The sequence below is a fragment of the Bos javanicus genome, chromosome 3 (genome assembly GCF_032452875.1).
Source record: "Bos javanicus breed banteng chromosome 3, ARS-OSU_banteng_1.0, whole genome shotgun sequence".
NCBI lineage: Eukaryota > Metazoa > Chordata > Mammalia > Artiodactyla > Bovidae > Bos > Bos javanicus.
The window spans coordinates 78,070,061-78,293,667 of NC_083870.1; the positions used below are offsets into that span (position 1 = coordinate 78,070,061).

Below are 223,607 nucleotides of genomic sequence, written 5' to 3' on the forward strand. Positions count from 1 at the left end.
GTTTGCTAATTGACTATGTGTGTGTGTGCTAAGTCGCTTCAGTGTGTATGACTCTTTGTGACCCTGTGGACTGTAGCCCAACAGGCTCCTCTCTGTCCATGGGATTCTCCAGGCAAGAATTCTGGAGTGGGTTGCCATACCCTCCTCCATGGCTTCCCGACTCAGGGACTGAACCTGCGTCTCTTATGTCTCCTGCATTGGCAGGCAGGTTCTTTACCACTGGTGCCATCTGGGAAGCCCACAATTGGTTATGCCACCATACAAAATAAAAAGTTAAAAAAAAATCAACAAGAAAGCCTTCAGTCCTAGAAAGAAAAATAGAATGGATTCAGTGATTTACACTACAGGGAGCAGTGTTTTCTTCAAATCAGAACCAGCTTCATTAGCCACTGTATACAGTCCATTGAGTGATATCCAAGGTTTGAGCCAATTAAGCCACAGCTGAGATCATGGCTGGTGACAAATGATGGCAGAGACAAGGCCCCAGGGCCCCATCTCACACCCCAGCTGTAGACAATCCATAGTCTATTGACTTTGGCAAGAAAAAAATACTGAAACACTTTGGGGACAGGGGAGTAACTTTGCTGCTGAATGTGTTCTTCCCCTGCAGAGTCCTAAGAAAGTAAAAGTGATAACTCAAATCACTTCGAAGTGGCAAATGGTACAATTCAACGAGGAAACCAGGCTTGCACAATCATTAAAACAGCAGAATCTCCCAGAAGCCAATTCCTAAAAATAAAATGCCGACCACAGTACAAGTCATCAGAAAGCATTTGGAGTAGGAATTTCCAGCTTGATAGAAACCATCCACTTAGTGTTCAGAGAGAAAAGAACAGCATTAACCCAAGTCCTTATACTTGCTGTGTTACTGAGACTTGGAATTAATTATTCAACTAAAGAATTGCTCAGAAATTCATTTGACGTTTTTTAGCTCTGTGACCCTGGGCATGTTACTTGACTTCTCTGGGTCTCTATATGCTCTAAAATGGAAATAATTGTCATTCATATTTGCCTCAGGTGGTACAAACACTAAATAAATTATAATATATGTAAGTGCTTAGTACAGTGTCTGACACATAGTAAATGCTATGAAAGTGTTGAAAACCAATTATTCTTTGCAGATGTTTATATGGTTATTGCAAATATGGCTTACAATAGAGATTGCACACGTCTCCATCACGTTGAATCCTATGACCAGTTTGCTTTTCCATTTTCCTCCTAAAGCAACCTCAGGGTAGGGACTCAGTCTCTTTCTCTATGTATCCTGGTGCCAGCAATGATCTGGCAAATAATAATAAGCATTCAGTAAGTATCTGTGATGAATAAACAAAGGTATATTACTCTGAGGTTATAAATGAATAACACACAGTCCTTGCCCTTGAAGAGCTCATATCCACCAGGGGAGAAAGACACTAAACAAAACTCCATCATATTATTGATTAGAAATCTTAAAGAAATATGAAAACATGCTGTTAGAATTGGCTTAGCTTGGGGTCATGAGGGGAAAAGGTGATGTGTAAAACAGACTCAAAGGAGGAGAGGACTTTGGCCAAGTAAAGATTGCATGAAGGAGGTGTATCTCAACTGCGTTTGAAGGATGAGTAGGAGTTGGCCAGATGAAGAAGGAAAAGAGGACTCTGGACAAATGAAGCAGCATTCATGCACTCCAGACTCTTGTATGGGGCGAGCATGTGGATCTGCATAAAGGGAAGAGAGACATTTCACCATCAGCCTATAAATTCCTGTAGAACAGAGGTCAGCAAGATTTTTCCTAAAAAGGGCTAAATAGAAAATATTTTCAGCTTTGTGAACCATCTAGTCTGTCACAACTACTCAGCTCTATCACTGTAGCAAGACATCAACCATAGATAACATGTAAACAATGCCACAAGCAGGTTCGGCCCCGGGGAAGGCTGGATTTGACCCATGGGCCCTACTCTGCCAATTCCTACCACAGAACAAAGAACAAAGAAACTGCCCTCTGGCTTCCCAAGATACAGTGCATGGAGGTGCCCAACCCACAGGACTTATGCTCAGGAGTCTTCACACGATCAGACTTACTCTTTGCATGGAATTGCTGTGTTACAAATTTTGTCAAAACTTAGTGGCTAAAATCATTAATAGCTTTGATGATTTCTGTAGGTCAGGAAGAAACTTGGGCAATTTCAGTTCAGAAGCTTTTATGAAGTTGTAGTCAAGGGCTGCAGTTATCTGAGCTCTACTGGGGCTACAGAATCTACTTCCAATAAAAGTAGTTGACAAGGGGGTGCTGGCTTTGGCAGGTGGCCTCAGCTCTTCTCCATATGGCTTCTTTGAGTGTCCCCCACAACACCATGTCCAGCTTCCCCCAGAGCAAACAATCTAAGGGACCAAGGTGGAAGCTATGGCTTAGCCTAGGAACTCGCATACTGCCACTTTTTCCATGTTATTCATCCTACAGACATGGATTTAATATGGGAACAGTATCTGAATATACAAGGCCTGAACACTTGGAGCCAGGGATAACTGAAGGTTATGTTGATGCCGGCTACCACACTCTTTCTCCATAACCTACGGCAACACATGCTTCACTCTTTTCCCAATCTTCTCTCCCCTCTTTCAGCCAAATGCTACACAGAACCTTCAGAGAATTTGAACATCCCAAACCCTCACATTACCCATAAAAGACAATAAGAAGATCTCTTGGATAATATGGAAATGTTAAAAATTAAATGAGTCCTTGCTACATTTACCCGGAGCGTGAGAGAGACTAGACTACAAATACAGGAAGTTCGTCTCCGAAATTCTCCCTGAAGGAAACAGTTTAGTTGCTCCCCAACAATAAACTTTTGGGCTTCTCTGGTGGCTCAGAGGTTAAAGCGTCTGCCTCCAATGCAGGAGACCCAGGTTCGATCCCTGGGTTGGGAAGATCCCCTGGAGAAGGAAATGGTAACCCACTCCAGTATTTTTGCCTGGAGAATCCCATGGACAGAGAAGCCTGGTATGCTACAGTCCACGGGGTCGCAAAAAGTCCAACGTGACTGAGCGACTTTACTCACTCACTCAACAATAAACTTTCATCCCAGCTTCCTCACATACAGGTGAGCTGCATGAAATAGCCAGTTACTTCACTCTTCACCTTCCATAAGTGAAACATAGCTTACTGTTCTCCAAACAAACTCAGAGGGGCTATTTGAGAAAAAGGGGTGACCAATTCCATTTCTATCAAACTGTTTGCAATTTAAGGTTCTAACCCTTGAGAGCCGACAAGCCCTTACCTTTCTTTCTGGCCTCCAGCTTGGTCCAGCATCCCTTCCCCCTGCACTCCTGACCAACAACCTTCCCACTTCTGTTCACAGGTACCACCAGTCCTTCTGGCTAGGCAGGGCCTTGGGAGAAGCTAGGTGACATTTCTTGGGAGGACCTCTTCAGCTGGTGCACAGAGGCACTGTTTTGTGGCTAGGGGAAAAGAGAGTTTTGTTTCGCTTGCTCAAACGACAGCAGACAGTTGAGAGAGAAGCAAAGATGACAAGGAGGGACAGGACACTGTATGACCCAGCTCCAACGGCTGGACTTCTCTGAAATCCTATAACCAAGAAGATGAGGGCCAGTAGCTGAGAGAGACAACTTGTTGAGATATAGACGACTCTGGCCAAAACTAGTGTTTCTTGGGGACTCAGAAGACAAACTGTGGCAGAGAGGTGGGACCATTCTCTGTAACTCTCAAGACCCAGTAACACACAGGGATGCTGAGTCTTAGGAACTAGGGCATATTGTGAGGAAGCTCCCCAGCACTGACATTGGTGTTCTCACAATTAGTACAGCCGGCAGAAGCAGCAGCAAGGCTGCCTAAACAGTGTTGAGAGCTGAGGTGTCACCAAGAGGCAAACCACAGTACATGACATGTGCCTGCACCGTATACATAGGTTGTGGGCAATACTTTGGCCCCCTGATGCGAAGAGTCAACTCATAAGACCCTGATACTGTGAAAGACTGAAGGCAAAAGGAGAAGAGGGTGACAGAGGATGAGATGGTTGGATGGCATCACTGACTCAATGGACGTGATTTTGAGCAAACTTCCGGGAGATAGTGGAGGACAGAGGAACCTGGCATGCTGCAGTCCAGGGGTATCACAAAGAGGGGACACAACTTAGCAAGCAAACAATAACAAAAGCTACTCCATAGGGACACCTGGAAATGACCCAGGCACCTCTTGGTAAGGGAAACAAACTCCTATAATTCGACTGCAGTGATATTTTGGGGTATTCATATAAATGTGAAATGAAGTGAAAGTGTCAGTCTTCTCTGACTCTTTACAACCCCATGGACTGTAGCCTACCAGGCTCCTCTGTCCATAGAATTCTTCAGGCAAAATTACTGCGGTGGGTTGCCATTCCCTTCTTCAGGGGATCTTCCTGATCCAAGGATTGAACCCAGGTCTCCTGCATTGCAGGCAGATCCTTTACCATCTGAGCCACTAGGACTTCACTATAATAGTTAAGAGCATGGACTTTGGAGTCAGACTAACTGGATTTGAGTCACAGTGTGGCCCTGGGCAAATTATCAAACCTCTCTGAGCCTATTTTTCCTTATCTGTAAATTGGAGATAATAATACATTATTTCAGAGAGTTACTGTAACTATTCCAGGAATTATGAATGTAAAGTCCTTAGAACAGTGTCTAGCACATAATAACCACCACATAACAGTTGAAAAAGATGTTTCGTTCTCCAGACTTGATGATGATGATGCCTGAAACAAACTTATTACATGGGATTAATCTTGCCTCCTCTACTACAGAACCTGTTGCCTGTTTGGAAATTCTAGTTATTATAATTTCTTTCTGTTAAGGCAACTTTCCTCCTTGCAACTTCTCCACATCAGTTTCAGTTTTCTCTGAGATATTCCAAAATAAACCTTTCTCATGGTAACAGCTCATTGAGATACCCCTCAGGAGCTCCCTGAGTTTTCTCTTCTCCATGCTGAGCAGCCCTAGATCTTCCAGCCATTCCCTGGAAACCTGGCCCCCAGGTCCCTTTTCATCCCAGGTGCATGCCTCTGAATGCGCTGCAGATGCTCAGCACTGGAGAGGGACATGGACTCCAAGCAGACAGCCTGGACACTGTCTCCAGGAGACCTTCCCTCTCACATGAACGCATGCTCCTTAGAGGAAAAAGTGTCAGATGAACTCAACCGTTTCAAATTAATTTTGTTTGGGAGAGCAAAGGAAAGGGAATTTCCAAACAGGGCCAAGGTCTTTGTCAAAGCTGTTCCTCTAAGATAGAGATGGACAACTGGCTGCCTGGAGAGGGGCCAGCTGGAAAGTGTAACCCTGTCCAGGGACACGAGCCAGCGCTGGCTCCTTCTCTTGGGAGGTGAGAAGGAAAAGCTGGTTTCCTCAGTAGAGATAAGCAGAGAGTGTGTGCACCAGGAATAAATAAAACTTCTTGTACCTGGCATGGGCCGAAACTCCTGCCCTCCGCTGGGACAAATGCCTCCCTCCCTCACTTTCACTATCAGAAGCCTCGGATAGCATTTGTTGGGCCCTCACCTCCAGAACAGGAAGCTGCCAGCACATTTTTGGCTTTTACTGGCTCAGGACTTTCTAAATGGTTTTCCTTTATGGGCCTGAGAGGTAGAAGAACCGAAGGTAGGAGAGAGATGGAAAACATCATTTTGGCCGCAGACTACTTTCTGAAGAATGACAGCTGAAACTGTCTACAGTTGTTTTGTGTTTGGCAGTATTTAATAATGATTCTACCCAAGGACTGTTTTGGAAATAAGAACTCTTCTTTTTTTTTTAAGTTACCCTTATTATAAAAGTAAAACCTGCTCATCGAAAGGGATAAAAAGCTACCAACCATAGTTCAACAATCCAAAGGCAACCTTCATTAACACTTCAGTGCATCTCTTGGCAGAATGTGTCAGTTTTTTATCTCTTTTCCAAATAATTATAATCATAGTTTACAAAACACAATCTCGAATTATTCACACATTTTATGAACATTTATTCTATTAGTATACACTTTACACATATGTACTTTTTACAGTTCTATTAAGATGTAATTCACGTACCATATGAATTTAAATTTGCCCATTTAAAGTATGCAGTTTGGTGGTTTTTAGCATACACAGAATTGTGCAACTGTCACCATCATCAATTTGAGGGCCTATTATCCTAAGAAGAAGCCTTGTGCCCATTAGCACTCATTCCCCATCTCCAACCCTGCCCCAACCCCAGCCTTAGGCATCAACTCTGTCTCTATAGATTTGTCAATTATGGACATTTCATATAAATAGAATTATAAAATATACGGTCTATTGTGACTGGATTCTCTCACTTAGCATATTTTTTTAAAGTCTCATCCGTGTTATAGCAAATGTCAATAATTCATCCCTTTATATCATCAAATAGTATTCTATTATATAGATATGCTACATTTTATCAGTTTGTCATTTGGTGGACATTTGGGTTGTTCCAACTTTTTAACTATTATAAGTAATGCTGCTGTAAACATTTCTGTACAAATATGTTTTTATTTTTCTTGGATATACACCTGGGAGTGGAATGGCTGGATCATAGAGTAACTCTATGTTTAACCTTCTGTGGAACTGATGTATGGGATTCCCTGGTGGCTCAGACCGTAAAGCGTCTGCCCACAGTGTGGGAGACCCAGGTTCAATCCCTGGATCGGGAAGATCCCCTAGAGAAGTAAATGGCAACCCACTCCAGTACTCTTGCCTAGAAAATTCCACGGATGGAGGAGCCAGGTGGGTTACAGTCCACTGATGTATTGTTTTCCAAATTGTCTGCATCATTTTACATTCCACCAGCAGCGTATGAGTGTTCTAATTTCTCCACATCCTTGTCAGCACTTGATGTTATTTGTCTTAGTATAACCATCCTAGTAGGTATAAAATGTATCTCATTATGGTTTTGATTTGCATTTCCCTAATGGCTAATGATGTTACAATGCAATACTACTCAGCCATAAAAAAGAACAAAATAATGCTACTTGCAGCAACATGGATGCAACTAGAGATTATCATAATAAGTGAAGGAAGTCAGAAACAGAAAGACCAATACCATATGACATCACTTATATGTGGAATCTAATATACGGCACAGATGAGCCTGCCTACAAAACAGAAACAGACTCACAGACACAGAACAGACCTGTAGTTGCCAAGGGGGAGGGGTGGGAGAGGGAAGGACAGGGAGTTTAGGACTAGCGGATGTAAACTTTCATATATAGAATGGATAAATAATGAGGTTCTACTGTATAGCACGGGGAACTATATGCAATATCCTGTGATAAACCATAATGGGAAAGAATATTAGAAAAGAATACCTATATGTGTAAAACTTAGAGTCACTTTGCTGTATAGCAAAGACTGGTGCAACATTGCATACCAACTATACTTCAATTAAAAGAGAGAAATGCAAATCAAAGGTGCAGTGAGGTACCACCTCACACCAGTCAGAATCAGATCAGATCAGATCAGTCGCTCAGTCATGTCCGACTCTTTGCGACCCCATGAATTGCAGCACGCCAGGCCTCCCTGTCCATCACCAACTTCCGGAGTTCACCCAGACTCACGTCCATCGAGTCAGTGATGCCATCCAGCCATCTCATCCTCTGTCGTCCCCTTCTCCTCCTGCCCCCAATCCGTCCTGGCATCAGAGTCTTTTCCAATGAGTCAACTCTTCTCATGAGGTGGCCAAAGTACTGGAGTTTCAGCTTTAGCATCATTCCTTCCAAAGAAATCCCAGGGCTGATCTCCTTCAGAATGGACTGGTTGGATCTCCTTGCAGTCCAAGGGACTCTCAAGAGTCTTCTCCAGCGCCACAGTTCAAAAGCATCAATTCTTCCTCGCTCAGCCTTCTTCACAGTCCAACTCTCACATCCATACATGACCACAGGAAAAACCATAGCCTTGACTAGACGAACCTTTGTTGGCAAAGTAATGTCTCTGCTTTTGAATATGCTATCTAGGTTGGTCATGACTTTCCTTCCAAGGAGTAAGCGTCTTTTAATTTCGTGGCTGCAGTCACCATCTGTAGTGATTTTGGAGCCCAGAAAAATAAAGTCTGACACTGTTTCCACTGTTTCCCCATCTATTTCCCATGAAGTGATGGGACCAGATGCCATGATCTTCGTTTTCTGAATGTTGAGCTTTACGCCAACTTTTTCACTCTCCACTTGCACTTTCATCAAGAGGCTTTTCAGTTCCTCTTCACTTTCTGCCATAAGGGTGGTGTCATCTGCATATCTGAGGTTATTGATATTTCTCCCGGCAATCTTGATTCCAGCTTGTGCTTCTTCCAGTCCAGCGTTTCTCATGATATACTCTGCATATAAGTTAAATAAACAGGGTGACCATATACAGCCTTGACGAACTCCTTTTCCTATTTGGAACCAGTCTGTTGTTCCATGTCCAGTTCTAACTGTTGCTTCCTGACATGCATACAAATTTCTCAAGAGGCAGATCAGGTATTCTGGTATTCCCACCTCTTTCAGAATTTTCCACAGTTTATTGTGATCCACAGAGTCAAAGGCTTTGGCATAGTCAATAAAGCAGAAATAGATGTTTTTCTGGAACTCTCTTGCTTTTTCCATGATCCAGCAGATGTTGGCAATTTGATCTCTGGTTCTTCTGCCTTTTCTAAAACCAGCTGCAAAAAAGCAAAATGGCTGTCTGGGGAGGCCTAACAAATAGCTGTGAAAAGAAGAGAAGCAAAAAGCAAAGGAGAAAAGGAAAGATATAAACATCTGAATGCAGAGTTCCAAAGAATAGCAAGAAGAGATAAGAAAGCCTTCTTCAGCGATCAATGCAAAGAAATAGAGGAAAACAACAGAATGGGAAAGACTAGAGATCTCTTCAAGAAAATCAGAGATACCAAAGGAACATTTCATGCAAAGATGAGCTCGATAAAGGACAGAAATGGTATGGACCTAACAGAAGCAGAAGATATTAAGAAGAGATGGCAAGAATACACAGAAGAACTGTACAAAAAAGATCTTCACGACCCAGATAATCACGATGGTGTGATCACTGACCTAGAGCCAGACATCCTGGAATGTGAAGTCAAGTGGGCCTTAGAAAGCATCACTACGAACAAAGCTAGTGGAGGTGATGGAATTCCAGTTGAGCTATTCCAAATCCTGAAAGATGATGCTGTGAAAGTGCTGCACTCAATATGCCAGTAAATTTGGAAAACTCAGCAGTGGCCACAGGACTGGAAAAGGTCAGTTTTCATTCCAATCCCAAAGAAAGGCAATGCCAAAGAATGCTCAAACTACCGCACAATTGCATTCATCTCACATGCTAGTAAAGTAATGCTCAAAATTCTCCAAGCCAGGCTTCAGCAATATGTGAACCGTGAACTTCCTGATGTTCAAGCTGGTTTTAGAAAAGGCAGAGGAGCCAGAGATCAAATTGCCAACATCCGAATAGCCATCATTAAAAAGTCTACAGATATGAATGCTGGAGAGGGTATAAAAAAAAGGGAACCCTCCTCCACTGTTTTCATGAAGTGAAAGCTGCTCAGTCGTGTTTGACTCTTTTGCAACCCCATGGACGATACAGTCCACGGAATTCTCCAGGCCAGAATACTGGAGTGGGTAGCCTTTCCCGTCTCCAGGGGATCTTCCCAATCCAAGGATCGAACCCAGGCCTCCCACATTGCAAGTGGATTCTTTATCAGCTGAGCCACAAGGGAAGCCCAAGAATACCGGAGTGGGTAGCCTATCCCTTCTCCAGGGGATCTTCCCCACCCAGGAATCAAACCAGGATCTCCTGCATTGCAGGCAGATTCTTTACCATCTGAGCTATCAAGGAAGCCCTCCACTGTTGTTGGGAACATAAATTTGTGCAGCCACTATGGAAAACAATATGGAAATTCCTCAAAAATTAAAAATAGATTTGCCATATGATCCAGCAATCCCACTCCTGGGTGTATATCTAGACAAAAATATAATTCGAAAAGATCCATGCACCCCTCTGTTCACAGCAGCACTATTCACAGTAGCCAAAACATGGAAACAACCTAAATGTCCATCACAGACGAGTGGATAAAGAAGATGTGGTGCGTATATATACTGCAATGGAATACTACTCAGCCATGAAAAGAATGAAATAATGCCATTTGCAGCAACATGGGAAGACCTAGAGATTATCATTGGAGAAGGCGATGGCACCCCACTCCAGTACCCTTGCCTGGAAAATCCCATGGATGGAGGAGCCTGGTGGGCTGCAGTCCATGGGATTGTGAAGAGTCGGACACGACTGAGGGACTTCACTTTCACTTTTCACTTTCATGCATTGGAGAAGGAAATGGCAACCCACTCCAGTGTTCTTGCCTGGAAAATCCCAGGGACAGGGAAGCCTAGTGGGCTGCAGTCTATGGGGTCTCACAGAGTCGGACACAACTGAAACGACTTAGCAGCAGCAGCAGCAGAGATTATCATACTAAGTGAAGTAAACCAGAAAGAAAAAAAGCAGATACCATGTGATACCACTTATGTGTGGAATCTAAAATATGACACTAAAGAACTTATCTATGCAAAATAAACAGACTCAAAAACATAGAAAATACATTTGTTGCCAAGGGGGGGTGGGATGGTTTAGGAATTTGGGATTAGTAGATGCAAACGATTATATATAGAATGGAAAAACAACAAAGGAGTACTGTATAGTACAGGAAACTATATTCAATGAAAGTGAAAGTGAAGTGTTAGTCACTCAGTCATGCTCGACTCTTTGTGACCCCACGGACTGCAGCCCACCAGGCTCCTCTGTCCATGGGATTTTCCAGGCAAGGATACTGGAGTGGTTTGCCATTTCTTTCTCCAGGGGACCTTGCCAACCCAGAAATCGAACCAGGGTCTCCTGCACTATAGGCAGATCTTTACCAACTGAGCAATAAGCCATAACTGAAAGAAATTTGAAAAAGAATATATACATATGTATAACTGAATCACTTTCCTGTACAGCAGAAATTAACAAAACATTGTAAATGAACTATTCTTCAATTAAATACATTTTTAAAAATAAAACAAAATTTTGGTGTTTTTATTGATTTACATTCTTTTCAGCAGTATACTGTTGGCCCTCGGTAGCCACACATTCAACCAACCTTGGGTCAAAAATATTAAGAGAAAAAACTCGAGGAAGTTCCAAAAGGCAAAACTTGAATTGCTGCACAGTAGTTACTATTTAAGTAGTATTTACAGGCATATTTCTGAGATATTTTTGGTTTGGTTCCAGACCACTAAAATAAAGCAAATATTGCAATAAAGCAAGTCACATGAATTTTTTTGTTTCCCAGTACATAAAAAAATGATGCTTATTCTATACCATAGACTGTTATCTGTACAACAGTAGTGTGTCTAAAAAAGTACATAACTTAATTAGAAGTATTGTTTTAAAAAAATGCTAACCATCATCTGAGACTTCAGGAATTTTTGAAATTTTTGCAATAGTAACAAAGGTCACTGATCACAGATCACCTTAAGTATGATCATAATGAAAAAATGTAAAATATTGCAACAGTTATCAAAATGTGACATAGAGACAGGAAGTGAGCAGATGGTATTTGGAAAATGGCACCAATAGGTTGCTAGGTCCAGGGTTACTACAAACCTTTGATTAGTGCAGTTCAGTTCAGTTCAGTCACTCAGTTATGTCCAGAACCCATGGACTGCAGCCCATCAGGCTTCCCTGTCCATCACCAACTCCTGGAGTTTAAACTCATGTCCACTGAGTCGGTGATACCATCCAAACATCTCATCCTCTGTCGTCCCCTTCTCCTCCCACCTTCAATCTTTCCTAGCATCAGGGTCTTTTCAAAGGAGTCAGCTCTTTGCATCAGGTGGCTAAAGTATTGGAGTTTCAGCTTCAGCATCAGTCCTTCCAATGAATATTCAGAATTGATTTCCTTTAGGATGGATTGGTTGGATCTCCTTGCAGTCCAAGGGACTCTCAAGAGTCTTCTCCAACACCACAGTTCCAAAACACCAATTCTTCCGCACTCAGTTTATAGTCCAACTCTTACATCCACACATGACTATTGGAAAAACCATAGACTTGACTAGATGAACCTTTGTTGGCAAGGTAATGTCTCTGCTTTTTAATATGCTGTCTAGGTTGGTCATAACTTTTCTTCCAAGGACTAAGCGTCTTTTAATTTCATGGCTGCAGCGACAATCTGCAGTGATTTTGGAGCCCAAAAAAATAAAGTCTGTCACTGTTTCCACTGTTTCCCCATCTATTTGCCATGAAGTGATGGGACCAGATGCCACGATCTTAGTTTTCTGAATGTTTAGTTTTAAGTCAAGTTTTTCACTCTCCTCTTTCACTTTCATTGAGAGGCTCTTTAGTTGTTCTTTGCTTTCTGCCATAGGTGTGGTGTCATCTGCATATCTGAGGTTATTGATATTTCTCCCAGTAATCTTGATTCCAGCTTGTGCTTCATCCAGCTCAGCATCTTACATGATGTACTCTGCATGTAAGTTAAACAAGCAGGGTGACAATATACAGCCTTGACATACTCCTTTCCCGATTTGGAACCAGCCTGTTGTTCCATGTCCAGTTTTAACTGTTGTTTCTTGACCTGCATACAGATTTCTCAGAAGGCAGGTCAAGTGGTCTGGTATTCCCATCTCTTTAAGAATTTTCCATAGTTTGTTATGACCCTTACAGTCAAAGGCTTTAGCATAGTCAGTAAAGCAGAAGTAGATGTTTTTCTGGAACTCTCTCGCTTTTCTGATGATCCAACAGATGTTGGCAATTTGATATCTAGTTCCTCTGCCTTTTCTAAATCCAGATTGAACATTTGGAAGTTCACGGTTCATGTACTGTTGAAGCCTGGTTGGAGAATTTTGAGCATTACTTTGCTAGCGAGTGTGGTAGTTTGAGCATTCTTTGGCATTGCCTTTCTTTGGGATTTGAATACTGACCTTTTCCAGTCCTGTGGCCACTGATGAGTATTCCAAATTTGCTGGCATATTAAATGCAGCACTTTCACAGTATCATCTTTTAGGATTTGAAACAGCTCAACTGGAATTCCATCACCTCTACTAGCTTTTTCCTTAGTGATGCTTCCTGAGGCCCACTTGACTTCGCATTCCAGGATGTCTGGCTCTAGGTGAGTGATCACACCTTCATGATTATCTGGGTCATGAAGATCTTTTTTGTATAGTTCTTCTGTTTATTCTTGTCACCTCTTCTTAATATCTTCTGCATCTGTTAGGTCCATACCATTTCTGTCCTTTATTGTGCCCATCTTTGCATGAAAATTTGCCTTGGTATCTCTAATTTTCTTGAAGAGATCTCTAGTCTTTCCCATTCTATTGTTTTCCTCTATTTCTTTGCACTGATCCCTGAGGAAGGCTTTCTTATCTCTCCTTGCTATTCTTTGGAACTCTGCATTCAGTTGGGTTTATCTTTCCTTTTCTCCTTTGCCCTTAGCTTCTCTTCTTTTCTCAGCTATTTGTAAGGCCTCCTCAGACAACTGTTTTGCCTTTTTGAATTTCTTTTTCTTGGGGATGATCTTGTTCACCGTCTCCTGTACAATGTCATGAACCTCCATCCATAGTTCTTCAGGCACTCTGTCTATCAGATCTAATCCCTTGAATCTGTTTGTCATTTCCACTGTATAGCTGTAAGGGATTTGATTTAGGTCACACCTGAATGGTCTAGTGGTTTTCCCTACTTTCTTCAATTTAAGTCTGAATTTGACAATAAGGAGTTCATGATCTGAGCCACAGTCACCTCCCAGTCTTGTTTTTGCTGACTATTTGCTTCTCCATCTTTGGCTTCAAAGAATATAATCAATCTGATTTCGGTATTGACCATCTGGTGATGTCCATGTGTAGAGTCTTCTCTTGTGTTGTTGGAAGAGAGTGTTTGCTATGACCAGTGCATTCTCTTGGCAAAACTCTGTTAGCCTTTGCTCTGTTTCATTCAGTTTGTAAAGAAGCACAATATCTGTGGAACAGGATAAAATAAAACTTGGTAAAATGAGGGGTATATTTGTACACTGTATTTACAATAATTTATACAGCATTTACACTGTACTGGGTATTATAAGTAACCTAGAGATGATTTAAAGCATAGAGGAAGAGGATGTACATGGGCTATGCCATTTTATATAAGGGACTCAAGATTTTCATATCTACAGCATTCCTAGAACAAATTCCCCCACAGTAACTGAGGACGGTTTGTATAAGAAAGCCTTATTTTTTCCATAATTGTCAAGTAATTTATATTTTTTTAAATTTTTGCTAACTTGATCAGCACACATTGTTTCACTAATTTGTCTTCTAGTTGCATTTCTTACTTTGTGAATTTTCTGATCCTGTCCTTTCCCATATCTAAATGTTTTTCTTGCTGCCTTGTTTGAATTCCTTTTATGGCCCATCTAATTATTTTGGCTCCCTATCATTCAGTACCCTGCAACATACTGATCAAAAATTCTTGCTGGATCACTTGACTCTTCTGCCTCCATAGTCAGAATTGCAAAGACTTAAGTTAGTTTTGTGTTTTTTTTCTTAATGTTTTAGCATCTTTTTATCAGCCGTTTCCACTGTTGGAAGGGCTCATCCTGCTAAACTTCTTATACTTGTACCATAACATTTTTGGTTCTTTGCTTTCTCCTGAAAACTTTTACCAGTCCCGTGTTCCACCCTTCAGATTTCTTCTGGTTGGCTCATTAATTAACTGTGCAAATAATATAGTTATTCAAGATAAAGCATTTTGCATGCATCACCTCACATTGGCTCACATAACGTTAAGAGATAATTATCACTATCGTTCTTAAGACTGGAAACCTGAAGCACAGAGAGATTTCACACCTCTTTCAAAGCTGCACAGCTAGTGAGTAGTTGAACTGTATTTTGACCCCAAGCCCTCAGACTCAAGGGCCACTGGGGTGGCCAGTTATTTCATATAATCCATGAAATCAAAGTGGAAATGGATGAATAGGGCCTGGTGTTACTACCCCAGGTTAAAATGTACCTTTCAATAGTGTCCACACCCAAAGTTATGACTAGTTTGGGCACCATGAAAAGACTGGTATAGGAGGTGAGACTTCTCTGGTGGTCTAGTAGCTAAGACTCTGAGCTCCCAATGCAGAGGGCCTGGGGTTCTATCCCTGGTTAGGGAACAAGATCCCACATGCCACAACTAAAGGTCCCACATGCCACAGCTAAGACCTGGTGCAGCCAAATAAACAAATATTAAAAAAAAAAAAATGAAGAAATGTAGAGGAGCTCTTTTGTGGCCAGATGCCTTTGTTTTCCCTTCCTCAAAGCATGCCGCTTTGTTCTATATTGTATCTAAGCTAAATAAGTAAATAAATAATAAAATTAAAAAATAATAAAGAAAGCTGAGTGCGAAGAATTGATGCTTTTGAATTGTGGTGCTGGAGAAGACTCTTGAGAGTCCCTTGGACTCCAAGGAGATCCAACCAGTTCATCCTAAAGGAAATCAGTCCTGAATATTCACTGGAAGGACTGATGCTGAAGCTGAAACGCCAATACTTTGGCAACCTGATGCAAAGAACTGACTCATTGGAAAAGACCCTGATGCTGTGAGAGATTGAAGGCAGGAGGAAAAGGGTATGACAGAGGATGAGATGGTTGGATGGCATCACCGACTCAATGGAAGGGAATTTGAGTAAACTCCGGGAGTTGGCGATAGGGAGGCCTGTCATGCTGCAGTCCATGCAGTCTCAAAGAGTCAGACATGAGTGAGTGACTGAACTGAACTGAACTGAAGCTAAATAAATACAGGCCTGGCACAGAGTAAGTGCTCAAGAAAAGTTGGTTTTCTCTCCCTGTTTCCTTGGCCCCCAAAAGATGCCCTATCACCATCAGGGCAGAATCCTGGTGATGGATCATCAAGCCCACTATAATAGTAAAAGCTGCCCCCTGAGTGCAGTCTACTGGCAGGCACTGGCCTAAGCAGTTCATATACACACCACCTCATAAACTCAGGTCAGTCTCACTACATGCCGGAGAAGTCACTTTTTAAAAACATAGTCAAATGACATGTTGAAACATCTGGAAAGATGATTCTTTTCCATATATATCAGATCATGTTACTACTCATCTGCTCAAACCCCCAGTGGCCTCCCAACTCATTTGGAGTAAAAGCTAAAGGCTTTACAAGGAATAATGTTCTTTTCTTACTTTTCCTCAAACATTCATTCAAAGCATATCTTGCACCTTCTGGTCTTTGCATCTGCTGCTCCTCCCACTCTCACCTGGAATTGTCTTCTCTATACTTAGTTCATGTTTTGTCACCCTCTCAGAGAGGCCTTCTTTGACCACCCTTTCTAAACAGCTTCTCTCTTCATACCCCTCACTCTGCTTTGTTCACTGTGCTTGTCACCTGGCATCCATATTTACCTATTGTCTGTTTCACTCAACTAGATATTTAGGTACATGAGAAAAGGAATTCCATCTTTGCTCACTCTTGCACTTATTCCTAGAACCATGAGTCACAAATTGCAGGTGCTTAAAAGAAGTATTTGTGGAAGGAAGGAAAGAAAGAACTGCTAATATCCCCATTTTATAGATGAGGACTCAGAGAGGTTAAGTAGTTTGCTCAAGGTCACACAGCTAATTAAGTAGCAGGACAGAAATCTAAGACTTCAACTCTTAGCTTCTACATGGTTCTGTCACTAAGTATCACCTCACACATACACAAGTATTGGAGAGCTTATTGGCAATATTTCATTAGATTTTTTCAAAAAGAGGCCTAAGTAAATGTTATTTATAGATTACTTGCTTTTTTTTTTTTAAAGAAAAAAAGGAAAAACACAGAAAGAATAAAAAATCATCATATACATTCTGGGTGAAAACACAAAATTAGAAGGGCTTGAATATTTTAGTTGGCTTTAGTTTGGTACTTATTTTAATTCCTTCTCACAAATCCATTCAAAGGGCATGGAATAATCCTTCTGTCTGTGACATAGGGCAGTGGCTGCAAATACCTGGGCATAGGGCTTATCTAGAAGGCCACAGTCCAAGCATCTTCTCAGAATGCTGACCTATTCTATTTATTTAGCCCGAGGTAACATAATCCTTTAGACATCCAATTTGTAGGTCAGCTATAACAGGGTTGGGAAGTTGGTGGCTGGATATTATCGTCTTCACTCCTTTCAGATTTTAGTAAACAAAAAGTGAAATACTATGTCCAAAATACATAAACCAGAGCACACAAGTGCTAGAAAGCCCTTTAGGGAGCATCTGGGAGCATCTGGTCTACCCTCTTATTTTCCAGATGAGGAAAATAAATCCTTTGGAGGTGAATTTCTATATGTATTACAATTGTGCTTGACATTTGCTTTCAAATCTAGCATGGCTTTATGCCAAATGAACCCCAAAACTGAGAATATATGGCCAAAAAAGTCCACGTGTTTCCTCAGGAACTCACTGAATCATGACATCAGTTCTCTTCTCAAGTCTCAAAAATCTGAGTCTCACTAAAAATGATCTCATACCTCAACAGGGAATAAATCTGTGGAACTGTGAACCTCAAACTGGCCACATATTGGCGTTCTTTGTGTATCCTGGACCACAGCTGATTTAACCCACCAACCTGTATTGATTTTCATCTCTGTTCAAGGGTGCTGACCATGTACTACAGATATGAAGACTTGGTCTTCAGCCAGGCCAGAATTTAAGTCTAAGCATGGTCTAAGTGACTGCAGTAAGACCCTCTGCACAGGAAACTTGTTAGCTTTGATGGCTCAAGATAAGTCTGAACAGTTTCTTTTCTTTTCTTCTTTTGTTTTCCCCTATTTTCTATTGTTTTATTTTCCAGTTTCTTCCTTTCTTCCTTACTGATAACAATATAAATGCATGTTTGAAGCAAAACAAAAAAAAATCTAGAAAGAACAATTAAGTATTGACAACATTATATTTACAATTCCAGACACTGGAAATGCTTTCATGTGTAACACTTAAAAGTCCATTAATTGAGAAAACAGGCTGTTTGTGAGAAATTCAGAACCCTAGATTTTATATCATCAATCAGAACCTCCTGCAAATCTCCCCAGGGCCCATACTGAGAGAAAATCTTGGTATGGGTGGTTGAGTCATGGTGGGAAATGTTTTTTGTAATTGAGACCCTGAAAGTAAACTGCATCAGAAGTTTACCTTGAGACTGAAATGTTGGTGGAGGAGAAACAAAGGTGAACTCTTTATTCCTGTTAGAATCCCATCCCTATTACTCTAGACAGGTTACTCAATCCCTCCATGTCTCCTCTATAAAAATGGAGATGAAGATCCCATCTCTGTAGGAAAACGGTGAGGGTCTCATGAGACGGGCCTGCAGAGACCTCAGTGCAGAGTCAGGCCCGTGTGTGTCTTCACGCAGCATGAGCCACTCTTGTATGTGGCTTTCAGTGCAGTGTCATGACATCCAGAACTAAAAGAAGAGTCAGAAAAAAGTTGGCTCCATGCTCTGAATCATTCATATTTTCACAGGGGCTCTGCCAGAAACCTCATGGTAGGCGGTTTACAGAATCCCAGCTAGGACCAGGCATAGCCTGCCCATTGCTCCAGGCCAGAGGAACCAGGGCAGCAGCCACCAGGGATGCAGAGTATCTCTTTAGGTTACGAGAGTCACTCCCTTCTTTACTCCATCGTGTTGCTCAGCATGAAATCTGATGAAAATGAGGAGTCTGGCCCACCAAAGGAGCAAGAGGAATAGAGGCCCAGAGGGATGATCTAAAGCCTGAGAAGGGGGCAGTGTGGAGTCTGGAAAGTGACTCCCAGGTCCTAGTGATGCGGGCAGGAAAGCAAAATGAAGTCAGTTAGCTGGTTCCTATGACAGGAAAGAGAACTCCCCAAGCTAGACCCCTAGGGAAACCAGCTTAGAAATTAGACAGAGCTTACTTTATTAAACCATAAGAAGGATAAAGATATTGGGAAACGGGTTCCAGGTACCCAGGGAGAGGCGACGGTGGGTGGGAGAGATTCAGATAAATACATTTCTTCTGAGGTCTGTTTCTCGGTGGAAAGGAAAAATACACACACCCTCTCCTCCATAATGAGAGGTTTGGTCTGTGCCTTGCTCTGACTTCCTCACAAACAACCACAGGGAGCGGGCAGACTCCTCAGATTACTCTTGACCTTGGAAGTTGACCCTTGGAAATGCATTCTACTTCAAGATTCGAAAAAAAACCCTAACAACCTCTTGTGAAAAATGGCTTATTTCTACTGGGGCCCTGTTTCCTTCCTCTCATCCACTGCTGCTCCACAGTTAAGATCATTTTAATAAACACACACACACACACATACACACACCCCAGGCCATTCCTCTTTTAATTAAAGCCCTTCATAGCTTCCCACTATCCTTAGATTAAAATCCAAACAGCAAATTGTGGGACAGTAAGGTTTCCCCCTATCAGCCCTTGCCCGCCTCTCAGACTTCATCCACACTACTCTCTGTATGTTCATTATTTCCAGCTATGCCGGGCTTGGTCTTCTTCCAGGCTTGTTCCCAATTAGGGCCTTTGCACCAACTGGTCTCTGTATTTGAAATAGTCTTCCCCCTGATTTTGTGGCTGACTCCTCCTTGTCTTTCATGTCCCACTCACATGCCACCTTCTCAGGAAGATCTTCCTGAACCACAGACCCCAGATCTAAATCCATGTATACACTCTATCACTTGCCAGCACTTAATCACTTCCTGGCCTCTTTCTTGTACACTTGCTCCTTGATTGTTGTTGTCACTCCTACAGGGACATAAAACCCATGATCACAAGGCTTTAACTTTCCTGCTCATCACTATTCAGAGTCTAGAGGTTTTCCTGACACACAACCAAGATTAATACCTAATTATAAATGAGAAGAACGCAGCTCATTTTTCCTACACTTTCCGCATTGCCATTTTTGACAACAACGTCTGATTCCTTCTCATCTCCCACCCACATGATCCAGATACCAGAACCTTATTTTCACCTTCATCATCATACTATGGGGCTCCTGCTCAACCATCACCAAGTTGGAACTGCTCTAATCTCTTCAGAGCTTCTACATCGGGACTTCCCTGGTAGTCCAGTGGTTAAGAATCTGCTTGCCAGTGCAGGGGACACAGGTTCAATCCCTGGTCCGGGAATTAAGATCCACATGCCACAGAGCAACTAAGCCCCAGCTACTGAACCTGAGCATTCTAGAGCCCGTGTTCTGCAACAAGAGAAGCTACTGCAATGAGAAGCCTGCAAACAGCAACTAGAGAGCGGCCTCTGCTTGCTGCAACCAGAGAAAGCCCACGAGCAGCAATAAAGACCCAGAGCAGCCAAAAATATAATTATTTTTAATTAAAAGAAAAAACAAAACTTCTAAATCTTCCAAGTCTCCTTTATCCCAACTCCACTAAAGCAGGAATTCCAGCTGCTCAACCATTCCCAAATCCTTAAGTCCATTAGCTTCCTTTCATCTTGAGTCCTTGCACAGACCTTTGGCATCATGACTAAAAACACCGGGCTGTGGCCACACCAGTAACCAGGGTTTGAGGTTTGTTGTGAGGATTCAATGAGCTCAGCACAATGCCTGGCACATGCTAAGTATTCAGTCAACATTAGCTGGGTCTCATTACTATCACTACCATAATAAAAGTTTCTTCTTTGTCTCTGCTTCCTGCTCTTTCTTCTCTTACCAGCCCACTCCTATTTGGTTAGTTTTACTCTTTTTGGTTCATTTATATAGGTTGAAGTTGGGTCCTTGGCCAGGTCTTCTTGGTGGCAGCTCATAGTTCTGACTGGAGAGAACTAGCTTGGTTCAGGTTGGAGAAGAGTTAAGAGCTTTCCAGACCCTCAGGAAACTTGCACACCAGACTTTGGGCTTTAGGCTCTTACAATCTGGTGTCCATGGATGGACTTCTAAAACTGATGGAAGTGAGGGGCACTCCCTCTGAGCAGGGTATGTTGGAGTGATGTTCATCTGTGTTTTCTCTTAGGCAAGAGCCTAAGCCAGATTCTACCCTTTGGGGTTATCAACTCAGGGTTTACTACAACCCTTTCAGCTTTTCTTAGCCTTTCTTGTTCAAGATCTCAGTCATGTAGAGAGGCAGTCCTTGGTACTGAGCAAATCCTGGCCCAATTCTCTGTGTGGGGAGGGGAATTGGTGGAATTGGTGCAAACAATGGAAGTTGCCCATGTCTTCTGGGTATAGTTCTAAGACAGGTAGACTGAATTTGTGAGACCCTTTCTTTGCCTCTCCTCAGATATGCCTCAGGCCCTCACTGTGGGGAATTTTTCATTTGAAGAAACCCAACTTATTTCAGGATGGTTAAAAGTGATACCTTACCAGATTCTCAAATACTTGAGAAGAAGAATGACTGACTAAGGGAACTCAGAAACAGATATGACTAGAGACCTGCTGCTATGACGAACTGGCAAGACTGGAGTAACTAAGATGACCTTGTAAAACTAACTAAATTATTTCCACAAATGTGCTAAGCCCATTGTATGTGCCAGACACTGTGCCAAATACTGGAGATGAGGGCTAGGTAAGGCAGGCCCGGTCTATGCTCTCCTAGAGCTCAAAGTCAGAGTGTCTGTACAGGCAAGAATTACACAGTGTGACTGACGATGCTACTGCCAAAGGGAAGATACAGGGTGGTCTATCTGGAAGCACATGGGACAGAACACTTAACCCCAAATGGAAGTACTGGGCTCGGGGAGGGCTTCTTGGAGGACAACACACTGCTATAGGTGAGGCTTCAAGGATGAATGAGTCAGCCAGATGGCAGATGGTAGGGGAGGTTAAAGGGAAGTGTTTCAGGCAAAGCTGAGAGCCTGTGCAAAGGATGAAAGACAAGAGAGGGTATAGTGTGCTGCAAGGAACCCAGAAGCAGTCGAGTAGGGCTCCACTGCCAGAGGTTCTGGGTTAATTGGTCTTGGATGAAGCCCAGCCTTGGGTATTTTTAAAAGCTTCCCAGGTTACTTTCATGTGTAGCCAGAGTTGAGAACTGCTGGACCAGAACATGGGATGAAAGAGAGGGCGTGGTGAGAGGTGAGGCTGGAGATATGAGCTCAGCCAGATCACGCAGAACCTGGAAGACTGTGTCAAGGAGCTTGAGTTTTCTTCTCTGAGTGCTGGAGACTATTTAAACATTCAAGCAAGGGGACAAACAGCTTGACCAGAGTTGCAGATTTCAGAGATCCCTGTTGTGGAATTGGGATTAGAAGTGGGCAGGCATCGAAGTAAGAAAACCAATTGAGAGGCTTTTGCAATAATTGAAGCAAAAGATGATCACAACCTGAATTAGGCAAGTGACAGCAGGGGTAGATGGAGGCAGATGAATTTCAGAGATATTTGGGAAGCGGAACATCTAGGGCTTGATCAAAGATGCGCTATGGGAGGGAAAGGTCAAGGGCCAGCCCTTTGTTTCGACAGAGTATCATCGCCTGAGACAGGGCTCATCCATCGGAGGGCAAGCACCAGAAAAGGAGATGCTGGTGTGTGGGTGGGTGGGTGAGGATATCAGCCTGGGATCTGTTGAGTTTGAGGCGCCAGTGGGACATCCAAGTGAGATAAGCAGTCAGTAGATAGTAGTTTAACTCTCAAGTAAAACATCTAGGTTGAAGATAGAAATGTAGAAGTTATCAAAAAAGAAAAATGGTAGGAATGGATGAGATTGCCCAGGGGGAGGCTGAAGAGGAAAACATGTTGACAGAATCTGTCAAGTTGTTTCCCTCCTCCAGGTAGACAGCCCTGAACTCACTAAGGGTAGTTTGGTTACACAATGAAGGGACTTGTCCTAGCCAGTCCTCCTCAAGTGTGTGACCTGGCTTACCCCAGCCAACATGAACCCCTGCTGCTGGCCTATATTTGGGCCCATCACTGTTCGTGCAATTGGATCACGTTGATTGGCAGTGAGGAGCGGCTGGCAGTTGTGTCTTGCACCTATGGAGCTTAGCTGCAGGAGGCAGTTCCAAACTCCATGGCTCTGCTTAGAGGTTTCTAAATGCAGAGGTAGTTATGTGTCAGACATCTGAGGCGTTTAAAAGAAAGTAAGCCTGAATCATCTGAGAATGGGAACATTTGACACCTAAATCAGCAAGGAGGTCCTAAGAAGAATTTGCTATGAAGAACGGAAGGATGGGTGGACAACAAGCAATGCTTTTATTCTCCAATCTAAGCAATTGTGATTTTATTTTACATTTAGTCTGCCAGGATCTAAGTGCCCCCAGGTGCCCTCAGACTCCAGAGATTCCAATCTCTGTTGTATTGTAAATAATAACAACAAAGCACTCTGACTTTAAGCAGGGTTTTTTGTTTTAATTTTGTTTTACCCTTAACAAGCTTATAAAATATGGCAAGTATTAGCCTCATTTTATTTTGTTTTCATGTGGGCCATTTTTTAAAAGTCTTTATTGGATTTGTTACAATATACTAAGTTGTGTTGGATTCTTTGAGACCCCATCCACTGGAGCACATCAGGATCCTCTGTCTTCCACTATCTCCTCAAATTCATGGCCATTGAGTCAGTGATGCCAGCCAACCATCTCATCCTCTGCCACCTCCTTCTCCTTTTGCCTTAAATCTTTCCCAGCATCAGGATCTTTTCCAATGAGTCTGCTCATCACATCAGGTAGCCAAAGTACTGGAGCATTGCTTCTGTTTTGTGCCTTAGTTTTTTGGCTACGAGGCATGTGGATTTTAGCACCCAAACCAGGGGTCAATATCCATTGGATCCATCCGTTGGATCATTGAAAAAGCAAGAGAGTTCCAGAAAAATATCTACTTCTGTCTTATTGACTATGCCAAAGCCTTTGACTGTGTGGATCACAACAAACTGGAAAATTCTTGAAGAGATGGGAATACCAGGCCACCTGACCTGCCTCCTGAGAAATCTGTGTGCAGGTCAGGAAGCAACAGTTAGAACCGGACATGGGACAACAGACTGGTTCCAAATCAGGAAAGGAGTATGTCAAGGCTGTATATTGTCACCCTGCTTATTTAACTTCTATTCAGAGTACATCATGAGAAATGCTGGACTGGATGAAGCACAAGCTGGAATCAAGATTGTTGGGAGAAATATCAATAACCTCAGATATGCAGATGACACCACACTTATGGCAGAAAGTGAAGAAGAACTAAAGAGCCCCTTGATGAAAATGAAAGAGGAGAGTGAAAAAGTTGGCTTAAAACTCAACATTCAGAAAACTAAGATCATGGCATCTGGTCCCATCCCTTCATGGCAAATAGATGGGGAAACAGTGGAAACAGTGGCTGACTTTATTTTGGGGGGCTCCAAAATCACTGCAGATGGTGACTGCAGCCATGAAATTAAAAGACGCTTGCTCCTTGGAAGAAAAGTTATGATCAACCTAGACAGCGTATTAAAAAGCAGAGACATTACTTTACCAACAAAGGTCCATCTAGTCTAAGCTATGGTTTTTCCAGTAGTCATGTATGGATGTAAGTGTTGGACTATAAAGAAAGCTGAGTGCTGAAGAATTGATGCTTTTGAACTGTGGTGTTGGAGAAGACTCTTGAGAGTCCCTTGGACTGCAAGGAGATTCATCCAGTCCATCCTAAAGGAAATCAATCCTGAATATTCATTGGAAGGATTGATGCTGAAGCTGAAACTTCAATATTTTGGCCACCTGATGCAAAGAACTGACCCATCTGAAAAGACCCTGATGCTGGGAAAGCTTGAAGGTGGAAAGAGAAGGGCACAACAGAGGATGAGATGGTTGGATGGCATCACTGACTCAATGGACATGAGTTTGAGTAAGCTCCAGGAGTTCGTGATGGACAGGGAAGCCTGGTGTGCTGCAGTCCATGGGGTCATAAAGAGTCAGACACGATTGAGCAACTGAACTGAACAGAACTAAACAGGGGTCAAACCCACAAACCCCTGCACTGGAAGGTGATGTCTTAACCACTGGACTGCCAGGTAAGCCCCAGGCCCCATTTTAAAGATGAAGTAACGTATATACACTGCCCGGTAGCTCAGCAGTAAAGAATTCACTTGCCAATGCAGGAGACATGGGTTTGATTCCTGGGTTGGCAAGATCCCTTAGAGAATGAAATTGCAACTCACTCCAGTTTTCTGGCCTGGGAAATCCCATGGACAGAGGAGCCTGACTGGCTACAGTCCATGGGGTCTCAAAGAGTGGGATATGACTTAGCAACTAAACAACAACAACACATATACACTACCATGTGTAAAATAGATAGCTAGTGGGAAGCCGCTGTATAACACACCTAGAGGGGAGGGATAGGGGCAGGGTGGGAGTGAAGCTCGCGAGGGAGGGGATATATGAATACTTAGGACTGATTCACATTGTTGTATGTCAGAAACCAAAACAACATTATAAAGCAATTATCCTCCAATTAAGAATAAAAATTTTTTTTAAAAAAGAGCAGGTAACTGAGATTGAAAGGAAATGGCTACCCACTCCAGTATTCTTGCCTGGAGAATTTCATGGGCAGAGGAGCCTGGCGGGCATAGTCCATGGGGTTGCAAAGGGTTGGAACACGACTGTGAAACTAACACATACACTATAAAGCAATTACAAACATAAAACATATTAGCTTGCCCAAAGTTGCCAAAAATATAGATTGGTCTAACAGTTTCTCACTCCAAATTCATTTCAAGCTCTTAACTCTGGCTTCCACCTCTTGTAAAAGGGTCTTTTTAACCCACTCTAGAGAACAGCTACAAGAGAGAATGGGAAGAGGATTTGGGAAGAAACTTAACAGTTAACTCCTGTGATTGCCGTATTTGTGACTTTTTCCTTTGCTCTTTATCTCATCTCAGCATAAATCACACATACCTAATAGCGAAAAGCTTGAAGAAAAATGTCTGGACTGGGCAGAGGAATTGGGGATCCTGAGTCCAGATGAATTCTAGAACCCTAGGACTGGAAGGGACCAATGCGTCCTCTACTTTAACAGCTAAATTTACAGATGGAAGAAAGTGAGAGGAATGTAACTCATGCATGCTCACCTAGCCAACCGTGGCCAAAAGCAGCCCAGAACCTTAGCCTACTGATGTACACCCAAATAACAGCGTAGAAATAACCACAGACTCATGGCACCAAAACAAACACAACACCCCAAATATGTAGGGGAATCAAGTGAAGTGAAAGGTGCTCAGTTGTGTCCAACTCTTTGCGACCCAGGCCAGAATACTGGAGTGGGTAGACTTTCCCTTCTCCAGGGGATCTTCTTGACCCAGGAATTGATCCAAGGTCTTTTGCATTGCAGGCATATTGTTTACCAACTGAGCTATGAAGGAAGCTTATCAAGAGCTGACTTAAAAAAAACCAGTACACACTCTGCTACTCATTCCCCTTTTCTTTTGGATACATTTTCACTGGGCTCTGATTGAGAATGTTAATTGGGAAAATTTTACTGTGGTACTCTGTCTTGTCTTTTACTGATGTCATAGGGGGAGGTTGGTAGCAGTGCCTAGAAGGTAGAGTGGGTGGAACTGGGAAATTGCTCTGTAAGATTCAGGCTGGTGACAATGGGGTTCTTGATTCCACCAGTTTATTATTCACTAGGCACTAGAATTAAATGTAATAATAGCTTGCATTTGTATAGTATATTCTAATTTACAAAGGGCTTTTATGACATTATCTCATTTGATCCCACTGACAACCCCTTAAGGTAGACAAGACAGTTATAATTATCCCACTTTATGGATGAGAAAACTGAGACTGGAGAAACCAAACAACTTGACCACACAAACTCAGTTACTAAACTGGAGTCTGGGCTGGAAAGTGGGTGGGTGTTCTTACTTAAGAGACCTTCAACTTTGCAAAGGTCACACAGCTAAGTAGGATTTGAATCCCAGTGAGGCTGCCTCCAGAGGTTATGATTTTGACCACCATGTTCTACTAGTCATTCAACAGACGTATGTTGAGTATCTCTTTTCTTAGTTCCCTACTTACTGTCAATAGAATCTATGTACTCCTGCTAAGACCGGGACTCATTAGTGAAGGCATGCTTCGAAAAGGCTTCCAGAACCCTCTCCATACCTCAACAAATATAAGTCTGTGTCCTAATCTCGGAATCCCCATTAGCTCTAACTTCAGGGAAGATGAGTTAAGAGGAGCGATGGCCGAAGTCTCCAGGCCCTGGGCTGAGTTCAGCAGGAAGTAAGAAAGACAGATGAAGGCTCTTCTTCCTAAGAGTCTTCTGTGATGGCTTCTCCCTTGTCCTCTTAGCAGCTAGTAGCAGCTGCTGGCTAGTCTTAAAAATTGTCCAACCTGCGAAGAACGTGTCACAGAGTACACAGGGCTTCCTTGGGCCTGCACCCCTGGGACAGGCCACTCAGCCAAGCAGCTCCATAAATAGCACTGTCATATGTGAAAGGGGAAGCAGGTCAGGGAAACATGCTGGCTCTCCTCAGTGACTGTGAACCTCTGAGTCTAAGTGATGAGTCTGAGGGGAAAAGACAATTCCTACTATGTGGGTTTAACACTGAGGAGCCTCTCTGAGAACTAATTAGCATTATAAGTTGTTTACGACTTTCTCTTCCTTATTCCTTCCCTCCCTTTTCTTTGGTCAGTCCCTGACTAACATGCCTTTTCCATCTTGTCTGTCAGATGATATTGTATAAGAATCTAGACTGAGTTTTTCTATTTATAGAAGGCAGTTGTGCTGCTTTAGCACAGGAACTAAAGTTTGGTTCCGGGTTATGTTACATGTAAAAAACACAGAAATGTGTTTGTTCTCAAATGTTCTCTCCCATTCCTATTTTATCACATTAAAGAGGCCTCTTTGAGTAACATATCCCTTTCCCATGTCCTTTTGAATCACAAAAAAATTTTCTGATTGCAAAAGCAGTTCATGATAGTAATAGATTTCAAGGACTATATAAATGTACAGTTAAAAACATAAAACTGCCTTTTAGTCTCCAGTCCAGAGATAACCACTGTTAACAGATGATGCCTCTTTTAGCATGAAGACTTTCACAATGATACATGGGAAATGTCAAGAATGCTGATAGTAGGTTTTGATAGAAGGGGGGAAAAGTTGCAAAGCCAGTTTCAAAAAAGGTTCAAAAGCAAAATGAAGAGGAGGTGGAAAAAGAAAAAAAGTGAAGCAAATAAGCCCCAGTTTTTCAGCCTGGGTGACTGGGAAGAACGTGTTGCTGAGGGAAAGAACAGGAAAGGTGTTTAGTCTGTTAGGCCTGGGGGGCCATTCTGGGTAAATTATTATCATCATTCTAGAAGCCACTGTCACACATGCTTCAAAGCCTGCACTTAGCTTCCCAGATGTTTGTGTGCTGCTTGGTATTCCAAATCTAGACCACTTAAGCATCTCAATAGGACTTAAAAACTGAGAGGGAGGGAGAAAATTCAAATGTAGAAAAGACAGAGCCACCTGCTTGAGGAACTTCAAGCTTTCAATCATCACTCTAAGCAGTTGCTTGGAACATTTTAGCACTGTCATCCACAATTTCTATAAACTTACTCATAACTTTCTCAAAGTTTAAACACTCCCTAATTAATGCAAAATCATCTTCAACAAAATGTAATTTGAGCCAAACAGATATCTTAAGGCCAGGGTAAGAGGTACACTGTTCTCAATTAAAAATGTGAATTCTGCCAGCCTACTTTGGGGATACAGTTCAGTTCATTCGCTCAGTCATGTCAGACTCTGCATGGATTGCAGCACACCAGACCTCCCTGTCCAATACAAACTCCTGGAGCTTACTCAAACTCATGTCCATTGAGTTGGTGATGCCATCCAACCATCTCATCCTCTGTCATCCCCTTCTCTTCCCACCTTCAAGCTTTCCCAGCTTGAAAAGTGGGAAAAAGCTTGATCAAAGTCTTTTCAAATTGGAGTTTCAGCTTCAGCATCAGTCCTTCCAATGAATATTCAGGATTGATTTCCTTTAGGATGGACTGGTTGGATTTCCTTGCAGTCCAAGGGACTGTCAAGAGTCTTCTCCAACACCACAGTTCAAAAGCATCAATTCTTCAGCACTCAGCTTTCTTTATAGTCCAACTCTTACATCCATACACGACTACTGGAAAAACCATAGCTTTGACTAGACGGACCTTTGTTGGTAAAGTAATGTCTCTGCTTTTTAATACGCTGTCTAGGTTGATCATAACTTTTCTTCCAAGGAGCAAGCGTCTTTTAATTTCATGGCTGCAGTCACCATCTGCAGTGATTTTGGAGCCCCCCAAAATAAAGTCAGCCACTGTTTCCACTGTTTCCCCATCTATTTGCCATGAAGGGATGGGACCAGATGCCATGATCTTAGTTTTCTGAATGTTGAGTTTTAAGCCAACTTTTTCACTCTCCTCTTTCATTTTCATCAAGGGGCTCTTTAGTTCCTCTTCACTTTCTGCCATAAGTGTGGTGTCATCTGCATATCTGAGGTTATTGATATTTCTCCCAACAATCTTGATTCCAGCTTGTGCTTCATCCAGTCCAGCATTTCTCATGATGTACTCTGAATAGAAGTTAAATAAGCAGGGTGACAATATACAGCCTTGACATACTCCTTTCCCGATTTGGAACCAGTCTGTTGTTCCATGTCCGGTTCTAACTGTTGCTTCCTGACCTGCACACAGATTTCTCAGGAGGCAGGTCAGGTGGCCTGGTATTCCCATTTCTTCAAGAATTTTCGACTTTGGGGGTACATCATCTAATAATTATGGCAGAACAAGAGTCAAGCTTTTGATGCCATCACTCTTGCCACTATTAATCTTGCTGGTACTCATTGCTGTGTGTATAACTAGGCAAGTTCCCATTTTAGGATCTTGACAAACAGGTCCCACTGGTTCTTCCCTTCTTAATCCAGTATCCCCACAGGTAGTGTGTGTTATTAAGTAGGCTGTACTGATGCCAGTTCCTATGCACCTTGAATGAGGCTGGTGAGGATAAAGTCAGAGCTTGGCCCTGCTGACTGGACAGTGGGAGGGTAATTGCTGCTGACTTGCAGCAATCCTCAGAGACTCCTTGATCCTCGGAGACTTCCTACTCCCTGGATCGCTCCCCTGGTGAGGTTTTCAGTGGGGCTGATGTTTGTACTTCTCCTACCTTTTAATTATCACAAAAGAAAAATAAGAGTGCAGAGATAATATTGTTGCTGTTAGTGGTTATTTAATTTAACTTTACTTTGTTATTTTAGGTTTGTATCATTGGCTTAACTAAACCAAAGCTTAAATTTTCTCAGCATAGCCCCAAGGGATAGAACAAGGATCAAAGAGAAGAAACGGAAAAGGAGGCAAGCTTTAGCATTTCTAAAGGCACCAATCTAAGAGTGAAGAAGCAACTTCCTGAAAACAAAATTCCCTCTCTCTAATAGAAGTCAAGTACTAGCCCAAGGATCCTCTGTTAGGATTTTATCACCTGCGTGGAAAGATTTGGGGTAAAGTCAGATGTGACTTGGGCCACAGAGCTAGTTGACTAACTAGAGAGTTTACCAGAAGGTGGCATTAATTAAGTATAATCACCAGATTTCCAGGAAGGGTTATACTCTTTAAAAGCTCATAAATTGAATTATAAGAGCACCAAGATATGATTGAAAGCTGAGAGACATATATATGAAAACTAGTGTGCCATACACTCATTCCCTATGAGAAATGTAACTGCACAACATATGGATATGAAAACCAATTGACTGCATTATCAGTTGTGGGGGTAAAAACACACACATTTAGACACATCTACAGAATCCTGGAAATACACTGTCAAGACTATGTATAATTAGGGATTTTATCACACTCCTAGTTCTCTAGGAATAGAACCAGCCTCATAACATGTAAGACTATCGAGCGATTTTAGCATAGTCACCTTCTGGAACATGTTTCCAACTTTCAACTCCAGTTAACTTTCAAGAATAGGCCTGCCTTTATGTGTGTAGTAGAAACATTTGCTTTGAAAGAGGAGGGCTCACAGTCTCTCTCTTAGGTCATTTCCTCAGTTTCTGAGTTTATGCCTCACATTTTGATTCTCGCTAATGCTCTTCTCAGACAGTTCTGAGTTGAGTCAACTGTGAGAAAAACTGGCAGCTCACCCGCCTATTGACCATAGGGTGTGTGTGTGCTTGGTCACTCAGTCATGTTCAACTCTTTGTGATCCCATGGACTGTAGCCCACCAGGCTCCTCTGTCCATGGGGATTCCCCAGGCAAGAATACTGGAGTGGGTTACCATGCCCTCCTCCAGGGGACCTTCCCAACCCAGGGATAGAACCCAGGTCTCGTATCACAGTCGGATTCTTTACTGTTTGAGCCACGAGGGAAGCCCATTGACTATAGGGTAGCACTCAGTTGTTGAATGGGAACCTGTACAAATGGTCTCTATGGTCCTTCTCAACCCTGTGGTTTTACAGTTTCATGAACCTATTCATAGGGGAATGGAGGAAGGGATAGGAAAGCTTACAATTGAGGCAGGGGACTAAGGACAGGGTTGAATCTGATTTAACTAAAAAAACTGTTTTTACTGAGGGCAGAGATACGGGATTATATGTGTTGAATTTTCTCTACTTTCATTGCTCACAGGCGCTTCCATATTTGGCTAAAATCCAAGGAGAGTTTCCTATGGGACAAGGTAGGCAGCAGCTCAAGAACCGCGTCTGTGCAGCAGCCTCACTGTGTACGGGCCCACATACCTTGCACTGAATTATTGTACACTCTAATTCCATACAAAAATTGGTTTGGCCACAGTTTCACTCAGCTAAGTACCTTGCTCTATGTAGTCATTCCTTTGTTCAAACAACTTTTACTGAGCACTAAGCCAGATGCTGGCAGAGAGCAATAAGCTGGATACTGTCCGCTGCTGCTGCTAAGTCGCTTCAGTCATGTCCAACTCTGTGCGACCCCATAGACAGCAGCCCACCAGGCTCCCCCGTCCCTGGGATTGTCCAGGCAAGAACACTGGAGTGGGTTGCCATTTCCTTCTCCAATGCATGAAAGTGAAAAGTGAAAGTGAAGTTGCTCAGTTGCTCAGTCATGTCTGACTCTTCGTGACCCCATGGACTGCAGCCTACCAGGCTCCTCCGTCCATGGGATTTTCCAGGCAAGAGTACTGGAGTGGGGTGCCAGTGTCTTCTCTGAGATGCTGTCTACTCACAATCTAACGAAGAAGTAAGATATGGAAGGAATAGTTTTAAAACTAAAAAGTTTTGTGTTTTGTTAAAGGAACATGCAAAGTACTGGGGAAGAAATCCCTCCAAGAACTGCTTTAGTTACATTTCACAACAAAAAAGTTGTATTTTTATTTATTTCAGTGTACTATTTAATTCTTCTTGAGACTTCCTTTTTTAACTCAGGAATTATTTGAGTTGATTTGTTTTAAGTGCTTGGAGTTTTTTCTGTAATCTTTTGTTTATTTTGATTTCACTGTGGTTAGAGAATGGACTCTGTATGATTTCAGTTTTCTGAATTTTGTTGAGGTTTGTTTTATAGCAAACCTCATAGGTTATGTCTCTCTTGATATATAATCCATGGGAACTCAAACAGCATGTGTGTTCTATTGCTGTTAGGTAAAATACCCTATAAATGTTGATTAGATCCTGTTGGTTGATGGTGTTCCTGAGTTCTTTTATATCCTCGCTAATTGTTTGTCTAGGTGCACTATGAATTGTTGAGAGAAGTATGTTAAAGTCTCTAACTATAATTGTGAATTTGTCTATTTCTCCTTTCAGTTTTATAGGTTTTGCTTCACATATTCTGTAGCTTGTTGTTTCATGCATACATATTTAGCACTGCTGTCTTTTTAGTGCAGTGTCCCTTTTATCATTATTTATTGTCCCTCTCTGTCTTTGGTAATTTTCTTTTTACTGGAGTCTACTTTTTCTGACATTAATATGGCCAATAATGCTTTCTTTTGATTAATGTTTACATGACATATCTTTCTCTTTTTGCTTTCAACCTACTTATTTCATTATATTTGAAGTGAGTTTCTAGTAGACAACATATTTGGATCATTTTTTTTAAGTTCACTCTGCCAGTCTGTCATTTGATTGGTGTATTTAGGCTATTTACGTATAATTATTGAAATGTGAGAGCTTAAGTTTGCCATTTTATTTTTATTTTCTATTTATTGTATTCCATTTCTATTTTCTTTTTTATGTCTTTCTGAGGATTATTTGAACATTTTTGAGAATTCTATTTTAACTTATCTATAGTGCTTTGGAGTGTTTTTTGCATAGCTTTCTGGTGATTGCTTAGGTACTATACATACATAAGTTATCTACTGGGAACATCACTTTTGGAGGATAAAATGGCAACCCACTCCAGTAGTCTTGCCTGGGAAATCCTATGAACAGAGGAGCCTGGCGGACTATAGTCTATGGGGTCACAAAAGAGTCGGATACAAATTAGCGACTAAAAAACAACATCACTTTACCAGTTTGAACAATAAGAATGATTGAATTGTAAGTGAAAAATTTTCCAAAGTCTGCAGCATTTAACAACAAGATATCACCTTTAGCACCAGAGAAGGTGTTGATGTCACTGAAGTCCAGATTTCAGACCTTCCTTATGAAGCTGCCGTCTATGGCGTCGCACAGAGTCGGACATGACTGAAGTGACTTAGCAGCAGCAGCAGCATGTCTCCAGAAGTGTCTACCTACGAAATCTAGCTTCACCACAGGAGAAAAAATGGGTACACTGTCATGTGTAGGAAGCTACCAATTATCCATGTTTATGAAAAAACATGGCTCAGTGGTAAAGAATCTGCCTGCAATGAGGGAGACCTTGGTTCAGGAAAAGGAAATGGCAACCCACTCCAGTATTCTTGCCTGGAGAATTCCATGGATGGAGGAGCCTGACAGACTACAGTCCATAGGGTCACAAAGAGTAGGACATGACTGAGCGACTAACACACATGAGAAAAGGGATAGATTAGACACTTAAAATCCAGATAGAGCTTTCAAAATTCCAAATTTTATCTGCATATACCAATCTGATAAACTTTTAAGAGAAAATTTTAAAAACAACAAAATTATATTATTCAAATTTTACCTGCTGACTTTATTTTTTTGCTAGTATTTCATGTAAAGAGGAAAATAGGTCATAAATGACTCACACTGGATCATTAGACTGCAGGTACTTTGAATAAGGCAATATGAACTTTCAGTTTGGCCGTATGAAAGATGTCTAGACTTGGATGTCAAATAGATGTGGGGTTGATCCCATCTTTGTCATTTATAAACCATGTGACATAAAACAAATTACTTAACTTTTTGCATACTTAGCTTGTATTTGTAAAGTGTGGTCAATAATTTTTTCTGTAAAAGTGAGGATTGAACAACACATGACATATGCAAAAGGCTTAGCCTATAGAAGGTGATAGACAAAAATGAATGTCCTTGCTATGTTCCTGTTGACTTTCACAGACAGAAACCAAATATCTGTATTTAAAAGCATATGGATATTTCCTTTTGGCAAAACTAATACAATTATGTAAAGTTTTAAAAAAAAAAAAAGCATATGGATATTTCCAAACTAGTCCTCTCTCATCAACCAAGGCTTGTATTTATCGATACCACCTTAACATATAAGTATGAGGTAGTCATCAGAGAGAAGTGTGATAGATAGTTAATATTTTGGTAGCAAAGAAGTCCCTTCTTAAAGAGCTTTTTTTAAAATAAAAAACAAAAAACATTTACTGATTACTGACTAGGTGATGAGCATGGGGTGGCACTTTGGCCATCTGACATTACAGCTTCCTTTCATTGCACCCACCAAGGCATTTCCTGAGAGATAAAGGCAAAACAGGACCTGACCTGAAAATTAAGTCTGAGATGTAGATCAGAGCTGCCTAGGTAATTGTTTGACCTGGAAGATATTATTTAGCTTCTCTGTAACTCAGTTTCCTCATCTATTAAACAGGACTAGACCGCCTTTGGGGAAGTTTTGAGGGTAAATTAGGTCATGTCCATAAAACAGTTGAGGTCTTTGAAACAAAGGCTTTTACAAACATATAAACAGCATGATTAATGTCATCATCGCCATTATTATTGTTGATGGGGAATAGTTCAGCACACATGGAAACTGCAGAATAGGGGATATTTGTTACAGAGAATATGAATTGAAACACTCTTCTATGGAGTATATCTTACCTGATGCTCTTTTTTGCTGGCTTAAAACATCCCACTCTGACAGAAGTACTTTTGCTCTTAGAAGCGGCATTTTATTGCTAGAGTAAAATGTGTTTGTAAAAAGTTCCATCAGCCATCACCCCTATCTTTCACAATGGTTAATAGTCTCTCAAGAGTGTCTCAGGTGGAACTAGAAAACTTTTTACCTTCCCTGTAATGCAGTACCTTCTTTAATAATCTAAACAGCTAAATATTGATCTGGGCTTCTCTGGTGGCTCAGCAGTAAAGAATCTGCCTGCAGGACAGGAGACTTGAGTTCGATCCCTGGGTTGGGAAGACCCGGTGGAGGAGGGCATGGCAACCCACTCCAGTATTGCTGCTCGGAGAATCCTATGGACAGAGGAGACTGATGGGCTACAGTCCATAGGGTTGCAAAGAGTTGGACATGACTGAAGCAACTTAGCACACAATATTGATATAGCACGCAGTGTATTCCAGATACTGTGCTAAGATGTTATGAGCATTATCTCATTTAAATCTCACAACAGCCTAGAATACACTTTACTCTGACTTTCTTTAGTCTGTACTCAAATAGCACCTATTTATGGGAGATTTTCAGACCACCGAATAGAAGAGAGTAACAGCTCCCTCTCCCCAGTGCTTTTACTTGGGTTTTCCCCCATAGTTACCATCTAATATATTTAAGTTTCTTGGTATATTCTCTGTCTCCCATTAGAATGCAAGATGTATAAAGATGGGATTTTGTTTTGTTAACTATCCTCAACATCTAATATAGTCCCTGGCAGGCAGGTGCTTAAAAAATATTCATGAGCAAATTAATGACCCTACGAGTTAGGTAAGATTAAACTATTTTACTGATGATGAAATGGAGGCTTTGAGATTTACCCACAGTCACACAATAAACAGCCAAGCTGGGCCTGAAAAAAAATCTATCTGATTCTAGACTAATCACTTCCCATTGACCTGATGCTCCACTGGCTTCAGGGAAGATCACAAAGATGATACTTTATTGCTGTTTTGCTGGGGCATCAGAAGAGTCATGAAAGTAATGAAAGTGAGATAAAGGCAAAAGATGTGTCTAACGTGTCAGATGAACTGGGGAAGTTAATTAGATTGTAGTAATTGTCCTTTCCTCCCCCTTTCAACACATTTTGTATTTAAAAAAGACATATCAATCAATTTTCCCTTTGAGTCTAGCTAAAAAGACCTGTAAATGTGGGGCCCCTTATTTCTCCTTTCCCTTGTCTACCTTCCATAACTTAGTCAGCAGTATGCTGGGGCTACAAGTTTCTACAAGAAACTGAGGTAGACCCACTGGGATTTTCCTACTAGGATATCATATTGTCTCCTTGCAAACTGGTGATAAATGCCAGTTCTTTAGTATAAAGACTATCCAAAACTGCAGGCATTGCAACACCAGAGCAAAATGACACGATGACTATCTCCGTATTTGGCTAAGATGTGTCCCCTCATTGTCTCTATACTTGGTCCTCAGATGCTCTTCCAAGTGGGAAAGACCAGAATCTAGGTCTGGGCATCTCTACCCTTAAGCCTTTATTCTCTTCAGGGAGGATGCCTATGTCTAAGCAAGAAGATCCCAATTAAAGTAAGGAGTATGGTAGAGTCAGGTCGGAGAAGGAAATGGCAGCCCACTCCAGTGTTCTTGCCTGGACAATCCCAGGGACGGGGGAGCCTAGTGGGCTGTCGTCTATGGGGTCACACAGAGTTGGACACGACTGAAGCGACTTAGCAGCAGCAGCAGGGTCAGGTCAGGAGAAAATGGATCTGATTCAGTAAGACAAAAGGAAGGAGTATTGAGGAAAGGCAGCCCCAAGGAAGAAAAAGTAGGTGGACTCTTGGGATAAGACGAGACTTCAACGTGACAGTTTCTTCTCTCTCTCCTTTCTTCCCATTCCCTCTCCTAATCCCCTCCTCCCCATCCCCCAGACCACCACCTATTCATTTTCTGTAACTCCCCTCTATCCACCACTCTCCCTCCCTACTGTGCATTCTGAAAGGACTCCCTCAGACAGAAATAGGCTCTGGGGGAAGTACAAATGCCTAATAAACATTAGAAAAGCTGCTAACCTCTGAAAACCTGGGAAATTGAAATAAAACAAAGCTGACAATGCTTGGAAGTTTTTAAGCAGAGGGGTGGTATGGTCAGAATACATATATGTTTGTTTAACTTGAAATTTTAATGCAGTGTGTAATTTTTTGGATACAGCCCCCAAAGCAAATGATTCAATTTCAGGTTTTAAAAAAATATACCAACAAATATGCTGGTGTTTTTGTGTTTAAATATAGCATGGTATTCTTGTATATGGAAAACTAGTTTTGCAATTACTAACCTTTATTTTTCCATAGCTGAAGGATTTTTTTTTTACCTTGGGAACTTATAAGAGAAAAAACAAAAACACAAATGATCAGTGATGAAAAAGCAAAGGGTAGGGCATATCTAATATGCTCTATTTACAGATTGTTAAGTGTTACTGAAACAAATTTAGGTATACATAAATTCCATTTAATATGAAGACATACCTTTGGAGCAGTACTGGGATTAACTGCATAACACCAACTTGTAGAAACATTCTAAAAGCTGAAAGTTTGTGGTGTTTAGTTTGGTTTGGTTTTGTAACTCATTCCTGGCAAGACATCATCTGATCTGAATTCATTTAGTGGCAAAACCTAAACTAAGCTCATATGTTATGCAGCTATTTATAGTCTTTATTTCCCACTTAGTATGAATATTCATACATTTTTCTGCAGAAATAATATTTGATTACAATTATGGGTCGGCTGTATACCCCATTAGAGTGTTACATAATATACTTTATATGCACATATTATGGTAAGAGATCCTATAATGCAGGAGCCACAGGAGATGTGGGTTTGATCCCTGGATCAGGAAGATCCCCTGGAGGAGGACATGATAACCCACTCCAATATTCTTCCCTGGAGAATCCCATGGACTGAAAAGCCTAGAGGGCTACAGTCCATAGAGTTGCAAAGAGTTGGCCACAACTGAAGTGACTTAGCACGCATGCATGAACCTATTAAAATCTGTCTTAAATCTGAAAAATTCTGAATTTTAAAAACCTCTGGCTCCAAAGGTTTTGGATTAGGAACTGAAGACCACCTTTCTCCACCTGGATATTAATAGCTGCATAACATTTTTATGTAAGGGGTTCCATGTTGGACATAGTGATCTCTGAGACATTTTCCTTTATTAAGCACAATATTTCCCCCTTTTCAATGGGTAAAAACTAGTGTCTACAGAGGAAGAGCCTCCAAACACACAAACGGTAACTCATAAAGCTCAGGCCATCATTACCAAATCTTGTCTCTGATGGAGAAATTTGGCCAGGGAGTGGCACCTATGCTGTCCTGGCCTGGATCATTTACTTCTACTGTCGTAACTCTGAACTTGGCTTTGGTCCACTTTCTCTCAGAGACTGTGAGAAGCCCCAGCCATGTGTAGCTTTTGAGAATCTTGTTATATTTTTTGAAAAAATGCTAAAATCGAGTTACAAAAATTGTGGTCATGTTTCCATTAAGTGGTTTTTGGTAGCAATTTTGTTAACATACGATAAAAGCTATGCACAAAATAATTATAGAATTGTCTTAATAGGTTTATTAATATTAAAAATATTAATTGATAACACATTAGAGGTGGTATATCCAGTAATGAAACACAAGTTTAAAATTGCATAATGAACATGACCCAATTTTAATTCTGTAAATATACCTCCAGGACAATCAAATGTATAATCTCATTTGGAAATAACATCTAAAGTCTGCAATGAGACATCCCTGGTGGTCCAATGATTAAGACTCTGCCTGCCAATGCAGGGGAAATGGGTTTGATCCCTGATCTGGGATGATCCCTCATGCAGTGGGACAATTAAGCCTGTGTGCCACAACTACTGAGCCCGCATGCTCTAGAGCCTGTGCTCCGCAACAAGAGGAGCCCCTGCAGTGAGAAGTCTGCGCACCTCACCTAGAGAGTAGCTCCAGCTCACCACAACTAGAAAGGGGCCAGCATGCAGCAGCAAAGACCCAGCATAGCCAACAACAAATAAATAAATAAAAATTTTAAAAGTCTACACTGGAGGGCTTTGAAAGGGAAGCCCTGGTCCTGTGTTAGGCTTCCTGGACTGTCCCTGGATTGTTTGCTTTTCTATTTTAATGCTGATCTGCCAACTGCAAAGAAACCTCAGTCTCTGAAGCTGCCCAGAGTTGGGTCTTTCAAGCATGGGGTTTCCCTGAATTATGTATTTCTTTTGCTGAATCTATGTTATTCTTATGTTTTGTTCCATACGTAGTAGCAATAGAAGAGAGCCACACGTATCAGAAGCCATGACACTCCCTCCAGTCAAAAGGCTCTAGAATGTCAGGGACTTTTTTCAGACCCATGCCTAAAGTCTGTTGAAAAGAAGACTCTTCTGAGCCAAGTGCTGCCCGGAAGACTCTCCTCTTACTCAAAACCCTTTTCCTCTTGGGTTGTTTCCTGCTTCTCACTGTAATTGTCTCCCTGACAGAGGAACCACCTGCCCTGCTTCTCTGGGGGCCAACTGACCTGGGGTTTTCTGTTTAACTACTTCATGCCTGTCCCAATTAGGATATTATTCCCTTTCTGCAGGCAAGGAGACTGAAGTTAAGAGAAATTATGTGGTTTTCCCAAGTCCTAGAAATTTGCAAATGGCTAAACAATGATCTCAAAATCCATGCTATGCTAGATAGGCCAGGCAGTCTATTGCTTCTTTTACAAAGTGTTTGTAACTGATTGTTTAATCAGTTACAAAATCACCTAACTCTGCTATCCTGTGGCCCACATTTCTCTCCCTTAAAGAAATTCATGAAATACTTTGCTAAATGCCTTGAATTCCTTATGAAATATGTGGTAACTCCATTAAAAAGAAAGAAATAAAATTAGTTCGCACAGCAAGTATTTTTTGATGACCTGCTGTGTGCCAACACTCTATGTTTATCATGATTATTCCTAATGAATCAGTGTGGGATCCTAGTGATCAGTTCTTCCTCTTTTAGTAATTAAGAAACTATTCTTTGAACATGCTATTCCAGAATCTAGCACAGGATAATCACTGAAGTAACTAAGCTGTAGTTTGCTGAATTCAACTTTTTCACTTTTTTAGAAAATCATGCATGCAAACTATTCATGCATTCCTAGGAAACTTTTTCTTCTCCCTGAGTCTGATGTTGAAGCTGAAACTCCAGTACTTTGGCCACCTCATGCGAAGAGCTAACTCATTTGAAAAGATCCTGATGCTGGGAAAGATTGAGGGCAGGAGGAGAAGGGGACGACAGAGGATGAGATGGTTGGATGACATCACCAACTTGATGGACATGGGTTTGGGTGGACTCTGGGAGTTGGTGATGGACAGGGAGGCCTGGCATGCTGCAGTTCATGGGGTCGCAAAGAGTTGGACACGACTGAGCGACTGAATTGAACTGATACCTTAGAGAGATAACCAAAATGGTTTGGCTCCCAGTTTTAACTTTTTTCCATAGCTGAAATAAATGTAATTGCAGAATACAGTTTATTTATATTTTCTTTGACTTTTATTTTTAATATAATTCCATTAAATTCTTTCACCTGTTTCTGAGGCACCTATGCTGCCTGCCTTCTTCTCCCAGTCTGCCCAAAGGAGTAAAACCTCTCTGACCCTGCTGCTCCTGCTGCTGCTGCTAAGTCGCTTCAGTCGTGTCCAACTCTGTGCGACCCCATAGATGGCAGCCCACCAGGTTCTCCCATCCCTGGGATTCTCCAGGCAAGAACACTGGAGTGGGTTGCCATTTCCTTCTCCAATGCATGAAAGTGAAAAGTGAAAAGTGAAAGTGAAAAGTGAAAGTGAAGTCGCTCAGTCGTGTCTGACTCTTAGCGACCCCATGGACTGCAGCCTACCAGGCTCCTCTGTCCATGGGATTTTCCAGGCAAGAGTACTGGAGTAGGTTGCCATTGCCTTCTCTGTCTCTGATCCTAGGGAAGCCCTATTCCTAGATCTGAGATTTATGTGTTTTATTGTATAAAATCAACCTTCTGTGTATATTTGAGCAGAGGATCCTTTCACAGACTTGTTGCCTTTGGCATTTTTTGGTTATGGCTACCTGCAGTTGTTTTGTGGGAGTGTTCTCATGATTCTATTGCTGCATAACAAACCACCTCAAGACTTAGTGAATTGAAATAACAATTTATCATTATTCCATGGGTTGACTGGTCTCAGTTGGGAAGTTTTCACTTAGGATCTCTCAGCTGGTTGCCATCAGTCTTCTAGGTCCAAGGTGGGCTTCAGGGCTTATGGAGTCACACAGAGAGCCATTCTTAGAAGGGCCTTATGCTTGGTTCAGTGTCCTGCTGTTGCTATTTTGATTCTTTTAGTATTTTTTGAACAGGAAGTCCAGAATTTTCATTTTGCACAGGGCCTTACAAATTATGGAGCTGGTCCTGGCTGAGGCTGCAGTCATCTAAAGACTTGACTAGGCTGGTTGTCCAAGATGCCTCACTCACAAGGCTGCTAGCTGAGGCTGGCTGTCAACTGGGAGTTCGACTGAACCTGCCACCTGAAACACCACACATGACTTCTCTGTGTGGCCTGAATTTCTCAGAGACAGTATCTCAAGAGTGAGGGATCCAAGACATCCAAGAAGAAGCTGAAATGCTTCTTATGACTCATCCTTGGAAAAACCAGAACATCACTTGCAACATATTCGGTTGGTCAAGTAATTCATGAAGACCAGCCCAGACTCAAGGGCAACTGCAATGGACTCCACCTCTTGATGGGGAGTTGCAACATCACATTGCAGTAGAGAACATGGGATGAGACATTGTTTCATTTAGCTTTGGAAAATACACTCTGCCACAGGACTATCTGGGGCACCCCATTGCTTTGCCTTGAGTGCTCTACCTCTTTCAACCTTCTCTGAAAGCTCTGCCTTGTTGGTAGGCATTCATGATCAAGAGTGGCTAGACAGGACAGTTTCGGGGTATCAGCCTTGTTTTTTGGTGTCTAATATGATTAAAACAGGACTTGCTAAAAACCTCTTCAAACCAAGTATGTGCCTGAGGGATGAGAGGTGTGCTTAAGGGGGTTCTGATCTTGAGGTGGGGTAGAAGCTGCTAGGAGGAACTACTTTTTGAGATTCTGCCACAGTTCATGTTGAGTAAAAATACTGAGCTTTTCTAGATTACATTGCTAAATTTTGCAGGTTTCAAACCCAAGGTCTTATGGTGGAGATGAAAGAAAAGAGGTGCAGTGTTTGGTACTCCTTGGACAGATCCCAGTTTCATCACTTAGGTAGGTAGGGAAAACTGACAGCTTCAGTTTCTCTGTAAAGTAAGGCTAATGATACTCCCTTGGGCTTCGCTGGTGGCTCAGTGGTAAAGAAGCCACATGCTAACACAGGAGACATGGGTTCAATCCCTAGGTCAGGAAGATCTCCTGGAGAAGGAAATGGCACTCCAGTATTCTTGCCTGAAAAATCCCATGGACAGAGGAGCCTGGCAGGCTATAGTCCATGGGGTTGCAAAGGAGCTGGACATGACTTAGCGAATCAACACAACAATGACACTCCCTTAGGGGCTACTGTGAGGATGAAGTCGGATAATGTATTAGGTGCTCAAATAGTTACCATTATCATTAAGTGTATCATTTGTCTTTGATTTAGGTTATTACCTTTTAGGTTCCCTTTACCAAATTCATGGTTGAGTTATTAGACCTGTCTAGAATCTTTAGGGCAACTTACTGGTGTAGACATAATGTGAACACTCTAACGGTGTACAGAGTCCTGCAGCCTCTGTACTAGAAGGTGCTGGTTTCCACCTATCAATGTTGAAGGCTGACAAAACTAGTAGCAGTGGTAATTAACATTTAGTGAGCAAGGAATTTAAATGTGTTAAGGGCTTTTGATTTAATTCTCGATCAACCCTCTAACTACTGTTTTATTTCTGATATTACAGGTGAAGAAATAGGTTGGTGAGAATAAGCAACTTGTGCAAAATCATCAAGAAGGTAAATAAGAGGGCCAGGATCAAAACAGAGGTCTCTCTAGCCCCAGGGCCTGTGTTTCATCATTATGCTATATGGTCTCCCAAATGGATTAAAGTATTCACATATTTGAATCCTTTTTATGTGACCTGAGATCTCAGGCTCTTGTTTACTGAGTGATCCGGGAGCTTAGGACCCTAATATTTTACTATGAAGTCTGGTTGTAAGACCTTGTTGGAGAAGAGTCCTAAAAGCATCCAATTTTAGGCTGTTGGTATAAATTTCCCTGGAGGATTATCTTGTGGTGGGCCAACCCCTCGGTTTTGTGGCTGGGTAGATTCCAGCAAGGCCTCTCATCTGACATTTGGCATTTTTCCTGGCAGGCAGCCAAGGGGACTGAATATTTCTCTGTTTTATTTTACTTTCTTAACCATTTCCTCTCAAAATAAACAAAAAAAGAACTCATGGATTTTACTAGTGGAAATGCATCTTTAAAAAGCTGTTTGCAAGGGACATTTTATAGCTGGAGGGGAAAGGGGTAAAAGGTGATTGAGGGAAAGCAGGAAATAGAGCCCTTAAATTATTAACAGAATCCAGAATTCCCTTGAGCTAGAAATGTTCTAATTTTAAAAGCTGTTGAAATTCCTCAAAAGATATGTATTCTGGAAGTATAAATATATGGTCGGGCAACTCTTAATGAGGTATGGAGAATCCTTAAGGTTATTATTTATTGTGCTGTGTCCCTAGGGCTTTCCAGGTGGCTCAGGGTAAAGAATCAGCCTGCCAATGCAGAATGCAGGAGATGCGGTTTCGATCCCTGGGTCGGGAAGATCTCTTGGAGGAAGAAATGGCAACCCACTCCAGTATTCTTGCCTCCTCCCATGGACAGAGGAACCTAGCTGGCTACAGTCCATAGGGTCACAGAGAGTGGGACACGACTGAGTGACTGAGCATGCACTCACATTGTGTCCCCATTTCCCTTTAGCAAATGTTTACAATGCATTTTCTTTCCTAACATTTAATTTGCAAACTTGATAAAAATGAGCAGAATTAGCTTAAGTTTGAATGCTTTCTCTTCCTTCTTCCTCTCATTTAGAAAGGTGCTAGTCACTATTCACAAATCAATGAAATGATTATTTGGCTTTAGCAACCCTCCCCAAGAAAAAATGTTTTCATCTCTGTTATCCTTTCCTTTTTTTTTTAATTGGACTTAACTACATGTCTTGCTTTAAGAGTTTAACAAGTATTAGCTCATTGAATCCTCACAATCCTAAGAGATCTCTAACAATTTGTTGTTGTTGTTCAGGTGCTAAATCATGTCCAACTCTTTGCAACCCCATGAACTGCAGCACACCAGGCTTCCCTGTCCTTCACTATCTCCCAGAGTTTGCTCAAATTCATGTCCATTTAGTTGGTGATGCCATCCAACCATCTCATCCTCTGTCGCCCCTTTCTCCTCCTGCCCTCAATCTTTTCCAGCATTAGGGTCTTTTCCAATGAGTCGGCTCTTCAAATCAGGTGACCATAGTATTAGAGTTCCAGCTTCAGCATTAGTCCTTTCAATGAATATTCCTTTAGGATTTCCTTTAGGATTGACTGGTTTGATCTCCTTGTATTCCAAGGAACTCTCAAGAGTCTTCTCCAACACAATTCAAAATCAGTTCTTTGGCACACAGCCTTCTTTACGGTCCAACTCTGACATTCGTACATAACTACTGGAAAAACCATAGCTTTGACCATACAGATCTTTGTCGGCAAAGTGATGTCTCAGTTTTTTAATTGTCTAGGTTTGTCATATTTTCCTTCCAAGGAACAAGTGTTTTAATTTCATAGCTGCAGTCACTGTCTGCAGTGATTTTGGAGTCCAAGAAAATAAAATCTGCCACCGTTTCCACTTTTTCCCCATCTTTTTGCCATGAAGTGATGGGACAGGATGCCATGATCTTAGTTTTTTGAATGTTGAGTTTTAAACCAGCTTTTTCACTCTTTCTTTCACCTTAATCAAGAGGCTCTTTAGTTCCTCTTTGCTTTCTGCCATTAGTGTTATCATCTGCATATCTGAGGTTGTTGATATTTCTCCCAACAATCTTGATTCCAGCTCGGGATTCATCCAGCCTGACATTTCCCATGATGTACTCTGCATAAAGTTAAATAAGTGGGTAACAGTATACAACCCTGATATACTTCTTTCCCAATTTTGAACCATTCCATTGCTCCATGTCTTGTTCTAATTATTCTTTCTTGTCCTGCATATAGGTTTCTCAGGAGACAGGTAAGGTGGTCTGGTCTTCCTATCTCTTTAAGAATTTTCCACAGAAATCTCTAACAATTATACCCCTATTTAACAGATAAGAAACCCAAAGCTTCGAGAGGTTAAGAACGTGCCCCAGGTCCCATGGCTCCTCAGTAGGGTGATGCCTTGATGAGAGGACCTTTCTTCGCACAGTCCCAGGATTAACACCAGGTTCTGCCACCTCCCAACATGACCAGTCAATCCACATTGCTTATATTGCCTGTAATATGCCTGAAGTTCTTACAGTATTTTAACCAATCCCAATGAAATCTGACATTATTCCCACGAGAAATTAAATTCATTCCAGTTCCTAACGGACTTTCTATCTTCCTTCCCTAAATAGGTTAATGGTACCTGGACTTTTGTTCCTGTAGAGGTTGGAAATGGTTCTATTTAATCATTTCTCACTTGACAGACACTCACACATAGGCTATACAACACAGAGTAAGAGTGTGGACATTGGAGCCATTGGAGTTTTTTAAAAAAATTATTTATTATTTTTGACTGCACTGGGTCTTCATTGCTCTTGTGGATTTTTTCTGGTTGTGGTGCTCAGGCTTAATTGCTCTAGCATGTGGAATCTTCCCAGACCAGGGATTGAACCCATGTGCCCTGCACTGGCAGGCGGATTCTTAACCACTGGACCACCAGGGAAGTCCTAGAACCATTGGACTTTATTTGAATTTTGGTTTTGTCATTTACTTGCTCAAGTTCAAACAGTTTGTCATTGAATCTTTCTGTGCCTCTGGTGCCTTACATAAATTGGGTTAATGATAACACTGACCTCATAGTTATTAAGAATTTTAAATGACTTCAGTTCAGTTCAGTTCAGTCACTCAGTTGTGTTCGACTCTTTGCAATCCCATGAATCGCAGCACACCAGGCCTCCCTGTTCATCACCAACTCCCGGAGTTCACTCAGACTCACGTCCATCGAGTCAGTGATGCCATCCAGCCATCTCATCCTCTGTTGTCCCCTTCTCCTCCTGCCCCCAATCCCTCCCAGCATCACAGTCTTTTCCAGTGAGTCAACTCTTCGCATGAGGTGGCCAAAGTACTGGAGTTTCAGCTTTAGCATCATTCTCTCCAAAGAAATCCCAGGGCTGATCTCCTTCAGAATGAACTGGTTGGATCTCCTTGCAGTCCAAGGGACTCGCAAGAGTCTTCTCCAACACCACAGTTCAAAAGCATCAATTCTTCCTTGCTCAGCCTTCTTCACAGTCCAACTCTCACATCCATACATGACCACAGGAAAAACCATAGCCTTGACTAGACAGACCTTTGTTCGCAAAGTAATGTCTCTGCTTTTGAATACGCTATCTAGGTTGGTCATAACTTTCCTTCCAAGGAGTAAGCATCTCTTAATTTCATGGCTGCTGTCACCATCTGAAGTGATTTTGGAGCCCCAAAAAATAAAGTCTGACACTGTTTCCACTGTTTCCCCATCTATTTCCCATGAAGTGATGGGACCAGATGCCATGATCTTCATTTTCTGAATGTTGAGCTTTAAGCCAACTTTTTCACTCTCCACTTGCACTTTTATCAAGAGGCTTTTTAGTTCCTCTTCACTTTCTGCCATAAGAGTGGTGTCATCTGCATATCTGAGATTATTGATATTTCTCCGGGCAATCTTGATTCCAGCTTATGTTTCTTCCAGTCCAGTGTTTCTCATGATGTACTCTGCATATAAGATAAATAAACAGGGTGACAATATACAGCCTTGACGTACTCCTTTTCCTATTTGGAACCAGTCTGTTGTTCCATGTCCAGTTCTAACTGTTGCTTCCTGACCTGCATAGAGGTTTCTCAAGAGGCAGGTCAGGTAGTCTGGTATTCCCATCTCTTTCAGAATTTTCCACAGTTTATGGTGATCCACACAGTCAAAGGCTTTGGCATAGTCAATAAAGCAGAAATAGATGTTTTTCTGGAACTCTCTTGCTTTTTCCATGATCCAGCAGATGGTGGCAATTTGATTTCTGGTTCCTCTGCCTTTTCTAAAACCAGCTTGAACATCAGGAAGTTCACAGTTCACATATTGCTGAAGCCTGGCTTGGAGAATTTTGAGCATTACTTTACTAGCGTGTGAGATGAGTGCAGTTGTGCAGTAGTTTGAGCATTCTTTGGCATTGCCTTTCTTTGGGATTGGAATGAAAACTGACCTTTTCCAGTCCTGTGGCCACTGCTGAGTTTCCCAAATTTGCTGACATATTGAGTGCAGCACTTTCACAGCATCACCTTTCAGGATTTGAAAGAGCTCAACTGGAATTTCATCACCTCCACTAGCTTTGTTCATAGTGATGCTTTCTAAGGCCCACTTGACTTCACATTCCAGCATATCTGGCTCTAGATGAGTGATCACACCATCGTGATTATCTGGGTCTTGAAGATCTTTTTTGTACAGTTCTTTTGTCTATTCTTGCCATCTCTTCTTAATATCTTCTGCTTCTGTTAGGTCCATACCATTTCTGTCCTTTATCGAGCCCACCTTTGCATGAAATGTTCCCTTGGTATCTCTGATTTTCTTGAAGAGATCTCTAGTCTTTCCCATTCTGTTGTTTTCCTCTATTTCTTTGCATTGATCGCTTTCTTATCTCTTGTTGCTATTCTTTGGAACTCTGCATTCAGATGCTTATATCTTTCCTTTTCTCCTTTGCTTTTCGCTTCTTTTCTTTTCACAGCTATTTGTAAGGCCTCCCCAGACAGCCATTTTGCTTTTTTGCATTTCTTTTCCATGGGGATGGTCTTGATCCCTGTCTCCTGTACAATGTCACGAACCTCATTCCATAGTTCATGAGGCACTCTATCTCTCAGATCTAGGCCCTTAAATCTATTTCTCACTTCCACTGTATAATCATAAGGGATTTGATTTAGGTCATACTTGAATGGTCTAGTGGTTTTCCCTACTTTCTTCAATTTCAGTCTGAATTTGGCAATAAGGAGTTCATGATCTGAGCCACAGTCAGCTCCTGGTCTTGTTTTGGTTGACTGTATATAGCTTCTCCATCTTTGGCTGCAAAGAATATAATCAATCTGATTTCGGTGTTGACCATCTGGTGATGTCCATGTGTAGAGTCTCTCTTGTGTTGTTGGAAGAGGGTGTTTGCTATGACCAGTGCATTTTCTTGGCAAAACTCTGTTAGTCTTTGCCCTGCTTCATTCCGTATTCCAAGGCCAACTTTGCCTGTTACTCCAGGTGTTTCTTGACTTCCTACTTCTGCATTCCAGTCCCCTATAATGAAAAGGACATCTTTTTTGGGTGTTAGTTCTAAAAGGTCTTATAGGTCTTCAGAGAACCGTTCAACTTCAGTTTCTTCAGCATTACTGGTTGGGGCATAGACTTGGATTACTGTGATATTGAATGGTTTGCCTTGGAAATGAACAGAGATCATTCTGTTGTTTTTGAGATTGCATCCAAGTACTGCATTTTGGAATCTTTTGTTGACCATGATGGCTACTCCATTTCTTCTGAGGGATTCCTGCCTGCAGTAGTAGATATAATGGTCATCTGAGTTAAATTCACCCATTCTAGTCCATTTTAGTTCGCTGATTCCTAGAATGTCTACATTCACTCTTGCCATCTCTTCTTTGACCACTTCCAATTTGCCTTGATTCATGGACTTGACATGGCCCGTGGGGCAACCCAAGACAGTCGGGTTATGGTGGAGAGATCTGACAGAATGTGGTCCACTGGAGAAGGGAATGGCAAACCACTTCAGTATTCTTGCCTTGAGAACCCTATTAAATGACTTACTCTACATTAAATAACTAGCACTATGCTTGGTACATAGTAAATGCTCAATAAGCATGAAGTTTCACTGAACAGCTATTTAAGAAATAGAAGTATGCTAGGCACTGGAAATAAAAGGACTTGAAATCTAGTGGGAAATACTGGGCACATTCCTTCAATAGATCCATTCAAGGGCTAAGCATCAGGCATAACATCTAAACAAAACACTCTTACCACAAATATTTACAAACTATTAGAAGAGGTAAATAGACAACTAATGACAATTCAGTGTAATAAGTACTGCAAATAGAGTAGAAATGAGTTATTAGAGCACAAGAGAGGGCAAGGGGGCATGACATTTGAGCACTGCAGGAAACTTCTTACAGGAAGTAAACTCAAGGTAGGGCCTGGTGGATGAGAAGGAATTTGCCACATATTACTGGAACAAGGTGTGAATTGTAAGGAATATAAAGGGCATGGAGCATGTGCATACCATAGAATGAGTAGTCTTATGTGACTTAAGGAATACAGTGCATGTGGTGGGAGGCAGGAAGAAGGTGAGGCTGGAAAGAAGATACGTTAGGTTATTAAAGACCTTCAGTTTTGCTGAGGATTTGGGACTTTATCCTGTAAGTAATACAGAGCCATGAAAAGCTGTCGAGTCTAGGAGGAACAAGACCAGATAATCCAAACCTGATGAGATTTGAAGTCAGGGTCACAGTGATACACCTAGAGAGAAATAAAGGCCTCACTGGAGTGCTGGCCATGGGCATGGAGGAAAAGAGATACTTGAGAATTGTTAGAATGTGATGAGTGACTAGAACAGAATGGAAGGGCAGAATATCCTACAATGCCATCGAAAGAGACATATGTCTAGCTATGATGGGTACTTAGTTGGACAAGTCTGAGGAGTACAGGTGGCATAATGGAAAGAACTTAGTCTGTACCATTTGTTGGTTTCATGTTTACTGTAGATAACCTCAAAGTTTGTTATATAATAACATAAGCATGTAAAGTACCTAGTACGGTGCCTGACACATAGTAAGCATGATTGTTGTATTCTGGGATCAGAAAATAAGAAACAGTCAGAGGTTCATGCCAGACAGCAGGGGTCCTATGTCTTTTGAATGCCTTAGAAACTTTTCATTTAAAAGAAAACTTTATTGGGACTTCCCTAGTGGTCCAGTGCTTAAGAATCCACTTTCCAATGCAGGAGATGCATGTTCGATCCCTGGATGGGGAACTAAGATCCCACATGCCACATGGATCCCACATGGAGCAAATAAGTTCGAGAGTTGCACCTACTGAGCCCATGCACTCTAGCACTCGTGTGCCACAACTAGAGAGCCCCCACACCGCAGTGAAGATCTGATGTGCTAAAACTAAGACCCAATGCAGTCAAAAATAAATAAACAGATATTTTAAAAAATTGTTATTGAGATACCACCAATTCACTCATTTAAAGCTTACAATTTAGTGGGTTTTATTATACTCAGAGTTGTATAACTATCACCACAATCTTAGAACTTCTTTTTGGCCATGCCAAGTGCCTTGTGACTGTGTGGATCACAACAAACTGTGGAAAATTCATAAAGAGATGGGAATACCAGACCACCTTACATGCCTCCTGAGAAACCTGTATGCAGGTCAAGAAGCAACAGTTAAAACCAGACATGGAAAAACAGACTGATTCCAAACTGGGAAAGGAGTATGTCAAGGCTATATGCTGTCACCCTGCTTATTTAACTTCTATGTAGAGTACGTAATGCAAAATGCTGGGTTGGATGAAAGTACAAGCTGGAATCAAGATTGTTGGGAGAAATATCAATAAGCTCAGATATGGGATGACACCACCCTAATGACAGAAAAGGAAGAGGAACTAAAGAACCTGTTGATGAAGGTGAAAGAGGAAAGTGAAAAAGCTGGTTTAAAACCCAACATTCAAAAAACTAAGAACATGGCATCTGGTCCCACCACTTCATGGCAAACAAATGGGGAAACAATGGAAACAGTGAAAGACTTTTTCTTGGGCTCCAAAATCACTGCAGATGGTGACTTCCACCATGAAATTAGAAGAAGCTCCTTGGAAGAAAAGCTATGACAAACGTAGATACCGTATAAAAAGTAGAGACATCACTTTGTCAACAATGGTCTAATCTAAGCTATGATGTTTCCCAGTAGCCATGTATAGAGTTGGACCATAAAGAAGGCTGAATGCCAGAGAATTGATGCTTTTGAACTGTGATGCTGGAGAAGACTCTTGAGAGTCCCTTGGAATGCAAGGAGATCAAACCAGTCAATCCTAAAGGAAATCAACCCTGAATATTCATTGGAAGGACTGATGCTGAAGCTGAAGCTCCAATAGTTTGGTCACCTGATTTGAAGAGCTGACTCATTGGAAAAGACCCTGATGCTGGAAAAGATTGAGGGTAGAAGAGGGTGACAGAGGATGAGATGGTTGGATGGCATCACTGGCTCAACCGACAGGAGTTTGAGCAAACTCTGGGAGACAGTGAAGAAGAGAAGCCTGGTATGCTGCAGTCCATGGAGCTGCACAGTCAGACATGACTGAGTGACTGAACTAAACTGAAGTGGCTTGTGGGATCTTAGCTGCCTGAGCAGGGATTGAACCCAGGGCCATGGCAGTGAAAACACTGAATCCTAACCACTAGACCACCAGGGAACTCCCAAATTTTAGAACGTTTCAATTACCCCTAAAACAAACTCCATACCCATTAGCAGTCACTGCCCATTTGTACCGAAGCCCCTCCACAGGTGTAGGTTGCCACTAATCTACTTTCTGTTTCTGCAGATTTGCTCTTAAATTCTTCAGAAGATCTGGTAAAACCAATGTCTATTCTGGGAATAAGCAAAATTTTGGATGCAATTTCTAGAGAAGCAGAGGCCTCAGTTTAAATTTAAAAGGAATATGCTTAATAAACTCAGAACTAATCTCTACCAAGTTGGCACTAGAGGAAGAAACTCCCTGTGGTGATGGTTGATGGTAAGGTCTTGTAGCTCTCACTCCTGTGTCTCTGCCTAACCTGAGATCTCTGCACATATACAATTTGCTCCAAAAATTTTACACATAATCTCCACATGTGAATGTCAGCCATGAGGCTCCATCTCCTTCATCCTTACCATTTGTTTCTTCTGGGAGCAGCAGAAACCTAAAAGATTCCAGTCAGCAATCAAGAGTGGTGTCTCTGAAGATCCATTTAAGGTATTGTGATTGTTGTTTTCCAGTCCCTAAGTCCTCTTTGCGACCCCATGAACTGCAGCACACCAGGCTTCCCTGTCCTTCACTATCTCCCAGTTTGCTCAAACTCATGTCCATTGAGTCGGATAAAGGCTCCTATTCATTGTTTATTATATCTGAGCATTGTGCTTATAATTATGTCTTCTAATTTTTCAGTTTTATGGATACCACCTGCACATGTATTATTTGTTTTTGGTAGCTCCCGGTAAATGTATCACCATGAAGAAACCTTCTGCCAATAATCTTTGTTCAATATTGTTACCTCTGACCTACTTCACAGAAGCCAAGGAGCACCGAGGGGGAACTTTTAGTGAAAAAGATCAGTGTTTGAGCTCCTGCTGGATCAATAAGAATGGCTTTGCTCTCTCAATGCCTAAAGTATCAGGTTAAAATTTCAAGATGTTTCACATGGCTTATTTTAGAATAACAAGTAAGACTTTGATTACAATATATTTTAATTTTTAAGCTTTATTACCATGTTCAGGGAATTCTTGGCAGAGAAAACTGGAAGCACTTGAAAGCACACACAGACAAAATTACCTTTGTATTCACTGTAAGATCTGTCTTCCAATTCACCACGCCAATCTCATGCTCATTTACCACAGACACTCAGAGACTCTTTTTTAATGTATTTATTTTTAATTGAAGGATAATTGTTTTATAGTATTGAGTTGGTTTCTGCCATACATCAAAATGAATCAGCCATAGGTAAAAGAAATTGTTTTTGCTTTTGTGTTTTGTCTTGGAATCCACAAGCTCCTTCCTACTTCATATTTTCTTACTTCAGTTTCTTTGGCTTCTTCTTTAAATCTCTGTAAAGCTGGTTTATTCTCATTGTTCAGGCCTTAGCTCAGAAGGCTTTCTGACCACATATTCAAAAAAGTTGTCCCTCCCTCACATTGTGCTCTCAAAGTACATATTGCTCTCTGAAAATGATGTCAGCGATGTATCTATTTACTTGTTTATTCATTGTTTCTTTCTATCAGTGTGTAAACCATGAAGACCAAAGCCTTTACTGTTTTGTTCATCACAGAATCCTCAGGGCTCAGAACAGTGCTTGACACACAGGCAGATGTTCAATAAGTAGTTGTTGGTTTAAATGTTTATTTTCAGAATGAATAAATACTAATAAGGGGGAAATATATTTTCGGTTTCCAAAGAGGTTTACATACATGCACTTGGAACTTTACTGAATGTTTTTAAACCTAAAAACTTGCTACTTATTGTAATGTCCAAAATAAAATGTTTTTAAAAGAGTAAAATGAAAAATAACAATCTTTTTTTTCTTCTAAAGTTTTTCTTTTGGTTTGACATATTCAAAATTAATTTAAATTAAAAGGAAGGGGAATACATCAATTTTAAGTGGGTTATACTTCTAAATGTAAAATCCAATACTACTTTAAAAATCTATAAAACTTATAAAACACAGGAGTAAATCTTTGGGATTCTGAGTTAGGCAAAGGCTTCTTAGATGTGACAACAAATGCAGAAGTGACAAAAGAAAAACAGATAAACTGGACTTGATCACAAAAGACCACATTAGATTAAAAAGCTTTTATGCTACAAAGGACACCACCAAGAAAGTGGAGAGTCAGCCCACAGATTGGGACAAAATATGCAAATTACATAACTGATAAGGCCCTTCATCTAGAATATAGAATACTTACAACTCTATAATTAAAAATAAATATAACTAGCCAGAAAATCGGAGAAGGCAATGGCACCCCACTCCAGTACTCTTGCCTGGAAAATCCCATGAACGGAGGAGCCTGGTGGGCTGCAGTCCATGGGGTCCCGAAGAGTCAGGCACGACTGAGTGACTTCACTTTCACTTTTCACTTTCATGCATTGGAGAAGGAAATGGCAACCCACTCCAGTGTTCTTGCCTGGAGAATCCCAGGGACGGAGGAGTCTGGTGGGCTGCCATTTATGGGGTCACACAGAGTTGGACACGACTGAAATGACTTAGCAGCCAGAAAATAGCAAAGATCTAAATAGACATTCTCCAAAGCAGATATACAAATGGCCAAAAAAGCATGTTAAGGATGCTCAATAAGCATGTTAAGGATGCTCTCTAATAACATTAGCTATTAGAGAAATACAAATCAAAACTACAGTGAGATACCACTTCACACTCATTAAGATGGCTTAAAATCAAAAGACAAATACCAGATGTGGAGAATCTGGAACTCTCATAATTGTTACTGGGATTGTAAAATGGTGCACCCACTTTGGAAGCTCCTCAAAATGCTAAACATAGAGTTACCACATGACAGAGCAATTCCATTCCTAGATATATATCCCAGAGAAATGAAAGCATATGTCCACACAAATCTTGAAATATTCACAGAATTATTCATAAGACCTAAAAAGCAGAAATAACGCAAATGTCTATCAACTGGTTAATGTACAAATAAAATACAATGGAATATTATTCATTTATAAAAAGGAATGAAGTACTGATACATGTGACAACATGGACTTAGAAAACATTGTGCTAAGGGAAATAAGCCAATCACAAAAGATCACATGATTCCATGCATATGAAATGTCCAAAATAGGCAAATCTGCATATAGTCAAAGCTATGGTTTTTCCACCAGTCATTTATGGATGTGAGTTGGACCACAAGGGAAGCTAAGCTCCGAAGAATTGATGCTTTTGAACTGTGGTGTTGGAGAAGACTCTTGAGAGTCCCTTGGAATGCAAGGAGACTAAACCAGTCAATCCTAAAGGAAATCAGTCCTGAATATTCATTGAAAGGACTGATGCTGAAACTGCAGCTCTAATATTTGGCCACCTGATACAAAGAATTGACTCACTGGAAAAGACCCTGATGCCGGGAAAGATTGAAGGCAGGAGGAGAAGGGGACGACAGAGGATGAGATGGTTGGATGGCATCACTGACTTGATGGACCTAAGTTTGAGCAACCTCCGGGAGTTGGTGATGGACAGGGAAGCCTGGCATGCTGCAGTCCATGGGTTTGCAAAGAGCTGGACACAACTGAGTGACTGAACTGATGAGACAGAAAGTAGATTAGTGGTTGCCCAGGGCTGGGGGTAGAGAGAACAAGGAGTGACAGTTAATGAGTTTCTTAAAAACGTTCTAAAATTCAGTTCAGTTCAGTCGCTCAGTTGTGTCCGACTCTTTCTGACCCCATGAATCGCAGCACGATTGGATAACGGTAATAGCTGCACCACTCTGTGAAAATACTAAAAAGAAAACCTTCGAATAGCACTCTTTAGATAGGTGAATTATATGGTATGCGATTAATTCTCAGTAAAGGTGTGTGTTTTTTCAAGAGTACAATGTAGCGGACAAAAAGTAGGCAAGTTTAAAATCAAGGGTATCAATCTTCAAATAAAGTTTGAGGTAGCAAAATATAGAGAGTGTAATATTTCTATTTTTAGCTTTGATAGCCTAAGTTTAGCAATGGCCAAGACTTGCTATATTTATCATCCCATTCTCAGACAGAGGATTTGACATTTTCTTCATAAGAACCACCTTTACTACTTTTGTTTTAAAAATGCATTATATACTCAGTTCTGTTCAGTTCAGTCACTCAGTCATGTCCGACTCTTTGCGACCCCGTGAATCGCAGCACGCCAGGCCTCCCTGTCCATCACCAACTCCCGGAGTTCACTCAGACTCATGTCCATCGAGTCAGTGATGCCATCCAGCCATCTCATCCCATGTCATCCCCTTCTCCTCCTGCCCCCAATCCCTCCCAGCATCACAGTCTTTTCCAATGAGTCAACTCTTCTCATGAGGTGGCCAAAGTACTGGAGTTTCAGCTTCAGCATCATTCCCTCCAAAGAAATCCCAGGGCTGATCTCCTTCAGAATGGGCTGGTTGGATCTCCTTGCAGTCCAAAGAACTCTCAAGAGTCTTCTCCAACACCACAGTTCAAACACATCAATTCTTTGGCGCTCAGTTTTCTTCACAGTCCAACTCTCACATCCATACATGACCACAGGAAAAACCGTAGCCTTGACTAGACGGACCTTTGTTGGCAAAGTTAATGTCTCTGCTTTTGAATATGCTATCTAGGTTGGTCATAACTTTCCTTCCAAGGAGTAAGCATCTCTTAATTTCATGGCTGCAGTCACCATCTGCAGTGATTTTGGAGCCCAAAAAATAAAGTCTGACACTGTTTCCACTGTTTGCCCATCTATTTCCCATGAAGTGGTGGGACCGGATGCCATGATCTTCGTTTTCTGAATGTTGAGCTTTAAGCCAACTTTTTCACTCTCCTCTTTCACTTTCATCAAGAGGCTTTTGAGTTCCTCTTCACTTTCTGCCATATGGGTGGTGTCATCTGCATATCTGAGGTTATCTATATTTCTCCCGGCAATCTTGATTCCAGCTTGTGTTTCTTCCAGTCCAGCATTTCTCATGATGTACTCTGAATATAAGTTAAATAAGCAGGGTGACAATATACAGCCTTGACGTACTCCTTTTCTATTTGGAACCAGTCTGTTGTTCCATGTCCAGTTCTAACTGTTGCTTCCTGACCTGCCTATAGGTTTCTCAAGAGGCAGGTCAGGTGGTCTGGTATTCCCATCTCTTTCAGAATTTTCCACAGTTTATGGTGATCCACACAGTCAAAGGCTTTGGCATAGTCAATAAAGCAGAAATAGATGTTTTTCTGGAACTCTCTTGCTTTTTCCATGATCCAGCAGATGGTGGCAGTTTGACCTCTGGTTCCTCTGCCTTTTCTAAAACCAGCTTGAACATCAGGAAGTTCACGGTTCACATATTGCTGAAGCCTGGCTTGGAGAATTTTGAGCATTACTTTACTAGCATGTGAGATGAGTGCAATTGTGCGGTAGTTTGAGCATTCTTTGGCATTGCCTTTCTTTGGGATTGGAATGAAAACTGACCTTTTCCAGTCCTGTGGCCACTGCTGAGTTTCCCAAATTTGCTGACATATTGAGTGCAGCACTTTCACAGCATCATCTTTCAGGATTTGAGATAGTTCAACTGGAATTTCATCACCTATACTAAAAATTAGATTCTCTTAACATTTATATGATACCTGTATCCAGTGTCCCCAAAGTACTAGAATAATAATTTTCTTTTGCTATAGGTGGTAGCCATGTAAGGATGAAAGACTGATTCCTCTATCATGTTACTTACAAGTATAACAGGTCAGTGCTCAGGCTGTGAGATCAGACTGTTTGGACTCTTCTAGGCAATGTGAATTTGGGAGAGGCACTTAACCATAATTTCCTCAAGTATAAAAGGGGAGTAGTAATATTTCTCCATAGTGTTGTTCTGAGAATTTAAGGAAATGAGTCATATAAGGTATTCAGCACAGTGTAAAGTGCATAGCAAATGCTCAAACTGTAGTCCTTGTATATAGCAACAGTAACAGTGGGTTGAGATCATTTAGAAATGGGTAAAAACAAGTTGTAATGTGGTTGATAACATCCTAAAAACAAGTGAGGGCTGGAAGGAGGTATACTATTCCCTTTATCAGTGTCATTAACATTAAGCAACTATATTGTATATTCAATCAATACACTTGGCTAGTTTCCAGCATTTGTTGCTAGAGAACTCTAGAGAGCTTGCTATAGATAAGGTTTTGAAGTTGCACAAGTATTTTTCAGAGAACAATATGTGATTCAAGCATTGCTACAGAGAGCTGATATTTTAGGATACATTTCTAATCAGTGATATCTTATAACTTGACAGTTTACAACTCCCGGCTTTCATTTGAATAACAGGTCTGCCAAGAAATCTCCTTTTCCTTCTCTCTTGAGGTTTATTTGGCCAATATTTTTTCTATAAGAGTAGTAGGAACTTTTAAATATTCATAAAGAAACTAACTTCTCAGAAGGAAACATTGCAAAAATAATTACATATAAAATAAAATCAATTGTGAGACATAAAAGAATTGGAATTTTGATCTTTACTTGTATAATTTCAAAATGGGCTTAAAATTTCCCTGGAGTAACCAAAATTCCAGGAGAGACAAAAGGGAGAGAAGGAAGTTGAAAAGTGCTAAGAAAATTCATAGCCATACAATTTTGCTACATATAGCTTATTTTTAAGTATTCTTCTTATAAGAATGCTTGCTGGTCATAAAGATCTATTTGAAGGAACCAGAAACCTGTACCTAGGATAAAAATGACTAAGGACAGGCCTGCCCCACTCCCCAGACTGTGGTGGTAGTGGTGGTGGTGTTTAGTTGCTAAGTCCTGTCCTGACTCTTCTGCGAACCCATGGTAGCAAGCAAGTCTCCTCTATCCATGGGATTTCTCAGGCAAGAATACTGGAGTGGGTTGCCATTCCCTTCTCCAGGGGATCTTCCTGACCCAAGGATCGAACCTGCATCTCCTGCACTGGCAAGTGGACTCGTTACCACTGAGCCACTAGGGAAGCCCTTCTAGACTGTAGTGAGTGGGTAAGTTACTTTGTCTCTTTGTGCTTTGTTTTTCTCATCTTAAAAAAGCAATAATACCTTTCCCATAGAGTTGATGTAAGGATTAAATGAGATTACATAAAGTGCACCAAGTACATAATAAAACATCAAGTTTTAGCCCTTGATATTGCTGTGGCAGAGGCCAGAAAGTGGTAAGAGGAGGGGCTGTAGCAAATGTCTCAAAGATGCAGATATTAATAGACCCTGTGAAAGAGAAAGAGTTTGTTAAAGCATGGTGATCTTCCGAGCTATTTTCAAAGGGGCATGAAGAATATGATCAAAAACTCCTTGTGCTTTGTCTTGGTAAAAATCATAAGAGCCAGAGCTTATGGAAGGAGGCAGGGTCTGTGTGTGAGATGGGGGAGTGTGTGTGGCAGGGGCTGAGGCCACAGAGAAATACCTGATTTTGAGGAATATGGGCTGTATTTAGAAAACCACTAGGCTTGCTGCCACATGCCTGTAATATGACTTTTATTTTCCCTGTTAAGGAAGTGAAGTGAGTCTCTCAGTCGTGTCCGACTCTTTGCGACCCCTATATATAGTATAGTCCATACTATATATGGACTATATAGTAAATGGAATTCTCCAGCGAGCATACTGGAGTGGGTAGCCTATCCCTTCTCCAACAGATCTTCCTGACCCAGGAATCGAACCACGGTCTCCTGCATTGCAGGAGGCTTCTTTACCAACTGAGCTATGAGGGAAGCCCTCCCTGTTAAGGATTTGATTTCAATTATGCTCAGAAATCGATAAGGTTACATTCAGCCATGTTACATACCCTGTCTGACATACAACAATATTTCAGTTCAGTTCAGTCACTCAGTTCGACCCCATGAATCGCAGCATGCCAGGCCTCCCTGTCCATCACCAGCTCCTGGAGTTTACTCAAATTCATGTCCATTCAGTCAGTGATGCCATCCAGCCATCTCATCCTCTGTCGTCCCCTTCTCCTCCTGTCCCCAATCCCTCCCAGCATCAGCATCTTTTCCAATGAGTCAACTCTTAGCATGAGGTGGCCAAAGTACTGGAGTTTGAGCTTTAACATCATTCCTTCCAAAGAACACCCAGGGCTGATCTACTTTAGAATGGACTGGTTGGCTCTCCTTGCAGTCCAATGGACTCTCAAGAGTCTTCTCCAACACCACAGTTCAAAAGCATCAATTCTTCGGCGCTCAGACTTCTTCACAGTCCAACTCTCACATCCATACACGACCATTGGAAAAACCTTGACTAGACGGACCTTTGTTGGCAAAGTAATGTCTCTGCTTTTGAATATGCTATCTAGGTTGGTCATAACTTTCCTTTCAAGGAGTAAGCGTCTTTTTTATTTTTTTTATTTTTAAACTTTACAATATTGTATTAGTTTTGCCAAATATCGAAACGAATCCGCCACAGGTATACCTGTGTTTCCCATCCTGAACCCTCCTCCGTCCTCCCTCCCCATACCCTCCCTCTGGGTCGTCCCAGTGCACCAGCCCCAAGCATCCAGTATCGTGCATCGAACCTGGACTGGCGACTCGTTTCATACATGATATTATACATGTTTCAATGCCATTCTCCCAAATCTCCCCACCCTCTCCCTCTCCCACAGAGTCCATAAGACTGATCTATACATTAGTGTCTCTTTTGCTGTCTCAATCACCATCTGCAGTGATTTTGGAGCACAGAAAAATAAAGTCTGACACTGCTTCCACTGTTTAGCCATCTACTTCCCATGAAGTGATGGGACCAGATGCCATGATCTTAGTTTTCTGAATGTTGAGCTTTAAGCCAACTTTTTCACTCTCTGCTTTCACTTTCATCAAGGCTCTTTAGCTTTTCACTTTTTGCCATAAGAGTGGTGTCATCTGCATATCTGAGGTTATTGATATTTCTCCGGGCAATCTTGATTCCAGCTTGTGCTTCTTCCAGTCCAGTGTTTCTCATGATGTACTCTGAATATAAGTTAAATAAGCAGGGTGACAATATACAGCCTTGACGTACTCCTTTTCCTATTTGGAACCAGTCTGTTGTTCCGTGTCCAGTTCTAACTGTTGCTTCCTGACCTGCATAAAGGTTTCTCAAGAGGCAGGTCAGGTGGTCTGGTATTCCCATCTCTTTCAGAATTTTCCACAGTTTATGGTGATCCACACAGTCAAAAGCTTTGGCATAGTCAATAAAGCAGAAATAGATGTTTTTCTGGAACTCTCTTGCTTTTTCCATGATCCAGCAGATGTTGGCAGTTTGATCTCTGGTTCCTCTACCTTTTCTAAAACGAGCTTGAACATCAGGAAGTTCACGGTTCACATATTGCTAAAGCCTGGCTTGGAGAATTTTGAGAATCAGTTTACTAGCGTGTGAGATGAGTGCAATTGTGCGGTAGTTTGAGCATTCTTTGGCATTGCCTTTCTTTGAGACTGGACTGAAAACTGACCTTTTCCAGTCCTGTGGCCGCTGCTGAGTTTCCCAAATTTGCTGACATATTGAGTGCAGCACTTTCACAGCATCATCTTTCAGGATTTGAGATAGTTCAACTGGAATTTCATTACCTCCACTAGATTTGTTCATAGTGATGCTTCCTAAGGCCAACTTGACTTCACATTCCAGGATGTCTGGCTCTAGGTCAGTGATCACACCATCGTGATTATCTGGGTCATGAAGATCTTTTTTGTACAGATCTACTGTGTATTCTTGCCACCTCTTCTTAATATCTTCTGCTTTTGTTAGGTCCATACCATTTCTGTCCTTTATCAAGCCCATCTTTGCATGAAATGTTCCCTTGGTATCTAATTTTCTTGAAGAGATCTCTAGTCTTTCCCATTCTGTTGTTTTCCTCTGTTTCTTTGCATTGATCGCTGAGAAAGGCTTTCTTATCTCTCCTTGCTATTCTTTGGAACTCTGCATTCAGATGCTTATATCTTTCCTTTTCTCCTTTGCTTTTCGCTTCTTTTCTTCAACAACATTTAAGTCTTGGACGAGATGGCTGGATGACATCACTAACTCGATGGACGTGAGTCTGAGTGAACTCCAGGAGTTGGTGATGGACAGGGAGGCCTGGCATGATGCGATTTCATGGGGTCGAAAAGAGTCAGACAGGACTGAGCAACTGAACTGAGCTGAATTGAAATGTTGGAAATTAATTTATATTGATTCATTTCTATCAGAAGGCTGAGTCTGGATTAAAGAATTGATGTCAAGTGTCTCACAGTGGAATTAGAAGATTGGAGTTAACTCCTGGCACTTACACTTTTACAGATGTGAACTTGATTAAGTTATTTCAAATAGGAAATAGTTTCACCTGTGAAAAGGGAAAATTATTTACCTAACAAGTTGTTGTCCTCATTAAGGTTATTCATAGTACCTGGAACATAGAGATGCATTTTCTATAGTCCGGTTAATAGAAAAAGGTTTAAAAATTATGATAATACATTTACCCTCACCGTGTTACCAAATATGCTTGAATATGCATGACACCCTTTTAATGGACTTCTCAGCTAATCCCAATGCGAATTAAAGACAATTCTCTGACATATTTCTCTCCCCTCACTGCACCTCTTAGCACATCACACATTAAGATGCTCTTCAGATAACATTTTAATGTTATTTGTTGAGTACCCTTTACTAACACCCAATCCTTGACTTGCCGGGCACTAATGTCAGTCTAGACTCTAGAAAGTGTTTCTACAAACAATGCCTTTTGGAGGCTTTCCCAGTGTCTGGCTAGTGCTACACTGCCAGGAGTTAACAATTAAAGCACCGGTCGCAAAACGGCACTTCTCATCCAAGAAAAGCGCGCAACACTCACTCTGCTAGTTCAACCTGTCTTTTGGATCAATTCTGCTGCTAGAGTTCAAGTCCCCGCGAGAGGAAGCGTATTCCGCCTCACATTAAACAGAAACACTTCGATTCATTATTAGGGCTGCAGGAGGGCAACTCCAGCAACTAGGGATTTGGAAGAGAGCGGGTTCCGCTTTCGCGAGGCCAGTGCGGCACCTCAGCAATCTGCCAGCCCTGGAAGTTTGTGAGTCTCCACTTGTAAGACTGATAGTCACCTTGACCCTCCCGGAGAGGTGGGGAAAGTTAGTCCTGGACCGGAGGCGGGGAGTAAAACCGAAGACTGAGAACTTTCGCGAGCAAAACACGCCGTCACGTTTTCCTGTTTTCAGCGCAGCAGGAGATGCCAAGAGTTTAAGGGTGGCGATAGCAGGTGGCAGGACTCCGCCCACCACCGCACTTCTCCCTCAGCTTGCACGCCCCTCTCCCTCGGTGAGGTCCCGCCTCTGAGGCGCGCGCGAAGAGTTGTTAAGCCTTGTATTCTGGGAGTTGTAGTCCTGGTGCCGGGAGTCACCCCAGGAAAAGCAACTCTGGCCTACAGACCCCGTGGTACCGTGCGGCGCTGGCCGCTCCCGGATGTGTGCCTAGCGCCGGAAGAGAAGACAGCCCCCCTCTCTCAGCCCGGCCATCTTGTGGGAAGAGCTGAAGCAGGCGCTCTTGGCTCGGCGCGGCCCGCTGCAATCCGTGGAGGAACGCGCCGCCGAGCCACCATCATGCCTGGGCACTTACAGGAAGGCTTCGGCTGCGTGGTCACCAACCGATTCGACCAGTTATTTGACGACGAATCGGACCCCTTCGAGGTGTTGAAGGCAGCAGAGAACAAGAAAAAAGAAGCCGGCGGGGGCGGCGTTGGGGGCCCTGGGGCGAAGAGCGCAGCTCAGGCCGCAGCTCAGACCAACTCCAATGCGGCGGGCAAACAGCTGCGTAAAGAGTCCCAGAAAGACCGCAAGAATCCGCTGCCCCCCAGCGTCGGCGTGGTTGACAAGAAGGAGGAGACGCAGCCGCCTGTGGCGCTGAAGAAAGAAGGTAAAGCAGTGGTAGAAGGTGGGAGACACCCGGGATGGAGGGAAGGAGCGAGGAGACTTGGGGCTAACACTCGCTTCTGGGGCTCCGAGGGTTCGCGGGAGACTTGGCCACCGATATCCCCGCGTTTCCCTCAACGCGACAAAAGCCAGGTCCTGCGAAGGTGTTGGGAGCGTGTTAAGCCCAAGTTCAAACCACCACCTGCAAGGATACTGGAACCACCCCTTCCCGCCTCAGGTCTGAGCCGAGAAGCGTGGTCGGGATCCTGGGAGGCTGTTGCCTTCCCGCCGGATTCCTTGGCGGGCGAGCGCATGGACCGAGGCTCGGTGAAGGGAGCCACTCCTCGGAGCACTTGTAGTGAAGCGGATAGCGGGAGCTCCGCGGCTTCTTCCTGCTCAGAGCTCCCCCCTCAGTCTGCTGCTCTGAGGTGAGGTTGTCTCCTTTAGGCTCCTCTCTTGCCATCTTGTCCCAGGATGGCGCGGGGTACGCCCGAGAAAGAGAGTCGAGTTTTTTGCCTACGCACACACCTCCCCGCAGGCATGTTCGAACCGCTCGGATATTGTGGAATAAGCTGCCCTTTTAGGTGCACACGTGCTTTATTGTCCACCCCTCGCCCCCTCAACTATTACAAACTTAATAACTTGCTGGAGTGAGTCAAGCTGTTGGGAGAGGAATTTAGCCACTCGGGATTGACCAGAAACGGGAATTCTGAATGAAAACGTGTTGGCAGGAAATCCTGAAACTCGTTCTCGAGTCAAGATCTTTTTTATCTACCCCGTCGAACCCCCGCGCCCCCCCCACCCCCCCGCACACAGTGTTTCGTGCGGTGTGCCCCTGGCCTGAGCCTCGTGGCTGTCACAGCGGTAGCCACCGCAGAGTCCTTTTGAGTCTATGGCTTTTTCTCCCCATGTGCGTGAAGCATGGCCGGGATTTCATTGGCGGGTGGTAGCTGCTTCCAGGTCATTGTAAACTTCGCGGGATTGCCTTGAACTTGGTGTTTGCACTCTCCCCTCATTGCTGGTTTCTCTTTGGTGGTGGGTGAAAAAGCATAGCAGTGAGGAGTAAGGAAAAATCTTAAAAGATCCGAAGTAAGTAGGTGTAGGACCTAAGCTCTGAATCATAGAGATTACCTCTGTGTGTTGAAAGTTGAAATTTTGCCACGTGCTTCAGAAAGGAGTTCTTAGCTTTAGTTGAATTTGATAGCGTTCAACTAATTTAAAAATGAAAACAATTGTGTTAGGTTTTGGTTTAGAATTTTTAAGAAATACAGAGAGAACGTTTTGAGGCTTGGGATGAAGAACCTAGGTGGTAAATAAAACAATTGTATTAAAATTACAGGTTGGAAAGGGAAGCACACTTTGGAGTATTAGAAAGCATGCATCTTTGAGGCTACTCAGCTAGTCTTTATAGCAGGCTCTATAGGCTGTAGTACAATATAGTAAATCGTTTAATTTCTATGTTAAGAAACACTGACTTGTGTAGTCATTTAAACTGTGCTCATGTTTACCTCCTTTATCACACTAATTCAAAGGAGGTACATGCAAAAATGGAATCTGAAGTGTGTTCACTCTTTTTGCATGTTCAAAACATGAGGTGTGCTTTAAACCTCTCAGTTTGATTGTAAAGTCAGTTTATGAAATAAACTTTTACCTGGAACCTAGTATTTTAAATTATAAAGTTAGTTAGTTTGTAAATTTATGAGCAGGATTGCGTTTACCATTCAGTAGTCTTTCCTTGGGAAAATTTCCATTATTAGCTATCATCATTTTCCTTAGGTCAGCATTTCAGAGCACACTTACCCTTAAATTGCATAAAACAGGTTATAAAAATGTTGAATGAAAAAATTTCATTTTGAGAGCCTACTATGTAGCAGTCATTTCTGGTCATTGGGAAACTATAGACCTGTAAACAAAGTCCTGGACTCTTGTAGTAGGAAGGATTGTTAACCTGATCATGTATTCTGTGCCTTTGAATAGAGGTCCTGGCACAATCCTAGATATGCTTTAGGTAGGTATTTACTGTTTGTATTCTATTAATTTTGTAGTTTGTCTTTTGCCCACTTGAGGAACTTGAGAATTGACACCACTGAACATCACTAAGGTCTATTCTCATTTGTTTTTTAATGTTGAAAGCCTGGAATATAGAGAAAAATCTAGAGACACATTTTTAAATGTCAATTGCTGCATGGATTTATTTGTGTTTTAGATTCTGTAAGCCTGATAACTGAATATTGGAGTGGGGAAGTAAGCCATTGTTCATTTGGGTGTGTGAGGCTTGGATATTATAAGAACTGGTTCCGTAGCTCCACCCCATACACTACCTCTGAAGAAAATTTTTTAAATGCCTTGGTGTAAGATCTAACATTTGTGGCCTGTCCTGAGAGTTTATGTGGAACGGACCTTAAAATTTCATTTAAGAGTTTGACATTTACCATTTGACTGCAAGCAGCTGAACAGTTGGGTGCATCTTGGTGGCGGTACACTTTCTTAGAAAGAACCAGAGTGAACCAACTTAATATCTTGTTGTGAAATCAGTTCCTCAGGTGACTGTCAGAAATTGTGGTTTGGGAATTAAAGCATACCTAAAATTTTACAGTCATAAGTTTAACCATCAGTCTACTTATTATCCTTAAGGCCACCATGGGGCCTTTTGGCCTTTGACACAAACAGAAAAAAGGTAAGGGAGAGGGAAATCAGTAAATGCTTCAGCCATCATTTAGTGTCACAAGTTTCTGTTTCTTACATCTTGCTTAATTTGTGTATGTGGTTTTTAAAGATTTTTTGAAAACATAATTGTAAGGGCAAACTAAAAAAAAATTTCTCCATAATAATAACTTCTGGTTGCATAACAGTGTGTTTTAAAATTAGGTGTGGTATGTATGTATATGTTTACATATATAGAAATATATGTATAAACTGCAATAGGAAGAGGGTTAAGTAGCTATTTCCAACTATGGAGATGTAATCTTTTTAAAATTTTTTTTATTGAAGTATAGTTCATTTACAAAATGTGTTACTTTCTGCTGTACACTGAAGTGATTCAGTTATATATGTATGTGTATATAAGCTTTTTTAATATAGTCCCTTATGGTTTGTCAGAGGATATTGAATATAGTTTCCCATATTATACAGTAGGACCTTATTCATTGGATATAATCTTAAATGGCATTTGCTTTCCCTTCAGTTTTGTAATTTCATAAAATCATCAGTCTTTTTACTCTTTTTTTTTTCTCTTCAGATGATGTAAAATAAAATAATGCCTTCACTGTTGGTGTGTGTGTTTTTTTTTAAGGGTCCTTATCTGGTGATTGTGTTGGTTTGTTTGACTATTATTTGTAAATGGCTACTCTTATTAATCGTTTTTACTATATCATTTGCTTAAGATTTCTTTGAATTTAGAATTTCAAATTAAGAAGCGGGCATCTTGAAAAGTCAGAGAAATAACTAAATGACCTCCAGGTCAATTACAGAGAATGCTTTGTGGGGAAATGGTTTGGCAAACTAAATGGAATTTTGAAACAAGTTTATTTAAATAGAAATTTTTCTGAAGTACTTCGTTAAACTTCAGAGGTGCCCAGTGTTAGCCTTTTTCAACAGAAAGTGCTAGTGGTGGACTTAAAGAGTAGTATTTTTTTTTTCCTAACAGTCTAGGCCTAAATGTTTTGTGTTGCAAAAATGATTTGCTTATATGGGTTTTTTTTTTTTTTTTAATTGTTTTAGGAATAAGACGTGTTGGAAGAAGACCTGATCAACAACTTCAGGGTGAAGGGAAGATAATTGATAGGAGACCAGAAAGGCGACCACCTCGTGAAAGAAGATTCGAAAAGCCACTTGAAGAAAAGGGTGAAGGAGGAGAATTTTCCGTTGATAGGCAAGATTGTTTCTTAATCTCTTCATATATTGTCAGTTTATAGACATCCATCTTAACGCATATGAATTAAGCATAATTGCCAGGAAGCAGTGTGGCTGGTTAATTTTATCAGTTTTTTTCAGCAGACCATGTGAGTATGTGTGTTATTAGTGACATTTTGGTAACAGTTTTTGGTATTCAGACTTAGATTTCTTGTAGTGAAACACTTCAGTTATGCAGGTTAGATGTGTTTATTTTAATTTTTAAGTATATGAGTGAATAGCAGTTTTATTAGATTATAATGTGAAATGAGTAACAGTGGAAGAGTATACACATTAGTAGTAAAAGCGAATGTCAAAATAATTTTCTTTCTTTGGAGAATTCCCTAGTTCTGATTCCCTTTAACTGTTTAGAAAGAGACTATTTTGAATTTTCTAAACATATTTAACAGTTGCCATGTGAGCCAGTAAATATGTTCCTGTATTTTTGAGTCTTTGACTTTCTCTCATTCTTTTTTCCAGAAACCTTACAAGTATGTAATATTTTTCATTTGTTGTAGACCGATTATTGACCGGCCTATCCGAGGCCGTGGTGGTCTTGGAAGAGGTCGAGGAGGTCGTGGACGTGGAATGGGCCGGGGAGATGGCTTTGATTCTCGTGGCAAACGTGAATTTGATAGGCATAGTGGAAGTGATAGATCGTAAGTCTTATATTGGTTTTTATTATACTTTAATATTTGAATCTACTTCTTTAATAAAACAAAATTTGAATTTCTAGAACTAAAGAGTATTATGTTAACTCAGTTTTGTTAGTTCTTTTTCACATTACAGTGGCCTGAAGCATGAGGACAAACGTGGAGGGAGTGGATCTCACAACTGGGGAACTGTCAAAGATGAATTAACGTTGGTATTCCATTTTTTTAATAAATAATTTTAATAAAATTGTATAGTTTACTTTTGAGATTTGCCCTTAATTCTGTTAAATATTTACTTGTCCTTGGGACAAAAATGGATGCTGTCATCTCAGCTACTTCCTTACAAGATGATGGGTGATTTTTTGGATATGTTAGGGTTATAATGTGTCAAATGACCAATTTTCCTCTGTTTCAAACGTATGTGATACTTTTCATATAGGTATATCACTTTTTTTGAAATCTTATATTGAAGTTATTTGAATGTTCTGCTATTGTATGTTTCTTATTTTGTAATTCTTATTCTAGCTATTGACCTTTTAGTGATTATAAAAACTTGAAAAGCTGGTGGGGCTTTATTTCAGAACTGCTGCCTTTCTACTTTTTGAGTAGTGTGCTTGAGCTATAACTTGGATCAGTATATATTTTTAAATTATTTTCTCATGGTGTTCTACAGGGGAGTAAATTCAGTAGGAAAAAACTGGGAATGTGAGAATTTTAAAATACTTCTGTATACTCTTTTAACTACATGTAAATGGACCTAGATGCCTTTTTTTTCTTTCTTTCCTTAGAGAGTCCCCCAAATACATTCAGAAACAAATATCTTATAATTGCAGTGACTTGGAACAATCAAATGTGACTGAGGAAACACCTGAAGGTGAAGAACATCCAGTTGCGGACACTGAAAATAAGTAAGTGATTTTGTGTGTGGTGGTAATGCTTGAGCATTGCAATGTGTGGGGTTTACCCAAAAAACAATCTATAGACTTAATGTTGTTAAATATTTGCTTTTTAATAGGAAAGACTTTATTGTACTCCATTCCTTCAAATAGTAGAGTAGTACTTTACACATGTATATGTTGGGCTGTTTGAATTTACCATTGACATTTTAAAAAGATAAGGAAGATACGTATTTTAGTAAATCCTGTTAGCCCTGAGCACAAAAATTATCTGTTTTAACCTGAGAATTATTTGCAACTCATAGTTCAAAGTACTTTGGACTCTATAGCTGTACACATTTTATACTGAGACAGTTTAAAATGAGAAAATGTGACTATTAAAATTAGTTCCTCCATCTCTTTGAACGTTTTTCCTGTTGACATAGAATGTGGAATACAGCATTATTGGCTTGTTTTAAAATCTGTGAGGAGAGCAAGGCCCAGAATACGTTATCATTTAACTAGCTTTTCTTATTTTCTGAGTTTTTAGGTACAAGACAGTTTTGAAATTGTTCAAGGATTGGAGAGTTTTAAAGACTCAAGTTATGCTGGTAGAAATAGTTTTATGCCTTCCTCTGTCTTCCATCAATACAAGCAGAAGTTATATGTCAGTCAGTCATTTCAGCATGTAGTTTAAAGTCTTGCATTGCAGATTATTTAGGTCAGTAATTCTTAATAAAGGCATAATCAAGTCATTTAGGGAGGGGATACTTTTCTAAACTCTTTTTCTCCAGAATTTTTCTTAGAGTGAAGCACTATTAATGATTAGAAAGTCATATTTAGTGGATTTCCTTAAATAAGGAATAATAATTGATTTATTATTAGAGAAAATTACTATTGTTTTTAGTTATTACTAAAAATATAAATATTATTTTTAGTTACACTATTAGTTATTTTAGTTATTATTATTACTATTAAGTAAAAATACATGGTGTTGAGTGATGTGTTGAACTTTGTTTTATTTTGTATGAAACTATGAATATTTTGTGGTAAACAAAGGAATAGGTAAGTTAAATGAACCTTATACAACACATAATTACTTTACAAAGCTCAACACAAATATTGTGCCCTTAATGAAGAGCCTTCATTTATTTAAATGAATAAATATTTAATTTGTTTAAATATTTAAACATATTTAAATCACCTTAAGAGTAATCTGCCAAGATTATAACTACTGATACTTACAGTTATGTAAGAGATATATTGGTATTGATAGGGTATTGGAAGCAAATTTTAGCTCAGTTCCCAGGACTGAAATTGGGGTTCTAGGTACTGAGCCTAAAGACCATGATGATGACATTAGCTTACATATGCAAGAGTGTAAATTTAAGAAACACAGTTTTGGCTGTATTTGATTGGTTCCTTTAAGTATAGTTCTTGAGTTTCTGTTTTGTTTCATTTGATTCTTAGAACCCTTGAAGGTAGATGTCATGGTTTCATGATGTGATAAATGTATGCTGAGTTCTGTTCTTGGCTAGGTTACAGCTTATGAGTAACTGGGACCTTTTTTCTATCTTTAGTTTTCTGATGTGCAAACTGACAGGGTTGGACTTGATACTTAAAATTGCATCAATTCAGTATAAACTCGGTCTGGGGAGTTTAAGATGAGATTTGTCAAACAGTAAAGAATAGCATGTATGGAAGTTATTTGAGCTCTGAGGCTAACTGAATCACCTACTATCTTTGGAAAGAAGCGGTGCTCCCAAAATAGCAAACTTGTTTGGTGACAATTGAAAATTGAGATTAAATAGTGAATTCCTAGGTGCATGCTTTGTTTGTATAAAAAGGAAACAGGATACTATGTAATAGTTATAGTCTGGGAATTATATTAGAAATAACACAATTTGGTATTAAGTATTGAAAACCGGTATTTTATAGAAAGTTCCATTACTAATGAAACTTTAGTTTGCTATTCATGTACACACTGGTTTGACAGTTGGAGTATATATAAAGATTGGATTTGTAGAAATTAGAGATTTGCTTTAAATATTATAAAAATGGATGAGGGAACAGTTCTCTTATATTCTTATATAAAACTTGGTTGTCATGGGCAGCCTAGATGATTACCTTCATGTGTGTTATGAATTATGTATTATGGAAATTAAAAATGTGTTTTAGCAGAAGCTAAATCAGATTTCAATCACATACTGTAAGTTTTTAAAACAGTAGTGTGGTTTTAAAAAATGTGTTCTAGGTTTAATAAAGCCAGTTCAAGATTGTGTTACTGATAGATGGTCATTTAAGAGTTTATAAAGATGAATTGTATGTTCTTTCGCTATCCACATTTTCACTGATTCAACAAACAGTGAATTCCTGGTCTCTACCAAGTCACATGTTAGCCATTGGGTTACAAAGAAAACTGATTTTCCTGTCCTTGGATAATCTAGATGATTATCAACCAGCTAAGGTTGGTACTTCCTCACTTACAAGTTCTGTGATTTTATGAGCTCACTACCAGGTGTAATACTGAAACATCTTCACACAGGGAGAATGAAGTTGAAGAAGTAAAGGAAGAGGGTCCAAAAGAAATGACTTTGGATGAGTGGAAGGCTATTCAAAATAAGGACCGGGCAAAAGTAGAATTTAATATCCGAAAACCAAATGAAGGTGCTGATGGGCAGTGGAAGAAGGGATTTGTTCTTCATAAGTCAAAAAGTGAAGAGGTAAAGTGAAGTTTTGTGGTGTTTGAAAATGTTCAGATTTGTCTTGAATTACATATACAATTTTTGTTTTAAAATTTCACATGGGTAATCTGTTTATAAAGTAAAGTTTTACATGGGATTATTTGAGACATATATTGCCCCCAAAGGAAAATAAACTGCATTATGATATAGTCTTAAGAAATTATTCTTCTAAAGTTGTAATCTTTTTTAAAATCTTACTTAACTGGGAGTCATTAAGACTTGTATTAGGTTGAAAGGTTGGCATTTTTTATGTGGTATAACTTTAAACTGTCTGCCTATGCCCTGTATAAATAATATCCAGGAATCTTTCATTAATCTTTACTGAAGAGTAATAGCTTGTGAAGACCAGAGAATTTATGAGTTTCCTTTCCTTAGGAAATAAGGAAACTAATGAAAATACTTGAGAAAGACGAGTGACTTTTGATTTGGTAGCTTTTATTTAAGTCTTGGGGCACACATTCTTAGGGGACTATCCCACTGCTATATCTTTTTAGGGTTTATGTAAGTATGAGCTTTTAGTCACAGTTAAACTGAAATGTTATGAAGGCAACCTGTAATTTTAAAAAATACAGTAAAATCTTTCTACATTTTAATTTTCTAAGCAAAAAAATAATTGTGAAACAAGCTTGGAAATATTCTGCACTAAAAAGTTTAGAGTTGATTTTTTAAACATGGGCATCATGAAAGTAGTATAAATGAGACAGTCTTGTGTCATTTCCTGTTGGTAAAGAAAAAATATTTTGCTTCATTAGAGTGCTTTGGGTTTTTTTGTAGTTCTTGTTGTAAAGTTGTTTTGTGTGTCTGTAAAATTCAAAAAGAATCTTGGATTTAAAGAACCATAGAAGTTCACTTTAGGGAGATTATTCATTTGAACTAATTATTAAACTGCTTGCTGCTGCTGCTGCTAAGTCGCTTCGGTCATGTCGGACTCCGTGCGACCCCATAGACTGCAGCCCACCAGGCCCCGCCGTCCCTGGGATTCTCCAGGCAAGAACACTGGAGTGGGTTGCCATTTCCTCCTCCAATGCATGAAAGTGAAAAGTGAAAGTGAAGTCGCTGAGTCGTGTCCGACTCTTAGCGACCCCATGGACTGCAGCCTACCAGGCTCCTCCGTCCATGGGATTTTCCAGGCAAGAGTACTGGAGTGGAGTGCCATTGCCTTCTCCATTAAACTGCTTAGGATAATGTAAAAAAAAGTACTTTGGCACCTTTGAGACAATTATTCATAAGTTTTTGGGGTCCCAACAGAATTTTTCTTCAGAACAGGACACAGACATGAAATACTTTGGTATAATTTTAGATTATTTATTACCATTAATACCCTGCAACCTCTTCATGCATTTTATAGACATCTGGTTAAATATCCCAGCTTTAAGTATTTTATATTGAGCTTTTCAGAAATAATTATTACACAAGGTGATACATAGAGTTTTCTGAAAATTATAAAATGTGAAATTGGTTATGAATAACCTTGAAAATAGGATATTTTCTTTATCAACCACTTACAAATGCTTGGACCCTCATAGTTAGGCTACTTTTGTGATGTTGTACTTGGAATCTGGCCTTATTGGCATATATGGCCTTAACACTTGAATACAGATTGTCTCTGATATAGAACTTGATTTTCACTTTCAATACTACATTTTACAAATTACATGAGATATTTAACACATTATAATAAAGGCTTTGTGGATTTGTTTTAGATGATTTTGCTCTGCCGTTGGGTAATGTAGATGTCCTAAGCACATTGAAGGTAGGCTAGGCCAAGCTATGATGTGTTTGGTAGGTTAGGTATATTAAATGTATTTTGGACTTAAAGATAATCTGGGGTTTATCAGGATGCAACCTCATTGTAACTTTATAATAGGTCTTTAAGTTTGTTGTATACAGTGCTTTGAGTACTCTTTTTTTCTTTTATTGTACTTATCTTCATCTTCACAATAAAAATGAAGTAGTTAGGGAAAGGAAAGCACTTTTTTGAGAAATGGAGAACTGAATTATTGACAGCTGAGACCAAGCTCTATTTCCTTAATTATTGCACAGTGCTATAGAAAAAAAAAAACCAAACCCTGTAAATTGATCCTGGTAGTTTACTTGAAGATTGGGGATGTAACCTGAATATCCAGGCTTCCTCTTAATTACTATAGTAATACCTTCAGGATTGTTTTCAGTAATATATCACCTTAAGCTTTTTTGCTTCTTGCTCTAGAAATTTATAAATGGTTTTAACTAATAAATTGATATTGTTGTTTAAGTTAATATTTTTTAAATGTTAAAATTAATATTTTTTTAAACTTAAAAAACTGGAAAATATTTTTAAAAACCTTTCTTTTTAAAGAAAGAGACAAAAGGGATGTAATTTAGTTTGGGTATTAGATGATTAAAGGAATGCAAATCTGTTAACAAATAAAGAATTTGTACTTGAAAGGTAATTATTAACAGTTGTAATATTACAAGATATTTAGAATGAAATACCCTTCAGAAAAAAGGATTATACATGTATTTAGAAAAATTAAAACATACTTTAGTATAGGAAGTTTCCAACTAGAAGATTAAAACCCATTCTCCCAAATGTACAAAAGAAAATCAGGCATTAAGCAGTGTGAGATTGCTTGGCATTTTTGCAGAGTTTGTCATGTGGCTTGGGCATCTGAATTTCACAAACATGATGACTTCATTTTAATGCAGGTTCCTTTGGTAAATTTAAGGCATGGTTTTATTTGTGCACAGTTTTTGAAGGTTTTTTATTTAACTTGTTTCACTTGAATCTGTAGTTCTCCAATTTATATGGCAGAACATGTTTAAATATAAACAAAAGCATTTTGAGAAGTCTGTACACAGTTTCTTTCCCAAGTCATAGCTGGTATAGAGCAAAAGTTCTCTTTAAAACTTAATGAAAAGATTCAGTAATGTCTCTAACAGAAATATATACCATCTATCTAAAAGTCTTCATCAGAGGGTTCAGATTGGAATCCTAATCTGAAGGGCATATTTTAAATGTACTTGTTCATCCCTGATGGCTCAGAGGGTAAACAATCTGCCTGAAGTGCAGGAGACCAAGCTTCTATCCCTGGATCGGGAAGATCCCCTGAAGAAGGAAATGGCTACCCATTCAAGTATTTTTGCCTGGAGAATCCCATGGACGGAGGAGCTTGGTAGGCTACAGTCCATAGGGTTGCAGAGAGTCAGACACGACTGAGCAGCTAACACTATTCATACTTCACTGCTAAAGATTATAATTCAGTAGGTTTGAGGTGGGGCCCAGCCACTTGAGTAGCTGTGATAATACCTCTAATCAAGACTTGCTAGTGTCACCTATAATTAAAGTTAAGGGAATATGAAGTGGAGAAAAGTGAAAGGAATTCTTCCTGCTAGATGACTGTAAGTCATCCCAAAGCTTACTTATTACCTGTTGTTACATTTTTTCACACAAAGGACAGGTTGTAGAAAGCTCATTTAGAAATATACAACATTGCTTTCCTATTAATCAAATCACCCAGTGGCCTTCATTTGAAATTTTAGGCTCATGCTGAAGACTCAGTTATGGATCATCATTTCCGGAAGCCAGCAAATGATATAACATCTCAGCTGGAGATCAATTTTGGAGACCTTGGCCGCCCAGGACGTGGTGGCAGGGGAGGACGAGGTGGCCGTGGGCGTGGTGGACGTCCAAACCGTGGCATCAGGACTGACAAGGTAATTTTAAGACATAGTCTACCGTTGTAAGTAACTTGAGGGACCTCTTTGGATGGATGACTGACCTAACTCCTTTTGGGGACATAAGTAGAAGAAAAAGGTTGGCACGCCTTTAAGAAATTACATTTTAGGTTATATTTTTGTTTAAAGCACTTAAATGGCTGTGCTGCCAGTGGTTAAGTTTATCACCCTTTATTGAACAATTTAGTGCTTGTCATGGTACTGTGCTTTTAAAAAAAATTGCCATTTTATAGAAGATGAAATTCAGGTGCAAGGAACCAAGGTAATTTTTTGGTCTTTGTCTACCTGAAGTGCCAAATATCAATAATTGTCTTGACAAATCTTCACTGCTTTTTAGAGCCCAGCTTAATAAAACCTTTGTGTCCAGTATCTAATTGTGTTACATTGATTGGTTGTTGATTCCTATTCTTTTCAGGAGAGCTGGTCTCTTACTAGAGTTGGGTTTCATTTTTGTCGTATTTTTTGTGATTTCCATTGCCTTGCACTGTGTGTGACACAAAACAAAATTTTTCTGAAACATTTTGCTAGAAGCCCTAGTAATTGGTAGTTTTGAATTCTGATCTGCTTGATCCCAAAGTTCATGGTTTATTGATGAGATATTATTAAAGTATTAGTGATAATTTGAGTTAATTCATTGTGTCTTAGTCTATTTCAGAACCAACCATAATGTCCTGAATTCTCAGCATCTGATAAATGGCACCCCATCTGCTTGATTGAGTCTGACAATGTTTAATTACAGTAGTAACTTAATATTCTAGATTTTATGGTCACCTATAACAGTTCAGTGATATTTTGTTTGTTTTTTCCCTCTGTAACACAATGGCAACCCACTCCAGTCCTCCTGCCTGGAAAATCCCGTGGGCGGAGGAGCCTGGTAGGCTGCAGTCCGTGGGGTCGGGAAGAGTCGAACATGACTGAGCGACTTCCCTTTACCTTTTCACTTTCATGCATTGGAGAAGGCCATGGCAACCCACTCCAGTGTTCTTGCCTGGAGAATCCCAGGGACGGGGGAGCTTGGTGGGCTGCAGAGTCGGACACGACTGAAGTGACTTAGCAGCATTGTGTATATAGATCTTTTCAATACTTTTTTGTTTTATAATTTGTATTTTGACTATAAATAGCCATCGAGTTCCTTCCTATTAGCTATGAATGTGCTGCTTAAATAATTGGTTTCTTAGCCTGCTTTCATTGCCATTCTTAATAGCAAGTGGGAAAAATAAAAGAATAGTGAACAGGAGTGAATCCACATATGTACCTTGTGTGAATCTACTAGTGTGATTTGTTAGAAAAACAAATAACCCATGGTGTTACTAGGAGTTTTCTCAGATCTTGGTAGAAAATTCAGGACAGGGCTCATTGCAAATATTTGTAGTCCTTTTTTGTTTTTTTAATTTTACTGGAGTTTACGATGTTGTATTAGTTTCTGCAGAGTTGGATCAGTTATGTATACACACATATATTCACTTGTTTTTAGATTCTTTTTATATATAGGTTGTTACAATACAGTCAGTCCTTATTAGTTACCTATTTATTTAGTTACATATAGTGTGTATATGTCGATCTCAGTCTCCCAATGTATTCCCCTCAAGTCCTATTCTGATCCATAATTTTACCTTTTGAAAGTAAAAGCTTTGGCGTATTTTACTTATTGTAATAAAACTGGTGTGTGTGTGTGTGTGTTTTTTTTAAGAATCTGTCTAAATGTAGCCACTGGAAATATTATATAAGATTTGAGAATCATTAATTTTGCTTGTTTCTTTTTCAGTCAAGTGCTTCTGCTCCTGATGTGGATGACCCAGAGGCATTCCCAGCTCTGGCTTAACTGGATGCCATAAGACCGCCCTGGTTCCTTTGTGGACCCTCCTCTTTGAGGCTTGCATGCTTAAGGATCCCAAACGACTAAGAAATTTAAAAAAACAAAAAAACAAAAAAAAAGACTGTCATTCATACCATTCACACCTAAAGACTGAATTTTATCTGTTTTGAAAATGAACTACTCCTGCTACACAGAAGTAACAATATGGTAGTCAGTTTTGTATTTAGAAATGTATTGGTAGCAGGGATGTTTTCATAATTTTCAGAGATTATGCATTCTTCATGAATACTTTTGTATTGCTGCTTGCAAATATGCATTTCCAAACTTGAAATATAGGTGTGAACAGTGTGTACCAGTTTAAAGCTTTCACTTCATTTGTGTTTTTTAATTAAGGATTTAGATGTTCCCCCTATTACAAACTGGTTTTAAATATTGGACATAATATCAGTTTTAATACCTGCTTTGCATTTTCACACATGGTCAACTGGGACATGTAAACTTTGTCAAATTTTATGCTGTGTGGAATACTAACTACTTTATGTATTTTAACTTAGTTTTAATATTTTCATTTCTGGGGATAAGGTCTTTCTCACTTCTCATGATAGCTGTTATATATGCTAAATCTTTATATACAGAAATACCAGTACTTGAACAAATTCAAAGCACATTGGTTTATTAACCCTTGTTCCTGCATGGTTCATTAGGTTCAAATTATAATTGATTCAATTTCAATTATATTTACTTTTAAAATGTCACTTGGCCATTTTAAAAATCAGTCTAGACACCTTACTGGTAAAAGTTGTTTAAGCTACTTATTGTTGATAGACACATACTGTCAAGTGAAGTAGTTTTATGGGTGTTGGATTTTTCCTCCTCCAATAGGGTGGATGGAACAAGTTGATTTGGCTAATGTGTTAACATTTAAACTGCTCTGTAAAGTAAGTGGCCGCTCAGTATGATATGTATGTGTGAAAGGTCCCAAAATCAAAATTGTACATCCATAATCAACCCTTTAACTCTCCCTTGTTCTAAAGAAACCAAAGGGCACTGGTTAGTATGGTAAGGTTGGAGGTTGTTAATTTCTGGGATTTGGAAAGTGGACAGCTTTACTTTATAAGGTTGGAACAGCAGCACCATCCATGAAATGAAAACCAAAAATTTTACTGTTTGCAAATTTCCTATATTGCTATTAATTTTTGTCTTAAGTTGATAGATTCTGTAGAAGGTAACAACTATCTTTTTACCTCTTCCTCTGTTACAAAATTAGGTTAACAATGGATTCTTTAATCAAGAGCATCACCACTTACTAAAACATACATGGAGAGAATAATAAACAGCCTTTCTAGGATTTTTTTTTTAAGTCTTCTGCAACATTGATTAACAGGAAAGGGGCTTTATTTACAGATTTAAAGATCTTTTTGTCACTATTAGTAATTTTCTATGTGGTAATGTCCAATTTTAAAAATACTTTATATAAGACATTAAGTCATAAAATGTCTGTTTATCTCATTAGTTTTCCCCTGTACTTCTAAAGGAGAAACCATACAGTACAAGAGTTATGCATTGGGATTGGATTAATTGATACAGTGACCTACTAGTTTGACATTTTAGGAAGGAGGTAATTGGTTTTTTTAAATGGTGGATAAGCTTGTGCTGGTGTTTTGGATCTTATGATGCTGAGCATGTTCTGCACTGGTGCTAATGTTAAACATAATTTTATATTTACAAACATATCTGCTACCCAGAGGCAAGTATTAATTTAGTCCTTATGGACTATTGACCCCTCTTGAGATTGCAACATACACATTCCTAAACATACCCATAAGTAGTGTGTTTAAAGTATCTTAACTCATTTTTGGATACGAACATGTAATAAACCTGATTTCTAGCAACATATAGAAAACACCTATTAAAAAAATAAGTTCTACTCATTGTCAGCCATTGCTGGCATTCTGTCACTAGAGAATACACAGCAATATCTGGTATGTTGCAAGCTTTCAAGATAGCCTGGATTTTAAAAGTCGGTCCATTAGTTGTATCTGATGGATGTAAATTTGCCTCCTAGTTCACTTTGTGTCACGAGCTAAAACTGTGAACCTAACTTTCTCTTATTGGTGGGTAATAACTGAAAATAAAGATTTTATTTTCATGCTCACTTCTTAAAAGTCATAAAAGCAATCAAATAGGAGCCCATTTATCGTCACGTGTCTTCTGACCTATGTGTGTATTCCCAAAGGTAATGTTCATATTTCATTTTTTCCACAAACAGACTTGTTTATATGGAGTGTTTGTTAACCTAGTCTGTCAAATAGCAATTGGGAGAGTACCTATTTTAATTACAAAGTTTAATTCTTGCAAAATGAATTTCAAGGACCGACATGACAATTGACTTGTAGGAAAATTGACAATTTTCTTGTAGGAAACTCCATGTTTGAGTGAATGTCAGGGATTTGTCTTTTATGTTGAGGGTTTGTCTTTTCCCAAATAAGGTAATAATGGCTGATAGAATGTTCTAATGCACTTGTGTCTTGATGCTTTTAAAGCGAAATAGTGGTACAGTTTATATTTTTTATTAAGATTTTCAGTTTACATTGAGATGATGGAGATAAGGTCTCATAGTTAAATATTTTGAGGCCTTTGTGCAGTTATGAAAGATTTTTAAATGTGTCACCAGGCACATTATACATCTAAGTTACTTTACTCAGTTTCATTTAAAAAGGAGGCAGAATATATCTCGAATTGTAAATAAGTAATGTGTTTGGGGATTGTTTCTGGTGTTTTATGGAGGGAGAATATTAGGTATTCATTTTTATTGTATTATTTTTCTAATTGCTGTAGGTGGTTGGAAATAGAAAATTTTTGTTATACGCTGTTTGGGAGTTGCATAGAAAGTCTGAATATTGTATATTAGGTCTTTTAAACATATCTTTAAGAGACTAACATATGGAAAGAACCAACAAATATCAAAGGGTTAAAAAAACTCAGAAATGTGGAGCTGCTAGAACCTGAATGATTTTGACTTTAAAATCATTATCATGTATACTAGTGGACATCTAGAAGACATCTATCCTAATAGCAATTCTAGGCTCTTGGGTGCCTGCAACTCTGCTTTATAAAGAAAGCAATTAAATGCTTAGAAAATAGATTCTAACCCAGACATTGTATTTCTACTGAAATAAATAGGCAGAACACTTAAAATCTAGTAACAAAGCAGTAAAATCCCTCATCAGATTTTCAGACCTGATTAGATAAACATTGTAAAATTGTCAGATTTGATCATAAATCTGTATATTAAGTGTCAGCTTTCAGAAATTTGGGCTCCTGATTTTTTGCACAGTCTAGGTTTACCTCTGACATGTTCTTTCAACTTGAGAGTCAATCTGATGATCAAATATGGGGGTTATATGTGAAGTGATTGAAAAGGGATTGAGAGGAATTCATTAAATCAGTAATGTAAGGAAAGGTAACCTAAAAGTATAAGCTTAATTTCAGAAAGTGATTAGGATATAAATTATTAAAACCATTAAGATTTAGTCCGTACTGGGAAGTGCTAACATTGGAAGTGAGTATCATTTAAATTAGTGCTACATCTAAGCCAGACATCAACAGATTTCTGCCTGTGGTCTGTTTTTTGTACAGTTCCTGAGCTAAGAATGGCTTCTACCTTTTAAAAGTGAATGATGTATATAGTTCCCAAAGTTTAAAATACATGGTCCTTCACAGAAAATGTTTGCTGACCCCTGGTCTACACCATCACTTAGGTCAACATAAGAGTTGTTTTTTTTAAAGTTACAGGTGCAGATTAAATTGCCCTATATGGGAAGTTGTGAAATTTGAAGTATTTAAAATTTTTTACTTCTTAATCTCTAATCAGAGTAAGGGCAAGATATTCAGTAGCTTTTTAGTAAAGATTTATTATTTTTTAAGAAATTACTGAGTTTGCAACCTAAATATTCTGAAAGCTGTTATGGAAAGTATAATTTGCTAGACTAAGACACAATGGCATGGTTATAGGTTTTCACATTTAGCGGCAATTATCACTTGATATCTTTCTGTTGTGCTGACTGTGCCATAAGATAAGAAATAGAAATATTTTACATGGATAAAACAAATGTCAACTTCATAGGTTGAACTGGGGCATGAATTAATGGATTCTGAGAACTGTGTTTCTCAGCTTAATCAGGATATCCATTTAGGCAGAATCTAACTTTTGTGTCATTACTTCTGTCTTATCTGGGAGTCAGTTCACTTTGAAATGGAAAGGAAGGGTGAGAAATAGCCCATACAAGTTAGAAAATGACTTACCAAATTATGTTTTTGTTGGAGGTGTTAATTATGTGCAAGTCAAATTATGTGACTGTGGAAGTTTACATGAAATTTACGTGAAGGTGAAAGACTCAGTTGTGTCTGACTGCGACCCCATGGACTGTAGCCTGCCAGGCTCCTCTGTCCATGGAATTCTCCAGGCCAGAATACTGGAAGGGGTATCCTGTCCCTTCTCCAAGGGATCTTCCCAACCCAGGAGTTGAACCAGAGTCTCTGGCATTGCAGGTGGATTCTACCAGCTGAGTTGCCAGGGAAGCCCCTAATTACATAGGTAGTGTTAAATCAGTAACATTAGTCCCCTTTGCTGCCTGTTGGAGAGGCTGTGACCATTCCGGTGCACTTGAATGTGTATTCTAAGTCTTGTGCTTGGAAAACAAAGAATACTTGGTGATAATTATTCTGTTACCTTTGGTTCTTTGTGAATTTTTCCAAACTGCTGCTGCTGCTGCTAAGTCGCTTCAGTCGTGTCCGACTCTGTGCAAGCCCATAGACGGCAGCCCACCAGGCTCCCCCATCCCTGGGATTCTCCAGGCAAGAACGCTGGAGTGGCTTGCCATTTCCTTCTCCAATGCATAAAAGTGAAAAGTGAAAGTGAAGTCGCTCAGTCGTGTCCGACTCTTAGCGACCTCATGGACTGCAGCTAGACTACCTAAAGTGCTAAGAATTGCTCTGAACTGATCTTGGTTGTGGCTTTATTCCTTATATAGTGGCATAAATGTTACTGGCATGGAAATGTGAAAAACAAAGGGCTAGTTAATATTTAGGATTTTGTTACTTGGAGAACTGAGCTGCAAGAGTGAGCAGTAGTTCGTTTGGACAGTATTGTTTACACCATAACACTGTAATTGCAGTTGCAGCTGACTTCTCTTACAGATTTTAGGACCAAAAACGCTTCAATTTGAAGAAATGGCTTTCATTTACCTAGAATGGAGATGTATAAAATGATCCAGCTGAACTTGGTTCTTGTTATTGCCCAGAATTTTGTCAGTTTGGGACTGAAGTTTTCTTATTTAGCTGATGAATAATGTCCAAAATTTTATTATGGAAACTTTTACACATTGAATTCCTTGTTTCACACCTTGGGTGTAATAATCCACAGTCAGTTGTTGCTTTGTTTGGCAGGCACACTGACAAATAGTGACAAATGTTAGATAAGCACATGTTTAGACATTCTGTCAATGCTCAGGCTGCCAGAGGTTTGGAAATGATCTAACACATCAAAGAAAATGGCTTCCTCTCCACCCCCAATTGCATTTCATAGCTGAAAATATTTAGGCTTACGTGACTGGTGAAATGAATTAAACACAGGAACTTTTCTGTTTATAGATGAAGTTGGTTTGTCTTTTCTGGAAATTCTGAATTTCCAGTGAAGCTTCTACATTTTTTTTCCCCAACAAAAAAGGAACACATTTTCCTAAAAACTACAGAAAATTTGGTTTCAGCTTGATACTGTGTACTTGTTTATCAGGGCTTCACTTAGGTGCTACAGTTGTAGTAACGTTAAAAGGCCATGGGAAGACTGGGTTGGATAAATTACTTCTGATAAAGGTGTTCATTGGTCACTAATCATACGAAGAAAATCAACATACCCAGCCAGGTATATTGTGTGTGCTTCCCACCACTGTATTTTGTTCAGAAGAGTATCCATTGGAGATCCAGTGGCACTTTGTCACTGTATCAATACAGTGGATTGATACATTGTATTGATACACTGTATCATAGTGGATTGATACAATACATTGTATTGATACACTATCATACAGTGGATTTGATACAATACATTGTATTGATACAGTGTATCACAGTGGATTGATACAATACATTGTATCAGTACAGTGTATTATACAGTGGATTGGTACAATATAATACATTGTATTGATACAATGTATTATACAGTGTTATACAATACAGTGTATTGATACAATGCATTATATAGTGTATTGATAACAATGCATTATACAGTGTATTGATACAATGCAATACACTATCAATATATTTGAATTGGTCCACCCTCCACTCCAGCCCTGCATTTTAAGTCAAGTAGAGCTGGAAGTCAAGACTGAAATAGAGAAGTGCTTTGGATGCTGTATATTGCTCGGTGAAAATAAAAATCATCTGAGAAGTTCTCTTTAGGAGAAAACGGACAGGTTATTAACAGAAAATTGCCATTATACTATTGCTTGAAGAACTTAAATAATCGGCACCTCCTAATGACACCCAAACATGGATGTTCCTCCTTACCTTTTTTTCTTTTTTTCAGGATCATCAATTTCTTGTCACTTAAAGTTAATTAAGCTTTTATCTACAGATTTTTAGAGGAAAAATTTTGAGAAGTATCCGTAGCTGGAGAAATTATTGGCTAACTATCCTTTCTAGCTATTTTTCATCTATTGCAAACACATGAAAAGTGGGTGTTTGAACAACAACCAAAAAGTCTCTATACAGCTGTTGTGAAAGTTAACCTGCCACAGACCAGAGGCATTTAAAGGGAGTGTTTATAGGAGTGCAAAGGAATCCAGCCATCCGCAGTTGCAAGAGGGGGAGAGGAGAGGAAACAGGAAATTGTGAAAAAGAAGGCAAATGGTCTTTAATGCCCTCTGTGATGGAATAAGGTTAAGATTTCTTTTTATAAGTGAAATCTGGTGACATCCAGTTTTCACCCTGAGATTTTTGGCATGTTAATGCAGGTTACGATCTTTCTGGTGAAAATCCAGGACCTATGAAAAACAGTCTCGATGAGAATCTCGTAATAGCTTTTACAGTATTTTGTTGGGTCCAGTTACCTGTGGGTAGTATTAAAATCTGAAATTGGAAAAGGGAAGATACAGACTCCACCTGACATTCTCTTGCCTAGGCAAGGCCAGGGTTCCTTGTGGAAGAACTCTTCACAGTCGTGGAAGTTGATAAGTGGCCTGAATTAATTTAAAGGGACCTTGTGGCATCACATAATAGGTCTGTATGTTTCTTGGAGATGTGATTGAAATCTCAGCCAAATTAAGAATGGTTTTGCCACTTATAAATAAAAGAACCATCAACAAAATGTGGAACCAGTTACCATAGAATAAAGGAAAGGCATTTATGTTTCAACAATTCATACAAGCAACACAACTGAATAAAAACAGCCCTAATTCGTTTTTACTTAAGAAACAGCCATGTTTGGAAAAAACCAGGTTAAGTTGGATGGAGTTATAGATATTTTAATTAAAGAGAGAACACACTGTTCTGGTTACTTTTCTATTTGAAAGGCATAATGTTTTTATTCATAGTTTTAAAACACTTTCCAGTTTCCTTAAAATAATGGACTTTCTCAGAAGTGTTACTTCCCGTCTGTGACCTACAGTGTGCCTTGTAAGATTTAGATAGCTGAGTAGATAAGTTAGCAAACTTAGTGCCAGATTTGTCCTTGTGTCATTTAAGATTTTCCTGCTTTTTAGGTAGTTTCCTAAAGAACCAAGAATGCTCTTTAGAAGAGCTTTAGAAGGAACTTTAGAAGTATGGAAATGCCAGTTTTTGATTATCTAGTAACAATAGGTTCAAAGATTTTTATGGAATCACAGGTATTGTCAACTACAGTCAGAATCCCAATTGATAAAAAATTTGTTGTGCAGTCACTTGCATAGAGAAGAATTAGAGTAGTTGAAAGTTAGGCTCTAAAACCAGACTGTGGTATCAGGTTCTAATAGTATGACTTGGGTTTAGTTAACTTGTACCATAGTTTTCTCATCTCTGAAGTGGAGAGAACACCTACCTTAAACTAGTCATGGTGAGACCTGAGTTACACCTCTTGAAAACTGCATGGACTAAGTACTGTGTTAGAGGTTGTTGATCATTATTAACAATTTCTGTAAGAATGGGAGTAAAGGCAAAAATTGGCTTGTTATATAAACTTGTATTTCTTTCAAAGATCTATTGCTTCAGTTACTACTCTTTAACATCCATCCCCTTCTAGTCAGTGCTGTGATAAAGCTTTTATTCACTTTATGATATTTATACAGTTTTAGTCTACATTGCTAGGAAAGGAGTTCCTGACTCAAATTTTACTGAATATTGCCCAGCTGCCTGCAGAAAAGAGCCAACTAACAGTACTCTTAACCAGCTAATTTTTAATGTTTTTAATTTGGTAAGGTAAAAATGATAATTTTTATTTCTTTGATAAAACAGGTGGGGTTTTTCATGCTTATTGGGTATTTATATGAATTTTGTGAGTTGCTCACTCAGTCCATTTTTCTTTGAAGTGCTGGTTCTTTTTTCATATTGATCTGTAAGTTATCTGGCATATCTTGAAAATATTTTTATCTAACTTGGGTGTGTTTTGCAAAGTTTTTATTGGAAATTTATTCTAGTGTAGACTGATGTAAAAATATGACTTGTTTCTTTCCATCATCAATTAGCCAATTGATTAAATTCCTAATCCTTTCACCCCTCCCCCACTAGGGTGAAGAAGAGGACTTTCTGATCTCTTTATTCTAGAGTGATTAATTTGAGGGTTTACCTATTAGCCTTTCATAAGGGTGGATAATGTGAATGTCCTTGAGTCCTGCAGGCTAGAAAGAGAACAGGACTAAGAAATCTTTGGAAGGCTTGAGCAGTGATACTGGGACAGATGACAACTACATCAGGTGGAAGAAAAAGAGCCTGATGGAGAAAACCAAGAATTGAGTAAGGGGTACTGACTAGAATAGAATGTGCCTAGCTTGGCATCTCTTTCACTGGTGTCTGGGCATTGGTGAGTTGCAGCTGTAGGCTATTCGTGGAAGCTGAGAAATTGGGACAGGGTGGAGGGGAAAAGGCACTAAGGGGAAAGAACTAGATAACAACAGCTTGGCTTTCCTATTGCCTATAAGGAAGACAGAGGCCCAGGAAATGGAGTTTCTGGCTTCTGGTAAAGAGGGTCTTTTTAATGAATAATTGAAGGTAATGATCTTTACACACAAATTGGTAGAGATGCCCTTGAATTCACTGAGAATGAACTTGAACTCTATTTGTAGTATTTAGGTCCCAGAGAATTCAGGAATTTGATAGTTTCAATAGAGCAGAGATTTCTGGGTTGGCTTTTGGGATGTGTATCAGGAGTGAGGATTTAAAGTATTGCTAATTTTCCTGAGGAATGAAAGCCTGGCTATATGAATATTGGTGAGCTCTACTAGGCTTGGTAAATGAGTTAATCTGATCTAGGAATTTTACTTGTGTGTGGCCAGGAAGGAAGATTATAAAAACTATTTGGAGCAAGGGCAGAATGAGGTTACCTATCCTGTCATTTACAGAAAGAGGGCATTTATCTGCCAGAGTGAGCAGCCAAAGGCATGCTCAAATATGTTTTTGGTAGCTTAGCAGTAAACAATCCACCTGCAATGAAGGAGACTTGCAGGAGACATGAGTTCGATCCCTGGGTCGGGAAGGTGCCCTGGACGAGGAAATGCAGCCCACTTCAGTATTTCTGCCTGGGAGATTCCATGGACAGAGGAGCCTGGTGAGTAACAGTCCATGGGGTGGCAGAGAGTCAGACACAACTAAACAGCAACATGTATTGCAGTAGTGCTGTCAGTCAATGGTAGGGTAGAATTGGGGTTGAGAATGAAGAGGATTACAAGAAAATGCAATTGTCTCAATAAAGAGGAAGCAGGCATAGCTGGACTGCCTTCTAGAACAGAAGAACAAGGTGGAGGTGGTGGCAGGAGACATCTCTTACTTTATATTGATAACCTACTCTATCAATCTGATTCTCCAGCACTGTGGACCAGGCATGGTGCTGGAGAATCAGATTGCTGTGATCCCTGCCTTCAGGTTACTTACAGTCCAGTAGAGAAAAAGTGCATTGTACAAGGGGAGTGCTGAGGAGGCTTCTGCATCCTTAGAAGGAGACTTTTCTTTTAAGAAAACAATTGAGGACTGCAGTACCACCTGGGGCTTTAAGGGGAGGGAAAAGGTAGTGGTGGTGGTTTTGTTGCTAAGTCATGTCTGACTCTCTGTGACCCCATGGACTGTAGCCCGCCAGGCTCCTCTGTCCATGGGATTCTCCAGGCAAGAATACTGGAGTAAGTTGCCATTTCCTTCTCCAAGGGAAAAGGTGTGGGTGGTTAAAAAGGAGACCGGGACCTGTGTGTTGAAGCGGGAGAGGAAGAGTGGCTAAAATGGCTATTAAGTAATCAAAAGAAAGCAAATATAGGAACAGCAGGTATTGCAAGAAATAAAAGTTGGTTCTTACTCTCAAGAGGTGACAATTTGGACTGCTGCTGAGGTGGCAGCTTTGTCTGTCATGACCTATTGAAATAGTCAAACAAGGGGCTCCACAGCTTGGGTGCAGACAAGCCAGTGCTGAAGCTGCAGAGATGCAAGGAACCACGCAGTGGGGTGCTACCCAGCAGTTAAGCAGAGTAGAATAGATACATAAGGAAGAAGCTTAAGCTTTTCAAATAAAGCCTGGGAGGACTAGCTATGTTAGTCTGGAATGGCAGGAGGCATGGGTGAAAAGTTAAACATGACCTAGCAGAACATTTGTATCTCAGGCCGATGGGACATACTGATCTAGACATAGATGTGGTCTATAGTAGCAACTTTATATACAGTTGACCCTTAAACAGTGTGATGATTAGGGGCATCGACTCCCCTGTGCAGTTGAAAACCTGCATATAACTTTTAGTTGGCCGCCTGTAAACGCTAGACTGGAAGAAACACAAGCTGGAATCAAGATTGCCAGGAGAAATATCAATAACCTCAGATATGCAGATGACACCACTCTTATAGCAGAAAGTGAAGAGGAACTAAAAAGCCTCTTGATGAAAGTGAAAGTGGAGAGTGAAAAATTTGGCTTAAAGTTCAACATTCAGAAAATGAATATCATGGCATCCGGTCCCACCACTTCATGGGAAATAGATGGGGAAACAGTGGAAACAGTGTCAGACTTTATTTTTCTGGGCTCCAAAATCACTGCAGATGGTGATTGCAGCCATGAAATTAAAAGACGCTTACTCCTTGGAAGGAAAGTTATGACCAACCTAGATAGCATATTCAAAAGCAGAGACATTACTTTGCCAACAAAGGTCCGTCTAGTCAAGGCTATGGTTTTTCCTGTGGTCATGTATGGATGTGAGAGTTGGACTGTGAAGAAGGCTGAGTGCCGAAGAATTGATGCTTTTGAACTGTGGTGTTGGAGAAGACTCTTGAGAGTCCCTTGGACTGCAAGGAGATCCAACCAGTCCATTCTGAAGGAGATCAGCCCTGGGATTTCTTTGGAAGGAATGATGCTAAAGCTGAAACTCCAGTACTTTGGCCACCTCATGCGAAGATTTGACTCATTGGAAAAGACTCTGATGCTGGGAGGGATTGGGGGCAGGAGGAGAGGGGGACGGCAGAGGATGAGATGTCTGGATGGCATCACTGACTCGATGGACGTGAGTCTGAGTGAACTCCGGGAGTTGGTGATGGACAGGGAGGCCTGGCGTGCTGCAATTCATGGGGTTGCGAGGAGTTGGACAGGACTGAGCGACTGATCTGATCTGATCTGATCTGTGGCTCAGCATCCAACAATGGATCATGTAGTACTGTAGAATTTATTATTTTTAAAAATATGCATATAGGTGGACCCATACAGTTCAAACAGATATTATTCAAGGTCAACTATAAATGGTTGTTGAATGAATGGTCCTCTGCACTGTTTGCCATTGCTAGTAAGAGTTTTGGTTTCTACTCTTGCCTTTCCCCTTTCTGGACAACATAGACAAGAAAGTTGCAAGAACCCAGATTGGAATGTCTAGGTCCACACAGCAAAGGATGTAATCTTAAGGCTCTGCAGAATGCAAGATGAGGTATCTGGATTTGATTATAGCCAACTCTCAGTTCCTGAGATTCACCCTGAGCTGGCTTACCTGCCCTCTAGCTGCACCCAGATCTGACGGGAGCACCCACAGGTAATGACCACTGGAGCAGGTGGCTGGGTAGACAGGACATGCCTTGCCGGTTGGAGGTACATCAGCTTTCCAAACTTCAAGTTTTGCCACTCAGAGCATGAGGGAGCCACACCCCATCTTTAACTGGTCCAGAGTCAACTTCTCACCACAGGAGAAGGTGAGTGGGCGAAGGGAACTTGAGGGGAAAATGGAAAGAGAGATGTGTTGAGGCAGTTCTTCCAGAGGATCAGTTATGGGAGCCTCATGTGAAGGGAGATAATCCATGTTGGAGGGTAAGTAGCCATCATGGGTAGGAAGGTAGTCCACTGGGAGGATGGTCAAGGGGCTGGCTGGGTTCCCCGGCTTTGAGTCAGGGCCCTTGCTTCCTAGAACCTTGTATAGATCCACCCCTTGTCCTGTCTCTGCTGTGGGAGCCCTTGGAGGTGGTGGGCTTGAGGCACTGTACCCTGTGTCTTCCTCAGAGGTATAGTGCCCTCGGACTCCTTGTCCCTTTTCTGACCAGCTGCAGTGATGGGGAGGTCTGAAGACTGGTGTCACTCGACAAAGGACTTCGTTGATAACCAGCGGCTCAGGTTCTTCAGGAGTGGGCCAGTCTGTCAGGAGCCTATCCAAGGCCAGCTGTGTCTTTTCCTGAGAAAGGGAAAGAAGAGACTCATATGGCTATGTTGAGTAAGTAGCCTTGACAACCAACTTGTTCAGGGTTCCAAAAGGCCCCACAGCCTGCACTACCTAGTCAGCTCAAGGCAGAACACTGTGGGCCCTTAACTTTGGGAGGTAAGAGAGGCAGTTAACATTGTTGGCGAGCTGTGGACTCCTCTCAGCCCCCAGCAGTGAGTGAGTCACTATCCCACTCAGCCGTCAGCTAGGCTGTTTCTGGTGAGTCAAACTGCACCAGCTGCTTTTCCTCTAGCATAGAAGGCACAGTGGGTGCAGAGGAAAGGCTGAGCTTGCATCTGTCTGGGGAGGAGGCATGGAAGACTTTAAAAGGACGACACTAGAGCTGAATCCTGAGAGGTGTATAGTTTTTCCCAGGTAAGGAGCTGGTGGGGCAAGGAGGATTGGTCTACTCTGGAAGCTGCTAGTTCTTTCTTAGGACAGGCACACTAAGGCTTTAGAAAGAGAAGGAGGTCACATGATGAAGAGACTTTTAAGGGATACTTAAGAGTTCGGGCTTCGATACAACTGCTGAAAGGTTTTTGGCAGGGTAATATCCTTGTCAGTTCTGCTCTTAAGACTCCTCTGGAATAACTTATTTGGAAGAAGTTTTCATCCTTTCCTCACTATAGCTAATTTTGTCTGTTACTCTTCTTGCTCTTTCTCAACATCTAGTTGGTTACATCTCCTTTCCAAGCTTACTACTGATTCCTGAGTCCAAGTTTAAGCACTCTATTAACATTTCTTTTTATAGGCATTATTGGGCTCTCCCCAAACCTGAAACTTTCTTTTATGCTGCCTGCTTGATTTTTCTGAAGCAGAGCTCCAAAGCCCACTTTCAGGAAGCCCCTATGACTGTTCCCCACACTGGATTCCTACAACAGCGAAGAAGCCAGCTGTTGGGTTCTTGGCACAAGATGCTTTATACTGTTACTAAAAAAAAAAAAAAAGGCATACCCCACCCTCGCCCCCACGCCAAAACATGTCTGTCAGCTGCAAGCAGGGACCAGATCTTATAGGAGGAGGATAATAAAAAAAAGCCTTTGTCTAGGGCAAATCCTGAGGTCTAATCCCAGCTCTGAGAATCTACAGCTTGGGAAAACTCAATACACCTCTCTGGCCTTTGAATCACTTATCTGTAAGATGCCAAGCTGTGTGAGAATGGTATGATCTATACTGGTCACTGATGTCCCTTCCCTTGCCTCGAGCATGGCAAGTGTCCCCAAAGTGAGTAACAATGCTGTCTCAAGGGAGACTTCTACAACGGGCCCTGAGCAGCCATTGGGTAGGTGTGTACTTTTCTTTCCAGAGTCTGCTCTTTTCCTATCGCTAAGCAAACTAGCCCTGGCACATTGGTCTGGCTTGGAACATGGCTGGCAGCTGCCAAAACACTGTAACCACCGCTATGGAAGGATCACAGAGAGTGAGGATCACTTTGTATTCATAAGGCAAGGCTCTGCCTTTTGACAGTTCTGGCAGTACCAACAGAGGCTGTACCTCAGAACTTTTACAAAGCAGGTCCCCTGGCTGACAAGTCCTGGGGCAAGGCCTCTTGGACCAGTAATAACTCAGGTATATCATAGGAACTATTTTAAGCTTTTACAAGCTCAAAATGGATAACATCCCAGTATTCCCTTTATGCTTGGGCCTTTTCCTCTTGAGTTTTAAGACCATGTCTTTTTGACCACATTTTAAGAAATGGTAGGAGGCTTCCCTGGTGGCTCAGATGGTAAAGAATCCGCCTGCAATGCAGGAAACCTGGGTTCAATCCCTGGGTGGGGAATATCCCCTGGAGAAGGGCATGGCAATCCATTCTAGTATTCTTGCCTGGAGAACCCCATGGACAGGCTACAGTCCATGGGGTTGCAAAGGGTCAGACATGACTAAGCAACTGATACTTTCACTTTCAGGGGAATGTAAAGTCTGATAACTCAAAGCACATTTTGTTGGAGGTGAAAGACTATAGTTTCTGATGTCTGTCCCAGCCTGTCACCAGGAGAGCGGTTTGGGCCTTTAAAAATAGTCTACCCCTGCAAGGGTTTGGTGACATGGGGTTCTGAGGCTGCCACAAGCCGATGGCATGTTTTTTGTTTTTTTTTTTAATTTTCCAATTTATTGGTTTGTTTGTGTTTTTTTTTTGCAAAAGAAATATAGGGACATAGTCTTGTAAATTTTTTTTTTCTGTTCAAAGAGAATTTGTAATAAAAATTAAGTGGCCTTCATGCCTTCAACCGCCTCCCCAAAGACAACCACCACTACCAGTTTCATATTTAGGCTTCCAGAAATATCCTGTGCACATGTTGGAGAGAGTGTGTGTATGTATGTGTGTGTATAATCACCTTCCTTTTATACAAATGAGAATCCACTTTAGACAATTAATACAAACTGCTTTTTTTCACCTTTAAATATACAAGAGATTTAGATACATGGAGAAGGAAATGGCAACCCACTCCAGTGTTCTTGCCTGGAGAATCCCAGGGACAGGGGAGCCTGGTGGGCTGCCATCTCTGGGGTCGCACAGAGTCGGACGTGACTGAAGCGACTTAGCAGCAGCAGCGGCAGCAGCAGATCTCAGTTTTGTTTTTAGTAGTTTCATAACCTCTTACTGTACAGATATACCCAAATGTTTAACCTGGCCCCCTGGCGGCAGGTTACATTAGGTAATGCTTGGCTTCTATTTATAACGCTGCAATGAAAATACTCATAGTGTACAACTTCGGGCATGTGTGTGGCAATTTCTGTTATTGTTTCCCTGTGTTACTTTCTCTAACCCTTTGTTTATCTCAGCACCTCTTCTAAGCTTTTTATGGGCTCTTCAGTGGCTCTGTATGCCTCTGTGTCCCCTCACACCCAGGCAGTGGCAAATAGAGACCATGACACCAAAGCCGCCAGCGTGGGAGCCAGGTGTCCGTGACTGACCCAGAGCTGCTCCCCACTGTGCTATTTCAGGCCTTCAGGACATGGGACTATGGCATCTCAGCATTGGAAGAGAGAGACCTTAGAGCTCAGCTTATTCAACTCCTGGTACCTGAATCCCCTCTAATACTAGCAATGGCATCCTTATTGAGTACATTTCCATAGGTCATTACAATATTGCCTCCAAGTGAGGGTCCAGTGTGGGAACACCTCTTGAGTTAGTCTTTTCAGCTCAGAAGCTCTGACTGCTGGCAACACCTCCCTCACCCTGTGCTGAAGATCTTTTAGAACATTTAAAAGTATAATGGCAGACAGCACATCCTACTTATATGTGAACCCAGGATCCACCTACTAGTCGACTAACACTGGACAAGTTACTGAGTCCTCTGTGCCTCAGCTTCCTTATTTGAGAAATGGGGATGATAACATTATAACCTCATAAAGCTGTTGTACAGGTTAGATGTTAATACATGAAAATTTTTTTACTGGACAAGTTACTGAGTCCTCTGTGCCTCAGCTTCCTTATTTGAGAAATGGGGACGATAACATTATAATCTCATAAAGCTGTTGTACAGGTTAGATGTTAATACATGAAAATTTTTTTACAGTGCCTGGCATAGAGAATGTACATTATATTTTATATGTAAACATATTGTTGTGTAATATTGTTACATATCATAATATACTATATAATTATATATCATAAATACTCAAATATACATCATATACATGCATACATACATATATTGTTATTATTATACTGTTCTTGCTACTGTAACTTAACAGGGACAAAACTCCTCAACAAAGAAAGAAGGCTTCAAGAATAAATCTTCCTGGGAAGAAAATGAATGATCTTTGCCTTATATGATCCATGTGCTTTATATGGCATCTGATTTAGTCTTCACAACAATATATATGAGAGATATTGTCAACTCCTATTTTATGGAGGATGAAACTAGGGCTCATGTCATCGGACAAGCTCCTCAAGGATCACTGACATAGTACGTGGCAGAGGTGGCCTTATTTCAAAGGCATTAAACTGTGGTGACTTAAATTCCGACTGAGGCAGACATAACTGGGACCAGCTCTTTCCCTGAGGAGCAGCTGGTACCACTGTCTTTTGGTCTGAGAAAGGGTGTGGATGAGAGAATGCATGGGTGACTGAAGAGGAAGAGTCTTAGAGGAACCGGGCTCTAAGACGTGAGAGTGTGGGGCTGCTAAGGCCCCAGGTGATGGAAAGAACATACCCGCCCCCCCCCGCCACCCGTTCCCCTTTATTCCCCTTCAGTGCATATTCTGGCTCCGCATTCAGATGCCTTCAACTTCAAGGTCCTTGGCCAGAGACCTCTCACCCGCTGTGAGCTGCTTTCCCTCCTGGGACTGTGTGGCAGCAGGTCCCTGCATGTCCTCTACTCCCAGCAGTCTCCTGTGCTAGCTGAGCAACCTCTCCTGCCTTAAAACCTTTTCCTTGCACAATGGAATGACTTACTGGCTTCCTGCCAAGACCAAAATAGTCTGGGCTCTATCTGTTCTGAGCTCACAAAGGACTGGGAGCATCGCCGTAAAAGCTTCAGTGCTCTTGAATTTGGATGAGCCAACGCTCACCAAATACACTTGCTTTTTAAATCTTTTTTTGAAGTAAGCTGAGGTGAGGAAGGGAACATAATGCACAGATAGGAATGGAAAGCTTTGAGTTTTTAGTCTTGGTCATAAGCTTCAGGGGCTTTCCAGGTGGCTCAGTGATAAAAGAATCCTCCTGACAATGCAGGAGATGTGGTTCGATCCCTGGGTTGGAAAGATTCCCCGGAGTAGGAAATTTCCAACATTCCTGCCTAGAAAATCTCATGGACAGAGGAGCCTGGCAGGCTGCAGTCCATGGAGTTGCAGAAAGTTGGACACGACTGAATGAGCATGCACACATAAGCTTCAGAAAATTACTATGCGTGGGGGTGATGACTCAGCTGGTAACCTGGTATGATAAGCAGCTTATTCACAGGATCTAAGCACCTAGGTTTCCCTGTAGCTACAATGGGAGACTTAGAACCCCATCAACTGGCCACCACGGCTTTACACCTTACCTCCACAATAGGATATTTCTTGGCCCAAGTGCTGTTTGCTGGATCTGGAATTTCTTTGCTACACCACTGAGGTCTGAGGGCCAAAAGGAGAACAAATACCCTGCAGGTAAAGACAACATGGCATCTGGTTAAGTGTGCACACAGTGGCATGGGAACACAGGTTCTTAGTGAGGTGATTTCAGTGCAAGATTATGCAAATGAATAAAATGTAAATACTGCAGGAGAAAGATGTTGCCTCACCTAAGGCTGGACTAGTTTTCTATGAAGTCTGGACAGATGATAAAGCTGGTGCCACAACCACTTAGGGTTTGCTAAATAAACTATGGAACTTTCCCTCAGTATGATGTTTAGCTATCACTGAGCAGCCAAGTACTCATTCAACAGACACTGACTGAATCCCTAATGCATGACCAGCACAGTGCCACATGCTGCGTGGATAAAACAGCAAATAAGAGGACATGGTTAATACCCTTGGGGAGATTACTATTTAGTAAATTAGAATGTTTATAAAGAGCTTGTAATGGGAAATAAACTGTTTTGCTAAAAGTAAATAAAGAGTAAAACAGGATACAAGTGGCATAAACAGCTTGGACATAACCAAGCTTAAAAAAAAAAAAAAGCCAAGAAAAAAATACCATATGGAAATATCCAACAGTAGTTGTATTTGGTGATCAGAAGGTCTTTTATTTCTTTCCACATCTCTGGGTTTTTGAAGATACTTTAAGATGAGTTTATGATGTGGAAGAAAAAAAATCCAAAAAGTGTTTCTTGCATGCACATGACTTAAATATTTTGCCTTTTTTTTTTTTTAAATTCAAGAGCAATATGAAGCAGTTTTAAAGATGTGGCTTTAATAAACTTTGTTTAATAAGAAAAGTGAGCTGCTGCGATGTATTTAGCCCTTTGAAATGAGATGAGGCCATGTGAGTAGGTTTTTTTCCCCCCAAAGAAATGTGAGCAAAGGTTCCTGTGACCTAGTATAGATCATGCAGATGAGGAAAGTACCCAAAGGATTGTGGGCCAATAAAATGGAAGACAACTGGATCCCTAAGTGGCTGTGTGGAGCAGAGCTGATGACCAATCAGATGACACACCTTAGAATTATATGGGAGAAAAATAAGCTATTTTATTAAAGCCACTATATTTGGAGGTTCTTTTATTTATTTATGTTTTAACAGCAGATGCCTCCACCCTAACTGATACTATTTCCCTCAGGAGGATGCATGGGATTCTAGTTGACTCTTTGAGTTCAACTTTTTCAAAGTCTACCTAAAAAGAGCTCTGCTTTGAAATATGTATCACATATGAGAGGGCTTTAATAAATGGAAAGCCTTTCAAACAAGTTCAATGGCCAGTAGAAAATGACTTTTCTACTGTAGTTTTACTTTGACCTCTTCTCCTACTTTACACAACATCTGAAGAAAACTATTGAATAACTAATTCATTTAAAAAATTCTCCATACCAAGTGGTACATGTTTAAAGAAATTTTAGAAACTATAGTTAAACAGAACTAAGATCACCTATGATTCTATCCCCGTTATAACCACCATTAATGTTTTAGTGTATATGCTTGGGGAGGAGTATATTAACTGCCATCCAGTACACGTTTTCCCCTCTTTCTTGGAAGGGGACCCTGATTTACTGGGACAACAAGGAGCCCAGCTAAAAGGTCACAGTTTTAAGCATCTCTTGCCTCATCAACTTCTGGCCAATGAGATGTAACAAAAAGTGTCACGTGTGACTTCTTCGCATGAAGACTCCTGAAGAGGTAGGTACGGGCACGTCCTTCTCCCTGGAGCTGTAGAATGCAGGTCCGACGGCCACAGTCCCTGCAGCCACTGGGCCCTGAGGTGAACTTCATGAGGGCCTCATGAGGGCCATGAGGAGAGAAGCCAAGGTCGGGACAGTGCAGCAGAGAAAGGAGCCTAGGTCCCTGATGACCAGGGAGCTCCTACACCAGTCGTTACCTGAGTTTACTTCCTTTACCTGAGTGAGAAGCTTAGCTCATCTGTCATACTATTTTGGCTTTTTAAGTTATATACAACCAAATCTAATGCTCACTAATACATCTCACATGTCTGTGTGCATGTGTACATGCACTATTTTTTTTTAAATGAAAGTACATTTTGTTTTACAACCTGCTTTTTAAAATGCCATATAGCAAATATTCATATGATTCATACTTTTCTTCTACATCTTTAATGAATGCATAGTATGCTATACGGCATAAAATATATTGTGATTTATTTATCCAATTCCATGTTGTCAGGCATTTAGTTTGCTTCCAATTGTTCTCCTTTTATGAATAATACTTCAGTGAACCTGTTTGCCACTAAATATCTGTATATACCTATGATATACTCAGAATAAATTTCTAGTTAGAATTGTTAGGGGAAAGGTTTAATATTTTAAAAAGTTAAACATATACTGTCACTCTAAAAAGCTGAATATACTTAGTCTGCTACCAGCAATGTATGAGAAAACCATTTTTTTTTTGACCCATAGCAGCACCAGCTATTATATGAAAAAAACAAACAAACAACTTTTACCAAAGTTGGCAGGTGTAATGAACTTACTTTTGTCGGAAGCAACGCATTGAGAGAACGCCCACCATGATGACAGCCATGCAGATACTTGGTGCCACAAATGTGCTCCAATTAGCTTTGCCTGCAGCAAAAAGTGGAGAAGGCAATGGCAACCCACTCCAGTGTTCTTGCCTGGAGAGTCCCAGGGATGGGGGAGCCTGTTGGGCTGCCGTCTATGGGGTCGCACAGAGTTGGACATGACTGAAGTGACTTAGCAGCAGCAGCAAAAAGTGAGCAAACCCTGTGACTGAGTTTAGAATGAGTTTAGAAATGTCCTCAGTGAACATTTCTAAATACTGACTGTGGGATCTCCCCAGTGGTCCAGTGGCTCGGAGACTCCGTGCTTCCAATGCAGGGGGCCCAGGTTCGATCACTCTTCAGGGTACTAGATCCCACATGCTGCAACTAAGAGTTCACATGCCACAACTAAAGATCTTGCATGCTGTCATTAGGACCCAGCATAGCTAAGTAAATGAGTAAATAAATAAATACTGACAGTTGTGTGAACTCCCTGGGCTTTACAGCTCCTGCGTAGCTGGACTCAGGAACAAGGCTGACTCACTTTTGCCCATTCAGTTAGGGAGAAAGGGTACAAAGGGGCCAATTCTATGGTTCTAACAGAGGAGCTCCAATCCTACAAGGGCTCCTTCCTCTACTAGGGGCAGAGGGAAAGGGAGTGTGGTATACAAAGCTCTGGCTGTGACCTGGAAGCCCTGGAGTCTGGTCCTGGCTCTGCCACTGGCTGATGTGTGGACCTCAGATAATTGATCTATAAATGGTGAATGATAAAATCTACCTTACAGGTTGTTGTGAACATTAGAGATGATGTATTTAAAGCACAGAGCCATTTATCTGAACATAGAAGGCCTCAAGAAATGGTAGCTATTAATTTTACCAAGCCACTGAATAAGCCTTCTAACTTGGGTCTTTGAAATTGTTCTGATTCCTTCCTCTAAACAATATTTCACTATGTATTGGGATTTTCTATTAATTTATGCAACATTTATTCAGTATAAACCAAGTAACAGGACAGGTTAAATGCTGGAATACACAGATGAATAGGCCATGGGCTTTGCAAGAAGTCATGAAGATAGTCCAGATGACAGATGTATAAACATGAACAGTAAACCATGATGCCATGGGATACATGTAAAAACAGCATATATGAGGCCCTGTTGCAGAAAACAAAATGGGAAATGGTTTCATGAGCAGCTCAGGAAGGTTTCCCCAAGGGCAGGATGTCAAAAGTTTAGAGCTGGATGCCTAGAAGTCAGCTATGCGGACAAGCTAGGGAAGTGCAGACAGACTAGCAGACTAGGCATGGAAGGAGGAAGCAGAGAGTGCTTCAGCAACCACAGATAGTCTGGTTTTGCTTTCTAGTACAAATGATGAGTTTGTGGCAGAGGATGGAGCTCGACAGGTGAACGGGACCAGGTCATGCAGCGACTGGTAACAAAGCAGTTTGAATTCTAGCTTGAAAGCCCTTGGGAAACATGGATGGGTTGCCACAGGAGGTAGAATGTCAGCAACAGGGATCTTGTAGAAAGATTCTTCTTCTGAGAGAGTGAAGAACAGGTTAGGGGTGGGGAGGGTGTGCAGGGGGCACTGGCGGCCAGAGACCTGCTACTCCCGTGAGAAGTGTTGTTCCCAGGGCTGAACAGGGGAATTAATGCTGGCAGCCTTGTTACCACCCCACACAACTGGCACAGCCTGGCATTTCTTTAGCATCTGCTTTGCTTTCTGGGCAGATGGGACAAGTCTGGAGTACCAGAAGCAGAAAGATGCTGAGTCCTTAATCCAATTAACTGCTCACAAGTTGTCTTTCATGGGAGTGCTGGGAGATGAGTTGTCAGTTTTCCCAGTGGAGAAGTATCTAGCATAGGGTCCTGAATGATTAACTTGGTAGTCCTTGTCACAAACAAGAATAGCTTGTTTTATGCTTGGAGCAGATGTAAAAGGCACTGCCAGAGAGAACAGTGTAACTTAGCTGCTAGGAGAGAAACCCATGTTAGCTGGGCCACTTCGTCACATATTCAAATTTAACTTAAATCTGAGTCTGATTTGTAGTTCTGGCACTTGCCACCTCTATGACCCTGGGTCATCGCTCTGTACCTCATACCTATGAAAAGATGCCCTAGGCCCTCATTCCTGCATTCATTTCCTATGGAGTGCCTGGCAGTGTGCCTGCTATAGGCATGTGACACAGCTGCAGTCAGGATCAAATGAGTGAAAGTATGTGTCACATGGGTTGGATCGTGTCCTCCCACCCTGAAATTCATATGTGGAAGTTTTAACTTCCAATTCCTCAAAAAGTGACCTTATTTGGAAATAGGGTCATTGCAAAGGCTATTAGTTAAGATAAGGTCGGACTGGAGTAGTTTAGTTCAATTCAGTTCAGTTGCTCAGTTGTGTCCAGCTCTTTGTGACCCTGTGGACTGCAGCACGCCAGGCCTCCCTGTCCATCACCAACTCCCAGAATTTATTCAAACTCATGTCCATTGAATTGGTGATTCCATCCAACCATCTCATCCTCTGTCATCCCCTTCTCCTGCCCTCAAGCTTTCATCAAGGTCTTTTCAGATGAGTCAGTTCTTCACATCAGGTGGCCAAAGTGTTGGCGTTTCAGCTCAGCATCAGTCCTTCCAATGAATATTCAGGACTGATTTCCTTTAGGATGGGCTGATTGGATCTCCTTGCAGTCCAAGGGACTCTCAAGAGTCTTCTCCAACACCACAGTTTAAAAGAATCAATTCTTTGTCATTCAGCTTTCTTTATAGTCCAACTCTCACATCCATACATGACTATTGGAAAAACCACAGCCTTGACTAGAGAGACATTTGTTGGCAAAATAATGTCTCTGCTTTTTAATATGCTGTCTAGGTTGGTCATAACTTTTCTTCCAAGGAGTAAGTGTCTTTTAATTTAATGGCTGCAGTCACCATCTGCAGTGATTTTGGAGCCCACCAAAATAAAGTCTGTCACTGTTTCCACTGCTTCCCCATCTATTTGCCATGAAGTGATGGGACCAGATGCCATGATCTTAGTTTTCTGAATGCTGAGCTTTAAGTCAACTTTTTCACTCTCTTCTTCACTCACTCACTTCACTTCACTTTCATCAAGAGGCTCTTTAGTTCTTCTTTCCTTTCTGCCATAAGGGTGGTGTCATCTGCATATCTGAGGTTATTGATATTTCTCCTGGCAATCTTGATTCCAGCTTGTGCTTCATCCAGCCCAGCATTTCTCCTTATATACTCTGCGTTTAAGTTAAATAAACAGGGTGACAATATACGGCCTTGATGTGCTCCTTTCCCTATTTGGAACTAGACGAAAATGATCTTCACGACCCAGATAATCATGATGGTATGATCACTCACCTAGAGCCAGACATCCTATGTGAAGTCAAGTAGGAAGCATCACTACGAACAAAGCTAGTGGAGGTGATGGAATTCCAGTTAAGCTATTTCAAATCCTAAAAGATGATGCTGTGAAAGTGCTGCACCCAATATGCTGGCAAATTTGGAAAACTCAGCAGTGGCCACAGGACTGGAAAAGGATTCATTCCAATCCCAAAGAAAGGCAAAGCCAAAGAATGTGCAAACTACTGCACAGTTGCACTCATCTCATATGCTAGTAAAGTAATGCTCAAAATTCTCCAAGCCAGGCTTCAACAGTACATGAACCATAACTTCCAGATGTTCAAGCTGGTTTTAGAAAAGTCAGAGGAACCAGGAGCCAGAGATTGGCCCCAGATGTGAGATAAGAGCTGTGGGACAGATTCTCTCACAGCTCTCAAAAGAAGCCAACTCTGCTGACACCTTGTTCTCAGACTTGCAGCCTCCTGAACTGTGAGGAAATTAATCTCTGTTGTTTAAGCTACTTGGTTATTGTGCAAAGTTTCCCACACACAAAATACAGTTACAAAGTGCTTAACACAGTGCCTTGAGCATGATAACTATCTGATATGCAAAAGTTGTTAAAAAAGTAAGATCATGGCATCCAGTCCCATGACTTCATGGCAAACAGAAGGGGGAAAAGTGGAGGCAGTGACAGATTTTATTTTCTTGGGCTCCAAATCACTGTGGATGGTGACCTCACCCATGGAATTAAAAGATGCTTGCTCCTTGGAAGAAAAGCTATGACAAACCTATACAGCATATTAAAAAGCAGAGATATCACTTTGCTGACAAAGGTCCATATTGTCGAAGCTATGGTTTTTCCAGTCATGTATGGATGTGAGAGTTGTACCATAAAGATGGCTGCCAAAGAATTGATGGTTCTGAACTGTGGTGTTGGAGAAGACTCTGGAGAGTCCCTCGGACTGCAAGGAAATAAAAGCAGTCAATTCTAAAGGAAATCAACCCTGAATATTCATTGGAAGGACTGATGCTGAAGCCGAAGCTTCAACACTTTGCTGATGCAAAGAGCCTACTCATTGGAAAAGACCCCAATGCTGGGAAAGATTGAGGGCAGGAGGAGAAAAGGGCAACAGAGGATGAGATGGTTGGATAGCATCATGGATTCAATAGAAATGAGTTTGAGCAAACTCAGGGAGATAGTGAAGGACAGGGAAGCCTGGGGTGCTGCACTTCAAGGAGTTGCAAAGAGTTGGACAATAGGCAAGAGCTGTATCCTTGTTGGGATTATGCTCATCTTTCATTGAACAGATAATCAGAGGACAAGTACTATGTGCTGGGTGGTGTTCCAGACCTTGATAATAAGTGATAGACACTAGTTCCTGCCTGTTGGATTCAGAGTTTTGAATAGGGGTCAAGCGTAGCGCATTATGAAGAAAATACGGATGCGCATTTAGGAAGACTTTCTGGAGGAGGCAACATTTTTGCTAAGTTTTGAAAACTGAGTAGAGACTGTCTCCAAGCAGATAATGAAATGGTAGGGCACTCTGCTTAGAGGACATGGCAAACACAAGGGTGTAGCGGCAAGCAAATAATTAATAAACTAAAGAAAGTCTGATAATCTCCTTATCACATAATGGGGGTATACTCCTATGGAGGAATCCAGTGGACTGGCCCTCTGTAAGGGTGGTTCTTACCTTGCAGACAAAATTCTCTTTCATTTCCTTGGGGGCTTTCACCAGCAGCTGTCAGAGCTGTCATCCACAGAACATATGTCACTCTGGGCTGCAGGCTGTCTATGGGATGTGAATTTGGGGAGATCCTATAGGGAATTTCTGAAAGGAATATAAAGGAGGGAAGGCATACATTAAAGGAGATACTTGAATGTGGGCTTTTATTCGTATTTATTTGTTAGTGCTTTATTTAAATTGAAAAAGAAAAGCACATTGCTATTTTAAAATAGTCCTAATTCATTGGTACTTAAAACTTTAAAAGACCCTAGACACTATCATTTATGAAGGCCCCATGTCACAGTATATTAAAAGAATATACACAGTATATTAATTTTTTCTGTGATAAAAATATTTTCAAAGAATGTGTATTATTTTGCTTTTGAAATTATTTAGCTGTAGTAATTCCTTTTATTTCCTATAATTAAGAAGAGATGGCAAGAATACACAGAAGAACTGTACAAAAGAGAGCTTCATGACCCAGATAATCATGATGGTGTGATCACTGACCTAGAGCCAGACATCCTGGAATGTGAAGTCAAGTGGGCCTTAGAAAGCATCACTATGAACAAAGCTAGTGGAGGTGACAGAATTCCAGTTGAGCTATTCCAAATCCTGAAAGATGATGCTGTGAAAGTGCTGCACTCAATATTCCAGCAAATATGGAAAACTCAGCAGTGGCCACAGGACTGGAAAAGGTCAGTTTTCATTCCAATCCCAAAGAAAGGCAACGCCAAAGAATGCTCAAACTACTGCACAATTGCACTCATCTCACACGCTAGTAAAGTAATGCTCAAAATTCTCCAAGCCAGGCTTCAGCAATATGTGAACCGTGAACTTCCTGATGTGCAAGCTGGTTTTAGAAAAGGCAGAGGAACCAGAGATCAAACTGCCAACATCTGCTGGATCATGGAAAAAGCAAGAGAGTTCCAGAAAAACATCTATTTCTGCTTTATTGACTATGCCAAAGCCTTTGACTGTGTGGATCACAATAAACTGTGGAAAATTCTGAAAGAGATGGGAATACCAGACCACCTGATCTGCCTCTTGAGAAATTTGTATGCAGGTCAGGAAGCAACAGTTAGAACTGGACATGGAACAATAGACTGCTTCCAAATAGGAAAAGGAGTACGTCAAGGCTGTATATTGTCACCCTGTTTATTTAACTTCTATGCAGAGTACATCATGAGAAACGCTGGGCTAGAAGAAACACAAGCTGGAATCAAGATTGCCGGGAGAAATATCAATAACCTCAGATATGCAGATGACACCACCCTTATGGCAGAAAGTGAAGACAAACTCAAAAGCCTCTTGATGAAAGTGAAAGTGGAGAGTGAAAAAGTTGGCTTAAAGCTCAACATTCAGAAAACGAAGATCATGGCATCTGGTCCCATCACTTCATGGGAAATAGATGGGGAAACAGTGGAAACAGTGTCAGACTTTATTTTTCTGGGCTCCAAAATCACTGCAGATGGTGACTGCAGCCATGAAATTAAAAGATACTTACTCCTTGGAAGGAAAGTTATGACCAACCTAGATAGCATATTCAAAAGCAGAGACATTACTTTGTCAACAAAGGTTCATCTAGTCAAGGCTATGGTTTTTCCGGTGGTCATGTATGGATGTGAGAGTTGGACTGTGAAGAAGGTTGAGCGCCAAAGAATTGATGTGTTTGAACTGTGGTGTTGGAGAAGACTCTTGAGAGTCCCTTGGACTGCAAAGAGATCCAACCAGTCCCTTCTGAAGGAGATCAGCCCTGGGATTTCTTTGGAAGGAATGATGCTGAAGCTGAAACTCCAGTACTTTGGCCACCTCGTGCGAAGAGTTGACTCATTGGAAAAGACTCTGATGCTGGGAGGGATTGGGGGCAGGAGGAGAAGGGGACGACAGAGGATGAGATGTCTGGATGGCATCACCGACTCGATGGACATGAGTCTGAGTGAACTCCGGGAGTTGGTGATGGACAGGGAGGCCTGGCGTGCTGCGATTCATGGGATTGCAAAGAGTTGGACACGACTGAGCGACTGATCTGATCTGATAATGTTTCTGACATTTATCAGGTATATTTGAGAACTCCTGGGGAGGAAATTAAATGCACAAATTGTTTTCAATAGAATTTTCAAGAAATTCTATTTCCTAGAAATTTGTGCATTTATCAATTAATGAAATAGACATTTAAGTTACATTTATTAATTCTGATTTCCTTTTTTTTTTTTTTTGATAAGTTCTGGGTATTGGTCTTGGTGGATTTAATCTTTGATCTGCTTCAATTTGACATAAAATCTAAAAAATGAGAGCAATAGTACTTAGATTTATTTTGGTAGTTTAAGCCTAGATTGTCAGTTCTTTATATTTTCAACGCCCCTGCAGGTTCTTAGCAGGGAAGATTTGGTTTTTGAGCAATGTGTTGATGCTGTTTTTCTCCTCCAAGAAACATGAATGTCGGTAGCATTTAGTAAACAGGCAGTCTCCTCCTCCAGGGATCTGCCGGGTGTGAGTTTCAGAGTGAGCTCTCAAAAACTGAGGGGAACTGTAAAATTAAGGCTGGAGCTTCTACAGGTGTAGTTTACTTGCTCAGCAGACTTGTCCATGTGCTGGTGATCAAAGTGGAAACCAGAACTCAGCACTGTGTGCCTCAACATCATTTATGGGCTTACAAATCCCAGGGTGGGGCTTCCCAGGTGGTACAGTGGTAAAGAATCCACCTGCGAATGCAGGAGATGCCAGTTTGATCCCTGGGTTGGGAAGATCCCCTGGAGAAGGAAATGGCAACCCACTCCAGTATTCTTGCCTAGAAAATTCCATAGACAAAGGAGCCTGGTGGGCTACAGTCCACGTGGCCACAAAGACTGACTGACTGAGCACACACAAATCCTAGGGCAAGTTAGATTTTCCCCCTGCTTGCTGAATTTACTTCAACAGTCAGACATATTTATTATGCATACAAGACACTAAGACACAGAGTATGCCTCAACGAGTTCACCGTCTATTACTAGTAGGGATAACAGACCCCATGACACTCCCACACCCCTGCTTACTATGGGTGACCAGCAAGATGGAGCCCTGTATTATTGCGTTCACTCTGCCCAAAGGAGCTAAGGCCTCAGCAGATCATTTAACAGCTGTAACTATCAGTGCAATTCCTATATTTTCCATCCTTTTGAGAAAAAGTACCACGTGGAAAATTCCTAACCCTACTTCAACCTGATGAAATTGCTTGCACAGACTTCAGCTATATGATTAAACTAAATTGTATCTCATTCCCAAGGCAGGGGACTAAAAAAATAATTTGAGAGAGACTTTCTGCTCATCTTGCTGCAGCAAAGCATGCATGGTGAGCATCAGGGAGTCAAATGAGACATTGGAACACAAGGGAAGGTGTTTGAATAGTTTTCTGGGCCAAAAATGTTTACATACACACACACACACACACGTGCATATATTGTATATATTTGAAGAATAAAAACAGAAGTTATGGGAGGAGCAGGGAGGAGAGTGATGGTGTCAGCAATCTGGTTGGCAAATAGGTTGAGTTGAGTAATGAGAGAAAGAAGTCATGCAGGAAATACTGGTTCTGCTGCCTCATCTGGGCTGTGACCTGGCAGAGATAAAGGAGGCCATTCAGTCCTTAGGTCTGAAACTTTAGGCTGATGGTGGTTAAATGAGAAAGGCACCAGTTTAGAGGCTAATGGTTGCCAGTTATCTGAAACATGGCCAGTAAGAAGGTCAAGTGGTACCAGGCAAAACTGTTGTTGTTTAGTCACTAAGTTCTGTCTGACTCTTTTGTGACCCTGTGGAATGTAGCCCACTCGGCTCCTCTGTCCACGGGATTCTCCAGGCAAGAATACTGGAATGGGTTGCCATTTCCTTCTCCAGGGGGATCCCCAACCCAGGGATTGAACCCAAGTCTCCTGCATTGGCAGGCAGATTCTTTACCACAGAGCCACAAGGGAAGCACACCAGGCAAAACAGTTGCATGGTTACTAGAAATTAGCTTTGATCTAATCATCTGCATTGATTTAACAAAGTGCAAGGCAGTATTCACCCATTTGTTACTCAAAAAATACTGTTCTTATTAAACACCTACTGGATGCCTGGCTGTACTGCAAGTAAGGGGGAAACAATGATGAACTAATAATCATGGCTTCTGTCTTCATGTTGGCAAAAACAGCCAAGTAATAATAAGCAGAGGGTGTGTGCCTGTAGAGCAGTGCGCATGGCAGTACCCACACGCTTCCAGAGGAGTGGCAGTGTGCTGGAACTGCCTGGGGAAGCCCCGCCCCAGCGCTACGCCTCTCTCCCAACCAGTCCAGGCCGGGTGAAGTGCTCTTACTGAACCCTGCTTGTGCTGTCAGGGGCCAGGCCAGAAGACACCTACGACAACCTGGGAACTCCATGCTCCTTTTGCTGTTGTCAAGCCTTTCTGGTTTCTTTCTCTCTCCTCCCCAACCTACTGCCTCCTACCACTCTCTAGAAACTGCACCTGTGGATTCGCCAACAATTTCTGGTTGCCAAATGCAACAGGTAGTTGTCAGTCCTTGATTAAAGAATTTACATCACTTGTGTGTAGTTTTCCATCACCCTGGGTAAACTGTGAGCTCTCTGAAGATAGGGAACAGGTCTTATTCATCTGTAAGTGCTAAGAGGGAAACTATCTAAACTGGTACAAAATAGGGTTTGAATCTGCACCTTCTTCCTTTTAAACTTATTTTAAAATACCATTACACAGACTTCAGATTCATCAGATTTTTTGCAAATAAGGTAGGTAATTTCTTCAACATCTACAAGAACAGATTTTAGAACTATCTAACCATGTTGATCTGTTATAAATAGACATCTCAGTTTAAATTCTATAAAAATTAACATTTAAGAGGGAGCAAATGTCACATGAAGCATTCCAAATGGCCCAGGATTGCATCAATTGATGAAGCACCACTGGGGGCACATTTCAGAACTGACTAACCCTGACAGTGGGGAGCAGCTACGTTCAGTGATATGCTGCATTTAGAAACTGTGGATTATTAAGCAGATTGTTGTAAGGTCTCATAGTGGAACACTATAGAACTGTTAAAAAGAAGAATGAGACAAGTCCACATGGACTGATGTGGAAAGATCTCACTATGGATTGATGTTTTTTGTTGTTTAGTTGCTGCTGCTGCTAAGTCGATTCAGTCGTGTCCGACTCTGTGCGACCCCATAGACAGCAGCCCACCAGGCTCCCCATCCCTGGGATTCTCCAGGCAAGAACACTGGAGTGGGTTGCCAGTTCCTGCTCCAATGCATGAAAGTGAAGTCGCTCAGTTGTGTCCGACTCTTAGTGACCCCATGGACTGCAGCCTACCAGGCTCCTCCTTCCATGGGATTTTCCAGGCAAGAGCACTGGAGTGGGGTGCCATTGCCTTCTCCAGTTTAGTTGCTAGTGAGAGGCAAAGTAAGGTACAGATCAGAATACAGATGGTTATCCCAAATGTATGCTGGTATACGCATTGCATTTTCTTCTGGAAGAACACATGAAGAACTACTAACAGCCTAAGTATAGAGGAAAGGATAATTCCCACTTTATATCTTTCTGAACTATTTGAATGGTTTTACCATATATAAGTATTACTTATATAATAAAAAATAATTAGCTTTAAAAGTCATAACTTTTAGAAAAGCAATACTGCAGATCTAAGGTCAAGAGAGAGGACCAGTTCCTCAAGTTTGCCAGGTAAAAACCACTCTGCAGGCAGCACTCTGGCACCTATATGGCAGGTCGGCTTTGTTACATTCTTCTTGAACCCAATAATTCTTACTAAGGAATAAAATGGTTGCTTCTTTATGATACATGCTCCTGAAAGAACTCTGGCTGCCTATAAATACGAAAGGGAGGTTCAAGCCAGGAAAAATAAAACAAAACTGCATAAATCAAAGATTAAAACATTAAATCTGGCAAGTGATTTGGAGCTGCTCAGTGAATGAGTGACGAAATCACTTGAGATAATACTCTAGCCAGAATTTAATTGCTTTAGTATTATTGCATAATTATGGGTCATAAGGAGTTACTTAAATTGTATTTTATCCATTTAAGGAGAAAATAACATGCTATGATGGTATTTGCAAGTGTGGGGATTCAAAGGTTTTCCAAACGCATTCCCCACAAACCTCAAGGGTCTATATAATGATATCCAAGTGCCTTTATTGCTTTTTGAAATGCTGTTCCCATATAAGTGAGCTCCTTAAGAGCCTCATTCATTAACTTTATTTCTTCCATTGCTTGGCATGTAACACATATTCAGTAACTGTGAGTGTGTGTGTGTTTAGATGTCTTTTACTTTTCTTCATTCAATTAACTTTACACATATTTATTGAGCACCTACTAAGTCCTAGGTACAGTGCCAGCACTTGCACAGCTTGTGTTTTCCCAACACCTAAACAAGAAAGGCCCTGTTGCCTTTGTCTCTCACACATACCACAAAGCTGAGGCTGGGAGTTGGAGTCCCGTTCCTTCCAATATATCCTGTAGTGGAGGATGCAGCCCATTTGCTCCCGGGCTGGAATTTCATCCCATGAAATTAAAACGCTCCCCTTTTCCTCTGAGATGGCATTAATGTGGGGGCCACTCAGTGGTGCTGTGAAGTAGAACATAGGAGGCTTTTGTCACCCTCCAAATCCAAACCATTGAACTAGAGCACAATTGGACGAAAGAGCCCAAGACTCACCTTTGTGCTGGGAGTTACCCCGGGTGGAGTTGCACCCTCCCTGGTCCCCTGCAAGTGCATGCACTCGGATTTCATAACAGATGTAGGGTTTTATGTTTTCTGCAAGACATAAAGACAGAGGCTATTCCAGTTCAAACAAGGGTTTAAACAAAACCACACAGACAGCTTCTGAAACAAAACTCACTTTTAAGGAAAACCTTCGACTTCTACAAATAAATTATTTGCTGTTTACAGCAAAGTAAGGGTGATGTTTTGTAGGCACAGCACTTGAATGGCTCTTCTGATTCCCCAGATACTTATCATGATCTGACAGGGCAGTGTAGGTGACACATTCTGGTGTGACTAATCAGGGTGCCGCTCAGTGTAATCTACCCCTTTGCCCCGCCCTGCCAGCCCCCAGTCTCCCCGCCATGTTCCACTCAGGTCTCAGTTGCCTCACAGCTTGGAAGACTGGGAAGATACCTGGGGATGCTAATACTCCTTCCTATCTTTTAAAGTGCTACACTTTGCAGTTTTCTGTCAGCCATAAGGTTTATTGGCACTCTCCCCTGCCCAAACTCCTTATTTCCATGAATCTCAAATGTCAATTTCCTGTAAAGAAAAGGCCCCTGTCATAGATACTGCCCGTGACTTATCTTTAAACTCCCAATGAAAATTTAAAGGAAAAAGATTACTTCTGTTAGGTAACTAACTGTAGTCTCACATGGGCAGAGGAAGGACTCTTTCCCACATTGTTCAATGCCCTGCCATAGGTAGGTCGGGTCCCCTACACTGACAGTTGATTAGGGTTTTACATTTTCTTTTTGGGAAGAGGAATTTTATATCACAGAATAATTTACTACATTGTGTGTTTTCTATAAAAATCCATTATCCCTTAAATATTCCAGCAAGTAGGCAGTACATAAAGCCCAAATGTGCAACTACTACTGTCCATGAGGAGATAAAAACTCATGCCATGGGCAAGTTCCAAATTGTATTCATGAGTCAAGTGAAGTAGAACAAGGCTGCAATCAGCTTAGCCCTGTCATCTAAAGATGCTTTGTGGGTGGCATCCAGACCCAGAAATCCAAAGGGCAACATGGAATATGGAATTGCTTCATTTGGGAGGGGCTGGTGCCTGGCAGCTCTGTTGCTAGTTCTGGAAGGGACCTATCAACCACAGTGCCAGGTGGGAGTTCCAGATGAGCACATTAGGCAAATGGTTTCGTTGCATTTTGCCATGCAAGGTGTGAGTTCAGGGCAGAGGCCTTGGGAACTGCGGCATCAGAAACTTTGGGCTTCTTGTGAATAGCCTGCCCCTAGTGGAGGAGGGCAGGCTTCGCTTGTGGCTCCGATGGTAAAGAGTCTACCTGCAATGCAGGAGACTGGGGTTCAGTCCTGGGTTGGGAAGATCCCGTGGAAGTGGTCATGGCAATCCATTCCAGTATTCTTGCCTGGAGAATCCCATTGACAGAGCAGCCTAGTGGGCTATAGTCCAGGGGGTCACAAAGAGTCCGACACAACTGAGTGACTAACATGTGGAGGAGGGAAGAAAATGTGGCTCCATAACTTAGCTGACTCTTTTTTATGAAGAGTAGAGCCCGAGCAAGCTTGTTCCCCAATTCTGACCTTAAGAACTCCTCCTGTTTTCCCGGCTAATTCTTACTTGTGTGTATATGTGTGCTCAGTCAGTCATGTCTGACTCTGCAACCCCATGGACTGCAGACTGGAGGCTCCTCTGTCCATGGAATTTTCCAGTCAAGAATGTTGGAGTGGGTTGCCATTGCCTACTCCAGGGGATCTTCCCGGCTCAGGGATCAAACCTGCCTCTCTTGGGTCTCCGGCACGAACACACCCTAATCACTGTCTGCTCCCCACCTCAGAAATTCCTTAGCCTTTGCTGCTGGTGGATGAAGCCCATACTCTTAACATTTTCATTTCTTTTTAGAGTCTGGCCCTGAGTTCCAGGCTTATTTCTGAAGACTCCCATGCATGCACACACACCTGGCACTCCTAGGCAAAGGTTCTGTCTCCCTATTCATAAACTGTCTCTCAAGTGGTTTTCACAGAAAGCTAATTTCACCTGTTAAGTCTGGGAGAAGGCAAACACTAAATGATCAGCAATGAGAGGCAATCATAGAGGAAGTATGATGGGAGCATACAGAAGATGAGTCCCAATAGGTAGGCATGAGGGAAGGTTTTCTAGACACCATGATGTCTACGTTATCTGTAAAAGGAGTGGTTATATAATAAGGTCAGAACTGTTTTCACCTAGACAAGACAGGACTGACAGTCTCTAGCCTAGACCCCACCAACTTATAATCCAGGAGTTGAACTTCACTGTAGCCCATTCCAAAGCACCCAACTCTGCCCCAGCTAGATGCTGGGAAAAAACTGGTAAGGATCTTATGGCAATGAGTTATCTTACTGACTGGAGAGGGTAACTTTGAATTCATGATAAGTATGAATTAGGTAAGTTTTAAGTGTTCATTTCTAAAAGTGAAGTGAAAGTGAACCACTCAGTCGTGTTCGACTCTTAGCGACTGTTACGTCAAAACAAACTCACAGTTAATCAAGTGTTTTCAGGTAGGAGAATGACTTGAATTAATAGTTAATCTCATCCAGTATGATTGCTTTTATTCAAATGAATATGTCTGAAGTGCTTAAGAACATTTTAGTTTCTTAAGTATGGAAAAAATTCTCTCTTGTCATTTATTTTAGGCACTGTGTATAGAATTAATAGAATTTCTAAAAAGAAAGATCTGTAGGGACTGTATAGTTCAAACTATCCCAAAGGGGTAAATCCTAATATAATAAGTGTTTATAATTATATAGCAGTTTAGAGTTCAGTATCTACTGTTTCGTCTGATTTGATGGACATAACAGTCATAAAGGGCTTCCCAGTTAGCTCAGTGGTAAAGAATACGCCTGCCAGCGCAGGAGATCCAGGAGACGCAGGTTGGATCCCTGGGCCGGGAAGATCCCCTGGAGGAGGAAAGGGCAACACACTGCAGTATTCTTGCCGGGGGAATCCCGTGGACAGAGGAGCCTGGCGGGAGTCCACAGGGTCACAGAGTCAGACATGACTGAGCATGCACACACACACACACACACACACACACACACCCTTAAAGGAACACTGATTCCACCTCAGCAACTCTAGGGACAGAGAATGCACTGCCTTGAGGGGCAACAACTGTCCTATTAGAGACCATCAACTGTAAGGGAAGTACTTTCTCAAAATTGAGCTGACATCTGTCTTCTTACAATTTTTATCCAGAGGGCCTTCATTCTGCTCTCCAGACAACAAAGGACACATACCCTTTCTTACATACATATTGAAGCCAGCAAGAGTCATCAACCACCTCCCACCCCAATCTAGAACACTCTCCTACACACTAAATGCTTTCCGCATTAAAAGTTCTAGACCCTAAAGGCTTGCTCACCTTCCTCTGATGCTCACGGGGGTATCCAGGCAGCATTCTCTTTAAGTACCGTGATTAAAACTGAACACAACCCACTAGAAGTCTGAGTAGCCAGACTCTAAAAGAGGCACACAGTTAAGGACTGGGTCATGTATCATGCACCATGCTCTGTTTTTTTCATCTGTGAAAATCTTGCCTCCTTAAGCAGGATGTGTATATCCTCCTGGACAGGTATAATGGTTGTCATGGTGTAATGAAAATATTATGGGATTTAGAGCTTCAAAACCTATAAAATCTTAGCTCCATCACATATAATAATAATACTGATAGCTAGATTATTGAGCACTTAAAATGTTTTAGGTATTGTTAAAAATGTTTTCTCCTTCAATTAGTCTTCACAATAACCCAGTGAGGTAGGCAATATTACCCCCATTTTCCAGATAAGGAAACTGAGGCACAGAGAAGTTAATTTGCCCTGGATCATACACTTTGATAAGTGACAGAGCCAGGACTCAAATCCAGATAATCTGGCTGCAGAACTTTTCATCACTATGCTGAACTTATACTTTAAAAATCACACTGACATTTTTAACACATTAAATTAACACATCACTGCCATACAGAAAACACATTTATCAACATTTTAAGGGAATACTTCTCAGTGCTCTGTGGTAACCTAAATGGGAAGGAAATAAAAAAAAGAAGGGGTATATATTGGGTTGGCCAAGGAGTTCATTCAGGTTTCCTGTAATATAGAAATATATGTATAGCTGATTCACTTTGCTATTAGTAGAAACTAACACAACATTGTGAAGCAACTATATGTCAATAAAATAAATTAAAAAAATAATTTGGGGTGATCTGCTGGCCTAGATTTTCATTAATAATCTTATGATGATTTTGCTTTATTGTAGAATAACAATTAGTAGGAGAAAAATAGAAGGCGGAAAATACTGTAGCTTCAGCTTCTGAATGTGTCAGCACATGTGCGTGTGTGCACACACACACAGACACACAGACACACACAGACACACGTGCCTTGTTCGTTGAAATTCATCCTGGAAGATTTTCAAAAAAGTGACCATCTAACTAGCTTAACTCTAGAATGCAAATAATACCATTTCTCTTCGGGAAAATTAAAATAAGAAATTCCCACTAATTGGTCTTTGGTAACATTCATTGGTAAGTAAGGGAGGCCTTTGAGTATTTCAAACACAAAACAATAGTAGAAGCTGACAGTGGCTCACAGAGTAAGACTTCAGAGTTTGTAATTAAGAACTTGAAAAAAATAAAGAACTTGAGATGTTGCCCTTTAATGTTTGTTGGGCAAATATGTCAGCCACCTCCGGTGCGATTAGGACTAGATCTCTCTGACAGAAGAGGTTAAGGATTCTTTTCACTGGTTAGAAATAATAAGCCCCATTTAGGGACTGCTTCCATGACAGCAGAAGGGTAAGCATCAGACTCTGATAGGAGGAAGACACACACCACTGCAATCATTTATCAAAATGGTTAAACAAGCCTTTGGCCGCCTTGTTTTCCAATTGTCCAATGTTGCTTATAGACTCCCCGAGTGGCTCAGTGGTAAAGAATTCACCTGCCAATGCAGGAGACGTAGGTTTGATCCCTGGGTCTGGGAAGATCCTCTGGAGAAGGAAATGGCAACCCACTCCAGTATTCCTGCCTGAGAAATTCCATAGACAGAGGACCCTGGTGGGCTACAGTCCATGGGGTTGCAAAGTGTCAGACACGACTTAGTGATGAAACAACAATAACAACAATGTTGCCTATGCACAGGATTAAATGATTATTTATGAAATTTCTTTTCAGTTTAAATTCATATTGTATGATACAGAAATTTAAGATGTACTCCAAAGATAAAATGAAATAGAAAAAAAACACTGATTAACTTCTGTCCAATTGTTTGAATGCATTTTCAGATGCTTTCCATAACTTGATATATGTAACCACTGACAGATTTGCAATTTGAGGATGAGAGAAACCAACTGTCATATAGATAATTCTGGGTTTATTATCACACAAATAATAAGCAGCAGAATTGGAAATGAAAGATCTCCTGGTTTCCTCATTTGTAATAATGGGGGAAATAACTCTTGCTACATATGATTTTTCTCACAATTAAATGAACTCCCAAATGTAAGGTGTCCATCACACTGACTGGCTACTACTTAGCTCTCAGCCATGCTTGTTGGGTTCATTATTTACTCATCATATATGGCACTGTCCCAGGCACATGAGTTTTCAATAAATCCTAGAGGTTTTAGTCAATCAATGGGTCTTCTATGGCTGCAGTGGTGCACCCTGATGGGCTCTAGGTCATCACTGCCCCTCTTCTCACACAGCTGTAACTGAGAGCATGGCTTTGGGTTCCTGCCTGAAGTTTCCTTGAAAAACGTGAACTTAGTAACCCTTGAAAAGGAAGGTGAATATTAAGTACCTGAAATCAGAGCAGACAGTCTGTAGGGGGGACTCCACAACCAGCCAAGAGGGGGCTGCATACCAACCCCTGGGTGGAGCTCCCTCCACTCCACCACGTATTCCTGCACAGCAGCGGTAGCTTTCTCTGGAGGTGTCCACGTCACCATGAGCTTGTCCATGCCCTCTGACTTTGCCAAGACCTGTTGAGGAGCCAGCAACTCTTTATGGGGAAAGGTGGGGGGGAAAAAAAAACAAAATCACAGTGGAAACAGATATAAAAAACAACTACCCAACCCAGCAAAGTTGTGGCAATAACCGACGTCTTTTAAAGGACTTCAGGTTCACAGATTTTGTTCATCCAGCTTCTCAGTTCTTGGAGAACAGGCATCGGTGCCAGGACCCTGTGTAGTGTTATTTATGGAATTATTTCCCCTTCATCTTCCATTTCACTTTCCACTTCTGTGTCCCCAAAGGTACCTGCTCTAGTGATCTATAATATGCATCCTTCTAATCTACCTTCTATATGTTTATTTACATATATATGTGTCCTTGAGAATTAGTGTTGCTTTCAGTTTGTGTGTTGTATTTTCCTGAAACACATTTGGAGTAAATCTAGTGCTTTTCCTAACTTTTATTTTCCCACTCAACAATATGTTTCTATTCTGCTGCTATATGAAAATCAAGCTCATTCCTTCAGATTACTGCCTCAACATGTTCTTTGTGTAGTCTCCAAGTGACAAGCTTTCTTCCAACTCTTTGTCAGCACAAACAAGGATGCAATGAACCTTCTCTTGCATGTCCTTGTGTATGCCTATGTAAAAGTGTCTCTCTCATTCTCTTACACTGTTGGTAAGAATGTAAATTGGTATAGCCACTATGGAGAACAGTATAGAGGTTCCTTAAAAAACTAAAAATAGAGCTACCACATGACCCAGCAATCCCACTCCTGGGCAAAGATCTGGAGAAAACCAAAATTTGAAAAGATGCATATACTCTGATATTCATTGCAGTACTCTTTACAATAGCCAGGACATGGAAGCAACCTCAATGTCCACTGACAGAGGAATGGATAAAGAAGATGTGGTACAAATATACAATGGAATATTACTCAGCCATAAAAAGGAACGAAACAATGCCATTTGCAGTGACATGGATGGACCTAGAGATTGTCATACAGAATGAAGTAAGTAAAAAATAGACAAATATCATGTAATATCACTAATATGTGTAATCCAGAAAAATGGTTCACATGAACTTATTTGCAAATCAGAAACAGAGTCATAGATTAGAAAACAAATTTGTGGTCACTGAGGAGGAGGGATGGGATGAATTGGTAGATTGGGATTGACATATAAACACTACTATATATAAAATAGATGACTAAGAGAAATATCAGTAACCTCAGATATGCAGATGACACCACCCTTATGGCAGAAAGTGAAGAGGAACTCAAAAGCCTCTTGATTAAAGTGAAAGTGGAGAGTGAAAAAGTTGGCTTAAAGCTCAACATTCAGAAAACGAAGATCATGGCATCCGGTCCCATCACTTCATGGGAAATAGATGGGGAAACAGTGGAAACAGTGTCAGACTTTATTTTTCTGGGCTCCAAAATCACTGCAGATGGTGACTGCAGCCATGAAATTAAAAGATGCTTACTCCTTGGAAGGAAAGTTATGACCAACCTAGATAGCATATTCAAAAGCAGAGACATTACTTTGCCAACAAAGGTTCGTCTAGTCAAGGCTATGGTTTTTCCGGTGGTCATGTATGGATGTGAGAGTTGGACTGTGAAGAAGGCTGAGCACCAAAGAATTGATGTTTTTGAACTGTGGTGTTGGAGAAGACTCTTGAGAGTCCCTTGGACTGCAAGGAGATCCAACCAGTCCATTCTGAAGGAGATCAGCCCTGGGATTTCTTTGGAAGGAATGATGCTAAAGCTGAAACTCCAGTACTTTGGCCACTTCATGTGAAGAGTTGACTCATTGGAAAAGACTCTGATGCTGGGAGGGATTGGGGGCAGGAGGAGAAGGGGACAACAGAGGATGAGATGGCTGGATGGCATCGCTGACTCGATGGACGTTGAGTCTGAGTGAACTCCGGGAGTTGGTGATGGACAGGGAGGCCTGACGTGCTGCGATTCATGGGGTCGCAAAGAGTCAGACACGACTGAGCGACTGATCTGATCTGATCTGATCTGAATAAGAACCTATTGTATAGCACAGGGAACTATATCAATGTTCTGTGATGACCAAAATGAGAAGGAAATCTAACAGAAGAGTATTGTTCAATCGCTAAGTCGTGTCCGACTCTTTGTGACCCCACAGACTGCAGCATGCCCGGCTTCCCTGTCCTTCACTATCTCCCAGAGTTTGCTCAAACTCATGTCCATTGAGCCAGTGATGCCACACAACCATCTCATCCTCTGTTGCCCTCTTCTCCTCTTGTCCTCCATCTTTCCCAGCATCAGACTCTTGGAATCAGATGGTCAAAGAATTGGAGCTTCAGCTTCAGCATCAGTCCTTCCAATGAATATTCAGGGTTGATTTCTTTAGCACTGATTGGTTTGACCTCCTTGTTGTCCAAGGGATTCTCAAGAGTCTTCTCCAGCACAATTTAAAAGCATCAATTCTTCGGCACTCAGCCTTCTTTATGGTCCAACTCTCACATCCAATCATGACTATTAGAAAAACCGTAGCTTTGACAATTAGGACCTTCGTCGGTAAAGTGATGTTTCCACCTTTTAATATACTGTCTAGGTTTGTCATAGCTTTTCTTTCAAGGAGCAAGCGTCTTTTAATTTCATGACTGCAGCAACTGTCCACAGTGATTTTGGAGCCTGAGAAAATAAAATCTGCCACTGTTTCCACTTTTTCCCCATTTATTTGCTATGAAGTGATGGGACCAGATGCCATGATCTTAGTTTTTTGAATGTTGAATTTTAAGCAGCTTTTCCACTCTCCTCTTTCACTTTCATCAAGAGGCTCTTTAGTTCCTCTTCGGTTTCTGCCATTAGGGTAGTGTCATCTGCATATCCGAGACTGTTGGATTTTCTCCTGGCAAACTTGATTCCAACTTGTGATTCATCCAACTCAGCATTTTGCATGATGTACTCTGCTTATAAGTTAAATAAGCAGGGTGACAATATACTGTCATGACGTACTCTTCTCCCAAATGTGAACCAGTGTGGAGTGGATATATGTATATGTATTACATAACAGATTCACTTTGCTATATAGAAACTAACACAACATTGTAGAGCAACTATACTTCAGTTTTTAAAAAATAGACTCTCTCTACATATAAATGCACACAATTTTTCAATTATAAACTAAATTCACCCATTTCCCTAAATATGGTCAGACTGATCTCTAAAGCAGTAAATCAGCTGACCCTCCAACAAGAAAAGCATGAGAGTTCTCATTTCCCCACCAACATCTGGTATTTTCTTTCTCATTTTCCCAAGCTGGCACATGTAAGGAGGTATTTAATTGTGGTTTTATTTTCGTTTTCTGATTTCTTACAAGGCTGAGCTCTTCACATATTACTAGCTGTCTGACTTTCCCCTTTTCATACCTCACTCATTTTTTTTTTCTGTTGTATTTCCTGTCTTCTTCCTGATTTGCAGAAATAACTTCTATATTCTAGATATTAATCACATGTTAGTTTTCAACACTAAAAATATCTCACTCTAGTCTTTCAAGTCTCTTAATTTTATGATGTGTTTGTTGAACATAAATACTTACTTTGATGTGGATAAATTTACCACAGTATGTGTATTTTGAGTCTTGTTTATAAAATCCTTCCATTCTGGGGTCACAAAGATACTTAACTACATTTCCTCCCATTTGCTTTTGGTTTTATTTTTTAAATACCTTTCATATTTAGGTTTTTAATCCAAATCTAGCTAAAGGGTGTGTGTATGTGTGTGTGTGTGTGTGTGTGTTTAAAGGAAATAAGCTTTATTATTTTTTCCACACAACAGGTCAATTTTTCCAAATGTGGTACCACCCCTGTCACACACTAAGCTCCACATATTCATGGGTTTGTGTGTGGATCAGCTTCTTCACCAGAACACACTGGTCACATTACAACGCTCTGTGACACCTGACTATTTGGTAGTTAAAGTCCCTCCTCATTTTGCTCTTCTTTTTTTCAAAGTGATCTTGGGTATTCATGAAACTTTATTCTTCCATATAGCTTCTATAATCAGTTTATGAGAGTCCTCAAAAATTTCAGCTGGTATTTTTATTGGAATTATATTAAATTTACAGCTCAGTTCAGGGAGATATTGTTACAATGTTAGGTTGTCCCATTTATAAATATGATGTTTCTTTGAAGTTGTTTGGGTCTCTTTTTATATCTTTTAATGGAGTTCCAAAAATTCCTCCTTAAAGTTTTAATGTGCTTTTTAAGGTTAATTCCTAGACATGTTATACTATTAGTTTGCTATTAAAATGGCATCTTATTTTCTACTTCTTTTCCACTATGAATTTGTGTGTGTTATTCTTATTCTAGCCGACCTTCTAAACTCTCTAATTAGTTCTCATAATTTGTCTATGGCCCTTGTTAAATTTTCCATGTAATAATCTTATTAGTTGTACACTTAAAATCTCTTCTTCCCAATCTTTGAACAAATCTCATTTCCTTTTTTTTTAAATCTTGTTGCTAATTTTAAAAAAGAATGTTCCCACATATCTTTATTAAGATGATGCTTGCTGCATGTTTTTGGTAGAAAGTCTTTAAAAAGCTAAAAAGTTTTCCTTTTTTTTATAGCTTTCAAACAGATTTTATTTTTATAAAATACTATTTACTAAAAATTTTGTTTTACTAGATACATTTCTATATCTGTTAAGAATATATCCCCCCTTTCTCCTTCAGTATTAAAGTAATGAATTACATTGATACACTTTTCTGATATTGATCCATCTTTGTATTCTTGGGGGCAACCCTGCTTGATCATTCTGCACTCATTATCTTTTCTCCTTTCTTCTTAAAATAGACTTTATTTTTTAAAGCAGTTTTAAGTTCACAGCAAAATTGAGTGAGACGTACAGACATTTTCCACACACCCCCGACCCCAAACACGCATCACTTCCCCCATTATCAACATCCTGCACCAGAGTAGTACATTCTGTAAGATTCTTGATAAATATGTTCAAATATTTCCCCTTTCATTCACGTTTTCTCTTAATTTCTTTTAATTTAATTTAATTTCTTTCTCTTAATTTCTTTTATGCAATTATCATCACTTATTCTTTCAATGTCTTAAGTCTTCTTATTTTTCAAACTCTTTTCCCCTTTTGATGACTTTTAAGTTTCTCACCCAATCTTCCTCTCACTCATTCACTCTTCAGATAAGTCCTTTCTGCTATCCAACCCATTGGGTGAGTTCTTTATTTCAACAACTGAACTTTTCATATTGAATCTCTATTTAGGGCTATTCCACAACCACCTGTTTCTGATTCATGTTCCCAGTATCCTCTCTTATCTTTCTAAGGATACTTCTTATGCTTACTCTAAACTCTTATTTATTCAATTATTTCTGGTTGCACTGGGTCTTCATTGCAGTGAGCACGCTTTCTCTAGTAGCAGTGAGCAGGGGGCCACTCTTAGTAGCTGTGAAAGGCTTCTCTCCTGTTGCAAAGCAGGGTCTCTAGGTACATGGGCTTTAATAGTTACAGAACATGGGCTCAGTGGTTGTGGCGCATGGGCTTTAGTTGCTCCACAGCATGTGGAATCTTCCTGGACCAGGGATTGAACCCATGGCCCCTGCATTGGGAGGAGGATTCTTATCTGCTGGACCACCAGGGAAGCCCTTATTCTAAACTCTTGGTCTTTCTATTGTGCTGATTATGTGTCCTACCACCCAAGTAGTCCCACTTGGTGCCTTTCCTTCCCAGAACTGTGCCCCTCAGATTTCTCCTAATTTTCTCCTTTGGGGTCATGTTTTATTTCCTTGGATTGATCAGCAGCCTTGACCTTCATTTTTCTATGGGGGGAGTCGTGAAACCTTAGCCAGAGCTTGTGCTCCTCCAGGTAAGCTTAGGTGAGGAGAAGGAGCTTTTCAGAGTGGAGAACCAGAGAGCCTATAGTGATGCACCCTGAGCTCTGCTTGGCTCTTGGGAGGTGTACTTGGCAGCTCCGGAACCTGCCCATGCCTCTGTGGCTGACACTGCTCTTCATGGGAGAGTGGGGCTGTCATTCTCTTCTATAACTGCCAGACCATGGGGTTGGGGGGCAGGAGAATATCTCAGGCACTCTTCATTAGGTTCCAGGGCTTCCTCATAGTCATTCTGCCCTGCCCTCCAGACTTTCCTGCCCCATAGTAAAAATACCAAGTAAAATACCATAGTAAAAATACCAAGGCAACAAGGGGAAGAAAAAGGAGTGCAACAAGCCAGTGCCACCTCAGTCCTCTCCATTCCTCACTATTCCCCATTCACAGGTTCTCAGTCATCCTGTCCTGTCTCTCCTGTGGATCTTTGGGTGGGTTTGGTACCTCTGTGTTAGCTACCTTGCCAGGAACTGGAATTCCCCAGCCCTGGTTCTTTGTCTTCATTTGCCTTGGTATCTTATTTTCTGGCTATGCCACAAATTTGTTTTTGTTTTGGAGAATAAAACGTATTCATTCAGTAAATATGTATTGAGCACGTAGGGTTTGAAAGACTCTTTGCCAGGTGATGGGCTAACACAGTCAATCAACTTTTCTAACCACTGGTCTCATTGCAATTAGCTAAGTAAATCAACTTGGCATTGCCCAGTCTCTGAGTCACCACACTTGCCAGGAACCAGCCTGGATTTTCTCCCCACCGTGTTTGCCAGGGCATGCCCTCTCTTTTAGAACTTGGCTAACAACTCATTTCTGTGACATCTTTCAAAATTATTCTTCAGCCTTTATCATTCAAATTCCCTCTACATTTTCATTAAGAGCATCTGAATAGAGTTATGAAGTTCATACGGTATTTGGAAAAATTGCCCTCCTGACAGGTGGCCTGGTTTTCAATCTAGCTTTGCCACTAATTGGATGTACGATCTTGGCTAAGTTACTTCACCTCCTGGGGCCTCAGTCTCTGACATCTGTGTGGGCCTCTATGGTTGTGCTAGCTTCTGACTCTGGCCATAATTTCCAAAATTCCTGAGCACAGGGACAGGTCTGAAATATTAAATGTGTTCTATTTCTTGACCAGTCTGTTTAGCACACATTCAGTTTTCATCATAAACCAACAAAATCATTCTCATACTTCTTGATATTCAATGCTGTGGCATATGCCTTTTACAAACAAGTTGTCCCCGCTTTCTCAAAATCGATACAATTCTGCCGCTTGGGGCACTATTTTTCTTTTTGGGAAGAAAGCTATTTCTGTGAGTTGTGTGAACTACACTGAAAGAGAAGCAGCAAAAGTACATGGTACACTATTCCTACAGATCATGCAGAATTTGGGACACGAGAGCTCCCCGATGGGAGATTTGCAAATCTGTCCTCCAGGTCTCCCTAGGAGGCTTGACTACTTCTATTGGATGGCTCAGGTGTGGCCTTAAGAGAGGCAGTGGGCTCTTAAGATTTCTAGGACCAGGACCCTTTTAGCTACAGCCTAGGTCTAGAGAACTGTTTCAATGTCTTACTTTACCACCCCTCCACATTTCTCTATTTTGAACCTCATCCTTAATGACACTCCTCCATTCTGAGAGGGGGAATTGTGCCTCTTATGTCTTTTTGGCTTCTGGATCCATTATCCTTCAGCTCCTCAGGAACTTCATTCCCTTAATGATCCCCTTTCCCCTTCCTCGTCAACTCTTTCCCACCCTGGTTCTTCTTTTCAACTTCTATGCCTGCTCAGATCTTACTTTAAAACAAACCTTGCCTGCATACCTGCACTGTTTTGCCTGGCTAACACCAACTCGTCTCTCTAATCTCTGTTCACACGAAGCCTCCCCTCCATGCCCACGTTTCTACTTTTCTCTGTTCCTAGAGTGCCCTGTGCATATCTCTTGTCTCACATATATCCTGTACTGCAGTTTGCTTTTTTTATATGATTGCCCCTCCCACTGGAAAAAATGTAACTGTACTTTTTACCTATTGCTGAACTCCAGTTACCTTATATAGTAATCTCAATAAATTTTTGTTGAATCAATAATGCAGAGGCCTAATGAATGTGTCATTTTGAGAAGCTGTTTTCAAATCTAAGTAAAGAAACTAGAATGGGCCCAGAAAATTCAAGATGCTTACATCCTCAAGACCCATCTGCAGTGAGGTTTAAAGAAGTAAGGTATTTTGACATACTACTTTTTAACAAGAGCAGGATATTAAACAGTGGTAAGATCTCAATTTTCCCCTACAGGATCCCTTTAAAATTTACACATATAGTACTTACTCAATGAAGAAGCAAATTTGAGTATAAAAATCACCTGTAATACCACAATGTAGATATGACTTCTGTTGATATTTCCATGTACATTCTTCTAGACTTCTTTACTGTGCTAAAATGTCTATTTGTGTAAATTCATATTTTAAATTGCATTATACCATGTATACTTTTGAAAGGCTACTTTTTCACTCATCATGTGCATCTTTCCACACCAATAAAAACACAGCTACAATATTACTTTTATGCTGGAGTGGGATTAAGGTGGGTGAAGGTTATGATATATTTAACCAATCTACCCTCTATTATAAAATTTTAGGCTGTTTGTAGTGTTTCATTATTTCAAAACCATTTCAACAACAAAAAAAAACATTTTAAAACCATTCAACAAAAAAGCTTACATTTTTTTTTTAGCTCATGCCTTATTATTTGCTGAGGATGTATTATTAATGGCATAGTTTCCTGGTCAAAAGATATATTCATATTTGAAGTTTTTTATGTTACAAGTTGACACATTTCTCTTCAGAAAGTTGTACCAATTCATGAGCTTCCCTAGTGGCTCAACTGTAAAGAAAGTGTACCAGTTCACACAAAAGTGGCTTTTCCCCACACTTTCACCAGTATAGGTTATGCTGATGCTACTTACTCTTTTTTATTTTGATCTGATTGCTAAGGTTTTTTTTCTTTCAAAACTTGCATCTCATTGATTGCTAGTTAGGCTGAACATGTTTTTATATCTGTATTGTTCCTTTTATTTATTTGTAAGTGTTTATTTATTTATTTATTTATTTCACTGCCCAGGTCTTAGCCGCAGCATGCAGGATCTTCTAGTTGCAGGATGTGGGATCAAGTTCCCTGACTAGGGCTCAAACCCTGGCCCCTTGCATTGGAAGAGTGGAGTCTTAGCCACTGGACCATGAAGGAAGTCCCTATTCCTTTTATTTTATATTTGACTTTCCTGTTCATATCCCATTATCTCTTATTTATTTGAAAAGTTATATGTATTTGCCAAAAATCTATCATATACTTTTCCTAAATTGCTCTTTGCATTTAAAACCTTATTTACAGTGTTTTTTTAAAAATTCTTACTTTACTATGCATAAAGTTAAGCTTTTTTCCCATAGGTAATCCATCTTTTCCTTCAGGTTTCTTCTTAGATGCCTTCCCCACATGAGGCAGAGATTACCAGTTACCTACCAAATACCCTCTTCTCATCTTCTCTAGCAAGAGAACAATGTGTTTCTAAGTCTCCTTTGTAGTTGGGTGTGACCAAGTGACAAGTTAGGATCAATACTGCAAGTGTTGTTGTGTGACTTGGGGCAAAACTCCTCAAGAGTGAGAGGTGAGGCTTCTCCCTTCTTTTCTGCTGCCTAGAAGGAGACAGCTGGAGCTCCAGCAGTCATCCTGGACTATGTGGCAGAGGGTACAGAAGGAAGGAGGCTGGAGTCCTCATGAGTACAGCTGTCACACCAGCCCTGGACTGTCTACCTCCAAACTTCTCTTCTATAAGAGAATAAGTAAGTCACTATAGTCAAGCCTCTAGAAAGAGCAACTACCACTCCTAAAAGAAATTCCTAACTCATACGCTGACCCAAGGTTATATCAATATTTATTTGTATTTTTATCTACTATATTATCTCTACCTTTACAGATATATGACTGAAAAGACTTATAACCAAGATTCAATAGTATATATAAGATGAGAATTCTTGGTAGAAGCTTCTTCAAAATAATAATTGCTAGGCTTCCCTGGTGGCTCAGGTGGTAAAGAATCTGCATGCAATGCAGGAGACCTCGATTCAATTCCCAGGTCAGGAAGATTTGCTGGAGAAGGGCTAGGCGGCCCACTCTAGTATACTTGGGCTTCCCTGGTGGTTCAGCTGGTAAAGAATCTGTCTGCAATGTGAGAGACCTGGGTTTGATCCCTAGGTTGGGAAGATTCCCTCGAGAAGGGAACAGCTACCCACTCCAGTATTCTGGCCTGGAGAATTCCATGGACTGCAAAGAGTGACTTTCACTTTCAGACCCCAGTGTGGATAAACTGTTACACTGAATTTTAAGGAAGAATCTAATTATAGAGTTTTATTCTATCAGGCATTTTTTGAAAAAGTTAGGCCGACAATCTTGACTAAAATACTTTTATAATACAGGTCTTGAAAATAGTTTTAGTATCTATTTTCTTCACTAATTATCAGCTTTAATCCTGACAAGGTAGCTTTCAGAGGATGTGACTATAAAATATGTCAAGCTAGCTGGGAGGTTTTCAATGTAGATAATTGGATACATATCTAAATTTGAATAATAAAGAGCTATAGTATAGCAATATTGTACTATAGTTCCTTACAGTCAGAATTTCATTTTAATATTATTGGTTTTCAAACATGTTTTGACTATAGGTATGCTTTTTCTAGAACTTGACAACACATATTACTCTTGCTCATGGAAAAATTAGCAAGATATTAGTGTTCAATTTAATGAATATTTCCATAACTAACATTTATTGTTTATATGTGTGTGCATACTCTCAGTCATCTTCGACTCTTTGTGACCCCATGGACTCCAGTCCACCAGTCTCCTCTCTCCATGAGACTTCCCAAGCAAATGGTTTCCATTTCCTCCTCCAGGGGATCTTCCTGACCCAGGGATCGAACCTGTGCGTCTTGCATTGGCAAGGGGTTCTTTACCAGCTGAGCCACCAGGGAAACCCCAAACACCTATTATGTATTTATTAGTCTCTGTATTTAAACTCACAATGACCTGCAATTCAGGTAATGTAATCCCTAGTTTAGAGAGGGGGAAATTGAAGCTCAGAGGTGTTAATTCATTTGGATACTCACTGGCTAAAAGGAAATTTCAGACAGCCTTTGAAACCTGTTAATTTCAAAGTCTACACTCCTGTGCTACTCATACCAGGCCCTGAGCTGGGCCTGAATGAGCTAAGAGATTAGGAAGACAGTTTCCTACAAACAATATTAAAGAAAATTTGGTACTTACCTGCCCCACACAGATCCGTTATGTTAATGCGAGTGGGCAGGGAACTGCCTTTCGAGTTAGCTGCAGACACAGCCACAGCCCAGTTCCCAGTTCTGGGAATTACCCAGGTCCAGGAAGTGTGTTCTGTGATGTTCTGTAGTGTGATTTCCCCTCCTGCCACCTTCTGCAAGGTCACTTGATAGTGGAGGATTTTTCCTCTTGCTTCCGATAGACTCAGATTCTGCAACAAAACACACTTACTTACTGTGTACTCTCAGACAAGGTCACTGGATGCTCTATGCTAGGACCTCATGACTGCCTGCAGCAGGTGACTACACTAGAGTGACCTTTTTTTTTTTTTACATTTTTTCATTTCTTCCACCACACACTTATGCTCCACCAAGCTCCACCACTTATAGAAAACAATCAGTTAACATTTTTAAAAAGTTAATTCTTAAAGAATTGTTTGGGAACAATCCCAGAAAGTAAGCATAAAACTAATTCTTTGTATTGTAACCCTGTTAGACAAGGACCATGAGAAACAGAATCACTGGAAATGGAGAGTTGCCCAAGCCTGTGTTGGCAGTGCCTGTCCATGCCTAGTGTAGGGAGAGAAAGGCATTGCTCACCAGACTTAAGCATCACAGTTTTCTTGCAAGGCTCTTCCTTTCATGGGGTGTGGCATGACCTCAAGATGCTGAAAAACACACCTTAGGGTTGGCAAATGCCCCTTTTTCTGGTTTCCTGCTCCTAAGCCATCTTTTAATAATTTGGTATCCTATGTCTTTTATCTGTCAGGAGAGGCTGGGTTAATATGAATATCTGTTTCATTTAGAATTTGTATCTTCCACTTTAAGTGAAAAAACTGGCCTTCTGATTATAATTTGGCTTCTGAAATAATTAGCATGCTGCAAGAGGATACTCCTATCTGCTGACTCAGGCCTTCTGGTTGGCCCAACAGCTGCAATTCTCACTATAAATTAATGCATGAACATCCAGCTTTTTCATATTTCAGGCTCTGGGAGCTTGAATGATGCAGGTCATGTCCTAGGTGCCTTTCTGGATCCACAAGGGCCAAGACTAGATCATAAAACATGGTCAATGCAATGGGTGAATGCCATGTGGCTGGGGGCATTTTGGGGTGCACATTCAGCTTTTCCCTATAAGACATCCTGTGTCCTGGCAAGAACCACAAAGTTTTGGTGGGGCAAGTGTCCATCACAGCTGATCTTGTGTGGATTAAAACAAGTGAGTGCTTTTGACATTGTGATGTTCTGAACTGTTATTAATAAACATGCCCTTGGCCACAGAAGAAAAAAAAAAAGATAAATAAGTAAAAGCTGGGTAGGGAAGACCATTCGATCAGGTCTCTCTCACTCCATCCTTCCCTACTTGTCTCTTTGGTAGCTCCAGAGGGTAGCACCCAAATGTACTTCCCAAGAGTTGGCGCTCACAAAACTCCTCATTCTTGCCAGGGACCCAGGAGGCAAATAGGGAAACAGCCTCTATTATGGCCCCCTCATTGTCCTTCACAGACACCTTGGTAATCTCATGCAATCCAATGGTAGAATGCTAACAGAAGGGGGGAAATGTCAAGTCCTCCTGGGTCCAATGAACCTACGTAGTGACTGCTGTGGAAATCTATCTGATCCCAGTGATCTGGTGAGCAGAGGTATGGGTTGGAAAGATGAGTGAAGGAGGGCAGCGAAGGGCCTGGACCTATCTTGCATTTTCTCTTCAGATCCCATATTTTTGAGCTGCAAATATCAGTGAGAAAATGAAGATGGGGCCAACAAGTTAGACAAAGGAACATGGTATCCCTTGACTTGTGCTTGTATAAAATGTCAAACTCAAGTTTGGGGATAAAGGTTAACATCAATCAGTTAACTAATCTCCTTAACCAAACTGGAAAATGGACCTAACTTGTCTAGCAAGGTCCATAGAATAAAAGATTCAATGAGTTCAGTGAGTCAGTGGGGAAACAAGTATTTAGCCAGCAGGCAGGCGGTCTCCTGAAGCACCTGAAAACAGTGTGATTAGGTTAGTTAAAAAAATTAGGTAACATTAAGTTTGCAAACCATGTACATAATCCATCACCGGTGGATTAACCTGGCTCTAAGGGAATGGAATAACAACAGAATTAAATAATGGAATAAGTATTCCAGTTTTAATAAGAGCTAGAATAGAATACCAGAAGAGCAGAACTGGAGGGGATTCTCCAGATGAACAATTAATTCAGTGTTTCATTTTATCAACAGAGGAAACTAAGTCCCAGGGACACGAGATGGCCACACGAGTGGCCTTTGCTTAAGGCCACTCAAGAGACAGATGGAGGAGCTGAGTGGAATCAAGGGCTCCTGACCTCCAGACTCATGACCCCTCCACTCTGACTCGCTACTCCTTCTATTGGCAAGCCAGTTGGTGAGTACAGGCGCCATATTGCGTAGTTGGGTCCTCAGTCACCCTTCTGGCCCAGAGTTGCAAAGCAGCCTCTGTAATTGTGCGGCTGTGGTATGCTCTGATGTGGAACATCAATAGTGGGCATGAGGTTGGTAATTTGGGGAGGGTGGAGATCCAGAATTCTTTCTCCAGAGCCGACAGGCTCTGAGTCAGAAGGGGACAAGTTCTGAAACAAAAAGAACCTTGGCCTGATGAGCCAGCTGGGTCTTTTCAGATAAACTTATTTTTTCCTCTAGTGTTTATTTGGGTGGGTGAGAAGGGGGAATCTATCATCTATTGGGCCATACCATGAATCAGGAGCTCTACAATGAGTGTCACAATAAATGTGACACTCCCTATTCTGATGAGAGTGCTAAAGCTCAAGAGAGGTTAAGAAATAAACTTGTCCCCATAGTAATGTGAGATTTTAGTGCGCCCCCTGGTGGATGTGAGAGATGAAGGAGATACTCCTATTGAGCCAGGGATCCCTGTGAACATCACAAAGACAGGGTACTTCTTGTCCCTTCTTGGACAGTGCTAAGAGCAGATTTCAGCCAGTGATATTACTGTCGTCATCTTCTTCTACTGGTAAGAATACACTAAGAAGAAAAATGTGTCCACGGCTTCTCTCCCTTCAGTTTTCTTTCTGCTCTGTCCTGTGGAAAATGACCTAAACTTGGTGAACTTAGCCTTTCTGACTTTGGTTTGTCCAAAGAGCAAGGAGTGAGCTCCCTTATAAACCGTTATAATAATTCTGCTGCCTGAAAAGGCTTTCAGAATAAAAAATAACTTGGTGAATGCAATCCAAGAAAGCACAAAGTCTGATGCATTTCAGAATGCATTGCCCCGTTTCTGTTTTAAAGTGTATTATAGGAAAGGCGTTTCTGTGAATTGATAAAGCATTTCCTCTTAGGACTTAAAAACTACTGTACTGACAATAAAGTACTATTTTACTTCTGAATTTCTCTTCAGGCAAAAAATAACTTTTTAAAAACTGGTAGAGTTTAGCCTATATCAGAGAAGAGCGCCTGTAATCAAGACCCTTTGGAAAGCTGAGGAGTTTGAACATTTACTAATCACAGCTTTATCTGTGAGGTTTTTTTTTTTTTTTTTTCTTTTGGGTTCTGAAACACTGCTGACTTGGTTCTTGTTATTAGGACAGATCTTTGACTTTTCTGTTCCACCACTTAGCAGCTGTGTGACCTTGGGCAAGCTGTTTCAACTCTCTGAGCCTCAGTTTCCTCACATGTAAAGTGAGGATAATTCTTTGTGCAGCACAGGTATATTGGAGGATTCAGTGACCTAAGGGAAGCAGACTGTTTCAAAACAGTGTTTGGTGCATGACAGATGTGAAGACACTTGGTGGGTACTGTTTATTCACTCTAATATAAAAATCATCATGATTGGCACTTTACCCTTATGGCTCTTCTTTGAATCTTCTATTATTCTTAACCTGGCATATACCACAGCTCCCTGTGGAAGTCTCACCAATATCACACAGTTGATTACAAAGTATATATACCATTTGTGGGTTTAAGCCTGAATACTTCAACTTTTCAACTTACGACTGCCTTCAGCAACCCTAGTTCAAAGTAAGGACAGTCTTTACCTGGAAGGTTTTAAAATCACTGTACTGGAAATTTCTATCTGTGGATCTGTTTTCCCCATTAGCCTGTCAGTTTATTTTTGCATCCTCAGTGTCACACACAGTGTTTGCCTCCTAACAATGACCTTGCAAACACTTTTCACAATTCTCTCTTTAGTTTTCATAGCAATCTCATGTAGTATATGCTGTTATTATCTACACTGTGCTCATAAGGCACAGAGAGGTTGAGCACCATGCTCAAGGACACACAGCCAGCAAGTGGTAAAGCTGGAACTTGAACCCAGGTAGCACAGCTGCTCTACCTGGAGGATGAGGTCTTAAACTGCTGTCATGCTGGCACTCAGTAGACATTCCCCAGGTGTTCTGTTACTCTGAACTGATTTACCTTCTGGCAGTTACCCTGGCATAATGATTTCTATCTTGTTTTATAGCTGGAAAACAGCAAAATAATGGAAACTTTTTAAGAGCAAGCTTTAACCCCCCTTGCGTCTGTGTTTTCTATGTTCTGTTAATTCTCTGCTACTTACTCTTATCTTTGTCACTGACCACATTCTGCTATCCAATCCAAATTCCCTGCAATTGCAGCTGGTATAGCATGTGTGACCAGCAAGCAAGGGAAAGCAACCTGTTCTGTCTGAAAGCATCTGCAGCAATTCTGTGCCAGCCTGTGTTGGGACAGGGCTGGGAAAGGGAAGGAGAAAGAGTTGAATACCACAACAAAACTAATCTTCCCATCTGCTGCTTTTGTATTTAAATATTGATTCTGATGTTGTATAGCTCCTATAATTACATAAGGCTCCTGGCAGCCAATCTTCCCTGGGGATTCACAATAGACCTTTGTCCTCCATCAATATAAACCAGGTTACAAATAATACTTCCTACTTTTATTGAATCCCTTTCATATGAGGAGGCCAAAGAATTCATGGCTTCAGTGCAATGTGATACAGGCTGGAACACTCTTCATTCACCCAAGACAAAGACAGGGAGAAAGAAACCAAGTGAATGTACTAAACAAGCTGCTTCTGATCTCAACTGTCTTTCTGAAGCTGTGCTGTTAACTAGTATGGGGCTGGCTCTTTTCTCTTTCTCCTTGTCTTCTATGGTTTGAGGGTAGCTATTTATCAAAATGAATTACTTCTTTTAACAAGTGAGTCTTTTCCCTGCTCAATCTTTTCCCCACTTTTGGAAACAAGCGTTTCCCCATCTCTCCTTTCCTGCTTGTCAAGGCTTAGGAATCTTCCTCACTACAGGAGGGAGCCATGTAGCCTTTGAAATGAAGCTATCCTGACCTAGGATGGGGTGCCATCTGGAGGGTGAGCTCTTGGCCTCTGTGCCATACTGGCACTTAATAGACATGTGCATGCGTGCATGCTCAGTCGCTTCAGTTGTGTCTGACTCTGCGACCCTATGGACTGTAGCCTGCCAGGCTCCTCTGTCCCTGGGATTCTCCAGGCAAAAATACTGGAGTGAGTTGCCATGTCCTTCTCCTAGGGATCTTCCCAACCTGGGGATCAAACCCGAGTCTCCTGCATTGGCAGGTGGATTTTTTACCACTGAGCCATGAGAGAAGCCCCAAGATAGATCATTAGTAATTTTTAAATTGATTACATGTTGAAATGATAACATTCCCAATAAACCTGTGTTAAGTGATACATACTATTAAAATTAACTCCATCTGTTTTTTTTAATTTCCTAAAATGTGGCTATGAGAAAGTTTGAAATTACACATATGGCTTGCATCTGTGGCTTGCTTTATACTGGGTTGGCCAAAAAGTTTGTTCAGGTTTGTGTGCCCTCTTATGCTGAATGAACTTTTTGGCCAACCCAATATTTCTATGGGATAGCACTTCACTAATGTGATTCTGTACATGCCAAAGCCATGTCCCCCTGAGGTCTTCCCAGCAAATGTTCTCCCACCCTTGTCCTGACTAATTTGTTCTTCTGGGGAGCTCCAATATTACCTTCTCGTATTTTTTTAAGTCAGAAAACTGTAATAACACCTGGACAGAATCAATATAAACAATTTAAGGGAAAATACATGATATTTTCTAAAGCTTTTAAATATTCCAAAAGATTTTATCCTTAAAACTCAGTTTAAACAAACAAAAACTTCACCCTAATTAATCCTCAGCAACTAGACTGCTGACTCATTTTACCCACACCTCCAAATCCTTTCAACCAAATAAACTACAAGCAGATGCTCACATGGATTCTGATTGTGGGCCTATCTTTCCAGGTGTAGACCCTCCCGTCCCTTGTGTCTTCCTGACGCTCTGTCTCTTTAACTGCAGTGACTCATCGCCTGAGCTTCACTTTGGTCTATGGTTCACCACGTTAGCTGCACAGAGAATGGGAAATGCTGAAACTGCCAGTATTACCTTCTGAAAGGTCCTGACTCCTCACCCCTCCCCTCCCTGGTCATAGTCCCCTCAGCTGAACCTTGAACTCCTTCTTAACACCCGAAGACCCTCACCATGCCCTCTGCATTTCTGTCCTCCTCTGCTGGACGGTGAGCTCAAGGACATGGAGCCTGCCCCTGGCTTGTTCACGTCCATGTCCCTGCATACAACATGGGCTCTAGGCCTAAAGAGGGGCTTTAATGTACTTGTTCGCATGGATGAACAAACGAGGGAGTGAGTGAATGAAGAAGGGAATTCAGCTCCATCTGCACACAGACATTTCTCTTCCAGACCCATGGTCTAAACCTAAACTTCAGAAAGTTTATGATTAGCCATGCTTCAGACAGTGAGAGGACTCTGAAGAAACTGACAGAGGAAACTGGAAAGGGTAATGTAGCTTTAATCCACTGTCGTATCTTTTCATACGTCAGATCAGATCAGATCAGATCAGTCGCTCAGTCGTGTCTGACTCTTTGCGACCCCATGAATTGCAGCACACCAGGCCTCCCTGTCCAATACCAACTCCCAGAGTTCACTGAGACTCATGCCCATCGAGTCAGTGATGCCATCCAGCCATCTCATCCTCTGTCGTCCCCTTCTCCTCCTGCCCCCAATCCCTCCCAGCATCAGAGTCTTTTCCAATGAGTCAACTCTTCACATGAGGTGGCCAAAGTACTGGAGTTTCAGCTTCAGCATCATTCCTTCCAAAGAAATCCCAGGGCTCATCTCCTTCAGAAGGGACTGGTTGGATCTCCTTGCAGTCCAAGGGACTCTCAAGAGTCTTCTCCAACACCACAGTTCAAAAGCATCAATTCTTTGGTGCTCAGCCTTCTTCACAGTCCAACTCTCACATCCATACATGACCACAGGAAAAACCATAGCCTTGACTAGACAGACCTAATGTCTCTGCTTTTGAATATGCTATCTAGGTTGGTCATAACTTTCCTTCCAAGGAGTAAGCGTCTTTTAATTTCATGGCTGCAGTCACCATCTGTAGTGATTTTGGAGCACAGAAAAATAAAGTCTAAAACTGTTTCCACTGTTTCCCCATCTATTTCCCATGAAGTGATGGGACCGGATGCCATGATCTTCGTTTTCTGAATGTTGAGCTTTAAGCCAACTTTTTCACTCTCCTCTTTCACTTTCATCAAGAGGCTTTTTAGTTCCTCTTCACTTTCTGCCATAAGGGTGGTGTCATCTGCATATCTGAGGTTATTGATATTTCTCCCGGCAATCTTGATTCCAGCTTGTGTTTCTTCCAGTCCAGTGTTTCTCATGATGTACTCTGCATATAAGTTAAATAAACAGGGTGACAATATACAGCCTTGACGTACTCCTTTTCCTATTTGGAACCAGTCTGTTGTTCCATGTCCAGTTCTAACTGTTGCTTCCTGACCTGCATACAGGTTTCTCAAGAGGCAGGTCAGGTGGTCTGGTATTCCCATCTCTTTCAGAATGTCCCACAGTTTATTGTGATCCACACAGTCAAAGGCTTATATTCAAAGTGACTTTCTTCTTAAAGGATGGAAGCTGAATTAACTGAAGGAAAAGTGTACTGGAATCACAGATGGAAATAACTGGTCAAAGCAAAGGAAATGATGTGAAAGTCTGTGCAGAAGGGGATGTTAGAATGTGAGGGAAAGAATTGGTGACCCCTTGTGAAGGGCTCTCGTCCAACACTGGGGCTGTTGGTGACACAGCCACATTTTCTACCACCGCATTTACTGTTTTGACAATACCCAGGTGTTTTTGCTCTATTCATAGATTAGGCTCAATTTTTTGGCTTCAACATAGAAAGTACTTTTTCTCTTAAAAGCAACTATGGGGACTTCCTTAGTGGTCCAGCAGTTAGGACTCCATGCTTTTACTGCAGGTTCAATCCCTGGTCGAGGAGCTAAGATCTCAAAAGCCGTGTGGTGTGACCAAAAATTAAAAAAAAAAAAAAAAAAAAAAAGCTATGGCAAAAAACAGTACGGAATACTTTTGAGGAAATGTAGCTTTTAGGAGAAACCAAGGTGTGGGAAAATGAGGAACTACATAGGAACCAGAACAACAGCTGTCTTCTCCACCCTCAACACACTCACACTCACATTCATAAATAGACACACATGTAGATGCTCACATTCACACCCAACCCCCACACTCACAGACCCACACATACTCACCCACACTCACACCCACATACACCCCACACACCCATCTTCCACACATTCACGCCTTTACACTCACTCACTGCAATGGTGATTCACACCCTGGAATTTCACACCTAATGTGATGGTGTCAGGAGGTGGGGCCTCTGTGAGTTGATTAGGTCATAAGGGTGGAGCACCCATGGATGGGATCAGCACTCTCTAAGACCCCGGACAGCTGTCTAGCCCATTCCACCATGTCACCATGTGAGGACGCAGGAGAAGTCTGCAATCCAGAAGAGGGCCCTTACCTAACCATGCTGGCAGCCAGATCTCAGACTTCCAGCATCCAGAACTGTGAGAAATTGATCTCTGCTATTTACAAGCCCCAAAACTATGGTGTTTTATTAGATGTGACTAAAACACTTACATACATGCACAGCATACATGCCTGCACAATCACACACGTACTCATATCTGCACACCCACACAATCAGATCCCTCCCACGAATACAAAATTCACATGCATTCATACACATGTGCATTCACACACACACAACACATATGCAGACACACCACTCCAGACACTCACATCCTCACCACGGACCCGTCTCCCCTCCCTCCACCCACCCCCGCCCCCACCCTCAGCACACACCTGGGCTGTACCCATTCAGCATCAAGTTGTTCTTCTCTAGTGTAAACATACTAGAGAAATGAAAGGTCATCTCTCATTTCCCCAGCCGCAAGAGAAACGTGCTCTCTCTGTGTTCACAGGCTGACGGGGTTTTACTTGGGGCTTCCTTTGGTGCTGAAGCCCTGAATTCCCCTCTGCAGTGGCGGGGTGTCCCTTTCATTGGGTTTCCCAGTATTGATCAAAGTTAGAAAAGAAAAATCACCCACCACACGCATGTCTTCGCTTCCCTTCCCCAGTAAGGTCTGACTGGGCCCCACCACAAAGCACCTGATCTGGCTGCAGGCTGTTCTGAGGTTTTGATGAGTTCCTCTTGTCACAGCACTGCCCTGTCAGCTCCCAGTCCTGCCTGAGGGCGGCAAGAGGAATCCCCAGTCGGAGGAATGGGAGTGTTTCCAAACAGAAGGGCAGTATTCCACTCAGGAAGGGCTCCCAGCAGCAGGCACCACATTACAGAAATCCTTGTGAGAAATAGCTTCCCCTCCCCAGACTGCAGTTTCCGTGTTTGTAAAATGATTGCTGTAACTGCATGCTGCTTAAATGCCCTTTGGCTCTAGAGGTCTGGGATTCGTGGTTCTGGAGCTCAGAGCAGAACCACTCATCTCAGTAACTCTGGGCAGGATTTAATTGCCACTTCCTGTGTAGGGCCGTTGAAGAAATCCAGGATTCAACAGAAAAAGACTAAGTCCTGTGTGTGCATGTGCTAAGTCACTTCAGTTGTGTCTGATTCTGTGTGACCCTATGCGCTATAGCCTGCTAGGCTCCTCTGTCCCTGGAACTCTCCAGGCAAGAAAACTGGAATGGGTTGCCATTTCCTTCTCCAGGGGAATCTTCCCAACCCAGGGGTCAGAACCCAAATCTCTTATGTTTCCTGCATTGGCAGGAGGGTTCTTTACCACTAGCGCCACCTGGGAAGCACCAGGGACTAAGTCCTGTAACAACCCTGTAAAACAAAAGGCTGGCTCCAACTCTCCTTTTTCAGGGTGGACAATTGCCAAAGGTTTTGAAGGTGCCCTTTCATGACCACCATCTAGCATAAGGTTGTAGAAGCTTCTAGTTTTTACATTTTTGATTTCTTATTCAAATCCGTTCCGGTCCAAAAGATCCTTCTTGGGCACACAATTTTGGCTCCACAGAAGAAAACCTTTTGCTGCGATTCATGGGGTCACAAAGAGTTGGACACAACTGAGCGACTGAACTGAACTGAACTGAACTTATAGACAAGAGATGCCATCAAGGTGGGCTGTCTCCAGAGCAGTTCTTCCTGTCCCAGAAGGTCCTAGCAGAGACATCTGTCTGTCCCGGCTGGACTAGGAGCAATGTTCATGAGAGATAGGGTGGACCAGAAGAGTTTTGAAGTCCTTTTGAATTTCAAGACTTCATTTTAGAACCTAAAGCTTTGTAAGAAACAGGGACAAAATTAAGATGAGCAGCAGAGAGGAATCTGCATATGGAAGTTTGCTAAACATTACCTGTTTGCTAACAAATCGTTATTTTGACTTTGCTCCGAGGCTGGTTTCAGGGTGTCCTGCTTACGCCTGTTCTAAATGCTCTTTGTGACAGAAAGAAACACAGGTCTAGCACTGGGTATGTTGCTTACACTGTTATGAGAAAAATGTTGCAGTACCATCTAATTTACCTTGGCAGCCCCAGTGATTTTTCTGGGTTTACACCTTCTCATTTACTTGTGCCTCCACCCCCAACCTTGAATTCTGCAGGTACTTTGATCATTACCCTCATTCTACCAAGAGAAACCCCAGAGTTGAGAGGAATGAAATGGGACCAGAACAGCATATTTTCAGATAACTGTAAAGGACATTTTTGGAGGAGGGATCTTTACGGGATGAAGAATTTGCATTTTAACCAGTTGCTTACTTGTGAAAATGAAAACCAACAGCCAGGAATTGAGCTAGGTTCTTCTATACTATTTACAAATTGCGGTTGCTCTAAATGCCTTGCTTTAAGAATAATCTTGCTATTAAAAATTCATTTTTTAAGATAAATTTTAAGCTGCAGTTTTAGTTTCAAAGTGAAGAACTTGATAATGACTCACCAAGCTATTTACAGTAGTCTCCTTTTATACCAGAGATTCTATGTGTGAGAGAGAGAAAGGGAAAGAGGGAGAAAGAGCTCATTTCTTAAAATTGAAGAAGACCGTGATTATCAAAATCTATCATGCTAACCCCATCAGAGGACTTTATTACTCTGACTTCTAGTTTCATGCTTGTCAGCTGCATAATTCCAAAACTGTTTATTTACCCTTAACTGGAAGACATGTTGTAAAAAAGACATAGGTTTTGAGAAATAAAACCTCTTCTTATAAACATGCCAATCAGTAGCTCAATTCAAACAATATATATATTTTGGGGGGCAAAATGAGTCATACTATAGCAGAAAGAGCTCTGGATGGGGTTTTAGTCCCAGCCCTGCACTTAGTAGGTGGTTGACTTTGTGAAAAACCTCCTTTTTTGGGCTCTCAGTTTTTTTCATGTGTTAGTGGGGATACTAGTATGTATCTCTTAGGGTTTTTGTAAGGGTTAAGTGAAATGATAATGCCAGCTTTCAGCACTTTGTGAAACTTTTACATTCTGTCATAACATTAGGCCTCATTGTTTGCTGGAAGGTTGTTCTGTTTACCACTGTTTTACTACTATTCCTGAAGAAAGGCTGTTTTCTATTCCTATTTCTCTTATTTTCTACTATTATTAGTATTCCTGAGGTAGAGGCGCTTACTTTCCACCCACTCACTTTTCAATGACCATAGAAAACATATTCCTAAATATCTATATCCACAGCTTTACCCTCCCCTAAAATGAAAAAGTGAGGTGGTCACTGCAGGGCATATTGTATCTGTTGGGTGGGAGGAATGGCAGCGGGGAGAACAGAATCAGAAGAGAAGGTGTGGGGAATGGCGTCAGAGGATGGGCACAGTTCGGGAAGGGAAGAGACCTTGATCTGACTGGAAGTGGATGAGGGAAAGATATGATTGCGTGGAGGCAGGAAGTCAAGAGTCCTCACCCTTGTGTTGGAAAAGTAAATGACATAAAGTCAACCATCGTGAAGATCTGGCTGAGAAAATGAGTTCCAACACAGTCTCTGAAGCCTCATATCAAAGCAACTATAGAACAAGTTCTTCGGCCTTGAAACTTACCGTTCAAATATGTAATTCTCTTCATATGTCAATTATATCTCAATTAAAAAAACTAAATATATAGTTCTCCTGAATTTTAAGTGGACACTGCAAACTTACCTTCCAGAAAAGAGAAATCTGTTGTCTATTGTAGTCAATGTGCTGTCTCATGTACCAGACATTTAACATCCCAATAGGCTCTGTTTTGAAGGGGAAAAAAATCCACAGCTTCATGTATATATACATATATACAAATACACAACCTAAAAACTTTAAAAGTCAATTGGTTATTGATTAAACTATTCTAAGAGAGTAGAATTATAGGATAATTTCAATTTTCTTTGTGTCCCAGTATTTCCCTTTTCCTTTTGTTAAATAATGAACATGCTTGACCACAGAAGTCATAAAAAACAAAGTGCTGTAGTCCATGGGGTCACAAAGAGTCAAACATGACTGTGTGACTAAATAACCACCTTAAAAACAAACTTTTAAAAATGACAAGGGGACATTACATTCTTAACTTACCCTTAAACATGTATTAGTAAAATAACTCAAAGAAAGTATACATGGTTAATTCTTTTTTGTTGGAATGCATAAAAAATTCTCAACAGAAAAGCAGACATAAATCATGAGGAAAACATTTTTCAATCCTGTAAATTACAAACACAAAGGCTGAACTTTGTGTTCATCTCCATTCCTGAATTTATGTTGGAGTATAATTATTTGGTTTTATGACCATTAGACAATAATCTATTTGTAAGGAAGTCTGTCTCATTCATCTTGCTGCTGCTGCTAAGTCGCTTCAGTCGTGTCCAACTCTGTGCGACCCCATGGACTGCAACCTACCAAGCTTCTCCAGGCAAGAACACTGGAGTGGGTTGCCATTTCCTTCTCCAATGCATGAAAGTGGAAAGTGAAAGTGAAGTCACTCAGTCATGTCTGACTCTTAGCGACCCCATGGACTGCAGCCTACCAGGCTCCTCCATCCATGGGATTTTCCAGGCAACAGTACTGGAGCGGGGTGCCATTGCCTTCTCCCTCATTCATCTTAGCATTCCTCATACCCAGTGCAGTGCTTAGAATGTAACAGGCTCCCAGTTACTCTTTGTTAAATGATGAATAAGCAAATGAACAAACCAGACAATCTCATCTACTTGATGCTGAAACACAGGCTGAACTAGTAAAAGAAATAACCACCAATCCATAAAACAATGGTCAAATATGACCTGATTTAATTTGAGAAAGTCAACTGAACATATTTTTTGAAAAGAAACTGAATAATCAACTCCTATGTCTAAGTGTGTATGTGTATTATCAATGCATGAAATAGTTTTCACTGTGACTCAGATCATGAACTCCTTATTGCCAAATTCAGACTTAAATTGAAGAAAGTAGGGAAAACCACTAGACCATTCAGGTATGACCTAAATCAAATCCCTTATGATTATACAGTGGAAGTGAGAAATAGATTTAAGGGCCTAGATCTGATAGATAGAGTGCCTGATGGACTATGGACGGAGGTTCATGACATTGTACAGGAGACAGTGATCAAGGCCATCCCCATGGAAAAGAAATGCAAAAAAGCAAAATGGCTGTGTGAGGAGGCCTTACAAATAGCTGTGAAAAGAAGAGAAGCGAAAAGCAAAGGAGAAAAGGAAAGATATAAGCATCTGAATGCAGAGTTCCAAAGAATAGCAAGGAAAGATAAGAAAGCCTTCCTCAGTGATCAATGCAAAGAAATAGAGGAAAACAACAGAATGGGAAAGACCAGAGATCTCTTGAAGAAAATTAGAGATACCAAGGGAACACTTCATGCAAAGATGGGCTCAATAAAGGACAGAAATGGTATGGACCTAACAGAAGCAGAAGATATTAAGAAGAGGTGGCAAGAATACACAGAAGAACTGTACAAAAAAGATCTTCATGACCAAGATAATCACGATGGTGTGATCACTCACCTAGAGCCAGACATCCTGCAATGTGAAGTCAAGTTGGCCTTAGAAAGCATCACTATGAACAAAGCTAGTGGAGGTGATGGAATTCCAGTTGAGCTATTTCAAATCCCAAAAGATAATGCTGTGAAAGTGCTGCACTCAATATGTCAGCAAATTTGGAAAACTCAGCCGTGGCCACAGGACTGGAAAAGGTAAATTTTCATCCCAATCCCAAAGAAAGGCAATGCCAAAGAATGCTCAAACTACCGCACAATTGCACTCATCGCACACACTAGTAAAGTAATGCTCAAAATTCTCCAAGCCAGGCTTCAGCAATACGTGAACTGTGAACTTCCAGATGTTCAAGCTGGTTTTAGAAAAGGTAGAGGAACCAGAGATCAAATTGCCAACATCCGCTGGATGATCGAAAAGGGAAGAGAGTTCCAGAAGAACATCTATTTCTGCTTTATTGACTATGCCAAAGCCTTTGACTTTGTGGATCACAATAAACTGTGGGACATTCTGAAAGAGATGGGAATACCAGACCACCTGACCTGCCTCTTGAGAAACCTGTATGCAGGTCAGGAAGCAACAGTTAGAACTGGACATGGAACAACAGACTGGTTCCAAATAGGAAAGGAGTATGTCAAGGCTGTATATTGTCACCCTGTTTATTTAACTTATATGCAGAGTACATCATGAGAAATGCTGGGCTAGAAGAAGTATAAGCTGGAATCAAGATTGCCGGGAGAAATATCAATAACCTCAGATATGCAGATGACACCACCCTTATGGCAGAAAGTGAAGAGGAACTCAAAAGCCTCTTGATTAAAGTGAAGGAGGAGAGTGAAAAAGTTGGCTTAAAGCTCAACATTCAGAAAACTAGGATCAAGGCATCTGGTCCCATCACTTCATGGGAAATAGATGGGGAAACAGTGGAAACAGTGTCAGACTTTATTTTTCTGGGCTCCGAAATCACTGCAGATGGTGATTGCAGCCATGAAATTAAAAGACACTTACTCCTTGGAAGAAAAGTTATGACCAACCTAGATAGCATATTCAAAAGCAGAGACATTACTTTGCCAACAAAGGTCCGTCTAGTCAAGGCTATGGTTTTTCCAGTGGTCATGTATGGATGTGAGAGTTGGACTGTGAAGAAGGCTGAGCGCCAAAGAATTGATGCTTTTGAACTGTGGTGTTGGAGAAGACTCTTGAGAGTCCCTTGGACTGCAAGAAGATCCAACCAGTCCATTCTGAAGGAGATCAGCCCTGGGTGTTCTTTGGAAGGAATGATGCTAAAGCTGAAACTCCAGTACTTTGGCCACCTCATGAGAAGAGTTGACTCATTGGAAAAGACTCTGATTCTGGGAGGGATTGGGGGTAGGAGGAGAAGGGGACGACAGAGGATGAGATGTCTGGATGGCATCACCGACTCGATGGACATGAGTTTGAGTGAACTCCAGGAGTTGGTGATGGACAGGGAGGCCTGGAGTGCTGCAATTCATGGGGTCACAAAGAGTCAGACACGACTGATCGACTGAACTGAACTGAACTGAACTGAAATAGTTTTATTTCTCCCACTATCAGTTTTGTTTTGATTTACAGCCAGGGGTGGAATCAATGGAAGCAATCCCTGAAAACAGGCTTCAATTGTGCCAACCTAACTTGCGTAACAGTGACCCTCAGAGTATATTAGGGTGAATCTACCTTGGGGTTCCTTCTAGAGCAGCAAGTTCCATTTAACCAGCTAGAAATTCCCAGAAAGCTAAGTCCCACCTGGATGGCAGAAGACAAGCAGGCAGGAAAGGGAGAAGAGAAAGAAGGACAGAGAGGGGGCACATGTCCCAGCACATACCATGGGCAGGCCCCATGTGGGCCCATTCAATGACATCTCATGTCCTCCTCAGCTGCATGACATACTAGCTTTGGTGCAGTGGTTAAAGTGTGAGCTCCAGAGCCAGGCCCTCTATGGGCAAATCCAGGCTCTGTGATCCTGAAAAATGCTGCTGCTGCTACTGCTGCTAAGTCATTTCGGTCGTGTCCGACTCTGTGTGACCCCATAGACGTCAGCCCACCAGGCTCTCCCGCCCCTGGGATTCTCCAGGCAAGAACACTGGAGTGGGTTGCCATTTCCTTCTCCAATGCATGAAAGTGGAAAGTGAAAGTGAAGTCGCTCAGTCGTGTCTGACTCTTAGCGACCCCATGGACTGCAGCCTACCAGGCTCTTCCGTCCATGGTGTTTTCCATGCAAGAGTACTGGAGTGGGGCGCCATTGCCTTCTCTGGAACAATGCTAACTTGTCCTTAAGCCAGGTTCCTCATCTGTCAAATGAGGATCATAATTCTACACATCAGATGGGGCTATTGTGAGAATTTAAATGAACGTAAGAGTGCTTATACATGTTAAGCACTCAGTCAATTTAGCTGCTGTTGTTTTCTTCACCTGAAAACTGAAGTTCAAAGAAGTTAAGGAACTTGATCAAAGTTCCAGAACTAATTAGTGGGGAAGCCAGGCTTTGAACACAGCTCTGTTTGGTTTATGATCTTTGCTCTGCATCATGCAGTTGCCTGGCTCTGCTAAGGCTTACAACGTCTCTGTAAAACTTAGGTCTTCCATTGGGTGTGCCTCTTTCATGTTCTAGTCTTTTCCTTTGTCACTTCCTCTTCCTGCCTCTCTCACCTTCATCTCTTTGAACTTCTAAACATTCATTTCTTCCCCTTCTCTTCTGACCAGTGATAGTATTCACCCTTGCAGTGAGGACCTAACAGTAAGAAATGTGTACAGAAGACATTCTGAAAGTGCTCTCTATCCTCCAGGATTACAGGGACCCAGGAATCAAGCTCAGAACTTTTTTTTTCTGCTAGTCCATATGTAAAAAGGAAAAAAGCACAGGCAACAGAAAGGAAGGGGGCCTGGCATTTACTGACCACCTTCTGCTGCTGCTGCTGCTGCTAAGTCACTTCAGTCATGTCCAACTCTGTGTGACCCCATAGACGGCAGCCCACCAGGCTCCCCCGTCCCTGGGATTCTCCAGGCAAGAACACTGGAGTGGGTTGCCATTTCCTTCTCCAGTGCATAAAAGTGAAAAGTGAAAGTGAAGTCGCTCAGTCGTGTCCGACTACCATGTGCCAAATAATCTTTGGATACTATATATCCATGCTCTCACTTAATCCTCACACAATGCAGAGGGAGCATATGAGTAGACCTGTTTTGCAGCTGAGGACAAGGAGGCTGACAAAAGTCAAATGATTTACAAAAACTGCAGAGATGGTAATGGCAAAGCTGAGAGCTGGGCCCAAGTTTTGCTGTCTCCAAAGACCCTGCTCATCTGTTAGCATTCACCGTGTTGAGCAAAGATCTGAACACGCCACAAACTAGATGATCCAGACATTGACCACATAATCAGGATTTGGAAACTATGGTGTGCTCAGTGTCTAGGCCAGATGACACGTTCCATGGTGCTACATGTCTTCAGTTAATTACATATAGGTGAGAAATTTCAAGGGAACACTCGCCTCTCATTGCCACTCATTGCCTCTACAACCTACCAGATTATTACAGAGCTAAGAATCAAATTCAAGAGTCATAGTTTCTTCAAAAGATAAATTGCAAGTGAAGCTGAAATTTTAACAGTGCCAACCTGTAGTGTAAGCCTCTATGGGAGAGAAATCATTAGTCAAATCTGTATGGGTTTCAAAGTGTAAAACTTCATGACTAGAAATGTCAAACTACTGCTATGTAAAGCAATATAAGGGCTAACATTATAGAGAATCTTTGACATTCAACTGTCAAAATCACTTGGGAGTCCTAACCTCAGTGTTATCAAAAAGTCAGATAAAAGTATCATAGGCAGGTGAGAAAAGGAAAGACAAAGGCCATATGTCCCAAGTGACACACACAAAAAGGATGAATACAAATGATAAAAAGTATGAATATTGAGCAATGGAAGTCATTTCTCCTGAGACGAATGTACTATCCATGTGAAGGAAAAAAACTGGGTTAAAGAGGAAGGAATCACCAATATAAAAAAGGAAGATATCCTAAATTAAGCAGAAGATCAGCCTAACTGCCCTCAAAGGGTTCTTTCAACTCTGGTGGTGGCAGTTTAGTCATTAAGTCACATCTGACTCTTGTGACCGCATGGACTGTAGCCTGCCAGGCTCCTCTGTCCATGGGATTCTTCCGGCAAGAATACTGGAATGGGCTGCCATTTCCTTCTCCAGGGGATCTTTCCCACCCAGGAATCAAACCCGGGTCTCCTGCATTGCAGGCAGATTCTTTACTGACTGAGTTACAAGGGAATCCCAAGATTTGAGGATTCAATGAAACAGGACGTGTGGTAAGTAAATCAGGGCTAAGCCATGTGCTGCTTCTGAGATTAGCATTCATCTTGGAAGCCAAGGCAAGTGCAATGGTGTGGATGAGAGAAACTGAATTGCAAGTAGACAGCAATCCCTCCACCGAGGTTTTAGCACGCACCACTCCAGTACTTTTGCCTGGAAAATCCCATGGACGGAGGAGCCTAGTAGGCTGCAGTCCATGGGGTCGATAGAGTCGGACATGACTGAGCGACTTCACTTTCACTTTTCACTTTCATGCATTGGAGAAGGAAATGGCAACCCACTCCAGTGTTCTTGCCTGGAGAATCCCAGGGACGGGGGAGCCTGGTGGGCTGCCGTCTATGGGGTCGCACAGAGTTGGACACGACTGAAGCGACTTAGCAGCAACAGGGGTAGAGTAGAAAGATCTCTAAGAACAGTAAAAATAGAGAATTTAACACAAAGTGAATATGAAAAAGGAGTACCTTGAGAGATTTCAGGTAGTGGACTAAATTGAACCCATGAGAATATTTTGGTCCAAGCCATGCTCCAAGCAGGGAAAGACAGAACTAAGTAAGTCATCCACCACCTTGGTTCCTCAATGTCCACTCTTTGGACTGTGATACACTTCTCTAAAATCTAGTTTCAAATAACTCAAATAGATTCACAGATTCACAAACACCTACATGGTTAAACAAGTTTCTCAGTGGTAGACTCTTGCCTTCATACGTTACCACCTGCTATGTCTCCATGGGAAGCCCTACACACTCCCCCACCCTTCCTCCTCTTTGATGATTTCAACACTTTGTTCACTCTCTCTTTTCACTCCTTTCTGTCACTATTTTTGGTGGCTTATCATCCACAGGGGTTGCTTCTTCCCAATGGCTGATGCTGTAAGTCCCTCTACCTGCTCACTTCAAATGATCTGATTCTCTCACCTCATGTCTTTGCCTCACACTTCACTGAGCAAAAGGAAGTGATCAGACAGGGATCCCCTAATATTTCCACCATGAAAACTTTCAAACTTCCCCATCAGTTCCCTAACACATCACTTCTACTGACTTTACTGTGAATGAAGCATTCCCTACTTCCATCATAGGCCAACCCCTTGAGTTTTAGGTCCCATCCTCTTGCTTCATCAAGTATATCTCTCCCACTATTATCCTATTTCCTGTATCATTAATCTCTCTTTTTCTGCTGGGTCCTAAAATCACCTTGTAAATATACTGTATTATCTCTGATCCTAAAAAAAATTAAGGAATTTCTTAATGCTACATCCTACTCCAGCTACTGCCCAACATCTCTGCTCCCCTTCACAGAACTTCTTGAAGAGTTGTGAATCGTCACTGTCTTTATTTCCTCACCTCACATTCACTCTCATTCAATGCCCCACAACTCTACTTATGTTGTTCCTGGTCAGAAATTGATGCTGCTTTGTCAAATCTGATGATTACTTCTCTATTCTCACTTCAGTGGATTTACTGGGAACATCTGACATAGCTGAATACTCCACCATCTATTTTTTTCTTTTTAAGAAAGATAATCTTTCAACATCCAGATCACAAGTGAAGAGCCTATTTCTTAACAGAAGCAAGGATGTTTCCTCTATCCTAAAATCAATGGAGGCATCATGTTAGAGTCCTGATGGGGAAAAAAAGTGAGTTGCAAAAGATTATATACTGCATATAATTTTGATCAAGCTTAAAACAAGTGACACTAATCACTGTTTAGAAGTATATACATTTCTGAAAACTATGAGAAAAGTGTGATGATGACATAAACACACAATCCAGGGTAGTGGCTACCTGTGGGGAAGTGTGACAGGGTAAGAATACATCAGTAATTTTACAGCATTTAACTTGAATGATGAGTTTGTAAGTGTTCATTTTGTTGTTATGTTTTCTAATGAGAAAGTAGCTTAAACTAGGATAGCCAGAGTAGCAGTGGAAGCAATGAATAGATTTTGAATATGTTTAGGAGACCCAATGCTGGTATAAGGGAATGGGAGAAAAGGAGAATTTAAGGATAATTTCTCCATTTTTTGACTTGAATAACTAGGAAGATGGTAGAGTCATTAACCACGAAAGGAAGACTGAAACAGAGGCATTCTGAAAGCATTTTTCATTGGAGAAAAAACAATTTTTTTGGCTATGTGAGGTTTAGTGTATCTGTTGATATCTAAGTGAAGATGTAGAATAGGTGATTGGAGTACAAATCTGAAGTTCTGGAGAGACTCCAGAACAGAAACTATATTCTTTCTTTCTCTTTACCTACCTATCTAGTTTTAGAGCCATGAGCTTGAATGAGGTCAGCTGGGAAAAGAAAGAGACCCAATACAAAGCCCTGTATATTGAGATTAAGAAGAGAAAGATGGCCAGCATAAAAGACTAGGAAGAATGGGCCAACAGGGTAGAAGAAAAACCAACAGGGTAGAAGAGATTTCACAGAACTCAAGAGAAGCAAGTACTTCTAGGAGGTAATAGCTCTTCCGTTCTACTGCAGTACCTTGGAGACCGCATACTCCAGATGGTAGAAGGCCATAAGATTCCCTTTGGGCTTTGCAGCTTATTCTTGGTGCCATCTCTTCCAGGAATTTTCCCTGATGTTCCAAGATAGACTGTAAGTCCCTGAATCTGAGGATCTGACTGGTTATCATTGCATCTGAGTACCTGGCATAGTTCCTGGCATATATACATTCCTTACAGGCCATCCAGAGAAGTGTTTTTTACTCCCCACTGGCTTCTTTTGGAGGGTTTCATGAAAAGCATTTCTTCCCATTGGAGTGATTACCATCTTGTCAAATAATTAAGCTTAGGCATTTACTTCTTCCAGGGTAGGTGTTGAGCTTAGGAGAGGCCACAAGAAGAAGAAAAGAGGGTAGGGACACTCATTGGATCTCAAACGTAACATTTTCCCTCTAATGAAAATGTTTGTCGCTAAGCCCCTTTAGTAGGTAAATAACCATTCATTCTCATTTCCTCAAGTCTTAGGCAAAAAGATACAAGCATGATATTTTCAAGTTTAGCTAATTTAGGAATCAGCAAACTATGGCCCATGGACCAAATCTGACTGGTTCCCTATTCTGTTTTCAATATAGCCAGTGAACTAATGATAATAGCTTTCACATTTTTAGATGGTTGACAACCAATCAAAAGAAGAATCCTTTTTAGTGACATAAAAATTTTATAAAATTCAAGTTTCAGTGTGCAAAAATAAAATTTTGGATACAGTTTTGTCTATGTATTTCTAGACTGTCAATGGCTGCTTGCATGTGATAACAGCAAATTTTAATAGTTGTGACAAAGATCATAGGTCTGCAAAGCTGAAAATATTTATTATTTTCAGCTTTGGACCTTTATAGAAAATATTTGCTAACTCTTAAGCTAGACTTAACATCTTGCTTACTAACAGATGGTAAAATAACCTCTAGTATTTAATTGTTCACACCTAACCTATCCTATGGAGAAGGCAATGGCAACCCACTCCAGTATTCTTGCCTGGAGAATCCCAGGGATGGAGGAGCCTGGTGGGCTGCCATCTATGGAGCCACACAGAGTCGGACATGACTGAAGCGACTTAGCAGCAGCAGCAGCAACCTATCCTAGCAATTGTTTAAAATCACAAGTGAATGAACGATTGTCTAGCTTCTCAATGGGAAGATGGGTGGCTGCAGCTATGTTTTTTCCTCTCTTTGGGGATCTCTCACCAATTACCTATGCCATCACCATGATGGAGGAGGACTCCTCCTCTGGCACTAGTATGAGCATTTAAAACTTCCTTTATTAACTGTCCACGGTCAAGTTTACCAAGACCAAACATACAAATAACACTGAAAAATGATGAAGAATTAATAGGCAGAAAGACTTAATTGTTAATATAGCTCTAAGGAATGGTTCATTCACCTTTATTTTGGAGTCTCCTCCTGGGTGCTCAAAATGATGAGGAAGCACTGTACCCCAGTACTTGGGCATTTTCTCAGGCATGTGAAGACACTATGCAACCCAAACTCAAGACTGTTTTCCCACTAGAAGCAAAATATGACTGCTCGTTTCCCAGTCAGGCCCACATTTGACGTATACTGATTGATGGACTGTCTTCCTAAGCATAGGAATGTGATCTGTTTCCTTCCACCCCTTACTTAGTGGTCATTTTTAAAGTGTTCTTCATGGAGGACTGTGACAAGAGTTTAATTTAATGACAAGGGAAGGGGCATATGGAGTGAATAATGCCTTCATTCACTGCTGACATGCTATAAATAACTGCACCCAAACCACTAAGAGATAACATATTGTGCTGTTTTGAGTAGCCAAGACTGCAAAGAAAGAGCTCTATCATAATAACATTGCTCAGTTTTAGACAGTAATTAAAAAAAAAAAAAGCTTACTAGTATTTTTTTTTAAATGCCAAGTTACATTTGCATACACATCCCAAGGGTTAAAAGGAAGAAGTGTCAAAAAAATTTCACACCTTTTAGGTTTACATCAGTTAGTGTTTCATACAGAAACTGATGACAGAAACAGTGGTAAGAGGTGAAAACCATGAAGCTTAGAGTAAGAGAAAAGAGATCTTACAATAACCCACAGAAAGATCAAACACAGAAAAGGGAGATTCAGATAGAGAGGAAGTCAGCAGAGCTTGGTCAACGTGGCGTATTTCAGAGTATGGGTTTCTCTCTTTGTGAATGCTTGCAACTACTCTGAATAAGCCAGCTTCCTTGGTTCAATTCATAACCATCCACGAGTTCATAAACACAACAAGTTGCTGCATTCGTTGCTATGGTAGTGGTTCATTTTATAGGATATGAGAAAATTACCATTCTGCCTTGATGGGTTTTTAATTCAACAGATAAACACTTGAAAAAATAAAAATAAAAATCTTTCATACATATCTAAACAGGTCATTATCAAGTGTGAGTAAAAATGACAAGAATTTATGAGCCCAGAGTTTCCCTATTTTTATATTTTAGCTTAATGTGATACAACTTAACTTCTCAGACAAATTATGAAGTTGTATATTGTATCACTAACTGAGTGCTTTCAAAAACTAATACTCAAACGGCTATTTCTTATGTCTCCAAAGATTTAGAAGAGGCATAAAGTTCATATAAACATTTTTGGTTTAATAAAATATTTGATTTTACTTCAATAAAACTGTCTTCCCAATAATTACCAAAAACAAAAAGCTCATCAGACTGAAAAATATATTTGACCTCCTCTTCATAGCTATGGGCTATCTATGGTACTCCTGTGAGCAGTGAGTATCAAAGTTTGAAGAAGTGCAGGGCTGTAATATTTGGAAAAGAGAGGATTGTTGAATGTTAAACTTTATTTTAAAATGTTATGTCTCCAGAGATTACCTTTTCCCAAGCTTTTAGTATGGCTTATAAAGGCCATATTAATTTTCATAGAACCCAAAAGGCAAGATGCATCAAGGTTTAATGATAAAGGAATGAAATTAATTACTAGTCATAGCTTTGTGGAATAAGAAAGAGTGAGATAGTAAGTGAAATAGAAGTAAGAGATAAAATCAAACAGAGGCATAAAGCTTGTAACCAATGTGATAATATATGAAAAACAGGAGTAGGACTTAACTAATGTCAAAAATTTCCAAGCAATATAAACATATCTCCCTGGACAGCTTCAATACTTAAGCTGATGTGAAAATGAGCTTGTTAATCAATGCACTATGTTTTGATTTAGTATCAGTATTTTAGAGTCTATTCTAAGGAAATTATTACATCTTCCTCTCTCTCTTATCTTTCATCCTGTCTATCCACCACTCCTTCCCCCGCCTCCCCCCGCTCCCCGCCTCTTTTAGACACATACCTTCTTCTGGTGTTTGTGTTCGCAAAGATTCACTCCAATCACTCCAACTACCTTTATAAAGATGTAGCTTAGAGGAAATCTGAAATTCATATTCTGTAAAGGGTTTCAGATCCAGCAAGTCATGTCTTCCTTTGGCATTTGTGACATTAACCTTGAAACCAACAAGATTTTTTAAAGTGCCTGTTAATACTAAATTAATTAAAATAAAGGTAAGAAAACCAAACTAGATAACCCTTTTTACTTTTCAAATCTGTCATTCAATGAGAAGAAATAAAATAACTGGGTTACTGAATACATGTGATGTTAATCTGAAACAATAGTGTCTCATTAGAAACACAAAGACAAAAAAATTTGTGGATCTAACAACCCATCTATAGAGATTCCAAAGGGGATCCAGAAACCAGCTATAAAACAAGTAAACACTGAAAACTACTCGTTTTCAAAAAGGCCTTGAAAAAGTTTGTTTCTAACTAGATATTATTTTTTATTTGGCCACAATGAGAATGCAATGAATGTTTTAACACAGACATAAAACTGGCTCCAAACAGAAAAATTTAATTATATAAGAAAATTATTAAATGGCATGCTGCAGTCCTTGGGGTCACAAAGAGTCGGACACGACTTCATGACTGAACAACAACAACAATATATAAACACTTAATTATTATACCTTTCTATATCTGGAACTAGGGCTTCCCTGGTGGCTCAGATGGTGAAAAATCCACCTGAGTTTGGTCCCTTGGTCAGAAAGATCCCCTGGAGAAGGGAATGGCAACCCACTCCAGTATTACTGCCTGAATTCCACGGACCAAGGAGCCTGGTGGGCTACACTCCACAGGGTCACAAAGAGTCAGACATAAATCTAAGCGACTAATATTTGAATAGGGTAAAAGTCACTCAGTCGTGTCCGATTCTTTGTGACGCCATGGAATAGTCCATGGAATTCTCCTATGTGGAACTGATCCTTTGTTATTATTATAGGCACTATATTTTACCAAAATACTGGAAAGAATCATAATCCTACATTTTTATTGTAAAAATTTAATGTTCAATATTACATCAAAGTGTAAAGTTTTATCTTTGGAATATTCAATTTAGATAAGCCTCTGAACATTCCCTAATATTTATTTTTCCAATAGGTTAAAAATTACTAAAACGTGAGACTTCCCTGGTGGTGTAATGGCTAAGACTGTGCTCCCAATGCAGGGGGCCTGAGTTCCATCCCTGGTCAGGGAACTAGATCCCGCATGCAGAAACTAAAACCCAGTGTAGCCAACTAAATATATAAATAATTTAAAAGAAATTACTAAAAAGTAATAATGGAAGTAATAATGGGGTAGGGAGTAGAACAACAAGGAAAAATGAATCATTTACTAGAAATAAATCATAGAAAATTAGTGTGGGTTTACAGAAGCTTATGGCTTAAAAAATTTCAGCATCAGTGATCAAATTTTAGGATATTTGTTTTCATTTTTTTCTTTTTTTTGACACATGGTTTATGGGATTTTAGTTTCCCCACCAGGAATCAAACCTGGACCCTTGGCAGTGAGTGTATGGAGTCCTAACCACTGGACTGCCAGGGAATTCCCTAAGATACTTCTCAATAAACAGAAGTGTAAATGATTGACTGATATGTCTCACATGTATATGTGTACTTTTGGGCTAAACATTCTTAAACTCTGTATTTTGCTGATATGAAAAAAGACATCTGGGCGGTGCTACTAAGAATTTCTCCCTGGTTTCCCCTTCACTCTAGAGACCATTACCATATTCCAGGATCTGCTGTTAATGGGCCGATATCTGAGTCGATTGAGTAGCACCAGTCCCTCATCTCTCCACAGAAGGGTACACCTGTCCACGGAAGCATTTACAAATTTGATTCTGATGTCCCACGGAGGAAGAGGCCTCACTGGTAACCAGGACAAACAAAAAAGTGTGATTCAGGCTCCACAGCTGGAAATTGCCTTATAATTACATGAGCTATAAAGAGTTGAACAAGTCTCATTTCTAAAATGCACAGCCGCCAACTTGGTGAAACAAACAAGAGAGGAGTCCCTGGCTTTTAGAAGGAAGAAAAAATTGGATTGACTTCTAAATCATTAAAGTAATTCCCTTTAATCTACCCTCATTTTTAAACAGATAAACTACCATAAACATCACTGATAATTTGGATTTCACTTAATTTAATGATTTAAAGAAAACCAATGTGCCAAACCCAAGAGTTTCAACGGCTGAGAAGGTAGAGGTGTGGCTAGTGGCGATTACATCAGAATGAGAAAAAATCTTGGTAGGAAAAGCCATAGGAAAGAGACTCGGCAACAGAGGAATAGAAGAGAAGAGGGAAAGAAGGTGACTAGAGATGAATGGTCAATGTAAAGAGAAGGAAGGCAAAATAGGCAAAAGTGTGATAGCAAAATGTAGAGTAGATGCTAACGTACATCATTTACTACACTGTACAGTGTGTATATGTGCAATGAGATGCCTTGGGAAGAGAGAAAAGAGACACGTGTTGTGAGGCCAGAACTTCAGGCAGGTCAGAAGCTCAGTGTTACCTGGGAATGCCTGGACTTGGCCTCTGACTCAACTGGGCCAATTACATCTGCTCAGAAATGTGCTGGGACTGGCTAACTCCAGCTCCCAAGCTGATGAGAGGGGTGAAGTAAGTGTTCTCTGAGGAAGATGCATTTGGTACATCGATACACTTTATTTATAGTTTGCACCTGGCTGCTTCAGCCCTGCAGGCCCACACGCAGCCTTATCTTAGAACAATGGAGTAGCTGTGACCCTGAAAAGACACCTCCACCATGAAGGGCTTACACGGAGCTTCTTGAACAACCTCACATGACCCTCTCCTCACTCAGAAAGGATCACTGGCAGCCTATGCCTTCATGGGATCTGAAACCAGTGGGCTCTTATTTCTCCAACACAGAGAATAATGTCGCATATTCCATTTTGTACAACCATGTCTCTCGTTTGAGACCTACATCCTTTTGCTTACATCAAAGACACATCTATCCTTTGTCAATGCCTACTGGCCACTCTCCATGAACCGCTCTCCCTTTTGAAACCATCACACAAGTGATTCTAAAAATAATGTTCACAGGCTAAGATCGACACCTAAAAAAGTGAAATTATACATACCTATGTCCAGCAATGTGAATGAGAATGGAAATGAAGAAGCACTCCCAAGACTATTGATAGCAGTAACCTTGACTGTGTAACTAGATTCAAGTGATTCAGGGGTTAGGTTGATTCCAAGGTCCAAATGATCACAATAGTGATCATTACATTGCTTTTGCCAAGTTAAATTTTTTGGTCCATTTAACCTGTAAATGAAAGATGCTTGTGTTTAGCAAGACAATTTATGTACTATTGCCTCTTTTTAGCACAAAGAAACAAAATGTTCAAGTATCTAAAATTCTTGACATGTTTTATTAGGGGTTATACTATGGGAATACTGTATTCTGCAGTCATAGGACCACAGTTCACCCCTCTTTTTTTTTTTTTTTTGATAGGACTGAAATGCTTGACATTCATATGGATGAGTAATGATCTCTACACTGCGTGCATGCATGCCCAGTCGCTTCAGTCATCTCCGACTTTTCGTGACTCCACGGACTGCAGCCTGCCAGGCTCCTCTGTCCATGAGATTTTCCCAGCAAGAATACTAGAGTGGGTTGCCATTTCCTCCTCCAGGGGATCTTCCTGACCCAGGTATCAAACCTGCCTCTCCTGCTTTGCAGGTGAATTCTTTTTTTTTTTTTTTTTTAATAATTTTATTTATTTTTGTTTGTGCTGGGTCCTTGTGGCTGCATGCAGACTTTCTCTAGTTACAGTGAGCGAGGGCTACTCTTTGTTGCAGTATGCAGGCTTCTCATTGCAGTGGCTTCTTTTGCTGCAGAGCACAGGCTCTAGGGTGTGCGGCTTCCATAGCTGTGGCATGTGGCCTCAGTAGTTGCAGCTCATGGGCTCTAGAGCACAAACTCAATAGTTGTGGCACATGGGCTTAGTTGCTCTGAGACATGTGGGATCTTCCTGGACCAGGGATCGAATCTGTGTCTCCGGCACTGGTAGGCAGATTCTGTATCCACTGAATCATCAGGAAAGCCTTGAATCCCTAAATCGTGGCCGACCTGTTCACTCCTTAGGACAGAGTCAATCATCCAGAGGATCTATGGCCACCTTGGCATTTACTTCACAGAAGTGCCAGATCCAAGTACAGATCAGAATCCTAGGCCCCACTTCCTTTCCCCTATCTCCTTCTCGCTTAGTCACAGCCCCACAGCTAGATCTCTGGATGGGATTACAGAATTAATTCCAAGGGAAAGAATTTCCCAGACTCTCTCTTTTTGTAAACGCTCAGGTCAGATTGTTGCTGTTGTTCAGTCACTAAGTCATGTCCAACTCTTTGTGACCCCGATGGACTGAAGCATGCCAGGCTTTCCTGTCCTTTATTATCTCCCAGAGTATGCTCAAACTCATGTCAATTGAGTCAGTGATACCATCCAACCATATGATCCTCCGTTGCCCCCTTCTCCTTCTGTCTCAATCTTTCCCAACATCAGGGTATTTTCTAGAGAGTTGGCTCTTCGCATCGGGTGGCCAAAGTATTGGAGTTTCAGCTTAAGCATCAGTCCTTCCAATGAATATTCAGGACTGATTTCCTTTAGGATTGACTGGCTTGATCTCCTTGCTGTCCAAGGGACTCTCAAGAGTCTTCTCCAGCACCGCAATTCAAAAGCATCAAGTCTTTAGTGCTCCACCTTCTTTATGGTCCAACTCTCACATCTTTACATGACTACTGGAAAAACCATAGCTTTGACAATGTGGACCTTTGTTGGCAAAGTGATGTCTCTGCTTTTTCATACACTGTATAGGTTGGTCATAGCTTTTCTTCCAAGGAGCAAGTGTCTTTTAAAAGGTGCTTTAAAAAGAAAATCCTCCAGGGCTAATGGAAAGCTACCACAAAAAAGAGTCTATTTATAAACCATGACCCAAGATTCCGCAACTGCAAAAGAGAGAAGTTGAACCCTAGAGAGAAGCCAGTTTAACCCTATACAGCAGGGAAGAGTATCCATAACGTGGGCCTTGGATGCCCTGAAGAGATCTGAGTCAGTCCTCAGGCCTAAGACATAAGTTCTCACACTTTTAGATGAATGAACCAGTTTTACCTGATGAACACTAGAATTTTTTTTTTAAGTATCTAAGTATCTGGAGGTGTTTACTGCTTCTCCTCTCAGTAAAATTATCACTGTTAGATACTTCTAGATGTCATATAAGAGAAGACCTATCAAAAAGCTGCAAATACAGTCTTACTCACTGTAAAGTGTATGCAGTGTACAGGTGGGTGTCTCGCCCTCTGTGCCAGGTGCAGATCACAGTTCCACGTTCTCCCTTCTGCATGCAAGATAAGTTTCGAGGCTGTTCTGGAACAACTTTTTAAAAAAAGAATAGAACTACCTATTTTAATCAGCACACATGTGATATTTCAATTACAGTATTGTTATTTGCCAACAAGATAACAATACTTCCCCTATGTCTCCCATACCCAGATGAGCTGGGAGCTATTTCAAATCCCATCACATTCAAATGTGCCTCCTAGGCATGAATTTGTTCTAATAACAATTGTAATAATAATGGATATGGATCAAACACTTACTCTTACTATATGCCAAGTCTATACTAAGTATTTTATGAGTGGTTTTCTCAATTGGACATTATAGCAGCTACATCAAGTACATACTATTATTATCTTCATTTTATCAAAGAGGACACTGAAAGATGAAGTATCTTGCCCAACATTACAAAACTATGAAGTGATGGAATCAGGGCTCCAGCCCAGGAGTGGCTGACTTGAGTTTAAGCCTTTCACCATCATATTCTACTATTTTCCCTGACAAGTGAACATTCAGTGCTAGTTCCAATACCCTGGGTGATGATGAGTTTACATTTTTAGAATGAAGCTCATCCAAATACTAGAAACTTATAAAAATTAGGGTCTTTCTTTCTCCATTGACTTGAAATTTATTGCCAAGGCACATCTATCCATTGGCCCTAGTCATGTCTTCCTGGGATGTACCACCTAAATCTAATTTCTGTAGCATCACCTGAAGCACTTAATGAATATTTATAAATTAATTCTTTATGTACACAGACATTGAAAACCTTCCATGGACCAGGCAGCATTAGGTGTGGAAATGCAGAAGTGTACAAGGTAGGCATGGCCCTTTCTATCATAAGGTGTGTATTTTTAAATGAAGCCACTTCATAGTCAAAGACAGAACTTTAATCCCCACTGCTACTCTTACTCACAGCAGTACATGGTATCATCAATTTCTGTCTGTCTAGGGTGGGAGCTTCTGCATTAAATCAGGTCACATCTTGACATTTCTCACTGCCAGTTATAGGCCAAGCTGGTGATTGCTGGTCCACCTGCTTTCCAGCTTCCAAAACTGTGTTGCTGTGTCTCCCCTTTTTGTCCTTTAGGGTTTGTGCCTCTAGAAAACTTTCTTTCCTGCATCTTGGCTTTATTTCAGGGGGAATGAAAGTAAATACATGTGTACAAACCACCATCATTTCTCAGTGCTTCGTAGGGTCTTTTGATGACCAAATGAGATAGAGATAATATACCTGACACTTTTGCATAATGAAAAAGTTAGTCTCACTTTCACCTCTACTCCTAAAAGTTTGCAGCACCTCTCATTTTAAAGACCATAGCTTTTACTCAAAATCAAATCAACTTATTAAATGTGAGTTCCCTGGACCACGAAATCAAGGTGTCTACTTTAGGCTGGGACATGGTTTGAGCAGAGACTGTCTGTTCCAGGATAAACCAGACCTAATTCTCTTCAATATAAATGTATAATAGCTGAAGCTAAGAAAACGTCAGAAATCAAAGCCTCTGAAGTGAAAATTGTTTACCATGTAATTATTATTTGTATTATGTAAATATTATTTGCATTGTTATGTGTATTCTTATTATTTTTTAAAGCCCTACTTACTATATGAAATAAAGTCTTAAAAAATAGCATTCAGAAGTATCAACAGCTAAGCATATATTGAAAACAACTAAGTATCATCTACTGTCTTTCATTTATTTCCTAGGTTGTCCAAATAAGTTGTGGCCCAATCCTCTGAGGTTAAGTAGAGCCCTGGTTGTTTAGTTACTGAACAATCTGGATGAGCTCTGAGCAGCAAAGCAGCACAAGCCCAGAAGGGGGCCAGAAAGAAGAGGCTTCAAGGCCATCTACCCATTCCCAATCCTGAAGAACCAGTTACTTTTATGACAGGTCTACTTGGGGTATGCAATGTTACTCTGGACTACCACTTATCACAAAAGAGAAAATGGGCTGCTCAGTCCATCACCAGATAGAATTAAACTCACTGCACCAGGTGAAACCAACATTCATTGTGTCTTTTCTTGGAATGACTAGTCATAGTCAGAAAAAGGTGTTGCTTCCAGTCAGTTCTTTACCTCAAAAGTGCTAAACTTGTTCAAAGAGCAGCCATTTAATGGTGTGGTTATCACCTGAGCACGCTGCACAAGCAACATTCCAGCATCGCTGCCCAACTGAGCTACACTGGGGCAGATGTGCCTTACCATCTCCATAGATCTCCTGATGCTCTCAGTTGCCACAGGTGCATGCACAACCTCTGGATGAGTGGGGCTGTGGCACTTTCATGCATCTGAGCAAGGATAGGAAATGGAATGGAATGCCTTAAGGACATCTGCAAAGATACTGACTTCCAAGGCCATTGTTGGCTCCCTAAAAAACCCACCTGCAGCACTGTGAACAGTTGGACCTGACACCACGGGGCTGAGAATATCTGATACTAATATAGTATGTTGGTCTATAAGACGGTGAATTACCTGGATAAAATATTCAGGTGTTTGGAAGATAAGGGAGGTGAGGACAAATGGTGTTTTTAAGAAAAAATTTCATTTTGCCTATAACCAATACTTTATTTCTTCTCAAGCAAAACATGCTCAGCCATTCAGCATTCTACATACATGAAGAAAAGAGTAAGACCAAAGGAACCGAAAACCTAGTGCTCATCACTTAAGTGCCTCCTATGTACCTGGTTGGCTTCCCTGGCGGCTCAGATGGTAAAGCGTTTGCCTACAATGTGGGAGACCCAGGTTTGATCCCTGGGTTGGGAAGATCCCCTGGAGAAGGAAACGGCAACCCACTCCAGTATTCTTGCCTGGAAAATCCCATGGACGAAGGAGCCTAGTTGGCTACTGTCCATGGGGTCGCAAAGAGTCGGACACGACTGAGCAACTTCACTATCACTATCACTATGTACCTGGTCGGAGAAGGCAATGGCACCCCACTCCAGTACTCTTGCCTGGAAAATCCCATGGACAGAGGAGCCTGGTAGGCTGAAGTCCATGGGGTCGCTAAAAGTCGGACACAACTGAGCAACTTCACTTTCATGTGTTGGAGAAGGAAATGGCAACCCACTCCAGTGTTCTTGCCTGGAGAATCCCAGGGATGGGGGAGCCTCATGGGCTGCCGTCTATGGGGTTGCGCAGAGTCGGACACGACTGAAGTGACTTAGCAGCAGCAGCATGTACCTGGTGCTAGGTTAAGCACTTTGCATCCAAGGTGTCATCTAATCACCACAACCATCTTAGGAGGTAGGTGTTAGTATCTTCATCACACAGATGGAGAAACTGAGGCTGAGAGAACTGAAACTGTCTGAGTCCACTGCTAGTGGCTGGGTTGGGATTCAAAGCCCATGCTCCTTTTACTACATCACAGGCTGTCAGAACTGAGTGTACATAACCCATCAGAGCTGTGAACAGGAGTCCCTGTGCTGGAAGAGGGGTATGAGACCTAGTTTATGCCTCCACACCCCGAATGATTTGCTTAGATATGCTTGGTGTTCTGCTCAATTCTTGTGGTGGCCCTCTAAGAATTACTGCCTGGCACCAACCATGTCCTTATAGATCAGGGATCCTCAGTCTCCAGGATCTAATGCCTGATGCTCGGAGGTAGAGCTGATGTAATAATGATAGAAATAAAGTGCGTAGTAAATGCAATGTTTTTGAATCATCCTGAAACCAGCCCCCTACCATGGTCGTGGAAAAACTGTCCTCTGTGAAACTGGCCCCTGGCATCAAAAAGGTTGGGAGCTGCTGTTACAGGTCACAAAGAGGCTCCTATCTTTCCTGATAAGTCGCACTGAGCTCTGTACCACTCTCGTTATGACAGGGACCCTGTCCGTGCATCTTAGTCAGCCAGCCTGCAGCAGCAATTCTTCCAACTTTCCACACACCTCTCACCTGCCAGTTTGGAGCTTCCCGGGAACCAGAGAGGCACAGCGTGCCCTGGGATGGCTCAGGGCCTTTTCGTGTTCACTGGCTTGCAAGGCTGGGCCTTCACGGCTGCAGACTGCAAGCTGCAGGAAGGTGTGCTGCTGGCTCACCCTGTGCACTGCTGGCTCACCCTGTGCACTGCGGCTCAGGTTGCAGACGCCAACTCTGACATCTTAGTTCTTACCCCTGGCGGCGGCGTGGAGAGACCCATAGTGCAAGCTAGCAGTGCGGGGGAGTTGGTGCTCTGTGGGTGAACTTTGACCTAAACCAGACAGTTCTCTCTTTCACCTGTCACTCTATTGCCATATGTTCTTTCTGGGGATGTCCCTAATTACCAAGCAACCAGCTGTATCTTCTGGTGATGCCGTGGCCAGGTCAGTAACTTAACCACCTCATGTCTGCTCCACTTTTTCCCTGGTTCATTCCCTTACTCTTGCTTCCCTGGAACCAGACAACTCCTCTCCCATTCTGAAGCCTTTAGCACATCAGTTTTGTCTCAGGCAGCTTTCTAGAAAACCCAGGGAAAGATACTAAGTATGATGATCGTTCTCTCTTAATGTCTGCTCAGTATGATAATCAGTGGTCAGGAGTGAAGTGGATGGAAGAACTATTTTTTTTTTACATTAAGTCAGAGAGGGGAGAAGTGTTCAGCCTTGGGTATCAGCCTGGACTGCACAAGTCGAGAGACATCTCTTCTTTTTAGGAGGCTGTGGCTTTGAAAAAACTCTTGTAAGTCAAGAAGGCATGTAGATTCAGATGCAGAAAGCCTTTTTCCTGATTTTGGAGTCCAAGGGCAACAGGTAAATGGTCTTAATGGCCAAAAAGAGGAGAGAAAGGGGTGGGGGGAGGGGAAGGATAGAAAGGAGAGGGGAGAAGAGGAAAGGTGAAGAGAAGAGAAGAGAGGAAAGGAGAGATTTACTAAATGAGATCCCAGTTCTGTTGATTTCTGGACTTAACACATTGAGGTGCTCATGTTACTAGGAAGATTAAATATATCCTTAAAGTGGGAGAAGAAAGAACACTGTCCTCTATTTGGATTTCTGCTTAATACATGCCAAATACCAGAAGATCACCAGTCTTCGGGAACTCAGGATGGACTACTCACCCCCGACGGAGATCTCTGCCCCACATATTCGAATCTCGTCACTGCTGCTGCAGGCCAGCTTGCAGACAAACAGGGTTGTGCCCAGGGGAAGACCTTTGACTTGAGAACTGAGGGAGTGACCATGCTGAACATAAATTCTTCTGTCGAACTTGTAGAGGATTAACTTGTTGAAACTGGAGGATGGCAAGCAGCCTTGTTTGGGCTTCAAAGAGCAGGAAATGTTGACAGCTGATCCTAATGAAATGACATGGGACGGCTGCACAGTCACATCCCCTCTCTTGCACACATCTGCAGCAAGATACAAACGCAAAAGATGAGTCGGCACATAAGAAACCTATATCAGTTGGAAGGTCTGTGTAAATTTCCCAAAGCTGGATAAAACAAACCCTATTAAATCATGGAAATACACATAAGCTACGTTGCTCTGGCTCTATTGATGAAGCACAGTGAGGACAGAAGGCAACTATATTAAAGTCTAACTGTATCTGAATTAAAGTATACATTCTTTTCAAAACAGTAATACTATAACCAGAACTATAAATAGGAAAGTGGTGAGAAAATAGGGTTGGAAGGACATTCAGGAACACAGTTCTAGGAAAAACCAATCTCTCTTATATGCAAATTATTCACCAAACTACAAAAAAGTACTTCCCAGAATAAATCACATTTGTTTCCCTGCCCTTTTATGACTTATAACACTTACTTCAATACTCATACCAAAATGATTAAAAAGCTATCACAAATGCTTAAAAGGCTACTACAAATGTTAAAGGGCACATTTGGGAATAATCCCCTCTCTTGCTATATTAGGGGTATAAAGTATGTGTAATCCATAGCATTATTTTATAATAAACAGAAAATATTTAGGGGCTCTGGTATGTTTGTAGTGGGAATCAGGGATGGAAATTAGGTCTTACTATGGTATTCCTCCAAGATGTAAGACCCTAGGTAGGATGAACCACTCCCAATACAGCTAATACTAAAGTACACAAAAGTATTTTTCTTTTAAAAAGAGTTCTCCATATTATTTTCCTTATGCCAGATCCCACAATAAACTCTTAAAGAGAGATCATTCTTACTCTCCAGGTGGTTCTGTATATGTAAATACAACAGCTAATTGCGAATTAGCAGTTTTGGTAGTATTCAGTAACTGCTGATGAAAAAAAAACCCTTATAGATCCACCTTGAATTTTTAGATATGATATAAAGTCTCCACTGAAAGTCTTTTTTTGTTAATTGTAAAATTGCTTGGATCAACTACCATAAACAAATTGGTAAAAAGTTACTTAAGTCAAATAAAGGAAATATTAAATATTTATTTTAAATGAAAAGTTTCCATTTTTATTTTCAGAAATAAATCTCTTTTCTCTCTCTTACTTTTATGTTTGTTTTTTGTTTCTTTGATCCTAATGGGTTAGAAAGTAAAAAATAAGATGCCAATAAAAAAAGCAAAGAAAATGACAGCCATTATTTTCTTTTTTAGCAGAGCTGAATCCATCCATGAATACTCTTTGTTAAAATTCATTCATGATTTTTAAAACATCCATTCATGATTCCTAGCCTGGTTACCTAGTCACTTTCTTAAGAGGAAAAGATATCACTGGAGTTTCAATCATTAATATAATGAAATAAAATACATATTAGTAACATACTTAGAACCAAACTTATCCACTTAAACTTGACCGATTGCTTTAAAAAGACCAACTATCAGAACATTTACCGCAAATGCATATTTCATCTGTAACTGATAATTTAAATCAAAAATTCCTCTGAAGATTAGATTACAGAAATATCTTACCTATTTTTGCTTTAACTAACAGCAACATGATGATAAAAATAAGTGCCAGTGAGCACCCGCCAACTGTATGTGCCATGAACAGTCAATTCTGGAATACACCTCTGTATGTTTCCTTGTAAAAGAAGACAAATTCATTCATGTTAAATACATTCAGAAAATACCACAACCAAAACAATTCAGAGGGCTTAAAATGCTCCTTTAATTTACTCTGTGTTGTTAAGAGACTTTCTAAAAAATGATGTTTAAAACCAATAAACTAAAAATCTTAGCCACCTCTAACCCTCATGTCATTTAAGCTTCTTGGGGTCAGCAAAGAGTAAGCGAAGAGATCTGACCTATGGAGTCCTTTAGAACTGGGTTTAAATACTTTGAGCCTATGGGCAAGTTACTTAATCTGAGATTCAGTCTCACCCAAAGCTTTTTCCTTCCAAACAAGTCTGCGTCATCAGAGTCAAATGTACTAGTGTTAAAATTCCAAGAGTAGTGAGAATTTCTGATCTAGTCATGTGCTCCTGGAAGTAACAGGAGATTAAAAAGTGGTTCATAACCACTACTACCCCGCACACTCCAGAACTCAGTAAAAGACTGATTTCCTTGGCAGTAAGAAAAGAATTCCAAGGGTTCCAAGGGGGCTGTTTGGGTTTTCCATACGTTCATTTTTACTTGTTTGCTTGTTTATTCATTATTTATTTAGTTTACTGAATATTTTTATCTTAAATGATTTGGAAAATGCAAGTTGGTGATTTCTGTTTGTTTCCAAATATAAACCTAAGGAATGGCTCTAGCAAATTCTCTAAATTCTATCAAAAGTGGGCCAGAAATTCAAGAAGCACGCTGAAAAGCTGTGTGATGCTGGGCTGTTGGCAACCAGCCAATGTCCACCTCTTATTCCCATGCCCAGAAATGTGCCAGAATACCACTGGAGAGCCTCAGAAAAGTTCACTTATTCATTCAACAGTGATGGTTACCTTTCATCTGCCAGGTGCGGTGTTCAGTGCTAGAGATACTACAGTCCTGCTCTAGCTGGCTTCCTGGAAACTATCCCCTAGCTTTTTTGACTCCTGTATTTAGCATCTTTTCAATAGCCTTTTCTGGTGGCTCATCCTTTTTCTCATGACTTGAAAGTCTTGGAGGACCTCAGCACTCAAGACATTTTCTTTTTCTCTATTTCTACTCTTTCCTGAGGGGTTTCATCTGGTCTCTTGGCTCTCAACACCATCTATAAGCTAGACTCTCAGATACTTATCTTCAGCTCAGACACTGCACTGAGTGCCAGTCTCCTATGTCTGTCTCCTTGGCATCACTTCTCAGATGTGACTACTCCATATTAACATGTTCAAATTGAACTTTGGTCTCCTTTCTCCAAACTGGTTCTTTCTCTAGCCCTTTCTACCTCCGTGAATAAAATTTTTATCCTGTGAATTGCTAAAAAGAACCTAGCTGTCCTCCTTCATTGCACGCTCTCATACCCCACAGCCAAATCACCATTGCTACTGCTAAATCACTTTAGTCGTGTCCGACTCTGTGCGACCCCGTAGACGGGAGCCCACCAGGCTCCCCCGTCCCTGGGATTCTCCAGGCAAGAACACTGGAGTGGGTTGCCATTTTCTTCTCCAATGCATGAAAGTGAAAAGTGAAAGTGAAGTCACTCAGTTGTGTCCGACCCTCAACGACCCCATGGACTGCAGCCTTCCAGGCTCCTCCATCCATGGGATTTTCCAGGCAAGAGTACTGGAGTGGGGTGCCATTGCCTTCTCCGTTAAGTCCTGTCAATTTTACCTCCTGAATATATCACAGATCAGTCCTTTCACCGTCCTCACCCCAGTCCAAACCTCAGTTGTCATCTCCCCGCCAGATGACTGCAGGAGCTCCTTAATGTGTCTCTCTAGTCCATCCCTGCCCCTTTCTAAGTCATTTTCACATAGCTGACTACCTTAGAAACATAAATTGGATTATGTTCCCTGCTTGGTATCATCTCTATTTAAAACCCATCAGTGGATCCCCCTGATGTTAGAAAAAAAATCCCAAATTACCATACATTACTCTCTCAGCCACTGGCTGGCTTCACGTCTCCTGTCTTGCCACCATGATTTGCTCTTTTTTTTTTTTTTTTGCCTTGCTGTTCTGCTTCATTCACATTGGCCTTCAGATTGTTCCTTGAACAAGACATGCCCTCTGCTGCTCCGGGAACCTTGTACTTTTCATTTCCTCTGCTAGAATCCTCTTCCCCTGGCTCTTAGTGGCTGACTGACTTACATCCTTCAGATCTCAGATCATGTGTCACTTCCTCAGAGAGCCCCTCTCTGACCACTCAGCCAAAGTGGTCTTGCCCAGTTCCTTTCTACACATCACCTTACTTACATCATCAAACAATCTCCTGTTTTGATTGCTTATCAGTCATCTACCTTTCTGTTAGAATTTAAGCCACCACAAGAGCTGGAACATTGACTGTCTTGCTCGCTGCTGTATGTGAGCACTTGGGCATGGAAAAGAAAGGCCTTATAAGCATTGAAAGAAAGAAGGGAAGGAGGGAGGGAGGGGGGAAGGAATATGAGTTATAGAAAATCCCCTATAAACATCCCTGTGGGCCCTGCAGCATAGTGCTCCACCAAAGATGTCCATGCTCTAATCCACAGAACCTGTGAATAAATACATTGTGTTACATGACAAAGGGATTTTGGAGATGTGATTAAAGTTAGGGACCCTGAGGTACGGTGATTACCCTGGATACCCAAGTGAAAATCTGCTAGTCTCTTAGTCATGTCTGACTCTTTGTGACCCCATGGACTGTTGCCCACCAGGCTCCTCTGTCCATGGGATTCTCCCAGGCAAGAATACTGGAGTGGGTTGCCATTCCTTTCTCCAGGGGATCTTCCTGACCCAGGGACTGAACCCAGATCTCCTACATTGCCGGCAGATTCTTTACTATCTGAGCCACCCACAAGGGCCCAACCTAATTGTATGAGTCCTTAAAAGTGGATGAGGGGGGCGAAGAATTGGTCAGAGAGCCATGATGTGAGGACTGTGGCTGCTGCCTTTGAAGATGGAGAAAGGGGCTGTGGGCCAAAAAACATGGTCGCCTCTGAACTCTGGAGATGAATCTCAGTTTGCAGAAAATATAACATGTATTCTCTGGGCCTCAGTTTAAAATGTCTCCAGCAATCCCACTGCTGGACATACACACTGAGGAAACCAGAAGGGAAAGAGACATGTGTACCCCAATGTTCATCGCAGCACTGTTTATAATAGCCAGGACATGGAAACAACCTAGATGTCCATCAGCAGATGAATGGATAAGAAAGCTGTGGTACATATACACAATGGAGTATTACTCAGCCATTAAAAAGAATACATTTGAATCAGTTCTAATGAGGTGGATGAAACTGGAGCCTATTATACAGAGTGAAGTAAGCCAGAAGGACAAACACCAATACAGTATACTAACGCATATATATGGAATTTAGAAAGATGGTAATGATAACCCTGTATACGAGACAGCAAAAGAGACACTGATGTATAGAACAGGCTTATGGACTCTGTGGGAGAGGGAGAGGGTGGGAAAAAAAATAAAATAAAATAAAATGTCTGAAAAACACTGACCTAAATTGAAATCTGACAGTTCAGCTCTCTCTAAATCATAAAGGCCAAGGTCATAGCATTCAGTGGCTTCTGTGACTGGTAATTCCTGTGGTCATCACCAGCTACATCCTCCACTACTGACACTATTGCCTAGCAACACTGAGCTGCTCCTGGTTCCCCCACACATCCCATGCCACTTCATGCTTCTGTGTCTTTGTTCATGGTATTCTCCTACCTTTCCACTGTTCTTGGACTCCCTAAGTCTTCCTCATGTATCCCAACTCAGCTCAGACACTTTTTATTCTGTCATTTACTCGATAAATAAGAATTTAGCAATTGCCAGGTGCCAAGGACTTGAGAGTGGAGAACAAGACAGAGTTTCAGCTTGCATGGAGCCAATATTTTGGAGTAGGTAGACAAAAAGTAAATAAATAACAAACAGATACATTCAGATAATAACAAAAGATTAAGAGAGGCTAAGGGGAGAGAGTCCCTGGGGAGCAGAGAAGCTGGACAATGAAGGCCTTTCTAGGAGGTGAAACTTGAGCTGCGATCAGCACAGGCCGGGTGAAGGCTCAGAAAGACTTTTCCTGGCAAAATAAATATTGAGTGCAAAGCCTGAAGGCAGAGGAACGGGCTTGCTATGGTTGAGGCACAGAAATAAGGTCAGAGTAGCTGGGGAAAGTAACTGTGTGCAGAGTCATATGAAATGAAATTGTAGAAGGCAGGAGCCAGATCTGCCATGGATTTGTTTGCCATGGAAAGGAGCCTGGATTTTATTCTCCAATCAATGGGAAACCACTGTGCATAATTAGTGGTTTTATTTATTTATTTAGCTGGGTTTTAGTTAGGGAGAAACAAGATACGAATTATATAAAACATACACACAAATACAAAAGCAAACAGAAAAACTAGTCTTGGCTCCATGTATGGAGGCTGGAGTAGAAGCAAGTGGACCAGTTAGGAAGCCAACTGGGAACACCCAGGTAGGCAATCCGGAGGTGATGTGGACCAGAGGGATAGCAGCAGAGATGGAAAGAAGTAGCCAGATCTTACAAGCCTTACTGATGTCTTTTGGTCAGACTGTATCTTGTATCCTACTTGTATCTTCATATCATTCTGGCATCCTCCTATCTTAGCACCTGCCGTAGTAAGTAGAACTAATTTCTTCAGGTATCTGCCTGTCTCTTCCATTATCTTGCAAGCTCCTCATGGGCAGAAGCCACAGTTTGTGGCACATAGAAGACATGTGCTGGCAAATTCCCTGGTGGTCCAGTGGTTAAGACTCTAGCCTTCCAATGCAAGGGGCACAATTTGATCCCTGGTGGAGGAACTAAGAGTCATGTCACATAGCAAAAAAATAAAAAAAAGTATTTAGGACCAACATTGTCCACATCCAGATAGTGATGTTTAAAAATAAAAGACACATGCTGAACTGAATGAAATTTAAATGGTTTTTCTGTTTTTTGCTTCTAGTTAGTTTAAAATGACTACAGTACATTAAAACTACATTACGTCTCATTTTGCTACCTTTTGTTGTAGCTATCTTAGTTCAGTTTAAAATTAGTTTTCATTAAACTTTGGAATATTCTGGCATAAAGGAAATAATGGATTGAACTAGAAGATAACTGAATGAACAGATATACAGGGATTAGAGGTTTCTGCTTCCTAACTGCAAAGGGTGTCCACAGTGTATTATTTTTCAATGTGCATTGCAACTTATGAAGTTATAACATTCTCCGAATAGTAAAATATTAGTTGGTTATAATAAGAATTTTTTTAATGTACATATGTATATGAAATATATATATATACACCTACATATGAAATAGGCAAAATAGAGGATTTGAGTTTACATAGTACACTGATCCAAACACAAATATGCTTATTTTCTCTGAATGACCAGGTAAAACAATTTCTTCATTTATAAGAAACAACCCCAAAGACCTTCAAGTAAATGAGGTATCTTCCAATAAAATGAAACCTTCTATCAACTGTAAACATCCTTCATACAGTCTGCCTGGAGGGTCGATATTAAAACTACAACTCTGTCTTGAATCAGAAAATCAAAGTGTGCTGTCATTGACTCATCACTCAAGTGGTGACAGTTTCCAGACAATGAAAACAACGTCTCAGTGAGTGAGCCAGGGACCAGCCAGAAATACAGTCACTGGCAGGAGGGCAGAGAAAGAATTCCCCCTCCATGAGCCTTTCTTTCCCCACTGCTCCAGGAAGAAGCACAAAATAAGCAGCTACTTCAAAATCATATTTGACTAGGCTAGGAAAAACTCTCATCAAGGGTGGTAATTTCATGTAGGCAGGAACTCTTCCTACTTCCACACTACTTTTTTTCTGTAGTGCCATAGTAAGCTCAAGGAGCAGCATGGTATGGTGGAAAAGAAAAAGGCTAGAGTCTCAGTTCCACTGTGTGCTGTTAACTGTCAGGGTGCCATTTACTCATTCATGCCAAGAGTACAGGGATACCTACGTAGACCAAGTTACTGGGAGGATGAATATGTCCATGGCATGGACTCCTAAGAATATCCAGCACAGGGTAGGCACTCCACTGAGACTAGCTCCCCCATTTCCTTCTGGATCCAGGTTTTGCCTTTCTTTTCTAAATTGCTTATGACTTTCAACATACTTGAATTATATGTTTTGTTAGACTAGGTAAAAGGTCATGTGTTAGTTAATCTTAACCCTGGCTTTCATAGAATTTAAGAACTCAGAGGAAGAAGGAACCTCAAAGATTAGCTAATAATAACCATGCCCTACTGCTCCCCTCCCCTCCCAACAGCTGACATTTGAGTCTGGGCCACCACAGAACAAGAAAGTGATTGTTTTGAATGTGCATGAAGGCTGTCTGCCTTACAAATACAGACCATTAATTACCCAGTTGATTTGCTGAGGCAGGGTACAAAATCCTTCTCTTCTGCTGGCAAAGTAATGGGCAGGTCCTATGTCTTACTGGTGGCAAATCAGCATATAAAGACAACACTTTGGAAGTCATATATTCTACATTCCTCATTTTATAGGTAGATAAACTGAGCCCTAAAGAAAGGAAGCAACTTGCCAAAGGTCACATTAATAGCAGAATCCAGATCAGAATGATGGTCTTATAATTTCTAATCCAACATTACTTCTTGCAGCTGCAATTGCTTCTGATCAGTAGCAATAGTAGCAGCATAAAACTAGAACTAGAACTAATATGAACAATGCTCTTAGTACTAATAGGAATTTGTTTGTTGATCTCTTATTATGGTCATTGCACATTACATCCAGTCTTTAGGATACCCATCTAGTAAAGCACTTACAGTGCCTAATGCTTTAGTGTTCAGAAGGTTGAATCACCTACTTCCCTCAAACAAAGATCAAATGACAAAACCTAGTGTATGCACAATATGTATCCATTTCTAATGACCTATTCCACTGTAAGGATAGAAAAGGAAAAGTCCACCAAATAGCTAACTTGAAACTCAGCCTTTGGAGCCAAACTTCTCCTCCTCAAGCCTTTCACAAGTGATGTTATGAAAAAGAGTTCCTTACCCAAAGCATCATCTCCATTTTGCTTCTAAGACTACTATTTGTTGAAAAGTCTAACAAGCCATAATATGGACAAATCCTGGCCCACAAGTCCTAGATTATCAAATCAGCCCGTTCATAATGTCATGTCAGATGGTGTAATGCAGGTACGGTCAGCTGTGTCTGACTCTGTGACCCAATGGACTGTAGCCCTCCAGGCTCCTCTATCCATGGGATTTCCCAGGCAATAATACTGGAATGGATTGTCATTTCCTTTTCCAGGGGATCTTTCCAATTCATGGATCAAACCCATGTCTTCTGAGTCTTCTGTATTCAGTTCAGTTCAGTTTAGTCGCTCAGTCATGTCCGACTCCCTGAGACCCCATGAATCGCAGCACGCCAGGCCTCTGTCCATCACCAACTCCCGGAGTTCACTCAGACTCAGGTTCATCGAGTCAGTGATGCCATCCAGACATCTCATCCTCTGTTGTCCCTTTCTCCTCCTGCCCCCAATCCCTCCCAGCATCAGAGTCTTTTCCAATGAGTCAACTCTTCGCATGAGGTGGCCAAAGTACTGGAGTTTCAGCTTTACATCAGTCCTTCTAAAGAAATCCCAGGGCTGATCTCTTTCAGAATGGACTGGTTGGATCTCCTTGCAGTCCATGGGACTCTTAAGAGTCTTCTTCAACACCACAGTTCAAAAGCATCAATTCTTCGGCACTCAGCCTTCTTCACAGTCCAACTCTCACATCCATACATGACCACAGGAGAAACCATAGCCTTGACTAGACGGACCTTTGTTGGCAAAGTACTGTCTCTGCTTTTGAATATGCTATCTAGGTTGGTCATAACTTTCCTTCCAAGGAGTAAGTGTCTTTTAATTTCATGGCTGCAGTCACCATCTGCAGTGATTTTGGAGTCCCCAAAAATAAAGTCTGACACTGTTTCCACTGTTTCCCCGTCTATTTCCCATAAAGTGATGGGACCAGATGCCATGATCTTTGTTTTCTGAATGTTGAGCTTTAAGCCAACTTTTTCACTCTCCACTTTCACTTTCATCAAGAGGCTTTTTAGTTCCTCTTCACTTTCTGCCATAAGGGTGGTGTCATCTGCATATCTGAGGTTATTGATATTTCTCCCGGCAATCTTGATTCCAGCTTGTGCTTCTTCAGGCAGATTCTTTATCACTGTGCCACCTGGAAATGCCAGATGGCTTAAAGGGGAAGGAAAGTAACCATGTCAACCCCCTCTGCTTTTTCTTCTTTTTAACCAACAGTTCCAACCACCATTACATGAGCCAAATTGGACACACACCTGTTTTTCTTTCTCATGCAGCTGCTGACACTCTCTTGAACTTTGGCTTATCTCACCAGTAAGCATCTGTAGTCCTAATTTTACCCATGTACAGGAACTTTCTACTCTTGCTTTCTTCTCTTGAATTCAAGGGTTCCTTCCGCCCCCCTTTTTTTTAAATTTCAGAGTGTTTTCTCCTTTCCCTCTTTATGATTTTTTTAATCATTTTCCTTAACAAAGATCTCCTTTGCTTTTCTCCCTTCTTTCCTATTTTTCTAGAATGTTCTATTTCTCAGTCCTATTTGTTTCATTTCCACTTCAGATATATCACACTGGACATAACAGGCAGGCTCCAGACATGTTGTGTGTAAACAAATTACATTTAAAACTTATTAGGGAATCTTATCAGGACCCAACTGCAGAATCATGTGTACTGTGAACTGCCTTATAAATTGAACAATCACTCCTACAATAGAGAAATAAAAAGGAAATAAAAGAATAAGACATGACATGGATGGAGTCTTGAAAACACAAGGTACTTTCAAATCAACTGGTGTTATTTGCAATGTTTTTTATTTCTTCGTTTAACTCCACAAGGCTACAATTTTCAAGGCACTTGTTCAATTAAGTTTCAACAATCCAACCTTCTCTATTTTCACTCTCTGCATACTTCAAGAGTTATAAATAAAAGAAGCCATCTTTTCCTGGAGAGGATGGTATTCTGAAAACAGCATGGTGTGTGGGGCCAGAGGACCAGTCTGGGGCTGGGTGCCATCCTGGTTTTTCCACTTCTATTTGTGTCATTGCAAGTAACTTTGAAAAATGGCAATCCATATTTATTGAGAAAATTAAATCTCTCTCTCCCTTAACTTTTCTTCATTAGTTTATTGGAAAGGTCTCTCCTTGGACACATTCAACCTTGAAGTCTCTATTTGTGGGCAATGGCATGGGAGTGGCAGGCTTATCCTTGGATCTTGTAACATCTTGGCAAGTTTTGTAACATCAATCCCTGAGTGTTTCCTGAGTGCTATGAGGCATTAAAAACATTAAAACACATTATGATTACTTTGTTCTAATAGTTTTCTAGGAATTTCACAATTATCTTAATATCATTGGAGGCACTCTGGGTGGGGGCTGGGGGGACTAAACAATACAATACTCCTCAAGGCTTCTTCTATAAACTAATAATTCAGCCCAAATGTATGCACTAACAACCTCATGTTTCAGCATCTCTGCCTGATGTTTTACTTAATATTTTCCTTTTCTTCTGCATATTACTGCAAAAGAGATGTAAATTAAGATTCTAGTCTTAATAATCTTTTATAGGCATTTACTTAGCAATTTGCCAAAATGCAGAGTTTTTAATATTTGCTTTCCTACTAAATAGTTAACTATTGGTATTTCTATTCTACAAGTGGAGAAATCTGCAAGTTGATCACAATAATAAGAAAAACAAGAAGTAAATTCAGAATTAGATAAATTAGAACTACCTTCCATGCTTGAGTTTCCTCAATTATAAAATAAAAATAGCACCTACTTTACAGGATTATTATGGGAGTTAAATGAGAAGCTCTTAGCAAAAGTGCCTGGTATATAGCAAGAGCTCAGTAAATATTATCATCCATTATTATTCTTATTATAAGAAAAAAGATAATATCACTTACTTATCAAGGACATTGTTAGAATCAAGTTAGACAGTCTTGCTTTTTGACCTCTCTCTTGGCCCATTCATCTGGCTTACCACTGAAGGATTAGTTTGATTAAAACTAGATACTATTTCTGCTACATAAAAGGTGATTTTATGCCACCTATCATTTATGACAAAGTGGCTCAGCCATAAAGAATCCATCTGCAATGCAGGAGGTGCGGATTCAATCCCTGGGTCGGGAAGATCCCCTAGTGAAGGAAAGGGCAACCCACTCCAGCTTTCTTGGCTGGGAAATCCCATGGACAGAGGAGCCTGGTGGGCTATAGTCCCCAGGGTCGTAAAAGAGTCAGGCACAACTTTGCGACTGAGCATGCACACAGTTTTAACTTGAGGACAGGAACTGAGACTTACATTTCTTTATATTTATTACAACGATGAGCTGCTGCTGCTGCTGCTGCTGCTGCTAGGTCACTTCAGTTGTGTCTGACTCTGTGTGACCCCATAGACGGCAGCCCACCAGGCTCCCCCGTCCCTGGGATTCTCCAGGCAAGAATACTGGAGTGGGTTGCCATTTCTTTCTCCAATGCATGAAAGTGAAAAGTGAAAGTGAAGTCGCTCAGTCGTATCCAACTCCTAGTGACCTCATGGACTGCAGCCTACCAGGCTCCTCCATCCATGGGATTTTCCAGGCAAGAGTACTGGAGTGGGGTGCCATTGCCTTCTCCGACAATGATGAGCACAATGTCTTGAACATAACAGATTTTCAATACATACTTAAAAAACATTTTTACCATTAGCAAAGAGCACCGCTATGTTCCAAGGACAAAGGAAATTGGACAAGGCTTCGTTGGGATTTGGCTTTCTTTCTTTGGGATTTAGCCTACATAAATGTACATGCAGAAGTTAAGAGCAGTGTTGCAAGTGTAATTGCAAAGATGACAAATAACTGGCCAAAGAACAAAGCAGGTACAACAACAACAAAAAGTCCACAATTGAGAAATGATTACATTTCTACATTTCTACAACATCTACTGTATTTATAGGATTTTTCTCCCATAAAAATCTCATATGTGCTTTAGAATTTTTCTACACTGTAACTCAATTCTAATGCAGGAAAGATTCAGATCAGATCAGTCTCTCAGTCGTGTCCGACTGTTTGCGACCCCATGAATCGCAGCACGCCAGGCCTCCCTGTCCATCACCAACTCCCAGAGTTCACTGAGACTCATGTCCATTGAGTCAGTGACGCCATCCAGCCATCTCATCCTCTGTCATCCCTTCTCCTCCTGCCCCCAATCCCTCCCAGCATCAGAGTCTACGCTTGCTAAAATTTGGGGATTTATGTAAGCATCATAACATTCAAAAAACATGATACATGATAAAAGAATGTTGCAAACTCTTTAACAGTCTTCTGTGCTCAAGAAAGTGACAGTAATGAGTTGAGAATTTCATATAAAAATGGAGGGGAAGAGTGTCAGCTCTCAGCCACTAAGGTCCTTTTAGTTATATGCTGGCCACAGAAATAGGGCACTGTACCATTCGTTGCTAATGGGAACTTGAATCTAATGTTTGTTTACCAAGTGGAAGTGGATATAATGTTCTGAGTCAGAGGTGCAAAGGCAAGAAGCACAGAGTCTGGAGCCAGAAACCTGTAACCCACTATCTGTGTGAAAGTTTCCACATCTGTAAAATGGGAATACTTATAACTGGTTCACTGGGTTTTTAAAGAGTTACAGAGTATAACAATGATACCCAAGGGCCAAGTACATAGTAAGTGCTCAATGATTTTTATTCACATGGGACATACACGGAAGGGATTATAACAAACCTTTAGAGTTTTAAAAAAGGCTAAAGTCTAATTTTGCCCTGTTCTTTAGACTATACCATGGAAAAAACTCTTTGCATGGGTTTGGATTGCTGTTCATAAAACTGAGATCTAATCATAGGGATACATAATCTTTTTCAAAGCCTTTATTTAGTGCCCTTCAACCAGGTGAAAAGGGCCTCCCTAAAGAGACATCTCAGATGAGAGAAGAGTCTGGCCAGGCGGCTGGTCCCAAAGCATTCTGCTAGTGACTGGCCAGGTGGGGACTCTGGGTCTACAGAGGCCCCAGACAAGCGCGGAGAAAAGGAGAATTCACCCCTATGCAAGACCAAGTTAAGATTCCTCAATATCTTAATCACAGAAGGTCTGCTTTCGGGCCCCGAGTCACTCCCGTGGGCCTTGTCCAAGGCTAGAGGGGTGCCCGCTGCCCTTTCCACAAGCCACCCGCGCATCCTCCACTGAGCACGCCCACCCATTCAACTAGCTCAGTGGAGGATGAATCTGAGCGCCCCCTCCCCTCCATCTGACCCCCTACCCCAACCCGGCACCCTCCTACGAATAGCCCGCCAGGACCTTGGTTAGAAGGGGTCGTCCCCTAACCCCCCTCCACGGGAGAAGCGAGGCAAGCAACCCCGGGGTCTCTGGTGCCCCGACCCCACCCAGCCCCGGTCACTCACCGCGCGCGTCGCCTGCCCGCGGCTCCGCTGCGGGGCGGCGCGGAGCCGGTGGCCGGGGTGCTGTGGGGCGCACGTGCCGCGCCGGCCGAGTGCGCTCCCGGCGTCCCGGTGCCGGCGCCTACCCCGCCGCCAGCCCGGGTGTGGGTGCTCCAGCGCTGGGGCGCGCGGGGACGTGAGGCGGGCGGGGCCCGGGCAGTGGCGGTGGCTGGGACCTTCCGCGGAGGGAAGGCAACTGCGCGGTCAGCGGTGGAAGCCGGCCGGGTTCCTCCCGGCGAGCTGTGTCCGTGTGTCCCGGAGCAAGGTAATTACCGCTCCACACCTCTGGTTCCCCTTCGGTACACGAGGGTCGGAAAGCCAGGCTCATCAGCCTGAGCGAGGGCTCACCGGGTTTGGCAGGTAAAGTAAGCGCCAGGGTGTGAAAAGCACCACAGAATCGTGTTCTTGCCACAGGAAAGCGGCACTTCGTTGACACTCTTTAGAGAACTTTCCTCAGAGATGTTCTTCCTCTGTGCTTGCCCAGCGCTTACGACACCGCGGTTTCCAAACGGGGCTGTGTGAAAGACTGGATGTAGGAAGAAAATACTAGAACTTTCATTGGTGTTTGGTAACTAAAAAGTAAGGGGAAATGTACATTTAATAGTTGGCATGACCCCGACCCTAAATGGTCCCATGTTCCATATATTTTTTTTTAAACACTTATTTATTTATTTGGCTAAATAAATAAATTTGGCGGACTGTTAGTTGGGCCATGTGGAATCTAATTCCCCCTCCAAGAATCGGACCGGGCCCCCTACAGTGGGTACCGGGAGTCTTAGCCACTGGACCATCAGGAAAATCCCATGTTCCATATGTTGTAAGTGGGGTTCTGAGGGAGGAGGGGAAACTGCCCAAAATGCAGAGGGGATGACAGAGGTGACTTTACTTATGACAACATTTCATTGAATCTAGGAATTCAACTGTAAGACTTTTTTTATATACTAGGAAGAAATAAAAAGAACTGTCACATAAAACTTATGACATAATGCTTCCTTGTCACTTAGAATATTTGTAATTACACTCTTATTTTAAAAACACCCCTTTTAGGCTGATTAGACATATGTGTTTATTATCTGTCACTCTTGCTCATTCAAAAAGAAAAAAATAAATTTGTTTAAAATAGTCTTTAGATACCTTCACATTCAGTGATCATACTCCTGATCACTTTTTGGGTTTCACCTGATATCATCCTCTGTGATATGAGTGTTGATATTGATATCATATCAACATATGATATCTGTGTTGTGATATAAGAAAGCTGCATTTCTTACAAGAATGTCCCACTGTTACCCCTGGGATGTTCTTCCCTTCCTCTGAAACCAGTCCAAGGCTCACTAAGCATGTGCAAAGTTAACTACCTCACCATATTGTTTGGGTGGTAGGCATAAGACACTTCTCAATTTTGGAGCTGTTAAATATGAAAAGTGTGCATCTTAGAATTGACAGTGTATAATTAGTTTTCTGAGACTGTAACATTGAAGTTTAAACACTCCAACAATTTGTCTATGTGAATATTTTGATAAAAAACAAATTCTTAAATTGTAGAATCTTAATAGCACTGGGTAGTGAGATAGTGACTGAAAATTATTTGCATCAAAGTTAAAAGAATTCAATTATTATTATTAATTTTTTACCAAAGAAGGCAAATATTTTAAACTTGCCTATCTTTTCTGTGATGATATGTCTCTTAGTAGTATGTTACCTAATAGACTCTTCTGGAAAAAAATAAAAAACAAGGTTTGTTTGTCCCTTCAAACAAATATACATTTCCACACTGAGGGAGAAAGGGCTATAAAGAAAAAATTTGAAAACGAATGTTTCAAAATATTACCATTATTGGGGTTTTTTGTTTTGTTTTGTTTTGTTTTGCTAAAAATTATGTAACTTCATCTGTCACCTACAAAAAAGCACTTTAAAATGCTTACAAACAAGTATTTTATATTTTGTTTCAATCTTTCAATTGAGTGAGTGGATTTTGAACCCTTTGTTTAAAAGTATGAAAATAGAGCAGCATATACTCAGTTTGAAAGGACAACTAATCAGTATCAGGAGTAGTAAAATTATGGTAACCAAATGTAAATAATAGGCTTGTATAATTCATGAATTAGCTTATTTTTCTCATTTTTAGTGAGAAGAAAGGCTTTTTATTTTGTCAATAAATTATCAAAATGTATATTATTCTATCTCATTTTAAAATTAATTTATATTTTAGTGTACATTTTACAGTATATATGTTGTAACTGTGTATTTGCAAAATATACTTATTATGTATATATAAAATTTATAAGTTAATTTTAAAAGCTGAACATATATTGGGGATATATGCACAAATCCCTTTAATTTTAAAAGCCACGGACAGACTAAAATATTTAAAAACCACTAGTCTGTTAACCTCTAACTGCAGCATGTTACAAAATTGCTGCGTCAGATACAAGATGATGTTCCAGTGCATCTGAGCTATTTTCTGTAGGGGAACAGATGAGAGGTAATGGAGAAAGAACTTGAATTTGTTAAGCAGCGAAACAAATTATGAGAAAACTTTAAGATGCAGGCAACAATGATAACCTTCATTATTCTCTTTTCCCAAGAGGCAAATAAATCAGAAGATGACTAATCTTACATAAGTATTATTAGAGAAATCATCTTCTTTTAAATCCATCAGTATATCATTCAATTAACTATACCCCTCAATTAAATATTGAAGGAAGGCTTGTGTTAATAGTTGCTAAAAACAAAGGTGCTCCCATCCTCCCTGAATCCTCCTTGTTACTATAAGCTCCATAAGTGCAAGGATCACATATCTTATTTACTCCCTTATCTCCAGCACTTGGGACAGTGAGTGGTACAGAACAGGGGCTCAACAAATATTTGTTGAGTTGAATTGACTTGTTCTGGAGAAATCTCATTCTCTGTGATCAATCAAGATTATAAGTGATGTTGAATCTTCAAATTTGCAACAGAATTTTTAAAAAAGAATAGTTAGAAAATTATATATAGTATTTTGGTTTTTTTTTTTTTTTTAGTAACTCAGTGACCCTTCCATATGGAATCTAACCATCAGTCAGTATCTTTCTGTTTTCTTTCATTTCTCTTCCTTTTCTTCCTCCTTCTTCTTTTAATATCTGGGGAGTTTCCCTAGTAGATACATGGTGGTTGACTGTGGTTACCTGTCTAGTTAGAGAAAAGAAAATCTTGCTTCTATATTTTCTGAGAACAAGCCCTAGATAACGAAGAAAGCCTGGTGACGCAAGAACCTGACATACAAACCAAATTATCCATGTATGATGATTAGGATGATTTTTAAATCTGTAGATGTGAGATGGCCATCTGTGTATCTAGAACCAGATGATGCACTTGCAAATCAAAAGCTCAATTAAGTGAATAACCACAATGACAAATACTATTCTAGGAAATACTAGTTCAGTTTCCATTTCTAGTATTTTTCCATTCCTTTAAATGTCTATTTTGGTTCATTGTTGATACCAAAAGTCCTGAAAATACTTTCAGTGTGCTATGAATAACTGAGTATCATTTGTCAATAAATATTGAGATGGTTGCCAACATAGTGATTTAGTGTATCAGACAAATGTTGGCACCAGTTAAACTTGGTAAAAAGTTTCAGACATACATTTTTAAACTTTTATTTTAAGAAAGAGATTAGAATCTAAAATGAATTATTCATCCTTACTACTTCACTTTGCAAAAGTTCCATTTCTGAAAGCTTTTGTTTAGTTATCAATTTTACTCATCTGTCCTAAGTGTTACATTTACAGGACCCAAATAAAACCCCTAAATATAATTGTACTGTCATATGTTGAAAGGCTTACGTAAAACATTGTAGTGCAAAATACTTAAATTATTAGTAATCCTCAAAGATTCTTAAAATGTAGAGTTGTAACTTTCCCACAACTGACATTCAGCAAGCACAGATGTTGTTTACAGAGGAACAAACCACATGAAAGATGCCATGTCTTGGATAGGAGCGATGCATTTTCAAGAGCTTTTTAGGTTGCCAGAAGCCTTGTTAAATGAAAATAAATATCAAAAAGTAAAATGAGACATGGGGCAAATTTAAAACACTGACAGCCACAGGGTTCCACACAACATAAATTGGATTCACAGCCTGACTCTGCACTTCTCAACAGCTAAATCTAAGAGACATGATACACAGGATTCATGGATTCCATCACGTAATAACTTGTAACCTGGGCATCAGAAGCAGAACTTTTGTGGCTCAAGAGAAAGTGTATTGTAGGTTCTCCAAAAGAGGAGAGTGATTCACATAAAAGACAGGTTTCTAACAAACATTTCTAACCAAAAATCACACAGTAGTTATTTAAGTTAGTTAGTTACATATTTGCTCAATGAAAGTCCAGTGAAGGACATTCTTGAACATAGATGCTTGGTGAGCATTAATATTCTTTTATATCTATCAGTCTTTTGTTGTCATTGTTCAGTCACTTGGTTGTGTCCTACTCTTTGCGACCCCATGGACTGCAGCCTGCCAGGCTTTCCTGTCCGTCAGTATCTCCTGGAGTTTGCTCAAACTCATGTTCATTCAGTCAGTGATGCCATCCAACCACCTTATCTTCTGTCACCTCCTCCTCTTCCTGCTCTCAATCTTTCCCAGCATCAGGACTTTTTCCAGTGAGTTGGCTGTTCGCATCAGGGGGTCAAAATATTGGAGCTTTGGCTTCAGCATCAGTCCTTCCAGTTAATATTCAGCATTGATTTCTTTAGGATTGACTGGTTTGATCTCCTTGCATCCATCTTTTAGGCTCCAAGTATCTCTTTGCTCTATGCTTCCCATATATAAAAAACACTCTCTGATTTCTGAAGTGAGACAGCTTCCAGTCCTGTCCCTTCAAAGGATCCACCTCAGAGCCAAGTTCTCTGGGTAGTGAGCAGTAGTGGCTGCCTCCCTGGCGATGACTTCTCTGGTCTACCACCTATAATCCCCACATACGTGTTACCTGCACCCCACTCCCTCACCCACAATATAAAGTGGTGGAACAGGAGCAATGAATGCTACACTTTGGAAAGGAAAAAAAAATATGAAATGCCAGAAGTTATTGGTCTGAAGCACTGCTATCTGCTGGGTGATGTATTAACATTAGTTTTTGATTTTAGCCTGTAGGACCTCTGTTAAAACTGAGACAGAAAGAATCTCAATTAAGTATCTGTTGTTATAAGTTAAACACAATACTGTAATAATAGGATAAATCCCCCTAAAGTAATAGTTTTGTGAGAATCTTTCCACATTTTTCTTCATGCCTATATAAATGTATGATAGGGCTTTTTTCTGCTTTAAACAAAAATTGAGTCAGTCTATCTATCTATCAATCTTTTGTTTTTCTTTACCACATTGCATAAACTTTATTTCACAACATACATAACAGATCTAATCATTTTTTAATAGCTACAGGTATTCCATACTATGTAAATTTTTCTTTTATTTATAGGTCTTCAGTTTTTTTTTCCAATTTTCCTACAAGCAAAAATACAACATATTCACCAAAATAAAAATATTCTTAAATATAAACATGTACAAATGTATAGTGCTTTTATTTGTGTGTAATAAAATCTCATGTGTGCCTTGTTGAATCAAAGGGTTTGAGCTTATTCACTGTAAAGGATTATGTCAGATTATTGTCCAAACTATAGTAATTACAGTCCTACTGGCATACTGCATCATCACTAAGAGTGAATGCTATCCATCTTCTGTAATTTTTATCAATATAACAGATGAGGAATGTTTTTTCATTGCTTTAAACCATATATCCTTGACTATGAACATCTTTCATGTGTCTGATAGTTTTTACAAATATGTATTATTAATTTATCTCAGCTTACCTTCAAATAATGTATAATACATGCACTTTACAACAGCATACTTCTATCTTCATATCTCTAGTCTCTTCCTTCAAAGTGATGAGAACTATTAAGATTTTTTTAAATAGTTTTATTTATTTATTTATTGGCTGTGCTGGGTCTTCGTTGCTGCATGGGCTTTTTCTCTAGTCACAGAGAGCAGGGGCTACTCTCTCGTTGTGGGGCAGTGGCTTCTCTTGGTGCCAAGAACACACTCTAGGGCGCTTGAGCTTCAGTGGTTGTGGCACATGGGATAAGTAATTGCAGCTCTCAGGCTCTAGAGCACAGGCTCAATAGCTATGGCACACAGGCTTAGTTGCCCTGTAGCATGTGGGATCTTCCCGGACCAGGGATTGAACCTGTTTCTCCTGCATTGGCAGGCAGATTCTTTACCACTGAGCCACCAGGGAAGCCCTCAAGATTTTTTTACTTAGAGATATTAAGACTTACTTAGCAGCTTTTGTTTTTTATTTATTTTATAACTGGAAGTTTGTACCTTTTGACCACCTTCACCAATTTCATCCACCCTCCATCCTCTGCCTCTGTCAAATACCGATCTGTTGTCTGTATTCATCAGTTCAGTGTTTGTTTGGTTGGTTTTTAGATTCCATGCATAAGTGAGATCATACAGCATTGTTTTTCTCTATTTGACTTATTTTACTTATCATGCCCCCGAAATCCATCCACAGTGTTGCTAATGGCAGTAATTCCTTCATTTTTATGGCTGAATAATATTACATGAAATTACATCCAACCACAGGACTGGAAAAGGTCAGTTTTCATTCCAGTTCCTAAGAAAGGCAATGCCAAAGAACGTTCAAACTACCGCACAATTGCACTCATCTCACATGCTAGCAAAGAAATGCTCAAACTTCTCCAAGCTAGGCTTCAACAGTACATGAATCAAGAAATTCCAAATGTTCAAGCTGGATTTAGAAAAGGCAGAGGAACCAGAGATCAAATTGCCAACATCCACTGGATCATAGAAGAAGCAAAAGAATTCTAGGAAAACATATGCTTCATTGACTATGCTAAAGCCTTTGACTGTGTACATCACAACAAACTATACAGGATTCCTAAAGAGATGGGAATACAAGATCTCTTTAAAGAGATGGGAATACCAGATCCTCCTCTTCTCAGGAGGCAGGTAAGGCAGGCACCTTACCTGCCTCCTGAGAAATCTGTATGCAGGTCAAGAATCAGCAGTTAGAACCAGACATGGAACAACAGACTGGTTCCAAATTGGGAAAGGAGTATGTCAAGGCTGTATACTGTCACCTTGCTTATTTAACTTATATGCAGAGTACATCATGTGAAATGCTGGGCTGGATGAAGCACAAGCTGGAATCAAGATTGCTGGGAGAAACATCAATAACTTCAGATTTAATAACTTCAGATTCAATAACTTCAGATATGCAGTTGATACCACCCTTATGGCAGAAAACAAAGAGGAATTAAAAAACCTCTTGATGAAAGTGAAAGAGCAGAGTGAAAAAGCTAGCTTAAAATTCAACATTGAAAAAACAAAGACCATCTGGTCCTATCACTTCATGGCAATTAGATGGGGAAACAACAGAAATAGTGATAGACTTAATTTCTTGGACTCCAAAATCACTGCAGATGATGACTGCAGCCATGAAATTAAAGACGCTTACTCCTTGGAAGAAAAGTTATGACCAACCTAGATAGCATATTCAAAAGCAGAAACATTACTTTGCCAACAAAGGTCTATCTAGCCAAGGCTATGGTTTTTCCAGTGGTCATGTATGGATGTGAGAGTTGGACCATAATGAAAGCTGAGCACCAAAGAATTGATGCTTTTGAGCAGTGGTGTTGGAGAAGACTCTTGAGAGTCCCCTGGACTGCAAGGAGATTCAACCAGTCCATCCTAAAGGAAATCAGTCCTGAATATTCATTGGAAAGACTGATGCTGAATGTGAAACTCCAGTACTTTGGCCACCTGATGCAAAGAACCAACTCATTGGAAAAGACCCTGGTGCTGGGAAACATTGAAGGTGGAGGAGAAGGGGATGACAGAGGATGAGATGGTTGGATGGCATCACCAACTCAGTGGACATGAGTTTGAGCAAGCTCCGGGAACTGATGATGGACAGGAAGCCTGGCATGCTGCAGTCCATGGAGTTGCAAAGAGTTGGACACGACTGAACTTTCACAACTTATCTAATTCTCCATTGATGGACATTTAGTGTGTTTCCATATCTTGGCTATTGTAAATAGTGGTGCAGTGAACAGGGGGGTTCAGAAATCTTTTCAAGTCATTGTCTTTGTTTTTTTCCTGAAGTAAAATTGCTGGGTCATATTGTAGCTCTGGGTTTCCCTGGTAGCCCAGCTGGTAAAGAATCCGCCTATAATGCCAGAGACCTGGGTTTGATCCCTGGGTTGGGAAGAGCCCCTAGAGGAGGGTGTGGCAACCCACTCCAGTATTCTTGCCTAGAGAATCCCCATGGACAGTGGTGTCTGGTGGGCTACAGTCCATGAGGTCACACAAAGTAGGACACGACTAAGCACAGAACAGCAGCATGGTAACTCTAGTTCTAATTTTTTTAAGAAGGCTTCACACTGTTTCCACAGTGACTGCACCAAATTACATCTTCACCAACAGTGCACAAGGGTTCTCTTTTCTCCACATCCTCTCCAACACTTGCTATTTCTTATCTTCTCAATAATAGTCATTCTCACAGATGTGAAAAGGTATCTCATTGTGACTTGAATTGCATTTCCCTGATAATTAGTGATATGGAGCACTTTTTCATGTGCTCTTTGGCCATCTCTATATTGTCTCTGAAAAAATGCTAAATTGTCTGTCCATTTTTTTAAGCAAGTTGTTTATTTTCTTGTTACTGAGTTATATGAGTTCTTTGTATATTTTGGATATTAACCTCTTATCAGATATATTACTTGCAAATTATTTCTCCCATTCAGTAGGTTGCCTTTTCATCTTGTTGACAGTTTCCTTTGCTTTTGAGTTTGATGTTGTCCACTTGTTTACTTTTGCTGTCTTTGCTTTTGGTGTCAAATCCAAAAATCATTGCAAGACCAGTGTCAAAGAATTAACTGCCTATATTTTCTTCTAGGAGTTTTAAGGTTTCAGGTGCCATGTTCAACAGCCTTTGATCTGTTTTGAGTTAATTTTTGTGTAAGATATAAGAAAGTGGTCTAGTTTCTTTTCTTTCTTTCTTTTTTTTTTTTTTACATGTATCTCTCCAGTTTTTCCTCCACTATTTATCAAAGAGACTATTTTTTCTCCATTGTATATTCTCGGCTTTTTTGTCATAAACTCATATGCATGTGCATCTATTTCTGGGCTGTCTATTCCATTTCATCAATCTGTGTCTCTTTTTATGCCAATATCATACTGTTTGATTACTATAGCTTTGTAATATAGTTTGAAATCAGGATGTATGATGTCTCTAGCATTTTCTTCTTTCTCAAGATTGCTTTGATTATTAAGGATCTTTTGTGGCTCCACATATATTTTAGAATTGTATGTTCTTTTTCTGTGAAAGAATGCCATTGGAATTTTAATAGAAATTACATTGAATCTGTAGATTATTTTGAATGGTATAGACATTTTAACAATATTAATTATTCCAATCTATGAGTATGGGTTATTTTTAAATTCATTTATGTCTTCTTCAATTTCTTTCATCAGTGTCCTATAGTTTTCAATAGTTTTCACCTCCTTGATTAAATTTATTCCTAGGTGTTTTATTCTTTTTGATACTATTGTAAAAAGAATTGTTTTCTTATTTTCTCTTTCTAATAGTGTATTGTTAGTGCATAACTTATTTTTGTATATTGATTTTTTATCCTGAAACTTTCTAAATTTGTTTATTAGTTTAATGATTTTTTTTTTGGTTGAGTGATGAGAGTTTTCTGTAGATACTGTTATGTCATCTGAAAATAGTGGTGGTTTTACTTCTTTCTTTCCAGTTGGATGCATTTTATTTCTTTTTCTTGCCTAATTGTTCTGGCTAGGACTTCTGGTATTATGTTGAATGAAAGTGGCAAGAATAGGCATCCTTGTCTAGTTCCTGATCCTAGAGGTAATGCTTTCAGCTTTTTTTCCACTGAAAATGAAAGTGAAAATCACTTAGTTGGGTCCGGCTGTTTACAACCCCATGGACTATACAGTCCATGATATTCTCTAGGCCAGAACACTGGAGTGGGTAGCCATTTCCTTCTCCAGGGGATCTTCCCAACCCAGGGATTGAACCCAGGTCTCCCACATTGCAGGCGGATTCTTTACCAGCTGAGCCACAAGGGAAGCCCTTTCTCCATTGAGTTATTATGTTAACTATAGAGTTGTAATACATGGGCTTTATTATGTTGAGGTTTGTTTCTTCTGTTTCCACTTTGTTGAGAGTTTTATCATGAATAAATGTTGAATTTTGTCAAATGCTTTTTCTGTGTCTATCAACATGTTCATATGATTTTTATCCTTCTTTTTGTTAATATGATATAGCACTTTGATTTGTGGATGTTGAGCCATCTTTGCACTCTGGAATAAATCCCTCTTGATTATGGTGTACAATTCTTTTAAGTTATTATTGGATTTGGTTTGCTAATATTTTGTTGAGTATTTTTACATCTATGCTCTCCAAGGACATCGGCCTGCAATTTTCTTGTAATAACCTTCTCTGGTTTTGGTATCAGAGTAATGTTGGCCTCATAACATGAGTTTGGAGGAGTCCCTTCTCTTCTATTTTTGGGATGCTTTCAAGAAGGCTAGATATTAGTTCTTCTTTAAGTGTTAGAATTCACCAGTGAAGCCATCGGTCTTGGACTTTTATTTGTTGGGAGGATTTTTATTACGGACTCAATCTTCTTACTAGTAATAATTCTATTCAGGTTTTCCATTTCCTAATGACTCAGTCTTGGTAATTTGTATGTTTCTAGGAAATTATCTATTTCTTTTAGGTTGTCCAATTTTCTTTCACATAATTGTCTGTGATAGTCTCCTATAATCCTTTGTATTATGGCATCTGATCCCATCACTTCATGGCAAATATTGGGGAAACAATGGAAACAGTGAGAGACTTAATTTTGGGGGGTGCTGCAAAATCACTGCAGATGGTGACTGCAGCCATGAAATTAAAAGACGTTTGCTCCTTGGAAGGAAAGCTATGACCAACCTAGATTGCTTATTAAAAAGCAGAGACGTTACTTTGCCAACAAAGGTCTGTCTAGTCAAAACTATGGTTTTTCCAGTAGTCATGTATGGATGTGAGAGTTGAACTGTGAAGAAAGCTGAGCACCAAAGAATTGATACTTTTGAACTGTGGTGTTGGAGAAGACTCTTGAGAGTCCCTTGGACTGAAAGGAGATCCAACCAGTCCACCCCTGAATATTCATTGGAAGGACTGATGCTGAAGCTGAAACTCCAATACTTTGGCCACCTGATGTGAAGAACTGAGTCATTGGAAAAGACCCTGATGCTGAGAAAGATTGAAGGCAGGAGGAGAAGGGGATGACAGAGGATGACATGGGTAGATGGCATCACTGACTCAATGGACATGAATTTGAGTAAACTCCAGGAGTTGGTAATGCACAGGGAGGCCTGGCATGCTGCAGTCCATGGGGTCGCAAAGAGTCTGACATGACTCAGCAACTGAACTGAACTGAACTGATTGCTATTTAAATATAATACTGTTTTTACTTTTATTTCCCTCTCAGCATCATGTTTTTATGATCAATCCACACTGTTGCAAGTAGCTTTGGTTCATTGTTTCAGCTTGCTGCATAGCATTCCTTCAAAAGCTTAATCCATGTTTCCTCATTCATTCTCATATTGATGGGCTTCTCAGGTGCTTCCAACTCCTTGCTACCACAAATAATATGTTGAACATCCTCCTGAATGTCTCTTGTGCATGCATGTGAATGTTCTCAAAGGTTTGCACCCAGAAATATCAACAGAAATGCTGAGTGGTAAGTGATGTACATGCTCAATTGATAAACTATGTTTTGTTTATCCATTCATTAATTGATGGGCATTTGAGTTGTTCCTATCTTTTGTTGGAATGTTGCTGCTGTAAGCATTCATATAGGGCTTCCTGCTGGCTCAGCAGTAAGGAATCCACCTGATAGCGAAGGAGATGCACGTTCAATCCCTGGGTCAGGAAGAACCCCTGGAAAAGGAAATGGCAACTTACTGCAGTATTCTTGCCTGGGAAATCCTATGGAAAGAGAAACCTGCTGGTCTACAGTCTGGGGCGGGGGTTGCAAAAAGTGGGACTTGACTTAGTGACTAAATAACAACAAGAATAACAAGCATTCATGTACAAAATTATGTGTGGACATATGCTTTCATTTCCCTTGGGCATATTCCTGGGTGTGAAATTGTTTGGTCTAATATAGTAACCGTATGCTTAAGTTTTTGAGAAATGTCCAATATGTTGCCAAGGTGGCTGAATCATTTAACATGTCTAGCATCAGCAGTGTGTAAAGATTCTTCACTAAAACCTAGTATCTGTTTTTTTTAGTTTAGGTGTCCTACTGTGTGTGAAGTACCTCTTTGTGTTTTTTACTTGCATGAGACCGTTTTTAACCCTATCATATTGACATAGATCAAATTTCGAATAAACACTGACATGGAGAGTATACTGGGTGAAAATAGGCACTAAGCCACACTGCTGGTGGGAATGTGAGTGAGGGCTACTCTAGGGAGGTTTTTTTTTTGGCTTACTTGTCTTATTTATCAGTGTTTTAAATGCAAATGTAACATAAAAAAACTTAAAAGTCATATAACTTTTGACTTAATTCCTCTTCTAGCAATTTGAGCTTGAGATATTTTGTACACGATTTTTACAATAATATTGTACCAATATTAATTAGTGTGAGACTGCTTATGTAAATGGAATGCAATGTTACATTTTAAAAGAATGAGGCAATTTCATATGTATTGATGTAAAATTATCTCCAAGATATATTGATATATGAGGAAAGCTGGGATACTAAGCAATGTTCCACTCTGTTGCCATCTTATTAAACAAAAAGAAAAAAATAGATTTTGCCTATGTATCCCTGGGGTATCTCTGAAAAAATGCATAAGAAACCAAGATGATTTCCACATTATAAGGAAAAGGGAATTAAGTGGCTGAGAAAGGGTAGAAGGGCATTTTAAAGTACTATTTCTCGTAAGACCAGAAACTATAAAACTCCTAGAGGAGAACATAGGCAAAACACTCTCTGACATACATCACAACAAGATCCTCTATGACCCACCTCCCAGAATATTGGAAATAAAAGCAAAAATAAACAAATGGGACCTAATTAACCTTAAAAGCTTCTGCACATCAAAGGAAACTATTAGCAAGGTGAAAAGACAGCCTTCAGAATGGGAGAAAATAATAGCAAATGAAGCAACTGACAAACAACTAATCTCAAAAATATACAAGCAACTCCTACAGCTCAACTCCAGAAAAATAAACGACCCAATCAAAAAATGGGCCAAAGAACTAAATAGACATTTCTCCAAAGAAGACATACAGATGGCTAACAAACACATGAAAAGATGCTCAACATCACTCATTATCAGAGAAATGCAAATCAAAACCACTATGAGGTACCATTTCACACCAGTCAGAATGGCTGCGATCCAAAAGTCTACAAATAATAAATGCTGGACAGGGTGTGGAGAAAAGAGAACCCTCTTACACTGTTGGTGGGAATGCAAACTAGTACAGCCACTATGGAGAACAGTGTGGAGATTCCTTAAAAAACTGGAAATAGAACTGCCTTATGATCCAGCAACCCCACTGCTGGGCATACACACTGAGGAAACCAGAAGGGAAAGAGACACGTGTACCCCAATGTTCATCGCAGCACTGTTTATAATAGCCAAGACATGGAAGCAACCTAGATGCCCATCAGCAGATGAATGGATAAGAAAGCTGTGGTACATATACACAATGGAGTATTACTCAGCCATTAAAAAGAATACATTTGAATCAGTTCTAATGAGGTGGATGAAACTGGAGCCTATTATACAGAGTGAAGTAAGCCAGAAGGAAAAACATAAATACAGTATACTAACACATATATATGGAATTTAGAAAGATGGTAACAATAATCCTGTGTACGAGACAGCAAAAGAGACACTGATGTATAGATCAGTCTTATGGACTCTGTGGGAGAGGGAGAGGGTGGGGAGATTTGGAAGAATGGCATTGAGACATGTATAATATCATGTATGAAATGAGTCGCCAGCCCAGGTTCCATGCACGATACTGGAGGCTTGGGGCTGGTGCACTGGGACGGCCCAGAGGGATGGTATGGGGAGGGAGGAGGGAGGAGGGTTCGGGATGGGGAACACATGTATACCTGTGGCGGATTCATTTTGATATTTGGCAAAACTAATACAATTATGTAAAGTTTAAAAATAAAATAAAATTAGGGAAAAAAAAGAAAGAAAAAGTACTATTTCTATCTTTTTGTATTTTAAATTTTTGAACTGTATGTATGTTATGCTTGTTTTATGAATAATTTTTACTTGAAATTTCTACATATAGGTATGACATTACTCATTATGTTAATTCCAATTTTATTTTTTGTTGCTATTATAAAAGAAATCTTTTCATTATGTTTCTAGTTGATATTGCTGGAACCAGGAGGCACTAATGTTGATTTTTATATACAGATCTTGTTCTGATAAATTATTATAAAAATCTTTTATAATAGTTTATCTTATTGGTTTTATAATTTATCTTATTTTTTTTTTTGATAAATTTAACACCTTTTATTGCCATACCTCATTTTACTGTGCTTTGCTTTAGTGAGCTTTATAGATACATGTTTTTTTTTTTTTTCTCCTTGTTAATTTTCTGTTTAGTTGATCTATCCATAAGTGTGAGTGGGGTATTAAAGTCTCCCACTATTATTGTGTTATTGTTAATTTCTCCTTTCATACTTGTTAGGATTTGTCTTACATACTGCGGTGCTCCCATGTTGGGTGGATATATATTTATAATTGTTATATCTTCTTCTTGGATTGATCCTTTGATCATTATGTAGTGACCTTCTTTGTCGCAGCGTCACCAAAAAGCGCAAGCTGGAGTCCACCGAGAGCCGGAGCAGCTTCTCCCAGCATGCTCGCACCAGCGGGCGCGTGGCCGTGGAGGAGGTGGACGAGGAAGGCAAGTTCGTGCGCCTGCGCAACAAGTCCAACGAGGACCAGTCCATGGGCAACTGGCAGATCAAGCGCCAGAATGGAGATGACCCCCTGCTGACCTACCGCTTCCCACCAAAGTTCACTCTGAAGGCCAGGCAGGTGGTGATGATCTGGGCTGCAGGAGCTGGGGCCACCCACAGCCCCCCTACTGACTTGGTGTGGAAGGCTCAGAACACCTGGGGCTGCGGAAACAGCCTGCGTACAGCTCTCATCAACTCCACTGGGGAAGAGGTGGCCATGCGCAAGCTGGTGCGCTCAGTGACCGTGGTCGAGGACGACGACGATGAGGATGGAGACGATCTGCTCCATCACCACCACGTGAGTGGCAGCCGCCGCTGAGGCCCAGCCCATGCCAGGGCACGCAGCCAGGCCTGGGGACACCCTCGCCCTGGCCTCCCCCTGCCAGAAAGTCTTTTCATTAAAGAACATTTTGGAGAAAAATAACAGAGGCAGAAGATAGGATTAGTGAATTAGAAGATAGAATGGTAGAAATAAATGAATCAGAGAGGATAAAAGAAAAACGAATTAAAAGAAATGAGGACAATCTCAGAGACCTCCAGGACAATATTAAACGCTACAACATTCGAATCATAGGGGTTCCAGAAGAAGAAGACAAAAAGAAAGACCATGAGAAAATACTTGAGGAGATAATAGTTGAAAACTTCCCTAAATTGGGGAAGGAAATAATCACCCAAGTCCAAGAAACCCAGAGAGTCCCAAACAGGATAAACCCAAGGAGAAACACCCCAAGACACATATTAATCAAATTAACAAAGATCAAACACAAAGAACAAATATTAAAAGCAGCAAGGGAAAAACAACAAATAACACACAAGGGAATTCCCATAAGGATAACAGCTGATCTTTCAATAGAAACTCTTCAAGCCAGGAGGGAGTGGCAAGACATACTTAAAATGATGAAAGAAAATAACCTACAGCCCAGATTATTGTACCCAGCAAGGATTTCATTCAAGTATGAAGGAGAAATCAAAAGCTTTTCAGACAAGCAAAAGCTGAGAGAATTCTGCACCACCAAACTAGCTCTCCAACAAATACTAAAGGATATTCTCTAGACAGGAAACACAAAAATGGTGTATAAACTCGAACCCAAAACAATAAAGTAAATGGCAACGGGATCATACTTATTAGTAATTACCTTAAACGTAAATGGGTTGAATGCCCCAACCAAAAGACAAAGACTGGCTGAATGGATACAAAAACAAGACCCCTACATATGTTGTCTATAAGAGACCCACCTCAAAACAGGGGACACATACAGACTGAAAGTGAAGGGCTGGAAAAAGATTTTCCATGCAAATTGGGACCAAAAGAAAGCAGGAGTCACAATACTCATATCAGATAAATTAGACTTTAAAACAAAGGCTGTGAAAAGCGACAAAGAAGGTCACTACATAATTTATCTTATTTTATGTAAATATATCACCGAAAAATTTGCAAACTTTATCTCCTCTAATTCTTTTTAATTATCTTAGTGTATTTGTTTGATGGAGTTTTCCTTGTACCATTTTCACTAACAAAGTCAACCTCATGTGATCCAGAAGATTATTCAAGCTTTCCATCAAGCCTGGGTCTGAGTCTACGTGCTTATTCTTTTCACGAGTAGTAAAACTTGAGTGCTAAGGATTTCTATTTCCTTCACCCCTGTGAGTTGTTTTGGTTTAGCTCCTTCTTAGTGCTCTTACTTGGGCCTGTCTTCATTTCTGGCAAATGAGGTTGTTCTTTCTTGCTTTTGGCTTGGCTATGTATTTTAAACAATTTTTTAAAAATTCAAAATTTCTATGTGTTTGGAGTTAGAGGCAGCTTCTTGTATCAGCTGCTGTATTATTATGAGGAAGTCTCCACCTCCCATGTACAGAATGTTTATATCCTCCCCTCCCAAATTCATATTGTTGAAGTCTTGATCCCCAGTGTGATGGTATTTGGAGATAGCCTTTGGGAATAATAGGTTTGGATGAGGTCATGTGGATAGAGTCCCTCTGAGGGGATTCATGCTCTCTTATGGGGTTAAAGAAACCTAAGTTCATTCTTCACATTATAAGGAAATCAAGATGAAGACTTTCACCAGAACCTGACCATGCTTTCACCCTAATCTAAAACTTCCAGCCTCCAGAACGATAAAAAAATAACTATTATTTAAGCCACCGAGTTTCCAGAATTCTTGCTATAGCAGCCCACACTACCTAAGACACCATCTGACCACCACCTCCTTCTAATAATTGTTAGTGTACCTATTTCTTTTCCCAGTCACTCAAATGTGGATATATTTGTCAGAATTTTTTGAACCTCCTTGGTTCTCTTCATATTCTTTTTCCACTGGTGTGTTAGTTTTCTACTGCTGCATCACAAATTTCCACCTAGATAACAGTTTAAAACAAGACATATTTTTATTTCAGAGTTTTCATAGGTCAGGAGTCTGGGCATGGCTCAGCTGGGTTCTCTGTTGAGGATATCAAGAGGCTGCAGCCATGGTGTCGACCAAGGCTGTGACATTATCTGAAGCATGCCATCTTCTTCCAAGCTCACAGGGTTGTCAGCAGAATTCATTTCCCTGCAGCTTTAGAACTCTTGGTGGCTTATTCCTTCAAGGCCAGCAGGAGAATCTCTTTGAACTTAGGGAGAGCCTCAGTCCCTCTTTTAAACGGCTCAACTGATTAGCTCAGGTCTACCCAAGATAATCTCTTTTTTAAGTGATTTAACATAAACTGATTTGGGGCTTCAATTACAGCTGCAATTACCTTACCTTTGCCGTATAACATATCATAACTACAAATTACAGGAGTGATATCCTACCACCACTACAATTTTCTACTGGTTAGAAACAGGTCACAGGTTCCACATTCAAGAAAAAAGGATTACACAAAGGTATGAGTACAAGACAGGGAGAATCATGAGACTATCTTAGAAGTCTGCCTATTGCACTTAGTAATCACACTGTTGTTTTTGTTCAGTCACTCAGTTGTGTCTGACTCTTTGCGACCCAATGGACTACAGCACACCAGGCTTCCCTGTCATTCACCATCACCTGGAGTTTGCTCAAACTCATGTCCATTGTGTCGGTGATGCCATCCAACCATCTCATCCTCTGTCATCCCCTTCTCCTCCTCCCTTCAGTCTTTCCCGGCATCAGGGTCTTTTCCAATGGGTCAGCTCTTCACATAAGGCAGCCAAAGTATTGGAGCTTCAGCTTCACCATCAGTCCTTCCAATGAATTTTCAGAACTGATTGCTTTTAGCATTGATTGGTTTGATCTACTTGCAGTCCATGAAACTCTCAAGAGTCTTCTCCAACACCACAGTTCAAAAGCATCAGTTCTTCAGCACTCAGCCTTCTTTATGGTCCAACTCTCATATCCATACATGACTACTGGAAAAAACCATAGCTTTGACTATATGGACCTTTGTTGGCAAAGTAATGTCTCTGCTTTTTAATGTGCTGTCTAGGTTTGTCATAACTTTTATTCCAAGGAGCAAACGTCTTTTAATTTCATGGCTGCAGTCACCATCTGCAGTGATTTTGGAACCGGAGAAAATAAAGGCTTTCAGTGTTTCCATTGTTTCCCCATCTATTTGCCATGAAGTAATGGGACCGGATGTCATGATCTTAGTTTTCTGAATGTTGAGTTTTAAGCCAGCTTTTTCACTCTCCTCTTTCACCTTCATCAAGAGGCTCTTTAGTTTCTCTTCGATTTCTGCCATTATGGTGGTATCATCTACATATCTGAGGTTATTGATATTTCTCCTGGCAGTCTTGATTCCAGCTTGTGCTTCATCTAGCCGGCATTTCTCATGAAGTACTCTGCCTATAAGTTAAATAAGCTGGGTGACAATATACAGCCTTGATGCACTCCTTTCCCAATTTTGAACCAGTCTGTTGTTCCATGTCCAGTTCCAACTGTTGCTTCTTGACCTGCATACAGGTTTCTCAGGAGGCAGGTAATGTGGTCAGGTATTTCCATCTCTTTAAGAATTTTCCACAATTTGTATTCAAACTGTGTTGTGTTTGTGTGTATACAAACTGGTTGTGTGTGCAAACTGTGTTGTAATCTCATACTTGAATAATGTTTGAAATTCACGCTTCAGAAGGAATAAATTTCTTAATTTCAGTTTCTATTTCAATAACCAGTTCAACCATCTAATGAATATTCTCTGCTTCTATGGCCCATTAGCATTTCAAACTTGATATAGAAAACCTTGATCAATGATGTATCTACTAATTTTCACATAAGGAGTGATTGTCTGAGTTCATAATGTAAACTTAGCCTTTGAAGTCATGAGTTTCCTCTGCCTGTACGCATTCCACAAGCTGATCTTTTTCACTTCTTTAGGCCTAGTGCATTAAAAACTTAAGTTTCATTTGCCAGGCACTCAGCTTGGCTAACTACTGAGTCACTTACTGGTATAAAGCAGTGCCTCAGGCTTCAGCATCCTCAGAAATTGCACATGTTGTGCTCCTCAAAGGTCTCTCTAGAGTAATCAAAACCATGCACACTCGAAGGTGTTCTGTATTCTCAAAACCCACCTTCCCTTCACTCGTCTAAACCAGCTATTTTTCAAGTAGGTCATAGGTTGCTTAGTGGTATCACCATCCTTCAAACCATCCCGTCTCACAACTTAAAGTAGTGGTGTATGCACTAAAGTAGGGATACTTAATAAGGGAAGGCATCTCCTGATTTACTATACAAAGAAGCTTTTGTGAATGGGCTTATGTGCTTCCCTGCCACACCCCACCCCACCCCCAATGATGTCATTAGCTTTCTTTAGATTTTCAAAGACATGCATAACTGAATAAAACTGATTTAGAATTAATTTTGTTTATTCTCTCCCTTTCTTAACTTTTGCTGGGTTGTCAATTCCTTTTAACATGGCCACCTGAGTAGTCTTAGTATTTCTATCATCACTACCAGCATCCTACTTCATGTGTTCATTGCCTTTGTATTGTATTCCTACTCTTTTGCCAATTTAATCTTCCTAAAGCCAAGCTGGTTTTAGAAAAGGCAGAGGAACCAGAGATCAAATTGCCAACATCCACTGGATCATTGAAAAACAAGAGAGTTCCAGAAAAACATCTATTTCTACTTTATTGACTATGCCAAAGCCTTTGACTGTGTGGATCACAATAAACTGGAAAATTCTTCAAGAGATGGGAATACCAGACCACCTGACCTGCCTCTTGAGAAAACCTGTATGCAGGTCAGGAAGCATCAGTTAGAACTGGACAAGGAACTTCACACTGGTTCCAAAGACGAAAAGGAGTACATCAAGTCTGTATATTGTCACCCTGCTTATTTAACTTCTATGCAGAGTACATCATGAGAAATGCTGGAAGAAGCACAAGCTGGAATCAAGATTGCAGGGAGAAATATCAATAACCTCAGATATGCAGATGACACCACCCTTATGGCAGAAAGTGAAGAGAAACTAAAGAGCCTCTTGATGAAAGTGAAAGAGGAGAGTGAAAAAGTTGGCTTAAAGCTCAACATTCAGAAAACGAAGATCATGGCATCCGGTCCCATCACTTCATGGGAAATAGATGGGGAAACAGTGGAAACAGTGTCAGACTTTATTTTTGGGGGCTCCAAAATCACTGCAGATGGTGATTGCAGCCATGAAATTAAAAGACACTTACTCCTTGGAAGGAAAGTTATGACCAACCTAGATAGCATACTAAAAAGCAGAGACATTACTTTGCCAACAAAGGTCCGTCTAGTCGAGGCTATGGTTTTTCCAGTGGTCATGTATGGATGTGAGAGTTGGACTGTGAAGAAAGCTGAATGCTAAAGAATTGATGCTTTTGAACTGTGGTGTTGGAGAAGACTCTTGAGAGTCCCTTGGACTACAAGGAGATCCAACCAGTCCATTCCAAAGGAGATCAGTCCTGGGTGTTCTTTGGAAGGACTGATGCTAAAGCTGAAACTCCAATACTTTGGCCACCTCATGAAAAGAGTTGACTCATTGGAAAAGACTCTGATGCTGGGAGGGATTGGGGGAAGGAGGAGAAAGGGATGACGGAGGATGAGATGGCTGGATGGCATCACCGACTCGATGGACATGAGTTTGGGTGAACTCCGGGAGTTGGTGATGGACAGGGAGGCCTGGCATGCTGCAATTCATGGGATCGCAAAGAGTCGGACACGACTGAGCAACTGAACTGAACTGAAAGCCCATATTTGAACTGTCTAAAGCCAGTCAACCATTTATTCAGTTTGTGGTGCCAGTTGCTAAGAAGACCAAGATAGGTAGACATTCCATATCTTCAATCTTTTCCAATTGGTGAATAAAACAGATAATAAAGTGGTTTTTTTTTTTCAAGAAATAGGATATGTGCAAAAGTAAGATTTAGAATGTATAAACTTCTATGGGAATAATCAAAAGATTATCTAACTCCTTTATTCTGAGGGAATAAGAAACAGTTACATAGGATGTGACACTTGTGTTGGGTATGGAAGGATGAATAGGGACTTTCCAAAGGAGTGTCAAAAGATCATCGATGGAGATGGATTGTATGGTTAGATGTAAGGAATCAAGGTGTAGGCTGAGCTTGGAAAGGTGTAAATAATTTCTATGAAACATAAAGATGCATGGGGGGAGTTCTGGGAAACATGCTGACATGTAGGGTTGGTCAGATTGTAAGATTCTCATTTGTCTTTTGTGAGGACCCATGAAAGATTCACTGGATCATAGAAAAAGCAAGAGAGTTCCAGAAAAACATCTATTTCTGCTTTATTGACTATGCCAAAGCCTTTGACTGTGTGGATCACAATAAACTGTGGAAAATTCTTCAAGAGATGGGAATACCAGACCACTTGATCTGCCTCTCGAGAAATTTGTATGCAGGTCAGGAAGCAACAGTTAGAACTGGACATGGAACAACAGACTGGTTCCAAATAGGAAAAGGAGTTCGTCAAGGCTGTATATTGTCACCCTGCTTATTTAACTTATATGCAGAGTACATCATGAGAAACGCTGGACTGGAGCGACTGATCTAATCTGATCTGATGAAAGATTCAATCGTCCATCCCATTAGTGGTAATTTGTTAAATGCCTGATATGGGTTGGATGTTATAATAGGCTCCACAGGAAAGAGATGATAAGAGACACAAGTTGAAATTTGCTAAAAATAGAACTTAAATGTTTTCACTAGAAAAAAGGGAAATGTGTGAGTTGATTGATGTGTTAATTAACTTGATGAAGGGGAAATCCTTTCACAAATGTATGTATGTATCAAAATCATCATGTTGTACACTAAATATCTTACAATTTTATTTTCTCAACCATACCTCAATAGAGCTGAGGGAAAAAATATGTAGGTTAGTAATCATAATAGAGTTTGACAAATTCTATGAATGTGGCCATCTTATGAAATGAGGAGAAAGATCAGGGAAGCTTTTTGAAGAAAGATACTTGAGCCCAGGGTTTTGCACATAGAAGGCACACATTAAAGTTATTTACATGGCCGAGAGACTGGCTGGCTAATGAGACAGGAGGGATCTTCCAGGTAGAAGACGAAGGAAGAGGCATGTTATGTTTAGGGAAAGATGATTTCCTGAAGTATACAGAGAACTATTGAAACACTAAAAACATTGACCTGATTCTCTTTTTAAGTCTTCAAATAGAAAGAATGACCTGGAGGAGGAGAGAATAGGTCCTTTGTGATTGGAGCAGAGAGATGCAGAAGAGAATATGGAATTAAGAGACATTTAGGAACCGATTTCAAAATAGGGCCTGACCAGGAGATTATGAAATGTCACAGAAAGGGGGATAGTGAATTCAGCTGAGTTTGAGGCAGTTTGGGGCTATGGTGGAGGATGTAGTAGCCAAGACATACAGCTGTTGAAGTCATCAGCATGAAGGTGGAAACTGAAAACAGGAAAGTACATGAGATCATCCAGGGAGATTTTATGAAGTCCTTGGGAACACTAGGGAACACTTAGAAACACTAATCTTGAAAGAATGTGAGAAAAAAGGGATAGAAAAGAAATAGTAAGAAATTGGGGAAAAATCAGGAAGACAAAAAGGCCATAGACACTGAGGGAGGAACTCACTTAGAAACTCAAGAAACTGTCCAAAATGATAAGTTCTGCTCCAGAGGAGTACTTTTAGTCCTTAAATTCATTTGTAAAATATTTATTGGGAGCCTAGCCTGTGTTAGGTTCTAAACATTAAAAATAGGAGCAATTCTAAATATTAAGGATAGAAATTCAGAGTTTGGTAGTTTACATTTTGGTAGAGGAATATTTATATAAGCAAATATGTACAGTGAATTATTTAAGGCATTTGATAAAATTTTCCATAAGGTTCCCAAAGAATGCTAATGCAGGAGAGACCAATTCTACCTGTAGAGGGCAGGGGAAAACAAAAGGATTCATATAAAGGTGACATATGTGAAAGCATTCATTGAATTTGGCATCAGAGGAATTTTTTAGAGGTAAAGGAAAAAGTCAAATTGTAGTTGGTAAGGAATAAATGAGAAATAAGCAAGAAATGTAAGTTGTTCTTTCAAGAAATTTGGCTCTGAAAAGAAAGATAATTTCAGGTTCTGCCTCCTTCTGTCTCAACTTCTTTCTACTGCTTCTGCTTCTGGTAACTTCTGTTTGTATGTCTGTAATGATCATGTTTTTATTTATTTGTATACTTATTATTGAGGTATAGTTGATTTACAATATTGTGTTAATTTCAGGTATACAGCAAAGTGGTTCAGATATGCCATATATTCTTTATCCATTCATTTGTTGATAGACACTTAGATTGCTTCTATGTCTTGGCTATTGAAAATAGTGCAGCTATGGACATTGGGGTGCATATATTTTCAAATTAGAGTTTTTGTTTTTTCCAGATACATGACCAGGAGTGAGATTGCTGGGTCAAATGGTGGTTGTATTTTTAGTTTTTTAAGGAAACTTCATACTGTTTTCCATAATGACCACCAATTTACCAACAGCTTAAGAGAGTTCTTTTCTTTCCACACCCTCCCCAGCATTTATTATTTGTAGATTTGTTGATGATGACCATTCTGACCAGTGTGAGGTGATAACTGTTTGTAGTTGTGATTTGACGTTCTCTAACAATTAAGAGAAGTTGAGCATCTTTTCATGTGCCTGTTGGCTGTCTGTATGTCTTCTTTGGGGAAATGTCTATTTAGATCTTCAGCTCATTTTTTGATTGGATTGTTTTTTTTTTTTTTTTTAATGTTGAGTTGTATGAGCTGTTTGTTTATTTTGGAAATTAAACCCTTTTCAGTTGAATTATTTGCAAATATTTTCTCCCAGTCCGTAGTTTGTCTTTCATTTTGTTTATGGTTTCCTTTGCTATGCAAAAGCCTATACATTTGACAATCATGTTTTTTGTTTCTGTTTTTTACTTCCTGTGTTTTATGATACTTTAACATTTTGGGGGCTTGCTGACCCAAGGAGAGACTGCCCCTCCCAGGGCTAGCTAATTCCTAGGAGAGTAAGCAATTTGCCTTCAAACTTTCTTTTCATATATAAACCAACTATCCTAGCTCAAGCTGCTATAACAAAATGCCATAAACTGGATGGCATAAACAACGGACATCTACATGGAGTTCTGGAGACTGGGGAGGTCAAGATCAAGGTGCCAGCAGATTTGTTCCCAGTGAGAAGTCTCTTCCTGGCTTGCTTATGGCTGCCTTCTTGCTGTGTGCTCAGCTGGCCTTTCCTTGGCCTGTTCTCATGGAGAGAGATCTCTCCTTCTCATCCCCTTCTTACAAAGACTTTAATCCCATCAGGAAAGTCCTACCCTCATGACTTAATCTAAACCTAATTATGCCCCTCAATGCTCACTTCCAAATTCCATCACATTGGATGTTGGGACTTCAGCATATGAATTTGTGGGGACATAAACATTCAGTCCATAACACTAATTTGAAGTTCATATCCCTGAATACTTCCTTTACATAATTTTCACACATCAAGTCAATATTTCTTGTTTCTCAAACCACCCCATGTCCAAGTATCAGACAAGTCAAGACTACTCCTATAGTCCAATGTGTGTGTGCTCGGTCGCTTAGTTGTGTCTGACTCTATGTGACCCCATGGACTGTAACCCGCCAGGATTTTCTGTCCATGGGATTTTCCAGCAAGAATATTGGAGTGGGTTGCCATTTCCTCCTTCAGGGGATCTTCCTTACTCAGGTCTCTTGTATCTCCTGCCTGTAGCCCAGAGCCCACTGGAATTATTCAAGCTATCTAGTCCTAAACTTGCTAAAACTTGCCTACTCTGCCTTGTTCATTCCTTTCCATGAAAACCCCCCAAAAGACTCTAGACCATGTTCTCCCCTCACTCTTACTGCCTCCTGACCAATCCTGGAACTTTCTTATGGCAAGTATGCCCTCTTCCCTTGGGAACTGTGAGTAATAATGCTTTTATCAATGGCATTGTCCTCTCTCTGTCATCACTCAGTCACTTCTATAAAATAAATCCCAATTATAATCAAGCCAATGGCTCAGATTTGTTGCTACTAATGGGAGAAGTTGTGATTAAATTTGTTAGTCACTGTAATAGTTCTTGCATGTGTGCGTGCTTGTGTGCTCAGTCATGTCTGACTTAGCGACCCCATGGGCTATAGCCCGCCAGGTTTCTCTGTTCATGGAATTTTCCAGGCAAAAATACTGAAGTGGGTTGCCAGTTCCTACTTCAGGGGATCTTCCTGATCCAGGGATCAAACCCCTATCTCTTCTATCTCCTGCACTGGCAGGTGGATTCTTTACCACTGCACCACCTGGGAAGCCCTGTATTAGTTCTTGGGGCAGCTACAGTGGATTACCACAAACCAGGTGATCTAAGCAACTGGAATTCATTCTGTCACAGTTCTGGCGGCAAAGTCTGAAACCAAGGTGGACAGTGTGCCCTCTGAAAGCTTTAGGGAAGAATCCTTCTTTCCCAGCTTCTGGTGGCTCCCAGCAGTCCTTGGAATTCTGTGACTGTGACAACATCCAGTCTCTGTCTGTGTCTTCATGTATCTTCTTATGAGGACACCAGTCATTTGGTTTAGGGCCCACCGTATGGGGGCTTCCCTAGTGGCTCAGACGGTAAAGAAACCGCCTGCAATGCAGAGACCCGGGTTTGATCCCTGGATCAGGAAGATCCCCTGGAGAAGGGAATGGCAACCCACTCTAGTATTGTTGCTTGGAGAATTCCATGGACAGAGGAGCCTGATGGGCTACAGTCCTTGGGGTCAAAGAATCAGACACAACTGAGCAATTAACACTTTCACTAATCTCATGTGACTTTATCTTAACTTAGTTAATTACATCTGCAAAGACCTTTTCCCCAAATAAGGTCCTATTTTGAGGTTCTGGGTAGACATGGATTTGGGGGACAGTGTTCAATCCAGCACATTCTCCAAACTGTTATGAGGAAGAGTTCTCACATTAGGCTGCTCACACAGAGTGCTCATTCTGCTCCCTTTGCTTACATTCAACAACCCAACTTCGAGATAGATAATTTCCTATCTAATTTAAACATACACAGATTGGAGTTGTAAAATGCCTTCAAAACATTGATTCTGTAGAGAATATATTTTAAGGGCTTGTTTGTCCACAGGTGTGCACTGCTTCCATTGGAGAAAGTTGAGATGGGTGATAGGGCTCCTTGATTAAGAGACAGTATCACTGGTTCCAAGAGACACCTGAGCACAGCTCAGCAGACCAGCCAGTGTGTCCTGACAATGGGACCCTCTGAGAAAGTCGTCTGAAAAGCTGACTCTGGGCATCTCTTCCCATCCACACCTGGTTTGCAAGAGTCTGGGAAAGACAATGACAATGTGCAGGACCAAGACCTGGAAATAAAGAAAGTCAAGATGTGTGAGCTTGGCATTTAAATTTCATTTTAGAGATGCCAGATAGATGTGTGAAAAGGCAATGGCAACCCACTCCAGTACTCTTGCCTGGAATATCCCATGGACAAGGAGCCTGGTAGGCTGCAGTCCATGGGGTTGTGAAGAGTCAGACACGACTGAGCGACTTCACTTTCACTTTTCACTTTCATGCATTGGAGAAGGAAATGGCAACCCACTCTATGTTCTTGCCTGGAGAATCCCAGGGACGGGGGAGCCTTGTAAGTTGCCATCTATGGGGTCGCACAGAGTCGGACATGACTGAAGTGACTTAGCAGCAGCAGCAGATAGATGTGTGCTGAGAAGTTCCATGAGGAGTCCCAGAAGCTGTAGGGACAAAAAACAAAAATGGAGAAGCAAAAAGATGGAGCTCAGAAAAGGTTCCCTGGTAAATTCTCCAGGCAGGCAGTTGGGATCCTGAAAGGCTTTGTCCTGGGAGTCAATGGGAATGGCAAATAGGCTTCACAAGAACTCCTGCCTAGATCTGCATTATTTTAACCCCAGATTGAATTAAGATGATCTACCTCTGGCCTAAATTCTTGCCAAAAGTAAAAGTCAACTGCCAGGAACCAGGAGCTCCGCCCGTGGCAAAGGTCATGAGGAAGGAGGCTCGACATACGCAAAGGTGGGATCGAGCCTCAGGAGTCCCCCTGGAAATTCTCGAGCATCTACCCCCAAAACCAGAGCCTGACTACTTTACTGCTTTGTGCTCTCACCTACACCTCTGACTTTACGGGAGGCTGTCCCCCACCACCTCTTTCAAAGAAAAAGTTAACTTAGAGCTAAAGTTAATAATAATTCCTGGGTGTGACAGGAGTGTTTTAATCTACAAACTCCTCTGAAGGTTCTGTAGCCTGCCTGACAGGCTTGTCCGGCCACATGTGATTGTTCACAGCCTCCCAACCGTGAGAGGCACAAGATGCTTTAAACCTTCTAAAAACAGATTCTTTTGAGAAGTTAGAAAACTATTAGTATAAGTATAGTGGGCTGATTAGAAATTGTATTGGTGAAGGGTTTTTCATTTGTTGAGCCAATGTTCGCTGCTAAGTCTCCACATCCCCTGCCCTTATACACATTAATGAATATATAGAAGAAATAAGTATTAACCTTTGATATTAATCATGTTAGACCTTAGTCTAAGCAAATTCTTTCCTTAATTAAAACCCACTACACCCTCACCCTATAGGAATGTAACTTTATCTGGTACCTTCGGAAGGTGGTGTCTGTTTCAAAAATAATCACCCCTGGAGAAATAAGTGTTCTGGTTGACTGACCGCTGTCACAAGGAGAGGGTCATAAATTGTCAGCAGGCCCCCCTGGCCAGAAGATGATGTAACACCCTTAAGACCTCTGTATACATTTGTATGAAGCACCTGACTTTAATAAAAGTCAGGACTGCTGACCCCGTGTGACTTTTGTATAACATCTCAGTGTATAAAAACAGACCCTGGAAAAATAAAAAATGGAATCAGTTCCTGATAATAAAATAAAAATAAAATAAAAAATGGTCTCCCATAAAATAAAAAAATAAATAAAAAATGGTCTCCCCATGTCGTTCTTTCTCTCACCTTCTGGCTGAACCCCCATCTGGAACATGGAGGCTCGTCAAGCCTACTAATTATGCCTGGGCTTCTAAGATCTGACCGGGGAGGCCTTAGTGTCTCCTCTCCTTTGGGAGAACGGGAGGATGCCTGTGGCCTATGTAGGTGACGTAAATTCCTTGCCTTGGAATTTTATTAGCTTTCCACGTAAACCAAGTTATTCAGCCTCTTTTCTCCACTGGATTTTCCTACTGAGCTATCCTTATTCTATTACTCTTTATATCTCTAATTAATATTTAATTAAAGCTATTGTATCCTCATCGCTGAAGCCGTCTCTCCTTCGAATTTCCCTGGATCCACCTGGGCTGGACCCTGGCAGTCAACCCAGAGCCTCAAATTGCCTTCCTATTTCTTCATGTACAATGTCTAAAGTTCAATAAAAAAAAAGAATGAAGCCTACAAAACTGACAACTGACCTAAACCAGAAAGAAAATATGAACAGAGCCACAGGAGATACAAATGTTGGAGTTTTTAGACATGATTTTAAAATAACTATGAGAATGTGTTTAAGAAATTAAAGAACAAAGTGGATAATTTGTCAGAGAACTTAAAACTATAAGTTTGAACCCAATGGAATTTCTAGAACTGAAAAATGAAAGGTAAGCACTGAATGGGTTAATTTGATAAGTAGATTTGGTGCAGCTAAAGAGAAAATAAAATTGGATATAGGTCAGAATAAAATGTCCAGACTGAAGCAGAAAGAGAGAGAGAGACAAAGCATGTAAGAGGCATACTGCTACTGCTAAGTCACTTCAGTCGTGTCTGACTCTGTGTGACCCCATAGACGGCAGCCCACCAGGCTTCCCTGTCCCTGGGATTCTCCAGGCAAGAACACTGGAATGGCTTGCCATTTCCTTCTCCAATGCATGAAAGTGAAAAGTGAAAGTGAAGTCGCTAAAGAGGCATCAGTTCAGTTCAGTTCAGTCGCTCAGTTGTGTCTGACTCTTTGCGACCCCCTGAATCGCAGCACGCCAGGCCTTCCTGTCCATCCCCAACTCCTGGAGTTCACTCAGACTCACGTCCATCAATTCAGTGATGCCATCCAGACATCTCATCCTCTGTCATCCCTTCTCCCCCCAATCCCTCCCAGCATCAGGGTCTTTTCCAATGAGTCAACTCTTTGCATGAGGTGGCCAAACTACTGGAGTTTCAGCTTCAGCATCATTCCCTCCAAAGTAATCCCAGGGCTGATCTCCTTCAGAATGGACTGGTTGGATCTCCTTGCAGTCCAAGGGACTCTCAAGAGTCTTCTCCAACACCACAGTTCAAAGGCATCAATTCTTCAGTGCTCAGCTTTCTTCACAGTTCAACTCTCACATCCATACATGACCACAGGAAAAACCATAGCCTTGACTAGACGGACCTTGTTGACAAAGTAATGTCTCTGCTTTTCAATATGCTATCTAGGTTGGTCATGACTTTTCTTCCAAGGAGTAAGTGTCTTTTAATTTCATGGCTGCAATCACCATCTGCAGTGATTTTGGAGCCCCCCAAAATAAAGTCTGACACTGTTTCCACTGTTTCCCCATCTATTTCCCATGAAGTGATGGGACCAGATGCCATGATCTTCATTTTCTGAATGTTGAACTTTAAGCCAACTTTTTCACTCTCCTCTTTCACTTTCATCAAGAGGCTTTTTAGTTCCTCTTCACCTTCTGCCACAAGGGTGGTGTCATCTGCATATCTGAGGTTATTGATATTTCTCCCGGCAATCTTGATTCCAGCTTGTGCTTCTTCCAGCCCAGTGTTTCTCATGATGTACTCTGCATGTAAGTTAAATAAGCAGGGTGACAATATACAGCCTTGATGTACTCCTTTTCCTATTTGGAACCAGTCTGTTGTTCCATGTCCAGTTCTAACTGTTGCTTCCTGACCTGCATAGAGGTTTCTCAAGAGGCAGGTCAGGTGGTCTGGTATTCCCATCTCTTTCAGAATTTTCCACAGTAAGAGGCATAAGGAACACAATAAAAAGATCTAACATATGTAAAGCTAGAGTCCATTGAGAGAGAAGAGGGCAAAGAAGACAGAATCCAGGATATATAAAGAGATTCTAGGGACTTCCTTGGCGGTCCAGTGGTTAAGACTTCGTATTCTAATGCATGGGGAACCGGTTTGATCCCTGGTCAGGGAGCTAAGATTCAACATGCCTTGTGGCCAAAAGTCCAAAACATAAGACATAAGCAATATTGTAACAAATTCAATAAAGACTTTATAGCAGATAACTCAAAGATGGGCAAGAGACTTGAAGACACTTCTACAGAAGAGGGGGTTATGAGCTGAATCATGTACCCTCCCTTCAATGCATATTATGAAGTTCCACAGAATGTGACTGTATTTGGATAGAAGGCTCTATAAAAGAGTAATTAAGTTAAAATGAGGTTATTAGGATGGGCCTAATCCAATTTGACTAGTGTCCTTAGAAGAAGAGGAGATTGGGACACAGACATACATAGAGGGACAACCATGTAAAGACAAGGAGAACACAGCCATCTACAAGTCAAAGACAGAGGCCTCAGAAGAAACCAACTGTGCTCACACTGTGACCTCAAATTTCTAGCCTCCAAAATTGTGGGAAAATAAATTTCTATTGTTTAAATCACCTAGACTGTGGTACTTTGTTATGGCAGTCCTAGCCAGCTAATACAGAGAATATTCTTAAATCCAGTCAATTTTCACAAAAAGGTGTTCAACCTCATTTATCATCAGGGAAATGCAGATTGAAACCACAGTAGGATACCGCCACACCCACCAGAATGGCTAAAATTTAAATGCCTGACTAAAATTTAAGTGACAGAAAAGTTAACTATTACTATAATTGTCGACTCAGTTAACTGCTATTTGTTAAACATTGCCCCAGGCACTGTACAGACAAAGAGTCCATTAACAAGGTAGACACTGACCCTACTCTCCTTGAACTTGTGGTCTGGGAGGGAAGTGTGTGTTAGTTGCTCAGTTTTACCTGACTCTTTGCAACCCTATGGACTGTAGCCTACCAGGCTCCTCTGTCCATGGGATTCTCCAGGCAAGAATACTGGAGTAGATAGCCATTCCCTTCTCCAGGGAACCTGCTTTGCAGGTGGATTCTTTACCACCTAAGCCACCAGGACAGACAACTAAGTTAGTTAACAGAAATAATATGTACCAAGTGCTATGACTGTGAAAGTGTGAGATGCCTTGGAATACACAGCAAGAGTATCTAGCCTAATATGGGAGCAAAATCAACGGCAATTAAGAAGGGTAAGCATTTCAGGGCTCTTCTGATGAGTCAGACAGAGATGTGTAGGCTCCACAAGCAGTCTAATAACTGGTGACCCTTCAAGGAGACAATTTTCAAATAAATGTTCAGTATTTGTTCAAAGATGAAGCTGAATCTCTTTGCAGGAAGAGCAGAGAAGAACATCAATGTCTGAGCCTTTCTCAGACTGTTCACAGCAATCTTGCTGCGGCTGCAAATTCATCAAAACAGAAACTTGCAGTGAAGGCTGGTTTCATGAATGTGGGACCCGTGAGGATGCACAGACTCCAAGCTTAAAAGTATCCTGCTCTTGGTTTAATGCTTTGCTTCACCAATTCTTGATTATTTTTGAATAAGGAGCTTCAATTCATTTTGCACTGGGCCCCTTAATTTATGTATCTGGCCTCGCCTGTAACTAACAACACTTGACATCCTTAAACGGTAGTTTAACATAGTCCTTGAGATTTTTATATGGCCAGGATTATCGTGAATGCAGACTGTCTGGGTCTACGCCAGATCTCCTGAGTCAGAATCTGCATTTTAGAAGTTCCCTGGCAATTTAATGAACTTTAAAATAGAAGTTTTCAAGGAGAGCACCTCATCCCCGAGGGGTGCTGAGAGTGGAGCTAATCCCACCTCTAGCCCCTTGTCATGTGACTTTGCCTGGCTGATGAGAACATTGCATTCTCCAGCAACAATGATTCATTGCATGCATGTGTGCTCAGTCTCTCAGTTGTGTTTGACTCCTTGCGATCCCATGGACTACAGGCTACAGAATACTGGAACAGGCTGAAATTTCCTACTCCAGGGGGTCTTCCTGACCCAGAGATTGAATTCGAGTCTCCTGCATTGGCAGGCAGATTTTTTACTACTGCTCACCACATGGGTAGCCCCAATGATTAATTAGCTTAGAGATAATGATGCAGGTTATTCGAGGGACCCTAAGTATTGGAATTGTTGTAGGAATTGCTCAGTTGAGACCACCTTTTTTTCCCCCAGGTATGACTAGCTGTGAGAGTGACTTGATCATGGACACAGTATGAAGCTTGCAAATGAAAACAGCATTGCAGAAGATCAAGCCAGGAGATGGGGTAGAACTGAGTCTTGATGCCATCACCTTGGCTTCTGGGTCAAGAAGTGCTGCTGTGCTGTGCTTGGTCACTCAGTCATGTCAGACTCTTTGCAACCCTATGGACTGTAGCCCACCAAGCTCTTCTGTCCATGGGGATTCTCCAGGCAAGAATACTGGGATAGGTTGCCATGCCCTCCTCCAGGGGATCTTCCCAACCACAGGGTTGAACCCAGGCATTGCACACTGCAGGCAGATTCTTTACCATCTGAGCCACCAGAGTAACCCAAAAATACTGGAGTGGGTAGCCTATCCCTTCTCCAGGGGATCTTGCTGACCCAGGAATCGAATTGGGGTCTCCTGCATTGCAGGTGGATTCTTTACCAGCTGAGCTACCAGGGAAGCCCAGGTCAAGAGGTACTTTAAGTTTAATCTACCCTTGTATTTTAAGTTACCTTTTGTAATAAATGCTTATTTTCATTTAGGTTCATTTGAGTCAAGTTTTCTGCTCTTTGGTGCCAAAAGAGACCTGACGTATAAACCCCTTTCTGTTCAATTTTACATAAAGTGACCCTGAGAAGTGGAGACATGTGTTTTGCTGCAATCGTCTATACTCACCAATGGATACACTTTTTGCTTGAATTATCAAGTTTGGTAATCAAGCTGCAGAAATTCACTAGATAATTACCAAATTTCCACTTTGTTTACTCTAAATGACACCAGTTCTGGATCAAATATATTTCCCATTTGTGCTTTTCTGCTGTTTCAAAACATGCTATTCAAGTGTAGCTCTTAATGGAGGAATGGTCAATTCCAATGTGTAGTAACTGCTGAGGTGTAACTTCCTTACGTGGTTCACTGAGCAAACAATGCTAAGAATGAAAAGCTCCTGTTTCCACATCAGTAATCTATGGTTAAAAGCACTTCTCTAACCAAAGCCTGCCCTTAATGCCCATGTTCACTAGCTCCTCTAATTGTTGCTGAATCAAGTCTGACTTTCTTGTGACCCCATGGATTGTAGTCCACCAGGTTCCTCTGTCTATGGGATTTGCCAGGCAAGAATACTGGAGCTGGTTGCTATTTCCTACACTCTTGCATCTCCTACATTGGCAGGCAAATTTTTTTTTACCCCCGAGCCACCAGGGAAGCCCAATTGTAGCTTAAGTTTCATTATCTCAAAGAAATGATTAACCAAGCTTTTTCTTTAATATAGCATCAGAGTCCTTTTTCTTTCAAAGGATAGCAAACTGTGTTTTCTTGTGACTATTTGGTGGGTAGCTCAATGCCCTGCATAATGTATTTTCTCAGTACATGCCTGCTCAGTTCTGTTAAATTAAGTCTACACACACTTAAAAGACACTTTCTGTGTCTCTCTCACAGTCTCTTTCCCTCTGCTTCTCTTTCTCTCTCTCTAAGAAATACAGCATTATAGGTACAGCCAAAGTTCACCCTATCCTTCCCTTCCTGCTCCCTCCCGCCTAGAGGTAAGCTCTACGGTGACGCTGGGCTACATGAATCCAGTGTATGATTTTTATTTTTATGGAGAATTTTAGTGTCTGAAAATTTGTATAAATAGAATTACATTGATGTATCCTCTTACAGTGTGCTTTTTTCCCCCACTCACTCTTATATTCTTGAATTTATTCCTGTCAATATTGAATTTATTCCTGTCAATAATATGGGACAAGCTTGCATGTGAGCACAAGGAAGCATGTATACAGCTTCTCACTGCAGCACTGTTTGTGATGGTGAAAAAGTCAAAACTATCCCATGTAGGGGAATGGATGAGCTGAGGTTTATTTGTATGATGGAATGCCAGCCTACAGTTGAATAACTTCTGTATTTTACATGGTCCAGAGAAGTTATGTGAAATGGCAAATGTCACTCAGTTGAGTAATGGGAAATCTGAGCTTGAATCCAGAACCCCTATGTCTAAACCTAGTACTCTTTTAAAATTAACTTTATATTTTTAAATAATTTCAAACTTATAGAAAAATCATGAAAATAACACATGCAAAGAATTCCCATATGCCTTTACTAGATATTTTTAACATGTTGCTTTTGTTTTATTATCTCTCTTTCATTCTCTCTCTCTTGAGATACAATTTCTTCACTCAACCATCTGAGTGAGGTTGCTAGAATATATAACAGCCCTTTAGCTATTAATACTCCAATGTGTTTTCATATAAAGATATGCTTTTAAGTATTCATAGTACATATCAAAATCAGGAAAATTAAAAAACTATATATATATATTTATTTATCTGCATGGGGTCTTAGTTGCAGCACCAACTTGCTAATTGGGTGCATGGGCTTAATTGTGCCTAGGCATAAGGGATCTTAGTTCCCTGATCAGGGATCGTACCCACATCCCCTGAATTGCAAGGCTTTCTTAACCACTGGACCTCCAGGGAAGTCTCAAGTGCAGGAAATTCTAACACTGATACAGTTTAAAAATAAACTGCAGTCCATATTAAAATTTTGTTGAATGTCCAATAATAGTCTTGTTAACAGATTTGCCCTCAGCCTCAGATACAGTCCAGGATCATGTGTTGGATTTGGTGGATAAGCCTAGTTTTTAAATGATTTATTATTGCTGAATATGAACATACTTCACAAGTGTGCTTTTTGTAATTGCTGTATTATTACACACACCTGCTGACTTTAATATACTCTTGGTATAGCGGCTGTATTCTTGGTACTGTATACAGTATTACTACCAAGAAGAAAACTCTAGGTTTGCACAGCAAATGTTAAAGAAACAATTTAAAACCACAGCTGAGAAATTCACAGTAGAGCAGTGTTGAGTTATGCACAAGGGTTGGGAGTGAGGTGACCTATGTTCAGAGTCTCACAAGCTTGGTGACCCTGGCACAGTGCTGCAGTTCTCTGACAGTTTTTCAGCTATAAAGTGGTTATGATAATACCTCACAAGCTATTGGGAAGTTATACATTTGGGAAGAGCCCAGTATGAATTCACAGGACTCATTTAGAGCAGCTCAAGTTTTTTTTTAGTTTGTGCACTGAGATTTAGTTTCTGTCAAGTTTGTGTTAATGGTTAGGACACCTAGTAGCCCTTAAGCCTATTCACAGCAGAAGTGGGACGTAACGCTTAAGTCATTTCTCCTCCAGTTTATGACAAGGTTACCTGGTTTCTGCACAAACACAGATAAGATGCTTTCTCTTTCATATGTTATACCACATAAAACTTGGTACTGTGCAAAAGATTTTTGTTTACATAGTCATAGAAAAGGAAATTTGCATTAGTTGGCTTGAACATTTTGGTTAGCATACTTTACTAACATTGTGAAACCCAGTCACTTATTTTAAAGGTATTTTCCACTTTTCAAATGATGTGCAATATGTTTGTTGCTGTTGTTCAGTCAGCCAGTCGTGTCACACAGTCGTGTCAGACTCTTTGCAATATCTTTATCCAGGCATAATTGTTTGAGATGGAAAGATGACAGTTATAAACATCTATGAAAACAAAACCTTTAGAATTTTGTTTCTAATTTTAGTTGTGCAAACAGGAAGTACCATGACTTGATAATACAATCCAGTGTTTTTGCACAGGCTTTTAAAATTTAAGGTGTTTGTTTTTTTCAAGCTGAATTGCATTTATGGCCAATTCTCCTGATTTTAATTGCAAATAGGTTGATCTGGGAAGAAGTTGGCAGGATGGCTTGAGGTTTAACTCCAGTTTACCAACAATTTACTGAAAACAGCCCCAAATATATGTTTGTACAGTAGTCCCTGTTCAATTTCAGGTAAATTAACTTACAAGATAAAGACTACCATTGCAAATCATTATTAATAGAAAACCACATAGATTCTAGGAGCAAAATACAAAGCTTTTTTCTTTTTGTTCTTGGGGGTTGTATTCAGTTCAGTTCAGTTCAGTCGCTCAGTCATGTCTGACTCTTTGCGACCCCGTGAATCGCAGCATGCCAGGCCTCCCTGTCCATCACCAACTCCCGGAGTTCACTCAGACTCACGTCCATCGAGTTAGTGATGCCATCCAGCCATCTCATCCTCTGTCGTCCCCTTCTCCTCCTGCCCCCAGTCCCTCCCAGCATCAGAGTCTTTTCCAATGAGTCAACTCTTCACATGAGGTGGCCAAAGTATTAGAGTTTCAGCTTTAGCATCATTCCTTCCAAAGAACACCCAGGGCTGATCTCCTTTAGATGGATTGGTTGGATCTCCTTGCAGTCCAAGGGACTCTCAAGAGTCTTCTCCAACACCACAGTTCAAAAGCATCAATTCTTTGTCACTCAGCTTTCTTCACAGTCCAACTCTCACATCCATACATGACCACAGGACAAACCATAGCCTTGACTAGACGAACCTTTGTTGGCAAAGTAATGTCTCTGCTTTTTAATATGCCATCTAGGTTGGTCATAACTTTCCTTCCAAGGAGTAAGCGTCTTTTAATTTCATGGCTGCAATCACCATCTCCAGTGATTAAGAACTCTCAATTACAAATAGCATAAATACAGCTGAAGTAGCTGAAGCAAAGAGATGACTGTATGATGAAGGTTCCTCTTAGACTTTAGGTCATGAATGTAATTGAACCTTAATAACAATTAAAACCAGGAACTCTGAACCTCTGAACTGGGGTTCTCATTCCATCTCTTCTCTTTGCCCTTTTCTATTCATGTGTTTATTCTTCTTGCTCTCTGTCTGCAAACAATCCTCCTTTGTAGACAACAGCTTCTGAGCTTTGCATCTAAAATTCTGTCACTGGAGAGACACTGTTCTTCCAGAATTCCTGGGGAAGGCCTTTGGTTGGTCCAGCTTAGATCAGGTGTGCACTTCTAGCTCAACTGTTAATAAACAGAGTCAAGTCCTGGAAAGGCATTTGGTTGGCCTGCCTTGGGATAGGATATAACCCACACCAATGCCTGCAGCTAATTGGCCAGGGTAACACTGAGGGAACATGCAGATAGGAGGCAAGGGGCAGTTCCCAGGAAAGGGTAACTGGGCAGATGATAGATGACCACCAAAGGGGTGTATTCCCCCCCTTCTTATAAAAACTAATTTCTGATTACTTGCTGCATATTGTTGTTCAGTCGCTAAGTTGTGTCTGACTCTTTGCGACCCCATGGACCACAGCACACCAGGCTTCCCTGTCCTTCATGATCTCTTGGAATTTGCGCAAACTCATGTCCATTGTGTTGACGATGCCATCCAACCATCTCATCCTCTGTTGCCTCCCTTTCTTCCTGTCCTCAATCTTTCCCAGCAGCAGGGTCTTTTCCAGTGAGTTGTCTCTTCGCCTCAAGTGCCCAAAGAATTGGAGCTTCAGCTTTAGCATCAGTCCTTCCAATGAATATTCAGGATTTATTTCATTTAGGATTGACTGATTTGATTTCCTTGCTGTCCAAGGGACTCTCAAGAATCCATTCCAGCACCACAATTCAGAAGTATTAATTCTTCAGCACTCAGCCTTCTTTATGGTCCAACTCTCACATCCATACATATCTACTGAAAAAACCATAGCTTTGACTATACAGACCTTTGTCGCAAAGTGATCTCTCTACTTTTTAATACACTATCTAGGTTTGCCATAGCTTTCCTTCCAAGGAGCAAGTGTCTTTTAATTTCATGGCTTCAATCACCTTCTGCAGTGATTTTGGAGCCCAAGAAAATAAAATCTGTCACTGTTTCCACTTCTTCCCCATCTATTTGCTATGAAGTGGTGGGACTGGATGCCATGATTGTCTCTTTTTTTTTTTTGAATGTTGAGTTTTAAGCCAGCTTTTTCTCGTCTTTCACCCTCACCAAGAAGCTCTTTAGTTCCTCTTCACATTCTGCCACTAGAGTGGTGTCATCTGCATATCTGAGGTTGTTGATATTTCTCCCAGAAATCTTGATTCCAGCTTGGGATTCATCTTGCCAGGCATTTCACATGGTGTACTCTGCACCACTGACTCAATGGACATGAATTTGAGCAAACTCTGGGAGATAATGAAGGAAAGCCTAATGTGCTGCAGTTCATGCGGTCTCAAAGAGTTGCACACAACTTAGTAACTGAACAACAACTCTTCATGAAGTTAAATAAGTGGGATGGCAATATATGACCTTGACAAACTCCTTTCTCGATTTTGAACCAGTCCATTCTTCCATGTCTGGTTCTAACTGTTGCTTTTTGACCTGCACACGGGTTTCTCAGGAGACAGGTAAAGTGGTCTGGTATTCCCATCTCTTGAAGAATTTTCCACAGTTTGTTGTGATCCACAGTCAAAGGCTATAGCATAGTCAATGAAGCAGAAGTAGATGTTTTACTTTGCAATTCCCTTGCTTTCTCTGTGATCCAAGGGACGCTGGCAATTTGATCTCTGGTTCCTCTGCCTTTTCTAAATCCAGCTTGTACATCTGAAAGTTCTTGGTTCACATACTGCTGAAGCCTAGCTTGAAGGATTTTGAGCATTACCTTGCTAACATGTGAAATGAGCACAATTGTATGGTAGTTTTAACATTCTTTGGCAAATGAGCACAATTGTACGGTAGTTTGAACATTCTTTGGCATTGCCTTTCTTTGAGATTGGAATGAAACCTGACCTTCTCCAGTCCCGTGGCCACTGATAAGTTTTCCAAATTTGCTGGCATATTGAGTGCGGCACTTTCACAGCATCATCTTTTAGGATTTGAAATAGCTCAGCTGGAATTCATCACCACCACTGGCTTTGTTCATAGTAATGCTTCCTAAGGCCCACTTGACTGTACTTGAGGATGTCTGGCTCTAGGTGAGTGACCACACCATCATGGTTATCCAGGTCATTAAGACCCTTTTGTATAGTTCTTCTGTGTAAACTTGCCACCTCTTCTTAATCCCTTAACCCCATGCATTTACTGCATCCATAAGGATTATTCAGATAGGAATATCAAGACCACCAATAACAGTGAGTTAAAAACATTAGTTTGGTCTCAAAATAGAGGTAAGTGCTCCAGGGCATCTCCTCAAAATCATTAGGGATATGGGCTCCCTCCATCTTTCTCTCCACCATTCTTACTGTGTGGCTTTCATCTTCCATGGCACCTCACGGTCCCAGATGGCTGCTGGAGCTCTAGCTATCAATCCACTTTCCACTCATCTGGAGGAAGGAGGTGGGTGGGGAACAAGATCAAGATTTCTCCGTGTGTCTGTCTCCCCTATTAAAAAGACTTCCCAGAAACCCGTCTATCAACTGCTATGCATGTCTCATTGAACAGAGCTTAGTCACATGGCCACATATAGTGGTAAGGAAACCTGGAAAATGGCTTTTGGTGGGTACCTTGCTGCTTCAATATTATAAGGGCCTTGATAGTAAGTAAAGAGTATAAGTATGGATGCTGAAGAATCAGGTAGAAGTTTCTACCGCATTTATTATGAGCCAGACACTGGTGAATGGGAGCAAGTTAGGTATGATAAACAGTTAACTGTAGCCAGTCCCTAAGGAGGCACACGATGAGGGGCGAGTCCAGTGCCAAGTGGAGAGAGTACCCTGACAGGGAAAAGGTGTACCTCTTGTGTTTTACAGGAGTAGGAGGGAGGATGGGGATTGTTTTTTTTGCAGGTGAGTCAGGACAATGGATGTGTGCCCCCAGCTCTGCCAGGCTGCATAAATCACCAGTCACCAGTTTCACTGAAAAAATTAACAGGTGAGATTGAAACAAAATAGATGGCATTTAGAAAAATAATAGGTAAATAAGTACATTCTATGGATTATCTCTACTTGACTATTTTAGAGAGAATTCAGTGATTTTTTTTTTATACCAAAGTTCTTATCAACAAGACTGACTTTCAGAATTCAGCTAGTGTTTGTTTTTTTTTTTTTTAATTAGTGAGCTATTTAATTAATGTCCTGTAAGGTGAGCACGCCTGTTGGTTTGCCCATTTTCTTTAACATACCACACAATTTTTCTGCTCCTGATTATCAGTGAGAGCTGTCTAATTAGTGTGCTGGCTAGACACATTTTCTCCTGAAGAAATGCAAAGTACTGTTTGCTCACTGAGGTGTTATTCATTCTGCCATATGAGTTTATTTGAAGTAAGGACTTCAGTCAAAAGTAAAAATGGTGGTTGAAAATAACTGTCATGTTGAAATGATCTGAGGAAAGGAAATTGCAGATTTGAAAAGAAATATGCATATTTTTACATTGTATCATTGCTTTCTCATCAGTTATACAGTGGCAGCTTAGAAAGAAACAACAGTGATAATGGTAAAATGGTAGACTGTAAGGAGGAGCCTCAGAAAACACATTGAGGTCTGAAAGTTCTCTGATGCCTCCATGTAATATTGTTTTCTTTCTAATGGGAAACAGAATTAATAAATGGAACCATTGTCTATTATTCATTTATTCTTTTAACAAATATTTATTGAGCACCTATGATGTTCCAGGCACTCTTCTAAGCATTAATGATGGATAGAGAAAAAAGCAGACAATTTCTACCCTCTTGGAAATTACACTGTAGTGGGTAATAATGAACAATGTATTAAATATGCAGTATGTTTGAATTTAGATGGTGGTGAGTACAATTAAAGAAAGAAAAGGGAAGAGAGGAGAGTAGGAAGTATGGAGGACAAGTTTCCAATTTTAGAGAGAGTGACATGGAAGGTCCAGAGATAGTGTGCAAGTGATCCATGCAACAACCTTGGGGAAGAGCATTTCAAGAAGAGGAAATGCAAGGCAGAGGCCCTGAGGTGTCTGCTAAGTGGCCAGGGGGACAGAGAGGTTCACCAGGTAGGGCTTCATAGGTCACTGGAATGACTTGGACTGCTGTTGTTTGTGGGATGGGAAGCCACTGACAGGTTTTGAACAGACAAGCATTAACAGGATTGTCTAGTTAACAATATTGAAGATGGCCCCTAAGAAACTTTTACAGGAACGTAGGCAAGGGATGTTGGCGGTTTGAATTAGGGTGGTGGACTTGAGGTAGTAAGAGGTGATTCAAATTCTGGATATATTTTAAAGGTAGAGTGGCTAGGTTTTCCTGATAGAGTAACGTGAGGCATGAGAAGAAAAAAAAAAAAAATCAAGGATGACACCAAATTTGTGAGCAGTACTATTTACTGAAAAATTTCATAAGACCATCTTGTATTGGGTCTTATAGGCAGTGAGAACGTGCAAATGGACATGTCAGACAGACAGCTAAATGTATGAGTCTGGAGTTCAGGGTCAATGTCAGGCTAATCTGACTTAGCAGCAGCAGATAGTGTTTAAAGCCACGTGAATGTACAAGGTCACCAAAGGAGAAACCAAGACCTGAGCTATGGGACCTCTAGCATTTAAGTGACCGTGAGGCTAGGAGAAACCAGAAAAGGAGGCTGAGTGTGAGTAGCCAGAGAAAAGAGGTCATGGGCTGGTGTCCTGGGAGGGCAGTAAAGACAGCATTTCAGAAAGGAGAGAGAAGTCAACTCAGTCAAATCTGCTTTCACAAGGTACATCACGACCATATCTCTCTCCCAGAAAATAGGACAAGGAAGAGAACATGAAACTCCGGTGATTGCCCAAGGCCATACACTTGGCGTGTGGTAGGTTTGGAATTCAAAAACCTTGATTGTTTGGCTTTAATCCAACCTCTTAAAGGGAAAATAAAAGAAAGTGCAATCTACCTATTTGCAACATCAGTTATATTTGTAGCTCTACATTTGCTTTTCTGCAAAATTTTTGTTAAATGAAGATTTCCATTGCTTAGCAAAACAAAATAAATAAAATGGAAAAATAAGAGTTTTAAAAAGTTTTTAAAAAATCATCATTTCACTGAAGTTATGAGGATAGACTAAGACCATCATCTAGTGCGTTTCCAAAGCATTTTGGGGTTTGTTTGTTGCATTAGAATCACTTTTCTGGGTCACGCTGGGCCTTAGCAAGCTCCCTCCCAAGCCCTCCCAAGGTTCTACGTATGCTATCTCTATTCAATCAAATGGAATCTCTGAAGTAGCACACTAGGTGGAATGTGCAATGAATACTTAAAAAGGAAAAATGAACCTGCAAATACTTGGCAGCTGGCAGCTTCTTAAAATCTTAATCTCATTTAATGAAATACAAGTGATTTTCAATTTTAGAAACTAAGATAAAATAAATCTTCTACATCAAATGCCAAAGTAAAATGCATGCTGAACTTTGTTTAAATCCAGATGAGACAAGGTTTTGAATAAGTATCACATCAGCCAGTATCCAAAGAATATTGAATTTTGCATGTTTACCATGAACTCCTGAACACTGAAACAAAACAGGCACATGATGAGAGTTTAGCTAGGTGCTTTTTACTAGGTGGACGAGAGCAGTCTGCACTACCTAAGATTCATGCTTTCCAACTTTTCTGGTCCTGTTTCCTTCTCTTCAGTCCACAAGTCTAGTGACACTTCCTGCCTCTCCTCTCAGGTGCCCCATATTCCCATTCTTGCCTCTCTGTTTAGGTATCTATCCCTCCCCACAAATTCTCATATATGTGCAGATATATATAAAAGAGGATTCATCACAGGAGTGGGTGTACTTGTGAAAAATTGGAAACAATCTAAATGTCTGTTATCAGGAGAATAGGTAAAGTATATTAAAATATATTTATTTTATGGGATGCTATGCAACTGCTTAAAGGAATAAGAAAAGGTTAAATATAATGACATGTGAAGATTTCCAAGATATATTGATAGGTGAAAATAACAAGTCACAGAGAAATACCATATGTTAACATTTAGGTAGAAAACATACTGGAAAGAAAACCATTAACTTGTGTGTGCATGCCTGCTAAGTCATTTCAGTCATGTCCTAGTCTTTGCGACCCCGTGGACTATAGCCTGCCAGGCTCCTCTGTCCATGGGATTCTCCAGAATACTGGAGTGCCATGCCCTCCTCCAGGGGATCTTCCTGACCCAGGGATTAAACCTGCGCTTCTTTTAACTTGTCGAGAGTCACTGTTTTTGATGATGGGAATGGCATATGGGAAGGAGGGATATGGAGAGGGACAGTTACTTTCTATTCCATTTATATTGGCATAGCTTAGATTTTTAAAGTGGTTTTTCATGTATAACTTTATAGCTTAAATATATATATATATATATATATATATATATATATATTACCATTGTACCCTTTCTTTGTCACTCACTTCTAATAAAATTCTCAGGCAGGATGTGACCAGAAAGAAAGCAGTCAGGTTTATTGACTTCCGCATCTCACACTTGGGTTCTAGTGTTTGACTGTTTATGATTTCCTTCCTGTGCTCTGACAAAGTCACTAATTTTAGGTATGCCTTTATGGTTAGAAACAGCATTTTGTTTTGCTTGAATATTTGAACCAATGATCTCAAGAACTGTTTCTGCAATACTTGCTTAGTCTATACATATATATTTCTTCTCATAAAGTGAGGTCAGAATCCTTTTCCTACCCCAAACAAAAAGGGATGATTTAAGAATATGTTCTTAATTTGTTGCTAAATGTTAATTATAAGAATTAAATAATAAGCTATTGTCCCAAACATAAATATAAAGGAAATGCATCTTCAGAAAATTGATGGAAATTCTGTATATAAGAGATGCAGAGTATTTATCCTAAATTAAGTTGAAAAGTAAAATTAGCAAAATAGCTAGAATCCTAACATGAAACATAATTGGAATTTAATGGTATGATCTTCGCAGTGGGAAAGAGACATAATAACATTGTATCAAATCTTTCTTAAAGTTTCTTATAATATTGCCTTAACTATAGCATCCAAGAAAGTTGCACACAATCCACTCCAGGAATCAGAATCCAATTATTTTATATTAGTTTCATGCTCTTACCCAAGAGAGATCCATAAATTGTTTTTAATCACTTCTTTTATTTTAAATCAGTAGAGTCTTCCAAGTGGGTAATGTTTTCCATTAAAACATCACCTCCTATAATTGGTATAATTATTTCATAGAGAGATAAACTGCAGCACAATTCAGCAGTCTTTGGGTTTATAAAATCTAATTGTATTCACAACACAATATTTTATTCTTAGTGATCACAAAGAGAACATAAACTTGAACAAAATCCAGACATTTATGATGAAATAATTGGAAAGAAACAAGTTAATTACTGCATATAGTACCACCTCTATTAGCAGTCTCTGAGAGGAAGCTTTTTACATTCAGAGTGTATCGAGGCTCCAGGAAGTTCTGTTTCCCTTTGTCTGGGTAGCAGCCTTGTGGCTGAGAGGGAGAGGTTAGTACAATCCTGAGGTACAGGCTTCTCAGGGCTGGGCTAGGACCCAGATCACCATGTGTGGACTAGAGATTCCTCAGCCTTGGATTTTCACTGTGCATGGATGGATAGGCTGCTGCAGTGGCAGAGGAGAGGCAATGGGACAGGCATGCACTTCACCCTCTGTTTCAACAGAAGATTTGCTTTCACTTGTTTTATATTTGGGGCTTCTGCAACAGATTTCATTGGAGAAAAAGGGTCAATTGCTAAACTTAACTTTTGAAAACCTCTGCCCTGTGCCACAGTCATATACTGCCTCTATGTCAAAGGGACTGAAAATATAAGGAAAGAAAAGAAGCTGGGTTGTTGTTTGAACCTGGAAGGCCAAACAACAACCCACATTACCCGAGAACCACGTGCTAGAACACCAAAGCCCTCTTACAGCATCAATGTTATTTCTTTTCTTTCTCTCTCTCTCTCTCTCTCATTTTTAATTTATTTGGTTGTGCAGGCTCTTAGTCATGGCATGTGGGATCTAGTTCCCTGACCAGGGCTCGAACCCAGGCCCCCTGCATTGAGTGCGGATTCCTAACCACTAGACCACCAGGGAAGTCCCATCAATATTATTTCTAACTCTGGTAAAAACAAATTCCTAATTTAAAAAAGGATAAAGCATACACACACACACACACCACACACACACACAAACACACACACAAATCAAGAAGATACTCTCAAATTGTACTTCAGATGTTCCTCCCCATATTGCTTCTATGTAAGAAAAGGGAGGTAGGGCCAAAGAAGATACATGACCAGAAGGAAACTGGAAATCTGTTAATCAGCTTCAGTATTGTCCAGAACCAAGGCATTCCATTTTTCTTCAGCATCCTGCATATTAGTCTACCTTTCATTCTTTATCTTTCTCTCCCCTTCTTTCCACTCAGTGGTATCTCCAGGGACATTTTTCTCACTCTTTCTTTCTTCCTTCTTCTCTTTAACCCACACCAATACGTTTAACACATTCATTTAGGAAGCAGAAACTTAGCAAGACTTTGAGACTCAGAGAAAGAAAGTTAATAAGTCCAAGAGCTGGATGGAAAGATGAAAAGATACACACTTGTCCCCTAAAGCTACAGAAAATTCTGGCTGAGGAAGGGAAAGGTGGCAAAGGGCTGCAGTTAAGAGCAGCTTGTCCACAAGGGAGAGAAGTAGAGACATTAACTACTGGAGAATTCTTCTTTGAAAGGGACCTGTCAGTGGCAAGCTGATTCTCACATGCAGCTCCTACCTGTGACTTTGACTGCAGTGTCAATGTTCCCTCCTAGGAGAGACCTTCCTTGACTGCCCGTCACAGAGTGGCCACTAAGTGCCTCTCTACTACAGTATCCCATTTTACGTCTCTTCATGGCACTCATTATGTGGCATTTTTCTTTTATATATTTTTTCTGCCTCTCTCCACCTCCTATCATCACCTCCTTCCCCACCAAAATATAAGCTCCCCGAAGGGCAAAGATTTTATGCTTCTTGCTTCTAGAATAGAAGCCCCAAGGCTGCAGGGACTTGGCTGATTTTGTTAACATCGATATCATTTCAGGGAAGGCAGGGCTTCCCTGGTGGCTCAGATGATAAAAGAATTTGCCTGCAATACAGGAGACTGGGGTTCGATTCCTGGGTCGGGAAGGTCCTTTGGAGGAGGACATAGCTACCACTCCAGTATTTTTGCCTGGGAAATCCGGTGACAGAGGAGCCTGGTGGGCTACAGTCCACGGGGCCGCAGAGTTGGACACAACTGAGCAACTGAGCATATTAATTAAAAATGCCTTACACAGAGTAGGGGCCTTCAATGCTTCAGTGAAAACTTGTTGAATAAAAGAATCCAAGAAAGAAAACCCTTTTCTGTTGATCAAGTTTGCATGGTGATGAAGCAGTTAAGTTTTTCTCTGAGTTGGGACAATGGCAGGCACATTGCTTTGGTCGTAAGTATAGCCTCCATTTTTAGCCTGTTGGGAGCAACAAGGTCAGTGGCATGGGTGGAACTGGAAGTGTCTCCTCTGTGCTAAATATGATGCGGGTGTAGGAAGACACTGTGACGAGAGAAAGCAGCTCCTTCCTGCTCCAGGGGGGCAAGAAGGAGATGTTGTAAAGGAGGCACCGACTGCATTGAAACAAACACAGAAGATCAGATAGTGCTTCAATCCTTTAAGCTTGACGAAAGCTTTTTTGATGTGTGGCAGGTTACACTTATACTGAAATATACTCTGAAAATATTCTTTACTTGTTAACAGATGTCTTCATCAGATTGGTAAACATCAAAGATTCATCTTGGTCTTTCGTTATCTCTATCTCAAATACTACCTGCATCTTTGCTTCATTATATTCTCCCTTTAGGTAAGAATAAAGCAAAAGCATATGATCATTTACAAGTCAAGATATTTAATATTAGCATTTCGTTAGTGATTTAAAATATACAGCTTTCTGAATATGTAAAATACAACAAATATATACATATTTTAGGACAAATAGAATTTCACAGTAAAAGATACATTTTTTTTTAACACTAACAGTAATGTTCATTTTGGAGCACAATGGCTTTAGTAAATGATATAAAGTAAAATAA

At 40.7% G+C, this 223,607-nt stretch overlaps 2 protein-coding genes and 1 non-coding gene across 8 annotated transcripts; 2 read left to right on the top strand and 1 right to left on the bottom strand.

Annotated features, from left to right (window-relative positions):
- The first annotated feature begins 2,835 nt into the window (after window positions 1–2,835).
- On the top strand, window positions 2,836–2,907 carry TRNAW-CCA (transfer RNA tryptophan (anticodon CCA)). Its single transcript has one exon. It is a non-coding gene; the product is annotated as a tRNA-Trp (tRNA).
- Window positions 2,908–63,154: 60,247 nt separating this feature from the next.
- SERBP1 (SERPINE1 mRNA binding protein 1) lies at window positions 63,155–79,448 on the top strand. 4 transcript variants are annotated; one of them, XM_061411651.1, is made up of 8 exons: window positions 63,155–63,601; window positions 67,318–67,468; window positions 68,007–68,147; window positions 68,260–68,349; window positions 68,930–69,049; window positions 71,562–71,739; window positions 75,283–75,456; window positions 77,243–79,448. In XM_061411651.1, the coding sequence occupies exons 1-8, from the start codon at window positions 63,289–63,291 to the stop codon at window positions 77,297–77,299; spliced, it is 1,224 nt and encodes a 407-aa protein (XP_061267635.1). In that variant the 5' UTR covers window positions 63,155–63,288; the 3' UTR covers window positions 77,300–79,448. The 4 variants fall into 4 exon arrangements, with proteins under 4 accessions (XP_061267635.1, XP_061267637.1, XP_061267636.1 ...); XM_061411653.1 differs by having other exon boundaries at window positions 63,169–63,601; window positions 68,975–69,049; XM_061411652.1 differs by having other exon boundaries at window positions 63,169–63,601; window positions 68,278–68,349.
- A 9,060-nt stretch (window positions 79,449–88,508) lies between these two features.
- On the bottom strand, window positions 88,509–176,109 carry IL12RB2 (interleukin 12 receptor subunit beta 2). 3 transcript variants are annotated; one of them, XM_061411647.1, is made up of 16 exons: window positions 175,965–176,109; window positions 163,421–163,532; window positions 161,623–161,910; window positions 156,516–156,630; window positions 154,337–154,521; window positions 152,962–153,104; window positions 151,196–151,346; window positions 139,238–139,317; window positions 126,745–126,964; window positions 115,407–115,607; window positions 109,545–109,643; window positions 109,296–109,454; window positions 102,811–102,948; window positions 97,752–97,842; window positions 95,175–95,274; window positions 88,509–90,156 (listed from the first exon to the last, which is right to left on the bottom strand). In XM_061411647.1, exons 2-16 carry the CDS (start codon window positions 163,494–163,496, stop codon window positions 89,617–89,619), a joined length of 2,586 nt encoding a protein of 861 aa, XP_061267631.1. In that variant the 5' UTR covers window positions 163,497–163,532; window positions 175,965–176,109; the 3' UTR covers window positions 88,509–89,616. The 3 variants fall into 3 exon arrangements, with proteins under 3 accessions (XP_061267631.1, XP_061267632.1, XP_061267634.1); XM_061411648.1 differs by lacking the exon at window positions 109,296–109,454; XM_061411650.1 differs by lacking the exons at window positions 156,516–156,630; window positions 163,421–163,532; window positions 175,965–176,109 and having other exon boundaries at window positions 161,623–161,744.
- Between the last annotated feature and the right edge of the window lie 47,498 nt (window positions 176,110–223,607).

What these genes read in the sequence shown, in the direction of transcription:
- SERBP1 (XM_061411651.1), top strand. Translation starts at nt 63,289, where the DNA reads ATGCCTGGGCACTTACAGGAAGGCTTCGGCTGCGTGGTCACCAACCGA. An exon ending in ACTGTCAAAGATGAATTAAC is followed by an intron (nt 68,350 to 68,929) that starts GTTGGTATTCCA and finishes TTCTTTCCTTAG; the next exon opens with AGAGTCCCCCAAATACATTC. An exon ending in GTGGCATCAGGACTGACAAG is followed by an intron (nt 75,457 to 77,242) that starts GTAATTTTAAGA and finishes TTTCTTTTTCAG; the next exon opens with TCAAGTGCTTCTGCTCCTGA.
- IL12RB2 (XM_061411647.1), bottom strand. Translation starts at nt 163,496, where the DNA reads ATGGCACATACAGTTGGCGGGTGCTCACTGGCACTTATTTTTATCATC. An exon ending in CTCCCAGCCTCAGCTTTGTG is followed by an intron (nt 102,949 to 109,295) that starts GTATGTGTGAGA and finishes TATTCCTTTCAG; the next exon opens with AAATTCCCTATAGGATCTCC. An exon ending in AGAAATATCCTATTGTGGAG is followed by an intron (nt 90,157 to 95,174) that starts GTAAGGTGTAAA and finishes TCCCTTTCTCAG; the next exon opens with GAAAAGACACAGCTGGCCTT.